The sequence below is a fragment of the Mauremys reevesii genome, linkage group 7, assembly GCF_016161935.1.
Source record: "Mauremys reevesii isolate NIE-2019 linkage group 7, ASM1616193v1, whole genome shotgun sequence".
Lineage (NCBI taxonomy): Eukaryota > Metazoa > Chordata > Testudines > Geoemydidae > Mauremys > Mauremys reevesii.
Window position 1 is genome coordinate 118,399,769 of NC_052629.1, and position 288,358 is coordinate 118,688,126.

Consider the following 288,358-nt stretch of genomic DNA (forward strand, 5'->3'; position numbering starts at 1 on the left):
TTCGATGCAAATTTGTTCAATTCTTGTTGAAGCATATACATTCTCCGCAGTTTCTCTTTACATTTAAAACACAAATTAATTTGAATAAACGTAAGGATTCAGATTAATTCTAGTATACTGGAATGTCCGAGTGTATTTGAATACAACATCCTGAATGGAGCTGGGAGGCTTCTATTGGTCTGCTTGCAGTTTGGTTATTCAATTGGAAACTGGATAGGCATGTGCTTTCTCTAGCAGAAGACTTTGTGTGTATAGGGTTGCCAGGGCTTTTTTGATAAAAAAAAAAAAACTAAAGAAACCTAGCAAAGGGGTAGGAGAACCACCACAGAAGCAGACGGGATGAACCAAGAAAGCCTCAAGATAGTTTCCATAGACTGGAAACTAACAGGGGAAAAGAGGCAAACATTCATGGAGAATAGTTGCTGTTTGGTGAGGTCGGCACAGTGTGGAGCCTCAGGCATACTGTGATGTGCCCCCCTATCCTCAATAATTCTGCTTCTCCCATGATGTGGTGGTGGTAAGGGGGGCTCCCTTGGCTTCCTGGAGAGGGTCTTACCAACTCTAGAAGCAGAGTCTCGTTCCACTTGGGAAGAGCAGGGGAATTCCCCCCAGCATACAGGGGCGAGAGAGGGGTCTGTCGTTGAGCTCATGTCTCCAAGCTTTTCTTTGCAACCACAAGGGCTAGAGAACTTGAGAGTCTGATGAAGTCACATGACTCCAGGAAATTAGATTGTAGGTTCATCAGGCCTATAGTGCCTATGTCTTAATCCAGGCCTGTCTAGATCAGGTTGGCTACAAATGGCCTGAAAATAGATAACTCTCTCAGCAGCTCTCTGACAGCTTTTGAGAGTGCTTTAAAATATATATATTCTATAGGATGCTGAAAGCAATACTGTGTGACATATTTGTAAGTTAGACCAAGAATGGGGTTGGAGGGAGGCCCAGAAGCATGAACTGTTTTGAAAAACAGTGAGCCAGGGACTTCGCAGGGGTAACTCTACAGACCTCAATGGTGCTATGCTGATTTACCACAGTGGTGGATCTGGCCTATTGCTTTTAACAGGAAATTCCACCCCTCATCCTTCCTTCCATAACAGAGAAAAGTCTCTGCAGGATCATGATTCCATTTGATGACCCCAGGTTATGATCCCAATTCCTGTGGGACTTTAACCATAAGGTATTGCTGATTCTGAAGTCAACATCCACAACTGGAAAGTCAATGGGAATACAGAGTAAGGACTGCACACGTGGGCCCAGAATTAGTCATTTCTGTTCAGCAATGCATGATGGAAGTAATATCAACTATGCTAAAAACAGGATCTTGCAGTATATTGCTCTCAAGCTTTAGAAAGCACTCTTAAGACAGTCAGCGATCCGAACACCAAACAGTAGTAAACCGCAATATATGTTCATTGGTTCCTACTGTACACTGCTATTGAATTTTCTCCATCATAGGCAATTTTTTAACTGAATTTATGTCGTTTATTGAAGGAGTAATATAACCAGTGAATAAAATAAAAGTATTCTCTCCTACATGTCACCCAAATGGAATCAGATTTAGTCAAAGAAAAAATATAGCTCCAATCCTCACTCACACTGCTAACATTCAGGCCTTTCTCCTAGGATTGCTTATCTGATAAAGAGCCTCTCCATCTGGTGCCTAATATTAACACATAAATCCTGAAAGAGGTATCTAAAAAAGTTCATACTATTCAGTTGAAAAAAAAATTAAATAGAAAACAAAGGTAGAATAAAATCCTTTCAGGATAAAATGTGAGTTCTATGCTTCGTTGGGAAGGAGTGACAACAGATATTTTCAAAGGGCAATTGTCAACGCTCAAAGAAACAACAACAAAGCTGGAAACTTTAGATTTAAATGAGTTTGTTGAAATATAATGATTGAAAACAAGTTACTCAACATATATTAGCCTATAAAATATTTGCAACTAATTGTTTTCACTTATGTACTTATCCAATATTTACTCAATACTGGGATTTATTTATTTAGGCCCCAATCCTGTAGATGTTTTAGATATGCAGACCCAAAAAGCATTAGCTTCTTTAGCTTAAGCTAAAGTGCCAGCCCTGGAGCTAAAAGCTGTAACGGGATATTGTTACCTTTTTGACTTGAGCAGTTAGTCACACTCCTAGATGGTAAACTTTGGCTAAGAGGTAGGAGTCAGGTATTTCTTTGATGCAATCCTGTTTATTTTCAAAAAATGTACTAAGTCCTGTTTCCCTGAATACAGTAGGAATAAAACAACAGGAAATGGGTTATTTGCTCACTGTTCCAAGCCGCTTTCAGCCAACATTTAGCCCCAAAAGTGCTCTCTCTGGCTTGTCTTAGGGCCATGTTCCCTGCATTTCTACTGGCGGTGTCCTTGGATTTCTGCCGCTTTTCTCAGGTCCACTGTTGTCTCTTCTGCTTCTCTCACTGACAGACAGCCCCCTTCCATCAAACAATATTCAGCGAAACCCCTTCACCCACATGTGCCTTGATTTACGGTGGGGACACATGCCTGGGTTTTGGGTGGAAGCTATTATTATTTCAATTGTCTGGCTCCTTAAAGGAGCTTAATTGTTTCTTACATTTCTCAGTAATGAAGGGTAACTGTTACACACACAAATTTCAATTAAATTTAACCCAACCAACAACATCATCTGTGGATTGGGTACAGAGGGACTATCAAAAGGCACTAACTAGTGGGTAACATAAACTATCTATTTTACGGTTTTACACAGCCATGCATCACCATAGCTCATCTCAATTGATTGGCCTACAGTTGGTATGGGTACTTCCACCTTTTCATGTTCTCTGTATGTATAAATATCTCCTGTCTGTGTGTTCCATTCTATGCATCCGAAGAAGTGAGCTGTAGCCCACGAAAGCTTATGCTGAAATAAATTTGTTAGTCTCTAAGGTGCCACAAGTACTCCTGTTCTTTTGCGGATACAGACTAACACGGCTGCTACTCTGAAACTTGTCATAGTATCTGAGTGGCTTCCATGTAATCAATAGCAAAGTCCCTAGCACACTTCATGGAGAATCTGGCACTTCTCCCTTTTAGGGTCAAAACTTTGCATGTGTTTAACTTACTGAGCAAAAGTCACATGCTTGACTTTATGCTCATGAATAGTTTCATTGATTTTTTTTTAAAGGGACAACTCGTGTGTGTAAAGTTATGGGGGGCTTTCTACGCTATTTTTATCCTGGAAGCTAGAAGTTTTGATCATAAATGTATTACAGTTCCTACTTGCATATTAGTTGAATATTCTTTCCATTATTTGGATAATTGAGAGCTGACCTATTGTCTTCAAGAGTTGGGTTCAAAAGAGTGATCACATTAAACCTGTTGTTAAGTTTTGTATATCTCCTATGTATAATACATTTGAACCTATGCACTAATGCGGTGGTCCCCAGCCTTTTTGTGGCCAGTAGCACATTCATATTTTCAGAAGAGTGTGGCGGGCGCCAACAAATTTTCAAGGCTTATTTTGTATTTGTACATTAAATAATACGAAAAACATCATATTTAATATTACATAATATATGAACCCATAAGATAAAAAGGGCAATTTTACATGTAAAAGGTATTAATTAAATTATTCGGCAATTACTCTTTCACCTTACCATGTGAATTTGCTCTTTTTTTTCTACCTGTAAGAAAAATTAAGGAGTTTTTACAAAATAAATATCATAAGCAGTTTTCATCTTATTTAAAAAAGTAAAACATTGTTGAACTGCTGGTCCAAATATATTTATTATTCTTACTTTAACATAGAATGAAGCCTGCAGCCCCGGAGTTTTCTGTCCCAGGCAGGCGCGGGGCTGCGGTTTCTCTCCAGCTTAAGCTGCGGCCCCGCGCCTGCTAGGGACTGAGAACACCGGTGCCCGCAGCCTGCAGCCCCAGAGTTCTCTGTCCCCGGCAGACTCGGGACCGCGGCTTCTCTCTGGCTTAAGCCACGGCCCCGTGCCTGCCAGGGACCGGGAACACTGGCACCCGCAGCCTCAGAGTTCTCTGTTCCTGGCAGGGGCAGGGCCGCGGCCCGGCGTCTGCCGGGGACAGAGAACACCGGCGCCCGTAGTCTGTAGCCCAAGAGAAGCCGGAGAAAAGCTGCAGCCCCATGCCTGCCAGGAAGAGAGAACACCGGCACCCGCAGCCTGCAGCTCCAGAGTTCTCTGTCCAAAGCAGGCGCGGGGCCGCGGCTTCTCTCCGACTTAAGCCACGTCCCCGCGCCTGCCATGGACCGAGAACACTGGCGCCCGCAGCCTGTAACCCCGGATTTCTCTGTCCCCAGCAGGTGTGGCGCCGCGGCTTCTCTCTTCTGCTGGGCGCTAGGCGGGCGCACATAAATGCTCCGTGGGCACCACGTTGGGGACCACTGCACTAATGGGCTGAAGTCCCATCCCAGAGAAATCAATGTTAAAACTCCTATGGACTTCAGAGGCAGGCGGCGGAGGGGGAAGATATTGCCCTGGTATGCATAACTCATATACATATATGGACTCCCACTTTTATGGATCCAAACTTGCTGTTCATCCAAAGCTCTCCATAAAATAATTTCACCAGAGAGCAACATTAATGACCAAGTCTTAATTGTGTGGTCTCATCAGTAATTTATATGTTATCCATTAAATCTCAGCTTCAATGCCATTCTAGTTCTCAGAGATCAGAGTAGTAAAAAAGGAAAAATTGAAATATAGCAATAAAGTTTTTAACAACAAAAAGTCTGAGCCAGGAAATAGGGTAAACATTAGGAGATACTTGCCTTTTTAGAGGTAGTAGTAAAATTTTAAGGAGACAGGATGAACAGTGACTAGCTGGATGCTGGATACTTTCACTAACACTAGACCAATTGTTAAAAAGAGTATAAAATTTCAGTGGATAGTCAATGAATGCCAACATTTCTTTGGTGCACGTTTTCAATTGATCGTTGAGCTGATTTCCTGTTCTGTAATGTTACTGTGCAACATTATGGCCCTTTCGTTGGCCCTATTCAATGTGTTTGTAGTGACATAGCTCCAAAAACCTTCATCTTCACAACTGGGGAAATTCTCTTAAGAGCAATGAAACTGCAATGTTTCCTAATTAAAAAAAAATGTGCAAAAATATAATTTACAACTTGTGGCTCTGAGGCTCTGATGACTTCATAATCTTCAGTGCACATGGATTTAATTGTGCTAGATCACTGATGTTAGTTTGCTTCAAATGGCCTGCACTAGTTAGTTAATTGTTTGTTTGTTTCCCTTACATTCTCTCCTAGCCCTTTTCTGTTCTTCCCCTGGCCCTTGCAAAGGTATCTGTCAGAACATATATTCCTTGCTCAGTTCCCATTGTAAATCCAGATATTTCATCAAAGTCTCTGTCTGGGTCTTTGACTTAGCTCTCCATATACTTAACTCCGTGTGTGTGTGTCTGTCTCTCTCTCTCTCGCTCTCAATTTCTGCCACCTACCTTCAACATACACAACCAGCCCTATTTGAGTCTAGCCAATTTTCATTTTTCCCAATTTCATCTAAATCTCTGCAAATAAAGTCTAAAATTAAGTTTACAGACAGTAAATTAAGAGCAGAATATTCACCAGTGAGACGCGGGAAGATTTCAATTATAGATAGGTTGACGAGATGTTGTTTGGGTCTGAATCTAGATTAGGTTTGGACTAGGATTTGGGGACCCAGTTTGAGAGTAAGGTTCTGAAAAGAGGCTATGAATATTGAAAATGAAGGCGAAAGAAGCTTCACATGCCTACATTTTCTCATAATGGCCTTTTATGAATAATATTTGTGGTGTTGTTATAGCTGTGTTGGCCCCAGTATATTAGAGAGACAAGGTGGGTGAGGTAATGTCTTTTACTGGACCAACTTCAGTTGGAGAAAGAGACATGCTTTTGAGCTACACAGAGCTGTTCTAAGAAGGCCTTTCTCAGTTCCCATTCTAACAGCTCTGTGTAGCTTGAAAGCTTGTCTCTTTCTCCAACTGAAGTTAGTACAATAAAAGAGATATACCTCACCCACCCAGTCTCTTTTATGAATAATGTGTTTTTCAAACATCCAGTTGCTTCATTTTAAATATTGTTAAATACCATGAGCCTGACTGTGATCTCACAGTGATGTAAATCCAAAGTCAATAGAATAACAGAGGAGTAAAAGTGGTGTAAACACGATCAGAATCAGGTCCAGTGGCCACAGATATTATGCAGCAAATTTTTCATTGACATCCTATCTTTAAATGATTATACTTGTGAGAATTAAATGCTTGAAATAGGAAATTTGTCTGCTTAATTGTTGCAGATTGGTCTCTCTATTTGCAAAAACAACCAAATTCTGATCTCAGTTATGCCATTTTGTATAATTCGGGATTTGAACAATAGCTGTCTGATCTGTAAAGCATGTATTCCTTTATATGGCTTTCCTTTTACAAAAAAAAATGTCTTTGATAGGTTATTTTTTCCTGCAATGAAATACCCAATATAAAAATAAACTAGACACCATTTCCAAGTAGCCCATGAAAGGAATACAGTATCTTGATGAAAGCATATCACCATGAATCTTAGATTTTCATTAACCATCAAGTTAAATTATAATGTGTTCCTGACTACTGGTGTGGAAAGTTAACATTTGGAAGAGTTCAAGCTGGAGTGTATACTAGTTGTAGCTAAGATGTAGTAATAGCTACAATCATACACCGTTATCTCAAAAGCAATCCAATAAAGCCTAAGAGCATGCACAAACTGTTCACAAATAGACATGTGCTGAAGAGTCAGTGTTCAGAACTGGATCTGGATTAGGTTTACTTTAGGAATTAGGTTCAAGAATAAGGTACGTGATCTTGGGAAACACACTTAAAATTCTCTGTACTGCAGTTTTCTTAGCTGTAAAATGAAAATGATGATGGTGATACAGTACCCACCTTTGTAAAGTGCTTTGAACTCTACGAACGACAAGTGCTATTTATATGTAAACTCCAGAGCCAAAGGCTTAGAGGGATAGAATTCTGTGTTTCCCCCACGGGAGAAAGCTAGCTCTGGAAGGCTTAATTTACAAATGATGATTTCACTCCAGTGCATTTCTTCCCAGTGTTTTATGTTGTGTTGTTTGGAATTTGGTTATGTTCTGCTTTTGGAAATTATATTAAATGGTGCGTGTAAGTGTGTCATGTAAGGGGGGAAAGAAATTATGAGGTAATTTAGGTAAAGTGGATCACCCTGTGCTAAAGGTAATGAACTTTTGGTACAGAGCTCAACATTTAAGGTGGGAAGGAGAGCTGCAGGACCTGGTGAAAGACTGGGGACTCTCTTCATGTGTCTTGCAGTGCTCCAGGTTTTACCATCTAGGGTTTTAGTCCCTGTTCAAAATAGACTGTAGCACTCGACCAGCAGTAGTAGAACAGATTCTGTAGCAGTGGCCCAGACTTAACCGTCAATAAGGTGAACTTGACTTTGTGGGACCAGACTAGTTGCAGTGGAGCACACTTGACTCTATAGGACAGGGGACCAGAGTGGTGGTGGTGGAGCAGAGGGAAGGGAGAGCCTCCTCCTAGCAACTACTTGGCCACCACTGGATCCAATGGGGTTCCTGAGTGATGTTTAGGTGAGTGGATGCTGGCCCTTAACCAGTGGGGAAATTAACTAAGAGTGTGGGGTTGGCCATACTCTATGTAAACTATTTGGGTTTTGCCAATTTTATATTTTAAAAATATGTGGAGGTACTGTTTTTCCAAATAACCTATTTTATTATTTCATATTAAAATGACCCCGGTGTTCTTGAGAGTGGGGAAAAAAGTACCAGGAAAGGTGACCAGAGAGGTTAAATTCTAATTTCCCAGAGTCAGACATGGCAGTGAGGATCTAGGTGGGGGTTTGAGATGTATGTGTTGTGTATTTTAGAAAGGGTTCACTAAACTTTTTGAATTTAGACCTAGCTTCTGACACTGACACATGTCAGAAAGGTAACACACGTGCGATTATTTCCCATCCCTACAAGTCAGCAAGAATTTTCTTCCCAGAGAAATGGTGGTGAATTTTTTTTTACAATATGTGTCAAATCTGAAGTAGAAGGTAGGGTTAGAAAATAGTAACTATAACTACAAAAGAACTGAATTAATTTTTTTCTCAAACTTTCCAGAATAATTTACCTTTAATAGTAATTTATATGCTTGGAAACTTTCAGCTAAAACACTGAAATAAAAATGTTCTACTGAAAGTTAAATTGCACACTTAACTATAGCATTTGCTACCATGAAGGTTACAGTTAAAATGTGTGCCTGTTTATAATGCACCATCTGCTTGGCTTGCTTACACTCACTTTATTTTTTATTGCGTGATCTCATTAATGAGACTTTATATGTTATTATTTTAGTGGCTGATTTTTCACTTTATAAATGGAAGAAATTGATCACGGGGGAAATTTCATTTTATTTTAACAAATGAGTGAAACCTCCTCAAGACAGGTCCTTTTTATCTGGATATCACTCTGATATCTAAGTACATGAGTTACGAGACTTTGTGATTCAGAAGATTCATAGATTAGTCTTTCATTTTGAGAGACCTGAGACAGCAATTAGATTAGGTTAGGATGGCAACCTCACTAGACAAAGTTTTGTCCATATTATGCAACCATCGTATAGTTTAGCATATAATGGCAAGAACCAGTTAAAATAGGTTGTTACCTGACCTCACTGCCAGCTCTTATCTCTTCCTTGGTTCTGTTGGTACTGCTGGTACCACAGCCTTTGCAGCACAGCTCATGGGAAATGGGCCCCTTTGCTATGATGTTACAGCAGCAGTGCCATAGTTGTGTCGCTGTGGATACTGTAGTATCGACATGGCCTCAGGAGTAAAGTGGCCTTAGTTCACTATAATTTAAGGATGACTAGGTTATAGTGAAATACGGCCATTTTATTTCTGAATGAGAGCATCCCAGGATGTGTTTGTTTAGCTGAAGCCTAATGCCTTGTCTACATTAGAAAGGGTTTGCATGTATGGACTTACAGTGTCAAGACAGTGCTTTTACTTCTACAGCTTATACCAGATGCCAGAATAAAATAAGCTACAACAGCAAAAGGATTTTTTAGCAGGTATAACTGGAGTTTTTCCCAGAATTGTTACGTTGGTTGGGGGGGCGTGATTTTTTTTCACATTCCTAACCTGGACAGCTATGCCATCAAACTTTTAAGTATAGACTAGGTCTAAGAGGTGGTCAGTTGAGGATACAATGACCTTGGATAGTTGCCTTTCAAATCTTAACAACTCATTTTATAAGCTGTATTTCAGTGTCTATTGAGTAGAGTGGTTTCTGATCGGCCATACCCAATGTTCATTGATGAAGGTAGTTTTTTGCTGGGCTGAGTTTTCTAAAGCTTACTCTCACCCCCTCATATCTCTCTTGGTTATTAAATATTACTTTATTCATTCAATCGGTCACATTGGTACAGCACTGACATTACATGTCAGGATCAGGGTGCATTGGTGGATCTGTTCAATCTACACAATATTATCTGCAAGTAACCTTGACCTTTGCTGCTAATCTAAACCATATTATGTGAACTAAAATTTATTCACAATCTTGGAGGAATTGGAGGAAGAAATGGGAGAATTGAAGAAGGAAAATATTACAGATAAGAATAAGAGAAAAATAAGAAAGAACAAGAGCAATCTAAAACCACAAAGAAGAACATCCAGATGCCAGTGGCCGTCGACAGTGACACAGTGGGCCAGCAAGGCATCCATGAGTGAGTGAAATCTCCATGCCCTGATCCATCCTCTCACAGGCCCCCATCTCCTCCCTCTCCCACTCTGATCCATCATTACCCATCCCATCCATCTCAGCCATTTACCCCCCCCCCTACCTTCCATTTATCCAATTTATCACCAACATTTTCATTCCCTAGCCTCCTCCACATCCTGACCTCCTCAGTCTGAAGAAAGTAAGAACCTTACTCTGAAGTTTGTTAAGTTCCCCTTTTTTTTATTTTTTTTTTTTATTCTATTTTTTTCATTTTTTTAATTTTTGGGAATTAGTTTATTAATTTTATTATTTTTAATTTTTTCTTTTATACTTTTACTTTATCTGACACTTTTTATTTTCCTATCTTTATTTTATCCCTTCCTTTCCTCTTTTCTTTTCTCATTTCTTTCCCCCTCTCTCTAATCCTTTCCCCTCTTGTCCCTTTCCAAACCCCTTTAATTTTTTAGTTGCTCTTCTTTTTTTTTTTCTTTCTAGAGATTTCTTTTTTTTTTTTGAGAGTTTTTTTTTCTACAGACACTATGAGAGTGTAAGGTATTATTGATATCTTATTCTGGAATATATTCTTTAATTTATTATTATTATTCTTTTTTTTTTTTTTCCTAATCCTTTTTTTTTTTTTTTTCTTTCCCTCTGCACACTCTGACACTTCAGAGAGCTATTATCCTGTTTATAACTCCATCTTCTTTTCCTCCCTGTTGTAGCTAAATTCAGCCCCATCATGTTGTATGTATAGTTTTTATTTTTTATTTTTTCCACATTTATTTTTTATTTTAATTAAATTCATTTGTTTTTTTTTTTTTTTTTTGTTTTTTTTTTTTTATCTTTTTTTTGTCTTTTTCTTCTTTAGTTCTTTCTTCTCTATCTTCTTTCTCTTCTATCTTTTTGCTCTTCACAACTTTGCCACCCCTTTACATCATTTAGTTTTTCCATTCACTGATGAAATTTTGAATATGGATTACCCCTAGACATGACTGACTGAATGGAACACCACTAGTTACCTCTCATCTCCTTTTACCCCAATCCACCCCCCCCCTTTCCATCCTCCCCTCCAGTTCTCCCTTTTCCTTCAAGCCCTCCCTTTTTTCTTTTTCAGCTTACTTTTGGACTTTCCTTTTGGCCTTGACCTCTAAAAAGGTCCAAAAATTTTCTGGAAATCTATGTCTTGTCTTGTCCCTTGGATCCCTGGAAGACCTGTTTGTAAGTTCCTCTAAAGACAAGATTTAACCATGTTGAGTTCTTACAGATTATGTAGTTGACTATTTTATTTTTCTTTTTTTTTTTTTTTTTTATTTTTTTATTAATTTTATTTATTTTTTTTTTTACTAATGTTTCTTTTTTATGTAATTTTTTAGAGCCCTTTTTAAATTTTTCTTTTTAATTATTCCCGTTAATTTTTTTTACTTAATTAACATTTTAATTTTTGGTTTATACAACCCTTTTATTAGTTACACACTTTACCATTACTTTTTTTTGAAAGTCTTTTCCAAACCTTGGTTGATAGTTGGGTGTCCATTGTTTCCTGAGTAATGTTTCTGTTATCAATTAAAATGTTAGTGTCTCCTCTTAATGTGTGACTTCCTTTAGTGACACTTCAATCTGTGACAGTTACAAATCACCTTCACCACCCTCACATCTCAGCATCCTAAGCAATCAGAACTGAATCCTCAAAAGAATCCATTTAGTTTTTCTTTTTCATTTTCTTTTTCATTTTTTCTTTTTTTTTTTTTTTTCATCATTTTTTTGTTCCTTCTTGCTTTTTTTGTTCTTTAAAATGATGTTATTAAAAATTTTTTTTTTTGGCCTTTGTGTTTTTCAAACTTTTCTTTTGCTTTCTCTCTTTTCTTTCTCTTTTCTTCTTGCACTTTTTTGTTTGTTTTATTTTCCTCTCTTTTATTTTCCTTCACTTTTTTTTTTCTCTTTTTTTTCTCTCACTCTTTTTTTCTCTTTTTGCTTCTTTTTCTTTGTTCTTTTCTTTTTTTTTTTTTTTTTTTTTTTTTTTTTTTTTTTTTTTTTTTTTGGGTTATACATTGTATGTCTTTATTATTAAAGGGCATCTTTAAAGGCTTTTTTATTCTTTGCTTTTTTTTACTTTTTTTTAACTTTAAACTTTTAATTTTTTTTTTTTTTTTTTTTCCTTTTTTTTTTTGAATTTAAGGAAACAGTGTTGGGCAGTTGTTCCCAGTTGAGATGTTCTGTGTGTTGTGTTATATTATAATTGTATATTTATATGCGGTCCTGCTATAGTCCTCTTGGACTAGCCCCCCTCGCTCACTCACCTTTACTCCACTCAAAGCCTCCCTCTCCTTGTCCTCCTCTGGGCTGCTCCCTGCCCAGCTGCTCCATGAAGCAGTCATTTAAAGTATCGAGAAATTTCTTCTCTGCCTGAAGTGAATTCCCAGTCAATATGGGGGGAAAAAAAATTGAAAATATTACTATTATTCTTAATTTAATTTTGATCTCTCTCCTCTCCATTTCATCATCTCATCATCACACTGGTCAGGTGGTGGTGGTAGGGTGATCAGATCCCTTTTTTTATATTTTTTTTTTGCATCAATCAATAGATTTCATAGAGACCTATGGAACCTGTGGAAGATTTTTTTTTTTTTTTATTTCTTTCTCTTTTTCTTTTTTCTTATACCTCCCTCCTCCCCCCCACTGCCTGTTCTGTCCTCCTTATATTTTTTTTATGAATGATTGTGTGTGATTGATTGGTCTCCAGTCACCAGGTTTCTGTGATGTGCCTATTATATATATATCCTCCCCTTTATCACAAGGCACTAGTTTCACCATCTTATATATTTTAGACTTCTGGCATTTGTGTACAAGCACTTTAAAAACTTGTCCCTGTTTATTATATATCCTAATGTCACAGAAGCCAGTATAACAAAGATCTTCCTTAACCCATATTTAATATAAATCTTGATATAAACCTAAGGCCTCCCTCTTCTGTCAATAAATAGCTCTCTGTGTGTATATTGTGGGTGTGTGACAGTGCATGTACATATAATATATAGTGTACATACACACACACTAGTTTTATATTGTGTCAAAAAGATCCTTGACATGTCACTTTCATTGGCTTAAAAAAGAAGGGAAGACTTTTGTAGGCTATCCTGCTGAAAGGAATGGTTATAAGGAGCTAGTCCAGCTGCATAGTTGTTTTTGATGTAAGGCAGCTTGCACCTAACCACTTCCTAAATCCAGAGCGGGATGTTAAAGGAAGAAATCATTGCTAGTCTCAAGGACCTCCAGACTAGGGCTCAAGTCACCCCATGGCTGTTTCTGCTGCTCAGTGACTAGGTTTACCAATTGTAGCTCTTATGTATCTGCTGTATTTTTAGATGATGCTCGGCACTAGAGTTGAGTGAATAATACACAATGAATAATATATTCAACAAAGTTAGCATCTTTTTTTGCTTGCAGAATGTCTATGCATAGATTGCAGATTCCGCTAAGTTATTTGTTTATTCTAAAATATTAGACAAATTGTACACATTTTTAACTATACGGTGATTATGAAAGGTTCTCTATTTGCTATTTGAAATGTGATAGTTGGGACTGGTCAAATAATCATATGGTTTTGTTGCTGTTCTATGATGGATAAGCATGCATTTAATTTTAAAATTAACTTTTTATGAACGTTTGTGTTAGTAAATTTACACAGAAGTAAATTCTAAAGCTGTCATGGGATAAAAGGGAAGGTCCTTTCATGGACTGAGAACTGGTTAAAGGACAGGGAACAAAGGGTAGGAATTAATGGTAAATTCTCAGAATGGAGAGGGGTAACTAGTGGTGTTCCCCAGGGATCAGTCCTAGGACCAATCCTATTCAATGTATTCATAAATGATCTGGAGAAAGGGGTAAACAGTGAGGTGGCAAAGTTTGCAGATGACACTAAACTACTCAAGATAGTTAAGACCAAAGCAGATTGTGAAGAACTTCAAAAAGATCTCACAAAACTAAGTGATTGGGCAACAAAATGGCAAATGAAATTTAATGTGGATAAATGTAAAGTAATGCACATTGGAAAAAATAACCCCAACTATACATACAACATGATGGGGGCTAATTTAGCTACAACGAGTCAGGAAAAAGATCTTGGAGTTATCGTGGATAGTTCTCTGAAGATGTCCAAGCAGTGTGCAGAGGCGGTCAAAAAAGCAAACAGGATGTTAGGAATCATTAAAAAGGGGATAGAGAATAAGACTGAGAATATATTATTGCCCTTATATAAATCCATGCTACGCCCACATCTCGAATACTGTGTACAGATGTGGTCTCCTCACCTCAAAAAAGGTATTCTAGCACTAGAAAAGGTTCAGAAAAGGGCAACTAAAATGATTAGGGGTTTAGAGAGGGTCCCATATGAGGAAAGATTAAAGAGGCTAGGACTCTTCAGCTTGGAAAAGAGAAGACTAAGGGGGGATATGATAGAGGTATATAAAATCATGAGTGATTTTGAGAAAGTGGATAAGGAAAAGTTATTTACTTATTCCCATAATACAAGAACTAGGGGTCACCAAATGAAATTAATAGGCAGCAGGTTTAAAACAAATAGAAGGAAGTTCTTCTTCACGCAGCGCACAGTCAACTTGTGGAACTCCTTACCTGAGGAGGTTGTGAAGGCTAGGACTATAACAATGTTTAAAAGGGGACTGGATAAATTCATGGTGGCTAAGTCCATAAATGGCTATTAGCTAGGATGGGTAAGAATGGTGTCCCTAGCCTCCTGATGGATGGCAGGAGAGAGATCACTTCCTCTGGGGCACCTGGCATTGGCCACCGTCAGTAGACAGATACTGGGCTAGATGGACCTTTGGTCTGACCCGGTACGGCCATTCTTATGTTCTTAAGCAAATTCACTTAAAAATTGGAGGGACTCTTAAGACAGTATTTTTCTTATCACGTACTGCCATAATACCTATCATATCTGAGTACTCCACATTCATCTCAATAAGGCACTACAGTAGTAAGTTTTATGTTTTGTTTGTAATCACCACCATGGACAGCAGTTACCCTAGCAAAGTCATTCATGTTAAGTACAGTAGTAGTGAAAAGTAAGTTTTCTTCAGCATTCATCCCTTCAAACTTTGTCATTTGTTGGGAAACCTACTCTGAATTCCATCATAGAAATCGCATGAGTAATAAATTGATTCACTTCAGACTGTAGCTCAAAGCTCAATAAAATAAATAGAAAGTCTACAAGAAACAACATTTAAAATAAGCAAATAAAAGTGGATAATTTCCTTGACTTTCTGTACTTTAGATGCACTTTATCTTAATTTATATATACAATCATCACAGCCTCTTAAATGACTATTGTTCTCCCTGAATTTTTAGTACAATATGCATTTTGAGTCACGCACAAACAATTCGCAAAACAAATCACATACCTCCCATGGCAGCTAGTTGCTTTTAATGAATTGGACTTCACTGGTTTCCCACTGCTGAAAAAGAATATTAGCCTTTCCTCAAGCACAGACTGATAATATAAAAATACATTGGGGAGGCTTCTGAGCACAGACTTCCCTTTATACATTAAAAAATTACAGACTTTCCTAGGGAAACAGAACAAATACATAAAAACTCGCTTTATAAAGGAAAAACAATTGGTCTGGCACAGACAACAGCGGATAGAATGAAGATGACTTTTTAACAAGTTAAACTCTCAAAAGGTTTGAACCTTTACTAAATCAGGCGGCTAGCAGAACCATTAATTGCTTGGAGAAATTTTAACTCAAATTTGCTACTTCATGTGGAATGCTAGAATGTAATTTTCAGCGCTTTGCTGCAGTCGGACTAATAGCATGAGCAGTCCCATTTTAATTTGTTTAATAACTGCACAGTGACTTAAAACTTGTTACTTCCTACCTTATTTCATATATTTAACACATTAAAAATGTAGGCCATATGAAAGTTATTACCGTTCTTCCTAGATCTAAGTTTTAAAAGTAGGAAATAACCCTTCCATTGCTATTTCTTGGTGGAAATGTATAACTGTATGTATGCACATATGCATCACTAAGCATCTGTATATGTATGTGTACACATTATGTGCATGTATGAATTGTGTGTATAGATGTATGTGAATGTATTGGAGAGGGAAGTATAACTAGATTATCAGTAGTGGTCCTGTCTTGTACTCTAATAATTGTACTCCTGAAATCATTAATTTCTCCCCACACAGTGAGCATCTAGTTATCTCCAATGTTTTGAAACACTCTAAAGGTGTGATCCCACAGGCTTTACTCAGGCAAATCTCTCACTAATGTCAATGAGAATTTTGCCTAAGTAAGGATAGTGAAACTGGGCCTACAATGTGCAAGGACTGCTGGTCTCATGCAACTCACAGCATGGTTGAATTGTGAGGTTACATTTCCTCCCAAGGAAATTTCCCTTATAGGAGATTAGTGCTTGCTCAGGGCCAGGCTGATGGTCTACTGATGGCTTTAAATGCTACTACTTAGGGGAATGACGTTCAGAATTAAACTTAGTCCCCCACTCCTTGACTGGCAGGAATAAAAAGCACTGCAGAGGAAGCCGAATTGATAATCCTCTGACACCAGCACAAATAAGCTCCACTGAAGCTAATGGAGTTACACAGAACACATAAAACCTGTGAGCAGAAATCCAAGTCCAGGGAACTCAGACCAAGGGCAGTGAGGAACAACTCTTTATGCGCTTTACACTTAGGCTCTGTATACACTAGCTTTTTTTTGCAAGAATTTCCCACTTTTGCTAACATTGGTGCAGCTCCCATAGTGGTTCCCTCAGGTGCTCACATTTTTAACCTCATATTGTCTAACTCTGCTTAAAGCATATTGAAACAATGTGGTAATGAATATCCTGGTAGCTGCAGAAGCCTTGACTACACTAGCGCTCCCAACATTGCTACCATTGGGGAATCAGAGCCAACAATAAAAAAAGGCATGACAGTTTTTGCAAACCCCTAGAGTGGACAAGCCCTTGGGCAGATCCATTGTGTGTACCTCTGCATGAAACACTATTCATAAAAGGTTCTGAGATGGCCATTAGGCTTTGCCCAGCTACTGCCTCTTAACTTGGACACATATGCTCCCTGCCCAGCATCCCAGACCTCTCCTCCTCCAAAATTGTTTTTATTTCAATGTTGGATCATTAGATATTAAAATACAACATACATGACCATATCATGTATTGTCCTATCCATCACTTGGCATATCTGACAAATTACTATGTTCCTTTATACAATGTTTGGCCAAATACTAAACTGAGACTCAGTGGATATACTATAGAAACTGCCTCTTCATGCAGCACTATTTGCTGCTATTCTAATCTCTGTGCGCTTTCCCCAAGTAACTTTTTACCTTCGTTTTTCTTTATTCCATTACATATTTCTTTCCTGAATTTAGATTGTCTATACTTTTGTAATGGCTTCTTACAAGTCTTTGAGGGGAAGATAGTCACATCTTATCAAAGAGCTCCAGCATCTGAGAAGTCATTTTCCTCCATCAGATCCCACAACTCAGATCTTAACACCTTTTCTGTAGTCAGGGTTCTCTATTGTCTCTGACAAAAGTTCAATAAAATTGTCTCTCTACACACAATATTGAGAGTGCTCAACATTGTTGGAACAGAGTGTTTTACACCTCCAGCTTATCTCTACTGAAAATCCTGAACTTGCCTTCCTGCCTTATTGTATGGTAGGCCCTTTGCAAAAGAGAATAGTACATTTTTTGTAAATTCCACTCTTTTCAGCCAATTAACTTCTTTGATAATTACTGTACATTTCCTTTTTATATAAATGTATATAGTCTGACCCCAAAAGGCTGAGGAACTATTACTACTCCCTCTGGTATATCCACTTTTGCTGTAAATCTAAAAAAAAAAGAAGATTGGTTCCTTTCAATCCTTTTTCTCCTTCTTAGCCAAGTATTTTCTTACCGAAAAAGGCTTCTCATGTTGTTAAACACCTCATCACACCTCTGTTCATAATTACCGAAATCAAAGCTATTATGCAGCCTAACAATGTAAACTTCTCTGTAGCCCCAATGAGGCAAACTGGATGATGATGGCAAGAGGAACAAAGATTGTTGTTGCACTCTTCCTTGGTTGAATTGCTCCATTTCATACAGCTCTTTCAACAAATGCAGGGGAGGCTGGTGAAATCGGAAAGAGGGAAAGCAAAAAAGGTATCTAAATGCATGTATTGTCCTATCCATCACTTGGCATATCTGACAAATTACTATGTCCCTTTATACAATGTTTGGCCAAATACTAAACTGAGACTCAGTGGATATACTATAGAAACTGCCTCTTCATGCAGCACTATTTGCTGCTATTCTAAAAAAATTATACTGTAATTGACTCAAGACAGTGCAGGCAAGACTCCTACCTACCCAAGGTATCCTGCATTAAAAGAACATTTCCTTCCAAGTACCACGTCTCTATTTCATCCAGGTCCTTCCTTCTTCCTCCACCTTCAGTTTTCACACTCCTTTTCCTTTACAAAATGTTATGCCCCTATTCTAGTACGGTTTAAGCTAATATTTCCCATCATCCACTCAGTCACCACCGGACCATATAACATACCCTTTCTTATTTAGGGCCAGCTTGTGCTTAGACTCATGCAGGAATGCTAGGGAAGGAGGGGTGAGAGAGAGAGAATGCAGGAACCAGCCACATCTCAAATCTCAAGCTACTAGGACCCAGGTACTCTAGTGACAATGGTACTATAAACCATTAGGACTTTGGCCTTGTTCTCCTGCCCGTCTGCACCAGACACCCAAGCTGGGCCAAAGTGAAGGGAAGTACATGTTGCATCTTGCTGCTACTGTGTATTCTCCCCGAAACACTGTGCCAGCTTCTGATACAAACTGTTTTCTACTTCATCCTCTTTAACTGCCCTTATTTACCAGCTGCTTCTTACTTATGTCAATGATGTTCTCTGCTCATTTTGTCATTCTGGCTTTGACGCTATGTGCCATTAGTTCCCTGTTCTTGCCTCCCCTTTCGCGTTGATATAGTGAGTCGTTTGACAGGACTTACTATAAAGTCCTACCAGAACATGGCTTAGTGTTATCTCCTTTTCATATATACTTACAATGACTATTCAGGAAATATTGTGGAAATAAATTGCTTTCAGTGTTTTTCTGTGGACACAGATATAATCACAGAAATACGCAGAAATATTTTTGCATGCTACTATCTAAAATACCTCGAAGAAAGGGTTAAAATTAGTCATAGGCGACAGCCGCCATATTATCAGTGATCAAAAGGAAAGCGTGAGGGTCATATCCTGCTCACTTTACTCACAACAGTAGTCCCACTGAAGCCAATGGGACTAATAATGTGAATAATGAAAGCAGGATTTGGCTTAAATATGCTTCATTACAAAATAGAAAACTATGTTATCCATAAAAATATAAATGCTTTGTGCTTCATTGCAGTAATACTGATTTTATTCCTGACATGTATCAGCATGAGCTCAGATACATTATTTAGGAAAATATTTTTTTTAAAACAAATTGCCATTCAGCTCTGCTGGCTATAATGAGTTTATATTTGTCAAATGGTTTTATGTTTAAATGAAAAGTTCATGATAAACAACCTTTCTGAACTGCAGGATACACCATCCATGGGCTGGCATGACATTCATCTTTAGCAAATAGTTTGGGAGGTAATCTATGTGGATATGAAAATGAGTACATTATTTCACTATTAACAAGTACTGCCAAGTTGAAGAAGAGGAAATCTGAGAACACCTAAGATTGTGTTTTTCCTTACTAGTTATGATTCAAGGAAACTTTAAAAAAAAAGTTTTTGCATTAAAACTGTCTACCATTTGGACTGAATGATGATTCGTGCAGTGATGCCTGGCAGCATGTTTCTTTAGACCTTGTTTAATTGCAAAAACATTTATCGATTGTTCCATACTAAAGAAAATCCAAGCACAAAAGCAAAAGCTTTGGACTAAAGTCTGGCTTTTGTTGTTTTGTTTTTGTCTGGTGGAGATACTAGAAGCCAAAAACAGTTTCCCTAAATACTGTGTACGCTGGACTGTGAGACAAGGTGGGTGAGGTAATATCTTTTATTGGACTAACTTCTGTAGGTGAAAGAGACAAGCTTTTGAGTTTATACAGAAGACCTGAAGATGAGCTCTGTCTAAGCTCAAAAGCTAGTCTCTTTCACCTATAGAAGTTAGTCCAATAAGAGATATTATTGTGACACTCTACCTCAGAATAGCATCCTGGAATCCCCATATTCAATGCTATCATATAATTATATGTTTTTTACAAAGTATGCCTTGTGAGGTATCATTTGAAAAGTCTTGATCTTTTGAACATTAATATCCTGCTGGATTGGATGTGCTATCATTATATGTGAGGTTATGAAGTATTGCTTTATATGTTACCGAAATATGTTGTGAGAACACACACAACCAGCCTTTCAGTTACAACAGTGGAGTAGCCAGACATCAGTTAACGGCTCACCAGTACTCATCAAAGAAAGAATTCATAATCCCAGAATCTATGCAATGGAGACTTTTCAAAGAGAGCATGTATGCAATGGAGACTGCTTGACCAATGGGTACTGACTGACTCCCATGTCACAGCATAGATATTTCCAGCAAGCTGGAAGAAACTATAAAAAAGGGGAAGTGACATCAGTTGGCCTCTCTCCCTCCCCTCCAGTCAACACCTGGAGGAATATCTGGAGGACAAAGACTTTGAACAGGGAGGGTGGTCCCAGGATGGAAAAGAGTCTCACCCTGTGTATTGAGGATCTGTAACTTGCTTGTACCATCTGTCAGGATGAGACACTGCTTGATTCAAATCCTGTTTAGTTTGTAGAAGTTAGACTGCAAATTTATTTTTTTTCTTAAGTAACGAACTTTGATCTCTACACTTGCTCCTTATAATCGCCTAGAAATCTATCGTTCTGTAGTTAATTAATCTGTTTTATATTTTACCTAAAAGTGTGTTTTGGTTGAATGGCTTGGGGATCTCAGTTTACAAGGCTATTGTGTGTCTACTCCACACTGAGGGAGTGGCAAACTTGATAACGAACTAACACTGGCCAGGCTTCTGTTCAGTGCAAGACAGTACAGTTCTGGGGAGCTGGGGGGAATTGTCTGGAGTCTCTTTATTGATGGTTCATGAATAGCTGGGAGAGCATTCATGTAACTCAGTTGGGTTTGTTCCTGCCTGTGGATGGCTGTGGAAGTGCAACGCCTGTCAGAGGCCTGGAGCTTGACATCAGCATAACAGTGAGAGGCAACCCAGGCTGGTGGGTTTGGGAGGGCTCAGCAGTATCCCAGCCCAGGTTGCACTCTGGGGACCCTGTCACAATTATCTCACCCACCTTGTCTCTCTAATATCCTGGAACCAACATGGCTACAACAACACTGCAAACTACATAAGACAGAGGCAGAGAGCCTTAGATGCATTGCAGATAAATTTGTACACAAACCTACAACTCTAACTCACATGAGTAATTCCACTGACTACTCACCCAGGTAAAGACTACAGGATCTGTTTGAAAGCTGCAGCATGTGCTCCTCAGAGTAAATATGAGGCAACTGGGAGTGCAGGATCCCAGACATGGCCCCAACCTGTGACTATGCTCTGTTGGCACCAAGCAGGACCTCTGGGTGCATTACATGGATGTAAAGCCTACTGCTTTGGAGACAGTCAGGCCTAATCTTGCCTGCCTCCTGTGTAGGTACCTGGGTGTGAAAAATGAAGATCTTTACATCTTCTCCTTCCTTATATCCTGCACAGAGGCACCTAGAAATCAGCCCTTTGAACGAGACTGGATTTTTGCACTCCCTTTTTTGGTTTGGTAAATCTAAGCAATTTAAAAAATGCAATGCAGACACTTCTTAACTATTTATATTACTGTGTGAAAGTGTTCTTCAGACTATCAAATGTTATTGGTATATGCAACCCACACATATTGTCTGAAAGTTTATATATCTGCTATATATAATGCAGAGAGCTATAATAATTTGTTTAATTTGTGGCTGGATAATGGTGTGTTTACTGATTCATACTCAAGAAACTAAAAATTAAATTATATTTTTTCCATCAGAGTACTGAATACTATACACAATTCTCTGCAAGAACAGGCACATGCTAGTTTTTATGTTAATTCTGAGGACTGCACATTATAATACAGTCAAAAGCAGAATCTTCAGAAGCTTTAAGTATATTACAGTATTTCATATGGGTAGTAGCTGTTGAATTCCAGACTTGCCAGCAGTTGGGTTATTATGCAATTGTAGAATTTTTGTAAAGGAAGTGCAATGTTGTTGGTGTTAATAAGAATCCACTGATACACACTTTCAACCCTAACTCTTTCTTAAAGTTTTTGTTGAAGAATATGCCTTTTTTGTCAATATGCCTTAGGCATTCACAGCAGGGTTCTCCTTTGGCTCTCATCACATCCTTGTCTTGAGAAAAAGAGATTTCAAATCGTTTCTTCATCCCACAATTTACAGAGATTGTAACATAAAATGGGGATAATAATATTTACTTACCTACCTCTCAGGGTAACTAATGTTTATATATCATTTTGAAATCCTCAGAAGGAAGAATCAGTTTAAGTGACATGCATCATAAAATATTAAATTGTTATGAAAGATCACAAATGTGTTTTTTTGCTGTACACAGTAAGGGCTCTAGGCCCAGCATATTTTTGTACATGGCACATTCCTGTCACATATGCAGTGGAAAGATTTGCAACTTTCAGCTGTTTCCCCAGCTGGGAAAAATTATTCTCAGATAAAGATGGTGGATCTGACTCTGAGCTCTGATAGTCTTCCTCTCCCTGAAGTCTAGGGGCCAAGATTTTCGGAAGTGACTAGTGCTTCCAAGTATATAAAGTTTTAGGTACTCATCTGAGACACTTTACAGGGGCCTGATTTTCAGAAGCCAGGTGCTCAGGACTTGCAGACAATCAAGTTTAGGTATCAACAATGGAGGTACCCCAAATCAGTAGTCACTTTTGAAATTTTAGTCCCCAGTTTTTACTTTGTAACAAGTATGAGGCGGGGGCTAGGCTGTACTTTGTACTGAATGGATGATCTCTCATGCAGCAGCAGAGCACATCATGAATTCTTTCTGTAAAGCCAGAGATTGCAGGGTTAGGGTGAGAAGAGCGAATTCGGACTGGGACCCCCAAACACAATGTCCCCTGCCCCACCTAGGGTGACCAGACAGCAAATGTAAAAAATCAGGAGAGGGGGTGGGTGGTAATAGGAGCCTATATAAGAAAAAGAACCAAAAATCGGGACATTTGGTCACCCTAGTCTCACCCCAAAACACATGCCCCTTCCTTGCACATGATACCCCCAAACATACCCCTCCCCACCCAGAGTGACACCTCCAACCCCCCACCTATAGTAACTCCAAACACTCTCCCCTTGCTCACACACACTGACACCCACAAACAACCCTCTCCCACACACAGACATCGACCCTGTAGTGACACCCCCAAAACCCCTCCCCCCACAGTGACACCCCAATACACCCCTACCATAACACCCCAAAACCCCACACAGCCCCTCCCCCTGACACCCCAAATCCCCTCCCGCTACAGAACCCCTCCCCGACACCTCCAAACCCCTTCCTGCTATACAGCCCCTCCCCCGACACCCCAAACCCCTTCCTGCTACACAGCCCCTCCCCCCACAGACACCCCAATACACAACCCCTCCCATAACACCCCAAAACCCCACACAGCCCCTCCCCCTGACACCCCCAAACCCCCTCCCGCTACACAGCCCCACCCCCCACACCCCCAAACCCCTTCCTGCTACACAGCCCCTCCCCCCCACCGTGACACCCCCAACCCTACTTCCCTCCACACAACCGCCCACGGGCCGCGCCCCGGAGGCCGGACCGGGCGGCGGCGGCTCCTCCCCCGGCTCGGGGCAGCCCACGTGGCCCGGCTAAGATGGCGTCTCCCTTGGCAGCCCAGGCTGGGAGCGCGCTGCGGGGGCTGGCCCGCCGCTCCGCCCTGCTGAGGGGCAGTGTCCCGGTGAGTGCGCCCGGCTCCCTCCGCCCGCCCCGGGCTGTGCGAGGGGGGGGCGCCCCTTCCTCCCGGGGGTGGCAGGGCAATGGCCCTCCCGCCCCCTCTCCTTGGGGGAGGGTGATCATGGCCCCCCATGTCTCCCTCTCTCTGGGGGGGTCGGTCAGTGGGGGCCCCTGGCCATGGTGGGTGCTTAACACGCGCCCATCAGAGCACCCTGCCGGGGCAACTCTGCAAAGTGCTGCCTGTCTGTACCTGCTTCCTGTATGTCCCACTCCATGCACCTGATGAAGTGGGTTTTAGCCCACGAAAGCTTACGCCCAAATAAATGTGTTAGTCTCTAGGATGCCACAAGGACACCTTGTTGGTTTTGCTGATACAGACTAGAGGCTGAAATCTGCGAAGTTCACAACCCTCCTGTTTCAGAAGTTTTCTTCTTTTTCCGCTCTCCCCTGCTGTGCTGTCAGAGGCAAGGGCAGCTCCTTGTCCTAAAGTCAAGGGCAGCCCCCTGCAGTAACCTAATAATGGCACAGAGGTTATCTGAGGTTTAAGGTTATGCCCCTACAGCTTTACAGCAAATGAGGTATGTGCAGGATTTGTCAAAAATATGCAAAAAACCAGGTACCTCCAGTGAGCACGGACACATCTTCCTGTTTAGTTTATGGAACTTGGCTTTCTTCTGACTTCAGCAGTGTCATTTATTTGGGAGTGTATTAAAATCTTAAATACTTACATGGTATTATATTTGCAGAAAGAAAACAACAAGAGGATTCTGATCATGCTTCCTTTTGCCCATGTAAACCCTTAACAAGTTGCAGGATCGCATCCTAAGGCATAATCTACACTTAAAAGTTAGGTCCAAAGTAAGAACTGTGCTCAGAGTGGGGAAATTCCAACCCCCCTGTGTAGACACGGCTAGTTCAGTGAAATAATTCTTCTGTCTACCTAGCTACTGCCTCTCATGGCACGTTTCAGGAAGGAGGATTACATTGAAAAACCCCTTTGGTCGCTGTAGGAAGTGTCCACACTATTGCAATAAAGCAGCATAACCATACTGTTGATGTGGCCAAAATCAGCAAATGGAAAGTGGTCTGCCTAGTTTTATTGTGTTTGACAGCTACTAAGTTTCACTTCTGTTCTATGTGCAAGGCTTATATGACCTTTTTCAAAATGTGAACTATAGATTTAGCTCTGAAAATACATACCTACTGCTTGTTCGGATTTCCCATTTGGGCTAAATTATGTAGAAATCTGGTAAACTGAAGAGAGTTCCTTTTTTTGGGAGCCTGTTTAATTACAAAAGGTCATCTGAGCAATGTTGTTATCCATTTTCTTGGTGTTGCTTAATGACACCAAAATTAACATTTGTGTAATTTTAACCAGGATGTGAATATTATGGTTTAAATCAAATTAAAAACTACCTCCTGATAACTATCTCCAGATGGTTTCTAGAGTAGCCTTTTAGTTTTGGTTAATTATTTCATCTGCAAGTCTTCCCTGCTAGGTGCCCGCTCCTAGTTTTCTTAATGCAAATGTAAAGTGTATCATGGCTGCTCATTATTATCTTGTTAATAGCTATTTGACAATGGTGCAGAATGCAAAGATATTATATTTTAATTAAATCTATTGTTAATTGTTTTTAACTGTGGAAGAACTCAGCATAATACGTTATTTAAACAATGCAGTAGGAAAGACATTATATTTCTAGTAATATTATTATGCCTGGGATGGTGGAATAAAAACAAAATGGGAAGACCACCAGATTTGCCCTTGGTGCTCTTTGTTCTAGGAGTACAAATCCTTTAGGCTTCTGTGCGAATTGCACTTGTATAACTAAGGGAACAGTTGGATCTGTGATGCCCAGGGTACACTAGTTTATCTGAGAAGGTCAATAATTGATCTACATGCCGTAGTTTTGTGGTCTTAGTGGCATTATGAAACATTTAATGAACCACTTCCTATAGTCTTTAAATTAGGCAAAACTTCCCTGTAAGTTAATGGGAGTTTGGTGTTCACCAGGACTGCGTGCTCAGGCTCAGGGTGTACAGTAATAATCATGGGGATAAAATTAGACATGCATTGTAGACACGGTATCATTGGCAGCCAACCGCTTTATTTTTCCTTTTTTATCAGGTCAGTAGCTGCACAGATATTTGCTTTGGTCCATGCTTCAGAGAATAAGTATTTTCCCAGCAGCAATGCCCTCTAGAGCTAACAAAGCATGTTTCAGTCCTGTTCTGCTCTGCAGGTGTCATTCCTGGTAGTACAGTATTATGTGAGTTTTATTTCAGATAAAGTATGCTGTTGATCCTGAACATCACTTAGTGGAAAAGAAATAGTACTTCTATGTCTGCCTGGACCATCTGTAACCGGAGGCAGATTACATAATTGTTCACTCCTAGTTCAGTTTTAAATCTAGAATTACCTGTACCAACTATATCCACCTTACTTTTCTATAAAGTAGTTAAATGGTAAATGATCATGGGTGTAGTATTTGACAGTTAGATTGAACTGATATTCAAGGACATACTTTAATCCAAATCTAAGTACTGTCAGTCTTATATGTTAGCCCCAAGAACATGATTGGTGCTAAAGAGGTGATCCTGGCTGGCACAAGATGCTTACAGTGTATAATCCTGATTCTGCAATATTAATTGCACAGGCAGATGCTTGCACCTGTCTGAAGCTGTATTGACTTAAGTAGGGCTTAGCGGTGGGTGCGGAGATCTGTCCATGTGGATCGGTTTGAACAATAAGACCCAGATCCATAAACGTATTTGAACTCCTAACTTTCTTTAATTTCAGTGGAAGTTCAGCCTAAGTATCTTCTGAGGATCTGAGCCTTGTAAACAGTTACCACAGGTGATAGGGCTCAGTTCTGTGAGTAGTCCCACAGAAGGTAATAGAATTATTCACAGTATTATTGTAATAGAAATAAAGAACGGTGATTCTAAAGGTTTTTATTGCATTTCCTCCATGATTCCCCCATTTAGCTTCTAATTCATTAAAAAATTACTGTAGTCCAGTCCTTCAACCAATGTGTGTAACCTTTAACTACTGTGAGTAATTTCACTGATTTTGATGACACTATACAGATAGTAAAGTTAAGTGTATGCTAAAGTGTTTGCTGGATTGGGGCCTTAATTTGTACATTTTGTATATAGAAGTAAGGACTGTGTAGGCCCCTCTTGCAGTCTGAGGTAGAGCTCTTTATTGTCATAGTATTCTTTCGTAAGTATATTTGTTCTGGAATTTAGCCCACTGCCCTGTAATCTTGGTGATTTATTTGCAGAAATGATTTTTGTCTAGAATGGGTGTTGTGCGCTATACAAAAATCATGGATCTTTTTCTTGTTGCCAAAACTGACTGCACTGGCCATTACTGTATTGAAACAAAGAAGTCATTCGAATGAATGTGGGTGGTACTGCCTTTGAAATCTTCAGGAACAAACACATTCCTCTATAAAACTTAATTTTAACGGAGCAGTATATAGTACTTAGCCTTGTCTTTTGTCATAGTTCCTGGTTTCAGAAATGATAGGACATTTCTTATACTTTAACTTTCTGTTGGTTGTTACATTTTTACAGGTGTTAGAGTAAATTTCATAGCCTGATTCCTAACTTCCTTTCTCTTATATTTTTAATAAATTATGCAATGGTTCTTGCTTACAGAGATTATATCTTATCAAGTCCTTCCGGAAAAATAGGACATGGATCTCAATTGTCCGCAGTGTCCCTGTACAAGAGAATGCAGCCCCACTCTTCTTGGAGCAATATTTATAAAGAGCTCTGAAAAACACTCTAGAGACCATGCTGTGACACACTTCAATGGAACTCACTGCACTGCCAGCCTACAAGATTGAAGTCTCCTCTTTTTTTGAGTGGGAGTTGGGTCCTATGGGAGTATAGAGTGTTTTCAAAATAGTCTCAGAAACAGTGAACTAAATTTCAACAATGAATATAAACAAGGGATAATTGAGACTGGATTATTACAAAGTGCTCAAGGCAGTTCTTCAGCCTTCTAGTGCAAAGTGCATACTATATGGAATCAGGTATCAGAGGGGGAGCCGTGTTAGTCTGGATCTGTAAAAGCAGCAAAGACTCTTTGCTACTATATGGCATATATGTCTAGAAGAGCATTCATTGTGAATCCTTATTCTCAGTCTCCGCCAACATGGAGAATCCCCTTCCATGATATAAATCTTGTCAAGTCTTCAGGAAAGATTCCCTCTTTCATGTCTCATTGAAAATGTCAAATTATGATTTAGTGACAGGAGTCACCTGTAAAAACTTGCCAGTTGCCTTAGCAAAATTAGCAAGTTTTTAAGGGTAACCACTGAAAATTCATAAAAAGTCTTCCATTGTTTCTGCAAATGGAGAAAACTTTCCATCTGAAGAAGGTAGTGATACAAATAAAATTCATGCTCTGCCATACCACAAATGGATATATTGAAAATAAATTATAGCCCAAAAGCAGAATTCTCACACTTTTCCTCTTGGGTCTTTAGCTTCATAAGAACCCCTGGAACACTAGCTCCTGCCAATTATCCTTTTGTGGTCTATTATACAATACATCCTCACTAGCCCCATTGTTATAGTCCTAGATGTTCCACCTCCCATGGCTACTCTGAATTTATCCACTTTCCAAGGGCCTATAAAATCACTGACTATGCTTTGACAACCTGCTAGTGAGTTCTTGTTTTAACTTTTTAAGTAGTGCTTCCCATTTTACTTATTATGTTTTTACACCTCCTGCTAACTTTTTCCTTTGTTTCCCCACTTTCTTATATTTCTATTTCCTCTCCCTTAGTCTTCTCTTTTAATAACTCTCTCTTTTTCCTCTTTGACTTTTTTCCTCATATTTTTTTTATCTCTTTTCCCCCTCTCTTTTTTATAAATTTTTTTGAACCTTGAGAGATACTAGAATATCTTACCTGAGTGTGTAGAGACTCCATCTCTACCTTTCTCTGGGCATGGGTTTTTTCTTACTCTTTATCTGTTTTTATATATGGCTCAGTTTCTTTTTTTCATCTACACAGTATTTCCTTTAATGACTAATTTTTTTTTTTGAGGAGATTCACATCATACACTACTTTCATAGATATTTTCGTGATTCCTATTTTCCCCTCTGCTTTTTTGCTTTTTTGACCGCTTCTTCATTTTATTTCAACTATCCACGAACACTCCAAGTTCTTTTTTCCATCCTTTTCAAATTTCATTTGCCATTTTTCATTTATTTTTGTATTTTTTTTTCCAATTTCTTTTCCTTTGTTTTATCTTTTATTAGTTTACATTTTCTTGCTATTTCTTTTTTATTTTTTTTACTTCTTTTTTAGTTTTGTTTTTCTCAATAAGTTTTTCCTTTTACTCTCTTTACTATACTTAGTTTTTCACTAGACTACCCCTTGAACAACTGTTTACCCCCTTCTTTCTCCCATTCTTGACACTATTTTGTATCTGCAATTTTTACCCTTTACCCCTCCTTCCTACCACTAATTCCCACCTTTTTCCTTCTGTTAATTTACATTTTAATCTCCTTCTCAGGCCTTTGTTTTTTCTCCCTCCTCAGCTAATTTATGAAGAGCCACACTTCTTTATCCATTGTGTCCTTAATTCCCTGTAAGTACATCTTGTTCTGGACCTTATTTCTTCTCTAATTTTTTTTACCCATGTTATTTGACCTTTATGTTTTATTAAGACATGTTTTGACCCTTTCAAACCAACTATTGTTTTTTTCAATTTATTTTCTTTAATGTTGATGTTGATTTTACCTGTGTTTAAACTTTCTTTATTTCACCGGGAGTAACTAGAGCCCTTTTCTAAATTTAGCAAATTCGCCTGTGTGACAGCCATTAATAATTGATTTCGATTCTTATTAACGTTATTTCACCCTAGTTAAACACATTGAGTACTTTCCAAAAATTTACTTGTTAATTTCTTCACATCTCTATCTGTTAAACCTCTGTTTAGTTTTGTTTCATTATCAGTGTCACAGTTACTGTCTAATGTGACTCACTCTAGTTACAATCCTTATCAGTTCTTTCACAGGTTGGTCATGTCAAATCACTAGTCTCCTGTCAGTTCCTCATCCTCAGCTCTGTTTAAAAAATCTCCCTCAATTTATAGTTCCTCATTTTCTGAGTGAATCAGTTTATTTCAGCTTTCCGATTGTTTTTTAGTTTAATAGCCAGTTTGTTTCCTCATTCTTTAAACATCAGGTTTTGGTTGTTTAGCTTTTCCTTTGCTGTTGTTTTTAAGCACGTTGTTTGTTTAAACTTGCCTTTTTTACCTTTCGCTCTTTATTTTCTTTCACTTTTCTCTGCTCTTTGCTTCTTCTTACTTTCACTTTACTTTCTTTTTCTTTCTTCTTTCTTTTTTTTGACTGACTGCCACTTTTTTTGGCTTTTTCTTTTTTTGGCTCTTTTAGTTTTTCTCTTTTTTCTTTTTTTGGGGTTTTGTTCTTTTTTTTGTTTCTTAATTTGGGGTATTTTAAAGTTCGCCCACATTTGGGGCAATTTTCACTTTTTCTTTTGTGCTTTTTTAACTTTGGGTAATACTTTCCCCTTTTTTTTGTATTTGAAATTGTTTTTGTATAGTTATTGCAGTTGGGAACTACTTATGTTGAATGGTTAGTTCAGGGATGTTGAAATTTATTGTATTATATGCACTATTTTTAAGGTATTATGGTCTATATCTCAATGTTGGAGCACCCTTTACAATAGTGGATGCCTTGCCTTATGCTCCATTCAGCTACCTAGTCCAAGCTGCAGTGCCTTAACTCAGCAATCCATTGTGAAGTCATTGTCATTTGTAAATTTGATCATCCCTGCCTGTCCCCAGTCAAATGTCTATCTGTTCTATTCTTCATTATTTTACTCTGAAATCCTTTCTAATTAATAATTCATTCTATTAATTTTGATTCATGTCCTGGTCAATATTGGGATATATATTACTGTCTCTAATTTTTATAGAATAAGATTTCTTTATCCTAATGCATGGCTACTCTATCCATTATCACTCCTAATTTTGATTTTTTTCATTTTGAATTTACACTTTTTGAATCTACACTTCTTTCCCCTAGAGTGCCTTTTCTGTTCTTCCTCATGATATATTTGTCCTTCTGGATTATTTATTGTCCCATTGATGATTCTCATTGTGTCATTCCTCTCCTTTATTCCTCCTCCTATATCTCCCATATATTATATCAATCCACAGTTTTATCACAATATATAGACTTCCATCTTATGTTATTATTTTACTGCTGGTCCTTGTCTTTCCCTACTTATTAGCCTTGTATTTTCTGATTTTTTTAGATTTTTTTGATTTTGAGCCTGACTTCATTATCCCCTTTTTATCTTATATTTCTTTTTCTCTCCCCTCTTCCTGCCTATCCTTAGACATATCATTCTCCTCTCTATTCTCCAGTCCCTATCCTTCTCATTCCTCTTCTACTGAACAGTTCTCCCCCCTCCTCTCTCTTTTACATCTCCTTCTTCTCCTTTTTTTAATTCTTAGCCACTTAATTTTTTCCCCACTTTGAAGCTGGCATCTTTTTTCTCCTTCTCCATCTCTTCCACTCCCCCTCCTTTCCCAGTTCCTCCCTCCCCAGTGTGAACCCCTCCTCCTTCTCCACATCACATCCCTCATCTCTCCCTCTCTAGCTCTCCTGCCTGCCCCCCTACCCCCTCACTGGAGCTGGAACTGGGGAGCATTCCTGAAAATGCCACCATAGAGGTCATCCTTTCAGTCCACCATAGAGGTCCTAAATTTCTTCTCTTCCACTCTCCTACCTATCCTTGTGGTCTATCTCCACCACCACCTTCTTCCTCCCACTCCCCCTCCTCCTACACAGCTAGAGATCCATACCTACTCCTCAGATAGCACCAGCGCCTCCAGAGACCACAGCTCATCACAGACCCAGCTATCTACTCATCTACCAGCTATATATACAGATCCAACTATCTAATCTTCTCCATTACCTCCCCCTGCCCTTTCCTAGGAGTTCCTTCATCTCCCCCTCCCCGGAGAGGCAACAAGGCAGAGGAGCACCATCTGAAAGAAGAACCCCGGAGAGGCAAGGTTTCCCTCCTCTCTTTCCCCTCACCTCTCTCCTCTTCCTTCTTCCTTCTTCCTCCTAGGCTCACCTCCAGGTGCTGTCTGGGACAATACTACCTTGTCCCTCCTCCCCCTGCCTCAGGCCCTCCATACCCTCTCTGCCCCTCCACAGTGTCCCCCCCCCCTCCTGCCACTCTCTCCTGGTCCAGCTCCTGAGGTTCCTGCACCACCTGCACAAACTGCACTGCACACGCGCCCACCACAGGGCACCCAATCATATAATACTAATAAACTCCCACTCACCCTGCTGCACTGCTGCTGCCTGCTGCTGCTTCTAGTCCTGGCTAAGTGGTGGAAAGTTTACAGTTGGTTTACTAGTAGTTGTTTTGTTATGTAGTTTGGTTTTTAGTTTTGAGGTTTGGGGTAAGGGGGGCCAGGGTTCTTCCCCCTTCACTCCTTCCCTTCCCCTTCCTCCCTCCTCAACTCCCTCCCCACTCTTCCGCTGCCCAGCTAACTTTATAAAGCTGGCTGCCCCCCTGCTGCCCACTGGCCTCTGGCCCTGCCCCGCAGCCAGATTACAGGGCAGCCAGCAGCCAAAGGCTCCTCAACTGCCAGCCCCCTTGCCCAGGTCCCACAGCCACACAAACAAACAAACACAAAAACAGACAAACAAAAACAACACACAGCAAGTAACCACACACACAAACAAACACACACACACACAACAGACAGTCACTTACCCCACAGATGCACAGCCTTCCCCTGGAGACCCTGGAGAACTCCTCTCCTGTTCCTGAGCCCCTGTTAGCCCTAAAGTTAAGCTCCCCTTCGGCTGCTGCGGCTTTATAAAGGCCTGCTGGCCTGGCCTGATGCCCGCCCGCCCACTAAGGCTCCAATCAGCCCATCCAGAGCTTTCAAACCTGCCCTCCAACTGCCAGCCAGAGCCAGCAGTCTCCCCAAACAAAAAAACAAAAAACAAACACAGACACACACACACTCAGCACAGCACAGCAAACCCCCCCCCACACACACACACACACACACAACACAGTCACTTACCACACATGCTGCTGTAGCTCCTCTCCCTTCCTGGAGAACTCCCTTGCGAAACTCCCTGTTAGCTTCATGTAAATTATTTAAACCTTTTTTGGAGATTCAGACTATACTTCAGTTTGACTCTTTGTGGATGACAGATTTGCCCTTGAGCTCCAGTTGTATTATGTCTAGAGGGCCTTGAACTCTGCAGGCATGCAGTGCATGAAAAGCTCGCAGATTTTCATGGATTTCCTTCCAAAACCCAAAATGTGGAGCAAACCTTTGGCCCATTCCTCCTGTGCTAATTTACAGAGACATGACAGTTCCATTGGACATTATGATAAATCTGTTATGGTATGGGGTAGCAGTGGTTATTACTGCAAACATATTTTTGCCCTGGTCAGATAATGTACTTTGGGAAATCTAACTTTAGATAGGCCCTGATCTTGCAAGTAATTCCATGCAGATAGACCCTTGTGCCTTTAAGACAGTGGGACTCTGAGCTAGTGACCACAGCTTTATTTAAAGGCAAAAAAACTTTGCCATGCATCTACTTTCTATTCTGCTTCTATTGAGCACTTTTCAGACTGTCTTTTAGGTATCTAGTAGAGCGTGTGTGAGTGAGACAAAGCCAGGTGGACAGAGCACTGCAGTGAGAGCTGAGAGGGACTTCTGGGTACTCATTCTGATTGTGACACTCTGAGGATAAGGACACTCATCCTCCCTGCCTTAATTTCCAACCAATTCACCTAAACAAATGTCACCTCACATGGGTATAGTTTGGCTTAATGAGCAGCTTGTAAAGCCTAGTATAAGAATAACTATTGGTAGGAATCTACTTTCTAATGTACTATTTATAGCCGTGGGTAGACACAGTCCCTGGAGAATCAATATTCATTTGGTGCTCTTTGAAAGAGTTCTTGTATAGGTATCAAAGTCACTTCCCTCCTATCGCCTTGTTTTTTCCCTTCCTCTGACACGGTAACATGTTTGGTAATATTATGCCATATCCTTGCAAAACATTGGGTCAACAGAAAATTTTGTTTAACCTCCATTTGATTCTGTTGTCTACCAAACAACCTGCAGAACAGATGTCATGAAGAATGCTTAGGAGGTTGAGCCTGGGTCCTTAATAACCACTGTCTCTTTATATACTTATTCCTCTCCCACCCTGTGTCAGGCTGGGGAAATTATTCCCTGTATATTTTCTTTATACCCTTCTCCTTTTTTTTTTTTTTTAAGGGGTTGACTGTCATTGTGAACTGTCGATTCCTTTGCTTTTTAGGGATGTCATTTTGTTAAATCCAGCTCATTGTTTTGTACAGTTTTGTGGTTACTTAACCAAACTCTTGCTGAGTGTCTGACCATGCCTTCAGTTGAGTATCTGAGTGTATTGTTCCCTCAGGCAACCCAATCTCTTTTTTGTAGCGTCAAGCATATACTTTGCAGCTTTGAGCATATACCCTAAGGAACTACTCCAGCAAATCCAGTTCTTTAATATGCTCTGCTGAAGAAGCAAGCTTCTAGCCATCTGCTGAACCACTTTATCTGTACTGTCATCTTTTTTACACTAAGTTCTTTAATAAAATGTGGGGCTTCATGATATAAGCATGACTGGTTATGACAGTAACTTAGAAGCTGGTAATTATGCACTGATCCATAATTAATATTTATTCAATTAAAAATCAGATCAATAGTTTAGAGACTTGGAGTTATGGGATGAAATTAAGTAGAGGAAAACTTTAGACTGAATATTGAAGTATTTTCTAACAGTGGCGTTTGCTAGACTTGCTTGGGAAGGGTTGGTACTCCCAATTGCTTGTGCCATTTAAAAAAAAAAAAGATTGGACAAAGCACTGAACACATACTGTAGGCAGAAATCCTTCCTTGGCATGACGATGTACATGATAACCTGAAGTCTTCTCTATCTATTTTCTGATTTATCCTGCTGCTGCTAACAGTCTCACATAGCAGCCAAATATTGTTGTTTGTCTAAAGGGAGAATTCAGAAAAGTTACAGATGGTAATGATAACATCTTTATACACACAAACATTTATTTGTAAGGACAGATTTATTTTATATTGTTAATCCCATTGTATGCTGAATCAGAGAAGAAAAGATATTCAGTGAATATCACCTTTATCTACAGGGGAATTACCAGCTTTCTATTTGGTTGATTCTCTCTCTCTCTCTGCTTGCCCATAGACTTCTCAAACAGCAACAGTGCTCCATCTTCCAACATATTGAATTAGCTTTTGTTTCTTTTTGTCTGTCTTTTGGTGACCTGACAACATATAAGTCACTATCTGCAGAAATCATAATTTTGTAGTTAGACACGTCCTCAGAGTTTGCATAGTGGATGCATAGTGGACTTTGTCTTAAAACAACCCTTTTAATTTATGTAAAGTTCCCTTTTTAATATCTTGGGGTCCATAGAGCATATGGTGTATTTCAGGGATCCCAAATGCGGTGCCCGTGGGTGCCATGGCGCCCGCTGGGGTGTCTAAGTGCGCCCACGTACTGGCCGGCGGATGAGCATCGCCGATATGACGCTGACAAGCTGTGTCATCCAGAGGCGTTGATTTTCGGCGTCAACGCCTTTGGATGACGCTGCTTGTCAGTGGCATTTTGGCGGCGACGCCTATTGTCAAGCGGCAACGTCGGCGGATGCTCGTCCACTGCCATGGTCCTCTGTGGTGCCAGACAAAAAAGGTTGGGGACCACTGGTGTATTTAATGATTCTGTGACAAATTCTTACAGAAATATAAAGTCCCTGATAGTAAGTCAGCATTCAAAATTAGGCCTGTTCTGTGAATATGAAGTGTTAAATTGTTGCTCTGAAAGTCATATATTTATTTGTGTATATTGCATGAAATACACTCTTTAGGTTTTGCTTAATTTGAGTAGTACTGATTATTGATTGGCACTGGAAAACACAGTAGTTTAAACATTCGCTTCTACCCTCTCTATCCTGCATAATTAATGGTTCAGGTTTAGTTTTTGTCTTTTCATAATATAAAGTCATGGATTCTTGCTGTCTATCAGTGAAGGACTAAAGGTTATATACAAGTTCTTATCAGTTAAATGAGGTTGTATAAGCTGCATTGTAAATGTTGCAACTTTCCTGTGTGCTTTCTTGCTCTGCAGAATGAATGTGACTTTTTATATAGTGTCCATGCAATTTAAGTTAATAAAGCTGAGATTCATCTTAAAGGTGGTGTAGTAGATGGAATGCTGACCTGCAGGATTCAGTAGACCTTAATTTATGTCCTTGTCCCAAACTGAATTAGGTTTTTATGATTAAACTGTACATGGAAGAGTTGCATTTGTCTGGAAATATCAGAAAGTGTCTCAGTAACAGCAATTTTAAAAACACCCAGTCATATGTTGTGTATTCAGAATACTTTAGGAACAATAAGGAAGCTCTTAGGAATAAAAACTGGCTAAGATGAAAAATGGGAAGGTATTACAAGAACAGGTAAACTCTAGAGTATAGATAATGAGCAATAGTCTCAATTTGTGTTGCTGAAAAAAGAAATGTTTTTAGTGTTGTTTAGTTTAGCTATGGTACCTAACTCTTGTCCACTTAAATTCTCCGTGAGATGTCAGAGACTTAGATGAATTCTGGCAGGGAAGTAAGGGTAAGGGAGATTTTTGAGCATATTTGTTAGCTCTCCCTGGTTGTCAAAGATTTTTGGCTAAAAAATGAATCAGTACATTAAACACTGGGCACAAATTACCAATGAAACATTTCATTATTCTTTTAGATCTTCCTCTATGGGGTCCAGAGACTAAAGAACAATTAAATGGCAGCCAGGAAGGCAGTTACTGCTTAACAAAATAAATAATAAAAAATCTCCTGATACACAATATTGGCATGAAAGAGTCTGGTAAAGGAAAAATGGACAAGTGACATGACTGATATCAGCAACTGGACGAAGAGTATCTCAAAAGACTTAGGTGGTACTGATGGGGAGATGGAGGAACTGCCCCTTACGTAACGTTACCTTCCGTGTGTGTGTGTGTGTGTGTGTGTGTGTGTGTGTGTGTGTATATATATATATATTTTATAGACCACTCCTATAACAATGAGCAAACTAAGATAGAGGTTAAGTGACTTGCTTGGTGCCACAGATGTAGTTGGGGCCAGAGCCACGTTGAGGGGTTCCTGACTCCCACTCCAGTCCTCAAATACAGAACATGAGCCGCTTCCCCTCTCCTCCCTTACTCCCATTTTTTGAAATGTCCAATATGAAACTGGTTTGAAGATGATTGGCCGGTTACTGATTGGCTCATCTACCAACAGCTGAGTGTTCTCGCTCTTCTATTCATTCTGTACTCTCACGCAAAGTTGGTGTGGGTTGGCATTGGGCTTGCAGGTGACCTGTCACTTAGTGCCTCATTAATGTTGTCAGCTGACAGGTAGGTAGTGTTTTTAGCTACTGGAAGAACACAGTTCTGATGAAGGATTGCTCTCTCTACTCCCTCAGTTCACTGATTAGCTTTTATTGTACAATGAACTTCCTTAGGTCTAAATGTCTCAATCATTTCAAATGGCTGAGCATATGCAGTGCATGTGCCTGCATTTCCAGGAAGCAAGATTGCTTTGTTTTAAAGATGACTTAAAAATAAAAGTCTATTTTTCTGATGTTTTTGATCAGTGATGTTGGAAATGTAGAAATCTACTTTAAGGTCAAAGTCTCTGATGATGAAGAGATAACACTGTTTGCCAGAAGCTGGGAATGAGCGATAGGGGATGGATCACTTGATGCTTACCTGTTCTGTTCATTCCCTCTGGGGCACGTGGCATTGGCCACTGTCGGAAGACAGGATACTACGGGGCTAGATGGACCTTTGGTTTGACCCAGTATGGCCGTTCTTATGTTCTTAATGCTGCTTATAGTGTTCCAGACCCTTGCTTTGGGATTTGAGGATGACAGCGGTGTAAATTTCCATCATGTGGTTTTCCAATACCCAACATAACTAATGGAGTAATACTGCTAAAAAGTGACCTGTGATAGGTGGAAAATGCTTGTAACATTTGGTCCCCTATTCCAGCCACACCAGTATCTGTGTGGCCCTTATTTAGGGGCTTGCCTCAATTCAATAATTTTTGACTTTTCAGTTTCTCTCCAACTGAATAACCCAGGAAATCAGAAGTTTGCATTCCTTCATGGATGTACCATGGTGACGAGCATATTTCAGTCTAGTCCGTGGAAACTGTCTAGTCTGATACTTCACAAAAGGGAGCTATGTAAACCCACCTGGATTTAGTAAACAGACTTGCATGTCAAGGTACACTTCGGACAGTTCTGTTTATGTATTATATTTTCCTCTATTTCTCCTATCTCTTTCTATTACAATGGATATTTGCATCTTTATTGTATAAAAATATCATGCTGCTAGCTGCTCAAAATCATAGTCCACTGGGGTGATGTGATTAGATACCATAAAGATTATTAGTATGTGACTTCAAGTAATACAGAACAGGAGCAGAAATTTTTTTAAAACAGTGATCCCATTTTATGCTTGATTCCCTAGTAAACAGAAGAGAATACAGGAAAATATTGGCCACACTGTTTCTAAATTGAGTGGGGAGGGATAGCTCAGTGGTTTGAGCATTGGCCTGCTAAACCCAGGGTTGTGAGTTCAATCCTTGAGGGGGCCACTTAGGGATCTGGGGCAAAAATTGGTCCTGCTAGTGAAGGTAGGGGGCAGTTCTAGGAGATTGGTATATCTCCAATTATTATTATCTATTATAGTGTTTATCTAAGTTTTCCATAATGTGTCAATGACTCTGGTCACCATGTCTTTGTGGGTCACATCTGAGAATATCAAATTCAGGACAAACTGTTGAGAACTAGGGCAGACACACTCCAAAACAGGTGGTTATTCTCCTTTTAAGATATACCAAACCAGCAACAAAAGGAAACTTCTGTTTGACCACACTGGCTAACAAGAAGTCAGAAAAGGAGTTTCCTTAGGCATTCCGGTCCTGGATTCAACACCCAGGCACTAGACTTAAAGATGAGTGGTTATTAAAACCAGTTTAATCAAATCAAAAGGTGGTTCTGCTCCTAAAGGACCAGCCACACACCCAGGTCAATAAACAACTCAGATCTTACCCAGTAATCACGCTGTTGCCAATCCTTTAGTATCTAAAATCTAAAGGTTTATTTATAGAAAGAAAGGTGAGAGTTAAAATTGGTTAACGGAACCAAATATATACAATAAATGCAAAGTTCTTGGTTCAGGCTTGTAGCAGTGATGGAATAAACTGCTGGCTTAAGTCAAGTCTCTGTTTGCTTCCAAATAATTGGACGCTCCTCAGTCCCTTGGTTAGAATGCTCCCATTAGTATAAGTTCATAGTCCAGAGACTTGAGCAGGAAAGAGGCAAAATGGAGATGTTTCCAGGACCTTTTATAGCTTCTGCCATGTGGAGGGAAATCCATTGTTTCAAACAAAGCCCTCAGCACAGCTAGTGGAAAATTACAGGTAGCAATATGGTGTTTGGAGTCACATGGTCAAGTCACATGTTCATGCATGATTTCACTAACCGCAGAGGGCATTACCTATACTCTAGTTATTCACATGAAAGTCCATCAGGCATGGATGGATGTCTTCCATGGTTCATTGTGAGTTAAGCCACTTAATTTAATGATCCCCTTAATTTGAATAGTCCCTTTAAGATGTGCAGGCTAAATACTTTATGGGTATTTAGCCATGACATGCATCCGACGAAGTGGTTATTCACCCACGAAAGCTCATGCTCCAAAACGTCTGTTAGTCTATAAGGTGCCACAGGACTCTTTGCTGCTTTTGCAGATCCAGACTAACACGGCTACCCCTCTGATACCTTATGGGTGTTACCCCAAGTGCAAACATATTTGAAATACAGGTATAGAGCAAATGCTCATAACTTCAAATACAAAAGCGATACATGCATACAAATAGCATAATTGTATTCGGCAAATCATAACCTTTCTATAGACACCTTACTTGGCAACCTTTGTACAAGATGTGTTGCAATTATATAACCTCATATTTTAATCAGATAATGTCGCAACTCCTTAACAGACTTTTTAAAAAATATATTCTCTAATGTACAGCAGTATTGAAAAGCTTCGTTGATAAAATAATTACTTGAGTTAGGAATTCAGAAGCATTTCTGACCAACTAATTGGTCGTGGCTTGGGTTTCTTAAGAATTCAGAAAGTTTAAATTGGATTGAAGTAAGTATACTGAAAATTCATAGGAAAGCATAGACTGAACATCATAAATGTTTTATCTTTTTGTATGTGGTAAAACAGCCTTGGATTTTCTTCTTCTGCTGGCTGTATTAAATATGCAAAGCATTTCTTCAATGTTATAGTTTGCATAAAAGTGTAATTTTTACCTTGTAGAAAAATTATGAAGTTAAACATTTTATAAGATGAGAGCAAAAATATTAAATTTCCCCTTAAGATATTTAAAATAAAAGGAACATTTCTAATTTATGTGGAGAAGATATTTCATTTCATTCTTTCAGTTAGTAATGCATATCACCAACAATCATTTCTTTGTAAAGGCAGGGAACGTATTACAGTATTTTCTATGACTGATTACACACTTGTATATTGCAGTCTATTTTCAGTAGCGACTTCAAAGCCCTTATTCTTAGGTCCAGGAAAGCTGCCTTTCCTAAAGCTTTGAAGTTTAAATAAGTAAAATGGCCATAATTTGAGTAAAAATAATTACTAATGGAAAACAGTGCTATTGATAGCTAGTCCATTGACAAAATAGAATTGAATCTGTGAATTTTTATTATGCTTACATTTTATCCAAAAAATAGGCTTATTTAAAAGCAATGAAAATTGGGTCCAGAAATGTAAAGATGCTCCGAGTGCCTTTGAGTTATAAGCATATGGATGCTCAATAAACATCCCAAGTACTGATTTATTATGTGTTGAAGTTTTGTAAATCCTGAAGTTTGTTTAAAAACTGTCATAACTATTTATTTTGTAAATGTTTTCAGATTTAAACTGGTTGTGTGACATTAAGCAACACAAGGTGGGTGAAGTAATATCTTTTAATGGACCAACTTCTGTTGGAGAGAGAGACAAGCTTTCAAGCTTACACAGAGCTCTTCTTCAGGTCTGGGAAACTTACCCAGGCTTGGTCTACACTAGGAACGTATATTGGTGTAACTATTTTGCTCAGGAGTGTGGAAAATCCATCCCCCTGAGCGACAGTTATGCCGACCTAACCCCCGGTGTAGACAGTGCTGTGTCGAAGGGAGAGCTTCTCCTGTTGACATAGGTACCATCTCTCTGGGAGGTGGAGTATGGGAGAAGTTTTCCTGTCGCCACTGGTCTGAGGTGCACCCCTCCCCCCTGTGCAGGGCTGGCATTGCTGCTGGCTCTCCTCCCCGCCAAATCTTCCTCTGCACCCCACTTTTTTGTCCAGACTGGCCATTTGGCCCGTTTTGCTCTTGCCAACTGATCATACAATCTTACTTATGTATAACTACATAACTTACATATACTTATGTATAACTTACAGTGTATAACTACATTGCTCAGGGGTGTGAAAAATCCACACCCTTGAGCGACACTGTTATGCTGACCGAACCCTTGGTGAAGACGGTGCTATGTTGATGGGAGGGCTTCTCCCGTCGATAAAGCTACCGCCTGTCGCCAAGGTGGATTAACTGTGCTGATGGGAGAAGCTCTCCTGTTGGCATAGTTGCGTCTTCAATGAAGCACTGCAGGTTTTTTATTTCTGGAAGAATTCTGCGCCACTGCGCACACGCAGAATTCTTATCCGGCACAGAATTTTTTTCTGCAGAAAAGACATTATGCCCGAGAAGTGCTGCAGTTCTGCCTTTTATCCACCGAAGGCCACTGTGGGGAAAGAACAGCCAGTTGCGTTCATCACCGCTCTCTGCCCCCGGATCCAGGTTAGGACAGACAGAGTGGGGAATACAGGGCTGCTGTGGGACGGGGGTGTCACAGATTGGGGTTCAGAAGGGCTAGTCGGGGAACAGACTTAGATGTGGGCCCAGGAGCTAGTGGGTGACAGCATTGAGCCAGGGCCTGAATGGGAGGGGGCTGCAGGCCCCAGGGGGATGGGAGAGGGGGGATGAATGGTCACATGGGGACACGGGCGGATGTGTCTGATTGAATGGGAGAGGCTTGGGGTCAGCCAGGGTCGACTTCCCAACTCCCTAACAGTCCCTCCCTTCCCTCCCCCCCAAAAACCTATTTCATACTTCTCCCACCTTCACCTATCAATTGTCCCGGTCCACTCCCAGGCTCCTTCTCTCTCCCTCAGCTCATCCATTACCCCTGACTCCCCCAAACCTTTGCACTGCTTCTGCGGGATGCAGGAAGTACATTTCTGTATTGTAGTTTAAATGAATTACTCAGTGTTCTCTATTAACGTGCATGGTAAGGAATCTATTTGTCAAAAAAAAATAAATTATCTGGATATTTTGTTTGGGTCTGTATTGTTACAGTCATACATGCTGACAGGTATTTTGAAATAAATTACCAAAATAATTGAAACTGGCATGATTAAATTGTTATTTTGACAGATAAAATATGCAGAATTTCACAGAATTTTAAAATACTGTGCACAGAATTTTTAGGTGCAGAATTTTTAGGTTTTTGGCACAGAATTCCCCCAGGAGTAGTTTTTAAGTGTAGCCTTACTCAGGGCAGGTCTGTGCCTACACTAGCACTTTTGTCAGTAAAACTTTTGTTGGTCAAGGGTGTGGAAAAAACCACCCCTCTAGCGGACATAAGTTTCACTAACAAAAGCGCTGGTATGAACAGTGCTATGTCGGCGGGAGATGCTCTTCCGCCGACATAGCTGCTTCTGCTGCTTGTTAGGAGTGGTTTAAATATGCTGGTGGGTGAGTTCTTTCCCATCAGCGTAGAGCGGCTACAGGGAGACCGTATAGCGGTGCAGCTGCAGAGGTACATCTGTGCTGCAGTAACATCTGTAGTGTAGACATAGCCTAAGTTTTCTAGGTCTGAAGAAGCTCTGTGTAAGATTGAAATCTTGTCTCTCTCACCAAGAGAAGTTGGTCCAATAAAAATATCTTTCTTCACCCACCTCTTCTCTCTAATGTGCTGGGACTGACATGGCTACAACAACACTACACATGACACTTAGCAGGTCAGCCTTGTAAAATTCTACTTGCCTGTTTGCTGGGGACATGTAGCTTATTTTTGGGGAGGCCAGTAAAGTGTCTTTAGTTTTGTTGACATCCTCATTGTAGTAAAGGACATTTGCTTACTATGTGAAAAGCACTATAGAAGAGCTAAGCAGTGGTGGTAGTATTACTTTATTTATTTATTTACAGTGTGGTTTTAGGCAAGTCATTTAGGCCAAAATATTTCAAACAGGAGTGCATAAGATAAGGCGAACACATTTCTATTTAGATTAGCTTTTCAGACTTGCTAAGTACCCACAAATTCCAATGACTTCATTGGGCATTGTGGGTGCTCCATTTTGTCTCAGAATTATACTTTAAATGCTAAGTATTATTACTGTATCATATGACTTGCCAGCCTTTACAATGTGCCATCCCGAGGGATTTTTTTGCAGTTTTTCTGTTAACGTGTAAATAAAGAGTTTGATGCTCTCCTGCATCAAAAATCTACTTGGTATGGCAGAGGGGGAGCTGTGGGGGATCCAGCTATGGCTCCTTGAATCTGTGGGCTGATATGCACGGCCAAGCCCCAGCAGCTGTTCAGATTTATGCTACTGGAGTATTGGAAGCGTGGAGCCTGCCTCTCGTTACCCACAACATGTCCCCTCTACCAGTGTGGGAGTGGGCAGATAATGCAGGAACTGGTCCTGCCAACTCTATTTCAGCTGAAGCTCACCCCCCACTCCAATGGAGGAATTGTCAATCAGCTAGTAACAAACTGGATCAGAAATGGGAACCTGACAGGGTTTCTCTCAAGGTGTGGCTCAAGCCTGAGCCTATGAAATACCATTGTTAGTTTTATTATTGACTGTAATGGAAGACTGAGTTCGAGGGGAATAATCATAAAATACCTCTGTATACACATGGGTGTGTGTGGACTTACAGTATGAGTATTACATGAAATTTGAAGTAGTTACGGAGTTAACAACATGAATTAGAAGTACTTTCTTACCCCACCTTCCTCACCATGTCGGGTAAATCCAAAGGCTAAGTTTTAAAATGTGACTTAAAGGCATCACTAGAAAAGAACAGTATGTTTTTCTTGAGGTGTAACCCAAATGATTTCTGTAATCTAGGAACATAACACCAAACTACATTATTGCCAAGAGTGAAAAGGTCAGACTAGGGAACAATCAGTTTGCAATCAGACTGATTATAAAAGACCAAGGAGCACAAGGCAAAATCAGTTCTTGGGCATATAGCAGGACAGAGAGAGACAATGAAAAATGGTCCTGAAACCTTGAAGTTAAAATGTTTCTTGTAGTAAGTAACTGGCAAAGATCAGTTAAAAGTGGTAAGTGTGGTGTTTATATTTTTGTATAATTAAGGGATTGTCAGTCCTCCCCTTGCTGCCACAAGCTTCATTTCCTTTAGATATTTGCAAAGTTTAAATCATTTTCCTGCATTTCTAATGGCAGCAGCTTGGAATATTCAAGTTATAAAGGATATTAATGTTTCTGAAACATTTTGGAAAACTGGGGAGTTGCACTGTGTGTGATGCTAGGGCTCAGGATTTGAGAAATGCTCTCTCTGGTAGCTAATAGGAAGTTTTCCTGGGCAAGAACTGGCCCCTTCTGAAAATCCTAAGTTTCCTTTATCTTTGCAACCATAAAGGATTTTTTTAAAATCTTCAAAGTGTGAACAAAACATAAACCAATTCAGTGCTGTCTTCCAGAGGAGGGGGGGGGGGGGGAGGAGGGAGGGATAGCTGGTTTGTTTTTGGCCTGGGCTACTAAGGTTTGTGAGTTCAATCCTGGGGGGGGGGGGGGATGGGGGGGGCAAAAATTGGTCCTGCTAGTGAAGGCAGGGGGCTGGACTCAATGACCTTTCAAGGTCCCTTCCAGTTCTAGGAGATTGGTGTATCTCCAATTATTACTCTCCTCTGCTGCCCTGGTTGCTTCTACATATGCCAAGATGCAGTGTGGTGCTGCTGTTTCAAATCCAGTTTTACTCTGCTGCTGCTTGGGAAAGCTTTGAGAAATGTTAAAAAGTGGGCTTTAGGGAACAAGAGAGAAAAACCCACAGAAGTCTCCACTAGTCCCCAGTGTCTCCCTTCCCCTAGAAGAAGGGAACAGAGAGGGAACAGAGAGAATGCTGCTGCTTTTTCCCCTCAGTCTTGGGAGTGTGTGGTTGTGTGTATATGAGGCCTGTTCATAGAAGATGTAGCCCTCCAGAGTAGGAATCCTAGTACCTAGCTTATTTCAGTAGGAGATGTAGGCATGCCTTCCCACCTGGGCAGTTGGGATGCCTAACTTTCATATCAGTCTTTGGCTAGTAGGTTAGTGCTCTGTCTACCAGATGTCTAGTAAGTCCTGTATTTCAGAGGATGGATTATGGAACTTGTGTACATGGGGAGAAGGTGTGCAAGTAGACACTCGGTTATGTGTGTTGGAGAGCGACTGATGGGATACATTTTTAAAAAGCATAGGTAGGGAGGAGAAATTATTGGGGAGAAGGAAGAGTGGAAAATAGTGGAGAGGTAGAGAACACAATAAAGAAGGAAGACACATCTAGCAGAGGGAGGCAAACGAGAACCAATGGCTGAAGCCAGACATATTCAAGTGAGAAATAAGGGACAGATTTTAAAGAGGATTAACAATAGAAACAGACTAGCGAGGGAAGTGGTGGATTCTCCATTTCTTATGTCTTCAGATCAAGAATGAATGCCTTGCAGGAAGTTATGCTCTTGTCAAACACAAGTTATGAGGCTCAATTCAGTGGTACCTGGGTGAAATTTAATGGCCTGCGACATACAGAAGGTCAGACTAGTTGATCTAATGGTTCCTTTAGGCCTTTAACTCTGTGAATCTATAAGAAGTAAAGGAATAGAGGGAAAGAGGAACAGACTGAAAACAATGCAGGAAAAAATACACCATGCTCCACTGTAAGGAAGATGAAAGGGGGAAAAAAAACCCATGGAGTGAAGCTGGGAGGGCAAAGAAGCAATCCTAAAAGCGAGAGAGATGTAGTAATTTCCATCATTACATGTTTGTAATTAGCATATTGATCAGCCTCTGGCAATTAACTACTAGTCTTAACTGTTTTATTCCTTTAAATTGCACGGAGACTGGCCTTGGTGGGAGGAGGTATGAAGTCACAAGTGTTTAACACACTGGGAAGTAGGCTTAGTCTTTTGGCTAGCAGGTGTTTGGATAAAAATGAGTGTTTCGACACTTTTACATGTCTGTGTTTTTGGAAAAAAAAGTTTATACTGCAAAAACCTTATAGTGGTCACTAAATTGGCATAATTAAGTAGCATTTGCCATGCTAGTATAAGTAAGGAACGCTTTAATAGCTAGATGTTTCACAGAATCTCAGGACTGGAAGGGACCTTGAGAGATCATCTAGTCCAGTCCCCTGCACTCATGGCAGGACTAAGTATTATCTAGACCATCCCTGACAGGTGTTTGTCTAATCTGCTCTTAAAAATATCCAATGATGGAGATTCCAGAACCTCCCTAAGCAATTTATTCTAGTGCTTAACACCCCAACAGTTAAGAAGTTTTTCCTAATGTCCAACCTACACCTCCCTTGCTGCAATTTAAGCTCATTGCTTCTTTGTCCTATCCTCAGAGGTTAAGAAGAACAATTTTTCTTCCTCCTCCTAACAACCTTTTATGTACTTGAAAACTGTTATCATGTCCCCTCTCAGTCTTCTCTTTTCCAGACTAAACAAACCCAGTTTTTTCAATCTGCCTTCAAAGGTCATGTTTTCTAGACCTTTAATCATTGTTTATGTATAGGTAGATATAGAATGTAGTAACTCTTTTCTTTAAAATGGAAATCACCACATGATCCAGTCCAGTCATTTTTTGTTAGGGGGAGGGGAGGGATACAATGGAAAGGAAATAACAAGTGCACTTATGGGGAAGAAGGAACGATGGGAGGAGGACTGGGGAGAAGTATGTCAACAGAATGCATGTAAGGTGACGCAGAATGACTTTAAGGTTTCGTAACTCCTGCTAAGCTTAATTTGTGTTTAAATTCTGGGTATGCTAACTGGAGGATAGACATCTTAAGTCAAAATAGTGACCTAATACTGAAGACCTAACAAATGAAGATAGACTAAGGGCTTGTGTACCTTAAAAGTTAAATCAACATAAGGCAGCTTATGTTGACCTAACTATGGAGGTGTACATACTGTAATGCTCCTCCTGCCGGTTTAATTATTCTGCTACCCCAAGTTGACTTAACTTTGTAGAGTAGACATAGCCTAAATGGAAACAGACAGAATAAACACTTGGGAGTATTTTAAAACCTAGTTGTACTAAAAATAATGGCTCTGCTTAATGCTTAAGGATGCATTTCATGTTGGTTTCTCCTGTCAGTAGGTTTGTGCACTTTTAAATATCATGTAAAAAGCATGACTGAGAACTAAAAGGAAGTTAAAGACTCTTGTGTGTGAATAAATAGATAATCCAATGTTATCCATTAATTAGGTAAGATAACGTAGTTTTATAAGTTTTACTTTAAGGGTCAGCTCTTTGCTGGTAGATGGGCTTCCAGGCATCTGAGCATTGTAGATCTCCACACATTGTTTTTGTTTTGATCAAAGTTAGTTTAGCGTTTGTGAAATCTTCCAGAGTGAGAGCCTTGTTTATCCACAGAATAGGTGCAGCACAAGCTGTAGCAGTAAAGCTTCATCATATTGCCTGTCACTTGTTCCGCTTTCTTCCTTGCAGGGACCATCTGTAGGACTGAGAATATAGGTGAGTCTCCATATTCATTCAGTTCTTCTGCCTTTTAGATTCTGACCCCCCACATGTCCGTTGTGGTGGAGCAGTTTGTGAAAGGAAAACTTGTACAGTAAGAACTGGAATAGATGGCTAATTTTTGATAATCCACAAAACAGCCAGTAGATATAAACTGCTGTATTTTTGGCTACTTTGGACATTGGCTATCTTTGAGGGAGAGATCTACAGTGAAAGTCACCATGTCCAACTACTCTGTTCTTGTCACTGTTTCTCTTCCCCTTCACCCCCTGCTCTTTACTGTTGGTAGTCAGCCAGCTCAGGGGACTTTCTATTATGTTGGACTTTGCTTAAGTGATTCATTGTTTGCCTTTCTACCAAGCTGGCTTATTTTTTTCCTAATCACTTGTCAGTGAACAGCAAAGACTTCAAGTGTTGTTGCTGGTTCTTTATTTCTCTTTACTTGAACTTCTGGTTCATGAAGATGTACAGTATTGTTCTTTTGTTCTACACAGTGTATTCAGATTTATCTTTTAGAGTCTCTTCTGTGTTTTTGGTGCCTTTATTATTATAATTATTATTTTAAACTGTCAGCTATAGGCTTTGTGAAGGTCATATGTCACATGAACTTGCAATACTGGATATTCTCCTGCATAACTCTTGCTTCCACTAACAAGGAGGCTTTGAGTCAAAGTCACCCATCTCCATCATGGAGCCAACTTGATTCGTGTTTTTGTTTTGGTATTAACACCTGACTCTTAATATTTGTTTAGTTATGTCACTTTTCCAGCTTCATTCTTTCCATTCAGATGAGCAGTAACGGCTGTTGCTTATTGTTGCTGTCCTTGTGCACCATTTTATTTCCTCTCTGCTGAATCTTACCTCTTTGCCCCTTCTTTTCTTGTTACTAGCAGAGTGCAAATGTTCAGGTTTGAAGCTGTGAATGCAAGTGTAGCCTTGTTGCTGTTTGTGGGATGCTAGTTTTTTGTTTTTTGGAAGAGAAGTTGTCAGCATGGCTAATCTGGCCATATTTTTGCCCACAGTGTTAATATAGATATTTATTGGGTATTAGTTAAATACTTGTTGGTTTTATAATATTACAGAAGTCAAAACCAGTATTTGCGTTTATAGTACGCTGAAATTAGAAGGAAAGAATAATGTTATTTCCCAGTTAAAGTGCCTGTGAATACATGATAAAAATTTAATTGAGAGAATAATGCAGATATTGCTTCTAGTCATTTTTTCCCCCACATATGAAAAACCAATTACCTCCTCCTTCTGACCTTAGGAGCTGTTTAAGTCAGTCAGATTCTGAAGAGATTAATACAGAGAAACCACACTCACAATCCAAGAGGAATTGTGAGTTGAAAGTTTAATACCTGCTTTTGTTTTTAGAGCCATGTAACACTGCAGTACATTTATAGATTGCCCGTTTATTACACTTTTTTATTTTTTAATTAACATTCCTCTAGGGAGGTTAGAATTTAATAGTAGTATGCACCAAAACTGAAAATATTCAGACACAATAGATGGCTGAGTGGGAAACAAGTTGGTCATATTCTTTAGTGTGTGAATGCAACTCTTTTAGGACCAGTTCCCATTAACTTCAATGGTGTAGGTCAAGTCTGTAGGTCTTGATTTTCAGAATCTAGCCTCCAGCTGTGGATATAAATACTTATGGGCACTAAGATTTGCATGCTAAAGTGATACCTGTGAACACAGATGTTAGAATGTAATAGAATGTTCACACTCACATACCATCCTGTGTGCGCGCGCAGGTGTTAGCCTCTTTCTGCTTCATGTGCAGGTTTTCATGTTGATGTATGCATGTGCAATTGGAGACTTGGTTGCAGTTCCACTGGATATCCTTTAATATCATTTAAAAAAATAACTGGTCGTATTTTAACTGTATTTGTGTAATTGAACTGTTTAAAACCAGTATAGTAATATTTTATAACCTTTATGATCAACACAGCTGCCTTTCCATTGTTCATATGTAGGAGGTGATGAATTAGTGATGCAGGAACGTTGCTATAATGATCATCTTTAAAAATGTGGTTTTGTTGATAATGTGTGGCTGCCTACTTCTCATGAGGCTGCTAAAGTCAACTGGCAACAAATTAGCTATTTAAACTTTTTGAATGTAATGATGACTTGGGGTTTTCAGTCCTTGGTTTATGTCCTTGCTTTCTTAGATTGTGCTGGAATGATCATTTCTCCCATTGTCTCTTTTTAAAGCAGACTGGGAAAAAGAGCAGCTTCTTTTAACTAATGGGGAAAATGGAAAAGAGTACAAAATGTCTTTCCTTTTCTCACTCTTTTCAGCTAAAATAATTCCACTTTGTGGAACTGAAATGTCACTATTTCAGGTAAGCACGTCCCTTGATTTCTGTTAGATTGTCACTTTCTTGATGTTTCATGCTGGAATGTGCTGTGTTTCTTGACTTTCTATCTGTAGTCTGCTGAGGCTTCTGTTAAACTACTTCAAACTAGCTTGCTTTGTAATGACAAGAGGAAATTGGCTTTCCATTGAGTCTCAAAGTCTGTGAAAGACTTTAGGGCAAGATCTGTAAAGGCCGATAGAAGACTAAGCTCTAGTTTGAGCACATGAGATAATACTAAATTAGTGACATAAGCCACCACTGATGTATGTGAAAATCTCTTTGAATCATATTAAATGTAGCTCTTCTGAAGTCTTGCTACTCCAAGGGATGAACTCCCCAATTGAGTTTAGGTGATTGTTCCAGAGAGGAGGGACTGTTGTCCATTAATTAGGATACTAGACAGACTTGGGTTCAAGTGTCTTCTCCGCTACATACTTCTTTGTATCTTGAGGCATGTCCCTTAGTCTCTCTGTGCCCTAGTTCCCCATATGTAAAATGGGGATGTTAATACTTCCCTACCTCACAGAAGTGTTATGAAGGTAAATATATTAATGAATGTGAAGAGATCACACACTGAAATAATGGGGGCCATAGAACTACCTAAGATACATAGATCATTAAGATCTGCCAGTTCCTTACAAGAAAGTTTCAAGACTGCAAATATGGTCAGCTTTGACTATTTCCAGTGTGTACTTGACATAAATCTGGGCTAAAGCCACATTTAAACACACAAATGGAGATTTTCAGCAGCCCTGAGTGCACAGCAGATCCCGCTGAGCTTAGTGGGCATTTGCGAGCACTAGGTACTTGTGAAAATCCAGCCACTTGTTGAGGTGCTTAAGTCTTGGCTTCTAGCTTTGAAAATCTTGGTTCTGTTCTCAAATGTTTGGTTGAGTATAATTTTTTAAAACCAGTTTTTAGCTATTTAAAACTGGAAACATTCATTAAAATGTAGCTATAAACAACCCCCTCAGTTTTTCTGCTTTTTGTGTGTGGTGAGATTAACTTAGTTATTTGACTTTTTAACATCTTGTTTCTAGAAGGTACATATCTACTAGGAATGCTAATGATTATCCAAATGAATAGGCTCTCTAGCTTTCAGAAGGCAGTCTGTTTAGGGGGCATATTTCACAATCTTATTACTTGTGTAATTTGAAGTTGAGATGGTTACATAAACCTTAACAATTGTAGTGACAGGTCACACTCATTCTGAAGAGTGAGTATACGGTTCAGCAGTATAAAACAGTAAATTGTCCTTGCAGTGTATTGATCAAAGTGTTCTAGCCCTTGGAGAATGTGCAAGTGTGACTATTTTTTTCCCCGTTTATGAGGCAATAAATATATATTGTGCAACAATGGTCATGGTTTACTTTAAAAGGGAAGGTGGAACCAAAAGGCTGATAATTATGAATTGGAGTCCGCTGTATGTATCTGTCATCTTCAGTTCATTTCAAAATAAGTCCTATTCAAAAGTCCTTTTAAACAATTGTTATAACATCGGGACTTTAATATGAAAAGTTTCCCCTGCTGAACCTATAGGAGACTCCGAATGAAAAGATGACTTCATGTAAAATAGGATTGTTCACAAAGTTATGGTTAACTTAAAAAAATCCATTACTCTTGTCATATTTTCATACTAGTTTAGGTCAGAGGAGGGCAACCTCCGTTTCCACCAGGAGGAGATGTAGGTGTGGTTCTTACAGGCTAAGACTATGCCCTCTTTCTCCTCTGTGCAGTATTACAGGGCTGTCTCCTGGTCAAGGGCATACTAATGAAGGCAGTGTGGTTTAAACTGATAAACATTCAAGTTACAGGTACTTAAAACAATGTTAAACAACTGCATTTGGACTATCTCTGGGAGGGGTAAGAAGTCTCATCAATGTGGTGCACATGGTGTACTCATGTTACGTTTCGAAATAGAGATTTATAAGATTTGCTGCAGAATCATCCTACTTAGTTCTCCTACAAAAGAGAGACAATGCAGGCCAGAATTTCATCCAGTGATTTCTGCATCAAGCCAAATAATTTTGTGGCTAAACTGGAGGACATCTTTCAGAAACACATCCCATGTTGATTTAAAGATTTCAAATGAGTGGTGCCCTGCCACATTCCTTGGTTCCATTGGCTAGTAACCCTTACTGTTAAAAATTTGCAGCTTATTTCTAGTTTGAAATGTTCATATGTTGGCTACTACTATACCAGGAAGTAAACAAGAAAGTACATTTAAATAAAAACATATGTATACATAAACACACAGTTATTTAATTAAATGTATGATAGCTTAGCTACTGTAGATAAACTTTTTTCTTAAATGAACATTGTCAAAACAAACATCTTTTGTTTATTTTGAAAGTTTTCATTCAGTATCAATCCAACTCTTGTTAGTTTTCTGACAGCAGAGTGTAAGTGTAAAAAAAAAAAATAAAAAAAATTAGAGATTTTTTTTTAAATGGATTCTTCGGCCACACATTTGTATATAAAATAAAGCCTAATATTTTAACACTGATTCATTTGAAAGCTTCCCCAGTTATCTTTTCTGCTGTTCCTTTTGATATGAACTTCCACTGTGATATTGTAATTACATTTATTAAACAGCTCACAGTGTAATAGAAATCTTTTCTTCTTTTATTGATGACTAGTACACTTTTTCATTATCGTCTTTGTATATTTGTTTCCTTCCACATACACTTGGAACTCTATTTCTTTGTATTACCCATCATAGCACATAAACTAATGAAATAAGTTGTGAAATAGGATTGTTCACAAAGTTATGGTTAACTTAAAAAAATAAGTAGAGAATGAAATAATGAAATAAGTAGAGAATCTGATGGATAAGCACATAGATTTTTTGGTTAGATACTTTTGCTTTAGATAACATATACTAAAGGTAGATGCTGTTGTCTATTAAGACACACTTCCTAAGGATTTTCTGCCTCATATTTTGCTCCCCAGATGACTTGTTTCCAATATAACCCATTACAAGATGTTCCATATTTATAAACCTGGACACTATAAATATATGGCAGATCATTTGCATTGGTAGAGCTGCTTCACACAGAATCTATGAGGCACAGGTTATAGCTATATTTGGTTCAGTGAAGCAGAATTGGGTGGGTAGATGTTAGGTATTAGTTTGTATTTCATTTGACCAGCCTTAAAATCAAATATTTCTAACATGGCCATCTTCAGTTCATGATATTAATACTGGTTTTCTATCTTGAATAATGAAGGGATACTGCAAGTCATGAAATTGAGTGTTGTTTTCCTTTTACATTTGTCCAAATAAAGTGGCTCAAACAAGCTTTGTTTACTATAACTCATAAAATAATCCCCATAAATGCATTTTCTTCTTTTACTGATTGTGAAAGTACAGACTATGGATTTGCCCTGAAAACTCTTGCTAGGGGAAAATAAGTCCTTGTTTTTCTGGTGGAGCTATCAAAAAATCTCATCACTAACCCAGGCAAGGCAAAATCCTGCATAATATTTATATTTAAATATCATTTTGTCTTCAAAGAACTGTACAAACATTAATTGAGTAGTCAGTTAAACTAGCTTAATGTAATTCTTAACTGGGACAAATACTGTTTTTGTCTTACGTTTTTTGTAAGTACGAATTCTGTTTGGGTATTGTATATAGTTGAAAAACAGCATGGAAGAGTATTTCTTCATTGTCCATTACTACTTAGACTTAGGCTGGGGGCACTGTCTGTCCAACATTCTGATTGACCTCTCTGATGACTTCAGACTCCCAGCAGAGTATGCGTGAGATTTCCTATTTGAAATAATCAAAAAAACTCTTGTGCATCTGCTAAGTTAAATGGGGAGCGGGGAGTTAGTTTGTGGGGAGTGAGGAGGTCGAAGAGGCACCTGGAATGGAGAAGGTGGGTGTGAATTGCTAAAGATGACTATTTTAAATTGTTCCTTCCCCTCAAAGCTGCCTTTTCATTAGCAGATTGTGGCCCTCCAGTCACTTTCAAACCACTTTGTAGGGTAAAGCTGAACTGGAAACTCTTCGGTCTCCTGAAACTGTCAGACTAAGCTACCGCAGTAAGAGAATTTTTAAATGAGCGAAAGCTTTAGAAAGGACAATTTGGGATTTTGGAGAACTATGAAATTTTATTTCCCCTTCCTGTCTTCCCAGTGTTAGCTATGTGTAGGGCCCTACCAAATTCATGGCTGTGAAAAACGAGTCACGGACTGTGAAATCTGGTCTCCCCCCGTGAAATCTGGACTCTTGTGTATTTTTACCCTATACACCTGTACTTCGATATAACGCTGTCCTTGGGAGCCAAAAAATCTTACCGTGTTGTAGGTGAAACTACGTTATATCGAATTTGCTTTGATCCGCTGGAGTGTGCAGCTCCGCCCCTCCGGAGCACTGCTTTACTGCATTATATCCGAATTCATGTTATGTCGGTTCGCGTTATATTGGGCTAGAGGTGTACTATACAGATTTTACAGGGGAGACCAGCGTTTCTCAAACTGGGGGTCCCAACCCAAAAGAGGATTGTGGGGGGAGTTGCAAGGTTACTGTAGGGGGGTTTCGGTATTGCCACCCTTACTTCGGCCACCCAGCTCTGAAGGCAGCGCAGGAGAGTGGTGGCTGTTGGCCAGTTGCCCAGCTCTGAAGGCAGTGCCCCACCAGCAGCAGCGCAGAAGTAAGGATTGCAATACCATACCATGCCACCCTTACTTCAGAGTTGGGTCAGGACCCCTACAGTTACACTACTGTGAAATTTCAGATTTAAATATCTGAAATCATGAAATTTACGATTTTTAAAAGTCCTACGACTGTGAAATTGACCAAAATGAACCATTAATTTGGTAGGGCCCTAGCTATGTAGAAGCATAAAAAACCAGAATAGAAAGGTTTGGCAGTATATTGTTAGATCTTTATTTTGAAATGCCTGTTGATTGTCAGTAAAATACTCTGAAAGTGAGGAAATGCATGTCGTGAAAAAGCTTAAAATAAATCTCTTTTCATTAAGAATTCCATGTTGTAAGCCAGTGGCTCTCAAACTTTTTTTTACTGATGACCCCTTTCACATAGCAAACCTGTGAGTGCGACCCCTCCCCCCTTATAAATTAAAAACATTTTTTAATATATTTAACAACATTATAAATGCTGGAGGCAAAGCGGGGTTTGAGGTGGAGGTTGACAGTTCGCAACCCCCCATGTAATAACCTCACAACCCCCTGAGGGATCCCGACCTCCAGTTTGAGAACACCTGTTGTAAGCAGTCATTATTTGAAATTAGTAATATTAATGGATGGATTTTTTAAATTACTTCTGCATCACCTCTTGGCAAGTGCAGTTTTATTGATAGATTCCTTTTGTCTGTCTGTGTATGCATTACTCCAAAAAAAAACAATTGTCCAGGTTGCATAGCTAAATGTTCAAAAGTTAATCTGGTTACATGCCATTTGTAAGATTTGAACATTTATGGATGCCATAGTACTTGATGTATTTTCCTTAATTTGTTTATTTTCAAACTTCACATTATTATTTATTATTATTGTAATTATTACACAGATGAAACAATTATTTCAACCCCATTTGGCTCTATGCTGTAGGACGGGGTCGGCAACCTTTCAGAAGTGGTGTGCTGAGTCTTCATTTATTCACTCTAATTTAAGGTTTCGCATGCCAGTAATACATTTTAACATTTTTAGAAGTGTAGTAAGATATGCAGCCGACTGTTATCATCGAACAAGAGTAGCGCACCACACCGGTAGCTACTGACAACAAGGAGGTCTCTTTCTATAAGTCTGTAATATATAACTAAACTATTGTTGTATGTAAAGTAAATAAGGTTTTTAAAATGTTTAAGAAGCTTCATTTAAAATTAAATTAAAATGCAGAGCCCCCCCGGACCGGTGGCCAGGACCTGGGCAGTGTGAGTGCCACTGAAAATCAGCTCACGTGCTGCCTTCATCACGTGTGCCATAGGTTGCCTACCCCTGCTGTAGGAAGTACATAGTGCCTGATTTCCGGAAGTGCATATGCAAACTGGAAGTTTATGCATGCAAATGGACATTAGAATGTATAACTTGCAATTTATATCCACCAATATTCAGTGTGTATGCTCAGTTGATGTAACTGTATGTGCAGTTATGCAGGAAATTACATAATAATTTTCAAAATTCTTACTCTTAAACAAAATTCCAAAGTAGAGTTGAAGGTCTGAATCTTTGAATGTTTATCTGAATCCATCCTATTAAGATTTCTCCATCACTATTTATACAATGCTTTAATATTTGTCCAAGAAAAAAACACACCAACCCATTAATATTTAGAGAGAATATGTGGTGTTTAAAGATTACAGATCTATGGCTTTTAAAACAGGATGGTAGCTGGCTGAAAGTCTTACGTGATCTTCTCCAGTTCTTGCTACGATTTTCACAAATGATGACACTTTTCAACAAGATATCGCCTGCCAGCAGCTACCAGCTGATCGAGCTAAAGACTATACAGTTATGTATTTGGCTGAGTTTTATCTGTCATGGACAGACAGGGATCTGGAAACTGGTTTATCAGCCCAGGACAATCAATTGCGTTACCAATCCAAAACTTGTTCAACATTTGTGGGTCGAAAGCTGCCATTTCTGAACATCAAAGTACATTGAATAGGTTGTATGAAGTCGGCTTTTAGTTCCACACAAACATTTATTCATTGAGGTAAGATAAGGCTGTGTAGAAATTAACCTACTGAAAGTAAGTGAAAAACAATGCAAAGTGACTGGCTCAATGGATTGGATAATGAATTATATACCCTCTTTGCTAAGTCATAAGTTCAAATCCTATCCAGGTTATTGCTAGCTGGATATCTAATAGCTGTCTCTCTACAGTATGTGAAATGAATTGGGGTACTCTTTAGTCTGTTTCATGGTGAGTTAGCATCTGAAATGAAACAGACTCCAACGAGAAACTGCTGAGCTGGAATTGATATGCAAACTAGATACAATCAATTTAGGCTTGAATAGGGACTGGGAATGGCTGAACCATTACAAACATTGAATCTATCTCCCCTTGTAAATATTCTCACACTTCTTATCAAACTGCCTGTACTGGACTATCTTGATTATCACTTCAAAAGTTTTTTTTTCTCTTACTTAATTGGCCTCTCAGAGTTGGTAAGACAACTCCCACCTTTTCATGCTCTCTGTATGTGTATATATATCTCTTCAATATATGTTCTATTCTATGCATCCGCAGAAGTGGGCTGTAGCCCACGAAAGCTTATGCTCAAATAAATTTGTTAGTCTCTAAGGTGCCACACGTACTCCTGTTCTTCTCATCTGAAATGTGAGCATGTGGTGCCAGCATATTTGGAGTCATTGCTAGTAGTTTCAGCAGAGAGGCCAAAGATTAAATGAACATGAAACTGAACTAGCTTCTGAGGGATAGTGGTGGAGCTTGCACTACCCATGCTGTATCTGTTTTGTGGCTAAATGGAAGATTTCATTCTGTGGAGAACTAAGGTAGTATCTTTTCCCAAGCAGCCAATTACCATACAGTTTGAAAACTTTGTTTTTTGTTTTGAATATATTAAGTCAGTTTTTCCTGTTCAAATGCACAAAAAATAAGGGGGTTTATTTTTTGGTTTGCTTTTTTAAGCAGACACTTGGAAGAAACCTTGTGGGTCAGTTGAAAGATCCTGAAAGTCTGATGGTAATTAATGCTGCATACAGATAAGGACTAAAATATCTTAGTAGACTGCTATTTCCAAATGTCTTTTTATATATGAAAACTGTTTCCTTCTGTAAAATATGCTGCTTGTTCCACTCCTGTTTAATTATCGTGTTGTTCTTATTCATATTCTAATTGTCTTTTAATTTCTATCACCTTGTGACATCTCAAGCAACAGGAAACTGGGTAGGGAACTAACTTAATTTGACATCCCGGAGATAACATGCTACTATTACAGAGAGATGAGGGAGGCAACCTTTAGCCCTGAGCATTTTATACAAACAAAACAGCAGGAAGTAGAGATGATTGCGGCAGTGTAAAGAGTCAATTTTACTCTCTAGAAATAGCCAATAAATGCCTGGTATATTTAGGTTTTGTGGGGGGTCAGGAAAAGATACCTTACTTTTCTTTTTAATGTGCCTATGTAACTCATCTGAATGATAAATGTGGGTGAGGTAATAATATATTTTATTGGACCAACTTCTGTTGGTGAGAGAGACAAGCTTTCAGAAGAAGAGCTCTGTGTGGCTCCGAAGCGTGTCTCTTTCGCTAACAGAAGTTGGTCCAATAAAAGATATTACCTCACCTGCCTTGTGTGTCTAATATCTTGGGAGCAACACAGCTATTACCACCTGCAAACAACAATGGAAGATCTCTCATCTGAATGGTAGTTTTTGTACCGTGTACATGCCCACAAGCAAAATATACAGAACGTATCTATGTACAGGTATATCTCACAGCAGGCTTGTTAAGAAGGGGAAACTCAGTTACCTCTAATAGTGATTCTGTGAAAACCTGGCTTGGCCCCATAAATTCAAAAAAAAAATCTCTGAACTCTTTGAGTACCTGTGGATTAACACTAAGGGATACTAACCCAAGAGTGAGAATTGAGAGTTTATGGTGCCTTTAGAGGAAGAGTTTCCTCTTTATCTCTCATATTTTTTCCTTGCTTTTGCAGGTGCATATCAGTCTGAATCTTTGATTCTATCTGTTTAATTTGTCTCTTTTTATATTAGCTTCTAAGACCAGGGAAAGAAAAGAAGGGAAGAAAATCACCCTGGAACACATTTTCCAGTGGAGAGACATTAAGTTTTCAACCACAGCTTTCAAATGTGTCACAAACTGAGTATACTAATGCTCGTAGTGGTTACGTATGACACTTTTTGACCAACCCCTTTTTAAAAATCCTGTTTACGCAGTTTGATTTAAATGACCCCATGCCCTGCCCTGCCCTGCCCTAAAAAGCACTGCTCTACTTTTAACAACCTTATGTATCTGAGTTCTAAATAATGGCTCTTGTAAAAATGTGTTAGTAGTAACACTGATTCCATTAGAAGCCTGCAGTAAAGATGTGAATGGCAGTTATCTTACATGCTAGTAAAAATGTCCTTTGCTGGGATTAATTCTTGTAGCTTGAGTTTCACTTTATCCAACTCTCTGGGTTTTTAGTTTCTGTGGGTTAGAAACACAGATAAGCCCCAGAACATATTGCCTAGGGAGGTTGTAGAATCTCCGTCACTAGAGGTTTTTAAGAACAGGTTAGACAAACACCTGTCAGGAATGGTCGAGTTATTGCATAGTCCTGCCTTGATGAGGGGTTCTGGGCTAGATGACCTACATTTATATAATTCTGTAAAGGGAGACTTGTGCTTTTTTCCCCTTGTATAAATGAACTTGAATTTAAATATACAAAAAAGGGGTTGGGTGCAGAAAAAGGAAAGAAAATTAGAAATAATTCTTTTTTGTTTTCTTTAACCATGAAGCCTTCTTTGGACTGTTGGAAAAACAACAGAAAAAGTTAAGATTGAAGATTAAGATACTTTTATAGTGATGAGGATTTTGAATTTGAGGGTTTAAAAAAAAAGTGTGTTTTAAGAAATTGCCATTTTCCAAAAGAAAACAATCGTCTGAAGCAATATCAGCCAGCAGAAAATGCTTCACACCAACAAATACTGAGGCTCAAGTTCTCCCAGTTCTTGACTGTCAGACTAAAATGCAAAATTCAAGATGTCACACACAATCTCAGGGGCTTTTACAGCAAGGTCCGCTTATTGACGTTTTCCAGTGCTTCCTTGATAGGTTGGAGTGACAGAAATACCTATGAAATGGATTACACTTCTCATGTTGCGATACAACCCGGCAGTGAAGAAATAGATTGCTAAGAAGTAAATGCCATAAAACCCAAATGTATCTTCAGCTATTAAAAAGTGTTGCTTTCCACCCAAATGCAGCTCTGTGTGAAAGAGTGTGAAAGATATATGGTATACTCCCAGGGATTTTCCTTTGATTTTTCTGACAGAAATGTGGGGGGAGAAGGTGGAAAGCGAGGAAGAGCTATGGGTGGAAAGCGGGAAGAGGGAGAACAGAAATAAGAAAATAGTCTGTGCTTTTCCTTGTTTTACTCTTCCCCTTTTCAGCCTTTCAGATTTTCTTTAAAGAGACTTTCAAGTGACTTTCACAGATCCTTGCTCACAGCCTGGTTCCCCTACGGTTTGTTTTTTATGGATGGACAAGTGTGCATTGGTGCCTCTGGGAGTGCAACTTAATACTGCTGAGGGCAAGTAGATTGTCCACAGCAGTAGAGCTGTGGCATAAAGGGGAGCGGGAGAATAAATAATAGAACTGGCAGGTAGGAGATGTTAGAGTCGCATTCCAGGCCACATTAAAGCATCCTGCTAATAAGTCTCAAGGGGAAGAATCGGCCTGGAAAATGTAAGGTTTCTTTTAAAACCTGTTACCATAAAGCCCTTTGTGTTGTTTGTCTTAAGGCTGTACAGTTGTGCAATAGCACAGGTAACTTCAGTCAGTGCTGTATCTTATTTTTACCTATAAGATGCATCATGGTATGGAGTGTGTGATCCCTGGGATGTTTTTCCTGACTACAATATGTTGATGAGGTTTTGAGAATACTTGAAATAAGTGCATTTGAGGGGACTTGTATCTAGTGTCTTCTGAGCCCTGGGAAAAAGTGAGGAGTAAAGACTTGGAGGCTTTCATTGATTCTATTCACCGTTGTCCCACCTATCCAAAGGTCTTTGTTTCCATTCTGATTAGGATAAATTTTTCTGTTTTATCTTCAAGCATGTATTTAGTATAACTGAGAACTACTTAGAGCTGGGTGTTAATTGTAAGATTAGTGTCTTTTCTGCAGTTGGTTATCACAGTGTTTTTTTCTTTAGCCTATAATCCATAACAAATGATTCCAGGTCTTCACTTTTAAGATGTTCTTGAAAGAGAAAAGATGTTTTACGGAGGGGCATGTCTTTTTTTCCTTCACTCAATCTCTTGTAATTACTGTCTTTTGCCTGCCCTTATCAAGGCAAAAGGTCTGTTTCTCAAGAACTTTAATGTAACTTTTTCATGTCCCTTTGCTCTGCAGAGCTTTTAATATGGAGTCAATTTCCACTGATTTCTAAAGTGTATAGATAAGCAACAAATGTATATAATAGTAGGCTGTTTTCATTCATCATCTTCACTAGTTCATTCATCACATGGAGTTTTGTCTGTTGTGAAAAATCCTGATTGAAAGCCCATCTTGGTTGAAATTCAGGATTAAAGTAAGATGGTTGCGCAGTACTTTCTGGTTTGCAAACGAAGGTGTGTCTCTTCTATAGAAGCATAGTCTTTCATTATTTCTCTGGGGGTTTGTTCTGGTGCTGTGCTGTCCATTTTGCCAGTTCTTCTGATTCTGAACCACAATCTTCTTGCTGTCTCCATCTCCATACCTCAGCTCTGACGTCGTAATATTGGCATGGATCATTCTTCTCTTTTTTTCATGTTATTTTCCGATGGTGTTACAAGAACAAATCTCACTGTGTACTGTGTGCAACACCTTTTTTTTATCTGCTGCTCTCCGGAGGGCTTATCAAACATTAGTTACGCTTCACAACACTCATATGAGGTAGTAAGATTTTTTTAATACCCATTTTGCAACTTGAAAACTTGGAAGGTACAAGGGGGTACAAGGAGGTATGGAACTTGCCCAGGTTGTTCAGCATGCTAGTAGTGCATTTGGGAATAGAATTGACTCCCAGCCTCTTGCTTTAACCAATAACCTCACTTTGCTTTTTATTTGTGAAAGTGGGATATTTCAGGAAGATCATTTTTCATACCTACTGTTGCTTCATACTTGAGCAATGTAAAGCCTTCCCGATGACACCTGTTTTGAAAGTATATGCTTGCTGCATCCAACCAGAGAGAGCTAATTGAATAGCCGTAGCAATTAATACATTTAATTTACTAATTATAATAAATTTAAGGATTTTCTTTTTTTTTCTGCCGAGATTGTAATTGCTATCAAATTCTGAAAAACTTGTGGAGCATTAATATTTTCTTTTGGTTTGCCTAGAAACTTTCCTCTGTCAGTGACATAAAAAGCTATCATTTTAGTGTTGAGAGTAAATTCAAACATAATCTTCTGTTATGGCAGTGGATATTAAGGAGCATAGAAAACAAGAATTTCTTTGAGATAGTTTTGCTTACAATGATTATCTGTGCACTAGTTTGAAATTTTAAAATGTTTTGTCAAAGTGAGGCTGATAACTTATCTGTTTTTTTTAAACAGGAATATGAAACGGCAACAACTCTTCCTTGGAAACATTTTTGTTTGGGGGAAAAAAAAACCCCAACAGTGATAAAGCACTATTGAAATATGAAAACTGTAACTTGTTCCGTTCATTGTAATTGTAGCATATTTTAGGAGAGAAATTTTTAAAGCCTAGTTTGAATGAGAATAGAATTGTTACCTTGAATAATATCTTGAAAACCTTTCAAGAAGGTTAAGGTAAAAATATTTGCAAGGCATGGTAAATGAATTAACTAAAAGACTTGTAAATTCCCTATTGAGCAAGAGAGAGAGAGAGAGAGAGAGCATGAGGGCTGCCTTCACAGATGTAGCTCCAGGCCTTGACAAAGAGGTGTACTTCTCAAATACGACTAGTAACCACAGCAGAATGTCTGTCTCAAAGCCAGCTGGTATGATCAAGCTTTTTCTTCCAAGATAGTTGTCTTTTACCTTCTCTTACAGCTGAAATAATGTTTAGCATTTATATAATGTTATGCCCATTGGAGACTTGTAAAAAAAAAAATCTTATTCTTTTGGGGCTCATCAGATAACATAATGGCCAGAATTTTCAATGCATGAGATGCACCTGAACAGGCAGGCAGGAGCTTAATCAGGCACGTGAGGAATTTTAAGAAGTGACTTAAAAGCATACAAAACCTACTGTATTCACCGGAGTTATGGGTATGAGCTTCCGGCCCCTTGACCAAGAGGGATTTTTTAAACTAGATATTAACTTACCCAATACTTAGTTCCACAGGGAACTGGGATTGCTCTTATGTTGGATTAGGGCCTAAGTAGTGCATCTGGATTCTCCTTTGCCTCACACAAAGTAGGGCTCAGTCACTTGCTGTTGAAGGTCCTGGCTGATGCTGCATCCTGGTTGCAAAGCCTCTTCCCGTCTCCCACCCAATTGCTATCTCAAACTGCATCTGGCAAGGCAGAGGATCAGTAGCTACATGCTGCAAGGTCACCTCTAATGGGTCTAATAATCTCTGAGACTCCATTTTCATTGCAGTTGTTTTGGCTTCTGCTCTAGTAGGGTATGTGAGGGGATGCCTGGCAGCTGACAGTGCAAATGAGAGCTCATGAGATAAGTACCTTAGTTGGAAGCAGAAATCAAGTAATACTTGGGAAGGTTTACATTGGTGTTGGGGAAAGGGAGTGAAAAAAAAGGGAAGAAATTACACAATTCATATTTTGTCCTCAGTGTAAATATGCAGTAAGGCACAAACCCTTCTTGAGCACTCCTCTGACGATGATTGGCCTCTACAATACTGAGCTACAATACTTGTGTGTCTGTATTTTCCAACCTTTAGATCAGCCACCTTTTTTTAATCTTATAAGTAGCTGTTTCTCCTTAAATTGGAAAACTGACATCTAGTGGACAGTAGTTCCCTCAACTTGTGATATATAGTATTGTATACCCCTGTTTCATCACTTTTAAATTCCTGGGGATATGCATTTCATTCTGTAATCCTTCACTCCAATCTCCATGTATGTATGTATCTGATGTGTATATTTACACATCATAAAAAATTGAACTGTATACTGGTGGCAATTATTTTGTAGCATATTGCATTAACATTTTGTTGAATGAATTCAGCATAGGAATATTTTGAAGACAAAAGAATCTAAATGAAGAGTGTAAAATTAAGCCCCCAGGATTTTAATGTTACAACTGTGCTTGAACAGACACACACAGGAAAAGAGGCGGAGGGGCTTTTTAATGTGCTGGATATATCTAAGGGTATATCTATACTATCCACTGGATTGGCGGGCAGCGATTGATCCAGCGGGGGGGTCGATTTATTGCGTCTAGTTTAGACGCGATAAATTGACCCCCAAAGCGCTCTCCCATTGACTCCGGTACTCCACCAGGGCGAGAGGCACAGGTAGAGTCGGTGGGGGAGCATCAGCAGTTGACCCACTGAAGTGAAGACACCGCAGTGAGTAGATCTAAGTATGTCGATTTCAGCTACATTTTTCACATAGCTGAAGTTGCATAACTTAGATTGATTGCCCCCTTCCCCGCCCCCCAGTGTAGACCAGGCCTAAGAAACCTTCTCCACTCTTTCTAAAAGATATGCTACAATTCAAATAGAAATTAGGGGCTTGATGCAGGAATTATTGGGTGTGGTGTATAAATCGAAAAGTAAATGTATTGACTCTGAAGATCATAGAGAAATATAAAACAAATTGAGACACTTGTATGGTGGAATTATTACCTAAAACCAGGTTAGTGTAGGTATTCACTATAAGCATTTTATTCTTCTAAAATACTTCTCACATTATTTAAAATGTGAGTGCTGAGCCATTTGTAATTGTTTAAGTTCTGCAGGAATCACTTTGTAATACACAAAACTTCCTGTATAAAAGTACATGGCTTTTACATGTCTTTAATATCAGTCTTTTGTGTCATATGTTCAAACAGATGGATGTTTGTTTTTGATATAATGTAATATCTAAAACTCCAGTATTGCATAAAAGCCGTATATTGTTGAAAGGTGGACTTATTAACATTTTTTTGTTTTTAGTATAAAACTATATAAGAATAATCAATGTTTTATGTCCTGATTTTAGAGATCCAAGTATTAATATAATAAATAATCCTTTCTGTTCTGTCCAGCTGGGAGGTGCCAGCATGCCTTCAGTGCTTTTTATTTTATCAGCAGCTGAGAAACTGTGGTGGTTTATCTGCCACCAGGGTAGCAGTTCATCTCTCCATAAGGAGAAGAGTGTCTTCTGCATGACACAGTTTGTAATTAAACCACTGCCAGGTAGCACTGCTGTCATTCAGGCTGATGTCCCTTTTCAGTTAACTCTTCCCTTTTCTATTTGACCATTTTAATGTGGATCCCAAGAAGAAATGTTAGCCAGCCTGCAGATATATCTATAAATATGGCTGTGCTTGGTTAAGTGTGTGAGAGGGGAGCATGAGTTGGTTTCTCATGGAACATTTAAAATCCAGGTTATTGTAGTACTTTCAGATGTGTTCCCCCCACCCCACCCCACATTCCCCTTGTAAATTTTAACCAAAGTTATTTTTTTAAAGAAATAGTGTTGACGATGAGGGTTGTTCCATATTCACTGTAAGTTGTAACACTCTGAGCTGGGAACATATAAAACCTCAATTCTGTAAAGATTTACCCATGTGTTTAATATGAGTGGGATTACTGATGTGCTTGTAGTTAAACATGTACAAATGTTTTGCAGAATCACGGCCTAAATGACATGAAATTTATTTTTTACTTTAGATCATGGAATATATAAAGAAAAAATATAGTAATAATGGAAGTGTAACATGTACAAAAGCAAGGAAATTTGGATCTAGAGTAACTTATCCAGATAAGTGGTATGGCTTATGGGATAGAGGAAAAATGTCCAAAGGGCTGCACAGCTTTGATGGCAAAGCTATCTATTCATGTGGTTTTCCCGAAGCAGGTTTTATTATTAAATTGTTGTAATTATTTGTTTCTTCTAGAACCCAATGGGTGCTAGGTGCTTTCAGACACTAAATGGCTGGTATTGTTAGCAGTGGACATGGAGACTTATTCTCTTCTGGTAGTGGTGCCTCTAAGGGCTTGTCTATACTACCCGCCAGATCGGCGGGCAGTGATTGATCCAGCAGGGGTCGATTTATCGTGTCTAGTCTAGACATGATAAATCGACTGCCAAGCGCTTTCCCGTCAACTCCGGTACTCCATCAGGGTGAGAGGCACAGGCGGAGTCAATGGGAGAGCGTCAGCAGTCAACTCACCACAGTGAAGACGCCATGGTGAGTAGATCTAAGTATGTCAGCTTCAGCTACGTTATTCACATAGCTGAAGTTACGTAACTTAGATCGATTTCCCCCCACCCCCCAGTGTAGACCAGGCCTAAGTCAGTGTTGAGGCCCCTTTGGGGGAGAGGGGTGTGTGTGGTGGGGAAGGGGGTGGTGCATGCTTACATTTTGTCTGTGCAGTATCCATTATGTGGATAAATAGGACTTCAGTCTCCAGGGCTGTCACTCTGGCACCTTTCACCACCACTAAATTTGCTTAGCCTAAAAACAAAATCCAACTATATTTGGAGAGTGTAAAGTGGAGCCAGGCAGGCAGCCACCTGATGTGATTGACATAAGAATACTGCACCGCGTTTCTTACTTTGTTCATCAAAGCTGTTCACGTTAGACGAGGAAGCTAGAGAGGATTGTTCACAATGTTCAGCAATAGTCCGGCAAGGTCTTTAATATTAGTATTTGAAGCTTTACAGAAAGAGCTGAGGCATCCCAGCTAAAAAGGGTGAAGCTGGAACAGCTGCCACGTAACAGTACAGTATAGAAAGGAGTAGACCTCAGGCCCACTCCTTTGAGCTCACAACTCTGAAATGCCCATTTCTTCACTTTTCAGTGGTGCACCTATGGCACTTGCTTGGGATCTTTTGATTTGCTGGCCTTTGGTTTTGTGTGCATAAGTCTCTCTCTCTCTCTCTCTCTCTCTTCCCCCCCTCCAGCCCCCCCCCCCTCCTCCGCTCACCCATGGTATATATAATGCATACACATATGTATAATTATGTGTGTGTAAGTATGAATAATTTGTAAACCTTGTATGGTAAGGTTGGGAAGTTTTCTTCTGCTGCTACTCCTGGACTCATATGGCCACACTGGTAGTTTGCTAGTTCCTTTAACAAAAGGTCACTAAAACAGAGCCAATCAGGAATAGCTGCCAAACCTTTTAAAATGTGTTGGGATTTATTATTACTTTGAAAATTTAACCCTTAATTGATTTTTTTTCCTACTCAGATGTACAGTGTGTATATAGTGTCTGAGAACATTGTTGTACGTAAGACAACTATTTAATATGTTGTGGACTTTAAACTAAAGCAAAGAATATTTTTTATTAATGTAGCAATTTTATAATAGTATTCTTAGGTAGCACAGAAATGCATAAAACCATAAATATACTGTAGAAATCAAACCTAGTACATTTGAAAACCTCTGTTGATTTAAATAAGAGAGACACATCTAGCCAAGATCACCCTGTGAGCCTTGTGCAGCATTTTAGTATCTTTGATAGGTTTCAGAATGTTTTAGCCACACATTATGGCATTTCCATAAAATGATGCACATTCTTCCATTTCTCCTAAATAATTTTGTTTATTGTTAGTTTGAGGTGACCATGAGGCTTAATAGTTCAGTTGACTGTTGCATGAACTGTTCATAATGAGCATTTTGTTATTTCTCTTTATTTCTGTAGGCTGTTCAATTAACCCCGAAACGATGGCTGAACCTGCAGGAATACCAGAGTAAAAAACTGATGGCAGACCATGGGGTTACAGTTCAGAGATTCTTCGTGGCTGACTCTGCGAATGATGCCCTGGAGGCTGCTAAGAGACTAAGTAAGTTGACTAGTAATGGGTGATATCTGCTTCACTAGATACCAGCCTGGAAAATAAATTGCCTTGTAATAAGTTATATTAGTTGCACACAATCTTAAATTTGATGTTTATTGTAGAGGTTTGAAATATCATCCAGTCAATAAGTGCTTGTTTCATTGCACATGTGAAGCGAGCTTTATAACAGCAATATTTTTCAGAGCGTGGTTTTATTTCCACCATAATGTTATTTTGTAAACAGCATATAACATGGAGTCTTTAACATTGCTTATGTCAGTTTTAATACATTCAGAATCAAGATTGCAACATTATGAGTGGCTGCTATAGAAATCATTTTGATGTCATGAGCAGGGTCATGACTTCGGGAGCAAGGGACAGAAACAGATGAACATCTTTTAAAAAACAACCACCGTGTTTTCAAACAAAACTCTGTTCTAACAAAGGAAGAAAACAAGTGTCAATAAAATTACTTTTAAACAGATTTATATTTGTGTATAGTGGGTTTGTTCATATGTGGAATCTGAGTCACATAAAGGAGTGACAAAAGGTGTGTGACAAAAGCCAGGAAAAGAACCCAGATGTGCTAAATCCAAATTCTATGCTTTGTTCATATTCTCTATCAACATTGTGGCATACCTGCGGGAAGAATTTGGCACAGAGTATTGAAGTACACAGAGTTCCTGTGTCACAGGGACTTCAACTCAAACATGACAGAGTAGCAGTGTTATTCAAAGAGCATGTGGTTTGGTAAATCACCCCACTTTTAAGCATTTTTTAAAAATCTATTAGTAGATATTTCTATTTGATAGCAGCTTTTCCTTTTTTTTTTTCTACTCACAGTTCTTAATCAGAACAGATTGGCACCACAGCCATCATATTACTCTTGGATAGTCTATTTTCCAGAAATAGTCTGTTTAGCAATAAAAAGCTGTTTTTTGTCTGATATTCTGTATGCATTCATTTTCTGATATTCATAAGCTATTGTACAATAAATGTACCGTTTAGGTAAATATTCTCAAATCTTGCACAGAAGAAAGTAAATTAACATGGTTATATAAGAGACCTGAACTGACCTCCAGGATCTAGATGGTATTAATACAATGGTGTGGTGAATCGCTTAACATCATTAGAATTGTGGACTTTTCAGTAATTGAAACTAATTTAAACCTTTTGATGTTGACAGAAGTATTAAACCCTATTTTTAAAATTCATTTCAAATGAACATTAAATGTTTCCATTTTGGTCATTATGCAACTTAAACGGACAATGATGTGACGTATTAGGTGTCTGATATATATGATTTTTAAAAAATTGTCTGAATAAGAAGCCCTTTTGTAATACCCATACATGTTTGTTGTTGAAACCAGTTAGGTTTAAAGCTAGGTTTTAAAGCATGGCTTGTCTCAAAGTGCAGATTTTATCGTGATTTGTTGTGCAGTATTTTAGCTTGCTGATTATGTGCTTCAGATTCTTACTGTCAGCAATCTCTATCTAAAAAGTGCACCTTAATATTAGAATAGCTTGGAACATGACAATGCAAATGGTAAGGCAGAATACTTCTGTATGCATTCATTTTGAGAATTTTTCAGTGTATTTCAATACAGTAGTCTCATATTAACATGTTTCTGTTCAGCTAGGGAAAGAAATGCCTAGTTGAAAGTATCTAAAATATTAATCTGCCCAATGAAATACTGGAATAACTGAAATAACTTTTTTCAAGATTTGTTCATTGAAATGACCATGCATCCTGTTAGTTTGAATGGACCTCTGGATAGTAAAAATAACTTAAAACTTAAACTAGCGTGAGATCAGATTCTGCCTTGAGTTATTTGTATACAACTTCACTAGGTGCATTGGAATTTGGTCCCAAGTTTGTAATGCAAGTCAATGTCAGTAAATGTGAAGTTTACCTTCCCTGAATTTGTGGAATTCTGATCTTAGATTCTTCTCTGGAGCTTCTTGCTATTGACTATTGACTCTTCTGAGTCAGAATTAGACTGAGAGAAGTTGAGTGAGAAGTGTTCCTTTTTGGACAGTTTCTCAGATCATTGTCTCCATGACAAATGGGAATGAGGATATGGAGGTAGATATTACCACATCCGAGGTAGAAGCCAAACTCGAACAGCTTAATGGGACTAAATCAAGGGGTCCAGATAATCTTCATCCAAGAATATTATATTCTTGAAATTTCAAGCCCATTAGCAAGAATTTTTAATCAATCTGTAAACTCAGGGGTTGTACCGTATGCCTGGAGAATTGCTAATATAGTTCCTATTTTTAAGAAAGGAAAAAAAAGTGATCCAGGTAACTACAGGCCTGTTAGTTTGATATCTGTAGTATGCAAGGTCTTGGAAAAAATTTTAAAGGAGAAAGTAGTTAAAGACATTGAAGTCAATGGTAATTGGGACAAAATACAACATGGTTTTACAAAAAGTAGATCGTGCCAAACCAACCTGATCTCCTTCTTTGAGAAGGTAACAGATATTTTAGACAAAGGAAACTCAGTGGATCTAATTTACCTCGATTTCAGTAAGGCATTTGATACGGTTTCACATGGGGAATTATTAGCTATATTGGAAAAGATGGGGATCAATATGAAAATTGAAAGGTGGATAAGGAACTGGTTAAAGGGGAGACTACAACAGGTCGTACTGAAAGGTGAACTGTCAGGCTGGAGGGAGGTTACTAGTGGAGTTCCTCAGGGATTGGTTTTGGGACCAATCTTATCTAATCTTTTTATTACTGACCTTGGCACAAAAAGTGGGAATGTGCTAATAAAGTTTGTGGATGACACAAAACTGGGAGGTTTTGTCAATACAGAGAAGGACCCGGATATGATACAGGAAGATCTGGATGACCTTGTAAACTGGAGTAATAGTAATAGGATGAAATTTAATAGTGAAAAGTGCAAGGTCATGCATTTACAGATTAATAAGAATTTTTGTTATAAGCTGGGGACGCATCAGTTGGAAGTAACAGAGGAGGTGGTTGATAACAGGATGACTATGAGTGGCCAAGGTGATATGGCCGTGAGAAAAACTAATGCGATCTTGGGATGCATCAGGCGAGGTATTTCCAGTAGAGATAAGGAGGTGTTAGTACCCCGTTATACAAGGCACTGATGAGACCTCATCTGGAATACTGTGTGCAGTTCTGGTTTCCCATGTTTAAGAAGGATGAATTCAAACTGGAACAGGTACAGAGAAGGGCTATGAGGATGATCTGAGGAATGGAAAACCTGTCTTAGGAAGGAGACTCAAAATGCTTGGCTTGTTTAGCCTAACCAGAAGAAGGCTGAGGGGAGATATGATTGCTCTCTATAAATATATCGGAGGAATAAATACTAGGGAGGGAGAGGAATTGTTTAAGCTCAGTACCAATGTGGACACAAGAAAAAATAGATATAAACTGGCCATCAGGAAGTTTAGACTTGAAATTAGACAAAGGTTTCTAATCATCAAAGGAGTGAAGTTCTGGAACAGCCTTCCAAGGGGAGTGGTGGGGGCAAAAGACATATCTGGCTTCAAGACTAAGGTTAATAAGTTTATGGAGGCGATGGTATGATGGGATAGCCTAATTTTGGCAGTTAATTGATCTTTGACTATTAGTGGTAAATATGCCCAATGGCCTGTGAAGGGATGTTAGATGGGGTGGGATCTGAGTTACTACAGAGAATACTTTCCTGGGTGTCTGGCTGGTGAATCTTGCCCACATGCTCAGGGTTTAACTGACCGCCATATTTGGGGTCGGGAAGGAATTTTCCTCCAGGGCAGATTGGCAGAGGCTCTGGGGGTTTTTTGCCTTCCTCTGCAGCGTGGGGCACGGGTCACTTGCTGAAGGATTCTCTGCACCTTGAAGTCTTTAAACCACGATTTGAGGACTTCAGTAGCTCAGACATAGGTTAGGGGTTTGATACAGGAGTGGGTGGGTGAGATTCTGTGGCCTGTGTTGTGCCCTCTGACCTTAAAGTCTATGATTCTATAATTCCACAATTAATCCTTCTGAAGGCTGCTTTATATTTCATGCTTATTTTGAGAAACATGACTGAAGTTTTATAAATGGATAGTCAAGGCCAGTAAGTTGTTTGGTATCCTAATCGCAGTCATTTTCATAGAGATTACCTATGCTCCTTTTTTAATAAGGTAGCAGTGCAAATGCATTCAAACATTCTATCCCATATTGCTTCTGCCCTTCTTGTTTTAGGAGCTGGATAGAGATATTTAACCCCCAAAAGAAATTTGAAATTCTTTTTTGCTCTGGAGTTCTAGGGAATTTTGTTCTCAATGCAAATCTAGGATACTGTTTTGTAATCCCAAATCCATCCATGCTTTTTACCTAACAGTCGTGATAGTGACAGGTTCCCCAGGCAACACAGGCAAAAATCTGTGCTGTGGTAGTTTTATCAGATAAGACACAAATTCAGCATCCCTGAGACACTCTGTCTGCCATTTCTTAAACTCTTTTTCTCTCTCACAAGTTCACTTTCTACAGTATTGGTTGCAGTAGAGCTATTGTGATATAGCCACCTGCATTTAACTTGAGCAGAGGTGCTATGTGGGTGAAAATTAGGAAAGAGAAAATGGGGGAAAAGAAAAAGATTTATAATAGACAAAAATAAAAGCTTGTCTAAGCTTACTTTCTTGTAAAAATAGATGGGAGTTCATTTGAATAACAGTGTTTTTTGGCATATTCACAATATATTAATGATGTCATTGGTGGTGGCATGTAAATCACAGGAATATTAATCTAGGGAGAAAACTATTGAAAATATTTTTATCATAGAAAGAAAAATAAAATATAAAAGCAGAAACTAATTCTCTGCTAATCCACCTGCAGAATGTGAACTGTATGCAGTGCTATTACTGAACAACACTTTCAGCTACATAAATGTTTCCATCCGTCAATGATAATTTACTCTTTTGTCATTTTATATAATTGCATCAGAAGAATAGAGAGTTACTGTGCAGTAAAGGAATTGTGCTTTACAATATGAAGAACGGTTGCATGTTGAAATGATTGACATACTCATTGATCCATTTAGTAATTAACAGTATCCTCCTCATCATTCCCCATGTTGTGCTGTCATTTTGTCATAAGGTGTGGTTTGAAAATCCAGCAGCAAGAACATAAGTTCTGATGATGGTATATTACATTACAGTTGCAGATCAGTGTCACATTTATCTGTTTTATGTTCAGTCACTTCACTAGCATTGCTATCACTTGAGGTTATCCCACAAAGGGCACAATAAAAAAGATTTACTTAACTGAATAAGAGTGGGCCAAATGGCCCACCAAAAACTGCCTGCAAATCGAAAAGGAAGAACCTACAAGAGACACCAAAAAGTTCAAAAAAGGAAGTGACCTGATTAGAAAGTTATCACAAGAAGGCTTGGAGGCAGCTTTGGACGGTCTTTGATCGAGATGTACAGGGAGGTATTCCAGAGATGGAATTTCTGAAGTGAGTAGCTCCTAACCCCAAACCTGGTCCTTGTTCAGACTTCTGGCTAGAGAACAAAGGCATTGCACTCTGATAAGCAACTTTTTATGATTATTACGCAGGTATATGAAGAGTAATGATAAGTATTATATCATGTGACATATGGTAACCACCCTCAACTTAATGTGCTGGGTCTTTTATTAAAAATTGGATTATTTTCAGTTTTTCAAACACTTACCCACGCATTTCCAGGTGAAAAATAAAAGCTAGTTGTCACAGCACGAAATATCCATTTACAGACTCTTTAACCTCTGTTGAAATGGAAGGACGACAGACCAGTAGCATGAACCCAGGAGAAGCATGTTCTCTTAGATGCTCTGACAGGATTAAAAGTATGTGAGTAAGGAAGGGTTCGAATCTGATCCTGTATTAACAATTAGTATGAGACTATTGCACTTTATTCACAGAAAAATTACATGACTTGACCAAGTACAGTGTGTTGGAAAGACTGCAGTTCCCCCATGCCATACTGCTGCAGCTACGGCCAACAAGCAAACTCCACCTGGATTCCTCTGTTTATTATAGGCGGCTGGCAACAGAGCCAGTTGTGGAACAGGCTTCCACACTTGTTTCAAAAATAGTCAGAGACTGTTGACCTCCAGGGATTGTAGCCAGGCTCACCTCTTCTCTTGGGTAGCTGAAGAGAGCGGGTCCTGATGAGGGTGATGTTTAAGGGAGATGGAGGCTTGATGGTGGTTTCCATATGGCTTTATTTTTGTCACACTGTTTTTAAAAAAAAAAAGTCAATGTAGTAATTGGGCCACAGATGTATGTATTACAAAACTGAAGGAAATAAATGAAAAACTGAAATTGTGTAGTATTACACCATTGTCTTAAAAGTCCCATAAAAGAATGGCATAAGAAATACCTTTGTCAGGTAACATCTCTAAATCCTATGTCATGGTTTTTTTTTCATGTGTGTTGAACTGGACGGTAAAGACAGTTATTTCAATCGAATATCAGTGTTAGTACTTAATGAATTTGTAAGGACTATAGTAATTACCGGAGCTGTTTTTCCCTCCTTTACTGGCCATGAGGATACTTAGGTTTGTTTGTAGATGTCTGTTATTGCTGACATGTTGCATCTCATTTTCATTTAACCTAGAAACTGCTTTAGTTTAATAAGAAAAACTGATGAGGTAATGTGACATTTTATTTTTTAGTGATATATCTTATGAAATAAGAGAAGATAGGTGAAGTAACTTAAAATTTAGTTCACTCCAAGTCCTAGTCTACAGTTAAGTCACACTCCTAATGAAACATTTATTTTTTTTTGGCAACATTTCTGTAGTGGCGAAAGATCTAGTGACAAATAATTATACTGGCAAAAAAAAAGTCATTCTTTCACTCAGAGAACTGTTTGTAAGCTATACTGACAAATGGACTTGTTTGCTGGTATAAGCTTGTCTACACTGGGTTTTGCTGGCCTAACTGCATGGCAAACTCTTAAGTGTAGACAAGGCCTCGGGTCTCAGTGAAATTGAAGTAGTGTGCACCAAATTCCTCTGATATAGAGGATAATTCTGTAAGGCATTGAGCCATGAAACTTTAATCTTTCAGCTTCCTCTTTTGTTTTATGGCTGTATTTCAAACCCTAATAAACCACTTAGACAAAGGCATTATACACACATATGTAAAAGGATAAGTCTTTATACGATAATTGGGTATTAGCAGTTCTATTGTACCTCTGTTATGGTAAATACTTTCTAACATGAACATTAATAGTAATTTCCTTGGAAAGATTTTGAAAACATATTAATAATACAGAATGCAATCTAGAAGGGATTTTTAAATAAGTTAAAAGATCAGTAGTTTTTTCCAGCAAGATAAGCATGGCAGATGTCAAGAAAATTTAAGTGACATAATTCATATTGACTTCCAAGGGAGTTTTGCAAGGCAAGGAACACAGAACTGGGCTCAAATGATTTCGTTGCTTTTTCATACTAAACAATTCTCAGGTGTAACTATTGTAGAGGAGGCACTATTTGCAGAATGCCAGAAAATTCAGCATTATGTAATTTTATGTTTCAAGTCAAGATTTCTAAGTTTCCAAAAGAAACAGATTGTAATATTTTCACATATACCACAGTCTTGCTTGGTCTGCCTTGTAAAGAAACTCAGTGGATAAACAAACTACCTCAATTAAGGACCTCTCTTCAACACAGAACAAGCTGAGGGATTTGAGAGTCTGTTGTTTGTGTGAAATACTATATATGATCCAAGTATTAAAATACAGACTTTGTGTTTTCATGCTTTTCTATATATTGGGGACAAGTCTCTTCTTCTGAAAAGGAAGGAGGAGATGGATGAGCTGTGGATGATAAGCTAAAAATAGCATTATTAAAAATATTTGATATGTAAAAATCAAACCGTTTCCAAGGATCTTCAGGAATTAGATGCTGCAGTCATAATAAGATCCATTGTAAGAAACTTTACTCAGTGGTAGATTCTGCATTTGATTTTACTGGGTGTAAGCTGTCATTGCTTCATGAACACCAGCTTGCCACTTGCAGAACAAAATAAGTCCTCTGGTTCAGCATGCTCAATCTAAGTGTCACAGGAGTGGACTGTCTTTATTATGCCTTTGAGTGATAGTAATGTATTGATGTCATGTAATGCTTGCTGACCAATAGTACTCAATACTGCAAATTCAGAATTGTGAACCATCTATGCTATGTATGGATTAGACCAGAGATACTCAGACTTCAGTGGTTCAGGAGCCAAATTAGCAATCAACATTACCCTAAAGAGCCTCACTACTGTGAATTCATTGTTTCATTTACTCTCTCTCTATATACACACACTATAATATAAAATAAATATATAGATTATTATCACAGCAAAATGACTGATCAAGTATTTTCTCAACTACAGTTGGTTAATAGCATGGTAAAAGCATCTTTATTGTTTGTTAATTAAATCACAGTATTTTGAAATCATGTGTTGCAAAGAGCCGCAGGAGACGCATTAAAAGAGCCACTTGCGGCTTGTGAGTCTGTCTGAGCATTACTGGATTAGACTGTCTAAAATTTAAATATATAGAAGCATCATTTTAAATCACAAAAAGTGTATGTCTGAGATGTTTGTGCAGAAGATATGTTATAGGGTACAGGAGGAAATTTCACAGGAGTTGTGCCACCCAGTATTTGAAGGGCGTATAGAGTGAAAAACATAGGCAATACTTATCGGAGAAAATGCTGTGCTGAAGTGATTCTGAATGCCACACGGTAACTGGCTGATCTGAAGGTGTCACATTCTTAGAATTAAAAGGATGGTGGTGGTGTTAAGGCACAAGACTGTGAAGTTTGGAAACTGGATTCCGTTCTTTGCTGAACCATAGACTTTCCTCTGATGACGATGACTATTAAGTTGTCCTACAGCATAAAATTCACCTTTGTGCAAAAGGCATCATGTAAATCCTTCAAATGGGGCTCAAGTGGGCTGTAGGTGGTGCATAGGCCAGCGTGGATTTGATTTAAATCATCACTGATTTTAATCATGGTTTAAATCAGCGAGCAGGGAACCTTGATTTAAATAATTGAATTTAATCTTGTTTTGCATATGTATTTTTTAGCTATTTTCCTGTAGAAAGGTTGATTCTCCTTAGTTGGTAAACATAAAAAAGATTTATTTGCAACTAAATGCAGTTTTTATACTAGACTAAATTTGGGATTTCTTTTTTGCTAATCAGAAGGCTACACTATATCGCTACGTATTTTAAGTTATTACATAAATTACTATACATTTATTCAGATTCTCAATTTTTATATTTTTTGATGTTAGAAAATGGTGAAAAAGGCATTTCTTCTTTACTTATGATTTGTGTAAAACGGCATTTGGATGGAGATTCGACTTCTATTAAAAATGCACAAAATATTTTATTACTTAAATAATACCCGAAAGTTGGTGGATAAATAAGTGGGAGGAAAGTAAGTTAATCAAAATGTGTTTTGCATTTAATCCTTTCTGATTTATTAAATAAAGGAAGTACCTGTAGTTAGTGAATTGAACTGATTGCTTCTGTTATCATGTCCTTCAAGAATTTAGAACTAGTAGATCTCATCTTTTCACATCTCATTTTTGTTTATATATTGGGAGACAGAAACAAGCTTTCCTGCTTTTTCAACTCCCAGTCATTGTCTTAGCTATTGAACTGAGCTAGTTGAGGAAACTGAAATGAAGAAAATATTCTCTCTGCATCTGCAGTAGAAACTTATGCTGTCAGAAGCTGATTTAGCATTTCAGAGGGGTGAGTTTTGCCCATAGTGAGCTATTCCTACATTCTCACACAAGTCTTTTTGTCTGGATCTCAGTTTAGTTATAACAATACTTCTGGTGCTTCTATACCAAGAGAAGATATTCTTTATCTCCATTTCATCATACATGTTCTTCCATGTATTTATGATTCAAGATACAAAAAAACCCAAACCCCTCTCTGTTTATATAACACTCTCTCTCTCACATGCGTGTATGCACACGTGTTCTTTGTAGCTTCTGTAGGCCAACCATATTGCATGCACCAGGGGCTCTTTACATTCCTCCATTGCGACCTTCCCGCAACTTCCTCCACTGCGGCCTTCCCCCCACTTTCCCATCTCATCTCCTTTTATTTCAGGGATGCCTGTAATCCTCCACATCCTTCCTCATACGGGGGTTATGTCCTATGCCCCCATTTCTTCCTTTCCCCCATGCCTGGGTTTCTTTGTGTCCCCTTATTCACACCTCCAGTATATGCCAGGGATTCTATGCGACCTGCATATCCTGTTCCCTCTGCATACCAGTATCCCCAATTCCCCACCCCCTCAACCACCACCACCAGGAGTTCTGTGTGCTGTTCATTCTCCCCTTTCCCTCATCCCTCCTTCTGCACCATGGCAGGGTCTTCGTGCCTCCCCCCCCTTCCCTCTCTGCTAAATGACAGGGTCTGAGAGTCCCTGCATCTGAAGATTTATCCTCTTGGAGACCAAGGAATCACTAGCCAATATCTTAAACAAAATTTCTCTCTTCAAGGAGTGTTTCAGAAATCCATATTTTAGGTCAAATATTGAGAGGAACTCTGTGAAAGATTGTTTTCCCCTCAACTGGGATTGGTCCTTTTCTGATAGGGCCATAGAAAATTATTTTAAGTATTTATTATCTGTATTTCCTGACACCTCCAGAGCAACGCAACCGTGGCACCCCAGCGGCTTTTACTATATATAAATAATAGTCATTTTTACTGTAGAGTACATAACTTACTTTTCTTTGGGGACTGTTCACTATACAAGGAAAGAAGAAAGTTCTGTTTAGTGTGTGTCTAAAGTCTATTGAATCATGAAGGAAGTGGAAGGTAATTTCTATCAAGAAGCAGAGGCGGGGAAGGGGAAGCACAGTCTCCTGCCATATTTTAATTCCTCTCTGACACTTCCTTTACTTCTTTAGCATGATATTGGCAGTCCTGACACAGTAGTTCAGGTTAAAAAGAAAAAGGAATGAAGTTGTACAGGGAAGTCAGACTACAACATGTAAAACAGATCAAGCAGTACAGCCAGCTGAGTCGATGACAGAAGAGTGGAGGAGAACAAGCTGGTTAAAGGGAACTTTAATGACATATGGATAGTCTCTATTGTAGGATACTCACAAAGGAACTCTTCATAATATAACACAGCTTTCATCTGAAACCAAATGATCACATTCTTTCAGACAGCTGAATAGAAACAACGCTCTTGATTGCCTCAGAAATTTCAAATTATAGTATCTGTTTCCTTTGCACTAATAGATTAGAAGAAATGTTTGGAATAAATGCAGACAATACTTTATTTACAATATTTCTTCAGAAGCCACTCAAGTTGACGCATGACCAAACTGAAGGCCAACTTCTGACTTCATATGCACACACAGCACCCACTGACTTCAAATGGATTTGACCACTTGTATCAGAGAGATGCATTTTGTCTTTAGGGCATTAGGGATCTAAAAGAGCATTTAAAGAATTTTCAGCCCTCTATCTACATTTGTGTAAGCCCAAATTCAGATATTAAAGAAAACAGTGCAGGATCATTATGAGATTAAAGTTAGTCTAGTATCAGATGACTAAATATTGTTTCACATAGGATGTGGTTCAAACGACATCTTCAAAAACGTGGACTGAATACTCTTGTGGAAAGAAATGTTATACTAAGAGCCTCTGTTCTGTTCTTTGAGCGGTATACCCTTTTATCTTGACATGAGTACAGAAAGCGTGCCTTGGGTCTACAGCTGAAAGATTTGCTGAGTTCTAACTCATGCAAAATCTACAGAGATGGAATACAGTGGAGGCTGTATTTTCCAATAGATTTGGAGCCAAACAAAATGAGGCCTTATGCTCAATTCAGTGGCATTTCTTAATCTGTCTGTGTAATGCAATTACCCAAGGTGGATACAAATTGATGATTAAAAAAAATCATGTTTTTTGTTTAAATCAGGTTGTTTTGATTTTAATCAGATTTTTATTTAAATTAGTTTTTTTTAAAATAAACATTAAAATTAAATTTGAAATGGACGCCTATGTTAAGGCCTAAGCTTATTAAAATCATTTAAATTAAATGCAAAAAATTAATATTAATCAGTACTTATTTGCTGCCACCTTTAAAGAAAGTCAAACCACTAAACTGGTGGAAGTCACTGGCTAAGGACCGGGAACGGGGGTGTGTGGAAGTGCTAAATCAACTTCTGACAGCAAAAGCCTCTTCTACAGGTGCAGAGAGAATATTTTCTTCATTTCAGTTTATTCAAGTAATTCAGTTTAATGACCAGTTCATTCAAAGTTAAGAAACCAGTTGGAAGCTGAACATGTAGGAAAATTTATTTTCCTTTTGCAATCTATGAATAAAAACTAGATCATGAGAGGATGAGATCTACTAATTCTAACATCTTGAAGGGTATGGTATAACCGGCAACAATCAGTTCCATTTACTAGCAGAGAATGCTTCCTTTGTTTAATAAATCAGTTTTAAATGCAAAACATGTGTAGATAAACTTTTTATAAATGTATCAAGCACATTTTAAGGTAGTTTTATTTATTAAAAAATTAAAATGCTATTTTTGTGCATTTTTAATTGAATTCAAATGTCCAGTCAAACAGAGTTTGACACAAATTACTCCTGAGGGAATTCTGCATCAAAAAAAATTAAAATTATGTGCACAATATTTTAATAATCTGCAAAATTCTGCAAATTTTGTCAAATAAATGTGGCTCCAGTATGGCACACGCTACTGGCTGCATTGAGGTGGGAGATCACCCTGAAGCTCCTCCCTCCCCCCACCCCAGTACAGGGACTCAGCAGTAGTCTGCGTCTGGCTGTGACACTGTGTAAGGGGTTGGGCCTGCCCCAGAAACACCCCGGGGCCCTGTCCCCCTGTGCCAGACGCTCAAGGTGTGGGTGGGCAAGCTCAGCCCAGCAGGATCCAAGTGTGGAGGGCCTTAGTGTGGGGGGGGATCCAAGTGTGGGGTGAGAGGTTTCTGTGTGGGGCAATCTGGGGGTGCGGGTAGCTCAGTGGGAGATCTGGATGCACAGGGGTTCATTGGGGGGTTCCAGGGGATGCAGGTGATTGGTGCTCGTCACCGTGAGGGTTCGATGGGCCTGCTTAATGGGGGAGCCCCAGCTGCTGCTGAGGGGATGCTGCATGCTGGGCTCCCACTTCTCCTCACGATTCCCCTATCCCCTTTTCTTCCCCATCTCATTCCCCTCCCCCACCTTAAAAACATGGAAATCAGAAATGAAAGGGAAAGTCTTTAATATTCATTGCCATTTTCACATTGCCATTGATGCAGTTGGGTAACACTCCAGAAAGCATTCATTTTAATTTCCAGTGAATACTGAAAAGCAATACACCCTTCAGTTTCAAATACAAAAGAATCAGATTATATAGGGCAAAAAAAGTTGCAATACATTTTAATGTACACAGGTCTTCCATTCTGGCCTTTTACTTCCATGGGCCAAATTGGGGGGAGGTGGGAGGAAGAGGGAGGAGTTGTATTCTTTTAAACACGATCCACTAATTTGTATCAAAATTAGATGCTACTAGGAGTTGATTGTGCAGATCTGCGATCTCTTTTTTAAATACATCCTTTGATGTTTGTGGAATAGTTAAATGTTGAAAACTAACTTATTGCCATTGGACATCTGAGTTGCCTACCATCAGGCATTGATAGGAGTGGGTCATTTGCATTGATTTTGTTTCACGGTTGCACGGTTTTCTTCTGAACTAGCATTTGAGGCGTGGGCTACACTTAAAACTTAGATCGACATAGCTAGTGTGATCAGGAGTGTGAAAAATCCACACACCTGAGTGCCATAGCTATATTGACCTAACCCCTGGTGTAGACACAGCTAGGTCGATGGAAGAATGCTTCCATCATCGACCTAGTTACCAACACTTGGGGCAGTGGAGTATCAAAAACCCTTTCTGTCATTGTAGTCTGCGTCTATGCATAACCGGGTCACAAGTGTGTAGCTACAGTGCCGTAGCTATGCTGCTGTAGCACCTATAGTGTAGATATGACCTTTTTCTTTCTTTAATAGAAAGCTGAGTTTCTGCAGAAAAAGATGGGATGCTGGAAAAAAGAAGTGCTGGGTCATTGACCTTCTGTGGTCTGGTCCATTTTGAGCCCTGTATTTAATCCTTCCCTTACAGTGCTGCTTTGCCATTTAATTTAAACATGGATGAAAGCAGCTTCCAGAAGCTTCATTGAATGATTGAGTGATTTAATTAAGAGAAAGTAGGTAGCTGAAGAGTTCAAAGCAGGTAAGTCCAATACTAATTCAAAGCATGTCTGCTCAGTCAGTGGTCATTTTATCCCGAATAGAATACGCTATTCTGACCAATCTTGAATATTGTTGAATTAGTTTGGTCTGGAAAAGACGCTGGTATGTGTGTAGATATTCCTAATGCTTTGAATTCTCATTAACCTTTTGGTTAACAGTATTGATAATATCCAATAGCTACACCTCTTACAAGAAGAAAAGTGTTTCCACAAATGTGGGGCCTACTTCTCAATACAGAGCATTGCTGTCATGATTCAGTGCTTCTTAACTGCAGTCTTTAATATAAGATCCCTTTTAAACTCAAAATACTGTGAAGTTCCCAAAGAATCTGGATAGCTAGAATTTTCCACATGACTGAGAACATCTCCCTGTAACGAATTATATAGAATGATTGCTCCACTGTTGCTATTTAACCCGTGTAACAAACTGCCTACAACTCACATAATGCTGGACAATTCTTGTTTGGTTTAATGTTCAAATTCTTGCAGTTTGGTGTGAAACAGTTAGGCATGAAATAACCTGGGACTGTTCTTCCTGTGAAATGTGATCAGTTTTGATAATATTGAGGGTACTGCTGAAGCATCTGGTTTTCCAGTTAAAATATTCACCGCTACACATTTAGCAGGTATTTTGGCGTGAAACAGTTAGGCATGAAATAACCTGGAACTGTTCTTCCTGTGAAATGTGATCAGTTTTGATAATATTGAGGGTAGTACTGGAGCATCTGGTTTTCCAGTTAAAATATTCACCACCACACATTTAGCAGGTATTTTGGGCATTTCTGTGTAGTAACCTTTTTCATGAAGATGTGGGCAGAACTTTTTGAATAAATAGTTTATTTGACAAAAAATGAAGTTTTGGCCATCCTAAACCCTTCCCAAATTTGACATGAGACATTTCAGCCATTCACAAAACAGCCAGATGCCCAGAAAGGGATGGTGGTGCTGTTCCTGCCCCGTTATAACCTTTAGCCATTCATCTGGGACGTGAGAGACCCAGATTCAAATCCCTGCTCTGGAACAAACCCCAAATGCACTTTTCAGTTCATGAAGAATTCCAAAAATGTTTAGATTTGGTTTAATCCAAACCAATTTTTTGCCGATTCTTCCCCCATGCCCTCCAGAACTGCCACTGAACTGGAAAAATCAGCTATTTTCCCCAGCTATAGTTCCATTCCATAATTTATTTTTAATACCAAGTATTTATTTTCCCCACAACTCTGGATTTCATATTCTGTGGGTGGTGAAACCAGGGAGCAACTCAAGTGGTTCTACAGTTCTCCCGCCCCTCCTCAGTAATCTAATCCTCTTCCTTTGCAGTCACTCTGTTACCTCGTCTCTTCCTTTGAATACTGGCTCTTCCTGCATCTCGTTCAGGTGATTCATCCTCTGTTTCTGGGCCCCACAGTTTGCCCCTGCCTATATCTCTGTTCTCATTTCCTCTTGCTCCCTTCCGCATTCCCCTTGCTTGGTCCAAGCCCTTTCCACTACACCCCTTTTGTAGTCTTCTCTCCTCTGGTGTTTGTTGGTTTCTTTGTTACCCCTATACTTGGGAAAGTCTCCTCCCTTTTTAGTGCTAAACGACTTACCCCTGGCCCTTCATATCCTTCCTTGAGCCTTCTTCCTACTGATCCTGCAATAATTCTACACCATCTCCAGATCATGCTGCCACCAAACAGTCTGTCTGTCTGACTGAGCTGCTTCCTCCATGTTTGAGCTACACTATACGTTGCTCCAGGCACAGATGTAAAGTTTCATGCCCGCTGCTGTCACTTCATTACCAATAGTTGTTATTACTAAGGAGAATGGTCTTCTCTTTACATGTTCTCCTTACAATAGCTTGCTGTTGAGCAGCTTTTCCAGAAGAAGAAAGTGTTTTGCTACCCGTGATACATGGAACAGAAAAAGGATTAACATCTCCCTGTCTCTCTACTACTTTCATCATTTAGTGGCACTTTTAAACTGGAATAAGAGTAATGAAAATAACAACCTGCACGGTACTGTTATTTACGCTAATGTAATTTTTCGAGGGCAGCTGAGTAATCAATATGTCTGTGATCCAATTTATTTACCCCATCTACTGGGAAAACCTCAATCATGGAGATTCAAAGGAGTTACGAAAGGTGTTTAAAGGTTGTTTTTACTGAAGTCTGCTTTACTGAAATGTTGCCACTCCCCCCTTCCCTTTTCCAGGGTGTGACGGGGTTTTCTGTGTTGGTGTCACTTCTGTCAACTTTTTGGAATGTTGCATTTCTGCTGCCTCTATTTTCCCACTTTTTTTCCCTGCACGGCCTCCTTTTTCCCCCTTCAGCTGACCATTTTATGTTGTTGAGCATTGTTTCACAGAGCAATCCGGGACATTGGTCACGAGCGAATTAAGGCAGTGTGGTGTCCTTGGCGCATGCTGCACAGAGTCTCCCTTTGCTTTTCCTTATGCAGTGGCTCCACTCCTGCTGCTACTTGAGGTGGCTAGATAGATCTTCAGAAATCTGAGCATGAAAAAATGCTTGTACGTGTGTGTGCAAAATTCCTGTTGGTCTGGCCGTTGCTCTAACTGCACATGAAAATGACCAATTTAAAGTTGAAATGGCCACTTGTGAGCAGAAAAGTTAATGCATTTGCACAGCTAAATTCTCAAAATCTGCCCCTGAACTTTTGTTACTTAATTGCAATGTGTTTATTTTAAAAGGAGTACCAAAAAAATGTTAGAAAGATTCAGTCTACATTTTGTTGCCAGGATTTAAATCCATCTTTCTTTCAACTTTAAAGTTAAATATTTTTGCATTTAATATTTTAAATATAAGATTCTTCAAAGGGTGATAGAAATGGAGTTAATTTTAAATGCTTGGTTAAAAGTAAAACAGAACAACCATTTGTACTTTTTGTTAGAAAATGATATGTGAGGCAACAGTAAGCAAAGTTCAAGTATGCTTTTGGTGTTTTGTGTTTTATAACCATTTTTAGTCATCAAATGTCTTCATATTCAGTAGATTTATAGTAATATGAGTAATAGGTAGGGGGCTAACAAATCAAAATCTCATTTCAGATGTTTGACACTAATGTTGTGCTGACTTATTGTTTTCTGTGTTGGATTTCTGATCAAATTATCAAAATAACTGCTTGGAAGAAACAAAACAAAGAAAAAAATCAGTTAGAAATGGGATACTCAATTTCATATTTTATGTGTCATAGAAAGGATTCTTAGCTGTTAAATATATTTATTAAATAAATATTTAATATATTTATTACAAAAACAAAAAAACAAAGTTACAGAAAGCATAGTTCTCAACATAAAAGTATAAAAAGGCATGTAAGAAATACAAGACGTTACTAAAAGAAGTCAGGTACAAAGTGACTTTATTCCCCACTTGTCCTGCCATATTTTACTGTTCAAGATAGTCCTGCAGCTGCAACAATAACCAGATGCATAATTGAGAAGCAGCTGCATGAAATTTTCATTTTTTTAATGCATAAAATTAGAAGCATTAGACAAGCTTTATGTATAATATGGAAAACTAAACAACATTGTTTTCTGTGCACTCTTAGCAGCTGTTTAGGAGAGAGAAATTACACCTTCTACATTGCTCAGTAGCCATCTGTTTTAAATTGATTTGGGGCTGATTATTATTAAAGTCAGAAAATGCCTATTTTTGGTGGGGTGGGGTTTTATTTTGGCTTAATTTGGAAAATGTACAGATATTAGTTTTGTTTTCTTTTTAGTTTGTAAAGCCTTATTGTAATACTCGTTTGTGACATTGGGGGAAATTTCTGAACCCTCCCCCAGCTTCCCACCCACCCAGATCATAGTGACCCCATTTTAGCAGTGTACTTCAAGCAGATTGCTGTCTCTCAGGCTGTGTGGTTACTCCGAGTTGTGACAGAAATGAGTCTTGGTCTGTTTTTTAAAACTCTGTGTTCTTTATCTCCTAGCTGACCGTGTACATTCCCAGGTGTACATGGATAAGAAGTTTCCTAATGGCATGAACTACAACAGTACTGAAAGAGATGTCAGATTGTTTTGACATCCATTTCATTGTCACTTTTATTTTACTGAATTATATAGACAAGATGTAAAGTAATGGTTATTGTCCTGAAGCCAGCCTTTAACTTTTGAGTGCTCTCTCCTTTAAGACAGCTCTATTTATTTCATTTTAAGCCTGATCTCTGTATTTGTACCTTTTTTCCAAAATAAAAATATTTTTGGCAGCATGCCTCCATTTTTTTTTAAAAGCAGTTCACCTACTAAACAGTGTCAGAAAAATGCATCTCCAACCCCCAATCACATCAGTCAGTGGTAAAGGTTAGATCCGTCAAAATGTTACTCATGGGCCTGATTCTGTGCCAGTGTAACTCCTGTGATGGCAAGGGAGTTGCACTGCTGTAAAATCAGAGAATAGTTGCATTGAATGTATTGGGACTGCTTGTAGAAGATTGGCCTCTAGGGTGGATGAATCTTACACCACCCCATGAAGGTCACCAGAGTTCTTTTGAACTCCGGTACTGTGACGTAAAAATGGATTAATTGAAATGAGAATTTGGAGTGAAAATTTTGTTTAATTGAAGTCAGTGACGGATATCTCAGTGACTTCGTTGGGGCAAGGATTTCACTCTTCACCCTCAAAGGCGATTGAACCAGTGGGGTTAATTCCAGAGGCAAGGGTCCTCCAATAACAACTCCCTGCCACCAGGGTGTGTGTGAGAGAGAGAGAAACAGTGAGTAACTTTGTTAGTTTGATGCCACTTGGCCTACTTTTGTTATTTCTAGCACAAGTACAGTAGACTCGTTGCTTTCGAGGTGTTGGTGTTAGAGTATTATCTTGAGCACTGGACTAGAGATGAAGAGATCTCAAAGTTTTTCCAGCTCTGCCACATGTTCACTTTGTGACCTTGAGCAAAGCACTTAGGCCAAAACTTTGATCTCATGGGGTTTAACAGCCATTATTTTACAGATAATGGAATTTCAGCACAAAGAGGCTGAAGACCAGATTATCAGAAGCGTCAGCTAACTTTGAGTACCTCAGTGTTTGGGTCCCCAACTTGAAATAAATGGACACAAATCAGACATTAGGAATGGCAATATACAAAAACCTGTAGGAGAACACTTCAATCTCCCTGGCCACACAATAGCAGATCTTAAGGTGGCCATCCTGCAGCAAAAAAACTTTAGGACCAGACTTCAAAGAGAAACTGCTGAGCTCCAGTTCATCTGCAAATTTGACACCATCAGCTCAGGATTAAACAAAGACTGTGAATGGCTTGCCAATTACAGAACCAGTTTCTCCTCCCTTGGTTTTCACACCTCAACTGCTAGAACAGGGCCTCATCCTCCCTGATTAATCTAACCTCGTTATCTCTAGCTTGCTTCTTGCTTGCTTATATATACACACCTGCCCCTGGAAATTTCCACTGCTTGCATCCGAAGAAGTGGGTATTCACCCACGAAAGCTCATGCTGCAAAACGTCTGTTAGTCTATAAGGTGCCACAGGATTCTTTGCTGCTTCAACTTGAAACATGTATGACCTGACTTTTCAGCTGTTACTAAGCACCCACAGCTCCCAGTGACTACAACTGAGTGTCTGAAATTAGTGGACACTTCTGAAAATTTGGCTTTTGGTCTCTTTGTGCTTCAGCTTCTTCATCTGCAAAATATCTGTGTTTAAACCCCATCTGAACAAAACTTTAGCACTCAGTGCTTCATTGCTAAGAACCGTCTTGTGGTGAGGATGGATGCATTCTGTTCAGTATCTAGTCACAAACCTACTGCATTTTAGTGGTTTCCTGTGGTCTTAATTTATACACCAGGTAGGCTCTGGAATGCCATATCCTTGAACTTTGAAAAACCCCAGCAAACTCTGGACCTAATTTCTCCCTCCTGGGGAAAATATCCATTGCAGGGCTCCTAAGGCCAGAAGCTGAGCTGGGGTCCCCTTTTTAAAGCCCTGATTCAGAAAAGAACTTAAGCACATACTTAAGTCTATCCCTATTCAGGACAGCATTTAAGCACATGCTTAACTTTCATTAAAATTGCACTTAAGCGTGTTCTTTAGATAAAGTCCATGCTTAAGTGCAGTCTTGAATAGGGATGTTGTCCTGAGTTGGGGCCTAAAGTAGTAGGTCCCAGTTGGAGAGATAATACAGTTTCAGCAGGTACTATATTTCCTATTTATCTTCCTGCCCTGGTCATCAAGACCAGTGGAAAATGAGGCGCATCCCCTTATCCATGGCACAAACAGTCTCTGCCACACCGATCTGGGACCCACAGAGTGCTGTCTGTGGGAATGCTGCTATAGACACAGCTGATTCTCCTGCTGTGACACAGAGAGATTCTCATGCTAAAGTGTCCCTTCTCTGTACATCTAGGGGATGAATTCAGAAAATTTGGCACAAAAGAAATGTACTTAGCATTGGCTCTGAATGATGAAATGTATACAGTGCATGCAAAAATTGGCTTCTAATTTTTTTTCCCATTTGCAGCAAAGGTATCAATTTTTTGATGAAGCAGTGTATAATGGTTAATTCTGTGTCCTGACAGATACAGGCTATCCTTTTCAAAAACATGCAAATAATTGAGGAGCCCAAGGCTCACTGAAAAGCAATTGGACTTGAGCAGTTTTTAAAGTGTTACTTATATTTAATTAAAGATGTAGGAAGGTATTTTGCCAACATGCACAACTCCTCGATAGTCACACACCTTTCTTTAAAAATAAAAAATAGAACTGCAGCTCTCTTTTAAACAGTTTTGGATGGCTAAGAGTTTGGAGAAAGTAATTTATCAGTGACAGATATCCTATTCTTTTTGACAAGCAAGTGTTGCAGAAGACACTACTCAACACTGAATATAGGTCAGGGTGAGCTGCATCTGGTGGCAGTTATTTGTTTGTCATGAGGCAGACAGAATCTGTCATCGCTGCCCTTGAAGCCATATTTTCTGCCCTTTTACTCTCATGACTTGTCTTAATGTGGGTTCTTTTGGAGTTCTGGGTTGGGGGGGGTAACCCTGGAAAATAACGAACTTTTGTGATTAATATGTGGGGAAAGTTCTCCCAGCTTAAGGGTCTGTTTCAGCACCCATTGAGATCAGTTGGAGGCTTTCCATTGACTTCAGGGGACTTTGGAACAGACTCCTAATGCATTCTCTCCTGCTGTCATGACTGCTTGTATTCAGATTCTATGTCTTAGAACTTCTGTTTAGGGAAGAAAAGTGGTTATTACTGCCACATATTTACTGTATTATGGAGTAAATATCCAGTCAAGAAGAGCCTGTGATTCTGTTTCCAAAGGTAAATTGGACCTGGATAGGTTGCAGTTGTGTTCTGGTACTGGTAAAGAATTTCAGGTACAAATCAAAGTGCCTATAAGTACCTGGTTTTTATTTGTATTCAAGTAGTTAGAGATGCAATGAATGAGGTTTGTGCCTGCAGTTCAGTCTATCCTTATGTATATTTAAATTTTCCATTGCTTGAGCGAAGCGCACTGTGGAATAAAAATGTAGTTCACAACTAAACATTTTATATAATTGTAGAACAAACACTGACATTACTACTTTTTAGTTAGCAGCCCTTAAACATGTGGGAAGACCTGACACACCAGGAAGCAGAAATTCTCTTTGTAGTTCTCTACATGAGCATCGTTACTGTGGTTGTGTTGATGCAGTTGCTGAGCTGACTTGGCATCACAGTAATCAGAAAATCTATCTGCTTACAAGTTCCATAATATAGTCCCTCAATAGAAGGTATATAGCTGGTATTGAACTTAGAATACACTTTATCGAGCAGATTTCTGAGTAACATAAGTAAAACTTGCAATAAGCTGAATAAACCAAGTTATTTTGGTAGCTAGGTCCACAGTGATAATTGAATATGGCATCTCCCAGTTGTCCTTTCTCTATATGTCATCTGCACATTTGACCTTATATTCAGAGGGCCTGTAAAAGATGCTTTTTATGAGAATGCCAGTAGCAAGAATTACATTGCGTTGGCTTGGTAGAAGCACAAATAAGATTTTTCAAGTGGGGCTCGGTGGAAGTGAGGAAAGATTCTGTTCTGCACTATAGCAGCGCCTACAAAGTCTCTTCCAGCAGAACTCTTCCAGATGGTTAACAGCTCAGTGAATCCAGGCTGCCTCTCTTGGAAACTGTTGTTTTTTTCTTCTTGTGAAATTTTCTATTTTTGTGTATAAGACTGCCTGTCTTCATAGTAATATAACCTACTGTATTACAGGTCCTCTCTGTGCTGATTTACTTACGGTATGAGTTTCCTGTAGCTTCCAGATGCAGAGCTTTGTCTCTCTAGCTCAAGCAGTAGCAGCTCATGCTTTTAGCTCTGGAGGTCTCCTATTCAATCCCCAGCATGTTGGCCAGAATGGTGGCCAGTGCAGTGGTAGGTTCATCTGTGGAGAAGACAAATGCAACATCCACATCCCCTCTGATTTTGATGCCATTTTTCTCATTGGGACTCTAGGGGAGCTTTGAGTTGGAGACTCCTATGGCTGGCACGAGGTGGGGACAGCTTGAATACCTACAAACAGCATGGTATAACTACTAGATTCCTTCATCAAATAGTTAGAACCCATGATGCAGAAACCACCATATGACTGGAGGCTAGCTAACATTGAACCTATATTTAAGAAAGGCAAGGAAGTGATTTGGGCAATTATAGACCTGTTAGTCTGACCTCTGTAGCATGCAAGATTTTAGAACAAATGGTGAAGGAAAGAATAATTCAATTCATGAAAGTAAATGATAAAGAGGATGCAATGCAGCTTGGGTTGACCAAAGTAGATCTTGCCAGTCTAACCTGATTTCCTTCACTGAGAAAATAATGGATCTTATGTAGATAAGGGAAGTGCAGTAGATTTATACACTTAAATTTCAGTAAAGCATTTAACATGGGAAGTTCTTAGTTAAATTAGGGAGGATGAGGGTTCAGTACAAGAATTGTAAGGTGATTAAGGAACTCGCTAAAGGCAAGATGGTGACTGGTTGGGCTGAAAGGTTGATTTTAGGACTGCAGAGAGTTTACTAGTGGAGTTCCTCAAGGGTCAGTTTTGGGATCACTCTGAGTCAATATTTTTATTCATGACCTTGGCATAAAAAGTAGGAGTGTGCTAATGAAATTAGCAGATGACACAAAGTTTGGAGGCATTGTCAATACAGAGGAGGACCGTAATATTATACAGGAAGATCTGGGTGGCCTTGAAGACGGGAGTGATAGAAATAGGATGAAATTCAATACACCTCTACCCCAATATAACGTGACCCGATATAACATGAATTCGGATATAACGCGGTAAAGCAGCGCACCGGAGGGGGGGAAGGTGTCTGCGCACTCCGGCGGATCAAAGCAAGTTCGATATAATGCGGTTTCACCTATAACACAGTAAGATTTTTTTTTGGCTCCCGAGGACAGCATTATATTGGGGTAGAGGTGTAGTACAAAGTCAAGGTCATGTACTTAAGGTTTAATAATAATTTCTGCTATTACATGGGGTCTCATCAGTTGAAAGTGACAGAGTGGGGAGAGATTTAAGTAGGTGGGTCAATACTAGAATGACTATAAGGCACTAATGTGGTGATGCCCTGAAAAAGGCAAATGTGATCCTAGGGCCAGGCTGTTTTAGGCTTGGTATTGACATAGAGAGAGAGAAGTATTAATGCTGTTGTACAAGGCACCTCATTTGGAATACTGTGTATAATTCTGGTCACACCTGTTGAAGAAAAATGAATTTAAACTGGAATAGGTTCAGAGAAGTACAACTAGGATGATCAGGGGACAGGAGGACCTATTTATCAGAGGAGACTGGAAGAGCTTGGCATGTTTAGCCTTGCATAACGAAGGCTCTGAGGAGATATGATTGGTCTCTACAAATACATTATGGGGGTAAACACCAGGGAGGGTGAAGAGCTATTTAAGCTAATGGATAATGTTGGCACAAGAACAAATGGATACATACTGGCCATGAACAAATTCAGGCTGGAAATTAGATGGTTTCTCACCATCAGAGAGATGAGGGTCTGGAACAGCTTACCAAAAGAACAAGTGGGGGCAAACAACTTAATTAGTTTTGAGAAAGAGTTGAAGAAATTTATAAGTGTGATTTGATGGGATTGCTCAGCAGTCCTGGGGCTTACTTATGGTTTGTCTTATGCTCCTAAAAGCTCATGCATCAGGGTTTCAGCCACCTGCAAGAGTGGGGAGGGGGATTCACTCCCTTCCCCACTAATGTGTATTCTCTCTCTCTCTCCTCCTTCCCCTGAAGCATCAGGGATGGTCACAGATGGAAACTGGACATTGGCGGGGAGGGCTCTGAGTTGGCATCAAGCATTCTCTCTGTCAGGTGCTTGGCTGGGAGGTTCTTGCTCACATGCTCAGGGTTTAATGGTTGCCATATGTGAGGGTTGGGAAAGAATTTTTCCCCAAGTCAGATGGCAAATGTTTTTCACCTTCTTTTGCAGTGTTCTTGTGCAGTCACTTCTGTGGATTATCTGGGTATATCTCACTTAATAATTTCCCTGCCATGGGGGTGGGGGGGTGGGGGAAAGAGAGGGTTCAGGCACTGGTTACTCCTGGGGAAACTCTGTGCCAAAAAATTAAAAATTCTGGGCACAATAGTTTAAAATTCTGCATATTTTATTTGTCAATATAACACAATATAATATTCCCAGGTTCAATTATTTTGGTATTTCAAAATACCTGTCAGCAAGTTACAATACAGACAACAACAAAAAATTCAGGAAATGTTTTTGATGAATAGATTCCTTAGTAGGTAAATGAATACAGAGTTTGAGTAATAATTCATTTAAACTACAATACATAAACATATTTCCTGCACTGCTCAGAAGCTGTGCAAGGGCTTGGGGGAGTCAGGGAAACAGAGGAGCTGAGGGAGAGGGAATTAATTTCTGGGAAGGAGCCTGGGTGTGAATTTGAAGGGTTGTTGGGTGTGGGAGGGAGAAGTATTGAAGAGGAGTTTTTCGAGAGGGGAGGGATTGTTAAGGAGTTGGGAATCCTCGCCTCTCCCATTCAGTCAGGCATATCTGCCCCTGTTTCATGTGTCTGTCTCTGCACCTCTGCTCAGCTGTCCCCCCTTTCCATGTAGCCCTGCATCCCCATTCCCATTCAGCCCCGGCTCAGTGCTGTCACCCCACTAGCTCCTGTCCCTCCACCCCAGTCTCCCCCTGCACTAGCCTTTCTGAACCCCAGTCTCTGAACCCCCCGGCAGCCCTGTGTACCCAGCTCTGTCTGTCTCCCCACATCCAGTGCCCCCCCACCTGGACCTGTGAGCAAAGTGCTGTGAGGAGGTCAGCCTCTTCTCCTCCCTCTCCTGGGCTGGCTGAGCTGGCTGCCCTGCCCGCTGGTGCCACAGCAGTCCCTGGTGGGTGAAAGGTGTAATTACAGAGCCTTCACATCGAAATGTATTTTTGCGGGGGGGGGAGGGGAAGAAGGGAGGAAATCTGTGGAGGAAATTAATTCTGCACGTGTGCACTGGTGCAGAATTCCATCCTTTGAGTAACTGGTGCACCTTGGTCCTGCCTATTCTCTGCATGTGGTAGATGTATAGTCTCCTTTGGGCTGTAATATTTTGGTCTAATTTTGGTTGTTGGGTTTAGTGTGTGGGTAATGGGCAGTGTCAGACTAGACGGACCTGGTGGTCTCTTCTAACCTTGGACTTTGTGACTCTGACTCTATCACTTGATTTTTGGCAATTTCAGTCTATTATCACCCTTTTTGTAGTCTTCCTTTTCTTTCGGTGAGTGTTAATGGTGACAACTTTGGTGTTATCTGGAGTTCTTCGGTTTTCTTGGTATTGATCTGTCCGGCATTTGGACTGGTTGTATCAGGAAGACAGCACTGGTGTCATTGGTTGATGACCACCTCCTAGGAGTAGATAAAGTTCAACTGTCTAAGCTGAGTTTTTCAGATTTGTCAGCAGCTTTTGGTAGGGTTGATCTGGCCTGCAGACTCCATCTTGGATAGATGATATTGGGTGGTTCTGTTTGTTGTTCTCTAAGACGTTTAACAGGGTAGTGTTGGCCAATTTCTCGTCTGCTTTGCCATTAGGTGGGTGGAGATGCAGAATTCGGTTCTGTTGCCTTTTTTGCTCAACACGTGGAAGAATTTTTTATAGAAGATAGTGAGAGAGGTTTTGAGTCGTGACACCATCAGTATGCAAATGGCATGCAGATCTATTTCTCTTTTCTTTTTATTGAACACAGATGTGTGTTTTGTCTGCATTCCCAGTGCCTGGATTGAGAGCAAGTCGGCAGAAACCCAGTGCAGACAGTAAGAAAGAAGTGATAGAAGGGTGGGGGGAAGGTGGTGCCTACCACCTCTCTGAAGAATACTCAACCACCCTTTGTTCGAAGGGTTTGGAATTTGACAGTGATTTTGGGCAGGTCCCGACACCACTTGAAAAACACTTCTTATAGTATATCATCTTTGCATTTGATTAGTAAACTGATGGTGAGATCAGTATTTTACAGAAAAACTTCAGTCAGTCTCTTTCTTCCCCCACAACCAAGTATAGAACAGACTCTGTCCCCGATCTTGCAATCGGATCCATGCCATGGGCCCGTGTTCTTGTGTGGACCCCCATTAACTTCAGTGGGGCTTTGCTTGGATACAAGGGTCCACCCACATGGTTCTGATTGCATTACTGGGGCCTTGAACAGCAGCCTAAGCATTGCACTTGATACTGTAAATTGCTGGTATTTTTGCTACTCTCTGTGACAGTGCATGCAGAAAGAATGTTACTATTTTTTTTTTTTACCTTTGTGTCCATTTTTATGAAACTTGGGCACTATCAATGGAAGAATAAAATGTAAATAAGAACAAATGCTAGGGCTGTCCTGAAGGTTGGTGAGCTCATGCCCAGAATGTTATCTGCAATTCTGGATGCCATGTAACTGTTGGGAACAGTACCGGATGGGTCAGCTGGAATGAAGGTATTTTAGTTCTGTGGGGAGGTTAGGAAAATTAGGTTAATTATTCGTCAGACAAGAGGAGAACAAGAAGGGCTATGATTGACATGCAAGACTCTTGGCTATTCTGTTTGGGATTGTCATTTACCTGCTGTAAAAACCTGCGGTTTCAAACCAGGCAAGATGTGCCTTTCTGAGTGCTGACCTTCTGGGTCTTATGCAGCTGAGAAAACTTCCATGCTTCGTGTGGGATCACTACTTCCTTGTCACCCACACTGTAAAGTAATCTTAACTGGTATTTTACAAAGGTTGGTATGACTTAGGAAGGCTGCTTTAGCTCTGAAGATAGGAGCAATTTGAGTTGAGAAATGTGATCAGCCATAAGAAGCTGTGATTTTATTTTTTAAATTTTTTTAGCTAAACTCTACCTAAAATGGTAAAGCAGTTTTTAAAGTTAAGGATGTCCTGACATTTCCTTAATCTGCTGCTTCATATTTGAGAAGGTGCTGTGAATTTAAAATGTTTATCTATATTACTTCAAATATTTGCAGTTGAAAAAAAGTAAAACATTTCAACACTTCGAATATAAAATGTTTCTTCATAACCCTGGTGGATTCAATTGGGAGATATTATCTAACTGCCTCCATTACAGTGTATTTTAAATGAGACTATAGCTGTCAAGAATATCTTCATGCAATGTCCAGCAAAATATTTTGTGAAAAATACATCCAGGATAGTTTACAAAATTTGATTTAAAAAAAATGTAAATAGATTATGTATTGTTACAACAAATATGGTGGTGAAAATGTTACATAGCTTTGTTCTGTATCCTGTACATTCTGCTACAGCTTAGGTCAACCATTGTTTCTGGTGTCATTGTTAAGGAGTAAAAACTTTTTCGTAACTTCTGAACGTAGTCAGAATTTTTTTCCTTGTGGAAAATTTTGATTTTTTGCCAAAAATTCAAAATCACAAAAAAAGGTGATGCGGAAATGCTGCTTGTGCCTCATGGGAGTTGTACTTTGGGTCCCTCATGCCCTATTCTCCTCTAAAATCTCCCACCATGATCTCCCTCATGGACAGGGGAGGCAGTGCACCATGGGAGATTGTGAGTATGGTGCATCACGGAGGATGTAATATGGTCATGGAGCCTGACCCATAAAGAGGAATGGGGACATGAGAAGACTGAACTACTGCTTCCCTGAGGCACTGTAGCATAATCCAAATAAAAATATTTTGGTTTTAGGAGGTTTGGATTTTCAATTAAAAATTCAGACTTTCTATGGAAAGTGGACACATTTTGAGAAAAACTTCATTAAATTGAAAACCCAGTTTTCAATTGAAAAACTGGGCTTGAGAGAAATTTTTTGATAAGCCTTAACGGTTACTAATAGGCATGTGCACTTCATGGTGGGACCTTTAAAGCTTTTGACATATGTTTATAAAATGAGGGGAAGTGTGAGTATTTTGATTAATTTAGAGCAGGGGTTCTCACAACAAATGTTTTGGTGGCATCAAAGTGCAGCCACTACCTCTTGCTCGTGGTCGCATTGACAATTTTTTTTCTAAAATACTTAATTAACTTTAGGAAAAAAGACATACCCATGTCTAAGACGTAATTTATTTATATGGGTGTTGGTTTTTTTGCAGACTCAATAATAAAAATAACATACAATTATCTTTATTCTTTACTGGACCTAAGCAGAATAGAAACACAAATAAGGTTCTTTGCCTGTTGTATTTTTGTTTCTTTTGCTTTTTTTGGTAGTGTGGGGTTTTTTTTTTTTTTTTTTTTAGGGTTACATTCAGTTCACATGTCACTTAAGCAGCAGCATATCTGAACCTAGAAATGCGTTACTGGACCACAGTCATAAAACTTGTATATAGCTCCCTGCTGCTGACAAATGTAACATCCATTTGATTGGGTCTTGCTTTCTTTCAGCTGATTGGTATTCTAACCATTCTACACATAAGAAAAATGGACATTTGGGACATAACAGATGGGCGAATGCAAGACCTGTAATGTGCCTAAGCACCCTTCCACTTTACTGATCCAAAAACATCTGAATTGACTCTCTGCTCTTTCTGTATCCACAGTTGTTGCTTATTCCCTGTTTTCAAATTCCTCTTGAATAAAGAAGTGAAATTTCCTTCACATATTGTCCCTTGCAGAAAGCTGGAAGTTCTATGCTTACATTGTGGATAGATGGTCAGTAAATGACTCTCTATCTCTGCAGTTTGGAGTGGGTATTTTAAAAACCCTCAGGGATATTGATTCCCAGTGTAGTGGCTAGTACTGCAAAGAGAAGCAAAAACAGAGCTGTATTTCCTGAGCTAAACCTAAATAAAACTGACCTTTGCTGATCTTCACCTTATTTCCAGCCATCATAGCTGCTCATGCTATCTCAGCTGCCAAGTTGAAGGGTAGTGGGGCACAGATTTAATGCTGGCTTTTCATTTCTTTTGCTTTCACCATCACCGTTACTTAGAAACTGTCGGACCTGTCTATCCTCCTTCCAGGAGCAAAACAGCATCTACAGCTTCTGCCACCAACAGCAAAGGAGCAGTTTGAGTTTTATTGCTGCCTAGGATTCACCAGAGCATTGCCAGCAGTATTAAAGGAACCACTTCATCAGTGAGGAAAGCACAAGTCTTCCTTCTTTAATACCAGGATGAATGGCCCCAGTATCTCCTACTTGACTCAGTGTCGAAAGGTCAGCTACTGTCACTATGATGCCAAAAGCAGCTCTGTTGTATTAACTTAAATGAATAAATGTGCCCAAAGAGTTCATGATGTTAACATAGCCCAGTCAGTGTCCAACATTAAACAATTTTAAACAAGGTTCAGTGTTTGATATACAAAGACCTCAGCCTGCAGAGCATGATGGTGCAAACACCTATGCAAATGCTTTTAACCTTTTATTAAAGATACAGAAAAAAGAAGGAAAAAAGCTTTTGAAATATTAAGTAAGGCTTTAATTTTAACAACATTCCTCATTCACGTTCCTTTTCTGAAGGGAAAAAAAACACCCTTGTATGACAGTCTCTTAGATGGTGTTAAAGATGCTAATAAATGTTCTTTGGGGGAAAAGAGAAGTGAGCTGAGAAGGGCTGAACTCGTCGTTTTTGTTAAAGTCAATCCCATTTCATAGAAGACAAAAGACAAACACACACAAAGGGGAAAGAAAAGAACAGCAAAGATAGAAACTGCAGCTTCTCTCTCACTCCTAGAGAAAAACAGGCACAGCACAGTCATCAGCCACTCTGGGGCTTGGCAAACCTGTACCAACATTGAGCTGTTTAGGGCATTGCTTTTAGGTGCCTCTCTCTGTTCACAGGTTTACAGCAGTGTTGCAAAATATACTTGGCTGGCTGACCCAGACGGAAGGCAAAAGAAGAGAGATAGGAAAGGAAAAGGGGACGCGGGGCGGGGGAAGAGCTAACAATCTGACAACCAAGGTGGCGGGGATTGAGCTAGTGAAGTCCCTCTCTCATCTGGGTCCCTTTCTCTGGCCCAGTTTGACCAGAACATTTCTCAAGATGACATAGGCCCTGTGTCCCAGTAGTTGTTGGGGGTGGTAGCCATGATGGTGAAGCTCAATCCAGTAGCCAGTTTTTCTCCCATATTCTCTTTGAGGACTCCAAAAGGGAGTGATGGTGGACTAGCCGATTCCCTCATTATTTTGTCTGCCAATAGATGTAATTTCCAGCATACCTATTTTGGTTCATTGATTTCCAGTGCATTACTCCTCCTGTTTACCAATCATAATCTTAACACAATTAAAGGACTGTATCAGTAGGCCTTTGGGTTTGGACTAATTCAGTCTTGATCTTTTTTAGCACCTTTTCTCATCTACATTTGTTACAGGTTATTGTGACATCTTATGGTTTTACACTTACTTTATATAGTTGAGCACACAATTAGGATAAATTTGTAGACCCAATTAATACGATAACTCAGTAGGTTAGGGACTAAAATATCTTCGGGTGCTAAAAGAACATGATAGAAGAGACTCCTGGGGGAGTCTGCAGTTCACTGATATCTTCAGTAACGTGTGAGGTGAAGGATGAAATTGTTTCTTATAAGGATTTCGCCCTTCCCCAAAATATCCAACACTGTATTCTGAATGTGATTTTTAACCTGTATTTAAGGGCATATCTGTATGTGCCTGGCAAGCTCGGCTGTAAATCTACAGTGCACAAGCATGCTGTGCACTAAATCACCATGTGTACCCTTGTACAATGCACTACGAGTTCTAAAGTTTCACACTGTAGTAGATCAAAGTGCTCTATGGAACTTCTGTGGAACGGTAGTAACAGGATCCACACATCCAGTTAGTGCGTTACAGAGCTCCAGTGTGCAGACTTACATCCCAGCTTGGCGCTCACTAACTCTGTGTAGATATACGCTGAGAGTAATTGTGTTCCGGCATGATGCTAGTGCTTGTCTTGTGTTTGGAAATCCATGTAATGATGTAATTAGCCTATAATTTATACAACATTTCTTGCCTTACGAATAAGCATTACTTTCATACATGGTGGTAGATGGCTTGTTTTGTGGAATACTGGAAGATATCTAAGAGCCCACTGATATCAATGGAAGGAGTTAATAACATTTGTTTAGGGTCAAAGCCTGATGGAAATAGTGGCTCCCAAGACCTTGCTTGCTTTGAAAATATATTTTTATGCAAATGTTCTCTCACTGAATATCTTCATATTACTGTAAATTAGGCATGGGGAAATTCTGTGGCATTTGAGGTTTTGCAAGCCCTACAAATTGTTACACCAAGCCTGCAGAACTTGTTAGTTGGTGAATCCTTTTCACTAGTAATGTAAACCCATATTATCTTTAGAGTATGATTTTAAAATCATGGGATGAAATGCTGACCCCACTGAAATCAAAGGGAGTTTTGCCATCGACTGCAACAAAGCCAGGATTTCATTCATGTTTTCATCGCTAAAGGAACCAGTGCTATCATTATATCCTAAGGATAAGAGAACCCCCTCAAAGTCTTTATGAAGTCTACAATATTTGCAATGACCATCTTTTCTCCTTTCCAGTTTTTAAATTACACACAGTATATTGAATTAACATGTCAGAGCACTCCTTTCTTGAAAACATTTTTTCATATGAACAAAAAGACAGAGATTCTTTGTATATAAATAAAGAAATAGTCTTATGCGGGGAAACGAAGAATCTTTAATAAAACATTGTTCCTTTTCTACTTTAGCTGAACTGGGAAAATCAATTTTTGGTTCTTCAAGTGCAAAGGAAGATCAAAAGGAAAAACTGACAATCTAAACAAAGGGCAAGGTGTGATGCTCTGCTTGCACCCGTATTCCCTGGTGTGCTTTATACAGGCACTTTTCCAAGTAGAATACATTTACAGAAGAGTAAAGTTTTTTCCCTCTGAATCAACTATGTTGGGAGTAAGTGACTTGAATGTAAAAACTGTAAAATAGTGCTTTAGATGAATTTTGTGCATTTCTTAGGTGCCTAGGTATAAGCAAACATTATTCAGATATGTCTGGCTCCTTATTGCAGTATACTCATGTTTCAAAGAATTGTCATTGATTTTACCTGTGTAGAACTGGTCTAAGTTATCAGCTTGTAAGCACCTTATGTGATACAAGGAGAAAATATTCAGTAGCATGTACAGTTAAGAGACTATTATTCTTTCTCAAATGCATTGCAAGATACACATTTTGAATCTTCATCTAAAAACTAATTTAAGTCTCTGTTGAGGGAAACCTTATGTAGATTGGGTTTTCTGCTTTTTAGTGAATCATATTTTTTCCTTTAATAAATAAAATGTGATTTGCTTTTATGGGATCATATTTATAAGAGGAGATTAAAGTGTCAGCAGGAAAAATGAGGAAGGAAAGGGACTGTGCAAACTTTCTGAAGAGCAAGACAAATTTTGTGTTCATTGTCTTATTCATACGTAAACATTTTTAAAAGATTAACCTTGGAGAGTTGATCTTGTTTAACATCTGAGTTCTGAAGGCAGATTTTATATATCACCCATACTATGGACACAATTTATCCCATTAAATTTAAATCAAGGTTGGATTTTTTTTTAAATGCCCTCGTTCAAAAGGAATTGTATTTGGGGAGTTCTGGTTGGACTTGATGATTACAGTAGTCCCTTCTGGCCTTGGAATCTATGAATCTCTCAGATAGGCATGGGACGTAGGAGTGCCTGAGTACAGAATTGTCCCCGATACAGCAAACCACCTAAGCATGTTGAACTTTAATCGTGTAAGTACTTCGTTGAACAGCGATGGGCTTAAACACATGCTGAAGGGCTGATCCAAAGCCTAGTGAAGACAATGAAAGGGATTCCCTTGCATTTCAGTGGGGTTTGAATCATGACTTCAGTGCTTTGTTGAATCAGGGCCTGTATTACAACGTTATGATTGAGAATTTAAATGTAAAAAGCACAAATTGAAATTTACGACTGAATAAACCTTCTTTAACTTTGTTTTAACATTAAATTGCCATGGTTTAAAAAAACCTATAAGTTAAATAACATTCATAAATGTGTACAGTATGTTAATTTGAAGTTTAAATGTGAGCTTCAAATAGACCAATAACTAATCTGAGTGTGCTCACATGTGCAGTACTGTATAGGACCATACATTTGAAATAAACAGGTCAGTTTCTGCATTAAGATAATGTTCATTTCAATATATTTGTTTGGAGCTATAAATATCATATGTTGGATGGATCTATCTGGAGGTCAGTACTTTGGTATGTCTTGATGAAGTGGGGAGAAAGAAAAGGGAAAAATCACATGTATGTACAGAATGCTATTTTCAAATAGAGACAACCTACATTTTCAAAAGTAATTAATTTTAAGGTGTCAAGCTTTGAGACCCTTTAAAAGGGTCTAATTTTTTTTCCAAGGGTTGGTGCTAGTTCCTTTTGAAAATTAGGTGTCTAAAGGATGTTTCAGGATAGACATGGACATAACTTATCAGTTATGAAAATTTAGTTCTTACCACTGTGATTTTTAAACGAGCTTTTCATATTTGAAGAAGTTTGTCATCGTTGAGGGCTAATATGGTATTGAAAATATAAAAATAAAACAAACAAAACTAATGAGTGAAACAAGTATATGAACATTTTCACAAATATTGTAGAAATGCTTTTTATATCATACTTGATTGAGTCAAAAGTATCTAAACAGAATTTTTGAAGTTAAGGGTACTACTTCCATGCTTAAAAGCTAAGTATGTGCTTAAGTGCTTTGTCTATCAAGTTCAGTTCTACATAATTTGAATTTGGCTTTGTGTCTTGTGATATGCATGGAATTTAAGCCACTGACATCAAACTACCATTTTTGTTCTAGAACATTCTCATTTACTTTTAATCTTTAAGTCTTAGTAACAAGGTTTTGTTCCTGCTAATGAAAATTACAGTGGTTTGCTACACTTGGTAAATCTTAATTCCTGACACCAAACAATATTTTAATTTATGCAGGTGGTCAAATTGCTTAGAAAAATGATTGCATTGGTAATGGACAGCCCAGTGAATTATAGATCAATCAGCTTAATTTCAGTGTCTGCTAAGATAGTTGAGCAAATAATCAATCAGTTTGTAAGCACCTAGAAAATAATTGGGTGATAAGTAATAACCAACCTGGATTTGTCAAAAACAGATCGTGTGAAATCAACCTTTGACAAGGTGACAAGCCTTGTGGTTAGGCTGTGATATATCTTGACTTTAGTAAGGCTTTTGATACAGTTTCACATGACCTTCTCATAAGCACAGTAAGGAAATATACCCTAGGTGAACCTACTAGAAAGTGGATATATATGGGGATATACCTATCTCATAGAACTGGAAGGGACCCTGAAAGGTCATTGAGTCCAGCCCTCTGCCTTCACTAGCAGGACCAAGTTCTGATTTTGCCCCAGATCCCTAAGTGATCCTCTCAAGGATTGAACTCACAACCCTGGGTTTAGCAGGCCAATGCTCAAACCACTGAACTATCCCTCACCAAAGGCTCTTATGTAAATTAAGTTGTCAGGGGATAAGAGGGAAGGTCCTTTCATGGATTGAGAACTGGTTAAAAGACAGGGAACAAAGGGTAGGAATTAATGGTAAATTCTCAGAATGGAGAGGGGTAACTAGTGGTGTTCCCCAAGGGTCAGTCCTAGGACCAATCCTATTCAACTTATTCATAAATGATCTGGAGAAAGGGGTAAACAGTGAGGTGGCAAAGTTTGCAGATGATACTAAACTGCTCAAGATAGTTAAGACCAAAGCAGACTGTGAAGAACTTCAAAAAGATCTCACAAAACTAAGTGATTGGGCAACAAAATGGCAAATGAAATTTAATGTGGATAAATGTAAAGTAATGCACATTGGAAAAAATAATCCCAACTATACATACAATATGATGGGGGCTAATTTAGCTACAACAAATCAGGAAAAAGATCTTGGAGTCATCGTGGATAGTTCTCTGAAGATGTCCATGCAATGTGCAGAGGCGGTCAAAAAAACAAACAGGATATTAGGAATCATTAAGAATAAGAAGGAGAATATATTATTGCTCTTATATAAATCGATGGTACGCCCACATCTTGAATACTGCGTGCAGAGGTGGTCTCCTCGTCTCAAAAAAGATATACTGGCACTAGAAAAGGCTCATAGAATGGCAACTAAAATGCCTAGGGGTTTGGAATGGGTCCCATATGAGAAGAGATTAAAGACGGTAGGACTTTTCAGCTTGGAAAAAAGAGACTAAAGGGGGATATTATAGAGGTATATAAAATCATGAGTGATGTGGAGAAAGTAGATAAGGAAAAGTTATTTACTTATTCCCATAATACAAGAACTAGGGGTCACCAAATGAAATTAATAGGCAGCAGGTTTAAAACAAATAAAAGGAAGTTCTTCTTCACACAGCGCACAGTCAACTTGTGGAACTCCTTGCCTGAGGAGGTTGTGAAGGCTAGGACTATAACAGCGTTTAAAAGAGAACTGGATAAATTCATGGAGGTTAAGTCCATTAATGGTTATTAGCCAGGATTGGTAAGGAATGGTGTCCCTAGCCTCTGTTTGTCAAAGGGTGGAGCTGGATGGCAGGAGAGAGATCACTTGATCATTACCTGTTAGGTTCACTCCCTCTGGGGCCCCTGGCATTGGTCACTGTCGGTAGACAGGATAGTGGGCTAGATGGACCTTTGGTCTGACCCAGTATGGCCGTTCTTATCTTCTTATGGGTGCATAACTGGCTGGAAAACTGTACTTGGAGTAGTTATGAATGGTTCACAGTGAAGCAGGAAGGACATATAGAGTTGGGTCCCACAGGGATCTATCCTGGTTCCGGTTCTATTCAATACCTTCATAAATGATTTGAATAATGACATAGAGTGTACACTTAAAGTTTGTGGACCAAGCGGAGAGGGGATGCAAGCTCTTTGGAGGACAGGATTAGCATTCAAAATGATCTTGACAAATTGGAGAAATGGTCTGAAATAAATGGGATGAAATTCAATAAGGACAAATGCAAAGTGCCATACTTAGGAAGGAATAATCAATTGCACAAATACAAAATGGGAGATGTCTGCCTAAGGAAGGAGTACTGCAAAAAAGGATCTGGGGGTAATAGTGGATCACAAAATAAATACGAGTCAACAATATAATACTGTTGCGACAGAGAGAATAACATTCTGGGATATATTAGCGGGATTATTGTAAGCAAGACACAAGAAGTAATTCTTCCACTCTACTCCATGCTGACAAAGTCTCAGCTGCAGTAATGTGTCCATTTTTCGGCACAAGAATAAGGTAGACAAATTAGAGAGATCCTAGAGGAGAACAACAAAAATGATTAAAGGTCTAGAAAACATGACCTATGGGGAAATATTGAAAAAACTGAGTTTGTTTAAAGTTGAGAAGAGAAAATTGAGTGAGGACATAATGGTTGTCAAGTATGTAAAAAGTTGTTAAAAAGAGGAGGGTGATAAATTGTTCTCCTTAACCACTAAGGACAGCACAAGAAGAAATAGGCTTAAATTGCAGCAAGGGTGATTTAGCTTAGACATTAGGAAAAACTTCCTATCTGTAAGGGTAGTTAAGCACTGGAACAAATTAGGTAGGGAGGTTGTGGAATCTGTCATTGGCGGTTTTTAAGAACAGGGTGGAAAAACATCTGTCAGGGATTGTCTAATACTTAGTCCTGCTTTAGTGCAGAGGACAGGACTACATCTAGTCCAGTCCTTCCTGGCCTACATTTCTATGAGTCCAATCCTGTAGCACCTCACTTGTGAATAATCCCATTCAGGATCAGGATTCGAGACTTTTGTTTCTCTATCTATTCAATTAATTTATAGCATAAGAGGATAGATCCTTGGAGCTGTCAACAGAAAATTGCCAACTTTGCCTTCTTGGTTTATGTCATCAAGGAAACTTGCAATAAGTTTCCTCTAAGCTGGGTGGCCACACAACAGGCTATTAAGTGCTGTGCAGGTGGGGAGAGGTGCTTCTCGCCTGGCCCCAGCCTCGGAGCTGCCGCAGCTTGGGAGAGGCACCTCTCGCCCAGCCCCACCCTAGAGCCTGTACCTCTCCCACCCCACCCCTCTGCCTTAGCCCTCAGTCCCCTCCCGCACTCCAAATCCCTCATCCGCAGCCCCACCCCAGAGCCTGCACCCCCAGCCTGTACCCCCCTCGCACCCCAACTGTCTGTCCCAGCCCTGAGCCCCCTCCCGCACTCCAAATCAACTGTCTGTCCCAGCCCTGAGCCCCCTCCCACACTCCGAACCCCTCAGCCCCAACCCCGCCACACATCACCTCCATATTGGTGCACATAACAAAATTCATTCCGCACATGGATGTAAAAAATTAGAGGGACCATTGCTTGCGAAGCTTCATCACTTTGTCTTTTGGGCAGGATAACAATGTGTGCTACAGCTCTTTTTGAAAGTACTGTAATCCACTCTTCATTTTCCTTTTACCTGTTCCCTTCTCTCTTCGTTCATTATCCCAGGGCAGTGGAAGGCTTTGTGAAATGCTTACTGAATGGAGCAGACGTCACTAATTTGGATGGCCAAGGTCAGAGCCTCACATGTCTTTTTCTCTCCATCAACACCTTTTCTGTACAGGTAGCTAAAGCTTTTCTCTAGAGCTCCACTATCCAGGGCTAGGAAACATCTCTCGCTCCTGAGAGAAATTACTTTACTTCACAAGGTGGTTCAGGGTCATCACCTTCTGACTTGCTTCTCTTTCCCACCATCCCTCTCTCGCCTCTCTTCCCTGTTTTCCAGGTTACAAATACATAGAAAATGTTCTCTCTCTCTCTCTGGACAATGTACCTTACTCTTTGTTGTGTTCTTGCCCTGCTTTGACCTTTTTAGGATACTAAATGGCCTTCTCTGGAGGGTGGAGCTTTTTACTTTACACAGGCCATTAATCCTTGACACCCCATGGTTTTGTTTTTAATGGAGTAGTAATCCATTTTTCTTTGACTACAACTCCCTATGTTCAAAACCAGAAATCTGTTGATACTTCAACTTTTCTTCAGGCTGCAGCTAAGAAGCTAACCTCACTTTAGTTCATGCTGCTTAGAAGTTCCATAGGCAGATGCAAACCGGGCTTTGCAAGTGTCAACTGAGCGAATATTAGAAAAACAGGTTAGCGTTAAAATCATCGGCTCAAGAAAATGACTTGATTATAGATGTTCAGTTTCAGATGAGTGGTAATGAAGTAGAAGAAAATTATTGTTCACATTACCTGATTTCATTTCTTATTTATCCAACACAATTGGCTTTAAAAGTGAAGTGCTAGAGCCTGCTTTGAAGAAAAATCTGTCAATACCTAACCAAGACTCTTAATGTTGTCACAGTCGATGGAATAGACTTTCATTATATTTGTATAACCATAGCAATTTCAGTTTTATAAAAATGAGGTGAAGCAGCTTAGCTCTAAAAATATTATGTTCTCGAGTTAGTCCTTAATCGGAAATAGACTCTTGTGATACTTTGGAAAATGTTTTCAAATGACACTTATATCTGAAAAATACCTGATGAGCATGTTCAGTAGTTCCGTAAATCTTTTATTTAATATAGCTAGCATTCAAGTGGAAGAGAAATTTGTTTTAAAAATGGCAGTTTGGGGGGAAATGTGAATTATTTTATGTCACAAAATAATCTGAGTGCAGTCGAGAAATGCATATAATTTTACTGCACAAATGATAGTTGAAATACCACAATTTCCATTGTATTTAGTAAAGAAATAATCGTATTGGCCTTGAGGTTCCTGTTGGTAAACATTTGACTTTTTAAAAACCGAATACTTTTTGTTTCTATTATGATGTTGCCAAAAGGTCTGAATTGGGACGAGGACTGTTTTTCGCCCTGTGCTGTCCAAGCACTTAAGAAGAGGGGGTTTCTGTTTGAGTTTACAATCTAAGGAACCAGTCCTGCAATCTGATCTCTGTGGGCAGACCTCTCCGTTATACTTCAGTGTGACTCAGATGGGTGTCCAAGTTTGTGGAAATTTTATGTACATTTTTAAAACGTATGTGGATCAACACCACCTGCCTCTCTGTATAGCCTTCATTAATCATCTAATTAGTTATAGGCATCATGGAAAGATTTCAAGATCTCTCCCTTTAATTACTGAAAACAAGACCTTCTGTGTGTGACTATTTAGAAAATTGTCTTCGCTGAGCCCTCAGTTTTTAGTAGAGATTGGATGATGATTAATTTAAGCATCTGTCATTCCTGTTTGATTTTTCAGATTTGCTTTTAAAAGCAAAATGGGCAAACTTGAAGTGCTGGGGTGTGTCTCTGTGAAATCATGTTTTACAACAAGGTGTTGGTGATGCTTTGGGCCTCTCCTTATGATGATGATGATTCTGTGTAATGTCATTCTGAATTTTGGTTCCTGTCATATTTCAGCAACCTAACATGTCATGTCAGCACTTTCCTTACACTCTATCATGCAGTCCACCTTGCAAGTTGTTGAATAACTAAAACAAATGCTGGTATGAAATAAACATTCAACAGAATACCAGAGAGAGAAAAGGCAGGCAGTGAACCATATAAATTGACTCTGCCAAATATGTGCTCCTGCATCAAGCATGTCAAATACTGTATAGCCTTCCAGGGGAAAAAAAAAATTCCAGCTACAGGACTTACTTTCGTACATCTCCAGCAATGTCGTCCACAAGATGCAGTGTCAGAAATGTGTTGACTTATGTTGCAGTGATTCAACTGAACTGCCACAAAAATGCAGGATGACTGTTCAGGGGTTCACAATAACAGTGGAAAAGAAACACGCATCAGTATAATAAGGTAATTTTTCATAGAAGGAACACTCCATCTCTGATATTGCAATGTATGGGCTCTCTGTGTGTATGGAGATGATTGTTGTGCTCTAGAACCGATCCAAAGGGAGAATAAAGGACCTACCAGGAGCAGTAGCTGCTAGAATCCTCCTTTAGCTCAGGAGTCAAAGACCTTTAGTTGGGAACTGATTGACAAGAGTTCTAGGCTCATCTTCCCTATTGTGTGTGATTTGTAAAATAGTCTCTGACCATTCTTTGTCCAGCACAGGGAGGTCCGTGATCAGAGCTCCTGGACACTACGGTAATACAAATAATAATAATTTCCACTTAAAGTAGACTTCTAAGGAAAGGTTTGTTTAGATTTTCATAAATAAATAATACACTGCCAGATTGTACCTGACCTGCAGACGTTTGAGCGGGGAAGAGAGATTTACAGAGACTGGGTAAGGCTGGTGGCTAAAGTGGCATTTGCCTGCCCAGAGGGCACAGCCCGCAGAGCTGTTATACCCGAGTCAAATGAAATTATACAAGTAAGAATAGAATAAATTTACATTCAAAGACAGATTCCTTATTCTCTTAAATTCCTGCATTTCAAGGTGCCTCCTTCTTCACTCCCAAAGCTGCAGAGCCAACAGATTCCTTATCTTCCCTCCATCTGTCTCTGCTGAGTGCAGAGGTTGAGAAGCAGGATCAGAACATATGAGTGTCAGCTGATCTATCAGCTTTGAAAAAGATTTGTCCCTAGCCACACGAATGTGTAGACTCTTTAAAACTGAGTCTCTCTCTCTCTCTCCCCACCAGTCTAGAAGGAAACCTGAACCGTGCGTTTGGTTTGTTTCTTGAGCCAATGTCAGGAAATGAGTAAATTTTGGTGGTACTTAAATATTTCTCTGTGCCTAATCAGTGCCATGCTTGTACATACCTGAGGCATCATAGAAAAAGCCTCATGATACCAGAATGGTATGGTATTTGCAGTCCTTTGTTGATAGCCATGGTTTGCACAAAACCACAGCTGGCCTCACTTACACTCAGGAGACATGCTTATGCCATACAGAGACTATAAATACTAAATGGCTGTTTCATATCTCCTTTACAGAGAGAGTGTGTTTTGGAAGAACTTTTATGTTTGCCTCCAAAACATAATTATTTTCAACATCTGTTGTGCTGGAAAAGAGAGTGCTCAGGATTGACAGAAGTGTACAACTGTGTCAATATTTCCCCACAGTTGGACTTCGTTTTGTTCTATAGGAGCTGCCTTCTTCAACAAATGTTGTCTGTTGTATATCTGTTAGTGTAGGCTGTCCCTTTTTGTCCCAATAGAGCCATTACACCCCTTTGCTGTGTGTGGAAAATACACAGGAGGATTAAAATCTAGCCTCAACAGAAATTGTTTACAGTACATCATTTCTAGTGTGTGTCTTCTTTCAGAGCTCCCATTTAAATCTATCTGGCTGACTGCAGCATGTTCTCACCAACCTGCTCCAAATATTAGAATTTGTAAAGTATTCTCGAAGCACTATTCTTGGTGTTTGGACCACATCAGAACTTTTTCTTCTTCTATCTTTTAATGTCTCTATTGATATGAATAAGATCATGTCCAATAATATTATTTGTAACATGTATATTCACCTTTGAACCCATAGAGTTCTGTGCATGTTCTCCTCTTGCTGTATATTTAGAATTAAAAGATGGAATTAATTGACTATTCCTCTATTTTTAAACAAACAACAACAAAAACAAACAAAAGACTGAGTTAATGAAGAAGCTTGTAATAAAATAAAACAGACAGTACAAGGAAAATAAAATTGTTCACTGCACATTTTATACACAGTGAAAAACTATTCTTGAAATTTTAAATTGATTCTACATGTTTTATAGATTAGTGAATTCCTTGCATTGATATTTTTAAGTTGAGAGTTTAACTTGGGAGGGAGTAGGAAAAGTAGCTGGTGGTTAAGGGGGAAAAAAATGGAGCCACATGAGTGTGAATTTTGAAAGGGTATTATAGATTTTTCTGCTCTTTGGCTTATCTTGGATACTTGCCTTTAAATGTCTTCTCATGAAAGATAAATTTGACAAAAGTGTACCTTTGAGAATTGACAGAATTATAGTTTACAATATTTTTGAATGCAAGAAATTCTACATGACAAATTTACAAATAGGCCTGCTTTGGAAAGGAGCACATAACCTGTTGTTTGCTGGTTGATATATATTTTTTTTTGTCTTTTTGTTTAGAAACGTCTCATGTCTCTGTTGTCCCCATAACACGATAAAGTGATAAGTGCCCTTTTATGTGGCTCCCTAACGATGGTGGAACATCTCATAATCTTTGATATATTTAATTATTTTCCCCACATTCCTGAGAGGTAGGGAAATACTATTTCCCCACTTTACAGATGGGATGTAGGGCACAGAGTGCCTAAGGTCACACAGGAAGTCTGGGGTAGTGTGAAGTCTTGAACCTGAGTTTCCCAAGTCCCAGCCTAGCATCTGAACTTCAAGACCATCCATTCTTTCTGGACAGCATGTGCTCTATGCGTACCTGTTACGAGGTCAAGACAGGGATGTTACCAAATCCAGAACAGTATTGAGCACAAGAGTATAACGGTGTTGACTGACCTTCAAGTTGTTTGACATAGGTGGACCCCCCTACACCATTGTGGAGTTCCATGTGCAGGACAGGGGCCTTAAGACTGGTCTGGATGACCAGTTTGTGTGGGGGCAAGCTGGGGAGCAAATGTACAGTGCTCCAACATGCAGCACACTTTGGCCTGGTCCACACTGGGGGGAGGGGCGTCCATCTAAGTTATGCAACTTCAGCTGCGTGAATAACGTAGCTGAAGTCGACGTACTTAGATTGACTTACTGTGGTGTATTCACTGCGATGCGTCGACTGCTGCCGCTCCCTCGTTCACTCTGCCTGTGCCTCTCGCTGAGCTGGAGTAGAGGAGTCGACGGGAGACTAGACACAATAAATTAATCCCCGCTGGATCGATCGATCGCTGCCCACCGATCCAGCTGGTAGTGAAGACGTACCTTGTCCGTGTGGACCCTGCTGCTCGTCACTAAAAGTTCTGTGGGGTGTTTAGCATAACAGCTGGAGGTCTTAGTGCACAGCCACAGGATCCACATGGACAATTAATGTGTGGCATGTTGGATGCCCTGTAGATTTGTGCCCCAGTTTGCCGCGCATTAACTCATCATACAGACATGCTGTTTGATAGTTGTGATTCTAGATTTTGGCTAGCATTATGGTTGACCGTTTGACCCTTAGGCTAACATGGAAAGGAAGTGGCTATATTGCTAGATATCAACAGACACTGCTGAAGTTTTTAATTCCCTCCATGGCATTGTAACCATATGTATTTTTTATAATTCTTATTATATTTTTTAGTGCACGCAAATTAGAAAATGACTTTTAATTGTTAGTTATTTTGCACCATATGGCTACTCTGTAATCTTGGCTTCCCATGGATCTTCATATGCATATAGAAAATGAAATTAATTGGAAATCACACCCTGAAATCTATTATTAAGTTAATAAAGCAAACAGCTTGTGGGGTGTCCTCATACACAGCATGATGTAATTATGTATAATAACAAGCAACTATTTATAAATCCATAAAGAAATCTTACAGGGGTACAGAAATGTCAGGAAAGGACAGGGAAGAGGGTAAAAGTTGATACAATTTTAATCAAGCCACAGTTTGAAATTAAACACACAAGACATGTTGTTCTGAAAATCGCTTCTGTACATTTAAATTAATTGAATATGTCCTGTGATATTTCACAAATAAAAGGCTTTATTTATTCTTGCCATTTTAAACTACTTGAACCCTCCTTGTCCAGCATTCCAGAATGATTTAAGGTTTATAGCATGGTTTTGATATCGGGACCTATGTTTCTGTGTGATGTGCACTAACCAAATTTAAACCTCTCATTGTTTTATTCTAAACGTCTCCAAATATTTGAAAAATCTCTGCAAGTGAGTCCATAAGGTGTTGGATATTTGTATTCATTGTTTTGCATTCTGTAGCTTCCCTTAAAATAAATTCAGGATATTAAATGATGTCTGTTTTGTAAAATCAAGTCAGTTGCAAGTGCGGTTTTCAGATAATTTGATGTTAAATAGTCCTTAAAGATGAAAGACTCCAAAATTATTATACCTTAAGAGTGCAGTGGGACTGATTTTTTTTTTCCATCTGAACCTCTCCCAGCCTACCATTCTGTGAGTGCCATTTTTTGCATGCAGCTATTGGACCTGCATTTTTTTGCACCTTTAGTTTAATGTAGGTGAAAATATTAATTGTCACATGATAAAGTGATTTGTACCTGTCGGCATGTAACTATGATGAACTAGTACTACTAATAATTGTGCCTGTGATGAAAAAACTGCCAGCACATTGTATGATTGCAGAAAGGGAGGTTGCCTTTTAAAATTATAGCTTACTTTGGATAACTGCATATTTTTAATCCCTTCTGTAACTTTTTAAAAACAATTTAAAAATTCTCATTCCGAGTGTTAGTGCTTGTGAGAAGGGTCAGACTTAATGCCGTGGAGAGTGAAGTCCTCTGCTTATTCACAGAACAGGTACAGCAATGGCAGCAGTAGCGCAAACTAATCCATACTCTCACACCGCTGTACCTGAACCTTTGTTAAAGTGCAAAGGAAAATACTGAAGTTTGCCTTGTATCTAATATTGAGCTCCCACTACTGTTTCCCAGTACTGTTGGAAGTGATGTTCGTGCTTCTGTATGTTGTCATGTCAAGCTCCGCAGTATCTCTTGTAGATCAGGAAGGAGAAACCTAGTTACAGGGAGCATTGCAGGACTTCATGTAAAGAAATATGAATAATACTGTATACTGTACAGACAGAACTGGGAGAAGCGGAGAAGAATGCCAGTCATATCTGTCAGAGGTATAAGTGCTGTTACTTATAAAATGCAGTATTTTAAATTCAAGTGTACATTTTAAATTTGAATTTTGATTTTTTACTACATTTTACGTATAGCACTTACACCATCAATCGGACTTAAGAACACATTTAAGAGTTTTCTTTCTTAAATGTAAACAGTATTAACAAATAGAAGTATCAGCCTTAAATGACATCATGTGTGTACAGCATATGAAAACATATCTTAAGCTATTGAAGATGCTGTGTTTTGTGGAGAGCCGAAAATGATTTTCAGTTTATACTTGAACCAGGGATGTATTCCAAATAATTATGTTCTGAATGGCTGGCATAATCTCCACAAAGATGAAGGGGTTGTATAAATTGGTAGCAACAACAACCAAAACAACCCTTTCGGGTCATGCACATTCCGCAATTAGGATAATCTAAAAGCAGTTTTTAAGCTTTGAATTTATTTTCACCAGTGTATCATCATAATGAGTGAGATGTCCCTTTTTCTTGCACATTAACGTTTTAAATGACATAGCATACACACTGACTTAAATATTGATTAATAAATATCAGCTAATTCCTGGTCCAAGTGTCTTTTATGAGCTATTTCTATTGTTATTTTGGCCATTGCTTTTATTTCACATCTGTAACAAGAGTAAACAAAAACAGGATGATAAAGCATTGAACACATTGGTGCATTCTGCATATGAGACTTCATCTCCTTACAGTAGTTAATATATACCATTTCCTTTAGGGGCAAAACATTTATTTTTGAACTGCTTAATGCATTAGTTGTGTGTTAAATGAAAAGCTAGCTGCCATGAAAACTTAACATCAGTAATCCTTGGAAGGATTTTTTTCTCTGGCAAACCATGCAATACGATATATTCCAAAATAAATATACCTTCAATTCTGCTTTCAGTATTTCTGCCTTTAATTAAATAGTTTACATTTAATTCTCTGTTTCACATGCACTATCTCTCATTTAAATCTAGAAAACTGCCTTTATGCAATGGGTTTTCTCTGTCCACTTCAAACTTGGATGCACCTTGCTATCTAGATTTTTGGGGGCATTAGACATGAATATGAGCTGTTCACCAGAAATCTCCAATTACTCAGCCTCCACTAGACAAGAAAGAAACATCATAACCAATTGACATCAGATGTTTCTTCTCTTTTTTTATTCCCTTTGTTATTTTCACTCTCTTTGGGTGAAATTCACCCACCAAGCAGCGGGGCAGTATAATGCCCATGCATCACTTGTATCCTCAAAATAGGACTTAAGTGCTGCATAGGTCTTTTGTTAGCCCTCTGCACAGGAATGAATTTCATTCTTTACTTCTACTTTTCCACTCAGGATTTATGCCCAGCATCAGATGTCTAATAGGTACAATAGGCCCCACTAAAAAATGTAAGTTTATTACAATATAGTATTTATTTTCATTATGGTATCTGTGATATTTGCAGCTCTCCAAATGGGAAATACGGCAGTAAATTTCACTATTGCAAGTGGTAAATGTCCAGGTCTTAACACCCGTTGTATTTTCTGTAGTATATTTCTTTTTAAAAATGTCTTCCTGCTTGAGACTTTCTAGCACTTTCCATATTGTGACTGCTTTGCTGTCTCCATACTGTCACGGGTTGGCAAGTTTTGCTAGCATGTAGCACCCAAGTTTAGAAAGATCTAAAATGCAACTTTGGACTAGCTCTGTGGTGTTTGATTTCTAAGGGACATTTATTCTGTTATGTCAGGATCAGGGCCAAGAAGCAAGGACCACAAGTGCTATATGTGGAGATGAGTAGCAGCTGTAACGTAAATCCATTGCCATCTCCATCCTTCCTTACTTGGTTTCTGCCCTTGGGTCTGTTAAGCCACCATAGTTTAACATGGAGATAATTTTAGCACCCACATGTTCCCAGGAAAATGGCCCAGCTCAGTAGTACACGGAGACACTCAGAAGAAATGGTGAATAAAGATCTCCATCCTGTGACATACTGAGCCTCCTCAGTTTGTCCTCTGAAGGTGATGGAATTGAGTCTACTAAGCACCATGCATGGCGGAGCAGGCCAGATGTGCTATGAAAGGGCTAAATTAGGAATCTCTCTTTGTATTTGGATGTCATGCTATGTGTATTATGGTATCAACTTGTTAAAACTTCTTGATTTGGCAGTAACCATGTAGTCTCTCTTTGCGTATTGATTTGACATGCGACTTCTCTGAGTAGCTGCACAGATTTCTTACATTTTCTGTATGCTGCACGTAAGGATTTCTTGCAATTTTTTTAAATAATGTTTATGCCTAAAAGTGAAGTATGCACTAAGCAATGTTAATTCCCTGGTTTTTGTATTTGCTTCACTAGGCACAAGTTTCCCAACATCAACTCTGCAGTTCAGTAATGCATAAAGGAGTCAGAATCAAAAGTCCAAAAAGAGAGAATTTTTTTTATCTCCAGAGCTCTGCACATAATCACAAAGAATGAAATTTTGAAAACATTCCAGGAAAACAGGTGTACATATTGCAGCTAGGGGCAAGAGTGGTATTTGTTCTTAATGTTCTTAGCATCACTAGTGCTTGACTTCAGCACTACAGATTGCATAAAATCTGTTCTCTCAACTGCATATAAGGAAGGCTGCTATGATATTCAGTCAGGATTTCAGGATGCAGTTGAGCTGCCTGACTCTAATAACCACTTTTGCATTAAAACAAAATCATGTTTAACCAAAAAAAAAAAATAAAGCTTTCAGCTATTTGGGTAACAACAATCTTATAAGTTTTGAGAACTTTAAAAGACACTGCTTCAAAGAGAAAACTGGCAATTCACACATCCTAATATAGCCCCCATATTCCCCTTCTTTCCTCAAAAATAGAAAAAGTCATGTTCAGCACAAATACCTGCTGACATCTACTAACCTCCCCTCACCCCCAAATCAGCATCACCTCAAACTGTCAGGTTTCTTAAATCAACTCCCAACAGGGGAGGGGTAGCTCAGTGGTTTGAGCATTGGCCTGCTAAACCCAGGGTTGTGAGTTCAATCCTTGAGGGGGCCACTTAGGAATCTGGGGCAAAAATCAGTACTTGGTCCTGCTAGTGAAGGCACGGGGCTGGGCTTGATGACCTTTCAAGGTCTCTTCCAGTTCTAGGAGATTGGTATATCTCCATTTATTATATTATTATTTATTATAAATCAAATCATGCTTCAAAAAGTTAAATTTTCTTTTTGAAATATTCAGCTAATGTGCCTATATAGTATATGTCCACATAGGAAATAGACAAGTTCCAAATCTACATTTGAAGAATAGAAGATCAGGATATGCAGGAAGAGTTTTATAACCAGCAGAGATGCCGGTTTTAAAACACCCGCAGTTTAGAATATGTCCTAAATCACAATGGTTCTCTGTGCCTATGCACAAATTAAGTCTGAGATGGGTCAGGGTGTCAGTTTGTGATGGAGATGCTGAAACGTGTCCTGGGATTGCCCCTCAAAAAGAAGTATTAAGGTGGTTTTCTTTTACTCATCAATGAGATCATGAAAGGGAAAAAATTCAACATTTGTTGTGTATATGTTATCAGAGTTTTCAGTCTTAAAGGTGCTCTAATAGCTGAAAATAAAATATATAATAAAGTAAGAAAATCGCAGGGCATGAGTTAACTGGACAATAGAAATTAAATTAGTGGGGGAATTTATGTATCTCTTCATTCTCATAGTGTATCACTTAATTTATCAGTGTATTTGGTTAAACAAACTGATTTTAATTTATCCAGTTGCATACACAAAACCACAAAATGAGGAAATTTTGGCTAGACAAGGTAGGTGATATAATATCTTCTGTTGGAACAATTATTATTGGTGAGAGACACAAGCTTTTGAGCTTACACAGAGCTCTTCTTCAGATCTGGGAAAGGTACTCGAAGTGTGATAACTAAATAAAAGGTGGAACAGATTGTTTAGCTACATAGCACATTTCAAGGGAACATTCCAGGTGAAATGGCCTGGTATCGTCTCTCTAATCATAGTGTGTGTGGTGGGAAATGGAGGGGGGTGGCTAGTGGGTTATATATATTTTTTTTAATAAGCCATAAATCCAGTGTCTTAATTCAGTCCGTGACTTTTAATGTCTAGCAACGTTATGAATTTAAGCTCCCAGGGTCGTCTTCAGGTGTTTGTGCAGGTTTTCTTTGAGGGTAAGGACTGAGAGGTCAGATGTAGAGAGATCTCTTTGTGAAAAGTGTACATCCCACAGGTGATGTGGTATTTTTGTCTTTGTCATTTTCCTGTGCGTGTTCATTCAAGAATGTAGTGATTGTCTGATTTTACCCACATAGTTGTAGAGGCATTTAGTGCACTGGATAAGGTACGCTAAATATTGTGATAGGCACGTGTAGGACCCATGGATCTTGAAAGGTGCGTTATGGGGGATGTTGATCACTGCAGTAGTGGAGACATGTCTATAGGTTTTGCATATGTTGGTCTGGCAGGGTCTGAAGCCACTTTGAGTTGGTGTGTCCTGGTCTGTGGGGAGCTTGCTTCTGATGACGAGGTTGTTTGAAGTCCAGAAGAGGAAGTGCAGGAAAGATGTCTTTCGGGATGTGGTCCCCACTGAGTATGGGTTGTAATTGTTTGCAACCCATATGGGATCTAATCAGTGTGAGGTGGCAGGTGACATCTAGGGGTGTGTGTGGACAGAGGGGTTTTATTTCTGTATTGTATTGTATGTCCTGTTGTATTTTGGCTAGTATGTAGTATGGCCACAAATGTGTTGTTATATTTTAGTACAGTTTAACACAGAACAAAGGGAATGTTTTAAAAGGTAGCAGTGGGTAGTTTATGTTAAGATGATCCCTGACAGGATACAGTGGGAAGTGGCCAGTATAATCAGAGTTTGCATAACCTTTCAAACAAATTTAGATTAAATGCTTCGTCCTGCAAGGTGCCAGGTTGACAACACTAGACACTGAACTTTATTTATTACAGAACAGATGCGGCATGAGAGCTGGCAGAGCAAGCTTTCCTGCACTGCATCATCAATGTACTTCAGCCCCGTTTCACAGGAACTCATTTAGGCATAAAAGGAGATTTCCTTTTTCATGCCCTTCCAATCCATGTCACCTCAATTGAGTTTGTCAACAGGGGTGACAATTAGTCGCTTTGTTTGTTTAATCCAAGTATATCCAAAAGGTACATTGAAACAAGTTAATGTTGCAAAGTCAAGCACTCAAAAGTTAGAGACTGCCTGAATTAATAAAAGCTTGTGCAACCTTTACTCCTGAGGGAATTCTGCGCCCACAAATAAATAAATACGAATTCTGCGCACAGTATTTTAAAATTCTGCATATTTTGTCAGTAAATAAATGTCGAATCTCCAGCATGGCAGCGGGAAGCATAGGCCACTGGCTGTAGAGAAGTGGGAGATCACCCTACAGCCCCCCGTCCCGCCCCCGGACCATGCTCAGCAGTGAGGCTGCACCTCATCCCGACGCAGTGCAAGGGCTGGGCCTGCCGCAGACCACCCTGGGGCCCTGTTCCTCTGCACCAAGTGCACCAAGGTAAGTAAGTGAGAGGGACAGAGTCTCACGCGCACAACCAGACCTGGCCCCCATTCCAGGTTTGGGGCAAGCAGGCTAAACATGACAGGATCCAAGTGTGGAGGGCCTTAGTGTGTGGGGATCCAGGTGTGGGGTGAGAGGGTTCTGTGTGGGGCAGTCTGGGTGTGGGTGATTCACTGAGGAGGTCTGGATGCACAGTGGCTTGTCGGGGGATTCTGGCTCCAGGGGGAATGGGACTCTACAGGGGAGTCCAGGTGAAGGTTGTTGGGGATCAGCCAGGGGTGGGGGAGCTGGGTGTGTGCTGATGGGGCTCGGGGGTGTCTGGGATTGGGGGGCTTGGCAGGATGGTCCAGATGCAGGGGGAGGGTGCTCATCATGGTGGGGATCTAAGTATGTGGGCTCAGTGGGGGATGGTCTGAGGGGTGGGGTTCGGATGCAGGAGGGAGTTGCTCAGCAGGGATCTGGATGCGGGGGGGTGGGACTCGGGAGAGGGGAGGGGGGCACAGGTGCAGCATGAAGGTCTGGGTGCCAGGGGCTCAGGGGGAGTGATCTAGGTGCAGGGGTGGGGCTCCGGGTGCAGGGGGGAGTAGTTCAGTGGGAGTCTGGATGTGGAAGGGATGGGGTTGGGGGGAGGGCTCTGCAGGGTGGGAGTTGAGGTACGGGTGGCTCAGTGGGGATTTTCTGGGTGTGGGAGGATCTGTATATGGGGGGAGCTGGGTGCATGGGGTCCCCACTGTTTGTCCCCTCCCCCCAACTCCCTCCTTCGCAAAGCCCCCCCGGCCCCCACCTGCTATTCACATCCCTCGGCCCGCACCGCTTCCCGCAGCCCCCATTGGCCTGGGACGGCGAACCGCGGCCAGTAGGAGCAGCGGTCGGCCGAACCTGGTAAACAAACTGGCCCGGCTCACCAGGGTGCTAGAGGTTGCCGACCCCTGGACGAAGAGCTGAGCCCGGTGCAGGTAGGAACCATTAGCCGAGGCATCCTCAGACTTGTCTCCCCCCACACATGGTGATTTACCTCGCCAGCGGCTGCTCCCGGCACCTGAAACCATCTGCCCTCGCTTCTGGGGAGGCGCATGTGACCGCTCCTGCAGCTTCCCTTTGCTTCGCCATCATTCTCTATGGGGAAGCAAAGAAATCTGCAGGGGAGATGAATTCTGTGTGCATGCGGTGACGCAGTATTCCCCTAGGAGTGAACCTTAATTCTGCACCCTTGTGTGTGAATATACATTGTGGTAGTCATTAATTACATGATCACATGTAACTTTTTCCTCAGAACTCATGCCTCTAGGTGTGTAAATATATGAAATTGGTGCTCCTAGATCAAATGAAGACCCATTTATTATAGAAATATTTTAGGATTATCTTAAAATGCAGAAAATCTGGATACTTGATTACTTATTTTGAGAAGATTTAAGAGGCTGGTATTAAGGGTGAGCCTTAGCATAGTTGATTTTATCTAGCTTTAAAATTTTTATCACTGATGAAGTGTGTAGTAAGGGTTATGAAAGCAATTAATAACATCAGTGACAGGATCAAGGGACTGGCTAATTTATCGTTATAGGTTTTAATGAGGCTTATAATTTAGTAATAAATATACAATATATTCAAGAGTACGGAGTTATAAAAAGGATGATTTATCTGACTTATTTCGGAAGCTAGCCTGAAAAGCAAAGGTAGTGGAAAACACTCGTGTAGAAAGATGGTTGTGCCAAGAGGTAGGGAGGGGGATAGAATGGGAAGGACAGAGAAGGAAGTTTAAGTTAAAAAACAAACAAAACTTGTTTAACATTCTCTGTAGACCTTTAACACACCTGAACACATTGCTGTGGTTTTTTTGGAGTGGGAACGGGGAGGGAGGAGGGGAAGATATGTCTTAATATGGGCAGCTACTATTTCACATCTCACTTTGCTTAGCTGGCAATTTGTGGGAGTGCTGTCTAAACCACTGCATCCCTCTTAAAGATTAGAAGAAGAAGGGTAAGTAAGAAGGCTGTAGCCATATTAGCCTCTTGGGAAACATATTAGCTCTATCTTGAAAATAGCTAGGTAGAAAGTCCTGAATTTGAACATTTACTCTTTCAAGGTTGAGAGTTTGGTCTGGGATGTGACTGCCACAGCCAATGCTGAGGGGCATGCAAAGGGGGAGAGAGGGGGGTGCTGCAGGAGTCCTCATTACACACTGGCTTTTGGGGGGTGGCAGCGGTAGGTATGTGTAGTGTCTGTGCTTCCCAACCCCATTTTAACTAGCCTCTTCTCATGGATATGAGAGGAAAGTTTCTTCTCTCCTCTGCCACCTATGTGAAGCCAGCCACATTGTAGCCCTTCGATTTTTCTGGCCATGCTGATTACATTCATGTCCATCCAGACCTTTTTGTGTGAAGTTTATGTAGTGCTCACCAGGGTCAACAGGTCCATAGTGTGATTGGGAACACTACTCTGTAGGAGGCTCAATTGTCCTGCCCTTGATTCTCCTTCATTACACTGTAATGTTCTATTGCCATGCCATTGGGTTACTTGCATCTATTTTGCTATGTACACCGAACTCATAACAATAGATATTGCTGCAGCGAATTTTACAGCAAAATTTCATCCTCCGTTGAACTTACACAGCACTGCATGGATTTTAATTCACCACCTTCTCTTGATTTCCGCAGTGTATTCCGGTGCCTTACATGGGGGTAAAAATAGAATAAGGCAATAGTGAATAATACCCATGTTTTTAAAACAGGTGCAAACATTAATTAATTTTCACAAGACCCCTGTGAAATAAGTAAGTAGTATTATCCCTGGTTTACAGATAGAGAGAAAGTGAGAGACTGATTACGAGGTTTGCTGAAAGTCATGAGAGTCAAAGGTACAATCAGGATTTGAGATCAGGAGGTCCTGGCTCCCAGTCCCATGCTCTAAACACATCTCAGATGATTCCTTATTAACATAGCCTTGAAGTTCTTTGGTTTAAAATTGTTCTTTGATCTTGTATCTGACCAGGCACATGATTCCTATTGTTATGTGAGATCAACCACACATCCTGCCATATGTTGTTTTTTCTGTACAGTGGTTTATTTTTCGATAAGCTACAGCAAATTTTAATGTATTTGTTAACATTCTTAATTTAATATCATATATTCCTATCAACAGGAATGGAAAGTTATCAGGTTCTGTAACAGGTGAAACCACAGTCCTCAATGCATTGTTTTGTGATCAAGAACCCAGTAGCTAAATATACACAGCAGTGGGCTGAAAACAAGCTGTTCATTTTTGCTGCAGGCAGTTCCAAGGGACTGGAATAATCATAGTTCCCAAAAAGCAAGTCCAATTTTATTAATTCAAAATAGGCTTTCATTATAGCACTGAGCCTATTTCAATTTCAAGGTGTAGCACTGCAATTTGTATTCACAATACTAATAGAAAAGAGGGAGATGTATTGTAGAATACAATATAAAGGTTTTTTGTCCCTTAGAGCATTGTTCCATTTTGAAATGTTAACATGTTAAATTTTGTCTTTGAAAAAATAGATAGGTTTTATCTATGTCAACATCTAGATATAATATTAATTTGCTAGGAATGTACTTATGTCTTTGCTATAATTGCAGGTCCTTAAAGTCGGTGAGAATTTTGCCTAAGGCTTTCTCTATACTTAAAAATTAGCTCAGTATAACTACAGTGGGGGGGACCTTGACCTATATTGCTATGCCACCCTAATCTCCAGTGTAGATGCAGCAATGTTAATGGAAAAAAGTTCTATCAACATTCAGGGAGGTGGTGTTGCTATGACGATGGAAAAACCTCTTCCATTGGTGTATGCTGCATCTGACACAGGGTTCTGCCAGCATAGCTATACCAGTACAGGCTTCATAGTGTAGACACAGCCTAAGTAAGGACTGGAGACTTATCCTCAGCTCTGAGAAATGCCCTAGAAATCAGGTAGATTTTGTTGAAACAAATGTATGTAAATATTTTGAATGCACCTCTCCCCAGAACCAAGAAAGGCAAATTGACATGAAAATTACCAGAAATAACATTTTCCAATAATGTTAACTGAGAAACCAAATAAAATAAAAGTAAAATCTAGTGAAAACATTTTCAAGACTTTGATACTAAATTTATTCAGATTGTAATTAGTTAAGAACAGAGGCTTTCACCAGAAGGATTTCTTTATTCTGCATGGAACAGTTTGGAGATATTTACTGCTGAATTAGTGACAAAATCTATGCACTTTTAATGAGCAGTCTGACTTTTTTTGGTAACTCTAAAGAAAACACTTAAATTAATTTCACACAAAGACTTATCAGCCAATAGACAGAAATAGAAATTGATTGAGAGACCTTAGTTGCAAAGCAAAGTGCTGTTGAAAATGCTGCATTATACTGTAACATAGAACATGCTTTTAACTATTGACATGTTACTTTATTAATTGTGATAGGCCCTTTTCAAGTCTTATATATTTATAACTGCACAAATTTGTGCAGTTACAATTGCTTGTAGCTTTGATAAAACAGTTTGAATAGATCCATTATAACGTTCTTGTCTGAATATACGTGTAATATATTTCTGTACAAAATCTATTAGAATCTATGCTTCTTTCAGAAGTTATCCTGTGAGTACAGTTAAATCACTTTATATATTCTGACTAAAATTACATTTCTTGTATGGGATAGTCTTTCCTAATGCAATCTGGGAATTCAGGCAGGACGTAACAAAAACAAATAGAAATTTGTGCGAGCTTTTCTAGAAATCAGATCTTTAAATAAAATAGAAATGGTGGCAATAAGTAGTGAATCAACTTGGTAAATACTGAATGATCAAACCTAGTTACTGTAAAATAAGATTTGGCTGGTTTACTTCATTTTCCAGAGCTTGGGCAAATAACTATTAAATTAAATTACTTCATGTTGGTTTCCCCTAGGGCAAGAAGAACCTGCTGCACTGTGTTCTGCTGAGCTGGTGTATTGATTAGTACTTGAGGTCTAACCTTTACATAGTTTTTCTTACTTTTTAGTGCACTTATTTATGACGTTGATAGTTGTCTTTGTGCAGTTATTTTATTGCCTAGATACTCTTTTGGCAGACTATAATAATATATGCATTTAATTCAGCTCTCTTACTTTCTTATACCCAAATGAACATAATTAGTTCATTGTATAGCATGCAAGCTATGAGTGAAATTGACTTGGTGGCCTTAAGACCTGTGGTACAAAGGGTAATGATTACATGCATAATTGACAGCACTTATCATTGGAAATACAAAGCTTTCATTGTCAGGATGGTTAGTGACTAAAACTAATCTAATTAAATGCTTGTAGTGTCCATTAACAATGCCAACTTCGATGTTTTGTCATAGCAGCCATGTGATTTTAGGTTTTGCTACTGTGGGTTGAAAATGATTTATAGTTTAATTCATCTTAATAATTTGTATGCTTAGAAAACACTGATATAAAACTTTGTTGCATTTAAATTTCCTTGTTATCTGCCTTGCAGTGGTATGAATAATAGGAGAACTGGGAACATGAATATGTTGAAATGCATGAAGTATTTTCAAGGAGAATATTTTTAAGGGTCAGAATGATATATGCCAAACGTTAGTGGATGGATAAGCATGGGGATTTTGTCTTGAGAAGCTTGAAAATCAGATATTCTTTGGAGTGCTACTTTTACTAGCTGTGTGAAAAAACTTCTGTTTTAGTCTTAATCCTAAAATGTTTTTTATTTTTCTTTCCTGATGATTGTCCCAACCTCAATCTAGAATCTAACCCTAAATCTGGACTTTATCACATTAGAAATATGAAATGATAGTGTGTGTGTGTGTCATTGCCAGAAATCTCTTCCTTATCAACACTACGTTTAGCCATCTCTGAAAAATATTTATTTGTAATAGGAACATAAAAGTTGAGTTTTTACTGCGTATTTATACTTGTGGTTAAATGTTCAGGTAAATAGTTGTAGTGTCAATTATAGTGACTGAGCAAATACTACATACACAAAATATGTGCATTAGTTAATGACTTCCATCCAACTCCCGTTGAAGTCAAAGCCTTCCATAAACTTCAACAGGAATTGCATCAGATCCCATAAGAACAAAACATGAAACAGTTTTAAACATGAGCATTTTCCAGACAATGCTTTATAGTGCATTAATATCTAGACCTCATTATGTGGGGGCATCCTGTTAGCTGTGAAAAACTGAGACTAATAATCATTAATATAACATTTTTTGGACACTGTGTGTTAACCGATGAAAAAACAGTGTCCAAAAAATGGGGAGTGCTAGGGCAGGACATTCTTTGAGGTTGGATCTGGGATGTTGTGGGGTGTCTCAAATCTGAAACATGCTTCCTTCTTTGGCTGACGTAGTTAATTTGTGAGCTTTCAGCTTTTCCATGTTGACGAGAAAGGAGTAGTTTAGGAGAATGGGTGTATGAGGTTTCAGTGGAGTTGCAGTGCAAAGTCCTGTTGGGTTCATTTGGGTAAATTTCTCCCCCATAATTATTATTATTTAACATTTACTAAAGATTCCAACAATGCTGGACCCGATTTTAATGTGCACTGTGCAAACCTAGTAAACAAGAGTCCCTGCCTCAGAAGTTTACAGCCTGAAAGAGAAGACACAACAAGTGGATGAGACAAACATGCTCCTAGTTTGGAGGTCTCAGACCTCCTTCCCCAGGGGTTTTGCACCTTCCCCCCTTGAGGTTCAATCAATTTACCCCCACTCCCCACAGGGTTCAGCCTGGCTTGGGGGAGGAGAGTGTCGCACCTTCCCTGCCTGCTAAGTATCCCAGCCTAGCCGCTCCCTCACAACTCCACCCATCAGGCAACAACCCTCCAAGCTCCCTGGCCAGTTGCCACAAGGCAAGGAGAACGGTCTGGAAAATAAGACAAGAATGGTGGTTAATCTCTGTGCACATAGCACCTCCTAGGGGAGCGGCTGTTACGCTCTGGGCATGATGCTGTATGGGCTGCACTGTTTCCCTGTGCACAGGCTTTGTAGGGGAAGGAGGCAGAGTGAGATGAGATCAGCTGCTTCTCTGTACAAGGCCACACAGAGAGTGGAGTGGCAGAGTGAGGCTGGAGTAGCCATTTACCTCTGCCCAGGGTTTTGTATTGCAGGTGAACGTCACCCAGGGCTGAAGAGGGTGTGCAAGGCCCCAGAACTGTGCTGTTTTTCTTGCACAGGGGTCAGGGAGACACATACAGATTAGTACTTAGGGCGTTCTGTATCCCTTGTGCACAGCAAAGCTGGACCTTCCCTACTCCACTGTAAAGTCGGGAGCTTGAGACCAGGGAAAAGGGCATTGGCTTGGCCACTGGATCAAGTGGACCAAAACCCCCATGTAGGGTTAGCAGCTGCTACTGTAGCCTAGGGATTGATGTACCAGCTGCTCCCTACCCAGCCTGCACTTGGAGATTGGATTCTTCCTTGCATCCCCATATGCATACCCCTGTTGTTTGGGCTTCGATCAGGAGCTGAGATTTACTCTCTTGCCATAAACATTTGCCTGCTACCATATGCACGTGACCACTCAAAGGACATATGCTCTGGTCCAGATATTGAAAACAATTCTAAAAACTAGGCCGTCAAACTATGCAAGTTACAGGGATTATTATGCAGGTTATACATTATTATTGACAATGCTTTGTCTAAATATCAACATATTTAGCCAGCTAATGGGTAACTCGTGGATGTTCTTTAACACTTTTTTTGGTGTGTTGTATTATGAACAAAACTGACTTCTTTATAAGACTATCTAGAAGTTTTGAATTTTAGTTCATTTGTTTTTAAATATGTTCTACCAGTTCTGTACTATTTGCTTTTTGAAATAGGTTAATAGTTGCTATGGATCAATAAATGACATTTAATAGCACAACAATGTATTTTTTTCTCTTACAGAGGCAACAGAAATCGTTCTAAAGGCTCAAATCCTAGCTGGAGGGAGAGGAAAAGGTGTTTTCAATAGTGGATTGAAAGGAGGGGTCCATCTAACTAAAGAGTAAGTCTCTAAAATTCGAAAGACATGAGTAATATGCTACTGATAGTATTGAGGCTTTTGCAACGGCTGTTTTAACTGATCAAAATATCTTTAATACATGTTAGTAAATTGACTTTTTCCCTTCTTTTGTAGCCCGAAGGTTGTTGGGCAGCTTGCTGAACAGATGATTGGGTACAATCTTGCAACAAAACAAACTCCAAAGGATGGCGTTAAAGTTAAGAAAGTAAGATTTTTTTCCTTTTCCTTAAAAATTGAAGGTTGTTCAGTTGCAACTGTAAACTAACATGCTGTAGTTGCCATTGTGTTTTCCATTCCTTTTTTATTGAAATGACTGATTGATTGCATCCTATTAATGTGACAAAGGAAAATGTGTTATCTTTGCTTCTTTTTAAATGTTTGTTCACCATTGAATATTTTGAAATTGGCCAGGACATACACTTCATTTTGCTGTGTATGATGAAGTGAATGCCTAGCAAATTCTAACCTGATCGCTGTAGCAGAAATATGCCTTTTGGTAGGTGACTTCAAAAGGAGAAATATTACATTTTCTCATTTGGGGTAGTTGCTTTTTCTAGGATGCCAAAAGTGCCTTTTTTGTGGGGTGGTCATGTCCTTAATTATTGGCCTAAGTAAGAGAAACATTCAGGCCAGGCTTTTTTAGACTTTCACCCTTCAATTAAATCCTGTAATGAAATTAAATCCAATAAGTAAGGCTGCTACTGGAAGTTTTCTGATTTTTTGTCTCTAACTTTGCTTTGTTGAGAGAGGGCATATAATGAAGAGCTATGCTGTCTATTTGATGCCAGGAGACAGTGTGTTATGCAAACTTTTTTGGCATGAGTAGAAGAATAAAATAAGTAGTTGCTAATGCACTGCCAGTGTCTTGGCATTGACAGAGAAAGAGGACATGTAGCTGAAGAGATGCTTTTTGTTGAGTGTTTGAGGAACGTTCTGTTGCGTGTCTTTAGCAATATCTCCTGGGAAGAAGAAAAGCAGACTATTATAGTTCCTGATAGAAGTTTAATTTTAAATAGTAAAAAGAATAAACAAAAATTACTACTACATCTCCGAAACTCTGATAATAAACACGAGAGACATTTCTCAGCTTACAGCTGTTCTCAGAATATTGTGTGGTGAAAGCTCTCTTCCTCTGTAAACGCCTTAGTCTTATTCCTTTTTGTGCTAACTGAACTGCTTGAAATACTCCAGCAGAGGAAGATTTGTCGTGCCCCGCCCTCCCTCCGCACAATCTGATTAGAAGATTGTGCATTCGTTTAAATGGTCAAATCTACAAAGCAGACTTCTAATTTTCACTGGAAGTCAATAGAAAATGAAAGGTCTGTATTTTCAGAATGGATTATTTAAATGAAAGTACACTAACTTAATTTAGTAGAGAGAGTAGGAAGATGCTCTTACATAGTTGATTTCCAAAAAACTCTATACAGTATGTAGAGTAAAGATAAGACGTATTACTTGTAGCTTCTTTTCTCCCCTTCAACACATTATTTCTGTAAATATATAGTGTCGGGAGCAAGTGGATAGAGTATATCATGGAAACATAGTAACTGGATTTGAATGAATAGTGCAAAAAAGTCCCATGAATATTTGGCTTTTTAAAGAAAATTGTCATTTCCTTAAATAGTGTTCCTTTTGTGTTTTGCTTTCCATGAAAATTCATACCAGATAAAATAATCATAAGGTATTCTCATCCAACCAGGGAAGACAGAGAATATTATGTAGCTTATATAACCAACCTCACCTAAACGATGTTGTTCAGATATCAAGCCAGAGAGATTTTAATAAAGAAAAAAAATCCAGCAGTGAATAAATCAGAGAAAATCAATCTGTTCAATTGTTCTGTGAAGAGAGAAAAAGCTAAATTCAGTGTAATGATTATTACTAATTATTGTAGTTGACTGGAGAGCGTATCCATATGAGAGATGGGTTTTCTCGCCTTTGTCTGAGGCATGGGTCACTTGCAGGTTTAAACTAGTGTAAATGGTGGATTCTCAGCAAAACTCGAAGTCTTTAAATCATGATTTGAGAACTTCAGTAACTCAATCAGAGGTTAGGGGAATATTATAGGAATGAGTCAGTGAGGTTTTTTTAGGTGGTCAGACTAGGTGATCATGGTCTCTTCTGACCTTAAAGTCTCTATGAGGAAGAACATCAGGTGCTCAGATACTACAATGATTAGCACAGTGTAAGTATGTATATAGAATAGAATATGTGTATTTTTGCTGTCCAGCAATGATATGTGGAAACATATTACAGTACACATAAAAACATTTTAATGTGGATCCAGGATTTTTTTTCAATATGCATGTGCATTTTGTTGTTGTCTGCCGTGTTGCGCATAAGTAGTAAGGGATTGACAGCCCACATATTTTGTGTTTCTCATAGTAGGTAGTCATTTTGTTCTAAATGTAAAATGTTTACCATTGCAGTTTTTGGGCATTTCAGCCAATTGGCATATTCTCCATCTGCATCACATGCACAAGTTTTCTTGAATTGTACTGCAATAACCAGTTTACTGTAAATTTTGTAAAAGCATTTTATAATAGTAATGATTTATCTAGGCTTTATGAGATTGCCAAGCAAACACACTAGCCCTACAAATATGTGAATACAAATATGAAAAGTAAATAATGGTAACTAGACTGCTATGTCCTCATTACTCAATAGATTTTGGAGAAAACATAGACCTTTATAATGATGCATCTCTCTCTAATTCAACAGAAGTGTTTTTGTGAAAAGCTAGTGACTCCTCTTAAAAGTTATGTAGTGGGGTGTGTGTGTGGGGGGGAACAACCTTTACTTTCTAGATAGACTCTGCTCTTATTAGCATCTTGGAACTAGTTGCAATTTACACAAATTACAAGTCATTCAGAGTATTAGTATCACACTGTAGTACCAGGCTCCACAATTTTTGTTGTAGGATAGAATTTCATCATTGTATGTGATAGCTAAATGGATTTTGTAACTCCAGGATAACAGTTAACATATAGAAATTTTCGTGCACAGAAAATGTCTGGTAGATCTTAGTGACAAAAATGAAAGGTAGCTGTTTGAGCAGAGGAGAGTGCCTTCAGTAACCTCTGCATTTAGTTATCACAATGGAGATTCAGGAGATAGTAGGCATTTTTGTTTTATTGCAACAGGAATATAAGAAGTCTTGTCCTATAATTTTGTTCCAGTAAATTACGAGTTAGTAAGGAAAGACATTCTTATCTCATCGAAAAGCATTTGGGCTAACCTAAAAAACCCCACTCTTGTTTCTGAGTAAGTGTTCACACAGGGCGTTATATTGATATAATTATATTGGTTTATTTATATGACTATAACTGGTAAAACTCTGCCATGTAAACAGGACCTTATATTTTCATTTTTTATTAAGTCACAATGGTGAGGATTTGTTTCTTAATGCTGGTGGAAAAGTCCTTGAATAAACCAGCATCACCGTTCACGCTGATGGGATAAATTGCTCAGGTCCTGACAACAAAATAAAAATAGCTATTTGTTGCAAAGTGGATTTGGACAAATCTTGTAAATTTGCAACACAGACACCCGTGACCATACTTCTCAGGTGGTGATTTCGAACACCTCCACACAGGTGATGGAACTTAAAGTTGCACAGTGCATCTGGACAACAGATGTAATTTCTATCGTCAGCATCAGTAGGTGTTAGTGATGAAAGGCATGAGCAGGAGTTCTAGGAGATAGCAATATTGTACTTCATTTTTAAGGATAAATCTTAAAGGTCAAAACCTTTCTACAGGTAGAATAGTCATGTAGAAAGTGCAGTTTGTTATCCAAAATCGAGGTCTCAAATGTAGAACTGTCTCTTTCTGCTTGTGTGCCCACAGTAGTATTTAAAATATGGCAGTGCTTCTTAAAATTGATACTTCTTAAATAAACAGAAGTCCTCTTGTCTCCTTTAGAACTTGGCAGCTATTTTGTGAGTTTTTACATAAAATCCTCTTATGGCACCCTGGAATTTGGAGAGTCTGGTTATCTGAGCAGGCAGTCTTCTGCTTATCATGACAACTTAGAGAACCTGATATCTGTGCCTTTTCTCCAAGCAATAAGAGAATTAGCATTTCTAATACATGATTCAGTATCAAAGGGCCATTTTAGATTTCCATGTGAAATTAGACATTTAACTTACAGGCAGATTGTTAGAAGGCTAAATGTTAAAGGAAGAAAATATGAAGTTATCAGGGTGGCTTTATAATAACGGCTTTCCCAGGACATTTTTTAAATAAAACTGCTGTGGAAAATAGGATAATGAATCTTCATACTTTTCATCATAAGCAAACCAGAACAATACAAGGAAAAAACCCAAAATTCTATGTTTCCTGATGCATTGGCCTGGAACGATGGAGTCAGTTGCTTACGTCATGTGAACACCAGGTAGAAGCCCAAGCTGAATTACATGTGAAGGACTGGCACTTCTTGTCTCACTTTATCTTCCAAATACTCTGTCTCTTGCCCCACCTGACTTAGATGGCATTGCAGATACAAACTACTGCCCCTTTCTCACTGGAAGTGGGTGGGAAATGTTACACAGTGGGAGTCTAAATGTATCAATGAACTCTACTGTGAAGACCAAGTCACCCACTTCAAAGCAGATGGACTCTGATGACGATTTCCTTAGGGAAGACTGAAAGAGTTGCTGGCCATTAGAGACAGTAGCTGCTAGTCCACTCTTTCGTCTCATCCACTGATGTGTCAAAGCCCCCTTTGATGTGGCTGGTCAATGAAAGATGATAGTCTTCCAAGCCTTAGGTGGCACTGGATGAGGAGCCTGATTTATCAGTGATTTTGCTGGGAGAGCTTCCTCATCAATTCAGGAATATTACTAAGGTATTTGGAGTTAGACATCTCAGAACATAAGAACGGCCATCTATCCCAGTATCCTGTCTCCTGACATTGGCCAATGCCAGGTGCCCCAGAGAGAATGAACAGAACAGATAATCATCAAGTGATCCATCCCCTGTCGCCCATTCCCAGCTTCTGGCAAACAGAGGTTAGGGACACCATCCCTGCCCATCCTGGCTGATAGCCATTGATGGACCTATCCTCTATGAACTTATCTAGTTCTTCTTTGAACCCTGTTATAGTCTTGGCCTTCATAACATCCTCTGGCAGAGTGTTCCAGATGTTGGCTGTGCATTGTATGAAGAAATACTTACTTTTGTTTCTTTTAAACCTGCTGCTTATTAATTTCATTTGGTGACCCCTAGTTCTTGTGTAGTGAGAAGGAGTAAAAAACACTTCCTTATTTACTTTTTCCATTCTTCCTGATCCCTTCTTCCATTACCTCACTTTTTCCATCTTTTTATTGTCAAAAAAGGAAGGAAGAACTAATGAGGGGATTCCCGACTAACCATTGGCATATGCCCCTCATTAATAACAAATGGGCAGTCTCTGACACTGCAGACTTCTGTTTTCATTTTTATACCAGGCGTGACATGACTGACACTTGTTTCTTACCAAGATGGAACTTTTAAAGATAATGTACCTTTTTTTCCCCTTACATACATCTTCCCTTTGCTCTAACCCTATTCTACTTGTGAGAAACTGTGAGGTATTCTACACTGATCTGTGGAGGAAATTAGAATTTTTACCTGAAAAAAAAGATAATTCTGTACCATGGATGCCTGTCAGTTATCCTCTTGAACAACTCAAGGTTCTTCTTCAAGTGCTTGCTCGTGTAGATTCCATTCTAGGTATGTGCGCGCCCACATGCACAGTTGTTGGAGAATTTTACCTTAGCGGTATCCATAGGTACCCTCGGGAGTGCCACGCTCATGCGTCGGTATATTAGGCACCGCCAGTCCTACGCCCTCTCAGTTCCTTCTTACCACCCCAGGCGGTTTGTCGGAGCGTCTCTTTCCCTTGCCTAGCAAGTGGTTAGCAGGTTCTCCTTTGCTTTCTGATTTAGTGCTTTGTAAATAGTTTTGTTGATAGTAATTAGCTAGTGAAGTAGTTGTTAAGTACTGTAGTTATAAGTTAGGGTCCTGGCGGGGACTTTGCTCAAGGTGGGACATGCCCCAGTCTCCAGGTTTTAAGTCCTGCGCTTACTGTAACAGGCCTATGCCTGTTAGTGACCCCCATAGCAGCTGCCTGAAGTGCTTAAGGGAATCACATGTCAAAGAAAAGTGTCGCATCTGTAAGAGCTTTTGTCCCAGAACACAGAAGGAGCGTGACATCTGTTTGAGGGCCCCCCCTCATGGAGGCTGCTCTCCGCCCGGCCTTGGGGCCATCCTGGATGGGCTCAACTCCCAGTACTTCAGCCTCTGTGTGTAGTATACACCCAACATCAGGTTCTACCTGGCACTGCTCCCCTTTGCTGGTGCCCAAGAAGAAATCTAAGAAGCATGACCCAGCACCAAGCAAGAAAGACCAAGGGGCATCAAGTAAAGGACCGTGTTCAGGCTGCCCGCCCACCCTGGAACCAAATAGGGGTGTCCCCCCCATGAGGCCTTCTAGCCCCCCGAAAGGATCTACCACTGACTCCAGGGAGCAGTAGGGGTCCCAGGCTCTTGGTGGAGCCACCGCTTTTCCAGGCCTTTCTGGCGCCCAGAGAGCAAAGGACTCTCCTAGCGCAGTCGGCACCGCACGTTGCAATGGTCCCAGCAAAGTCTCCCTATGAGGGCAAGCCAGTCGTAGTATCCTCCTAGAAGGTGGGTGAATGCCGCTGGTCCTTGGAGCCGAGGCAGCGCTCTCCGTTGCCATGCCCTAGATCTCCACGTCAATCCTGGTTGCTGGTTCGCCACTTCAGATCGCCTTCACCATGCTCCCGGTTTTGGCCCTCTCGACGAGGTTCGCCCAGGTTCGCCCAGACCATATGGCTGGCACTGGTCATCCTCCCACCAACTAACTCCCTGACTTAGGTAATTGGCACCGAGACTGTGGGAACATTTCCCAATGCGGTACTGATTCCCCCTGCTCCCGGCACTGATCTGCTTATTTAAGGCACCGTTCATCCACGGTGACCGTTAGCCACCAGATTCAGCCCCACCATGGTCACCAGAAGGGGATTCCTTCAGCACAGAAAGGGAGTTCAGCCCCTCACGGAGATAGCACTGGCGTGACTGGGCACCTGAGGATACATCCACCTCCACAATGCCGCCCTGGCAGCAGGGCCAGTGGCCAGCGCAGTGGCCCTACTGGAGTGCCTGGGGCGTGTCGGTTATGCTGATGCCTCCTTCGCCCCAGTCTTTAGGAGCTGCTTCAGAAAAGTAACAGACAGCATGGGTGGCACCAGAATTGGTGCGCAAAGCACAATCGGATGCCGGGGTGGAGGAACGAGTGCCCACCCTCCAAAACCTCCTTCCCCCACGGTGGATGAAGCCCTGGCCCCTCTCCTGGTGGTCCAGTTGTCCTCATCCTCTCCAGTTGAGGCTGTTGCGGGGCCCTCTCACGCTAGCCCACCAGACAATTTTAAGGAGCACCAAGCCCTGCTCCGAAGAGTGGCCACAAACTTAGGCCTAGAGGTGGAGGAGATGGCCCCAAGTTCTTGTTGAGGCAGGTGCTACAGCGACATGGTGCTCCCTCCAAATGGTCTTGGGACACAGCTGATTCGGCGGCGAGGGTGGTCACTTCAGCAGTGGTTTTGAGATGCAGTTCTGTAGGGCTGCTACCTGGTCATCTGTTCACATGTTCACGTCTCACTACGTGCTTACCCAGCAAGTCCAGGACGACGTTGGCTTTGGTAGAGCAGTGTTGCAAGCTGCACAACCATGAACTCGTAGCCCATCTACAGGAATACTGCTTGTGAGTCACCTAGAATGGAATCGACATGAGCAAGCACTCAAAGAAAAAATGGTTACCTACCTTTCATAACTGTTGTTCTTCAAGATGTGTTGCTCATGTCCATTCCATTGCCCGCTCTCCTGCCCCTCTGTCAGAGTTGCCGGTAAGAAGGAATTGAGATGGTCTAGGGCCAGCGGAGCCTAATATACCAACACATGAGCGCAGCACTCCCAAGGGCGCTACAGCTGACCCTACAGATACCTCTAAGGCAAAAGTCTCCAACAACTGTGTACGTGGGTGTGCACACACCTAGAATGGAATGGACACATCAAAGAACAACAGTTACGTAAGGTAGGTTACTATGTTTTTTATTTCTGAAGTTACGGAGGTTAACATTTTTAGGTTGGGTTTTTGATTGTTTTGATTTAAAGAATCCATGTTGTTGTTTTTTATGGTCTTCTAACCACCATTGACTGAGGCTGGAGGCCAAAGGGAATTGGACACTGAACTCTAATTTAAATTCAATGGGATCTGGATTCCTAACTCCCTGAGTGCCCTTTGAAAATTACACCCTTAGCTCTTACACATATCACTTAGCAGTATTTTAGTGACACTTCCATTAACATTTTTCCCTTTTCCTTTGTGCTATGGGAACTTTGTCTGAAGAACACAGATAAGAGTTTCTGGTGTCAAAATTTCAGGTGCCTTTTGACGGGTGGTTTTGCTTGACCTATCAATAGAGCAACTGACTCAACCATTTCAAATATACTGGTGCAGGTAAAAGTTCTAACTGCAACAAACCAAGCCCATTTGCCATATCCATGCTTGTTACATTAACAATAGTGACAGGTAGATGACCTACGCTCGGGATACTGGCTTTTCATTTCCCTTTATAGCAGCCTTGAATAATAAACCTTTACAAAATAAATTAGTTTTCTGTATTATTTGTTATTGGCTTCCTTTAACTCTAGTTTTCTTTAGTCTGCTTTTGAACAATTGCTTGTTTGAACTATTCCTTTAGCTCTCCAGATGTTCTGTGAAGAAAGCAAGGGAGAGGGAAAAGGAAGCAAAATTATTGTAAGGATGAAAATGTCTTCCCAGTCAAAGGTCCATAAACAAATAGCATTTTCCCTCCCTTCTGCCCAGTTGATAGAGAGGAACTTTATTTAATTTCTTGTTTCTTATTTTTTCTTTTTCTCTTAAGAAGTATGGACTGGCATAAGGTAAGTGCATTCTTCCTCCTATACTCATTTAGTAGAATATCAAATAAATTGGTAAAAGTTTTTCTCATTTATAGTCATGGAACCTTGAAATCCAAGGAAGCATTATCCAATAGAATACACCCTACAGTTAGACACCAGGAACCTTACGTTTAAAACAAATGTGACTCTGATTTGATTTCAACAAAGTTATACCAGCAGTAAATCTGACTGTGTATTTCATTCATTAAATAATGGATACTTCATGAATAATGGTATACACAAAACCTTAATCTAAGATGACTATTTAAAGCCATTGATTTATAAGCAGCCCAGATCAATAGAAAGAACAGGAGTACTTGTGGCACTTTAGAGACTAATAAATTTATTTGAGCACAAGCTTTCGTGGGCTACAGCCCACTTCATTGGATACATGCAGTGGAAAATACAGTAGGAAGATAAAGATATAGATACACACACACACACACACACGAGAGAGAGAGAGAGAGAACATGAAAAATGGGTGTTACCACTATGCATCCAAAGAAGTGAGCTGTAGCTCACGAAAGCTCATGCTAAAATAAATTTGTTAGTCTTTAAGGTGCCACAAGTACTCCTGTTCTTTTTGCAGATACAGACTAACACGGCTGCTACTCTGAAACTCTAATGAGAATGATCAGTTAAGGTGAGCTATTACCAGCAGGAGAGAAAAAAACTTTTTGTAGTGGTAATCAAAATGGTCCATTTGCAGCAGTTGACAAGAAGCTGTGAGGAACAGTGGGGTGGAGGGAATAAACATGGGGAAATAGTTTTACTTTGTGTAATGACCCGACTGGTTTTTGAATGTTATATGTTAAATGGACACAAATCAGATGTCAAGAATTATAACATTCAAAAACCAGTCGGAGAACACTTCAATCTCCCTGGTCACTCGATTACAGACCTAAAAGTCGCAATATTGCAACAAAAAAAACTTCAAAAACAGACTCCAACAGGAGACTGCTGAATTGGAATTAATTTGCAAAATGGACACCTTTAAATTAGGCTTGAATAAAGGCTGGGAGTGGATGGGTCATTACACAAAGTAAAACTATTTCGTCATGTTTATTCCCCCTCCCCCAATGTTCCTCACACCTTCTTGTCAACTTTTGCAAATGGACCATTTTGATTACCACTACAAAAAGGTTTTTTTTCTCTCCTGCTGGTAATAGCTCACCTTAACTGATCACTCTTGTTAGAGTGTGCATGGTAACACCCATTCTTTCGTGTTCTGTGTGTGTGTGTGTATCTATATCTTCCTACTATATTTTCCACTGCATGCATCCGATAAAGTGGGCTGTAGCCCACGAAAGCTTATGCTCAAATAAATGTGTTAGTCTCTAAGGTGCCACAAGTACTTCTGTTCTTTTTGCGGATACAGACTAATACAGCTGTTACTCTGAAACCAGGTCAGTAAGTCATTCTCATCTGATACTTGTTTCTTAGCCCATTTACTGAACTGAATTGCTGCTCTCTATAGTTTCAATTGAAAGGGTGTCCATGTTAGAGTCGTCACCACCAATCTGATGTGTCTCATTGCCACCCTTGGTGGTTGTGTCAGTAGAGAGTCTAGAGAGTGAATGGAACTGGTGAGTGAATCACTCTGCCCCAGGGATGTTCCCTGGACTTCAGGGTTGAGGTAGAGAAGCATACATTGCTACCATGCTTGGTCTACTTTTACACACAGAACTCCGGTCCTGGGCTTGTCAGTCTGGCATCTATCATGATAACTAACAGCACCTACTAATAGTAATACAGTGAAGTTATTTAAAATGAATATTTAAAGTAATTTGATATCCTTGTGCCAAAAAGAGTTATTTTGGGGAGTAATGTGGCAAGTGTAAAAGTGTGCATAGTCTCTTAAATGGCTGACAGGAAGTCCATCCATAACAACTTCCCTTTGATTAGCGTTGCCTTCCATTGGTCATTGCTATTAGGTAATAGGTCTGATGACCAACAATCCAGATGGAAAAGTGAGCATAGTTATTACTGTGCTGTAACAAAATGGGCACTTACCACATCTCTGGCATTTTTTTCATTCATGAGGACAATAGTTATAATTAATTTACAGTAGCAGTGTTTTGTTTTAGGTCCTACTGCAGGTCAGTGCACACAGACTCCAAACACACAGGTGTAATGTAAAGTCCGTACTTCTTTGGAAGCTAACTATAGATCATAGATAAGCATGAGTGTGTTCCCCCATTTATGCTGGTGGAGGGGAGCAAAAGTATGGGGATCTGTTGTGAGAGGTGTAGAATGGGAGGAGTTGCAGCTCCATGATATGGAGGCATACTTTACAGTTTCGTTCCATGTGTCTTTGGGAACCTTTGTAGTAGAAGAGGAGAGAGCTTTAGAGCTATCCTCTCCTTGGGACATGGTGGGTTGCTAGGTTTAAATCTGCTCTGGAGTTAATGCCATAGCAAACAACCTTAACTCCTCCTCTTGGACCTTCTATCCTCCTTGGAGATGTCACCTGGGCCATCCATAGCAGACCATCTTCTTAGGAAGCAGTACTTCCAGTGAGCAGCACAGAGTGACTAAGGCTTGTTCTGCTGCTCTGAAATCTGCAGGGCTGCTGTCTTATTTCTCTAAGGATCCCTAAGCTCCACAGGGTTAGCAAGCTATATGTACTCGCCCATCCCTTGCTTAAGTGCTAGAATCATGAAAGAATGGAGAGGAAATGCTGAGATTCTCCCTAGAAGTTGTCATCCTCTGCTTTGGGGTTTTTGTTTAGAAGGGATGATTGGGACCCTAGTTTACAATTATTATATATTCTAATGTAAATGGCTATAGGATATAGGAATTGAGAGATTCAAGAAGAAAAAGGCTAATGGAGTATCTGGTGCCTGTAACATAAAACTGCAACTGCTTTAAGACTGTTGAAATATGAGCCACTATATTCTCTGCTAGCAGTTCACAATGGTGTAAAATTTTATCCGTTTCTTCTGATTCATAATTGCTCTTTGGATTTTATGACATTTAGTACTCCCAGATACCACAAGAAATTAAAAAATATTATGGTTAAATCTCACTAGCCAAGATATACCAGTTAAAAAGATTGGTTTTTTTTCCCCCATGTTAATTTTTAGGTGATGGTTGCAGAAGCATTGGATATTTCGAGGGAAACCTACTTTGCAATTTTGATGGACAGAGCTTGCAATGGACCTGTTATGGTTGGCAGCCCACAGGGGGGTGTTGACATAGAAGAAGTGGCGGCTTCTAGCCCGGAACTTATCTTTAAGGTATCAAAATAACATTTCAGATTCAAATTGTAATCAGATTTCCAAATGGAAAAAAAATTCCTCTGCAGAAAGATGTTACAATAAATAAATAAATAAATAAACAAATAAAAACTTCATGTAACGAAATAGGGACCTGATCCTGGGAGATGAGGAAGGTTCAGCACCTCCTTGTGTTAACCCTAGACCTCTTTTCCTAATCTAGGCAAAGTCTCAGTGAGGCAATTGCGCTAAATTTCACATGTTAAATGTCACCTGTATATGAAGCATTTTCCTAAATGTGTCTTAGTCTCTTTCATGTTTCACTTTAACTAATTGGCAAGGGTGGTTAGTCTAGTTCAGGCAGGCTTAGGGTCAATACCATAATTGTCAATTAAACCCTACGCTTAATTTCAAAGGTGGACGTTATCAATTATTTCCTCCTCTTAGTATAGATTTAAGTCTTGCACCTCAGATACCACTGTGTTGTCACTGTTGACATGTACTCACCGCTGAATGATGAGTAATGCATTCTAGTATTTATAATGTTTCTGTGGCTTGATAATGAGGAGATAAGCTATTCATTTGGGAAAATAATTGATACAGACATGTATAATTATGTGGGGGGAAAAAGCAAAAATATTTAATGCACATTTTTGAAATTATATAAACTTAGAATTATTACTGGGCAGCAATACCACTGTCTTGGAGACTTTCCAGAAGATGTCATAAAAATTAACAGCCTAAATATTCATCAACGCCATCTGTACAGTAATTAAAAATGAAAACTCGTGTCAGATTGTCTTGTCAGCATGCCACCCTGAAGAATTATATAGTTTTTTGGAAGGACTGTTTTATAGATGGTGTGATAATTATAACATACCCTATAGGCAGCTGCTATAGCCTGAATCTCCGAGAACTTTGGCAAACTGCCATACTTTAATTACTAATTTGCAAATATATACTAAGCATTTTTTTTCAAGTGATAAATCTCTACTCAGATTGAATACCTTAATTCTTTTTATGTACTTTATTGTAACAGGAGGAAATAGATATTTTTGAAGGTGTAAAGGACAACCAAGCATTGCAGATGGCAAAAAATTTAGGATTCAAAGGACCTTTGCAACAGCAGGTAACTTGACAGGGAAGGGTTCAATTGTCTTCAGACAAAGGGGGTGGAGGTGCCAGTTCTGCCAAGTGATTGGTTCTGAGAGGCTTTATGCCTTTTAGGGTAATGCTTAAAACGTTTGTATCTTAATAAATTGAACCTCTCTCATAACAGGTGTTGCCTATTTTAGATGCAGGTATGGATGCTAACAAAAAATTTATTGTTCCTGAAATTAAATAGATTCAGTCCTTCATCTTGTGAATTCTATTGATTTCAGTGGGTGTAATGGATTGCCTACATGGATCCCTTTGCTGGATCAGGTCCTTAATATCTCAAATGCATCCCCAGGAATCAACAAATACGTGTTTTGTATAGCAGAAGAATGTTTTACTTTTTTAAAGTCTGAGACACAATCAAACAAAGGCTGCCAGTTTGCTGAGAGGATTTTGAGAGTAGAATTTTCAATGCATCAGCGCTTATCTCTGTTTTATGCTAGGAATTCTATAGAGTACATAATATCACAAGATACAGTGCTGGAGTGAATCACTTTGTAGATAGGAAACAGCTGTATTTGGGTTAATGTTAATGGGTGTAAAAGACAGCAATCATAAGCTCTTTCTTCATACTTTTCCCCATAATATCAAAATGCCTTTTCTGTAGAATCTTTGCATTTTTAATACAGCACTTCTAATTATTTTCCATCCCAACTGTGCAATTAACAAATGCATAATCATTAAGTTGATTAACGCACATTTGAAGATTTAGCAGTATCTTCAGTGAGAACGAATGATTATCTCAAACCTTTCAACCCTTGCGAAGTTCTGGTACTTAATTATTGAGAACAATACTGGGACTGTTAAACTGAACTGTTGTGTACATTTCTTTCCATGTGCCATAACCTCTTCAATGGGATTTACTGAAGTATGTAAATGGAATAAATAGGTCAGTAAATAAAAAGGTCCATCTGAATAGCGGCTACTTCTAGCATATGATTCTGTGCTGCTCCTCTAAACGTACATCTACACCTCAGAGAGACCGATTGCAGCCAGTGTCAGAGCCCGGAGCTAAACCTGACTCAGAATCGCGCTGCAGGGCTAAAAATAGCAGCATAGATGTTTTGGGTTTGGGCTGGAGCCCGGACTGTGAAACCCAGCTTTGGGGGTGGGTCTCGGAGCCAAGGCTCCTGCCCCAGCCTGAACATCTACCCTGCAAGTTTACAGCCCACAGCCTGAGCCCGGCAAGTCCGCGTCAGCTGACCCAGGCCAGCCACACGTATTTAATTGTTGTGTAGACCATACCCTTAGGGTCTCAGCACAAAACTTGTAGCCTAGGGGCAGGGAGCTATGGTGGCTTTAAGCACCTCTGTGCCCTCTTGATTCTGGGCTGCTGTATAACTTACAGCTGCCTTATGGCCCACAGTGCTGCCCGGACTCTCCTTAGCTCTGCAGGTAGCAGCCTCATCCCCAGGATGCTCTGCCTGCCCTGGCATGCCCCCTACACCAAGGCTTGGAGGAAATAGCCATAGAGCTGTTGTCTACACTCAGTGCCTGTGCTGGGGACACCTGCCCTGATACCGGGCTTTTAGAGCCCCCTTATACCGTTCCTGCCCTTTTCCCTTGTTATAAAGGGCTCGGAGTGGACGTGAGACTGTCATCCCAATTTTATAGACCTGCTCACTGATACCTTAAAAACAAGAGCATGGCTAAATTCGGATGCAATAATGAATTTCTAGTACACCTCTACCCCAATATAACATGACCCGATATAACACGAATTCAGATATAACACAGTAAACCAGTGCTCCGGGGGAGTGAGGGGGGCTGCGTGCTCCGGTGGATCAAAGCAAGTTCGATATAACGTGGTTTCACCTATAACGCAGTACGATTTTTTGGCTCCCGAGGACAGCGTTATATCGAGGTAGAGGTGTAGTTAATGTTACATTATCTCCTATTTTAATTGTTGTAATCGTATATTAGTTTGCTTGCAAATTGTATTTTTTTTTATTTATATGGATTTAATGTCTACTACTATTAATGTCTCAGTCACAGGGGCGCAATTCCTTGGGAGAGTCACCCAGAGAGCTGAGAGCAGCATTTGGTCCATTTGGTGTAGTCCTGAAGAAAGTGCAAATATATGTGCATACAGAACACACACAATTAGAGCTTGGCAAATGTCTCAGAATGGAATTTGCATTGGCTGTGTTCATGAACCTTTTGAATTCATTTTCTGCAGATTTTCAACTAAGCAAGTTTATTGGCAGAAACGTTTGTAGAAACTGAATTTTATGCACATATTTGTGAGAAGTGAATGTTTAATTCAAAGATGAGTGTTCACACCAGAAATCTCATTCTAATAATTATGCCATCATCCAGTTAGGAAACAGGTTACATATTTCTGTGTCCATTTATAACTGAGACAGATAATAGTCAAATATTAAACACAAGTAACAAACTGCTTGGGAATGGCCCACACAACAAGAATTTGCAGGGGAGGGATAGCTCAGTGGTTTGAGTATTGGCCTGCTAAACCCAGGGTTGAGAGTTCAATCCTTGAGGGGGCCATTTAGGAATCTGGGGCAAAAATCTGATGGTACTTGGTCCTGCTGTGAAGTGAGGGGACTGGACTCAATGACTTTTCAGGTCCCTTCCAGTTCTATGAGATAGGTATATCTCCATATTAAATGAAAAAAATTACATTTAGAGATTATTTGGACATATTTAATAACAAATAAGTTTAGAAACCTGGAAGTTGGTACTGGTACAGTATAGATGTAAAGCATAACCATTCCTTCAATGTTACACGACTGTAGTATTTTGAGATAACTGTCCAACAGTAGTAGTGGGGTTTTTCATAAAGGCAGAAGCAACATAAAAGCAAGTTTGGTTTTTAATTTGGTTCCCTTCCTTACTTTCCGAAAGATCCCAAATGTTTTGGTTTGAGTTTTTGATTAACTGAACCACTGACCAAGAAAAAAAGCTTTGGAGTGTGTGGTTTTTGGGGTCCCAAACTTTCTGCTACCTCATTGCAACCAATAGGGTTGCAATAAGCAAATTCGTTGCAGGTGGAAAGGTTGGTTTACTTAGCTGACCTGTTAATAGGGGAACGGCAGAGGAAAACAGTGGTTGGGGACTCTAATATTATGTCACGATTAGCCCCACCCACCCAGAGCCACAGAGAGAGAGGAGGGGGAAAGAACAGCAGTGGGGAGCAGGAGAGACTGACATTTAAATAAACAAACCCAATCTTTCAGTTGTTGTTTCTGCAGGGAAAAGTTGCATTTTGATGTAGGAGGGAGATTTATATTTTTTCTAAACAGATTCAGCAATTAATCTGCACTCATCAAATCCACATTGCTTCTCAGTTTCTGAATTTAGACTCATTAACATAATTACTTAACTGGAATATCAGCATACGGGAGAAAATATATTCATTATGAACTCAAAAACTTCTTTGTGCTTAAATTAAGCTTGTTTATATTAATGATGCTGTTCATTTTACTGAAAATCCCCAGTTTGTTTACTATGAAGATAGCATTTACAAAATGTTTATCAAAACTCTTAGGCTTTATTCTTAATATTTTTGGTAAGGTAAAACTCCATTTGAATTAAATACTCCTGTAATTCTGCAACTGACAGCTGCTGTAATCTTCTACCGGCCTTGAGATTTCATGTAATTTGAGATACTAAAAATAGATGTAAAGGTTTACTGTTGCTTTTTTGTGCATGCTACTTACAAATCACTTGATCAAATTTAGGCAGCAGATCAAATTAAGAAGCTGTACAACCTTTTCCTGAAAATTGATGCTACTCAGGTTGAAGTGAATCCATTTGGTGAAACTCCAGAAGGACAAGGTAAGAAATGAAAGAAAACAAATGAATATATTATAATTCTTTCTTTATGAAAACTATACATTAAATTGCATGGAAAGCAATAGCAGCTTTGCATTAATTTCAGTGTGTAATTTAATTTAAGCAATATTCATAAATGTTCCCATGATAGATTTTAACATGGCAATAGCTTCTATGTCATCTAAATACTGAAAGTATCAGCGTCTGCATGTTGCTTGGTGACAAACAGCAACTTTTTCTTACTTTTTATGCAAAGTATTTTTGCTCATGCTATTGTAATTAGTGGGCTAGAGAGGAAAAAACTCATTATTTTAGGATTTAATCTTGAATGTACAGGTAAGTTGCAGTTATAGGTGCATGAACATGAAAGATATCAGCATAGGAGAGAGGAAGACCTATTGGACGAATGGAGTTCACACCTGACTGTATCCTTTGGGAAGGTGAAAGATTTGCTTCCCCTGTGGAAGTAGGTATAATAATAGGACTCTGCAAGATAAAGATGGGAAGCTGCTTTATCTTGCACATCTTCTGTTGCTGGCTTTTTCTGATATAACCCTGCCTTTCTGTACTCTTGGTATATTAATTACACCAGCTTGTCTTCCCAGCAATTTACTGACATGTACAATACACCATTTATGTTTCCTCTGGGTTTGCCCCGTCTCTTTACAATGTTGTAAATGCATTGAAAAATTATAGTCTTGAAAAAATAATAGTAAGTTAGGTTTGGTGCAGTAGAAGGATGTGTTTGAATTTAAGAGAAGTGGTGGAGAACAAAAATATCACCCTAATCCTTTACATCAAGTCATTAATAATGGGACAAACTGCAAAAGTCACAGATATTCAGGTCAACCTTCAGGACAGAACTGAATTGGGCAACAGCATCTAACCTGGCAGGAAGAGTTGTAAAGAAAGGCATTGATTCTTGGGAGATGTATTCCATGGAAGAGCAGTGACAAGAGGATTTATTTCAGGAGTGGCATAACGGACTAGTGGAGAAGAAGCTGAGGAGGGTATGGCATCAAGGGAAAAGCTTGTGGTTTGGGTGTGGTCAAGTAGAGAGCTGGTGCAAGGAGATGGTATGAAGTGCAACAGATGGCATAGCTCAAAGCTGAATCTGTGTTCAACGGAGTGTAAGAGCAGCAGACTTCTCATTCATTTCAATAGGCAGCGTCCACATTTGGCAATCAGCTATTAAAATAATGAATGTTAAATGCATTTACACACAAGTGCTTAGAACGCATTCCCGTTATCAGGCCCCGATCACTTTTGGGTTTATCTACACATGAACATAAGAATGGGCATGGTTGGTCAGACCAATGGTCCATCTAGCCCAGTATCCTGTCTCTGAGAGCAGCCAGTGCCAGATGTTTCAGAGGGAATGAACAGAACTGGGCAGTTTATCAAGTGATCCAATCTCTGTCATCCAGTCCCAGCTTCTGGCAATCAGAGATTAAGGGACACGTAGAATGTGGGGTTGCATCTGTGACCATCTTGGCTAATAGCCACCGATGGACCTATCCTCCATGAACTTATCTAATTATTTTTTGAACCCAGTTCTACTTTTGGCCTTCATGAGTTCCACAGGTTGACTGTGCGTTGTGTGAAGTACTTCCTTATGTTTGTTTTAAACCTGATGCGCCCCCTCCTATAAGTAACCAATACTCACTTTGCTACTTCCTGTGGTCCTCCATTCCATTAATCCTCTCATTCCTTCCAACAGGATATCCATTTTTAAAGAGCCTGTAATATGACCTCCCAATTCTTGCAAGTCTGTTTGCCAGGGCCTGTCAAAAAGACTATCAGAAAGGTTGGGCCCTGCAACCATCATGAGAGAATAATCAAAGAAGCTTGTTGGAATATGTCAGTAAATACTCATAATATCTGGAAGGTCTGTTAATTCTGACTATTAGGTTCTCAAACAGCACCCATCACCCTAGCATCGGAGAACCTACCAAAATTATGACATGTAACTGTAAGGATATGTTTCTTTTCTTGCTATTTTTTTTAGGTATTACATATGTATTTTGTATTTATTTATTGTGGTGCCTTGGGAAGGCTAGACCAAAGAGGTGGTCTTGTGCATTTTACTCTGAAGATCATGAGGTTCATATTCACCCTGATCTCTTCTGAGATTTAATTCCAGAATCATGAGCCCCTTGCTGAGAAAGCTCTCTCTGATGAACACATGAGTTTCATTTTCTTTCTGTGAAGTGAGGAGTGCAGGATAGCCGTGTCTAAGGCTGACACGTTTGGGATTATTGGAATCTCAAAAATGGCATTTTTGTGTGTGCGGTTGTATTTATTTAGGTATCCAGAATGAGTAGGTATTCATGTGGATGCTGAGGATGTGAACAGACTTAATTATCAGATGCCTTCGGTGGAAGGTAACGTTACGTAAGGGGCAGGTTCCTCCATCTCCCCATCAGTACCACCTAAGTCTTTTGAGATACTCTTCGTCCAGTTGCTGATATCAGCCTTGTCACTGGTTGGCTGAAAGATGATGCTGTTAGTGTCAGCTGTGAAGGTAATACGGGGCTAGATGTCGTTGGCTTATTGCTGGCATTTTTGGTCTGTAACGTTTCACAGTCTGCTCTAATGGCTTCACTGAGATGAACAACATAAGAACATAACATAAGAATGGCCATATTGGGTCAAACCAATGGTCCATCTAGCCCAGTATCCAGACAGTGGCCAATGCCAGATGCCCCAGAGGGAGTGAACCTAACAGGTAATGATCAAGTGATCTCTCTCCTGCCATCCATCCCCCACTCTCTGACAAACAGAGGCTAGGGACACCATTCCTTACCCATCCTGGCTAATAGCTATTAATGGACTTAACCTCCATGAATTTATCCAGTTCTCTTTTAAATGCTGTTATAGACCTAGCCTTCACAACCTCCTCAGGCAAGGAGTTCTACAAGTTGACTGTGGAGTGGACGAGAGAGTGGACGGATCCTTATGGAATCCACAGCTAAGGCTTTGAAGACAGTATCTCCCACGTGCCTCTCTCTAGGTTTGGCCTGAGAAGGATCTTTGAAGCTATTTCCGCATGATCCACTAACCCCTTCAATTTCTTTGAGTCAGGCCAGCAGGGTTCCATAGTTGGCCATACCAGACGCTGTGGAGAAGTCAGGCAATAGGATTGTAGATGCATGGCCCATAAATATGTTTCATAAACAGCAAAAGATCAGCCTTCATTAACATCAGCCCCATCTCTATTTGCTGTCCTGGCCAGAAAACTGACAGGGAGGGATCCAAGAAACTGGCTATGTTTATGTGAAGATGGAGATGGCCCTTGGAGAGTTTTCTAATTAGCTTGCTCCAAAATGGAAGGAGTTTGGATAGTGGGCAGTATTTGGAAAGTCATTGGGGACATGGCTTCAGGGCCAGCTGATACTATGTCATGCTTGGGAGTTATTCTATTAAATATGAGAAGTGCTGGCCCAGAATAGTTCAACAGGTGAAGATTTAGCCGAGCCTGTGATGGAGGAGAGATGGAATTTCTTTACCTCTTCCATGATCTAACCATAGAGACACACACACATTTCTGTGACAGAACCTCTTTATAATGTGCACTTGTTTTCTTCCATCAACACTCATGTTTTCTTCCCTCCCACTTCCTCTGCTGCAGTTTAGTGGAGAATGATGTGGAATTCTGGGTTTGATAGGAAGGGAGTGGATACTTGAGTGACAGTGTGTCAGTGGATGTGGTTAATGAGTGTCATAGAATATCAGGGTTGGAAGAGACCTCAGGAGGTCATCTAGTACAATCCCCTGCTCAAAGCAGGACCAAAACCAGCTAAATCATCCCAGACAGGGCGTTGTCAAGCTGGGCCTTAAAAACCTCTAAGGAAGGAGATTCCACCACCTCCCTGGGTAACCCATTCCAGTGCTTCACCACCCTCCTAGTGAAATAGTGTTTCCTAATATCCAACCTAGATCTCCCCCACTGCAACTTGAGACCATTGCTTCTTGTTCTGTCATCTGCCACCAGTGAGAACAGCCTAGCTCCTTCCTCTTTGGAACCTCCCTGCAGGCTGCTATCAAATCCCCCCTCACTCGTCTCTTCTGCAGGCTAAATAACCCCAGTTCCCCCAGACTCTCCTCGTGAGTCATGTACCCCAGCCCCCTAATCATCTTCGTTGCCCTCCACTGGACTCTCCAATTTGTCCACATCCCTTCTGTAGTGGGGGGACCAAAACTGGACACAATACTCCAGGTGTGGCCTTACCAGCGCCTAATAGAGGGGAATAATCACTTCCCTCCATCTGCTGGCAGTGCTCCTACTAATACAGCCCGATATGCCGTTGGCTTTCTTGGCAACAAGGGCATACTGCTGACTCATATTCAGCTTCTTGTCCACTGTAATCCCCAGGTCCTTTTCTGCAGAACTGCTGCTTAGCCAGTCGTTCCCCAGCCTGTAGCAGTGCATAGGATTCTTCCTTGTTGAACCTCATCAGATTTCTTTTGGCCCAATCCTCCAATTTATCTAGGTCACTCTGGACCCTCTCCCTACCCTCCAGCATATCTACCTCTCCCCCCAGCTTAGTGTCATCCGTGAACTTGCTGAGGGTGCAATTAATTCCATCAACCCAATCATTAATAAAGATGTTGAACAAAACCGGCCCCAGGACTGACTCTTGGGGCACTCCGCTTGATACCGGCTGCCAACTAGACATCGAGCTGTTGATCACTACCCGTTGAGCCCGACAATCTAGCCAGCTTTCTATCCACCTTATAGTCCATTCATCTAATCCATACTTCTTTAACTTGCTGGCAAGAATACTGTGGGAGACGGTATCAAAAGCCTTGCTAAAGTAAAGATATATCACATCCACTATTTTCCTCATATCCAAAGAGCCAGTTATCTCATCATAGAAGGCAATCAGGTTGGCTTGCTAGTGGGGTAGATTTATCTGTGAGGATATTTTGGAATTTAAGCTTTGTGGGCAGACTGTTCTGGTTTGTGTTTACTTGTCTAGCAACTGGGAGGGATTTGATTTGTGCCTTTAGGAAGTGGTGGTCAGTGCAGGGGTGTTTCTTGTATATGTAGAGCCGTAAAATCACATTCAGGATATGACTGATTGTCCATATAGGTCCAGAGATTAGAAACTGAAGGTAGAAAATGTAGAGGGGAGATTTTGGGTTATTACAGCAGCAGGCATTGTCATCATGGCTGTTGAAATCTTCCGTTCCAATAGGAAAAGATAGTCACCGTGTCAGACAGCATCTTCATCAGCTCCTTTGGAAGGAGTGGTGCTAAATACAAGCTTTTTAATTGTCCACAATTACTTTGTACAGAAACTTCTTTTCATTAAAAACTAAATAGAATAGTTTTAATATAGTTTGGCTCCCTTTGCTCAGAAATTCAAGAACTCGGTTGTGAGTAGAGACTGTAACAATTTTTTGTCCAACTGGCCAACAGTCTTTTATGCATTAAATCAAACACAGAAGAATTGGCAGAGTAGTAGACAATAGACTTTTTCTGTGCTTTAGATTGAAATTTTGTTGGTATTAGTGACTACTAGAAACTTAAGCAAACAAAAACCCCACTTGATAAGTGTTGTTGCAGCTAAGTTGTTTTTTGTTCAGCTTTTTGGACATCAACATGCAGTATCACAAAGTGACATTTTTAAAACAAACATCAGTAGAAATAATTTGCTGACAATTCTGTGTGACAGTAATTCAGAGATTGAATTATAATCATGATCAAGTGTATGTGTGTGTTTTGAGTATAATGAGCAGTAGTCAAATAAAACTGAATTAGGAAAAAATGATTAATTACCAAAATTTATAAATGCTGCCTTGATACAAGAGCATGTTTTTGGTGGTTGTTGGTGGGGTTGTTTTGTTTTTATTTTCTGTTGTTTTCAAAAACCCTAAAGTATTTTGTATAGATTTTGCATTTGGAAAACGAACAACAGTATTTCAGAGTGGAAAATACAATTTGAGAATTTTAGTACAGTATTGGATGCTTGGTTTCTAGTTCATCTAAGATGCACTAATGACATAGAAGTGGATTAATGACCTTTATTTTATAAATCTTATTCAGTTTAACACATTTAAGTAAAATTCCCATCAATCAATCATAGCTTTATTAAGTTTTCACCCAGTTTGTGAAACTTTTTTTCCATGGTACAAAGCCAGGTCTGTTGTCCAATGTATTTCCACCAGAAGCCAAGTTTTAAACATAAAAGAGGAACTCTGCCCTCAGGAACCCCAGTAGACCAAATTTTGCTTGCCTCATTTATGTGAAAAATCCTATTGGCTTCACTAGAACGAATTGGAGTAAGGTGAACAGGGTTTTTGTTTAGTGTGTGAGTGCTGGGTGGTGCTGGTGGTCTGTGATATACAGAAGGTCATACTAGATGATCTAGTGGTTCCTTCTGGCCTTAAAAATCTATGACTCTATGGTTTTTCCATTCACTAAAATGGGGATGCATAGTCAAATAATTTGAGTAAGAGCAAGGTATTGAAATGTACACTGAAAATGGTTATCTTGTTTGGATCACTTCAAGATGTGGGGTCCAAATTCTCTTGATACGTATAATGGGGTATACTGGCTCTTTAAGAGTAGGAGGAGGCCAGAAGACCCCATTCCAGGGAGTTGGAATGATCAAAGGCCCAGCAAATGGCCTGGTGTAACAGAAGAGAGGCTGCAGTCCCAGGAAATTTTGAGTTGGATGGGGGGAAAGCCTCAGGACATTGTTCTTTTAAGGCCCAAGATCAGGAGCCTTGTAGTTTAGCATGGGGCAGGGTTCTCTCTCTTCCAGCAATTCGGAGGATCTCTCTGGATGAGGGCAGTATATCAACTGCTTTCTCCCTCAAATGGGGAGACACTAGCCCGAGAAGGAAGCCAGAGCCAAAAGGCCAGACTCCAGGGAGAGACAGCTATGAGAAGTGACCCTGTGAAGAGCTCCATGTGGATGGCGGAAGAGCCAGTAGGATGGCAATGATGGACTGTTTGGAATTGCCTGTGGGCATTAAACCTGCCCCAGGCAGAGGGTGTAAGACTTACGATAGAGGCTGTAAGGGGCCCTGAGAAGGAAGAACAGAGGGAGGCTGCTGCAAAGTAAACTCCAGCCACAAGAGGCTGCTCAGGAAGTGGCAGCTTTGTTACAATAGGATTGTGATGAACAGGGCTTAGCATATCAGACCTTTAAAGAGGCACGAGATCTTCAAACAAGTAAATAAACATTGGGGAACAATCCTGGGCTAGTAACAGGCAGGACTCAATTACCAAATAATATGCCATTTGCATACTAAAGATTTTTTTTCTAGAACGTTTTCACTTAAATTAGAAGACGTTAAGGGCCGAATTCTCTGGTTCAAGATTTGCATGCGAAATAAGCCCAAAGCTGTGGATTGCTGCTAGGGTGACCAGACTGCAAATGTGAAAAATCAGGATGGGAGTGGGGGGGGGGGGTAATAGGAGCCTATATAAGAAAAAGACCCCAAAATCGGGACTGTCCCTATAAAATCGGGACATCTGGTCACCCTTATTGCTGCATAGGGAGAGTTTGCTGCACGGTTCGTCTTTCGGCTGTGCGGACCTGCTGCTGCTAGAGAATTGTTGAGAAATCGCTCTGTTGAGAACTCCAGCATAAAAGGCTAAGGCTGTGCCTGAATCTGATGGGCGTGTGGGAGCAGAGAGGCCAGTGTCTGATGTTCGGGGGACGCATCTGACCTGAAGCTGGGGCAAAGAGTGATGGTAGCATGTAGATTCTGCAATGGGTTAGAAGGAGCATCGGGAAGCTGAGTAATGAGTAAGGGCTTGGCTACACTTGAGAGTTTCAGCGCTGGTGGTGCCTTTACAGCGCTGTAACTTACTCCCCGTCCACACTGGCAAGGCACATACAGCGCTGTATCTCCCTGGCTACAGCGCTGGCTGTACTCCACCTCGGCCTGGGGAATAACGACTATAGCGCTGCTCTTGCAGCGCTGGGGTGCCAGTGTAAACAGTGATTAATCTTACTACGCTGTAACTGACCTCCAGAACCTTCCCATAATGCTTTTTAAGTAAAGATAACACTCTTTGTTTTGTTGTGATGCCTCTCGGGGCTCCCGGAGCTGCTTATCTAAAAAAGAAACACAGCTACTGTTTGCTCGAGCAGAGGCAGGCAGGGGGATGAATGTCCATAGCTAGTGTTTGCTTGAGGAGAGAAGCAGCCCGGAGAGGGGAAGGTGGGGTCCTTTTTGGAGCAGCTGCTTATCTGGTCCTAAGCTATTTGCATTTAGTGAATGAGAGAGAGGTGGGGGAAGGGGTCCAAACTTTTAAAATGATTGAAGGTTGGTGCTGTGTATCTTCAAGTCCTTAGAACTTGCAAGGCAGGGAGCTGACACACAGTGTCAGCTCCAAAAATCCACTCACTCTGTCTCCCCCACGCTCCCTGTCACACTCCACCCCGCCCCACCCTTTTGAAAAGCACGTTGCAGCCACTTGAACGCTGGGATAGCTGCCCATAATGCACCACTCCCAACACCGCTGCAAATGTGGCCACACTGCAGTGCTGGTAGCTGTCAGTGTGGCCACACTGCAGCGCTTTCCCTACGCAGCTGTACAAAGACAGCTTTAACTCCCAGCGCTGTACAGCTGCAAGTGTAGCCTTGCTCTAAGTGCAGGTATTGGTGCTCTTGAACAGATCGTGCTCTGTAGCTGGGAGATTGATGCGGGGAGCCAGGTCAGTACCTTCTACTGATGAGGTTCACGGCAGTTGGGAAGAATTGATGTAGCTGGGACAGCCTCTGAGCTTTTCAGGAGTGACTGAGGGTGCAGGAGGTTGCGTGGGGAAGCTTGCATCCTCAGAAGGACTGTCGCAGTGGCCGCACCACTTTTTCCCACTCCTCTATACCTGGTGAGTGTAGCAGGAGCACAGTGCCTGCAGGAACTGCCTGAGTGGCAGAGATGCAGGGAATTCTCCCTCTGTCCGATTTCTGCTTTGTTCACAGCAGAGGATGCCTGCAGCATTTCATCCTTTAAAAACTTAACAAAAAAGAACAAAAACCCAACAACACACCCTTCTGTGTCTAGGCACATTTGAATAGCTTATTGCAATTATTTATCCTGAAAATTTATCCTGCACATGAAGAGAGTTTTTTCTTATCAAAATAACAATTCAGATGGGCTTATTTTTTGCTGCTTTTATTTTTCACTTATGTCTGCATTTCTGTTATGAAATGCATTGTCCTGTTTGTTTCCTTTTGTCTCATTTTGTAACACATTCCTTTGTTAACACTTTTGGGTCAAAGGCCTATAACTCAATATTTATTTATTAGTATTTATTTATTTATTATTTTTTTGTTCTCGGTATAAGCTGTTGAATTAGCAACTCCCCAAATCTTTTATTACTAAAACAAACAACAAAAACTCTCCATGAATAGAAGTATTGAAGCTTTCTTTGATATTTGTTCAGAAGGAAAATTCATTTGTATAATCTATCATGCGTGTAACAATGTGCTTTTGATGGTGAAAATTGTTTGATAAATATTAATGGGTGGGTTTTTTTTCTTGCTACTTTGTACGTAGCATGGCCTTTTGTTAAAGATGAATGTTCCACAGAAATAAGATTCCGTTAATGTGACATTGAAAATGTTTACGTCTAAGGTAAATTTAGAATGGAAGACCAAGGGCCCCCAAAACTGCATTTTAATCTAGCTCTGGATCGTTTCATTAAATAAGTCAGGTAGCATTTGAAAAGGGAAATTGGTTGTATGGTTCTGATGTTGGTATAGGCCCTAATTCATTGTAAACAAAAATTAATGCATTACTAGTACGTTGGAAAGCATATTATTAACTTCACGTATTTCTTATTCTAGCAGATTCCCATATGACATACTTGCATAATTTTGTACTTATTATAGGGTAAGATCTAGAATCTTCCATGGGATATTTATCACATATGTACACTAGTAAGTAGTTCTCCAAAACTGCAGTAGCTGAGACTGGTCTTGAGCTATTGTAATTTATTCCAGTATTGATTGTGAGTCAAGGGCAGCAAATTATTTTATTTAAAAGAATTAAAACAAAACTATTCCATCAGGAAGTAAGACTAATACTTTCCTATATGGCATTCTCTTTTGTTTTCTCTGTGCGTATGTCTGTGCATGTGTGCACACAACAGTGGCAAGACACAGCTGAAAACACAATAGATACAGACAAACATTGCTATCAATTTAATATTATAATAATAGCTTTAATGGTTTCCATGCAGTTAGTCTGGCTGGCTTGCTGCAAAACATCAATTGCTCTAGCCAGTCATTAATTTCTAGTAAACGTCCAAACCAGAGATCATTAGTGCTGAGATAATAAAGTAATCTGTATATATTCTTATTTTTACTATCACAATTTTTAATCTATTAAGATGTTTGCCTTTGCAAAACCCATAAATGTAGTCAGTCAGTGTTCCTCATATCCGGTCATAGTAAACTCATTTTTCACCCTTAGAATTAAAATAGCCCATTACTATTATTAAATATAGTCCTGTTTAGTTGCTGCTTAGTGCAACAGATGTTCAAGTTGAAGAAAAGCCTTGTATGTACTTTCCCGTTGTCTTTATTTGTAAAAAGTTATGTGTTGATCATGCTTAATGTATACTTAAAACTGTTGTTAATTTCTTTAAAGGAAGAGTTTGCAAGACTGTAAAATAAAGAATATAACCGGAGAAAAAGTTTATCTACTATGGAGCTACTTAATGTATGTGGGGGGTGTATATGTGTGTGTGTGTGTGTGTATATATATATATATATATATAAAATATATGACTCTGCATTTGACTTTAAATCCATTATGATCGTTTCGAAAAGTTGTAACACTTTGAGGTTGGAGGACCTACAAGTTTGCTAATGGATGAAATGATTTGTTGGGGTCACTACAACTGTATAGATCATGAAAACCACCCTCGTAACTGACATCTTTATGGACGGGGCTGTTAAAATGAGCATGAACACAAACTGTTCTCCTACCTCTAGAAGTGGTTTCCACAACCCATAACTTAAGACACCTTGACATTATTGCGTGGGGAAGCTTGCACTGCCATCACCCATGCCTGGACTGTGGGAAAATGTGTTTTAGAGCCCTAGTCCTGCTTTCCAAAACTTCTCTTGATTACTATGGAAGCAAAATCAGGGCCTTAGTACATAATTATGAAAGAATATTGCACTTTTATGTGACATTACACACACGGTGGTGAATTTCTGAATTCAAAATGACCATTCAATATCCATAATCTGATGATTTTTCCCCTCTTCATTTAGTTGTTTGCTTTGATGCCAAGATAAACTTTGACGACAATGCTGAGTTTAGGCAAAAAGAGATATTTGCCATGGATGACAAGTCTGAGAATGAGCCTATGGAAAATGAAGCTGCCAAATATGACTTAAAGTACATAGGACTGGATGGGAACATTGCTTGCTTTGGTAAGAAAAGCAGTCTGTCTTGGTCAATTATCTTGGGGTAACCAGTTAACAATTCAGAGTTTTCAATATCAGTTGACTAATCTGTTTCTGTTTACAGTCATTTACAGAGAGTATTGTCAGAAATGTTTACAATTGAGTAATAATCTAAATACATACAATTACTCACATGCTTAATTGTTTTCAGGATCCAGTCCTATTTTATTACCAGTGAACTCTTTAAAGTGACACCACCAATTCAAAAATCACATTTCCATCTGATGACACTGTATCTACTGTTACAAGTGACCCCTAAGATTGTTAGCTTATTGGTTGATTGTTAGTCATATAGTGAGTATTACTGTGACTGAAAGAGATTAAAGACAAGTATATGCTTTCTCAATTTATAAAATTTGCTTGATTTGTGTGTTTTGTTTTTCATTCTACTTTTTGACAGCACTTTGAGTGAATAGTCCTTTTTATTGTTTTGCTGATGTTGCCTGCACTTCACCAAATTCTGTAAGAAGGTAATAGTAGTAATAAGTAATACCAGTACTACCAACAGCAAACATGAAGCTGAAATTGAAGGGGCAGCAGGCAGGAGTGCGCACATAGTTTAAAAAGGGGGTGAGGTTGATATGCAAGTCTGTGCATGTTTAGCGCTGCTATTTTCAGGTTAGCCCAGATGACCCTTCTAGATATCAACAGTGGGTGCAGGGGAGGCGGGGGGAATTATTTAAAAAAATCAGAAAATACTATTTAAAAGGCTTTAAAAAACAAAATCAAAATCAAACTGGATTGGTTTCTCACAATGTAAATTTGGCTCCCTTGACATCTCAATATTTCTCGTGTCAAACAGTAACTGATAAATCTTGCATTATGTTGAAACCTTTGTTTTAACTGAAATTCCGTTTTTCATAGAAGTAAAATAGGTAAAAATTTAAATTATGTAAAACATTTTTAGTTTCATGTAAATTGTTTAAGCCAGAACATTTTATTCTGAAAAGAATTGACTTCATCATTTTGATCCGAATTAGCTAAAATGGTTTATCCTCCAGAGATGGAGGAGTGGTATATGGAGGTAATATAACTTCTGTTACTGCCCACAGATTATAGTGCTTAGATTTATGCTCTACCCACTTATTTGAAAGATCCTCAGGTTGCAGTAGAACCAATTCATTGCTTTGAAACTGCATTGGTCTTAATCTTTTAAAGGAACTAACATTAAAAAAAAAGTGTAGCTCATTAAACCATCAGTATCATCGTATTCAGTGCCTGAGACCTCATCCTTATGGTTCTCTTCTGTACAGTAGAAACTTGCATAAAATTACATGTGATATAAAAAGACTTATTTTGTACAGAAGCAATAACTTTAATGTACCAAACCATTCGGATTCATTTCACCCGGATGAGTTAATGTCCTTGCAACACTAGCAGCATGTAAAGTAGCAAAGGATATGGGATGCCAGTGTGTCAAGACATTTTAATAGAAGAAAGCATTACCCTTTTTGAACATCGTGTAAGAATTTTCATGATTTGAACACTTTTGTTAAAATGAATATTCAGTTTTAAAATATTTTGTAATGCAGTATTAGTCTTACCAAGGTTAATGAAATTAGACATGGTTTGTAAGTGTGGCAGGGGAATTAGGGGATCAGTAATAAGTGAAGGATACTTTACTTTGGGTTTCTGCTAGGCTCAGAATAACTTTTGTCCTTTACTCTGAGGGGGATATTTGTGTGCAGTTACATGTGTGGTGCGTAATCCTCTTTAATTATTATGAAATCCCTTTTCTCAGAAGTTTTGGGTTTTTTTTGTACAGGATGCCCTTCATATGATTTTGTTCATTTATGTCAACTAAGTCACTCCTGAAAAATTCAGGTGCTGGTGTTTTTTGAAGCAAATCAAGTGGAGCCGGAAATAAGTGAAGTTTTAGGACTAGTCTGTGCCTTGAACTGATGTGTGATAGTTAAATCGCATTTCACAAGTCTGAATTCCCTTTTGTAAAATATCAGCCTCTGACTCTTACAATTACAGTGAATGGAGCTGGTCTTGCTATGGCAACCTGTGATATCATTTCCCTTAATGGTGGAAAGCCAGCCAACTTCCTGGATCTTGGTGGAGGTGTGAAGGAAGCACAAGTCTATCAGGCATTCAAATTGCTCACTGCTGATCCTAAGGTAAAATAATTATCTTTCTACAGAATGTTTCCTAATGTAATATATAATAGGTAATATGTCTAAAAAAATCAGTAAATGCTAAAATAATAGAAATGATGATTTTTTGGAGAACTTGAGATACTTTCAGAGACATGGTCTGAAAACAGTGGTTTTCAATCTGTGGTCTGCAGACCCTTGAGTTGATGGTCATGGTGAGACACGGAGGGACTGGGAGGCACTTTCAGTTCTGGCACTCACAGTTCTCACCAACCTCCCACCACCCAACTCCCATGTTTAATCTCTCTGTGCCCCAGGTCCCCATCTATAAAATGGGAGGAATAAAAAAATCCAATCATATTTATCTAGGGGCATTCCCATTATCATTGTCATGTTCGTGCTCGCCGAGCGGCAGTTAGATCTCTCTCTACTATGCTATAATACACAAAATGGAGCTTACAGGAGGGCCTTGTGACCACTTCAAGGGGCATCTCTCTCTCTCTCTCTCTCTCTCTATATTATTAATTATTTTTGATGCCACATCTGATCAATTCTAAATTTCAGGGAATGTTCTAGGCATCATTAGCCTGGGGGGTAAATCAGAAACCAGAGAAAGGGGGCAGAAGGGCACAAATCCAGCCCCTGCCAGCACCATCAGCAGCCTCTCTCTCTCTCTGTCTCTGCTGTCTGTCAAACAACAATTCAACAATGGCACTTATTAATGCCTGCCTTCTATTCTAGCATTCCCCCTCATCATCTCTCAAATTCATCTAATGAAATTTATTTAGACCTGACCCATCTCCCTGAGAAAGAGAGAAAGAAGGGCAGGGCAGGGGCAGAGGAAGGGGAAGAAGGTCATGAACAGACAGTCCTTAGCATGCACAGGGCCAGGCAGGGGGAGGCCCAGGGGGGGGAGTAGTGTGGGAAGTGAGCCCTAGGTGGGAGGGAATGTTGGGGTGGGGGGCTGGCATGGGGCATGGGAGTTTTGAGAGAGATAGAGAGTCCCTGCTGAAAGGTGGGAAAGTGGGTGGCCATGTGAATGGAATGGTGAAGAAAGGCACACACAACCACAACCTGTGGTGTGACAGTCTACCCTAGGTCCACCCACCCCATGGGGGAGACTGAACCCCAAAGAATGAGCAATCGTACAGTCATATTGTGTATAAACTATTTCAAGTGAGGTCTTTTATGAAAGCTTGTGATGTTCTGAACGTGATTGATTGATGATGTTTCTGTGTTTGTGTGTGTGTGCAGAGCTGCTTGGGGGGAAGAAGGGCTGGGGTGCCTGCCTGCAAGGAAGTAGTAGGGCTGATGAAGCTTTGTGCTTGTGGGCTGGCTACTGGTGTCAGGACTCTGAGCCACAACAGCACAGCAGTCTCTGCTTGAGAACACAAAAAAAAAAAGCAAAAGGTGCTGCAGTCAGGGTGTGGGTGGGGGGGGGGGGCGCAGAATTATCTTAGAGAGGAGAGATTTGAACAGTTATCTGCACTACGCCTGAGACTGGTCAGCACTGCTAGATCCTCCCTCACTTTTGTGAGTACTAGAGTCACAGATTTTTTTAAAAAAAGAAAAGGGTTTGACATTTGTCTGTATTATTCAGAGATGGGTGTCTAATACAGTAATCAAGGACTGAATAGAGGTAGAGATTTGGAGACTAAATTGCAACATAGAGACTCACAGATAAGTATGGTGTGGTCTTGCCTCGACAACGTACTGCAGTGATGATTATGGAATAAAGTCAGATGTGCTCTAACGCTATCATTGTGACTGCAGATTTCCTAGGTGCTCTGCATGTGCTGATTTTGATGAGACATGTATCCAGTTTAATTAATTAATATTATTCAGAGGCATTTCTGTACCTCTCATTAATATCTGACTGACTATCACCATCCTTCTCCAGATCTTCACTCTGATTTCAGTGGAGATAACTGGCATAGCTCAATGGATCTATACCATTTTACCGTGTGAGAGTCCAGCCCGAGATGTTCAAGTCACGAGCCTGAATGCTCCATAGCTCATGTCTCTATATTTTTTATTTCATTTTTCCTTTCTTCATTTCATTTACTTAACCTTCTCCTGTTTGTCCCTTTATCTCCTTCTTTTTTTATATTTTTACGTTACCCTTTGTGTATTGTCTCTCTGTCTCTCTCTTTTCACTGAATGAATTTTCTTACTTTGCAGGCCTTTTCCTGTTTTGTTTTATTTCTCTCTCCCTTTGTTCTCTCATTCACTTTCTGACCATTTCCCTTTGCTTCCCACTCCTGACTGCTTAGTATCCCAGTGGGCAAGTACTTTTTCTAGAATAGTTTTCAGCAGGACACTTATCTGCCGGAGGGCATTTAACTAATAGGAATGTCAGATGCTGTAGCGCATAAGTACAAGGGGTGGTTTTGGCTTTGTCCACTTTAGATTTTGAATCTTATAGAAATTACTGCTCATCATCCATTTTTAAGTTATTAACCTCAGATCCTTTGACTCTGTCCCTGCGCACCAGTCAACGTTCCCCAGCTTTTATGTTTTAGTCACCTAGAGGGGCTTTGTCTGGTTTCAGTGAGGCACTTCTGATACCTCTCGTCAGCCCTGTGATTTCACTGATTTAGCTTTTATCCTTTTGGCTCCATGGCCATTAGTGACACTGTTTCAAGTCAGCATGATATCAGCTGAAATTCAGCTTTCATTTTCAGCAGTAATTTATGAAGAAAATGTGTGGGATTCAAATAGGATTTCTGAGGACATATAGCGGTGTATCAGTCTCCTATTAAACACAGGGTACACAGCAAAGAAAAACACGTGGCTGGCCCGTGCCAGCCGAATCGGGTTCACGGGACTTGGGCTGTGGAGCTGTTTCACTGCTGGGTAGACTTCCTCGCACAATCCTAGAGCCCGGGCTCCAGCCCTGAAGCCTACACAGCAATGAAAGAGCCCCGCAGCTGAGCCCTGTGATCCCAAGTCGGCTGGCACTGGCCAGCTGCAGGTGTCTGGCTGCTGTGTAGACGTATCCACAGGCACAAATCAACTGTACCAGGTTTGGACAAACTAGAGGCTAAACTCATTATGTACGTGTGACCATCCTTATTTCTGTGCATCTTATGGTCACAGAGAAGCTTATTGCCAATTTAAAAATAAACATTTTATATTTTTTTCTTTTCAGTAAACAAATGGCAGTTTAATATCGGGTCCTTCCTCAATCTGAATACTATTTTCTGCATTTACAGGGAGATGGAAAAGATGATCTAATGAGCCTTTTCCATTTCTTAATTAAAAGCATATTGAGCTTTGATCCCCATGGGTTATGATGTTTAGTATAGTACTTGGAGTCAGTAGTCAGTTTTTAATTACCCTACAAGCTTTAACCTGTTTCCTACCTTATCCAAGAAAATAAAAATTTGCTCTTGGGAGTTTCCAGGCCTATTAAAGATAGAGCCTCTGAGAATTATATAAACCACAAGCTGCCCTGAGGGCAGCTGACTACAATATATTGTTCTGAACTTTTAGCTGGGGACTCTACAAGAAATTAAATCTTCCAGAAAATGATCAAATATACTTTAAAACAGGACTCGCTCTTTAAATGTCTTTGAAGTGTATATTTGTTATAAAGTATTGGGCAAGGAAGTGGGTAGTGCAAAGCTGAGAACATTCTGTTTGAGGAGAAGTTCATGATGTTTTTGTAGTTTGACAGGTTTCCTAAGTCTGCTTGTTAATGGCGGCATGTCAGAAAAGAAATTAGTAACGTTTCTTGGAAAACACCAACCATGGAAATACCAACTTTAAAATTTGAGCTTTTCATCCTATTCTGACCTTGTTTGCTGTCTTCCAGCTAGTCGGTGCTGCATTTGTCAGACTGGCTGTAGAAGTGGTGCTGAATGTTTTTTTTTCCCCTAGCAGCCCAAAATCTGGCCGCGTTTTTCTTCTTGTGACCCCACTTGCCTGTCTCCTTTGCACAAATTCCTGTGGTGCCTCTGCCTTGGCAGAAGTTGAGCTCTCTTCCCTTTCCTGTGGCTACCTGCATGAAGAAGGGAGAGTTCTGGTCTCTGTCCTCGTTTTCCAAGCTGCTTGGGAGGCATCAGTGGGATTTCATTGCTCTTCTTTCTCACATAATAAGGCAGAAAATAAGTTGCGTCTTCAGTGCCACAGCAGTGCTAAGGGGCTTGTTTGACACCCTCAGATGAGCGGAGTGGAGTGCTGATCAGCAAACTCCTGGTAGAGTGCTGATCAGTGAGCAGTTACTTGTTCTCACCAAATTCTTCTTTTGTCCTCACCGGTGTTGAAAAACACTGACCTATTATTGATTATTTGTATTACAGTACTTTCTAGGAGCCCTGGTGATGGACCCAATGTACTTGAAAGTCTAAAAGGTATTGACAGGGTAGGAACAGTGGTCGACTGGATAGGGCACTGGACTGGAACTCAGGAGATCTGGGTTCAGTTCCCAGCCCAGACACGGACTTGATGTGCGACTTTGGGAAAGTCACTTTAATCTACCTTGTGCCTCAGTTCCCAGTCTGTAAAATGGAGATATTCGTCTCTCTCACAGGAAGGATAAAATATAATCAGATATTAAAGTGAAGAAGTTTGTATAAGTAGACAGATGCAAAGTCACCTTAAGGAAATTATAAGCAGTTCTGTTTTACCATTGACCGACCTCCAGCACTGACCTGAACAGTGGAATCTAAATGCAATGATGCATTGAAAAGTAGTTAACTTCACTGAAAAGAGGGACTGAAATTAATCTCTTTCAACAACTGAAGCTCCTATTGTTTTAAATGGTGTAATTGACAATGGCAGAATTTAATCCAATCAGTTGATGTTAGCAAGTGTTTACTTGTCATATATGAAAAAAATTATATTGACTAACAAATATTTTTCAAGCAAAATATTATATATTGACATCTGTTAACTCATATAAAGGGAATAATTAATGCCAAACCCAAGAGAAGCTTAATTTGTTTTTCCTTCAGCCATTCCTTAGTCCAAACAGATTATTGTTTTATGAATATGAAATAAGCATTCTTATTCCTATCACTGCTGTTTGCTTATGTCAGATGCATCTCTCTGTCCATCTCAGTGAAGGAAAAATAATGGCATTGATGGGCTTTGACATTCAGTTGTGTGTGAAGCAGAGGTCTCGTGGTTTTTCATTTTCTCAACATCCGAGGCACTAAACAGAATTCAGAAGGAGAGTATCATTAAATATTTTGCAATTCACTTATTTTCCAGCTGTGCTTTGTGTTCAGATAATACAGGTTATCTTTGCTTATTACAGAAGAGCTATTTGCCATCAGTTTATCATTTGGGCTTGAGGGATTCTGAATATTAGTTTTCTTAAAGTTGCAGCCCATTACGTAGTAGCAGAAGGGAGTTGTTGTTTTGTACTACCATAGCAGAAGTTTGAGTTTATTAAGAGATTTTGGGCTCAGGGGGAGAGAAAGTAAAGTGAAACTTCACACTTCAACCAGGAAATCGTTTAATTTACTTGGACTTTATCTTGTGGGAGTGTATGAGTTCAATTCATAAAACCCAGAGTTCCCATGCTGCGTAGCGGCAGCAAGTCAGGACGGGGCGGGGAACAGTTATTTCCTGGAGTAGTATGTGAGAGTAGAGCAGCCTGGTCAATTAAACATATACAGACACTTGCTCAAGGGTGTTGTTTCTGAAGTCATAGTTCCTCCCATCAGCCCGGTTGCTAACTATCTTTTATCATAAAGGTGTGGCTTTACTGTGTGAAAATGTCATTTTCATACTCAGGAGTTTTGTGCCTTGTGTGTATTCAAAATTCTAGGTTAATGATAAACATAAGGTTTTTATGGTTGTGTTAACTCTCACCTCTGCAGAGTCCAAAGAGTTTTCGTAGAGTGAGTTGCATTGTTTTCCTCCTTATGCCTCTTCAAAAGATCTTTCTACTAAGTTTGCCTCAGCTGTGGTTGTCAGGTCCACTGAGGGCACGGTGATCACACAAGTTCTTTGTGGGGCAGAGACTGTCTTTTTGTTCTGTTTTTGTACCGCACCTAGCACAATGGGGTCCTGGTCTGACTGGGCTCCTAGGCGCTATGGAAATACAATAACATTATTGAAGGGCAGTGGGTTTGCACAAGTGTCAGTAAAAGTTGAATTTAACCTGCAGTACATTGTAAACCTGGTAGTGAGGTGGGCGGAGGAAGGAACCCAGCTGGACAGTGAGTAAGACTTGCAGTCCAGTGAATGCCCAGGGCCAGCTCAGTGTATTATATCAAAGAGGGAACACTGTACACAAAACTAAGTGATTGGGCAACAAAATGGCAAATGAAATTTAATGTGGATAAATGTAAAGTAATGCACATTGGGAAAAATAACCCCAACTATACATGCAATATGCTGGGGCTAATTTAGCTACAACTAATCAGGAAAAAGATCTTGGAGTCATCATGGATAATTCGCCGAAGACATCTACGCAGTGTGCAGTGGAAGTCAAAAAAGCAAACAGGATGTTAGTAATCATTATAAAGGGGATAGAGAATAAGAAGGAGAATATCTTTATTGCCTTATATAAATCTATGGTACGCCCACATCTTGAATACTGCGTACAGATGTGGTCTCCTCATATCAAAAAAGATATACTGGCATTAGAAAAGGTTCAGAGAAGGGCAACTAAAATGATTAGGGGTTTGGAACGGGTCCCTTAGGAGGAGAGATTAGAGACTAGGACAGAGGTCAGCAACCTTTCAAAAGTGATGTGCCGAGTCTTCATTTATTCACTCTTAATTTAAGGTTTCGCGTGCCAGTAATACATTTTAATGTTTTTAGACGGTCTCTTTCTATAAGTCTATAATATATAACTAAACTATTATTGTATGTAAAATAAATAAGTTTTTTAAAATGTTTAAGAAGCTTCATTTAAAATTAAATTAAAATGCAGAGCCCCCCCGGAACAGTGGCCAGTATCCGGGCAGTGTGAGTGCCACTGAAAATCAGCTTGCGTGCTGACTTCAGCACGTGTGCCATAGGTTGCCTACCCCTGGGCTAGGACTTTTCAGCTTGGAAAAGAGGAGACTAAGAGGGGAATATGATAGAGGTATATAAAATCATGACTGGTGTGAAGAAAGTGAATAAAGAAAAGTTATTTACTTGTTCCCTTAATAGAAGAACTACTGGCCACCAAATGAAATTAATGGGCAGCAGGTTTAAAACAAATAAAAGGAAGTTCTTCTTCACACAGCGCACAGTCAACTTGTGGAACTCCTTACCTGAGGAGGCTGTGACGGCTAGGACTATAACAGGGTTCAAAAGAGAACTAGATAAATTCATGGAGGTTAAGTCCATTAATGGCTATTAGCCAGGATGGGTAAGGAATGGTGTCCCTAGCCTCTGTTTGTCAGAGGGTGGATCTGGATGGCAGGAGAGAGATCACTTGATCATTGCCTGTTAGGTTCAATCCTTCTGAGGCACCTGGCATTGGCCACTGTCAGTAGACAGGATACTAGGCTGGATGGACCTTTGGTCTGACCCAGTATGGCCGTTCTTATATTCTTATGTACGTTGGCTCATCCCATGACACCCGCTGAAGCTCTGAAACATGGCTATTTATATTGCTTCCACTGTTCTTCCCTGCTGCTGAGAGTGGGGGAGTCAAGGCCAAGCTGCTATTCCTCCCACAGTTCTGCCGCGGCCATAGGAATAAAGGGGAATCAGCAAACTGTTGGGGACTGGTGCCTTTAACAGCTTCCTCTTTGCTCTTCAGCAGCATCTCTTTGGAATAAATAATCTTTAAAATCTGCAGGTGGAAGATGGTATGTAAAGTTTAAAACAAAGAAGGCTACATTAACCAGGGGCCCATTATAGGAATAGAGCAGAGTGGTAGTAGACTAGCCTCTTGGTCAATTTCTGTATTTAAGTAACTGACTGATTACTGGTAGTTGAGTTTTCTAAAGTTGTAAGGATGTCAGACTTCTGAGCATTAGGATCAGATGACCTTCCTGGCTCCCTCGGCTACCAGTGTCAATGTGTATACAGTGAAGTTGAAATGAAATGTAAATAGCACTCAGGTACAGACGTATTACAGCATGCTAGCGTCGGATTTGTTTGAATTGTCAGATTGCATGTCATTTCGGATAATATAGAGAGAACCGTATTCTTATATAGTCATTAGAAACCCTTTTGCTTTCTCATTCAAATATCATACATCCTTTACACACCTCATTACCCCGCTCTTCTTTGCCCAGCAGGCAAAGTGTTTTCTTTATGCCTTACGTGTTTTCCCGCAAGTGAGTGAAGCATGGGACGGATTTTTAAGTCCTTGAAAAGCTATTGTTGGAGAACTGTTGTAGTGAAAAATGTCCATGATGTGCTGGCTATATGCTAAAAATGGTGGATTTCTTTGAGAGGAAGCAATGCCTAGTCACTGAACTCGACTGGGAGCCAAGGCGTTCTGATGTGGACTCTGACTCTGACTTTGTCCTGCGACAAATACTTAGGTTTTAATTTTTTTAAATGTCTCCTAATGTTGGGCAGCTGTAAGATGTGGATTATAATACTCATCTACCTCATGGGGAAGCTGGGCATTAATTAAAGGTTTATGCAGTACATAAAAGATGTAAAGTGCCATAGAAGTGACGTTCTCTCAGTATGGCCTCCTTTCTTTTTGCAAAGCCACATCCTAACAGGGACTGTACACTTAGCGTTGCTTTTGTATGAGCCAAATGACAAATAAATAAATAAATATAAATAAATAGCAATACAAAATTGAGAGGTGCCCTGATTGTGTTTTTGACATCAAAGTCATGCAGTTTCAAGCTAGTAAATTATGTAAATATCAAATGCTTCAGCAGCTAGATCTAATTATGTCAACCTACTATTATTATTTTTCTCTTATGGTAGTGCCTGAGGCCTCAGTTGAACTCAGGAACCCATTCTACTAGGCACTGTGCAAACACCTAGTGAGAGACCATCCCTCCCCTGAAGAGATTACGGTCAAAACAGACAACAGAGACAGAGGGTGGGATGGGAAACAGAGCTGAAAACAACTTTCCCAAGGTCAAGGGTTAGTGGCTGAGCTGAGGATAGAACCCAGGTCTCATGACTCTTCAGACCCTTAGACCACACCCCCTCAGATGAATGTACGACCCCTAAATGTTAAAATATTTCTGTTTGAAGACAGGGCTATGATTGTTGTTTACGATGAAGCAACCAAATTTAAACAGTTTTTGTTTGAGACAACAATAGAATATTTGGAGGAGAGTCAAATTGCTAAATACTACTTCAGATTTTGTATAATCAGTAATGCTTTCTCTCTTCAGGCTTTTGATAGTGTCGGATTCCTATCATAGGGTCATAGTAGTTAGAGATGAAAAGGACTCATTAGATCATAGAGGCCCCTTTTAAGATTGGAATAGGGCAGGTCACATTTTCTGCATCAGGTTTCTGCAAATACCTTATCTTTTATTGAACGCAACGAGGCTTTGCAAGGGTGAAGATGTCCAGATGCCTTAGTGGGCATTAACTTGAGACATACCCATATTTTCATCAGTACTGTATCTGTGAGAAGATGTTTGCAATATAAACTAATAAAACTTGATCAGTTTTGCTTTTTTTAAAAACATACATCCTTGCGCTTGTGCAGGCATTATTCTGAAATGACTAGTCATCTTTGACACTATTTAATGTATGTGAAGCGCTAGAAAAACAAACTTTCATTTCAAAAAGGATTTTTCTTTTTTAAGAGATTGCCGGCATATTGCCAGTATTTGTGGAAATCTGCAATCTCACTTACGATTTACAAAGATAATTGTATTGCATCGATACATTTATAATCAAAAGTAACTGCATTTTAAAAAAGGGGATATTAGGTAATCCAAATAAGTATATATTAATGGCAAAAAGCTATATTAATGCAGAGTTAAGGTTGCTTGGTGATATGTTAGCCCCTTGCAAAACATTGAGTTGGGCGGAACTCAAACGACTGAAAACCAGGAAATGCGCAGTTAATGTTGCCCATATCCTCTTTCAGCAATGCCTCGATATGCCCCATTCACATGTACCTTTTCAGACTTTTGAGTTTTGCTTAACTCAGCGTTCTGCAAGTGGGTGACGTACCACCAAGCAACCTTAACTCTGGATTAATGTAGGGGGTTTTTGCCATTGAATTTCTCTTCTCAAAAAACTAGGATATGTTGTTGGTAGGAATCAGTAGTTATTTAGGCAGTTGTACACATCATGTCCTGCAATTTGCATACCTATGCGGCCAGCCAGCGCCTCCAATCCCCAACACACACACACACACATCAGCCAGGCCCCACCAGCCTGCTTCAATACTTCACCCCAGCTACCAATCCACATCTCCGACCATATATCTGAAGTCCTCACTCCCTGGTATGCAAAAGTTTCTATTGTTGTTACTTCTCCCACTTCCTATAACCTGATTCACATGTGGTTCCTAGAACGAAGGATAACTGTGTTATAGTGGAATGGTGTTCCTGACTGCATTTCAGAATGGTTGAAGAGTGGAGTTTGTGGCAGGGCCAGTGAGAGAAATTACAGAGGGGGTTTCTGTCCCAACATACTGACAGTTCTATGTTTGAGAGAAAGATCCTCTGACCCCTGTCTGATCGATATACCCCATCTCTGAGAAATAGTGAAGTGTCATGTTTCTGTGCCATACAGTACACATTTTCTAGTCAGCCATGAACCCTCCAATTTCCCAATTAATGTCTCTCCAACACTTATTAATAGCTTTCATATTGTCGCTGTAGCAATCATGCCAATCGTCAGCCAAATCAGAGAAGTCTATCACAGCTCCTGGACGCAAATCTCTGAGTTGGTCCAAATCTGCTCTCGTACATCATTTGAGGAGTACACCAGGAAAAAGGCCAAGATCATTTCCACCTGAGTGAATCCCCACAATGTCCAGGACTAGATCACAGTGCGTTAACGACTCAGCAAGGTCCATGTGGAGAGTTTATCTGCGGCAGCTTAGTTCGTAGTGAATTCACATCTCTGCTTGCCATGAACTAAATGTTCATGTAGACACACTCTGTGTGTGTCAGAATAGGTGTTCTGTTGATGCTGTATTGTTCAAGCTGCGGGCAGAATTTGGGTAGATGTTGCAGCTTCTCAGGAGTCCTCTTGGTAATGGTGTCAAAGCATGGCCAATGTTTACCTCATACGTGAATACAGGGTCAAGCATGAGTGGGCAGCAGGATACAACAAACAAGTGGACATGGCAGGTGCATTATATATCAAGTACAGATTAGAAGCACCACATGTTCCTGCCCAGTTCTTTGTCTGAGGACAGGGCTGGTTAGGGACGTTGATCTCAAGCCATATCTCATTAAGCGCCCATTGGGGTCTTCGTCTATTATTCACCTGTGATGGGACATAGGACTAACGTGACTGCTGGGTTTCAGGTATTGAGATTTTTCTTGTTTAAATAATTGAAGTTAAGGCCAATCTCATCAAACATTTGCTAATGATGGAGTCTTTATTTGCTGAACACCTGATAGCAGAACCAATGTATATATACACGTGTATGTCTTCAGTGCTTAGTTAAAGGATATAACATAATGGGCTAATAACTCTCAGAAGTATTTGACTCTTTACTTTATTATACTTTACAAACTGCTTTAGATTTTAAAGGTGTATTTGTCTCGCTTCACAGTGAATAAATATAAGAAGTTAAGAGATTTTTGGGTACCTTAGTTAAATTGGTAATTCAGTATAGTGGGATGAATAATTGATTATGAATCTTATTACAGATAATCCATCTTGCACATTTAGAGGAGGAATGAAACTCTAATCAAATTAAAAGGTCATATTGGTAGGAAATAAAATATAATTAGAACTCGTACTTTACCTGGTTAGTAAAGTTAGTCTGTAGAGTAAAGTGTGTCTTGATAGCCATTAATTTTAGATATTTGGCTTGTTAAGGCTGTCAGAAAAAAGTGATCACATTCTTTCCATCAAAATTAAGAGTTCTGATCACCTCACTGCCATCTGCCCGTCATTGAGATAAACCTAGATGAGGAACTGTTTCTCTCAAATAGTTATTTTCTCATTCGGTCTCGGTAACACAGTGCTCTTCTTCAGGCATCAGTGTAGAAATCAGCTGTTTGGGTTTTTTGTCATTTTAGGTGCTGTCTCGATAATGTATATACACAGCATAAAATATTGAAAAATAACCCTGGATCTTGTCATCTATTGTCTAGGTAGCTTTGTTTGAGAATGTTGGTCATATTCAAATAGCTAATACTTTTATTCTTTCAAAATACCGTATGTACTCGCTCATAAGCTGGTTCGTTTATAAGCCGACCCCTCCCACGATGGATAAGTAAAAATGGAAATTTTTTATAACCTGTTCAGAAGCTGACGCTATAATTCAGGGGTCAGCAAACTTTGGCTCCCAGGCCATCAGGATAAGTCGCGGCTGGGCTGAGATGGTTTGTTTACCTCGTGCGTCTGCAGGCACGAGGTAAACCTAAGGAAACAAAGTGCCGTGGTGCGCCAGCTGCTTACTCTGATGGGGGGGGACAGCAACGGGTGGGGAATATTTTGTGGGGGAGAAGCTGGGGGTCAGTGGAGTAACCCCTGTGACCACCACCTACATGACCCCACTCCTAGCCTGGGACCTCCACAATCTCTCCATCCCTTCCCACCTTATCTGGGGAGGGCCAGGGGAGGATGTCTCTGGCCTGACTGGAGCTGCTCCGGCAGGCTGGGCAGTGCAGCCGCAGCCTGCTCCAGCAGGCCAGACCGGGCGGCGCGGCTGCAGCATGTTCCAGCGGGCTGGGCCGGGCGGCGTGGCCGCAGCGTGTCCCAGCGGGCTCAGCCACTTACCCTTGACCAGCGGGCTGGGCCGGGCGGCGTGGCCGCAGCATGTTCCAGCGGACTGGGCTGGGCGACAACAAACAGCATGAGGAATAACTGTGTCAATCATAAGGCTGGTAACAACGCAAAATATATTGTATGATTATTTGAATGTATATAGATTTGTAGATGTCTTACATTTTAATAAGAGCCACTGTAAAGATCCTAGAATAAGAACAGGTTATTTGTTTACAGTTGATATCATGTGCAGTGTGACAAAGTTCCTCCTCTACCTTGGTGGGTCCTGCGCTCATTTGGCAGATTTGCTCACCTCAGTGATCTTCCCCACAGTCTGGGTCAGCTTCTCCTGTGTCTGATCAGGCATTGGGAGGTTTGGGGGGAACCCGGGCCCACCCTCTACTCCGGGTTCCAGCCCAGGGCCCTGTGGATTGCAACTGTCTATTGTGCCTCCTGGTACAGCTGCATGACAGCTACAACTCCCTGGGCTACTTCCCCATGGCCTCCTCCAAACACCTTCTTCATCCTCACCACAGGACCTTCCTCCTGGTGTCTGATAACGCTTGTACTCCTCAGTCCTCCAGCAGCACACCCTGTCACTCTCAGCTCCTGGTGCCTCTTGCTCCCAGCTCCTCACACGCACTTCCTCTCCTCTGGCTCCTCCTCAACTGATTGGAGTGAGCTCCTTTTTAAACCCAGGTGCCCTGATTAGCCTGCCTTGATTGGCTGCAGGTGATCTAATCAGCCTGGCTGCCTTAATTGGTTCTAGCAGGTTCCTGATTACTCTAGTGCAGCCCCTGCTCTGGTCGCTCAGGGAACAGAAAACTACTCATCCAGTGACCAGTATATTTGCCCTCTACCAGACTCCTGTACCCCACTGGCCTGGGTCTGTCACAGCAGTTAATGCTTCTCATTCATTCGATCTTTCTACAAGTGTCTCCTGCATGTATTATCTTTATTACATGGAGCTGAATTAACTTCTTGAGTCTTCTTCAGGGATGTGGTTAATCGCTTTGAAAGAAGAGAATATCTTTGTTTTGTTTTTTTTCTTCTACTCTTCACATCTGAGAGGCTATGCCTGTCTCCTCTCTCACTTCTATGTTCTTCCCTTCACTCGCTAGAGTTTCCATGGTAGATTCAGGTTTACCTCATTTCAGAAAGAAAGTGGGGAAACCTTTTTTTCGTTTTTTTTAAAGAACTTGTACATTCAGCAAATTAGATCGTATTTTTTACTCTAATATGAGTGGCATCTTTCTCACAATTGAAGCTCCTTTTTCAGACACAATAGGCATTTATCTGCATTCCTGGGACCAGCAATGGGGAATTGTCTTTCTCCACAACTAGAGGAGTGTCCTGTAAGTGGAGTACTGTGCCCGTGCATATCAGTTAGCATTCCCATGGGGCAACTGGCACATATCAGAGTTAATTATTTTTCATTCAGTTTAACTATGGGTTTCTTCATTAATCATGTGTTAACATTCTGAGCACATCTCTTTTCTCAGCTAGAATTCTGATAGAATAGCTTTTGAGCAAACATCTTGGATTTCTGGTTCTAGTTCTTGGAGGTTAGAAGAAAAACAACAACAAATCCATCCAAAATCTTAACCCTTAGCATTCTGGATAGCATTTTATCATTCATTGATCTACAGTAATTTGTCTCACTCATTTGTGTGCCAGGTAAATCACTAGCAACTATGTGTTTCCACAAGAGGTTTCTTTTCTGTTATTGCTCCCGGTACGTTAAATTTCTTTCTAAAAATGATTTTTTCCCCTCTTCCTTTTTGAGAGTGAACATTTTGCTATGATTTAGTACACTGTCCTTCCTTGTTACAATATACAACCTTCATTTGCTGCATGAGTATTTTCAAACATGTTAGAAGGAAAAGTGATTTAATACCTTTATTTGATAAATGGAGAGGTAATAGTGTTTCTCAAATGATGATATTGAATTAAACTTGAAATTTGGTCAAGAAATCCTGCACACGCTGAAATATATGATGAGAGCCTATATATCAACATATATATATATATATATATAATATAACAGATTTAGTGACAAAAAGCTGATATTCAAACTAATACCCTTCTTTTGTATTGGATAAAATATTTAGCAATTTATTGGTAGAGAATAAGTGACTGATTCTGTTTCCAGTAAATCCCATTGGCTTCAAAGAGAGCAGGATCTGATGTTAAACTACACAAATTCATACTGGAAATAAGGGGCAATTTTTTAAACAGTGAATTACCTATTGGTACAATTTACCAAGGATGATGGTGGATTCACCATCAATGGACTTTTGTATTCACATGTGAATGTTTTTCTAGAAGATATGCTCTAGTTCAAATAGGAATTAATTCATGGAAGTCCTATGGCCTGTATTAAAGCAGATCAGACTAGCTGATCACAATGGTTCCTTTTAGCTTTATAATCTATGAATAATGTAAATTATGAACTCCCTGAGGCAGAGACTGTCATTTTTGCTAAGTGTGTGTGTACAGGGCAATGACACCCTGATCCACAGTTGGTGCCCCGAAGCACGGTTGCAGAGCAAAATATAAATAATACATAATTGATATCTCTTCATTGACATCACTTAAGTGATGGTTAAAATCCTTCCTTATTAAAAGTTAAGGTTCAACCTAAGTGTAAAAATTAAAATGTTCAAAATCACTCAGCATTCACCTTTCTCTGCTCCCACTGAAGGTGGTTGAAATTTTATATGAAACTGAGTGTAGGGCAAGCTGAAAAATGAGGAGTATTTTCATAGGAAAACTTTTGACTTTTCATCAAAAACACACAAACCTAAAACCAAAAACTTTTAGGCCTAAATGTTTTTTATTTTATCAACAAAAAGTAAAAATTTCCTCTCGAAAGGAGACCTATTTTGTGGGAAAAAATGCATTTTGTTGAAACCAGTTTTGATGGAAAACTTTTCAAACAGCCCAACACGAGTGCTTTTGAAAATCCCACCCTACTAAAAGAAAGTGTGTGTGTGCACGCACGCATGTAAATCTCTATATATACACACACTCGTGTATATAGTGGGTACACAAAGGGAGAGAGTAGTGAATGGTAGATAATGTATGACTGAATGGATTTTGCTGAACTGTTCCAACAAGATCCAAAAATGTTATTGGAACAGGTTTTTTTGTTTGAAAAAGTAACGAGCAACTTAATTGGAGTAAGTGAGCAAAAAAAAGGCCTTCTCAACCTAACTGCAATACTTGCTGTAATGCTGTAATATACATCTACTTCTGTAGAGTAGGATGGGTTTTGTACTATTTACATCCAGCATGATGTATTTCTAATGAATGACAAAATATACTTTTTTCATTTTTCTCATAATATTAATGTTGCAGTGAAAATAAAATATTAAACTAGCATGTTTAGATGGTACGTCTAGTGTATTTACAATTATAATACATTTATATTTGAAAAGATAGATTTTGGGGGAAGAAAGCTTAGCTCTATAAGAATATAAATAGTAATATAAAGAATAGTTTCATATTTTTCATTTATTTGAATGCAAATGAAATATATGTAAATAGTTCAAAGATGACTAATGTTTCAAAGATGGCTTGGAACGTTTGTATTTCAGAATTGTGAAGGAGACGGAGATAAATATTATCTGGTAAACTAGATTAATTTTAAGTTGCACTTTTAAACTTTATTTGAAATTATGATATAATTTTGAACCTTAAATTTTTGAAGATCTAACTTCTACCACAACTGAAGCTAAGCACTTTACAATGAACAATACACAAAAAGTGCTTAGCACCCCCATACGTAGTCTCAAGCCATTGGTGCCCCAACTCTCATGAAGAGATCACTTATTATAAACCTTTAACATCACCCTCCTTGCCCCCCCACCTCCCAAGAGAAGAAAGATTGAGAACCTTTTTTTCAAAATTTGGCATGTGAAGTAAGCCTCAGTTGAACATAACTGGCTATTTGCATGTACAGCTACCTGAATATGGATGTGTAGTTGTGATAATTACACATGGAAATGAGGTGTGCATTTTCATGCCCCTTTTTGCACATGCAATTGTTTGAACTCTGTTTTGAAAATCAGGCCCTAGTTGTTTAATGAGAGTCTGAGCAAACACAGTTGCTGTACAGTGTGTGCCAAAGCTCGCCAAATTTAAGCTCTGAAAGACTGCTGGGGGACAAAGAACATTCTGTTGCTGGCTGTAGACAGACAAACTCCAGGAACTGTCAGTAATAGTGGAGCAACCAATCCCAGTTGTCATGACAGAACAGAAAGTTTCTATATATGGAGACAGGTTTCAGAGGGGTAGCTGTGTTAGTCTATATCAGTATCTCTAAGGTGCCACAAGGACTCCTCGTTGTTTTTGCATATGGAGAGAGGTTTACTGCCTAGAACATAGGTCTCACAGCAATCAGGTCATCAGAAATGCAGAATCACTTTTCTGATTGCATGGAGTTGTGGATTTACTGGATGATACCAACATTTGGTTGACTAAAAGGCAACTTTCAAGGGGGGATGGATCCTTAATTTGGCTTACTAACACATAACCAGAGCTGTATTCACAAATGAGCTCCAACTGAGAATATTAGCCATGAGAGTTAGTACAAAGCTTTGTTATTGTTGACAAGGTAAAATCAATCTTATTAAAGCAGAAGCCTTAAAGTAAAATATAAATGACTCCCATTGGTGGTAGTTTTTGGATTAATCATGCCACGGAAAAAGTGAAAGGATGTCATAGACAAAATAATGTATTTTTTTAACAGTAAAGCTCAAAATTTTTTGCAGAGTTTACTTTTATTTATCTAAATCCTGATTGCAACCCTTCCAGAATACTATTAAGTGTGTAACTGGCTAACCTCCTCCCCTATTCCCCCCAAAAAGAAAGAAATCAATTATTGAGGGGAAATGAATGAAAGTGCAGAGTCAATATTTTATAATAGGTAATGGGACTTGAATGCCTAATGTCCAGCAAATCATTTGATTTAAAGGTTTGGGACTACAATGCATGACTTTTCATTGAAGAAATATAAAAGAGCAAATTACTGTTTGCTGGAAAGTCACAGAAACCTTATCAGAATTGTTTAGTTCCTGCTTTCCCTGGAGGTTTTCCTCTTCGACCACTGCTTGAGTATGTGCTCTCTGAATTGTGAAGGATTTGCCTTTAATCAGAATTTCATGGGACCCTGTACAGTTGTTGTTGGAGGGGTGGGGCTCTTATTTAGAAGAGAAATGAAAATACATTTTTTGTTTTTACTTTTTCTTGCAAATTACAGAAGTAATTGAACTAAAGAGAAAAAATGAAAACAATTTCAACCAAAATCAAGCCTGCAATACGTAGCAGCAGAGTAAACCAATCTCCCATGATGATGATGATTAAATATCTGTGCTACTTTAGTTTTGCTAGCATGTTTTCTACTTAGTATCACAGAACAACATGTGATTAGCAGCTGTTCAGCCAGCCAGCAGGACAAGTTTTTCTCCATTGATTGTTACTATTTTTGGCCTTCTGTCAAAGACCCTTCTTGATCCACTTCTTGTATCAGTGGTCAAATTTGTAAGCTCCATGCCATCAAGTGATATTTGTGAACAAGCAGGACCCATGCATGTGGGGCCTGATTCTGGTAGTTTCTTTTACACTGCATAGCGCCTTCCGCCACGAGTAGTCCCCCCTGAAGTCAGTGAGCCCACTTGCAAAATAATACACTATTGAGGGTGAGTAAGGATATCTGAATCTGGCCAATAATGCAACACTAACCATGTCACCATAGTGATGACTTATATAGCACACAGGGTGTAGACATGCCTAATGACAACTGCAAAATAATGTGGATTCATGGAAGGTGTATGACTTTAGATTCTGAGGTTTCCACTTCATAAATCATTTACTCGAAGTTTTGATTCACAGCTAGGTCCAAGAACCTGATGCCAATTAAATTATATAATATACTTTTTTCCAGTAAAATAGAATTAAGGATTGGGAATATCTTGTGTGGCTCCTTGTCATTAACAATAATGCCTGTTGTGCCTTCTACTTCAGACTTGCTGGCATTTCATTTCTTCATTAACCACACATTTCTCAGTTTTGATCCACCTGTTTTCCAGTACAGTACTCTTGATGACGAGTGGCTCTTCGCCAAACCTATGTTATTTTGCATCTTAGCTTTAGATCTAAGGCAGTCGCGGGGAGGGGGAGGAAGACTTTGAATAGGACTCAAGTTTCAATACCATGGAAATCAATATTGACAAACATTCTGCTATTTCCTATTGCCAGATGCCCATGTGACACTTCTGTGAATAAACCTAAACAGCAGCAAAACATTAGATGTTGGTACTTTTAGGAGAGTTGAGAATAAATTGAGAAGTGTATCTTTCCTACCAACATCCCACAAGTGCAACAAAATCTGTAGAGCACAGAAAATGGATAGTGTTTCAATTTCTCATTGAGTTGGGGCTTCAGCATTTGAAAAGTGAGCCTTTATTGAAAGGGTAATCTAAACTGTATGTTTATTAAATTCCTTTATAAAAACTCTCTGAGCACTCGCATAAACTTAGTGCCCAAGGGAGATGTAGGACACCATGGTTAGTCCATGACCATCGCATCCTCCAGATTCAACCGCTGGAGAAGGTTGAGTGTGACCAACTAGATGTTTTGAGCTAGTAACTATTTGGGATAGTTCCCTGGTGTTGAAATCCCAAGCTAATGCTGAAGAGAGTCACCTGCATGAGAACCAAGAATAATCAATATTAGCTATTCCAATGATCCACATCAAGGAACTCAACCGTGAGATTACAGAGTGCAAAATGACTGCCTATGCTCCAAACTCAGTCCAATGCTAGCTGCATCCTGAGACTCTTAGACGTAGTGGTCAAACTCAGATTCAGTTTTGGATTTAATAGTGAATTTGATAAAGAGCATATAGAACTTTCTTATGCATATGTTCTTTTACATTTCATGTCTTTAATAAGAGCATCAGGACCAGATAAATAGTATCCATTATCCCCTAAACTAGGTAAGGTCCTTATTAGTCACAAGAAGTACTTGATTTCCCTGTTCTCTCTCTTACTGAGTAATACCTTCCACCACAAATTCTTAGTCCCATTGATTTCAATGGGATTGTTGTTTGGGTTGGGTAATCTTCATCACAAATACAGGGGCAGAATCAGGCCCAAAGTAGTATGAAGAAACTTGTCCTAAAAGAGACAAATACAAGCTAATTGGAATGCTCTGGAAACTGATTCGTAAAAAATAAATAAATAAATAAAAATTTAATATCTCCCTTTACCCCTGTGTTTCTGAAGCTGATTTTTCACCAGCTGCAGTTGCTCTAAAGAAAAATCCCTTGCACGAACTGTTAGAATCTGGGAAAGCAGCATATGCTGTGTTTTTTTGTTCCCAATTTCACTATATGCACTGGAGGTGAAACTGCAATTTTTGGTGAGTACATGCACATTTTGGGTACCTCATATGCACAAACTGGGGAGTGGTGATGATAGTCAAATTTTGCATTCCTTTTAAAAACTGGTTTTATTAGCATTTGGCAGGTCAGAGCTGTTTGGAGGAGCTGATACGTACGCTTTAAGTAAAGCACTGATTGCCTGTCAGTCAGGGCTCTGAGGAACTTGGAACTTCACAGATTGATGCTTGACAGAATAATTAGAAAACTGTCACTTGAAGTAACCGCTCTAGTGTTCCCTAAAGAAATGTGCCTATGCCAAATGTGTGCTGTCCAGATCTAGAGGTTAAATGTTCAGTAAGACAAAACATAGCATGTCACTAGAGAAAATTACTTCAGAAATGCTGTGGAAGTGATGCTCCTCAAGCCTCTAAACAATGACTACAGTTTATTGAACCTACCGGCTTTGATGTTGCCCATGTACTCAACAGCTCTTTAGCCCTATGCTGTTGGTTTTAACGTAGTAGTTCATTGAGGCATTAATGTTTAAGATGAAATAGAGGTTTTTCGGGGGCGGGGTTTTAGTTGCTGTTGTTGTGAAAACATTTAAAGTTTTATAATAATGCTTTTAACTTGTAATCTGAATAGGTTCTTATACCATCCTGAACATGGTGGTATTTGAAAGTCCTTCAGTAGTATATTTAATGACTTGACTAATATCTGTCATGTGTGGTTCATCTTTTCATCCTCTCCCCAGAGGGAGAATTGTGTGTGTGGTGTAGTAGCGTGTTCTGGTGGGGTTTATTTCTGCAATGTATGTGCTGTTCTGCATTGGTTAGAAAAGCCAGGTTGAGGAAGGGCACCTTGGGCTTGGAGTGAGAGATGGTGACTTTGGGGATGGTCATTAGAACCTGTGTGAGTGAGTTCCACAGTCTTGAACCCAACCTCAAGGAAGCTCTGTCTCCTGCACAGATTAGCTTTATCCTTATGGTAGAAAGTTCTGTTGTGCCCGAGAAGCAGAGTTGTTGACTGTGGTCCTCATCTCAGAGCTTTTAGCTGTCCTGACCCAAAGGCCTGGATATATGCCGAAGCACTTTACAAATGATTGAGCCTCTCAATAGCCACTTTAAGAAGAGCAGAGGTAGAGACTGTAGCCAGATGCTCCATGGATGCAAAACTTTTCTGGAAGGCACCAGCTGTTGGGTGTAGTTGCAGCCCTTGGACTCCCTGGAGCACAGGTGTGCCCCCTCTGTGTGTCTGAAGGGCATTCCCTATCTGTTCTCTGTGCTGGCTGGACATGAGAGGGAGAGTATGCCGAACCCGGATGGGGCATATAGCAAGGGATGCACTCTCCCTGCATACAGAGCTACGTTTAAATGTTTCAATCAATGCCCCAGCCAGAGTCTGACCCCTGATTTGGCCACCAACCTGGACTTTCTTCTTCCTTTAAGAAATGTGATTATATAAAAGAAAAAATTGTACTTTTTAGAAATATTGACATCTGAGCAAAAAATAGAGCACGTGTGGGTCAAGATTGTCAGCCTGGCCCAGTACCCCAATATACAGTCACCCATACATTGCAAGTTGTCTCAATTACTGGGTCTCACATATCTCCAACCCACCTGTGTCTGGGTAGAATCTAGTCACTGTTTCTAGGTCTGGGGGTCTAGGGTACACTCCTGGCCTCAGATATCTTGTCTGAGCCTTTCAGTGGGACTTGGGGAGCACTGTCCAGCTGACATAGGACCCCCAAACCCCCAGTCACTTATACAAGCTCCCTCACAGTTCTCCCTAGGGTGTAGGCATTCTGGACTCTAGTTTAGGACCTTTGGGAACAACGTGAAAGGAAGGAAAGGAACACAGGGTTAGCAAAGGAATTTCTTAACCACAGTGACTTTACTCTTAAAGCACTTGACAGTTATAGAACTTTGAAAACAACATACATTCTGAGATGCACCCTACCTAATCCCTTCTATGAGTCTGAAGTTTGTCAACGTTTCCGGCTGGGCGGGGTCTGTTCTGCCCTGTCTCTGAAGTCCTCCTTACATGTAGTGGTGGTAGAGCTAAGCAGGTTCGCTTCTTTATGCTCTGTGCTCATCCAAAAAGCTTTACCCTTCCTTTTGTCCTGCTTGCCCATCTAGGGGACCCTGTGTAAAAATAACTCCATTGTTAAATGGTTTTTAAACTGAGAGCTGGGGGGAAACCAACAGGTTCAGAGGAACATGTAGTTCAGACAGAGACATTCCTTAGGGGAGGGTCTATTCATGGAGATTTCTCTATATCCTAGTAAGGAGGAGAGTCTAGTGATAAAGGTGATAAAATATGTGTAGGATTTGATGAGAAACAGTCAAATGAAAGAGTCCCATTCAATTACATTACATAATGTCAGAAAGCTAAAAAGTGACAATTTTTGAGTGCTTTTATACAAATGGTAGAAGTGCAAATTCTAAGATGGGTGAACTTGAGTGCCTCGTATTAAATGAGGATATTGATATAATAGGCATCACAGATAATCAGTGGGACACAATAATACCACAATAAAAATATATCGGAAGGACAAAATAGGTCGTACTGATCGGGGAGCAGCACTATATGTGAAAGAAAGCATAGAGTCAAATGAAGTTTAAAAAAAAAAAAAAACCAAATTGTACCATAGAATAAGAATATAGCATTAGGGATATAGTAACTCCACGCATAACGTTGTAGTTATGATCCTGAAAAATATGACTTTAAGCGAAACGATGTTAAGTGAATCCAATTTTTCCATAAGAATTAATGTAAATAGTGGTGGTTAGGTTCCAGGGAAATTTTTTTCACCAGACAAAAAACTATATTATATATACATACATATACACACACAGTATAAGTTTTAAACAAACAATTTAATACTGTACACAGCAATGATGATTATGAAGCTTGATTGAAGTGGTGAAGTTAGAGGGTGGGATATTTCCCAGGGAATGCCTTCCTGCTAAATGATGAACTAGCACTCGGCTGAGCCCTCAAGCGTTAATGTAGCCTCACACTCTACAAGGCAGCACAAATTGAGGGAGGGGGAACAGCATGGTAGACACAGACAGAGACTCGCACCCTGTGTGTGAGAGAGAGAGATGCACATTGCCCCTTTAAGTATGCTGACACCACTCTAAGTACATTGCCTTTTAAAGTAGATCAGGAAGTTGAATGAGAAGCTGTGGCCAGCAAGCTCCATCCGTCCTGAGCCCTCTTGTGTCCCCATTTCCCCGCCCTGCCCATGGAGAAGGGGTAAGAGTGATGCAAGAGCAGAGGGGCACCCTGACATTAGCCTCCCACTCCCCGTCCCCTCCCACACAGCAAGCAGGAGGCTCCTGGGAGCAGCTCCAATGCAAAGGGCAGAAGCAGCACACAGCAGTGGGGGGAGGGACAGCTGAACTGCCAGCAGTTGATAACCTGCTGGGCGGCTGCTACACAGGGAACTTATGAAAGCGGGGAGCTGCTAGGGGGGCTGCTGGTCCACCCTGGTTCCAAGCCCCCACCAGCTAGCTGAAGTGGGCTTCTCTTCCTGCAAGCAGTGGACAAAGCAGGCGGCTGCCAAACAACATTATAAGGTCAAGTATCAGAGGGGTAGCCATGTTAGTCTGGATCTGTAAAAGCAGCAAAGAGTCCTGTGGCACCTTATAGACTAACAGACGTATTGGAGCATGAGCTTTCATGGGTGAATACCCACTTCATTGTTGCATCCGACGAAGTGGGTATTAACCCACGAAAGCTCATGCTCCAGTACGTCTGTTAGTCTATAAGGTGCCACAGGACTCTTTGCTGCTTTAACATTATAAGGGAGCATTGCACAACTTTAACCGAGAATGTTCTCTAATTGATCAGCAACGAAACAATGTTAACCAGGACAACTTTAAATGAGGAGTTACTGTATATTACCGACTGCCTGACGAGGATGGTGATCAAGACTGTGAAATCCTCAGAGAGATTAGAGAGGCTATAAAAATAAAAAAACCTCATTAATAATGGGGGATTTCAACTATCCCCATATTGACTGGGTACATGTCACCTCAGGACGAGATGCAGAAATAAAGTTTCTTGACACCTTAAATGACTGCTTCTTGACGAAGCTAGTCCTGGAACCCACAAGTGGAGAGGCAATTCTTGATTTAGTTCTAAGTAGAGCACAGGGTCTGGTCCAAAAGGTGAATATAGCTGAACCTCTTGGTAATAGTGACCATAACATAATAAAATTTAATATCCCTGTGAGTTTGGAGGGTGGAGGACACCAAAGCAGCCCACCATGGTAGGATTTAATTTGAGAAAGGGGAACTACACAAAAATGATGACGTTAGTTAACCAGAAATTAAAAGGTACAGTGCCAAAAATGAAATCCCTGCAAGCTGCATGGAAACTTTTTAAAGACACAATAATAGAGGCTCAATTTAAATGTATATCCCAAATTAAAAAACATAGTAAGAGGAATCCTATTGAGGAAAATAGAAAGGAGCATAAACACTGGCAAGTGAAGTGTAAAAATATAATTAGGAACGCCAAAAAAGAATTTGAAGAACAGCTCACCAAAGACTCAAAAAGTAACAGCAAAAATAATTTTAAGTACATCAGAAGCGTGAAGCACGCTGAACAATCACTTGAGCCACTAGATGATTAAGATTCTAAAGGAGCACTCAAGGAAGATAAGGCCATTGTGGAGAAACTAAATGAATTTTTTGCATCGGTCTTCACAGCTGAGGATGTGAGGGAGATTCCCTACCCTGAGCAGTCTTTTTAGGTGACAAATCTGAGGAACTGTCCCAGATTGAGGTGTCATAAGAGGAGATTTTGGAACAAACTGATAAATTAAACAGTAATAAGTCACCAGGACCAGATGGTATTCACCCAAGAGTTCTGAAGGAACTCAGGTGTGAAATTGCAGAACTAACAACTGTGGTATGTCATTTAAATCAGCTTCTGTACTATATGACTGGAGGATAGCTAATGTGACGCCAATTTTTAAAAAATGCTCCAGAGGCAATCTTAGCAATTATAGGCTGGTAAACCTAACTTCAGTACCAGGCAAATTGGTTGAAACTATAGTGAAAAACAGAATTATCAGACACATAGATTAATATAATTTGTTGGGGACAAGTAAACATGATTTTTGTAAAGGGAAATCATGCCTCACCAATCTACTTGAATTCTTTGAGAGGGTCAACAAGCATGTGGACAGGGTGATCCAGTGGGTATAGTGTATTTAGACTTTCAGAAAGCCTTTGACAAGGTCCCTCACCAAAGGCTCTTAAGCAAAGTAAGCTGTCATGGGATAAGAGGGAAGGTTTTCTCATGGATCAGTAACTGGTTAAAAGATAGAAAGCAAAGGGTAGGAATAAATGGTCAGTTTTCAGAATGGAGAGAGGTAAATAGTGGTGTCCCTCAGGGGTCTGTACTGGGCCCAGTCCTATTCAACATATTCATAAATGATCTGTAAAAAGAGGTAAACGATGAGGTGGCAAAATTTTCAGATGATACTAAACTTTTCAAGATAGTCAAGTCCAAAGCAGACTGCAAAGACTTGCAAAAGGATTTCACAAAACTGGGTGACTGGGCAACAAAATGAAAGATGAAATTCAGTGTTGATAAATGCAAAGTAATGAACACTGGAAAACATAATTCCAATATGCATATAAAATAATGGAGTCTAAATTAGCTGTTACTACTCAGGAAAGAGTAGAGTTATTGTGGATAGTTCTCTGAAAACATCCACTCAATATGCAATGTCAGTCAAAAAAACTAACAGAATGTTGGGAATCATTAGGAAAGGGATAGATAATAAGACAGAACATATCATATTGCCTCTATATAAATCCATGGTATGCCCACATCTTGACTACTGGGTGCAGGTCTGGTCACCCCTCAAAAAAGATGTATTGGAATTGGAAAAGGTACATAAAAGGGCAACAAAAATGATTAGGGGTATGGAAGAGCTTCTGTATGAAGAGAGATTAATAAGACTGGGACTTTTCAGCTTAGAAAAGAGATGACTAAGGGGAGATATGATAGCGGTCTATAAAATCATGGCTGGTGTGTAGAAAGAAAATAAGGAAGTGTTATTATTCCTTCACATAGCACAAGAACTTGGGGTCACCCAGTGTAATTAATAGACAGCAGGTTTAAAACAAAAGGAAGTATTTCTTCACACAACGCACAGTCAGTCTATGGAACTCTTTGCCAGATAATGCTATAAAGTTCAAGACTATAACAGGGCTCAAAAAAGAACTAGATAAATTCATGGAGGATAGGTCCATCAATGGCTATTAGCCAGGATGGGCAGGGATGGTGTCCCAAGCCTATGTTTGCCAGAAGCTGGAAATGGGCCACGGGGAATGGATCACTTGATGATTCCCTGTTCTGTTCATTCCCTCTGAAGCACCTATCATTAGCGACTGTTAGAAGACAGGATACTGGGCTGGATGGACCATTGGTCTGACCCACTATGGCCGTTCTTATGTTCCATTGGGATGAATCAGCAGTTGAGAGAGAACCAAAGTCAGTGGTCCCAGATTACAGGGTTGGTAGATTCTCAGTGATAGTCCTTCAACGAGGTGTCAAGCACCTTTCCTGGGTAGGGCAGCTGTTCAGAATGCAAGACAGGCTTGTTCAGTCACTGAGCTATTAGTTAACTCATGGTACAGCATAGCATTCATCATTTGACACAGAAATATCCCACTCTGTCACAAAGGGGACCCAAATTACTTTAACGGTAATCATTTTCCTCTTCCCCCAATCCTGCTGCTTCATAGTGCTTTTATTCTGCTGCAATCTACCACCTATTTTACCACTGATTTGAGACTTTTTGAGTTAATATTTGCCAGTTCTGCTCATGAATTTTCTAATATAGTATGTGGCAAAGACAAAAGGTTGATTTGGGGTTTGAAATGGTATACGCTTTCCAAGTGATTCACACTGTTACAGGAACACTTTCTCTGGCTTTTGACCTGCGTGCTCAATAATTGATGATCATTTCCTTAGTGTCTGTAAATCCTGGGCCCAATCCTATGGTCCTTACTCATGTAACTACTTTCCTGGATGTCAGAGGAACTAGGTGAATGAGTAAGTGTTATACATATGTCCATGCAATGGTGAATTGGGCCCAGTTCCCCACTCTTCTTTTGAAGCAGATGAGATTTACTCGCAGTTGAAATGCCAGTCAGCAGGGAAAAGTGCCTTTTATTTTGAGCACTACAAATATGATTATTCTATGGCTGGAATTAACAATAATTCTGAAGTTTTTCTTTTACAAGAATTAGCTGTGAAATTTCAAAACTATAATAGGAAGAAAAGAGATTTGTTTCAGCACACACACAGTTAGGGCCAGATTCTCCTATCATTGAAATCCGTTTTGTACTAGTGACACTCCACTGACATTGCTGCAGTTACTCGTGATTTGCACTGGTTTCAATAAGATCAGATAAGGCCCTTACTACACAAGATCACATAGTTCTTTTCAATGCAAAGGGAACAAAAATGTTTTTTACAACCTTGTCGGTATAGCAATGCATCCTCAGTTTAAAATATATAACCAGCATTCAGTGCTTGGTATTTGTTTTACGCATCCCAGAAATCAAGCTGTTAGCTATGTGTATGTAATATATATATTTTAAACCACACATCACACACGGTCATTGTGACAGTTTGGGGAGTATCTCTATATAAGCTTATGACTTTTTCTTGGTTTTATGAATAGCATTTATGATTGTAACATTTTTTGTGGATTAGAACTACCATTTTGTAGCAGAAAACAAGCCATGTCTGAGCAACTGAAATAGGGCCATGGAGGAGCCATCAACAATGGATAGCTCTTGTCCTGGTAGAACAATGGGGTTGTTACAAATACAGCCATTGACTGTTAACAATTCTGTGCCAGGGATCTCCTATGGGGTTGCAGCCTGGAAAATCTCAGCAGGACAGCAAAAGGTGTCAGACTGCTTTTAAAAGTGGTATATTCTCCAAGTAAGGGGAGCCATTTTATCACCGGAGCCGGATGACTCAGCAAAAAGAGTGGAGGGACCAGAGACTCACAACAGAGTATGAAACTGGACTGAGGGAGATTATGTGCTGGAGGTTTTTTTTGCCTATATCTGTCTCTCTCTTGTGCCATCTATGAGTAGAGTTTGTCCGTGTGTTTAAGAAGTTACTTTGCAAACCCTGGTTTCCTTGTTTTAACTGTCATGTTAGAGTTAAACTATAACCCAGAGTGCCCACAGGGGTGGGCATTGAGGGAGCATGCGTAAGCTATTGGGGAGGCTTGGGAGATTCAGCACTGGTCTCAGTGCTGAGGACAGTTGGACTGTGGTATCTCTCATCTCAAGGAGACGTGCCAAGGGGAGTCTACCCCGGGAGTGTGCCTGGGAGGCCAGACTTAGAGGCAGTTTCTGGGCTCTGTCCCAGCTGGAAGCTCATGGGATCCAAAGGTTTGGTCCAGTACAGTAGCCTGGTGACTGTCCACTAGAGGAGACTTGGCCAGGGCTGTAGCAGTCGTCATAACCCTCACAGAATTCTCCGATTTCTTAAACTGCCATATACATTTCGAAACACTAGGTAAACTGACTATATACTGAGCGTGTGGATGCCATATCAATGGCAACATTGTTTCCGTAGAAACCAGTTTCCTTCAACGGGGAAAATCTGAAGAGGCAAAAAGAACAGCAACAAAAATGCTAAACAAACTAAATGACATAAAATAATATATTTCCTGATGTGGGATCCTATAGCTTTATTACTATTGTAACTTGTTTGGGGGAACCTGCATAATTCATATATATTTCTGGTACCCATGAGAGATGCTGTCACTCTAAATTCTCAGCATAGGATCCCACACCATCCCATGTTAATTTATATTCTTCATTCTCTCTCTCTCTCTCTCTCTCTCACTCTCTCACACACACACACACACACACACACACACACACACACACACACACACACACACACACACACACACACACACACACACACACACACACACACCAATTTTCCATGTGTCTCATAACAGGTGCAAGTACCCCCCAACATATTGCTGCTATTCTCTAGTCCAGAGATTCTCAAGCACTATCTGACCCTAAAGTATAGTAAAAATATTCAGGATTTTCCTCTTGTAAATATTTTTAAAGGCCATGGTGAACTTTGGTAGTTGTCTGTAAACATGTGGATGGGGAAAGCTTTATTTTTCCTTTCTTTTCAAATCATTTCCATTTAGGATTCAATAAACTGGGCCAGAGACATAGATGGCTGGTTCACTCCATTCATAAAACTTCTATGTCTCTATAAATTGAAGGAGTGTGGCGAAGAGCAGCAAAAATAATTGACATTGGGAGGTGACTGACTTATGAGGAAAGACTAAAATAATTAAAAACTTGCTCTAAGTGGGAGGAGAGACATGATCAGCATCTTCAAATATTTGAAAGGTGTGAATATTGGGGAGGGAGCAAAATTATTTAGCGAGGCAAAACTGCGTATGCTAGGATTAAACATTGGAGTTGTAAAAAAGAGACAACTTTAATGGTCTAATAATTTATTATGGTGACTAATTTTTTTAAATAAAACTTTAAGTAGCAGAAGAAATGAGGAGGTAAATGTGAGAATGCAGGAGATCTAGTCCCAACCTATTATACCATAAACCATATGCTATGTTGAGTATTTATTTTGCGGGGGAGGAGATGATGCATGCGTGGAGGATGAGGACAGGGGGCTTGAAAGGTTGCAATAAATGACAGTACTTCAAAGGAGCATTTGCCAAATAAGTAGGGGGTCTAGAAGCAATGAGTTCTACCTTCATTGGGACAGTTATTGCATTATATTTAGTCTAAATATTTAATTATCTAAAAAACTGGCTCAAAAAGCCCAACATTGTACTCCCAGTGCTGCTGACTTCTTTGGACTTCACTGTGCTACACAGTTATGGGGAAGAAAGGATCTAAGAGAACAGATTAAGGGAGACAGTGGCACAGCAACCACTCGAGCCTCTAGTGGAGTGCACTGCACGATAAATCGGGCAGGACTTGTGAAGAGGGACTCAGGAGTAAACTCTCCAGCCTTGTACTGAGGTGCCTGAGTGCGTCTCCAGGTTACAACATCTCTGTGAGGTAGGCAGGTATTATATTATCCCAACATACAGATGGAGAAAGTGAAGCAGAGAGGGGTTAAGGCCCAGATTTCAAAGGTAACCACTGGTTTCTGGTGCCCAAATTGGGGGACACTCTAGGGTTTTTTTCTTTTTTTCCCATACGTTGAGCATTGCACAATTTTAATTGAAATCAGTGGGATCTGCAGGTGCTCGATACTTGAGAAAATCAGACTCAGGTCAAGTGCACCCAAAATCAGTGACTAAGTTTGAGATTGCAAGCCTAAGGGTTTTGTCTAAGTCACACAGCTAGTCGCGTAGGTACAAAACTCCTATATTCTACAGTGCTTCTCTTTACCTCTTTCTGAATATTGACTTTTCTCACAGGAAGTATTTTATTGTTGTTAATCACTCTATTTGCAGCCTTTATAACTGAAAGTAAGAGAAAGTATTTTGTATGTTTGTTAATGTTCAGTCTTGTTTTTTTCCTCCCAGTCAACACACACAACATTTCTACCTTATCTTAAAAGCAAGCCATTTTGGTGCTGTAGTAAATTTTCTAATTGAATACATCCAGTTGGCATTCTAATAGCTTGCCAATTTGTGCATGATGTTGTCTGACAGGTAGCCCTGTTTTCTTCACAGCTAATGCTAGTTGAGTGCCAATATAAATGCATATGATAATAGTCTGATATTTTGTATGGTCTTTTGCTAAATGTAATATCAACATTTTCCAGAATCTGTTGTGGTATTTTCCTCAAAGTAAATGGTTGCGAAATAATGAAACTCTGCTGTGTTTGTCATATTCATGGACTCTGTGAACCCCACAGAGAATTTTCTTTGCTTTTGGACTTCAGAGAATAGATTTTTTTTTTTTTTACCCAACTTGAATGTGCTTTGTAAAGCAAGTCTTATTAGTCTGAATAGTATAAAAAGGAAAGAATGTGAAATTTGATAACCATTGCAAAAATAAATATATAAAATAAAGAACAGATGCCCTTTTAATGGTTCATTGGCTGCCAAGATCAGGTGCAGCCTGAATTAGAAGCATTTGGATAATTGACCTTCTGAGTGAATATATTAGAATAGATTAAAATTGATTGACCACGTAACAAAGTGAATAAAGAAAAAAAAAATTCTTTTTTTTTTTTTGGTTTGCTCTTTCATTGGCCTGTGTCTGAGGTAATTCACCAAGCTTTCCCACACATCATGACTCTCCTAAATACTGATAAAAGGAATTGAGATGGGGGGCAGGGTAATTTTCACATGCTGTACAATCTTGGTTTCAGAAAAATTAAGTGACAGTATAAGTAGCTGTTAAAATAAATAAAAGATTATGGCCAGCTGAATTGGCCATTGATAGTTGAAAAGTACGGGGCTGGCCATATAGGAGCCGCACTGATTTGCTGGGGCTCTGGATAAGTGCAGTGGTCTACCATGGCAGATCCATAATTGTTGCTTGTATTACAGTAGCACCTAGAGATGCCAGCTGATACCAGGATCTCGCTGTGCGAGGTGCTATGCAAACATGTAGTTGAGAGACACTCCCTTCCCTAAGAAGCTCACAGTCACAATAGACAGGACAGATGCAGAGTGGGAGGGGAAAGAAAAACAAGGCCGTGAGGCGACTTGCCCAAAGTTAGATGGCAGGTCAGGATTAGAACAGCTCTCAGTTCTCCTGAGTCTCAGGCCAGTGTCACAGCCATCGCACCACACCGCACCTGGCTGCAGTGTGTCACTCTTAATCCATTTTTAAATTCCATTTTTTTTCTTCTGTTGGACCTGTAGGAAATGGTGGTGTGCTCTAGTGCTCCCTCTGGTTGTTCTGCATCAGGAAGTAACTAATAAACATGTTTCCCAGAGGGTTCACTTTTCCCTGCTGACAGGCTTGGTAAATTTTCTTTTTGAGGGGGGTTTTGGGTCACTGTTTTGTCAGATGGGAAATTTACAGAATTGAAAGGGAAAGGTTTTATTTATAAGCTTCCCAAATGAATAAGCATAAATAAATACAACTCTGTTTTGTAAAGCTGTAGAGAGTCCCTATAAAAGAAAGTCACTTTCATTTCATCCGACCCATCTGCGCTAGCGAAATACTGGCATCTGAAGGGGAAAAAATGTTACTTTTTGAGATTTAGTGCTCGGAAAATTTACACGCTTGATGCTTAAGCACTAACAATTGAAGCATAAGGCATTTTTTGGGGATTGATGACTGGCTGGGAGGAGTTGATGGCCCAAGGCATAGCTGAGGGCCATTAACCTCAACTGGTCATTAATCTCTAGGGAGTGCCTTGTGCTGAGCTCATTATTTCTGTTACAAGATAAATATTTGAGGGGGGTGGGCATTTGGGGAGATGATTTAACAAGGGTTGCTGGTTTTGAGGTGATATCTTTGTGATGTCCATGTTATGCAGGTTGTGTATTCACTACATGGTCCTAAAGCGTTAAAACCTTCAGATTAGTCCCCACATTTTGCCAGTCCTTTCTCAGACTACATTTACCCTACACCTGATTTTTATTAACCAATTTAAGCTATAAAGGCCATTAACATCAGGTACATAATTGTTAGAAACATGAACCTTTGGCGCATTAATGATTGTGCTTATAGCCAAGAACAGGCAGAGTAACATAGCACTAGCACGTAGCATGAATGTTTTATCATTTAGACATAATAGGATCTGGCTAATATCTAATGTCCTTTATCCTTTATACATTCTTAACTCTAATTCTATGTTTAGGAGTGTTGTAAATGTTTGTTCAAGCTGCTTCCCCTCCTTACGTATGTCTAGGGTTGTATCTTTTGAATGCGCATTCACTGTCTTCAGATGTCCACTCTGCAAGCTACAATATTTCTACCACTCTTCAGAGCTGCACGGATGGGGGGTGGGGGATTCATCTATTGGAACGCCAGGTTTCTAGATTGCTGAACTTACCTTGTACAGTGAAAAGCTTTAAAGGGTTGATTTTAGCTCATTTTCTCTGAAATAGTAGTGAAAATCAGACCAGTGCTGCTGCAAATTACTTTCAGTTCCTGTTCTTTACTTGAAAGAAGCATAGAATAATATCAGCTGGAATAGTAGATGCACAATGGTAATTAGAAACAGATGTTTCTCTTCACTTCCAAAAAGGGGCTGCTTTTACACACCATTTGTACAGTAACACGGAGCATTTCACATCTTCACGGCTCTTTGCGCATAATAAAGGGAGGATGATAACCGAAAAACCCCATTCTTCTTTGAATTATTTTACCTACCTTTGTTATAAATAGCACCTAGGGTCACTAAAGCAGACTGTAGAGGAATACAGTACTTTCCCCTCATCTCAGATTGTCTACTTTATTCTTTTGAATAGCATTTTGTGTGTAGTCCGTTTAGCTTCTGAGCTTGACAGTTTCTCACCCTTGCCTCCTGTGCTACCATGATGACAATGCACTTGAGCACTGTTGTGAGAGAAGCCAATGGGTATCTCTTTCCCCAAGAGTGTGTTAGTGTTGAATAGGATGTTGCTGTGTAGCTATTTCTATCATAGGAAATGAAATTATTTTATGAATTTGTAAATCTTAACACTTGCACCATTAGCAGCTGGGAGGATTCTAATTGGGGAAGAGAGGGAAGAAATTTTGAATGGTGTTGTTGACACCCTGTACTGATATACCTGCATGATGTGCAGCAGAGGAAAGATCAAGAGGGTGACTGCTCTGCCTACGTCCCCTGTCAGCGAACTGAGCAAGATCTTTGTCTTCTCCTTTGTCCTGCTTAGAGTGCAACACCCATTGAAATCACTAGGTGACTGTGGATTTTGCTGGGCATTGGATCAGGTCCTAAGAAAGGAAGTTGGTGAACGGCATTGTCCAGTAGGGTTACTTCTCTCCTCTCCTCAGCCAAAGACACAGGTGGGGTACAATGCAGCCAATAAGCTTCCACCTTGAGTCCTTCACATGTGAAGGGGGAAGTAGCAGGCACAGTGGCCAGGACATGAATGAATTGATTGTCATTGGGCCATGAGCTTTAAGTTGTTGTCCTTATCAGTATTTTGTGGGATGTATGCTGATAGTAGTGTCCCTTTAACGATTATGTTTCTAATTTCCAAATGTTAAAAGCATAAATATTTGGGGGATTCTTTTTTCCTTTGCATTATTCATAATACCTGCTTAGAAGCTTGAAATTAAAATTTCTTTTCCTACTGATTTTGTCCTTTTCTATTTCATTTCCTCCCCACCCACTGTGTGTCTAATGGACCTTGAAATTACCATAGCCTTTTTAGTTTCCTTCTCGATGCACCATCATCATCGGTGTTACGGTAACTCTCCTAATTGTCTGTATTTTGGCATCTAGTACTCTAGAATGTGTATCCAGTTTAGTGAAAGCTTCAGTTTACTATACCTGTTCTCAAAGAATCCCTATCAACTTTGACTGCTCACATGTTTCTGAATAGACCCTCTTTGTCTACCTACGGCATAAACTGAATTCAGGGGCAAAGTTTTTATATTGCATAGAAAAAGGATACTTTAGCAAGAGCACTGCCATAGATAAAGCTATGGTTCAGCCCCTCTGCTAGTGTCACTGGTGTTAATTCTCCACTGAGAAATCAGCAGAGTTACTTTGATTTACATCTGCTGAGGACCTAGTTCTGTATCCAAGTTAAATTGTAGAAAAAACAAGCAAAACTGTAAATATAATTTTGTTGTATGGTGTTTCTAAGATGTATAGAAATGGCAGAAGAAAAAACAATCTGTTTTCATCTTGATTCATAAGTTGCTAAGTCAGAAGAGACCATTATGATCATCTAGTCTGAATAACACATCACCCACTAATTCCTGCATTGAGCCCGACGCCCTATCATTCAACTAGAACATATCTTTTAGAACAGCATTCATCTTTGATTTAAAGACTTCACTTGATAGGGAAATCTATCGCATCCCTTTCTAAGCTGTTCCAGAGTTTAATTACTCTCACTATTAAAAGTTTGCACCTTATATACAATTTGAATTTTTCTGGCTTCTACTTCCTGTCCTTGCATTCTGTTGATGCCCAGAAGCACCAGATATCTTCTCCCTCTCTAGGCAGAAGTTGCCTCTTAACCTTCTCAGCAATAATTTAATAAATTGAGCTCTTTGTCTCTCACTGCAAAGTGTGTTTTGTACACCTTGAATAATTCTTGTGGCTTTTTTCTGAAACATCTCCCATTTGCAGTATCCTTTGTAAAGTGAGAACACCAGAACTAAACTCAGCATTCCAGTAGTCCTCTCATCACTGCTCTAGTCAGAGGTAGATGACAAATGTTGAGAGGTAAAAGGACTAAAACATTGCATTGTAGTATTAGCGCAGTCTCCATATTGAACATTGAAAAGAATATAGGCAAAACTGAACCTGCACACACACAAACAGCCAAATTTAAATCATAGACTATTTCGGATTGCATGACTCTGGATTCTACCATATTCTTTCATTTTAAGTGTAAAAAGCGTCCAGATAGCTTCCTTTTTCTGGTCCAGTTCATGAAGGCTGCCTCTTCTTACTAAAGCATTTAAAATGCAAGACTTTATCACAAGTGAAAGATGAATTAATCAGTTTAAGCCTAAGGCAAGCAAAGGTATATGTCAAGTTACAAGTTTCTGGTGAAAAGTTGTCTGGTGCTGTGGTTGATGTGTCCAAGTTGCACAGGAAGCTACACAGTGAAATTGAAAAATAAGGAATCTGTATGTGTCCAGTGTTGAACGCTGCCAAAATGAGTCTGTACTGGCACTGCATGGTCACAGAGAAGACTTCTGCTTGTGGAAATGAAAAATTGATGAGAAACAAGTGACTATTTTAGTATTTTATTGCACAAAAGGCAACTACTAGTTGATGCTTTTAGTAATTGGAAAACTGAAAGTGCTGTCCAAAAATCTGTAAAATGTCATTCGGTTTCTCTGAGGGCCTGTCTGCACTAGGAGCCTAACTGCCAACTCCCAAATGTCTGGCATGGTTAAGGGCTTTCATGTTCTAAAAAACAATTTTTGTTTGAAGTATGGATGGGACAGCATGGTTATAGAACTGTGTTCATTAACGCATGTCATGACCTAAGGTGTCTCACAATTTCCTAACAGTTTTAGCACAGTCTGGTCTGCCCACACAACAATGAAAAGATGTTGTTGGAACATGGCTGTGTTCTTAACTATGCCAGACAACTGTGCTGTCACAGTTAGAGTTGAAGATAGGCTCTTTATTTCAGCTGCAAATGTTTAGAGAAACCTGAACACTTCCTTCACTTTTACCATTGGGAACATTCATGGCCATCTCCACTAGAATGGTTTGTGGAATTCATTTTGTGCTATCATTTTGATTAAGATTTTCAATACTACAGTGATGGGTACATTACAAGAACCTGGATAGATAGATAGGACTCCCACAAACACTTTTAAGAACTTGTCATCTCTTTAACTTCAAAACCTGAGAAGTAGAAATGACTTCAAAAATAGCTTTATTACGTGTGCATGAGATGTACATTGAAGGAAAAGGAGAGACATTTCTCAAAGTATAGCATTATTTCAACATTTTCTTCCAGATTCAATATTTCTAGAAGCCATCATCACAGCTGCAACGATAAGAGAGAATCAGTGATGCTGAATTTGCTGATGTCCTGATTAATCAAAACCAAGGATGTAAGATTGTAGACAGAATATAATGATGATTAACTAGGACACAGTTGTTTTGCAGGAAGGGAAATTTCATGTGAGCTTGAGTTATAGAGAGGGAGAAAGTCAGAAAATGATAGCAAGAAAAAAATCATGTGATAAGCACTAAAGCAGAGAACATTTTTGGCTGTCTGTTCTGGCTTGGAATTCAGACCCTTTGGTGATGACAATAACAAGCATAATAATGTATTTGTATTACCGTAGCATCTAGTATTACCTAGTTATTTAACAGGACCCATTTGTGCTGGACACTGTGTAAACAGAACAGATACACCACCTACTTTGGAAGGCTGACTCGAGAACTCGTTAAAAAGAAAATTGCTGATAAATCACATTTGCAAAACACTAATATAATGTATTTACTGTAGTTATAGTAGCTTCTCCTTTAATTTTGTCCTATGTTTATTCCATAATGTAGGAACATAGAAAATGCTACGTTGGACGCATCTGTGAGTACGTGTCCAACAGTGGCCATTACCAGTTGGTTCAGAGAAAGGTGCAAAAAATCCTGTATTAGGCAGGTATGGAATAACAGACAAAACAACTGTTCAGCAGTTGGCACATCTTAACATTTGATATTTGTTTTCTTATATTATTTTAATTAACTTTTAATTCAACACGTCAATTATTCATGCACTTGACATGGTTAAATATATTATAAATCATCAGGGCAATGAGAGAATAATTCGCTTTCATGGAATTACAGCATTTAAAGTTAATTAGGTTTTCATATATTTGGTACTTTTGATGAAGGTAACTGGAAACGAACATTCTGTGTATGTGAGCAAGTAAATGTTTTCGATTCTGTAATGTGCTAACTTGATAAGAGTATAAATATATCGGTGTTGATTATCCTGCGAAGTAGCCCACCTGTTTTCTGCTTTAATTCACGGAACAGCAGTAGTTCAGTGTCTCCTAATCTCTTCTCCTTTTAGAGTATATAAAATTGTACAGCTCCTCAGTTGCTTAAGAGTTTGCACACGCATTAGGATTGTCCCTTTGTGATCCAGACTTTGATTATTTGGATTTTGCATGAATGGTGGGTTTTGTCAGTATTATTCAGACATGGAAAAGTACAACCCTTTTTGTGACTACATCCAAATAGGGGGAAATAAATTTACTGTTATAGGATCACAGGATTGACATACTGGATAAATTCAATGTTGATAAATGCAAAATAATGCACATTGGAAAACATCATCCCAATTATTTATATAAAATGATGGGGTCTAAATTATCTGTTACCATTCAAGAAAGAGATTTTGGATTCATTGTGGATAGTTCTCTGAAAAATCCACTCAATTTTCAGTGGCAGTCAAAAAAGCTAACAGAATGTTGGGAATCATTAAAAAAGGGATTGATAATAAGACAGAAAATATCATATTGCATCTATATAAATCCATGGTGCACCCACATCTTGAATAGTGTGTGCAGATGTGGTCAAAAAAAGATGTATCAAACTTGGAAAAGGTTCAGAAAAGAGCAATAAAAATGATTAGGGGTATGGAACAGCTGCCGTATGATGGGAGATTAATAAAACTGGGACTTTTCAGCTTGGAAAAGAGATGACCAAGGGAGGATATGATAGAGGTCTATAAAATCATGACTGGTGTGGAGAAAGTAAATAAGGAAGTGTTATTTACCCCTTTTCATAACAGAAGCACTAGGGGCCACCAAATGAAATTAATGGGCAGCAGGTTTAAAACAAAGTATTTTTTCACACAGCACACAGTCAGCCTGTGGAACTCCTTGCCAGAGGATGTTGTGAAGGCCAAGATCATAACAGGGTTCAAAGAAGAACTAGATAAATTCATGGAGGATAGCTCCATCAATGGCTAATACCCAGGATGGGCTGAGATGGTGTCCCTAACCTCCGTTTTCCAGAAGCTGGGAATGGGCAACAGGATGGATCACTTGATGATTACCTGTTCTGTTCATTCCCTCTGGGGCACCTGGCATTGGCCACTGTCAGAAGACAGGATACTGGGCTAGATGGACCTTTGGTCTGACCCAGTATGGATCAGACTCAAGGTCCATATCATCCAATATCCTTTCTTCTGACTGGGACCAGGACCAGATGAATGTCCAATCACTTTTTGAATCTTGTGAAGTTCATGGCCATAACAACTTCCCGTGACAATGAGTTTCACAGTCTAATTACATGTATTTCCTTTTATCAATTTTCAATTTGTCACTTCTAGTTAAATTGAATGGCTACATGTTCTTGTTTTATGAGACTGGGAAGGGAAAAAAACCCTCACTCTACCTTCTCTAGACTGTTCATTTTATATATTTTTATCATGTCCCCTTTTACTCATCTACTTTGTAAGGTCAAGAATCCCAATTTTTCAGTCTCTCTAAGTACTCTAGGATGAATTTCATCAGGCCTTGCAAACTTGGTGCATCTAATTTATCTGAATATTCTTTAACCTGTTCTTTCCCTATTCTGGCTTGTGTTCCTTCCCCTTTATGAATATTGTTTTGTGTTAGACATTGGACCTATTACAGAACCTTGAGGCACCTCACTGTTAACATTTTGGCATGATGAAAATTGACCACTTAATCTTACTCTTTGTTCCCTATATCCTAACCAGTTTTTTGATCCATCATAATGCTGTGCCCCGTGACTATTTCATCAATAGGCTCTTGTGAGGGACCTGTATAAAAGCGTGTATCTATTGCTTAATACTTCTGTGCAACCATGATTTGTTGACATTCATGTATTTATTTCCTCAGTTCTGAGTGGTAAAAGCCCCTTGGTGTATCAAACATTGTTTTGTTTTGTTTTTTGCATCTGGATATTGGAAAAACCACTAAATGGTGGCAGATATGACTCTAAAGAATTTGGGTATTTATTAAAGTAATTTTCTAGTAGCCCTGGCTAGGGCCCACCACACACACGTTTTCCAGTGCTCTTCAATCCTGCTTTGCATCCCCCTTCTGATTGCACTAGTGGTCTTTCAGGTATTCAGATTGGCAGTTACTCCACACTGTGAGAGAGATTTGATCATTGATGCATGGGGGATTTGATAGAACATCAAACTAATTTCACAGAACCTTTAAAAAAAAAAAAAAAGTCCCAAAGCAAAGGAGTAATGTAGTAACCTGCTGCACCTCTTATCGTAGCTGCCAGAACAGACTATTTGAACATAACTTTTGTTGCATTTTCAGGTAAAATACATTGAGAGCCTTTCAGTAAAGGGTTTCCATGGGACTGCGTTCTCTGGGTGGGAACAATGGGAGCCTGAGAACCTTTGAGAGGAGGAAAATTATCATGAATGTGATCAAAAAGTCTGTTGAATTCACTGTGTGTTCAAGTCTTGTCTACTCCAAGCCTTCTTTCTGTAGCAAGTAATGGGCTAGACAATGGCAATTTCTTGGAGTCTGCTTGTTAAAAATTCCCTATGGAGTTAGAGATGCACAGTATCATGTTACGGTAGTTTGGACCCTGAAGTTTGAGAGGGTGGAAAGGAGTGTTAAGATTTGGGTTGGGGGATTTTTTACAAAATAAATGTAATTGTATTTTTTTTTTTAACTGTGCATCCAGATTTTCCTTAAAACTCAAAAGAATCAACATTCCAACGAACACTGGGGAAAAGCCCATGGAGTCCCTCTGTTAGCCAAGATATAGGACTTTTTACTTTCTCTAAGCAAAGTTTTGAAATGCTGCCCAGTCATTTGTGGAAAGAATTGAATTGGTCAGCTCAAGTTTGGGGACTAATTCAAAAGAATTTGCCAGTTTTAGGCTGGCAAAGGATTATAAATGGGTCTATCTGTCAGCAGCAGACACTGAAGACAAACAACAATGTAAGGCTTCCATAATAAACGTATTATCATCTGCGGTTACTCTAGAATTATTCCTTCCACTTCAAGGAATGTAGGAGAATTCTAAAATTGAATTGTTCCTACCCTTTTGTTCCCCCATCACTCTGCCAAAAATATACTTTCTGTAGTTTATTTATAATATTGAAATTTAAACAAAGTGTTTGTCTTTTAAGCGGGACAGACTTTGTAGTTTCCTCATGGAATATGTTGTTTTGTTAACTCCAGAGTCAACCCGAATCAAAAGGAGCATTCAGAAAGTAGTGGTGTAATCATGCTATTCCGTGCTAGGCCTCTGGCATGAAGTAAGGGCTTTTGTCTCATTATTTTAATTTTTTGGCTGCAGAAGATCTTGTCTTGTTAAAGTTGTCACTTGTGTAATATGCCTGCACCTTTTTACAGATCAGATTATTCTTTTTGTGTACAATAACTTTGTAAATGTAGTTGTATTTTTCTCCATTTAAGTTCAAAAATATATTCATAGATTCCAAGGCCAGAAGGGACCATTGTGATCATCCAGTCTGACCTGTATAACGCAGGCCACAGAACTTCCCCAAAATAATATAGGTACACTGCCTTTATATGCAAAAACACACTCAATCAGGAGTTTAAATTTCCTTTTCTTTTGACTGATATTACATTTTTCACAAGGAGTTTTATCTTTTTTGCATAACCATGTTAGTTTGCTGTGTTTCATGTTAACTCCTAATGGCTACATTTGAGAACCAGGAAGAAAGTTCTAGCATGAAAGGTTATATTGCACAACCTTTGAGGTCTACAAATGTTTACATATAAAAATCAAACCACTCTTACAATTTCAAACTATTTAGACTTGGAAAACTAAATACGTATTAATGAATATTTTTCTATTAACTCAGTTCTTTTAGTTTTCAAAGCTAGGCACTGTTTTAGGAGCTAATTCCAGTGACGACTTTCCACAGCTTTAAAGTGTTACCTTATTTTCAAAGAATTAATCTTAACCCATGGCCTTTAACATTTTCCCCCCACTCAAGCAGACACTTCACAAATAATACAGAGTTGGCATCTTAGCAATGAATATAAATAGGGAAGCCTGCAATAAATAGATAACTTGAAACAATAGTTTTAATAGTTCATGATTGTGAGCGTATTTAATATATAAGGAGATTTTCTTAGTTAAAACAAAGAGTAAGTGAGTGTGTATGAGATTACCAACACGCATCAAGGGTCTGGCATTGTTTGGACTGAAAAGAGCTGCACATGTGTAGATAGTTGATAATTCAGATAATTATTCATTTGGGTGTAGCTGACTATTTCATAATGGGAGAGGGGTACAAGTTCTGTTTTTGTTTTTTTTATTTTGTCTAAATTAGATAGGGAAATGATTAATTACAGCAATATTTCTTGTCAAGCCATGAATAAATATGTTTAGCATTAGTATAGTTGTTTACAAACAAGAAATCCACACTGCTTGCCAAGGGTTTGATTAAAAAAAAATAAATTCAATTCATCACGCAGTCTCTGTAGGAAAGATCTTTACATTTGTATTGTTTGGCATATTGTAATTAAATGCTTTTTAAACATTTTAATTAGGCTGAAGCAAACCAAAAGCCTTTGCTCTGCTCTTTGAAAGCGCTTTCAGATGTCACCAAGCTAAGAGCTATTTATAATGCTGCAGGGTACTCTGGTGCTGTTCTTTTTCAACACCTTTTCAAGACTACTCAACTGCTTTTACCAACATCAAGATTTAAATGTGATTGATTTGACAAAGGCCATCTGTAGCTATATTTCAAGGGACTCATTGATAATCTCCAAAACAAACGAGTACTTTGTGTGCTCTCAAAGGGCCAAAATTGTGGGTAGGGTCCTATTCATTGATGACCCCCAAGGAAATGTGGGTTAGACATTTTCTCCCCAGGGCCTTTCTGGACAGGAACTTGAAGCTAGATCTACAAAAGGATTTAAGCACCTAATTGCCACTTTAGATGCCTAAATCCAAAATTTAGGTCCTGAGAATACCTGCATAGTTACCACCTAACCCTGTAGTCTCCTGAAGTCCCCATAGCAGTTAAATTCTGCCTGTGTACCTGCACATGGCTGCCTACCTCCTGATGCCGCCAGGCCGCTCAGTACCTAAACCAAGGCAGATTAACAAACTAGGAGTTCCCCTGTACGTATTGTCAGAGGCCATCTAAGAGCATGTCTTGCAGATTGGGCACCGCACAGAATGCAGCTGAGGATGATGTGGTGGCTCTGCCCTGACACCCTAATACACAGGAGGTAGAGCACTTACCCAGGATGTGGGAGGCACTGCCTCAAATCCTTACTCTATCTGATTTAGAGTAGGGACCGAGATCCCCTGTCTCGTAGGTGAGTGCCCTAAGCTATGGGGTATTCAGGAGTGGGGCTGTCTCTCACTCCTGTTGAAGCTGTTTCACTTTGTATGAAATACTTAAATATTTATTAGCGCAGGGTCTGGAATCTGGGTCCACAGGTGTGTGCAATAGACTGTTCTGGTCATTCTCTCTCTGGCTCTATGAATAGTTAAGTATTTTATATAAAGTGGAACAGCTTCAATAGGAGACACTGAGATATTCATCCCAGGGCTTAAGGCGCTTACCTGGGATGTGGGACACCTGGGTTCAAGTCCTTGCTCTAGAACAGGCAGAGGGCAGATTTGAACTTGGGTCTCCCACATCCTGGGTGAGTGCTCTAACCACTGGGCCACTGGCTAGAAGACTACCCCCACTGCCATCATTTTTTGCAAGAAAGGAGTGACCTGTTTAGGTGCCTAACTCCAGGAGAGGGTTCATGCCTGTGAAGGCACCTCCCTCCAGTCTAGAGTTAGGCACCGAATGCCCTTTTGAGGGCTGGGGCTTTCGGCCCGCCCATCTCCTCTGCATTTCCTACTGGCTAGTTTAGGCAGCTCAGCTTGCTGGCTTCTGTGAATCCCTTTTTTAGGCCCCTGTCTCTCCCCATGCATTACATATGGAGCCCAGGCACCTAACTCGCGGCTGAGAATTCCATAAATTTATGTATTGCAATGGTGAGCCTAAGTCCCCTTTGTTGATGTAGCCCTTGATATAAAGGGGCTTGGTTTGTACATCTTTCCTTGTATATCCCATCAATCAGCAATGGCCCACCATTGCCTGAGTCCAACACCCACTAATGTCTGTTTATCAGTTGCAGTAGGCATTGCACTGGGTTCTTTGGGTACACCTCCATTATCCTTTAGCATGAATAATCTATTTTTAACTAGTAGTTTACAAGGCCATTACTGGCAAGACTACAGGCACACATTACCATGTTTTCTATGGTAAGTATATACATTAGTTTTCCCAAGCAGACCAAATTTAGCACTAAAATGGCAACTGAAATAAAATGGAAGTTCATCGCTGGAAGAAACTCCACTGAATGCTGGCTAAGAGAAGGTGAACAGCAGTTCTCAGTGCCACCAGTGAGGTTTGTGCTGTGCTTATATTGAGCTCATTTTCAGTTCCTTTATCGTGCATTTGGTTTGTGGCCTTATAAAGGGTAATATCTCAAGTTTAAATGAACAGCTGTGATTCTCAGCTGATGGTTTAGGTAAATCCTGCTATACTGCACACACTCGTTTTTTGTTAACTGCCCCCTATGTATGAAACAACCTCTCTGAAATGACCTGTAATGATCTCTCCTTTAAATCCCTCCCTGGGATCTGTTCAGTTGGGTATAGCTGAATTTAAAAAAAAAAAAGTTTTAAAGTATATAAAATGTTTACGATGCACATTTAACACGGTGTGTTAGATCGTATTCATCTCGCCCCATATCTGTTTCTGTTGTAAGCTTTTGGTTTTAGGGATTGTGATTTCTTATGTAGCTGTACAGACCCTAGAGTAACAATGCGCAGATCCTGATTGGTTCTTTCTGAACTAACACAATACAAATAATAACGTGTATGTGAGAAAAGAGCATCGTGGTGAGATTGTGAAATAAATCCCCAAAAGCTGGGAAATTTGAGTACTCTCTTCTCAGGGCTGGCTCCAGGCACCAGCTTAGCAAACAAGTGCTTGGGGCGGCCACTTCGGAGAGGGGTGGCAGGTCCAGCTATTTGGCGGCAATTTGGCGGAGGGTCCCTCACTCCCGGTCGGAGCGAAGGACCTCCCGCTGAATTGCTGCAGATCGCGACTTCTTTTTTTTTTTTTTTTTTGGCTGCTTGGGGGCAGCAAAACCCCTGGAGCCAGCCCTGTCTCTTCTGATCTCATCCAGCTGTGGAAAATCAAAGGTGGCCCCAAGAAGACAGTAAACTTTGCATTTTGCTTTTGCACTTTTACAGGGTAAAACCATTCATCTGCTTTTGCTTGTTTGTTTGTCTGATTTACTTAGCGGTTGAGAAATTGACTAAGATTTTCATTATTACTGTAGATCAAGCTTTTGCTGGATTTGCTTCACAGATGTGTTTAGGAATTAATTTAATACGATGTTTGCTTTTTACAGAATGTTATTTCCTAATCAGTTTTCTCTTAAGAGTCTCGAAACAAGAAATGACTGTAATCTTGTGTTTATATTCGTTTATCACCAGTATTGAATATTGCAATGATCATTGCAGAAAATCTTAATTTAGGTAGAGGTGGTGTCATTTTAAAAACACCATAGCAAATTATGGCTTTTGGCAACAGTTGATAGTCAGTTTTGTAACCGAATAATGACTAGTACTCTATTCATTTCCCCCAACTCGATACAGAAGATGGGTCACATTAGTTTCAAGCAGTAGTGTGTGCAGCGTAGTAGTTTGAGTAATTTTTTTACTGGGATTTTCAAGGCCACATGAGATTTGGATGCCCATGTACCTCTAAATCCCAGAGGTGGCTTTGGAATCTCAACCATATGCCTCAAAGCCAATCCAGGCGACTAATAACGTTCACCATTACTAAGCTATGCTTATTAGTCCTGTGGAAAGGACAGTAATTTAAAATACTTTCCAAGCAGATGCTTGTAAACAGTATTTCACAACCTATCAGAGGGCAGGGCTAAGCCCTAACTCGCAGTGATTAATACAGATCTCCATGAGAAAGAGGGTCTTCAGGTTACATTTCTGTTGCCCTCACTGCAAAATCATTTTGTAACCAAGTTCCCTTGTCAGCAAGGGTAATATTGGTTACCGAGGGCCAATAGAGGGACCCTTATCCAATGTTGTATTACATAGAGATCTGGGTTGAGATTTACAAAGCAGCCTGTGATTTAGGCCAAGTCTATACATGCAGTGGTGCAGCTGTAGCACATGTGGTGAAGAAGCTCTCCCGTCAGCCTAAAAAACCCACCTCCATGAGTGGCAGAAGCTATATTAGGCGGAGAAGCTCTCCCGCCAACGTAGCTCTATGCACATGAGCGTTTGTCGGTGTCATTTATGTTGCTCAGGTGGTGGAATACTCACACTCCTGAGCGACATAAGTTTTGCTGACATCTTGTGGCCCAATCAGCACACAGCTGTGGCCCATGTGACATCCTCAGGGCATACAGGTAGTATATATTGTGTGGCTGCAGCACACATAACACAGAGAGAATTGCATATGCAGCCCACAGTGGTAAATAGGTTGAGAACCACTGGTGTAGACATAACAGAAGATGTATCTAAGGCTAAGTTTAATGTGTCTGAATCCCCTAGTCTGCCTTGAACATCACAACCTTGATTACTGTTCCTTCACGCTAGCTTTTCTGTGACTTGTTTTGTGCTCACTCCATCTGTTTCTTAATGTAGCACTGTGACATCTTTCACAGTTCAGATGTGGTGTTCAGATCACTTCAGGGCTGTGGGTTGGACGCTCCCCTCTTGTTTTATTGTACATTGCTTTAAGCAAGGGGGAGGCAGCTGATAAATCGTATTGTGTATTTGTTTCTTTGCAAGGAGAATGAATCTTTCCCAGACACTGAAATGCAGAAACTTTGAGGTCAAATAAAACACGTCATAGTGTGGTGGTGTTTTTTTTAAAGTCCCAAACTGCATGTTATGATGATTAACAAAATTCAAAAAGCTCTAGAACCTACTGTCAAGCCTGTGAGCCATCCAGTCACCCACTAATGTGATCCTTAACATTGCACTCTAGCTGTGTGAAAATGTAATTTACTGATCATTAATTTTTAAACTGTCAGTTATTCCCTTTAAAAAAAAACAACTTCAAATTACTTTTATATAACCTCACAGAAGATAAAAATGATCATTCATCTTCCAGAAACTCTGCTCCCAGTGCACGGTATTAATATACATAGCAAGGGAGGCTGAGGGTCCCAACAGAGGAAAATCAGGACAAAAGTCCTGTTAAGGACTGAATTGAGCCTTTGATTCCAGCCCCGAACAACATGCTGCCCCTGGAGCGGACTGGGAAGGAGATTGTGGCTCATAATCTGCCTCCCAGTCTCCCCCAGCTCTGAGTGGGACATCCCTTGTCTGCCTATACCTGCCTATGGCTGCTGGTGCATTGGAAGGCCAGTGCGAAAGCGCCACCTACTCTCTCAGCCAAGAATCATAGTGACAAATATGGCGTTACATATTTACATTTATCTGGTGAAGTCCAGTGCCTGTTGGTGGAATAGCAACGAATTCTTCACATTAAAAAAATAAGGGCTTTAGTTCCAAGTCTCTGGTTACAGTCTCTAGACAAACACTGTGTCCTGATTAAACAGTATGCTTAAATTGAAAAGATTGTAATGCTTTCACAATATTATCATTGTAATTGATAACAAGGACACACGACTCAAACATTACCCCACTCTGTTTTTATGCAGTCTTGTATAAATTTTACAGTAAAGAGTTGATGGGCATGCATTTTGATTTGCTAATGTTGACGTGGCAATAATTCAAAATCTCATATGCACAATAATTCAGGTTTTTGATTACTAGTGTTATTGTAAAGGAACACTTTTTAATTATGTGCAGGTTTTATATGTTAGACAAAGCATATGTCATTCAGCATCCTTGACAATACATTTTATGCTTTAATTAAAGTTACTCCAGTTTAGAATTCTTTTTCAGAAGTTTCCATCTATCAAAACAATAGTCTGACCTAGATATGAGTTTCTGTGATACTGCATTCCCCTCTGCATGGGGAATACATGTCAGACATATGTCTCAGGTGACAAAGTATTAAGCTCTCCCGAGTCTCTGTAGCTGATAAATAACTGCTCCTTATCTGATTTTTTGTGGACGAGAGCAAAATATAGTATTTTGATACTGTAGGTAAATACACTGTACTTTTCTCTAGGGTATATAGTCAGTTATGGAATGAAAATCATTTGAGCTGTGGTTTAGATTCAGTAATTATTCCCTTGACATCAATTTTAAAACATGGTGCTTGGGCCAATCCTTTACCGAAAGGAAAATGTGGAGTCCAGCAGATAAAGGCAGAAAGTAGATGTCCACACATTTCATCACAAGTCTAAGAATATTTGGTGTCACTGTTAAAGCCCCAGTTCCTGGAGTCCTGTGATTATGTGAGACTTTCCGCTTTAATTAAAATAAAGCAAGTGTCTAGCCCAATTGGTGCAGAGAAAAGATGAAATCATGGCTTGAGAGTGTCCTGAAAAAAGCCAGAAGGCAAATCATTTTTAAGGGTTATGAGGTGGGAGTTTGTGAGGGAGGGTTTTTTGCATCCTAAGTTGCATTTTAAAGTAAAAAAAAAATGTTTTTAGGACTAAACATGGAAAAGGGTCTTATTTTACACTTGCAATTTTGGGGATACAATTGCATGATATCCAGATGGTCAACTGTCTATGGAACATGGAAATTGCCAGATTAGACCTGTATCCAACTAGTTATGTCTCTGACAGTGGCCAGTCCCAGATGTTTCAGAGAACCTTTCTACAGGGGAAATTGATTTCTAACACTATCACTTAGTGGTTGGCTGATGCCCTGAATCATGAGGGCTCATTTTCTTTTTTTCTCTCTCCTCTGTTTAATGTAGCTGTGGATGTTCTCATTAGCCATATAAATGTCTCACTCCTGAAAGTTGCTCTATGCAAGGATAGACAACTCCTGCTCCCCCCAAAAAACGGAGTATGTCCCAGTGTCCCAGAGCTGGGGCTGCAACCCAAGCCCAAACATCTAAAGCGCAATTAAATGGCTTCTTAGCCTGAGCCCCGCAAGCCCAAGTGAGCTGGCTCAGGCCAGCCGCAGGTGTCTAATTGCAGTGTAGACAGACCCTTTGTTCACTAATCTCTGCACTGTGGAGAGGCTTGACAATAGAGTGTTACTACAGCTCAGTAAAGGCATAGTTAGGAGTGTTATGCTAATATTGAGAGCTAGTTTTCTGTTTCTGCTTTGCTACTAGTGACTTACAAAGCTCCCTGAATATTTTGGGGGGCGGGAGAAGGGAATTAAAATAATTTGGATATTCAGTTTTGTAGCATTCACACAATTTCTTGCCCAGTTCTTCTCCAAAGACCATTTCCAATAAGGATTTAAAATGTCATTGAAGAGGTTTAATACTCTTTATGAAAGATGAAGTAGCTTTAGAATTGTGGTTAGCAAAGGAGATTTGCCTGTCAATGATGTCAGATTTATATCAATGGTCATTAAAAACATGGGTGATGAACCTCCTTATTTTATTTGTAATACATATTTGTAAGTGGGTCTTTGGAATGGGCTATCAGATTTGAATTCTTCCACCATTATCAGAAATCATATGTGATGTCTTGTAGATTTTCAGTAAAGCTGCAGTCTGGGTGTCTGATGTCCATGTCATGGGTACTTATGATCTTGATAAAAACAAAGAACTGTACATTTTTGGTAAATTTCCTAGAGTGTTATTAATGTACAAGGATTAATTCAATTAGTAAAACTCTAACTTCTAAAATTCAACAATAATTTACATTGACTATATCCATGCTGTATATTGGAGTGTATACTCCACTAGTTCCATTTTATCACAGCATTAAGATACTCCAGGCACTGTCTTTTTAGAAGATTATTGCACTTTTCAAGTGGTTAGAGTCACTCAGCCCTTAACCTTGTAACACCACATAAAGCATGATGCAATTGTACAGAAATGCATTCCCTGTCATAGCACATTGCTTAAATAGTAGAGAAATATACTGCCTCTTTTGTCACATTGCTTAAATAATGAATCCTTTACTTATTTTATTTTTATTTTTCACATAACTGAATATTGTTTAGCGATCAGAAATCTAATTTGAACGTCAGGTTCGTTAAAAATGTCAAAAACGCTTCAAAGTACAATTTCATTAAGAAGTTAAACCTAAGGTGCATGAAGCAAAATGCAGGATGATATTGGATTAAATGTAATATGAAACTTTTATTCAGTTGTGAAGGATCTATTCACAGCCAAAATATTGTGTAATCTTTCTCAGGTAAGGGGATTTTGGGATGTACACAACTAGCATGTCAGTCTCCTACATTCATTTTGCACAGCCAGATGATGATATGTATTCATATATGCCAAGGCCAGAAGAGACCATTGTGATCACTTAGGCCAGGGGTGGGCAAACTTTTTGGCCCGAAGGCCACATCAGGGAATAGAAATTGTATGGAGGGCCCTGAATGCTCACAAAATCGGGGTTGGGGTCCGGGACAGGGTGTGGGTTCTGGGATGGGGCTGAGGATGAGGAGTTTGGGGTGTAGGAGGGTGCTCTGGGCTGGGACTGAGGGGTTCGGAGAGCAGGAGGGAGATCAGGGCAGGGGTGTGGAAAGGTGTTCAGGTTCCAGCTGGCGGTGCGGGCTCAGGGGTGGGGCTAGGGATGAGGGGTTTGGGGTGCTCCAGGCTGGGATCGAGGGGTTTAGAGAGTGGGAGGGGGATCAGGGCTGGGGCAGGGAGTTGGGGCATGGGGAGAGGCTCAGGGGTGTGGCCCCCGACCCAGCGCCCTTGCCGGAGCGGGGCTGAGCTGCTTGGTGCGGCTCAGAGACCGGCTTAAAACAGCTCGCGGGATGGATCCGACCCACAGGCCGTAGTTTGCCCACCCCTGACTTATGCTGACCTCCTGCATAACAAACAGGCCATAGAACCTCCCCAATAGAATTCCTAGAGCAGATCTTTTAGATCATCCAATCTTTATTTAGAAATGGTCACCATGACTCTTCGTAAGTTGTTCCAACAGTTAATTACTCTCACGGTTACAAATTTACACCTTATTTCCAGTTTGAATTAGTGTAGTTTCAACTTCCAGCCATTGGATTGTCTTTATACCTTTCTCTGCAAGACTGAAGAAATCATTATTCAATCTTTGTTCCCCATGTAGGTATTTATAGACTGTAATCAAATCACCCCTTAAAGTTCTCCTGAGTCTGTTACTATAAAAGGCATGTTTTCTAATCCATTAATCAGTCTTGTGACTCTTCTTTTAACCCTCTCGAATTTATCAACATCCTTCTTGAATTGTGGGCATCAGATCTGGACATATTCTGCAGCAGTCGTACCAGTGCCAAAAACAGAGGTAATATAACCTCTCTACTGCTACTCAGGACTCCCCTGTTTATTCACCCAAAGATTGTACTTGCTCTTTTGGCCAGACTGTTGCAGTGGGAGCTCATGTTCCGCTCATTATCCATCACAGCCCCCAAATGTTCCCTAAGTACTGAACAGTCCTCCAGGTGCTTATTTCTGTGAGTACTTCCTACTGCTATGAATAGTCCAGTATTAAGTTTGTGCAAGATTAGGCCCTAAACTCCTAACTACTGTGTTGGCTGATTTTGCTCTTTAGATAGGTGGGCAATTTTGGTGTAATTTTTTCACCATCAGTTGTAGTACCTGGTTTCCAGATTAAGTAGTACGGTTGGTGCTTAGCTACCAAAATAATAGGCACTTGATAAATGGTATGAATGGGACAAATGAGATGAAATAATATTTTATTTTCTCTAGTTATGTTGTAGAGGCCCATTCTGACTCAAAAACGTCTCTCACCACATGTTGATTCCAAATGTGCAGTCAGACAGTGAAATGCTAGTGTAATCCCCTCAGTTGAAAATATTAATGAAGCAATATCTCACATCTGATACTTTTCCAAAAAGCGATCTAAAAGTCTCTATTTTGTATGTTTTTTTCTCCCATTCTGCATTCTAATCTGTTGTATAAGTAAGGGGTCACACTAGGGGATTAGTTAGCTTCCTATTAATATAATTGTCATCAGGTACAAAGGGTGCATGAAAACGATGGCATCATTGCTAGATCCCATCTGCTTATTCATAAATGATCTGGAGAAAGGGGTAAACAGTGAGGTGGCAAAGTTTGCAGATGATACTAAACTACTCAAGATAGTTAAGACCAAAGCAGACTGTGAAGAACTTCAAAAAGATCTCACAAAACTAAGTGATTGGGCAACAAAATGGCAAATGAAATTTAATGTGGATAAATGTAAAGTAATGCACATTGGAAAAAATAACCCCGACTATACATACAATATGCTGGGGCTAATTTAGCTACAACTAATCAGGAAAGAGATCTTGGAGTCCTCGTGGATAGTTCTCTGAAGATGTCCACGCAATGTGCAGAGGCACTCAAAAAAGCAAACAGGATGTTAGGAATCATTAAAAAATGGGATAGAGAATAAGCAGAGAATATTTTATTGCCCTTATATAGATCCATGGTACGCCCACATCTTGAATACTGCATACAGATGTGGCCTCCTCATTTCAAAAAAGATATACTGGCATTAGAAAAGGTTCAGAGAAGGGCAACTAAAATGACTAGGGGTTTGGAACGGGTCCCATGAGAGAGGAAGAAAGAAGAGGAAGGGAAGGGGGAATATGATATGATATATAAATCATGAGGAGGAGGAAAAGAAAGTGAATAAAAAGTTGTTAAGGAAGAAGAACTAGGGGAGAGAAAATGAAATTAAAAAAAAATTAAAAAAAAAAAAAAAAAAAAAAAGTTCTTTCACACAGCACACAGTCAACCTGTGTAACCCCCTGCCTGTGTCCTTGCTAGGTGCAGAGGAGGATAAGGAAGTTTAATAAGATAAATAAAAAAAAGAGAAATCCATGGATTGTTAATGGCTATATATGCTAGGGGCCAGGATGTGATGGTCTGTCTCTCTCCTTGTCAGAGGGTGGTGGAGGGTGGAGGAGAGGAGAGAGATCATTACCTGTTATGTTCAATCCCCCACTGGCACCCTGCACTGCTGGGGTGTGGGTACTGTCGATAGACAGCTAGATGATGGACTGACTGGTTGGTCCTAGTATGGCTATTCTTATATTCTTATGCTTCCTTGTGCTAGGACTAAAAGCATGTCATCCTGTAAACAAAAAAAAAAAAGCAATAATTGTGTCAGTGGTGCAAGCAGAAAAAAAAAAAAATAATTACCGCACGCCATGGCAGCCTGGAGTTTCTTTTTTTTTTTGCTGCCCACCATACCCATTTGGAATTTCATAGTGCTGGTGGGGATACAACTCATTTCTTCCTGCTCCACAAGCACAGACCACGGTCACTTGGGCAAAAGGCTCTTATCAAGTATGGGACCTGTGACGCACAGTCCAGCATTCCTGGTTCCATTGAGCTAGGGAACTGAGCCAGGTAATTCTTGAATCTCTTCCCATATTGTGACCAAAAGGGAATAAGGGAGAATTCCAGGAAGAAAATGTCACAAACAAGTCTGCTTGAGAGCTAGGTCTGTTTCCCGTGTTTAGCACATCCCAGCCTGCTACAGAACACCCCGGATCTGAACTCTTCTTCCACTCCTGTCAAAGGACTTCTAGGTCACAACAGTAATCCCTTCAGAGAGACAGAAGGGATCCACTGTTGAATTCTTTCGGCAGTCTTTCCTAGTCCAACAAATAACCTTTATTTCTCTTGAAAGCCAAATCAAATGGTGGAGCATTCTGGTTCTGAGTTTGCGGCAGGCAAGCAGGCATGGAGAGGAGGGCCTGGAGCACTGGCTCATAACATGAAATTCAAATGATTCATTGGAGTTGCAGAATAACTTTGCAGACACATGGCAGTTGGAATCTTGAAACCTTTTTTTCCTAGAGAGGTGAATTAACTAGAACAAAGTATCCAATAGAGTCCCAAATTAGTTATATCAGGAGACGGGTTTTCAGTCTTTTCCTTAACAAACAGGATCCCTGAACTAATATGTTAATTTCTAATATGCTAATCTGGACTGTTAATATGCAGTCCAGATATTATAATGAGCATCCATTCACAATTTTTTTTTCTATTCTATACAGGTTTTTATACTGTGCTCTTCACCATAGTATCTGAGCACCTTCCAGCAGTATGTTAAGCCACATGCCTAACATCTGTCCCATGTTGTGCTTTCTCTCGCCAGGTGGAGAATCATACACACTGCGTGCACACGCACACTTCTTGCTATGTTTCAGATTGGAAAAGGCAAGGTCAAATAAATGCATCTTGCACTTGGAGCAGAAAGGAGTGAGGTTTTGAGCTTTGTGACGGTTCTTAGCGCTATATATCTCAAAAAGTGCACACAGCACAATCATAGCAGCCATTGGGAGCCTAAATAGTTTGCAGCTGTGGTTGATTTGTCTCCTGGCATAGTGGGAATGGTGGCCAGGCATCCAGTCCCAGCAGTTAAGAAAATCTATTTTCCTGCCTCTCCCCATCAGCCAGTCAACACCTGGCTGGGGAATCTGAATTCTTTCCTATGTTTCCACGAGAGTTTTTCTCCTGATGAGGTAACAATTATGCATTTTTTTATACTAATTTAAAATCTTGACCTATTTCACAGTGGTAAAAGACATTTAAAATGGCATTATATTCATATTTCTTCACAGCGCCACAAGCTTTCCTGTTTTCCTTTTTAGATAACTTGCCCTCTTTAAATTTGTGACTTTCAGACTTTGGAAGTTCCTTCCCAAAGAAGCAAAATAAAATTTGACACTATTTTTATGAAGTAAAATTAGATGGTTTGGCTCTAAGTAGAAGAAATAACCCAGATCTTCTCTCCAAGGGGATATTTATATTCCTTTTCCATATTGAATTGCACTGTCCTCTAGTGGATGTGTTGAGCAATTGATTTCATGTTGATGTTTGTTTAAATCTTTCACACCAATATGATACATATGCTGAATCTTTGTTTGTAAATAGACTAGATGGGATCTAATAAGAAAAGTTAGTGGATTTGAGTAAGATTTCAACATTGAATAAGGCAAGTTGCATTTAACCTGCGGTTAAAATAGCATTTTCAAGGCATTGATAAGTGTTCATATCCCAACCATCAGTGAGAACAGATACATGTTGAGCAAAGATATACCTGTATGATTTTAACCTTTTATTACATTGTTTGCTAGTTACAATACTCAAAAGTGCACATCTCTCTTCTGGACTAAATCTCATGAATAAATCAGGGTGTAATCACACTGCCGCTCTGAGTTCAGTATAATGTCCAGCCTATATTTTTGTAAATCTATATAATTTATGTGGCAATTGAGTAGTTTTGAATTTAATGAGAAAAAAAACCATTAAAAATATATTTCAATCTTAATTTTAGTGCTCTTAGAATCTGTTCAAATTTCTTTCCATTGAAGTTATTTTAACCCTCAAAATGCTGACCTTTTCCAAGGTGCTAAAAAAATAAATGCTTTTTAGTAAGGGTGCATCCAGAATCCATAGGGGGGGAACATTTCTAATTTTGAAAATAAGGCCTTGGCTACACTGGTGCTTTACAGCGCTGCAAGTTTCTCGCTCAGGGGTGTGAAAAAAACACCCCCCTGAGCGCTGCAAGATACAGTGCTGTAAAGCGCCAGTGTAAATAGTGCCGCAGCGCTGGGAGCGCAGCTCCCAGCACTGTAAGCTAATCCCCACGGGGAGGTGGAGTACGTGCAGCTCTGGGAGAGCTCTCTCCCAGCGCTGGCGCTGCAACCACACTCACACTTCCCACGGCAGCGCTTTGAAGTTTCAATTGTAGCCAAGCCCTAAGACTGCCTATTTAAAAATACTTTTTAACTGGGTAACATATATATATAAAGTTGCATCTTGTTTGGGTTTTTTAAAAAGTTTTTATCTTAGTAAAATGTTGTCCAGTGTGTTCCTTTCCCTTGGTTTGCATATATTTTGTAGTGCAAATAATGTATGTGCATGTCTGTGCCAGTATATGTTATAAAGAAATATATCATATGCTGATCCATAGCAAAACATTGAGAGCCGTGCACGATTTTTGTGCAAAGGTTCCATTTACTTCTCTTTTCACATAGGATTGATGTGGCTCTTAAGCAATAGAAAAAGATGTTATAGAATTAAATTTCTGTTAAAAAGACATTTGCAAGAATCTTGTGGCTGAGGCATTTGGACTGGGATTCAGGAGATTTGGATTCAGTTCCAGCTCTGCTACAGACACCTTTGTGGCTTACGGCAAGTCCCTTGATCTTTCTATGCCTCAGTTCCCCGCTCATATAGTGGGGATGTTTCCTCACTCCTAGAATGTCTTTGTAAGCTCTTTGGTGCAGAGACTTTTCCTTTGCTGTGTGTAGTGCAGCATCTAGCACAATGGGACTAGATCTCCATTGCAGTCTAGGTGCTGCAGTAGGAAAATAAGATATAATAAAAATGTTAAGGGTAAAAATGGTCTTGCTTGGGGTTTTTTTGCATATTTTTAAATCATTTTGAAATCCATGCAATAGTTTTTAATATCAAATCCATCCGTGAAGTCTAGAATGAGTTCATTCACTAAACTTTCACCATTAGAGAGCAGCATTCAAAATAGATTAGAAGACAAGTTGAGTGGATGTCGTGATTTCAGTGCAATCCATCATAGATGTGTTGTTCACACGCTTTGGCAAAATGGTACAGCCCAGTCTGGAATAGTCAAAAACGATGGCTTAATAGTAAGGAATACATTGGCTTGGTGGACTGAATTGGAGAGGCATTCTACCTGGTTCAGTCATTGCATCAGTCTCTGCTTTTCGTGATCGCTATATTCATGCCAGACTGTAAGAAAATGTAAACATTCAAATGAAAACCAGTTTGAAAACCTCAGGGTGAGGGGAGGCCAATTTACCACTAAAAGGCAGTGTGGTCTAAAGGAGTGAGACTGGTGTTGGGAGACAGGAACACCTGAGTTATAATCCAAGCTCAACCACTAACTTGTTGTGTGGCCTTGGAAAATCATTTCACCTCTCTGCCTTGCCTGAGTTTCCCTGTCTGCAGATTGGAGATAATGATACTTACCTCCCTCAGATAGGTGTGAGGATTCATTCCTTACCTGCTGAAAACACTGTACAGACACTGACATGCTGTAGTAGTGCCAAGTAATACTAACTTCTGCAAAATTAAATGTGTTCCCCAAAAATGCTTTGTCAAATCCCAGCACAGAACTGAACACTACAATCTTAATTTGTCATTTTTCTCTAAATTATAGCAGTTCTCTCAATGCATTGCCAGCCATAAAGTCTCCCCCAATTCCCCAACACTATGGCTAAGGTGTGATACATATCTGAGTATGAACTGATATTAGTTGTATTTTTTAAAAGTGGATTCTAAATTTGCAAGGCCACATTGAACCCTAAATATCTGATTTTCAGAAGTGCTGAGCACCTACACTTTTAGTGCAAGTTGTGGGTGCATAAGGTCTCTGAAAATCAGGCCCAAAGACTCTGCACCCTCGGAAGCACAGATTGATATATACAAATAACACTGTTACATACAAATCAGACCAATAAGCAAATCGGGAGTTATACATCTTCCAGCCTAATTAGAACAGAAGTGTCATTTGCATACCGAAAACTGAGTGTTGTGGGTGCACAGTTTTGGAGACGCAAAATTCAAGGCCAGTGTATGGCACTGAACGTTTATGTCCCTTGGAGCTCAGTTTTGTCCCATGGGTGAATGTTTTTTTTTCTTGTTTGCTTTTTAATAAAAAGAAAAGAGCTGATAACATTAAAATAGGGAATAACTTTTGTGCGCTCTCCAAGGGCAGCACAACCTTTAAATGATAATGGGCTTAATCTGCAGCAAGGGAGATTTAGGTTAGATGTGAGGGAAAACTTTCTAATTCGAAGGGTAGGTAAGCTGTGGAACGGGCTTCCAAGGGAGGTTGTGGAATCCCCGTCACTGGAGTTTTTTAAGAGCAGGTAGGACAATCCCATGTCAGAGCTGGTCTAGGTTTACTTGGTCCTTCCTCGGTGCAGGGGGCTGGACTTGGTGGTCTCTCGAGGTCCCTTCCAGCCCCACATTTCTATGATTCTAGGCTACAGTGGTCTTTGTATTTTGGCAGAACCGTGGGTCTGGACCTGGTGAGACTTCTATATCTGCTCTGCTCCTGGGAACAATGGTGTGCGTCTCCATTTACTTGTCTCTTTATTTTGGCTGCCCAGCATAGAACAGGTCTCCTGAGCATAGCTTGATATTTCCTTGGATTACTCATTCAGTGAAGATTATCCGAACTGTATCTGTCAGATTAAAAAAAAAAAAAAAAGTACATGGGTGAGTGTCGTCCATTCTTTGGCTTATGGATTCAGAATTCTTCAGCGAGTGTTGCAAATCCAGATGACATCCTTGAAGGTTGGCGTTTGCTTTTGGAGCTCTCCGTTTGCTGAAAAGTATGTAAAATCACACGCAACCAGGCAGCACCCAGGTTTATATGAGTGGTTTATTGCAGCAGATAAGATATGCAGGGAATCCATTCCGGATGGTATGGCTAACAGCACCCACATTGAGTTTTGTAATAGTCACGCCCAGGCACATCAGACACATGGGAAAGGCCTGCAGCAGGGCTATAGCTCAGGCTGGAGCCTGGGCTTTGAGACCCTCCGGGGTCCGGTTCGAGAATGTACACTGCCGTTTTATAGCCCAGCAGCCAAAGCCAGCTGACCAGGCTCTGCGACTCGGTGCTGCGGGTTGTTTGTTGCAGTGTAGACATACCCGTTCAGAGCAGGGGGTTAAAACAGAGGGCTGAGAGGTGGGAGATCTAGGTTCTGATCCTGGCTCTGCCACAGGCTTCCTATATCACTTTGGGCCACTCGTTAACCGCTCTCTGCCTCAGTTTCCCCACAAGTAAAATCAGGAAAATAATGCAATGCACATTTACCTGATAAGAGAGTTGTAGGGCTTGAGTCTTTAGGGTTTGTTATGCTCTTGGAGATCCTCATTTTCTAGAAGTGCCTGTTTGTTTTGGAGGATGGCTGTGTGCTGCTGGAACTACATTAAACGTATAGAGTATTCGGCTCTTTGGAAAAATGTGCATCTCTGACATCAGAATGGAGTGGACAAAAATGAGCACGGAGATTGCAAGATTGTCCCCTATACCCATCCTCTGGTGGCTAGATTCACAAAGGGGATTCAGGTTCAGCATTGCATCGCCTAATGCAGTGTTTCCCAAACTTGGGATGCCGCTTGTTTAGGGAAAGCCCCTGGCAGACCAGGCCGGTTTGTTTACCTGCCGCGTCCGCAGGTTCGGCCGATCATGGCTCCCACTGGCCGCGGTTTGCTGCTCCAGCAATACCTACCAGTATGCTGCTTACCTGCCCTTCTTGTTCGTTTGTTTTTCTGACACCTGAATGGATCAGTTAGATAAAATGATATATGCACAGACCTGAAGCTAGGACCTTTAACAAGGGGTTGTTGTCGAACTTGTTACAGACTTAGACCTATCAACTGTGATATAGTGCCCTTTTAGCCTGAAAACATGTTCCAGCTATCACGCAAACTCACTGTATAGCATTCAAACATATGGAAAATATTTCTGACATTAGATGACACCTTAGAGTTCACATTCCCACTGTTTTGCCACAATCACCCACAAAAAAGAAGGCAAAACGTATCGTATTACCCGCTTCATAGTCTCTGGATGTGTCATTAGCTGGTGAAAGGGGTTAAATAGAGCTTATTTATCTTTGAAGAGGAGTGGTCAATCAATATGTTTAGGTGCCTGGAGGTGTAAAGAGGTTTTGTCAGATTTCAATCATAGCAAGCTATAAGGAAGTTCTTTGCCAATGTAGCTTTTAATTCACTGCAGATATGGTTTTACTGACATTTGCTGAGCAGCTTGTTTCAGCTAAAATAAATGGATCAAGCTTCAGAGCAACAGATTACCGCAAGGTCAGACAGCAATATCAGTAATTTTAGAATATTGTTTATGGTATATATAGAGAGAGTGAGTCTGTGGAAGAGAGAGAGAGATCTCACATTGGTAATAGATGGAGAACTAATCCAGAAGATTAATTTTTCCTACTGTCACAAGATTAGATAACATTAATTTGTCTTCGGTAGAAGTATTTCACAAAGAGAACATTAGCAGCGGTTTTGATTTTGGGGACCTGAGTATTGCAGTCATCATCAGCTTGAATTACTTGTCTAGATAGATAGATAGATATAGTCTTCTGATTTCATGTCACTTCCCTATTCAGGATCAGCGGTCATGAAAATTGGTCTCTCTGAGGTCTGCAGCTATCCAGTCCAGATACCAAGTCTTTGGCCTTCCTTTTCGTTGTCTTCTATCCATGCTTGTTGTGTTTAGATGAAGATATTCTATAAATTATTTTTCCACTTATAATGATAAGATTCATTATAATTATAGTATTAATATAGGATTTTTATTTTATTTTAATGTACTTTATTTTTTTCAAGCTATCAGAGATACTCGATACTAAATAGATGTCATTGCTGTGGAGTGCTAACATGCATCATTGTTCTAAGTCTGCTCTAATTGTTCTACTGTAAAATGGGAGGGGAGAAGAGAGAGAAAAATAGAAACATGCAAATATCTAGTTTTTCACCTAAAACAAGTGTTCTCTCCAGTCTTTCCATCATATACAATATTCATGTTGGCACCGTAGAATTCAGAGGATACTTGGCAGACTAGAACTCTGCAGCTACAGACAGCTAGACGTCCTGTTTATAGATTTATAAATGGATTTTTTGGGTTAGGGGAATGCTTCATGGATGCCCCCTCATATTAATTCTTAAGTTTACGATAACTGAATGTTGTACTACGTTTTTTAAGACTTCAGAACATTTTAGAGACAAAGAAGTACATAGGAAGTTCCATAACAGGCAGTTCCATATTATATAACTGTACAAACTGAACTTAAAGTACTGATAGAGAAAAGCTGTCCGCTTGCCACACTGTGAATGTTCTTCCTTGCCTGCAACATAATAACTGACTGGATTTTGTCAAGGAGCCATACAGCTTTAACAGTAATCCATTGGCACAATTACTGTGTTAAAAATTGTAGAACTGCATTTAATTGTTTTTTCTTTTTGAAGTTTTAAACTTTTAGCATTTTTGAAGGGTTTGTTTGGTATCGTGATGACAGGTTAACCAAAAAGTAATTAACTGCAGTTCACAGCTACATTATTTAAAATGATATAGCAATGCAGAATGTGTGCATAATTATATGTCTATTATTTTATATATAGTTAGAGAGAGAAATAGGTGTATGCATATTTTTGTGTGTATACATGTTCATGTATGTACACAAAATACTGATGGATATATCGTTTTTGCATATTAATAGGTATTCTGACATGTACAAAAGGCTCAATACTATCATCTAGCACTAACAGTCCTCATGTTAAAACCTGTTCAGTTTCCACCACTCACTCTGAAACTTGTAATTGATGAAATGTATATTGATATCTAGCAGTAACAATGCCTTCACATTACTGCCCATTGCTTTTTCTTCACTGGAAGGCTACCAAACTGGTTGTAGCTAGCCTCGACGGAGATTGCAGGTCTGCTCTCTGTGTGTCTGAAGACGTGATCTGTGTAGCTTGAAAGCTTGTCTTTTTCAGCAGCAGAAGTTAGTCCAATAAAAGTTATTACCTCACTCACCTTGTCTACGTAAAAGGAAACACTTGCCCTGTGGAGATGCCTGTATCTAGATTACACTACTAAAGGTTACTGTAGTATAGACTTGTCTTATAGAACATGAAGTTGGATAGAAATATTAATTATTAATATGTTATTCAATGTGATCTATCTTGTATGCAGGCAGAGTGCACTACTCTAAATGTGCATTTATGTTCCAGGTGCATCAGATGCTGTATATGTTAATATGTACTTGTCCCCGTATTCAGTGGGTGGGTTCTTAATCCCCACTGCGCAATCTGCACACTTACAGGTTTTCTCCGTGCACATAAAGTACTAAAAATCTTTTCATCCTAGCACAGCATCTGAATGCTGTTACAGTTTCTTCAGAAGACTGTCATTTAGAACTGCAAGATCTACTCAGGGTAGGGAAACCAATATAAACACTGTTCACAGATTTCAGCAGAGTTTATAAGTGAATCTCTTTGCACCATTTGAACTGATCTGTGGTTTCTTTATTAGATTACAATAAAACCCAAGACTGAATTCTCCACCTGATTCAGTTTCTTATTGATTGAATCTTTTTAGGCTCCTCTCTGATTTAAAAGAGTATTTTTATTAAAGCCAAGCATACAAACATTAATTATCCAAGCTGCATCTAATTTCCTTCAGCATTTTTTTTCCCCTTCTTTAGCTGCCAATGGATTAGGAGAACTGATTAGAATTCAACTTGAAAACTGAAAAGCAGATGCTTAAATGAGAATTTCTGCATTAGGAATTAAAATATCTGTATTGGGCATAAAATCCTCTTCCTTATCTTTAATAATGTCAACACACTGCTTAAGTTGATTTGTCACATGCCTGGTACAACGGTCCCCAAATTAGGAACATATTTTAGAAAAGACAGAGAAGCGTCTTTTGCATGTGCCACTGTTGTAGTACAAAGTTACAGTGCATTTAATGGTACTGAATTTTGAAGTAGACGTGGCAGCAAATGAAGACAAACATAAGGATGGATTTTCAGCAGCCAACCTCAACTTTATTAAACGTAACATGGGGGAAGGGGCTACCCACCCTGTCAGCTATAGTCTCACCTTTTATTTTAAGAGGTTCCAGTGCAGGGCTCCTACCATATAACCCATAACTTGGGGCAGACCCTCTTCAGCCTACCCCTAGGACTCAGCTCACTCTTCTGAGTTCTACCACCCACCCTGCAGCAAGGGGAACAGATGGTACTAAAAAGGAGAACCTGAGCCCACAAAGGCCATGAAGTCTTCCCCTATCCCATAAGCACAAGACCCAATCAATAAAATTCCAGGTCCTTTATTTCTGGGCACCATTCTTTTTATCCTTTTAACAACATTGGAAACTGGCCGCAAATTGCAACGAACTAAGACTCTTACCAAATACTGTCACTAATGATTAAATCCTATTCCTATTTAACTTAACTGTGCCTCCAGCATGAGTGAGGAAGACAAAAAAACTCCAAGGCCTTTTCCAATTTGGCCCCTGTGGGAAGAAAAAATTCGTGCTCCCAAAACAGGTGATCAGTCAGACCCACAGTATCCGCAGAACACAGCTCTGAGACTACCAGTATTGAGTGAGGAAGATGGGGCTGCTGGAATGGTCAGAAAGCTAGGGTTTTAAGTCAATGAAGGCCACATGGCCGAAGCTAGGGTTTTAAGTCAATGAAGGGGGAAGGCAAGGGACCAATCAGCTCCCTTCCTCCCTGAGCCACCCAATGAGAGACTATGAAGGGGAGGAGGCACGCTGCATCCCCTCAGCCTGTGTTCTCCCCCATTCAGCTGGTGCTGTCCCAGTCACCACCCTTTGAGGCAGGCGGATGGCATTTTATCTATTTGCATAAGCATCTCTCTGCCAAAAAGATTAGTATGCTTATAGTTTGAAAGGCTGTTTGTCTTTGTCTTTGCAAAAACCAATCAAGCATGTGTGTGTGAACGCGCGCACACACGCACATCTGTGTGCATACATACACACAGCCAGGTGAGAGAGAAAATTTTTGGGCTTTCGCCTTTGTATGTTTCTACAGTAGAAAGGATTTGAGAACGACATGTCCCAAGCTGAAGTAAATAAAACACATTGACACAATCACCATAATATCTGGGAAAATCTGTAATGAAAACAAGACTATGTGCATGAAAAATGCGTGCATTTAGCAAATAGAAAGATGTCATTAAATAAAAATATTGATATATATATCTGAACCATGTGGAGAAGAGAAAAGTGATTAGAAGTGAATTAGGAGAATATATTGGTATAATGAGGAGATTATTCCTTTCCTTGTGTCATCTAGTATATACTGCAGATGATGAAGTACTGTACATAACACTGCGTACATAGCTAGTTATTGCTAGTGTAGGTATAATACTTAAAGTGTAGCAGCTGTTGTCTTGTATATTGAATTACGGCACCTAACTTCTGTTTTATTAATTTAGATGGAATACATGGGTCTAAGCTGTTCACATGACCTATTCACTGTCCCATATTAAAGAGTGTTAAAGTGCAGGATTTGGTATAAAGAGATCTAAGCCGACTTAGTACCATGGCGCAAAAACACCATAAGAATCACCTTTAACCTTTTGTTAAAGAAACAGGAATGAAGGGTTTCTCTTAAAGCATTTGAAATGTAACGTGTTAAGTAAGGCTTTCATTTTAACAACATTCCTTGTTCCCTTTCCCTTTTGCTGGGAAGAGTTTTAGAAAGAAAAAAACTCTTGTTTGAGAGTCACTTATATGAGATCAAAGGTGAGAGGAATAGCTCAGTGGTTTGAGCATTGGCCTGCTAAACCCAGGGTTGTGAGTTCAGTCCTTGAGGGGGCCACTTAGGGATCTGGGGCAAAATCAGTACTTGGTCTTGCTAGTGAAGGCAGGGGGCTGGACTCGATGACCTTTCAAGGTCTATTCCAGTTCTATGAGATAGGTATATCTCCATATGTTATAATTGTCCTTTTGGATAAAAAGAGAAGAAATTTGTTGAGATGCTCTGGAGCTGCTGCTGTTAAAATCCGATCCTGTTTCATCTCAGGTGGTGGTTGGGATTTACCTGCAGCTGGGAGGGGTGGCAATGTCATTGGATCCTCTCTCTGGCATGGTTAGGTCAGGACATTTCTTAGGATCAAGATGATGAAGGCCAGGAGTCCCAGGAAACAGTGGGGATGGCAGCCATGATGGTAAAGCTCACTCCAGTAACCTCCGTCTGTTCTTCTGTCCTTTCTCCCCACAAAGTCTCTTTCATTTAAGCACCCAGAAAGGGAATGATGGGTGGAATAGCCCATCCCCTCCTAATTTTGTCAGGCTGTATATCTGACACATCAATTCTGATTCATTTATTTCCTGTTCCACATCTCCTGTTTTTTACCAAGCATGATTTTGACTCAGTCTTTGAATCATATCGGCGTGGCCTTTGGTTGTTTTGACTTATTTAGTCTCTCTATCTGGTTCTCTTGCATCTGTTTATAATATTCATTTTTGAAAGACACTTGACCTACTTTCCATCAATATTTGTTGTTATAGATTATTGTAACTTACGAACTTTCATATACTTTTTATAATTGAGCTCACAGTTAGGATAAATTTGTCAGCCCAATTATCACAACACTTCTCCAGAAGAAATTCAGATATTGGAGTTTAATTGTCACAGATGTGCAGAGTGCTTTAGAAAACACATAGATAAGCCAAGATGCTACCCAGAGGAGCTAGCAAATCTAAACTTCATGACTCCAGTGCAAACACTGAGAGGATGAGGAAAGAGGTAGGGCCCGATAGTATCCTAGTAGATCAATAATGGAAGGCTAGGCGAAAGAAGTGGCTTTTACTAGGAAATTTGAGAGGAGAGAGGGAGGATGCTTAGTGCATGGACAGATGGAGAACTGTTCCAACATACAGGGCTGCATGAAGAAACACTTAGAGATGAGAACAGGAGAAGTGACAAGAAACATTAATGAGATGGTACCATTGCCTTCTTAATCATATTAAAATTCTGCTTAGGTTAGAGTTCCTTTGTGTACTATGAATACTGCATGTGCTTGTAATAACCAATGTTTTTGAAATCTGAGATTCACCGAAGGATACTACTGCAACAATTCCTGGTAATAAGGGAAGTGTTAGTTGTTGTTTTTAAAAAGAAAACAAAAAAAACCGGATGTCTCAAGGATGGAACTAATGCTAACAGTGGCGAGCCTTCAATCTCGGTATATGAGATTGCAATCACAGGAGCTAATTATAACGTTTTGCCTGCAATGACATCTTAAACCCAGTTGCTCAGAGACATGAACGTGCATGACTGCAGGAAATTTATTTGGTGACAGCATAAACTTGACTGTGTCAAGCTGGGCAAATGTTCATTTGGGATACATATATGCAGCAAATTAAGGTGTGATTGTAGCCTGGGTAGGCATACCTATGCTAGCTTTAATCTGGCTGGCACGGGTAACAAATAGCAGTGTAGACGTAAAAAGAACAGGAGTACTTGTGGCACCTTAAAGACTAACAAATTTATTTTAGCATGAGCTTTCGTGAGCTGCAGCTCACTTCTTCGGATGCATAGAATGGAACACAGAGACAGGGGAAATGTATACATACAGAGAACATGAAAAGGTGGAAGTATGCATACCAACAGGCAGAGTCTAATCAATTGAGATGAGCTATCGTTAGCAGGAGGAAAAAAAAACTTTTTGAAGTGATAATTAAGATGGCCCATAGAAGGTGTGAGGAGAACTTAACATAGGGAAATAGATTCAATTGGTGTAATGACCCAACCATTCCCAGTCTTTGTTTAGGCCACAGTATCTAGTTTGCATATTAATTCAAGTTCAGCAGTTTCTCTTTGGAGTCTGTTTTGGAAGTTTTGAAGTGTAGACGTAGTGGCACAAAGTTCAGCGAGGGCTAGTAACCCAAATATATGGCTAGGGTCCCTGATGGGTTTGTGCTGGGATGGCACAAGATAGATACTACTGGGGATAGAACCACGATGAAAGCTGTTATCTGCAGTAGCTAGATTAAAGGGAGCTGGACCATGGTTTTTTCTTGCCCCTTCCAGTCCTTGGTGAAATGTTCCCACTGGGTGCAAGACTACCGCCCTGGAACCACCTTGCTCTTTATCCCCTCGTCATCCCACCGCTGATACCTGCACAAGACCAGGACTCAAATGAACTATGTATGCCAGCTACACTCGGAAGGGGAGAAAATCTTCTCTGGGTGGCCTATTGTGACCAATACAAATTGCAGTGCATTGGCTAAAAAGGCACCCCTACTTAATGATCAAATACATAGGTATTATTTTTAGTACCTTACTAAGACGGTCAAATGTTTTACAGAATTATGCCACATGGAACGATGATCTTGTTGCATTAATATATTCATTGTAAACCTCAAGTTAAATGGGTCTTATTTTAAAGATATTTTTCCCAGGGCCCGTTACTATGTTTAGTTTTAAAATGCATATTGCACCTTTTGTTTCTTGCTATCTTTGAATGGCATGATTACAGAAGGGGGCACAAAGAGCATCCAGGAATGTCTTGCATGTAATGTAGGATAATTTAATTGAGAATTGGGTGCAGGAATTTCAATTCGTCTAAGTTGATGAATAGCCATTTTCTGTGGGTGTTATCAATTAATCTGTTGTAATGAATTCTCTTCATTACCTATGTCTCCTTGTTAATTATAAAGGATTTTCTTACTCCTATTTATCAAGTCAAGACGAATATATTACCTTTTTATCTGTGCTACTTTTAATATAGAATACGTGCAAACTGTTCATTAAGAATCCACATGCTAAATTTCATTACTAAGAAAATTAGAAGTGCCTGCTGCAGAATATAAGAACTGGCATCATTTTTTCACACAAATACAAACATGCATGCACTCTCTGCCTCTCTCACTCACACACAGTGTATTAGTAGCCTTTTGCTTTTTATGGTATGCAGGAAAGATAATGCATTCTCTTAAAAATATATCCCATTCTGATGTTTCTTAACCGTCTGCACAATATCTAATGCACAGAGGATATTTATCTTTGGTTTGTTTACAAGTCAAGCTTAAAACTTTCATTTACTTTTAGTTTTACTTATTTTAGGTTTAAAATAAATACTTAAAATAGTCTTCTATTGGCACATCTCGCTGCTTCCTGCCGGGGCATGAAATTCACAAGGGGTGAGCACAAGGTCTGTTGCATCACTTGTGTGCACCACTATGGAATTTGATTTCTCCTATTAGGACTATTGGGCCACAAAGCTGTATAATTGTGCCCACTTATTCCAGGAATTAATTGGACTGCACTAGAAACTGAATCCGTCTATGCACAATAAAGGTTACAGCATAGGCAAAGTTAAGAACACTGTCTGGCCGCTCAGCCTAAACTTTTTCCAGTGCCACCTCCAGTAGTCCAGTCTCCAAACTAATGGTTTTTGCAATGTGAATGCCTACCCACTGACAAGTAGGCCAAGACCACCGATCAGCTCATTATAGACAGTACACACCTTTTTTTTTTTGTCCCAGCTGCAAGTTCTCATGAATTACACAGGTGCCATTTATTTATTTCAGTAGCTGTTGGCACATGTGTAAAAGGGGAGAATTTGTCCCCTGGGCCGTGCTTTATACCCCTGCTTACAAAGTAATGCCTAAAACGGTTACAGTATACACGTGTCTAGACACAGTCCGATTATAATCACTTTCCCTTTTTTTTTAGGTTGAAGCAATACTGGTCAACATTTTTGGTGGTATTGTGAACTGCGCCATTATAGCAAATGGCATTACCAAAGCCTGTCGAGAGCTTGAACTGAAGGTGCCTCTGGTTGTCAGACTTGAAGGTGAGTGATAAAGGTTTGGGGCTAAAGTCAGCTCTCAGCTGCACTCAATTACACCGTGTTCCACTTCAGCTTACTCTGTTCTCCAGGCTCATGTAAAAGATGCACAAACTGGTTCAGATGCAATAAGAATTGACCCAACTCTTTGCCTGTGTAACTTTACCTGAAACCAGACTTAGGGTCAGATCCTCCAGTCTTTATTCATTCCTTACTCAGGCAAAACTTGAGTAGGAGATTTGCCTGAATAAAGACTGCAGCATTTGCCTCTTCGCTAAAGCAGAGGCACACAAGCTATAACCCCCTTGGTTTAGAAGAGAGGGAGTTTCTGGCAGGTAATTCCCTGGGAGGAGCCCTGAACTTTGGGATCCATTCAAGCCGTCGGTCCAAAATCACCCAAATCCATTGATCTTCAGAGAACATGGCAAAGCCCATCTCTGTTCCCAGCTACTGGGATGGGGCTCTGTCATTAAAGTGTTGCCTTTTTTCCCTTCCTGGTTTTGTTTATTTTCATCTGTTAGTCTGGTTGTACTTTTAATATCTGGAAAAGTACCTACAGCCCTAACTAGAGGTTTTATGGTCTTTTGTATAAATCTGTACTACAATAAATGAACTCTTCCCACATATTTCTATAGTTCCTGGCCTCGGATACAAATGGAAGGGCAATGAGAAAAGCTTTACTCATAGTATTTGCAACCCAAACAGAAAATGTTTTCATGGAAGGGTATATTTGCTGGATGGTTTGTTTTTTTTCCCCCTTTGCAAATAATTTTTACTGAGTACAGTTACAGTATACACGTGTCCAGACACAGACCGATTATAATCCCATAAGCAAAAATAAAATAAAGAACAATATAAAAGAGATACAACATTATTCTACTTGGCTGACCTATTCTTGCCCAGATCTCCAGCTCAATTTTTAAAACACAGCAGCTTTGGGGATGGCAGCTTGAATAAGTTCCAGACAGGCTTCTTAACTTTTGAGTTCTCAATCTCTGTCCTCGCTCATCCAGAAATTACAGGTTTGATGCAGGTATCGCTTGGGGAAGTTCTATTGCCTGCACTATGCAGGAGCTCAGACTAGATGATCATAATGGTCCCTTCTGGCCTTAAAGTCAGTGAAGCTTTAAAAAGTCTGGAGGCTCGGCAGTTTCTCATTTTAATATATTTTTGTTATTTTGCTATCTTAAAAAAGAGTCCCACAACTCCTTCCGTCAGGTTCTGAAAAGTCTCCTGAAAGAGTTGAGGAAGGAAGATTGGTGGGTTTTTTGGACAGTAGGAGGAATAGCATTTTGGTTTCCTGCAATCAGTGGAAACCAGCATAACGGTCATGACCGGGACATGGGCAGTCTGACCTCGTGGTTGGAGCAGGAATCAGGCGTCAGACCAGAGGGCAAACCGAGGTCAGGTGTCTGGAGTCAGGCAGAGTCAGGGTACCAGGAGGTCAGCAGTAGAAGCAGGAAGCAGGGGAAGCCATCCAAAGCAGGGAGAATCGGACAATTTCCTGTTCCTGTGCTGGTTTATATAGAAGCTGTGAACCAGTCAGGATGCCCAGCATTGTGCCTCTTGGATTCCAGGACTGGGGTCCCCTGTCAGAGTTCAGCTCCTATTCTGACAACAGTTAGCAGGTCACTAGGTGGCTGGCTGGAAGTTAGTAGCTCCAAAGAGCCCTACAGACCAAGGTTTAAAACCTGAGGTCCCTGATATCAACATTCATATATTCAAAATCATTCATTTTCCATAAGCGCATTCGGAAAGACTTCATAACCGGTGTTTTTAAAGGCATTTTCCTCAGAAAAATCAATATTCATGCTATAGTTGGTTATTTTGTCAGCAAGTACATTAATTTACCTTAACATAAAAACATGAAAGGCAAGATTAGTCCTTTGAGCCTCCTACTATGTTTTTTCTCTGCATAGGTCTCTTTTTGATAGATCAAAGACTGTGACTCGTTTGACAGAATATTAATGATCTTGGTAATTCACAAATTTAGTGTGCAAACTGATTCATATGGTATTCCAAACTTATAGAGTTACAAGGACATAGTCAAACCCAATCATTTAACTGTGCTACAAATACACTTGATTACAGAATTATAGCAATCGTTACGGACTTTTGTAATGAAGTCTATTTTATTCTATTTGTTGTGTTTGGTTGTCTTTTTTTCTGTTTTAATGCCGCATACAGATTGTGAGGCCACCTCTCTCCCTGTTTGCCGCTGTGGTGGCTGGACTCAACTGGGGTGATTTTTTGCTGACTGCCCAGATTTGAAGGGCTGGTGGCAGAATGTTCTCAGTGAAGGGCTCTTGGTTCTGGAATTGATTTGTCAGAGTCTGAGTCTTTGACCTTGCGGGTTTGATATAAAACCCATCTCTTTCCTCTGGACTGTGCCTGAAGAGGGGTGGTTAATAGGGGTCACCATTTAAAAGTCAGCACTTGCCCACAGTTACCTATACCATTGTATCTCAGGTACTTTCCCCTATATTTACACTAGGCAGCCCAGGGCTTAGAGCCATCCAGGTTAGAAAATGGAGCGTAGCTGATGAGTACGCTTGCACTCTGACCCATTGGTGTCACTCTTTGCAGAATAGCAGGAAATAGAACTTGTAAATAAATAAATGAAATTAAATTTAAAAGAGGGGGGAGGGGAATATTTTATATTTTTTTCAAATGTTTTCCCCCAAAATGTGAAATTCTATCAAAATTTTGAAAATATCTCAACCAGCTCTAGTAGGAACTGCCCCGCCTCGGAACTGCAGAGCGGCTGGTGCTGTTGCTCAGTGTCTTTGCAGTGAAGGATTCCAGACTCCTTACAACCCCTCTGGCTTTTCAGCCTCACTCAAATAAGAGTGTGGAAGGTCACTGGCAGGATGCACCATATTTCCTGTTAAAGGGGTGGGTGGTTGCTACCCAAAACGTGAGTGTTACATGGACTGCGTCAGAGGCATGGCTCCTGAAGTGGCAGGTTGGCCCTGTGAAACTCCATATCTGAAAAGCTTCTTCTCTTCACCTTGGCGAAGAAGCTAAGTTTGCACATCCCTCAGTGTCATTCTGCTGTGCATAGGTCATTTCCACATGACATCAGGGGATGCCAAAGCTTGTAGCGTTCATTCCTTCTATTCTGTATACGTTCCTGTACCACAGTCATCTCCGTAATATCTGAGCGCCTTCCAGTAGTGCATTAAGCAACATGACCATCAGTGGAGGCCCAGTGCTCTGCCAAATTGGGAGAACCTTAAACACCTCTGAACTGAAGCTCAGAAATAGGTTGCCAGGGACTTCATTGGATGATGAAACACTCCCTAGTTCCTAAAGAAAGGCAAATTAACAAAGTAATTTAATGCGGGTGACTCAGAGAGCAAAGAAGGTAGCTAAGAGACAGGAATTCATTTTGTATGTAAAACCTCAACATTTGATTATTTTTCATGCAACTTTTGTTGTTTGTTTAGTTTTTTGCTAAGAGCAGCCGTAGTTTTCTTGATTTAATAGCTGTTAGTGCATTGGTTTAGGAATTGAAAAGCTATCATGTTTGGAAGCAGGTAATTCACAGTTGTAGTTGTAGACTGGTTATTACCATTTTCTTTTAAACCATCTAGGGGACACAAGGAAAACCAACTGCAATTTTTATGACCCATCTTAAAACTATTGCCTGTTTAATACATCACATGGGAATTCTTGATGTTTTCGTCTACTTGTAATTTGCATAGTCCGTGATCCTGTATCTCTGGACCTTGTGCCATGTTATTTTCACCACATTTGCCCTACCCAGGTTCTGGAACTCTGCGAAAACTAAAGCAACCCGTGGTGTAAGTTAGAGCAACCCTAAGTACTGCTCTAACCTGCAGCTGCCTATGGCCTGTGCTGCCGCCCAGAAGCTCCATAGCCCTGAATGCTGTAACTCATGGGGCTTGCAAGCAGGGGCAGTGCAGGGCTGCCTTGATTGACCCTACGCTGCTCCTGCACTGACAGATTTCTAGCCAAAACCTCTTGAGGCCCCTGTATGTCCTCTATCCCACCACCTGAGCATGGTTTATGACAACCAGTGCAAGGGCCTGGATTGGCCCCATTGTGTCTAGGACCTTTATCTCAGAAGAGTCATGTGTGTTACTTAGTCTGTTGGGGTCAATACTGGATCTTCATGGTTAGAGATGGAAAAAAATCAGTAAATCCATCATTCCCTTCCATTATAGTATTTGTTCCTGAGATACGCTTAATTCTTTATCGAGGCTGGTTTAAATGTCTTGGGAGATGGAACTACCTCTGTTCCCTTTGGAGACTGCCCCACCATAATACTGTAGCTATCGCTGTTAGTCCTACTGTTGCGTTTAATTCATCTTATTTGTCGTAGTTTTACCTCTTGCATCCCCCTAAGCAAGGTCTTCTGTGGTGTTTACTGCCTTCGGGTATTTTACTTATAGACCCTTCTCATGTGTCTGCCCCCTCTCCTGTCTCCTTAATCATTCAGCCAACCTATTCATAAGCAGTTATTTTAATCTGTCTTCCAAAAGTCAATCCTTCCAACCCCGCAATCATCTATGTTGCTCTTCTTTGAACACCCACCACTTTGTATGAAGATAAAATGATTCTGAATTAATAATCAATTCAGTGAAAGCCATAAGGGCTCCCCAAAACATTTTAAAACAAAGCGGATACTATTTTACATTTCATTGGATGAGAGAGAGACCAACACACATTTTTGTATTTCCATTTTGTACATTTTCCCAACAGAAGGTTCATGATTATTCCCATAAATCTAACAGATTTGTGGCCTGCACTTTAAAGACTCTTTGCCCACATGCAATGTATTACAAATGTCTTGATGGGTAAAGTTTTAATCAGTCAAATCTGTCTTGATTTAGCAGGATTTTGTGGACAAATCTTTGTTCTCAGCTGTATAATAATTACAAGCTGTTTTACCAGTGGATAAAGAAAGGATTACTCTCCTCTTTGAAAATCGTAACTTTATAATTACATGTATTTACTTGCCTTATCAGAAAAGAACTCACCAGCTGAGACGCAGGATTATTTTTGTTTAAAAGGCTCGTGGGTGACTGGAAAAAACACTTATTCTGGGTTTTAACTTTTATAGACATAAGAGACATTTTTTCTACTGAGAACTTGCAGCAGTTTTACAGGATTTTTTTTCTCTTTTAATATAACATTCTGTTTCAACTGGTTTCTACATAGACTAACCGGCAATGTTGGGCTAAAGCCAAAATGCAGCTCATTGTTGTGGTCAAAAATAAAAAAAACTGAGAGTAGGGAAGAATAAAGAGATTAATTTTGTCACAATAAAATGAAATATTCTCCTGCTTTTTGGTTGAGAATCTGCGACATTCTCTCTATCTCTTCCCTCCAAAAAGTGAACTTCTTTCAAATGTGTCCATAAGGACAGGAGCAAATGGGAGTGGACTCTGTTATTGTGTATGGTCCATGCTAGAAGGCAGACAGGCATAACTGGCTTCTAAATTTCCATTTCCAAAATTGTCCATCCAAGTTTTTGGCTATGCGTTTGCAGACCTAAAATTTTGCATGCTCAGAATTTCGGAGTTTCACATGGAAACTGTTTTCACGCACAAGTAGAGCAGTTACATATCTGCCCTATTTGCATATTTGAATGCTATTTGTTGTCCAGTATGTGAGCACAAATGCTATTCTCATATGTAAATCTACCAAAAATGTGAGTGCCCAAAATTCTTGTGATTAACAGGAGAAGAGAACATACGATATTATGTGCACACATTTGAAAGTATGAGAAAATATTTTTTTGCCTAATGTTAACACCACTCTGACATCCTGAGTTTGAAAATTCAACTTGAAAAATGGTATGGTGAAAATATAGGGCAGAAAATGGAGAAAAGAATGTCAGAAAAGAAAGTTTAAAAGGATTTCTGCAGTAAAGTCATGGAAGATAATCTCTTCTTGATAATGTAGCCAAAGGCTATCAAATTTATAAACCACCGAACAGTCTTCAGTTGGCAATAACTTTCGACTTAATCCCAAAATTAACTGGTGACTAAGTGAAAGGCTCTATTTTCCACTCCAAACACTTGACTCTTCCAGACCCTCAAGATTGTGCATTTCTAACTCGAAACTGCGTGTATACTAATGGAGATGAAATGCCCTTGATTTATACCATCACATAGTGTCATGAGGTTGAAACATTGCTATGCAACAGTGTGGTATCACTGACGAGGCCTTACTAACCAAAATGTGAGTGATAAAATATCTCACCATGATGCCCTAACAAAATGTCTGCTAGGAATGCTGAACTCATTTTTGAAAGTTATTTCTTTATTTCTCTCGCTTTCCTGCACACCCTCAGATGCAAACACTTTCTCTCCCCTATTTCCTGGTAAGGGCTGGATGTGACTGCAGAAATCTTGAACCTACTCCTGAACCTTAACTTTCAAAATGGCAGCACATTCTGTTTCTGGTATGGCCAAGCACCACATTCACGAGCGCTATAAAAACATGGATTTTTTTTTTCATTCAAACTTTTAATATTCCTGAGTATCGATGGTTTCTAAAGGATGTGTCTGCACTGCAATAGAAGACCTGCAGCAGGCTGCAGCTGTCTGGGGTCAGCTGACGCAGCCTCAGGCTGATGGGCTAATCAAATTGCAGTGTGGAGGTTCAGGCTCTAGGACCCAGGAAGGAGGAGAGTCTCAGAGCCTGGACGCCAGCCCAAGCCCCGCAAGCCCAAGTCAGCTGACCCAGGCTCTGAGAGTTGGTGCCGCAGGTTTTTTATCTCAGTGTAGACATACCAAGAGATACATTTGTAACAATATAAACTGATTTCCTATATTGTTAAAAATGTTGCAATAAAACACATCTAAAAAGAGTAATTATAAGTAGGTTTTTAAGGTAGCATTACTTAAAATAAATATTTATATAATAAATTGGTGGGTTAGTGGTAACAAGTACTGCAAGACAACAGAAATGTGAATTTGAGACATGACACACAAGAAACACTATAACCCTTCTGGGCCTAAGATTCAAAACTATGTATTTGAAATAAAGTGGAGTGCAAAGATGTGCTGGTAAAAATACATGTTGCAGGGTAATCCATAGAGTGACACTGATATTAACTTGAGAGAGAGAAAATAAAAGAGAGGTTCACTTTCCCCGTCTAGAACGGCATTCTTATAATAGGAGTCAAGGAAAAAGCAGCCTGTAATACTGTGCATTTTCACTGTTATACAGCCGATTATAGCGTAAGTGAAGGGGAGATTATTTTGATAGCCTGCATCTGGAATTCTGTTTACAGTTCTCTGACACCATCCAGTGGCAGGAGGTTAATGTTAGACTAGTTTCGTGAGGATTTTTTTTTTTTGCTTTAATTTCCACTGCCATAAAAGACATTTTACTTTAGTTTTTTAGCCTGTTTTCTAATGCTGTCAGATTATTTAGTTTTTAAATCCATTTCCAGTGCTTTCAGACTGTTTTAGAGACATAATTCAAGTTCTCTCTTTTATCCATCTTCCTAAAATGACTATCACATAACAAAAGCAAACTGAATTTCTGGAAGCAGAAAATATCAGTCATTTACTGTGTACTTGTTGAAAGTATCTTTATTTGTATGTCCTGGTTAAAAGGCTGTTTTGTATTTCATATGTACCAAAATCAGTCTTTTGATTGTGAGAAAGATTGGTTCATTTTTCCAACTTCCTATTTTCATCCTTTTGCTTAAAACCTTTTTTTTTTTAGCTTGTGTCTTGTATTGATTTTGTTAATACATTAGTCAAGTTGAGTCTAGAGCAATCAACGTGGTGCAGCATGCATCTAATGTACTGCTCCCATTCTGACCTGTCGGTAGATTAACCTCAGCAACTTCATGAAGAGAAAATGTTAGTTTTAAATACTCGGATACCACAAATAGCATAATGTTCTTGCTCTGTAGGAAAATAGCCAGCAAAATGTCTTTCGCTCTATCTCACCTCCCTCCCCCCACACTCCTTTTATGGAAAAGTCCTATAGAAGCCTATCTATCAATCCATCTGGCTAATCTTAGTTATATTAGGTTATCACTGTGTGCCAGATTAATCCTGCGTGGTTCATTAGAAATTAAAAGGGATTCCATACAAGTTATTCTAACAACCTAAATAATTTTATAGTGAAGGATACCTTTTAAGTAGGCTTTTTAAAACTACCCTGAAGAGTTCTTCTGCTTGTGGATATGTATTTCTGCCTTAAATACTACAGGATGGTTGGGGAAAAAAACTATGTCAAGGTTATAATCTTCTATGAAATTCTACCGGACTTTTCTAAACATTACAGAGCAGGCAGGGCTACCTTCTGTCATAGATTTCAGATGCTGCTTAGTTGTCATTGACCTTTGTAGACAAGCTGCGACTGTCCGTGCAGTGCATGGGGATGGAAAGCATGACCTCTTCTCCCAGTGCTGCTAGGACAGTAGCAGACAGTTAGTTATTCCTCCTCCAGCCATCTGCCTCTTTGATCACAAAAGTAACCAGACCTGCTGCTACAGAGATATCTTTGGCCTCTATCAGTTGAGGGAGTGGGAACCTTGACTTGAGCCCACTGCAGAAACAGGCTCTTGCTTGTGGCAGAATAGAGTTATTATCTATCTCAATATATTGTATAATTATTATAAAAAAACCAAAACCCTCTCCATGTTTCTATTAAGCAAAATCACACTTTAAAATCATGAGCATCCCGAAGAGAAAGTTGCATGCTACTGAGCATGTTTACAGCATGATTAATAATTAAGGGTGTAATTAAAGTATAACTGCAGATATAATTACAATTCATTTTGGTAGGTCTAGGAATTATGAAGTAATAAAACATTTTGACAAGGCAAATGAACAAGGAATTTGGTGTGGGGGAGGAGAGTTATAGAATCAACTCTTTAAGAGGATCAGTTCAGGTCCTTATGTTGACAACTTATGATGCAGTCCCTAGTGTGAATTCCACCAATGCAGCCAAAACACCTGACGAGGGATCCTTGTATGTTGCTTAGTGCATCGATTTTCAGAATTGTCACTTAACTTTGTTGAAGAAAAGGGTCTGAAAAGTCCAGATTTTTCTTCACTGCTCTGTTTTCCTAAACGAAGGGGTTATAACCAGGGCGGAATCTGAACAACTACTCTTCGTTGTTTTGAAAGAGTCAGAAACCTTCACCATTCACCCTATGACTCTGTTCCTGAAAAAGGATGGGGAGCTGGGATGAAAAAGAATGAAATCAGGAAAGGAAAAAGATGATCAGAAAAAGGACTTGAAATCCTACAAAGTTAGTGCAATCCAAATTATGTCAGGATAATTTAATTTGGAGAAATCTTGAGAAATTACCTCTTTCCTGACACAAACTGATTATAGTTTATCTTCGTGTTCTTCAGCAATCTCCTGGCAGATTCATGAGTGGTGTGCAGTAGTCTTTAAAATGGCTACCATCCTTGTGCTCTCATTTAGGTGATCTTATCTCACCACTGAAGCTTTTGGTGCTCACATGATTGCCAGATGTGTAGCCCAGCATTCCTTGGTAAACATGCTTCATAATTTGTTGGTCTTCCATCCTAGCAATAGGACTGTACCAAATCTAATCTACATGTCTAGGGAACTCTATGGCTCCCATCTCTGTCATACCTGAGCATCTATGATGCCTGAAATCAGGGACAAATTTGTCCCATTATGTCCGGCACACTTTTAACATACCGGGCAAAGTGATTTCATAGTCAGATCGCAATTTTGAATATGAAGATCATTTTCAGTAAATTCCCAGTTCTTTCACATAATTCTATAATGCACTGTTTTGACCCAGTGTTGTTTTACATATGGAGAACCTCTTGGTAAAAAGTAGAGCCTGTTTGCAGTCAATGAATGAACAGGAGAATAAACTTAGCATTACTGAACACACTTATGGTTGTGAACAGTTTGCCTAGTTCTTAACAATCCTCCATTTTGGGGACTCAGTTGCCTGGCAGCCTACTTTGTAAGTGTCATGTCCGTCTCCCTTGGGACGTTTTAGATGTTCAGTTTGTGCTTAGTAAATCCTCAGAAAGGGTTAAGAGAAAGAAAGTCTGCCAGTAATTTTCTAAATCCTTTGTCTCACCCATCATGCAATGCAAGTAAAAACTGCCCATCATGTTCAGTTTGGTGTTTCCAGGAGGTGCCAAATGCATTGCATCCAGCCAGGCAAGAGGCTTCTGGGGAAACACTAAATATATGTGATCACTGTGCCAGAACGTTTCGAAGGACCTGTCCCTGTGCAGCTTTAATAAACGAAGAGCTTCAATGACAATCAGTCATCTCTTTTCATTAATCAGTTCTCATTTAACTCTGCATTTGCCTTTTATGAGAGTCTGACAGTGTGAAACATGCATTTCCCTGAAATGTCTCTCTTAATTTATAGCCTTTTCTCCTGACTATGAGAGCACTCTGTTGAGTGTATTTGAAGTGTTTGTCTACAAACAGAGCACATAGGTTCAATAGCTGTACAGTCTTACAAATGATATTATAGTATTTGGTATCTTTCAAGGAATAAAGGATAATGTCATGCTCATTTTCTGAATAATTTACAAATGAATGCTCTTCCATCTCCACTACCATCCTGGACTTTAAGCAGAGGTGCAGAAGTACTTTATGGGCAGAGGGTCAGACTATTCCTTGGCTACCTGCATCAGGTACTCCCAAACAGTCAAATTCTCAGGATTGCTCAGAAACCTCAAGCTTCTTAAAAAATAAAAGTAATAATAATAATTTTACTCCTTTGAGGAGATCACAGGTGGATTTTAGAGTTATAATTTATAACTGTGGTGGGGTGTTTTTTTTTAATAATAATACTGCTAACTTGAGTCCAGTGCTTTAGTCTTCAAAATGTTTTACGAATGTTAATGGAATGAAGCATGGTCCATTATCCATGGTATAATTATCCATTGACTTCAGTGGACATTGGATTGGCCCCTGGGTCTTCATAACACTCCTGTGATATAGGTAAGTACTGTTATCAGAGAGTAGCTTATCTGAGGCCATAGAAGTAGGCACTGTCAGAGATGGAATTAGATTTTAGGAGTTCCTGGGCTCAGACCCCTAGGTGACTCCCGTCTCTTTAAAGCAAAATGAAATCTGGTTTAATGCTTTAAACCAAGTTGATGAAGGGTTAATAGAAAGCATTTGCAACATGTATTCATTAGTTAACCTTTTCAATCTCCTTTCTAGGAACGAATGTTCATGAGGCCCAGCGCATTCTGAATGAAAGCGGGTTACCAATCACCTCTGCAAGGGACCTTGAGGATGCAGCAAAGAAAGCAGTGGCTAGTGTGGAAAACAAATGACTCCTTGAAGATATTTGCCTGCAGAGGGTCTGTGATTCACAAAAGTGACCTTCACATTCTTGTTGCAGAGAGAATTATTAGGGTTCGTTAAAGCAGTCATCAGTATTGTTGAACTTACCTATCTGACATATGCAGAGGGTACCAAAATTAGTGAATCCTCAATCTGCATATTTCTGGATTGAGAAATACATTAATTAACATTTAATTCCACAAAGTTCCTGGGGTTTTTCCAAAATAATGTAGTTGATGGGTTTGTGAATGAGGTATAGTCAGTAACTTACTGATTCCTGTCAATAGGGTTGTTCCCTAATCCAACAAATACTGTTTGCACATTTTTTTGGAAAAACATTTTAGTTCATTTTTCATGTCCTAAAGAGTCAGCAGGCAAAAGTAAATCCTAATAATTGATGTATTTTTATGAATTTTTACAATAACAATCAAAAAAAATCTGCTTACAATAAATATATTTTTCCAGATGTATAGGATTTGTTTTCTTCCTTAGATAATTTGTGGTGTATCACACTCCATGCCTTAACATATCATCTTTGTATTCAAATATAAAAAGTATACCTCACATTGGGAAGAAAAATTGAATATATTATTTGTGGTAGTGAAAGGACCTTCCATTCTTATACTGTACCAGTAAACAGATGAAATGTGATTCAGCTGATTGTGCTGGCCATTGGACATGAAATTAAGTATAGTCCTTCCAAATGTAACAGTGACCTACAGTGTCTATGGGTGTATGTATGCAGTTAATCTAATGGCTGCCAACTTTTCAAAATAAACTCTTTAAGTAATAGGAGGTATTGCAGTTCTGAATATTCAGTATAATGTATGAATCAATAGCAGCACTATGTGAGTAATAAGAAAAAAAATTTCTCAAAATAGTCATTTTATTTCCAAAAAAGAATTTTGATTTGCTGTTTTAAAAAAAAAAGAAAAAAAAAAACTTTTCTTGTTCAGTTTTCACAAACATTTGAATGCTCAAGCTTTAGTGATGCAAATACTTTAGACAAGCAAATTCTAAGTTGCAGTACTTGAATATCCACTAAAAATCCTATTTTGATTGTGTAGTCATTTGTACTGTTATAATAATTCAAGCTGTTGATTATTTACACAAATCATTCAATCAGGGAACAGAAGACACTATCATGTGGCTTGAGTAACTAACCAATGCAGTACACATTGCAGACCACAAACTGTTTGCTGAAATTTGTGAATAATTTTGAGTAATGTACCAATGAGAGCATGTCATGATCTGTTTCTGAACAATTTGTAAATGGGGGAAAAGGTAAAATTTGTCTAATAAATTATTCATTGTGAATTATTTGCTCCGCTCTAATCAACACTCTGCTTTATTTGGGGAAAGAAATACTTTGTCATTTAAATTTGTGTTGACATTTCCATGACAACATTTATATTCAGAAATGATTTTTTTATTAATCTATGTAGATCTACAAGTATAGCTAGATTCTGCAATTACCTAATTCCTCTTCCTTCAGCCTGTTGCCCAAGGAAAAAAATATGTCATCATTAAAATAGTGATAGACATACTAGTGTGAGTTACTGTCCATATAAGAAAATTACTAATTCAATTAAAGATAATAAGTATATGATTCATTTAATGAGGATCTGGTAAATGATTGTACGGTGGGCTACTTAAAAAAGAAAAAAACACTTACCATAAACATCTCAGTATGATGACATATTCTAAGTACAGGAAAATAAAAACATTTTTGTGTCAGTCAGTAAAGTGGTAAGGTAAATATTTCCTTGTTAAGGTCCCATACAGTGTCTAGGTTTCTTATGGTATCCAACATATACAATAGATATGTTCACTCAGGTTAAGCTGCATGTAGATCTGAGAGAAGTCAGTATTTGTTTGGACCTGTGCTAATAATCCAAATTTTCATATTACTCATAGCTTTTTTAAATAATATTAAATAATTAGTGATTTTGAAAGTTTTGTGGTAGTTGGAATTTAATGTTTTTTGCTACCAGTGTTGTTTGAAGCAGTGCAGATTTCCCTAGGAGTTTGTGTTTAAACTTTCTACTAATTTTTTTTAAATATACAGAGCTGGTAATTAAATTTAGCAACCCATGAAAAGGAGTTTAGGTTTTTGAGGGAAGTAATTTTACTTAAAATGGCTGACTCAACTTCCAGTGGTAAATATGATTGTAAATAGATCCAGTTTTTCGTTTTAAAATTCATCTTAATGTCCATGGAGCTGCCTACTTTCCCAGAACATGTGAATAAATGCTCCTCTCTGTTCTTTATGGCCTCACTAAAGTCCATGGAAAAACTCCTATTGACTTCAACAGGATAAAATCTTGATCCTGTATTTCTCACCCAGGCCTTAAACAGTGAATTTCAGTTTCTTGCATTTAGTGGTGGAAAATAGTACTTGAAATTTAAAACGATCTTTTTATACTGGTCACAGAAGTCTTTTCTTGCCTTACCATGAGCGTCTTGTCTACTTTGATCCAGTAATTTGCAACAGTCACTGAAATGTATCTATAAGAAATGAGTGAAAGATGCACACTAACTTACCTTTTTTGGTTCTAAATTCATAAAGAATATAACATTTGGCACATTGGTATGAATTTTTTTAAAATGTTTTCATGTGCACCAAATATTTAGCCAAATAAATGCAAAAGTCAACCCAATTAATGACTCTGCTTATTCTTTTTAGAGTAAGAAAACTGATTTGTTTGCCTGCTGACTTGTCTGCTCTTCCATGCTGCACCTTCTTATGGACCTGTGAACTGAAGCCCATGTGGATTTATTTCCATATGGACAATTCTTGTGTGATCTTAGGCTTTTAAGTATTTTGGTTGGTTGGTTTTAAATGTATGCCTCCATTTATGATAAGGTGTTTCCAGTCCTGTCCAAGCTTCATACCCAGTATCCACATACAGAATGGGGCAGTGCACTGCACACTTACAAAAACCTTATTTTTATTTTGAGGACAATATACAAACCTATATAAACTCTGGAGAATGCATGCACTTCAGAGGTGCCGTGGTTTGACAACACTGTCTGGTGCAGTTTGAAGATTAGAAATGCCAAATTCAGCAGCATTTTTTCATTCCAGTCATTAGCTCGTGCTGGGTTCAAAGGTACTTTCACTCTTTAGTTGTTCAGTGTCCTTGGCGTGATGTTCTTTGCACGGAATAAACGTGCCAAAACTGCTGGTGCCAAGGAATTGGAACCAAAACCCCTTCTTTGTAATTTGTCTTTGCATTTGTTCCCCACCCCCCCTTTGGATGCATGGCCTCAGTCCTGCAGGGCACTGACTGTGGAGCCATACGGAGACGCTGACCGTTGAGGTTTGGCATTCAGCAGAAACTCAGCAACTGGCTTCAGTATGCGCACAAGGGTGAGCTTCTAGCTGTACCATTCTGAGTCATGGTGCTTTGTCAGTCTTCTGTACAAACAATCCACAGGGGTGCTGAGTGGCCAAACTCAGAATTGGAGTGGGGGTTGAAACCTAGTGTTTAAGGCGGAACCCATGCATGACATTAGTGACACAGCAGTCATTTTACTTCATAAGAATCCCGACAAGTACTGGAAGGCAGATTGCAAAGCAGAGGCCATCTGGATAACGCCAGCCGAAGGCGCACATGATGTTAAACGCCATTGTACGTAACTTGCTTCAGAACGTAGGTTCACGTGACATTTTGATAGTATATTTCCATCTTTTAATGTCCCCCTTGTTTTCCCTCACAAATTCCTTGATAACCACAGTAGAAATGCATAAACACGCAGTGTGCTCAAAAGACCTCTTATGGTGGAATGTGGAGGCATGAGGAGCAGCATTTCCGGCTAATCAGATCCTGCATGAGTATCTGGGGCTCAGATTGTAACTTAACAAAGGAACCCCTGAATCAGATTTCCTGTCACATTAACTGTGTTGCCATAAATCGGTATTCTGCACAGTGTCGGCGCGAGACCGATTATCTTTACTGCAGCATGTTGGGTCACAGAATGGTAAGAACCGCATTCACCATCCTTGGCAGCTGCTTAACTTGCAGCCATTTTCTCACCTCAGCAGGATTGAGCCCTAAAAGGCTAATCTGGCGTGTGTACTCATAAAAGTAATAGAACACTCAGCAGGAATATGCCTGTGGGTGAGAACAAGCTGTGGATAAAATTTCACCCTTGTTCAGAGAGCCAGTACAAGATCTAAGCACAGTTAAGTCCCACTTAATGTCTGTTTTGAGGGTTTAAATGGGATTTAAAGTGGCCCATAGGCCGTGAGATTTCACTATATGTTAATAAAGGTTCTAGGACAGGACCCTATTAGAACAAGAATAAAAGGATGAAAATCCTTGCACGCTGACACTGTATTAGGGTTTGACAAGATCTCTTTAAAGTTCTTCCAAAGAAAAAGTAACAGCTGGGTGTTAGACTTTTGTTGTGGTGATGGATATTTCTAGTGCTGTTGTATTGGGAATGGATTCCTCGTAAAATGGTAAAACAAATTTGTTCCTGGACAGTATTCAGCTATCCATTTTGGATGTAGGTAAGAGGAAGTGTGGACCCTGGCAGGCAAATCTTGGAACCGTAGAGGTGCCTTGGCCATGCCTACAGAGTGACAGAGATGAATAGCTCGGAATAAAGTTATGGTGAAGCTAGGACATCATGCAATAATACCCCTGTGGGTAAAGGACTGCAGCAGTGAACCTGTAGGAGAGTTTGAAGCTATGAATATCCAGTTGGGATTGCTGTTTAGCGGAACTCTGTTTTGAGCAGGACCAAAGGGGTAGATCTGGGTAAGAGCAATTAATGTGACTGACCAGGAAGTGCAGCTAGTGAAAAATCAGATCTTGGGGACAGTGTCTAGTGTAGCTGGCATCTCAAAGCCTCTCGAGGGGCAGAGATCATCAGCTGTGAAGCTTAAATTCTTGGGCCCATTCCATCTATTCCTAGTAACCTGTAATGCTTCAAAGATTGCTGTCAGATTTGCATTTGAACAAATTGAGGTGAGGGCAGTGAGAACAGACTCAGACTGGTTTTGTGATGACCTCTGGCAAAAGCAGTCTAAGGACCCTGAGTTATGTTTGGTGGCCAGTAGATCTGCTGAAGGAGACCCAGCCTGGTTAGGTTCAGCGCAGTTCAGGAACCATTGAATCCATTGATGTAGCTACCAATTTGCTGGTGTATAAAGGTAACAGGATTGTCTGGTCAGCCAGCTTACAGGGAACAGTACTGAAGGTCTTCATGATAACAAAGTGCAGGCCACCTGGGTATGAAAAGACACTAATCTGCATATTCAACAGATTTTTTTGGTTAGGCACCGCCGCATGTGTTGAGGACTCATAAACATAGAGAGAAGGGTAGCATAAAATCCCTCCTTGGCAGCTTTACTAAATCGCTTTATATGTAAGGGGTTAAGAAGCTCAAATAACCTAATTGGCACCTGACCAGAAGGACCAATGAGAAAAGAAGATACTTTCAAATCTGAGGGGGGGAGGATTTGTTTGTGTCTCTCTCTGTTGTTCCCACTCCGGTCGGATGGAGAGAGAAGCCAGGCAGGTACAACAGCTCCTGAAAATATACCTGGAATAATCCATCTAAAATCACAGAAATTGTAAGTAAGGCGAGGAAAGGTATTAGGTTATCTGTTTTAGCTTGTAAATTTTCCTATGCTCCAAAGGTAGCTTTATTCCTGTTTTAGTAACTGTGAAGCTGACTCCTGAGGGGAGTCCTCTGTGTTTTAAATATTTTTATTACCCTATAAAGTTACCTTCCATCCTGATTTTGCAGGTGTGATTACTTTTTTCTTTATAATAAAGTTCTTCTTTTAAGAACCTGATTGATTTTAATGTCCTGAAGATAAAGGGTCTGGTCTGTACTCACATTGCTAAGGCAATTAGTTAGTATATTATTCTCAAGCCTCCCCAGGAAATGGGGTGAAGGGGTTTGGGGGGATATTTTGGGGGGATAGGGATTCCAAGTGACCCTTCCCTGAATTTTTGTGTAAATCACCTGGTGGTGGCAGCAATATCATCCAAGGACAAGGAAAGAAATTTGTGCTGTAGGGAAGTTTTTAACCTAAACTGGCAGAATATAAGCTTAGGGGGTCTTTCACACAGGTCCCCACATCTGTACCTCAGAGTTGGGGGGACGACCATGACAAGGACTGAATACTTTTTATCTGTCAAGACAAGAAAGCACCAGCAAGAAGAGACAAAATTCCTTTAGGGGAACAACATAGTAAGTCCTGGGAGTTCATACGGATTGACTTGAAAGGCCCAGTACCAGAAACACCAGCTGGAAATCGGTATTCGCTGGTAGCGTCTGACACCCCCTCAAAGTCAACGGTGGCGCAGCCACTGCAGGATAAAAGGACTGGGACAGTTATGGCAGCATCTGTGAAACATGCCATGTTGCACTTCAGCCCACCAAGCTTCATCTGCAGTGATCAGGGGAAGGAATTTGAATCACGGTTCTTACACAAGGTGTGCAGACCCCTCCAGGTAACCCAGGTGAGGATCGTGTCACCTGCCTATTGCTGCAGCTCCATGTAGACACACCCTAACTCTTCCTCCCTTCCCTAAGTCATGTGGGTTTGAGGAGTACCAGGAACACAGATCCTGCTCTCCCCACTCCACTCGAGCTGTGAAATGGGGCAGCAGCAATGTACCTGGGAATGGGGTGCAGTATTCTTCAGCTGTGTTGGGTCCGGTCATTATCTATGCCTACATATTGGTTCTATGGCTAGAAAGGTTCTTTGTAGCCAGAGAGAGACTTTATTCTTGAGAAAAGCAGCTTTTCATTTAGTTCCCAGAGAATAATGTCCAGCCGTCAGGAAATGAAAATCAGATTATGCAAACGCAAGATTTATCTTAACAAAAAGAACACTGTTATTGCACTGCAGAACAGGCAGGGCGAAGAACGAGGAGCATCTATCAACTTTAATATGTTTAATTTAAAAGGGAACAGGTTGCACCAACAATTTCTTTTCTGCTTAATGAGGCCCTTTCATAAGTAAAGTAGCAGGATTTGCGTGTCACCCAGAGGAAATCAGTATATGTATATTCATACTGTGGTGCAAAATTTGTGCCGATCCCATTTATTTAAAACTTTTTTTTCTAGCCCAGCTGTAGTAGGTTTGATGTCAGGTTTCTTTCATCAGGAAAATAGATGCACTGTTGGCTCAATCCTGAAACTTTTCAGTGGCTTTGTTCAGCCTCGTAAGGCATGATCTTCAGATTTCAAACAATTAGTCGTACACCTGGGTTGCCTCGTGGTGCGCTGCTTGTCAAACAGAGAAAAATGCTTAGACATAGGGAGAAAAGTTTCACTTGAGGCCTGCTAGCCCCCTCCACTTCAGGCAGGGAAAGAGGGAAGGTCCATCTGATCCAGGTCCATCTGACTACATTTCCATACGGTGACTGTCTCTGTGACTTTTGTGTAGAGAGAGGAGTGTGCTACCTGGCCTGTAATGACAGCTACTTGACATGCAAGTTCTCTGAGGAAGCTCCTCCTCCAAAGGGATTGGAAGATATGGAAGGGTGAGGAGCTGTCTGCACTGATCGTGCCCTAAATCCGTAGTCAGCAGCTGTCTAAGCAGTTGCCTGTGCATAAATTCAGGCTGCTTGTAGGGGTGGTTAATTGGGTCTCTGCTGCATCCCACCTAGAGCAAAGGTGTGGAGTGCTACAGAGGAGCCCTGCTGTTAGAGGGGTGCCAGAGGAGCAATGTGGAAGGGCTGACTATCAACAGGATTGGGAGGGCCCTTCCTCACAGACTCCCAGGAGCTGCAGAGCGAGGCAGGCCCCACTCCCCATGCCTCCTGTGTACAGGGAAGATTTGGTGAAGTCCCCATGAGAGGAACATCCATTCCCTGCCCAACCTCCACTTCCACACTGCCCCTCCTGTGGGTATTTCCATGGAGAGGTACAACACGGCCATCAATGAGTAAGGGCCAGTTCATCCCACCCAGGGGACAGGGAGCCTCACAAATAGTTCTAGTGTTTCCTCCCCCTCCTCAGAACAGGCAGAGGGGCTTTCACCCCCTTAAATCTGCAGGCTCCTCTGTTCTTTCACACCCTCTGCTTGGCAGCGTTGCTCCCTGACAGACTTTTGGTCAGTGGTAATAGTGGGGTTTAGTGGTCATTTAGCAGAGGGGGCTTCTCATCATTTGAGTCAACAATACCTTACACTGGGATTCCCCGTGAGGTTGGGAGGAGGATGCTATGGACCCCACAGCCCCACTATATCCTACTAACAAGCCCTGGAGCTAAATCCTTGCAAGGAGGTTTCCAGCCAGGGAAAAATGGAACCAGTGAAATGGAACCAGTATTCCTTTCCTTACAGGTCCTCAAAGACCGGATGTGCTGGATCTGGGTCTCGTCCTCTTGTGAGAGCAGATGGGGCACAATCTGGCACTAAATTCTGAATAAAATCAAGGCTCATTTGTGCTGAAATCTACCAGGGCAGGAAGGTAAGGGAGCTAGCGACAGAAGGCAGCTACTCCGGGACCTGAACACTGTTGGGAAGAACCGCATGATGGGATTTAGAGACTGAATTCCTTACCTCGCCCGAAGTGACATTTCTGCGCACGCAAGCAATCAGCTACCGTCAGAAAGGTGACAGTGACATAGTATCTGTATGTGACTTTGGGGAAGGAGGGCTCGGGGGATCAAAGGTAAGAGGCTTCGTGTCGTGCTAGACACAGCAATGGGAAAATGAGAAATTTGATCTTTCTATTCTAATGGACGTAAGGAGTTGCTGGGCAGCAAAAGGTGATGCAGCCCAACTGAGCTGTTCCCTTTAAGTTTATTTCCAATGTGGTGGTGGTAAATCTCCTGCCGTTGTAATTTCCTGGGCTGTGGGGGAACATGGCCAGCAAAAACAGACAACCTGAAGCACAGGCGGGCTCCGTGCTGCGTCTCAGCGTAAGAATAACAGGGACATTATTGAACATCAAAAGCCTTGTTTTCTCTCTCCCCTCTGCTGCTGAATGAGGAGTGAGAGGCGGACTGCACAGCAACCAAAGGAACTGGGTTATGTCCTTTAAAAGGCCCTTTTCTATGAATGCCATTGAGGGGAGGAGGCTGTAGAAATCCCGATTCTTCTGTAGGCATTAGAAATATTGGGCCAAAAGCATCACTCCTGTCTAGCCACTTCCAAAGTTCCTCCTGCCTATGCCAAAACCAATGGGGAGCTGTTGTGCACTGGGTCTGTCTCGAAGTCCGGCTCGCGAGGCTGATACTTCTCCTGCTTTGTGGGGACCTCCTTGTGAGGTCTTCGGGAGACCTGAATAGTGCAATCACTTCCCCCTTCCCCAAAGCAGGGGCGGGAAAAGAGGTGGTTGGACTTTCCACCTGCGGGAACAAGCAATGCTACAACTCATGCTGCAGCCCTGCAGGATTGTGTTATTCGGGCCTATCAACATCTCTGCCCCGTGCTGTCTTTTTCTCCTTCCACATCAGGGTTTTGGGAGGCAGGGGGATTACCAGTGACAAATAATAATGGCCTGTTAATAGTTTTTTTGCAGAGCTGTGACTATAGGCAGTGTAGTCAGAGCCACTCTGCCCACTGCCAGTGAGAACTACCAATGCCACCTTCAAAGAAGCCATTCCCATTGCAAAGCAAGATAGTTCGCCTTATCCTTGAAAGGCCAACCCCCAGCACAGAAAATCTCTCTGCTACCACCTCCTGTCCAATCTCCTGTTCCTTGGCAAAGGAATGGAAATAGCGAAGACAGAAAGGACGAGCAGGTGCCCATGACACATGACATCAGCACATCTCTGAAGTAACCGAGTCCTGCCACCTCTTTGCTGGCCACACCCACTTTTTGGGTTGCACTCTCAGGCACTGGGATGCCTTGCAGAGTGGGGGTTGCAAGTGGATTGCACCACTGTTGTCCTCTCGCTAATCAAACTCTCCGCCTTCAGCACCCAACCAGCTGTGATCCTTCAGCTTCCACCAGTGGGTCCCACCCAGTGACTCGAGCCCCTCGTACCCGCGTGGAACCTTGCTGAATAACTTTCAAACTCCTGAGCCGATTTTCTGCTAACGAGGCTTCAGCCTTTCAGTGGCAGCTACAAAACCCGCCTAGTCTGACGCTTCTAGATTCAGCCATGTCCGAGTCATCTAAACCCAAAACGACTTCTTGGAAAATAGAGGATTCATTTCCTGCTGCTCTCTTCACTATGTACAATTGCAGTCCTGCTAGCGGTAGCAGGAGTCTGTGTGGACACTTCTTATATTCTTCCTGCAGTAGAAAGAAGTTTAAAAATGATCCTAGAAATCTGATATCAACCGAACTGACCGTTATGCAAACACCTTTCTGTTGGGCCAGCCCCACTGACACCTCTACACACATGCCATGGTGATAAAGCCCAGCCTGTGGAGTCTGTTGGGAGTCAGGCCGTCAGCTGCACTTCTCAGTAGTCTGATGCCCTATCGAGCCAGCCAGGCTGTCTGATGGACTGCGCTGCCTGAGGAACCAACAGGCCGGCTCTTAAACCTAGCAGCAGCAGTAGCTCTCTGGCTGCTCAATGCGCATGCCCGCGGACTCTGCCTCCCTGTGCTCATCTCTCCAAGCCCTGCTCCTGCTCAGCTCTGCCACAGCTTCAGCCCAAACCCTGTCCTGCACCCATCCTATTCCAGCCTCGCTCCTGCCTCAGAACCAGCCCTGCTCCTGCCTTCGTTGGCTCCTGGTAATCCATTTCCGACCTTTGGCTCTGATTTTTTTATTCTAATTCCTCCTCCCCCACTGGCTCCAGCATTCGGACTCTGATTCATGACTTCAACTCTCTGTCTCAACCCTTGACTCTGGCATTTGGCCTCTGACCAGTAGCACTGACTCCTGCTCTGACCACTAGGCCTGACCACCTACGACCCAGTCCACTGAGAGAGTCACTCTGTTAGAACGCACATGTTCCTGTAGGCTACAGTCACCTCTTATGCATGTCATGCTAATGAGCATTATGTGAGACAGATTCTCAGCTGGTGGAAATTAGTGTCACTTCATTGACCTCAGTGAATGATGACCCTTTACATCCGCTGAGAATCTGGCTATGAAGATGTTGCTATGGGAGACCAGACCTCCATCTTTCTGGCACTTAAAGAAGACATGACAAATGTTTAATGCAATACTGTTCACACCCACAACCTAACCTTTCCTCATTGTCCATCTCACAACTTGGCTGCCCACTGAGTTATTCTCTTTGTATTTTATCATATTTCAGTCAAAGTTGGTGAATTTGTGAACTCGGTGGTAAATTGCAACCCCTGTAGTACCAGTGGCTCCATCTACCACACTCCCAAATGCTTTCTCCTTACTGGATTGCATTAAAAATTGAACTCCTGCTGCTGAGGTTAATCCCTCATCATCTGTAATCCGAACAGGCATATGCAAAACACAGCACAAAAGATGCAATCAGTTGTATTTCCTTTTACATAACTATTGTCTGTAGCCCCATTGGGATGTTTGACAACGCACTCCTCCAAAATTTGTGCAATGAACATCTGGCCGTCGGTTCTTAAATCTGTTTAGGAGAATATGCACCAGAGAGAGGAAAATTTCGAAGACACAATATGTCACCCGCAACAGAATGTAGCTTGTCTTTATTACTTTGATGAATATTACTTATTGCCACTTTCATGCTTATGTCCAGAGGGCTAAATGCTCATCCGTCAAGAAGAAACCTTCTAGGACAATAACAGCCTGGAATTCAGTCCATTTCAATTCTGCATGTGCACTGTTCAGCCTTAGGACTTCAGGTTTATTGATTTCCTAAACGTTTTCCCTGGATTAATTTTTCCACTATCCTCTGGATTATAGCCATCATGGAAAGCTCTGTCCGCAAACCTGCTGAGCGCTTCCATGATTGTTGTAACTATTTTTCTACATGGAAGTTCCCTAATTCACCCTCCCGGGGCTGGCCTTTGAAAAACAGCTTGCTTTCAAAGGACACTTAGTGGTTTGCCAGGACCGTGTCTCATAGCAATGATTGATTTCATTTTTTTGACATTAAATTTGAGCTCTTCAAATGGTTTGTAAGATCACAAAAAAAAAAAAAGAGAGGAGGAGGAGGAGGATGGAAAGTGGAGCTGCCACCCCAGCCACTTCCAGATCCTGCTAAGATCTGAAAACAAGGCAGCATGAGAAGTGAAGTCCTTGTTTGCAGCCTGTACAGTGAAACTTTCATGTGCACTACCTTTTGTTCAGCTCTCTGTTGCATGTGTAACAGAAGCACCCCCATGCGGTGCATGAGTCTTTTGTAAAAATGGGCATAAAAAGCGGGTAGTTCAGACCTTCTGTCTATACCACATTCACAGCCTTCACTACCAGCAGTGTGGTCACTAATCTTTTTTTCCCCTCTGGTCTCTAACTCCATACTGGTGGTTCATAATAAAATTGTAACTCGGCAGCTCAAAAGTAGTAACCATTTTTAGGGAAAACCCTAACCCCTTTTCCCTTGCCAGTCATGGCCAGGCCCTGTTCACTGCCACATTGATGAGAGCCAAACTCATACCTCTTAACCAGATCTATTTGAAAATGTCTCATTTCAGTTAAGCTATTTCTTTCTGTAAAGTGGAAGCAGGCTCAACGTCTCTTCCATAGGGTTCCACTTCCAGCTACTCCTTCCAAACCGTGACTTCATGATAAGTATGAACTATATCTTCTTATTTACTAATAGCCAGCAAAAAACGTAAGTCCAAACATTCCAAAACTGATAGTGATTTTAGGTACCTAACTTGAAACACCCAAGAGGGGCCTGATCTTCAGAGGGTGGCTGCTAAAGCGTGGTCTGAAAGGTGCCTCTTTAAGGTAGCTCAGGTTGGGTACCCCAAATCATTAGTCACTTTTGAAAACCTTAGCCATAGGGTGCCAAATCCTCAGCTGCTGTGAACTGCCATAACTCCAGTGAAGTCAACAGAAGAACTACACCTATTTGCACCAGCTGAGGAGCTAACCCAATGCATTTTCCTTTGGCAGATATTGCTAATGACATCAAAGCCATTTTCTGAAGACAAGATTCTAAAAGCAACTTCTTCAACCGGTCACTGGCACCAATCATTGAGACCCATTGATGCAAGTATCTAGGAGAATTATGAAAGCAGCACAACGAAGTGAAATGATGAGAATAAACTGGGCAAATGTCTTGAAGCTTTTTCATTTCATCAAACTAGACATAACCTTCACCAGAGAATCAGGGCAGATATTCAGCCTGGTCTTAGCAGGTGTCCATTGATGCTCTTCCAAAATGCGGACATAAAACCAAAGGCCAATGTTTAAAAATCTGGCCTTTAAAAGCTAAGCTAAAGAGCCCGTGCTGGAGCATGGCACAATAAACAATCTACTTTGTTACTACTTGGTGCAATACGAGGGAAATTCAGCCTACTATTTTGACTGTGTAAAGTATTGATCTAAGATGAGAGAAAATACTAGCCAGTTACTAGGCTAAATGTGATTAGATGTGTAAAGCCTCAGTTCTTCTTTTAATTCAACCTACTAATGGATTCCCCTGGTGAGCCTGTTTTTTGGTACTGAATTATCCAATTATAGATCTATCTACTATTAAGTCTGCAAACAAAACGTCAATTCACAGTTCCCTGAGGACTGCAATTCCAAGGAGTGTGTACAGGGCTACTACTGGTCTGACAGCACTGGAGAATTAATGTATAGAACAATCTTCCTTCTCTCCCTCCCCCCCATGGGTCATTCTTCAACTCTTCTTTCTGTGGCGTGCAGGAGTTTGTAGTCAAGGTCTGGTTAAAAAATTTAATCTGAAGCTAATTTTCAGTGGACATTTGGGTTTTTGAGTAAACAAAACTTGTTGTGGAAAATGCCCACTTTCCTAAAATATTTTTGATTTTCAGTCAGGAAACCAAACGCTGAAAACATTTAGCCAAATATTTTCAACTTTTTGCTTTTGGAACTGCAGAAAAACTAAATGCCTTTGAACCATTGCAACCCTACAATTTTTTTTCTTTATGATGAACAAGCCAAATGTTCTTATTAAAATTTCACAGAAACATTTTTATTGAAATTTTCTGTCCCCTTCCCCCAAATCTCTCTATTCCCAGGAAACTCTGTTGTTTTCCCTGAAAAATATAAAATAAATCAAACAGGCCAAAAAAAAAACAACAAAGAAACCCCACCTTTCCCAGGAGAACTAAATTTACTAGCTACATGCAGTAGATGCATTTCTATTACGCGTCACTTCTTTGATGGTTAGAACCCTTCTGCTAAATTCCAGCCTCCATCTATTCCTGGCCAGTAATAAATCCAGACAAAGAATTCAGACCTGGATTTAGCTGTGAGCTACAGCCCTGCACCACTCCAGGATCACCCCTGGGTCTCAGCTTCTTCTGCTCACCTGAGCTGAGGGGCACTATCTGCAGCTGTAGTGGCTGGCATGTTCTTCTATCCCTACATTATAAGTCATTGCCTCTCAAAATTGGCCGGATGCCAGTGATTATAAACTAATTGAAAAGCTTTAAAAATGCATCACTTTAATATTACCTCAGCTCTGCTAAATCTCTCCTGCAATAACTCCCTTTAGAGTTCTTCACTCGGGTTTCATTCTACTTTACTATTTATTAGATTATTACAGTTAAACTAGGAGTCCCATCACACTGCTCTGGTCCAGTGGTTGTAGGTGACCCAGAGAGAGCCCATTTAACTTCCTCTGGATGTCACCACTCTCTTGTGGACGGCATGGCCAGTTTCACAGGCGTCCAAGACCAACAGAAGTATGGTCAGGAGTGAGGGTACAGGGTTTGAGCAACGGTTGTGTATTGGCATGCCGTCTGGGCAGTTTGTGGATGGGATATCAAGTCTGTGTGCCTGGGGTACTTGGGCATGGGGAATACCAGTCAATTCTTCTGTGATTTTCCCTGATCTCCTCTTCAGTTTTTTTAAAAACATCCATCCCCTATTGATTTTTTTTAAGATACTACAGGAATTTCCCAGAAACGGGAAGAAAACAGCCCCATCGCCTCAGCTCTTGACCATTTCTGGATCCATTACAAAATGGACTATTATTGTTTATATTATGGTAACACCTAGGAACGCCCACCCCTCATGAAATAGGGCCCCATTGTACTAGGTTACAGACAAGTAACACGGAAGACACGATATGCCCAGAGACCTTACAGTATAGGTGAATTCACCTCCTACCTTATAAAATTCTCTACACACTATAAAATCATCCTCCCACCCCAGTACACTGATCTGATCCTGTTCTGCAGACTTCACCCCCGAAGTACTTTCTGTACTGCCTAACTTCCCATCCGTGTTCGTCGCCACAGTTGAAACGAGGACCCCATTTTGCTAGACACAAGCAAGAGGCAGTCCTTGCCCCGAAGAGCGTTCAATCTAAATGGGCATGACAGACAAAAATAGGAGGGGAAATAGGCACCGAGAGGTGAAGTAACTTGCTCAAGCTTGTCCAGTGAGGCAGAGCTGGGAATAGAACTCACATCTCCTGAGTTTTGGTCCGGCGGCCTGTCCACTGGAGCTTGCTGCCTCTTCACCTCGATGCTCTTGCAATGAACAGTTTCTATCTGGGCTGTCTCTTGTGTCCTGTGTTTGCAATTTCCTTTCATTCTCTGGGAAGACAGCTACAGGAGGCATCCTGCACATAGATGACCAGGCAGCTTAGTTACCCAATCCTGTGACTTGCCTTAACCACAGCAGCCCTGGTTGGAAAATGTTCTCAGAGGCTCTTCCATGAATGATGCTTTAGTAATGGATTGTGTTATATCAACATTTCAAACAAGACTGATCAGGAAAAGGGGCTATCACCCATACTCTAATCCTCTGGTACTTGCTCCTGAGTTCCCAATGAACATGGCTTGTCAGGGTGATTTTCATTGTGCCACACTCAGAACAATCACTCTCAGCACAGGTGTTCTTCATGTTTACTTAGGGTGGCCTCTCCAAAGCCACCTAGATGAGATAATGTCCAATTCCTATTAATATCTAACAGGAACTGGGCAGCCTAATCCCTTAGGTGGCTTTGAATACCTCAACCTTAATGTCATAAATACTATAAGACAACTCTGTTAAGACAAGTCTCAGTATAGGGCTAAGTCTCCCTCGGGTGCCAGCATCTGCCTGCACACTGGGTAAGGGTTTGCCTAATAAAGGAGGGTCCAGGTGAGAACCTGCTCTGATACAACCGCTCCCTTGCTAGGAAAGGGGACAATAAGGAAATGCAGATTAATTTACTACATATGAATAACCAGGAGGGTGGTAAGTATAGCTATAAAATATCCAAAATATCATAGAATCATAAAAATGTGGGACTGGAAGGGACTTTAAGAGGTCATCTAGTTCAGTCCCTGTGCTGATGCAGGACCAAGTAAACCTAGACCATTCCTGACGGGGGGGTTGTCCAACCTGTTCTTAAAAACCAATCCAATGAGGGGGATTCCACAACCTCCCTTGGAAGCCTGTTGCATCTACTCTTCCAATTACTCTTCCTAACGTCTAACCTAAATCTCCCTTGCTGCAGATTAAGCCCATTGCTTCTTGTCCTACCTTCAGTGGCCATGGCGAACAATTGATCACCGTCCTCTCTATATCAGCCCTGAACAGATCTGAAGACTGTATCCAGTCTCCCCTCAGTCTTTTCTCAAGATTAAACATGTCAATATTTTAAACTTTATCTCATAGATCAGGTTGTCTAAACCTTGCATCATTTTTGTTGCTCTCCTCCGGACTCTCTCTAATTTGTCCACATCTTTCCTAAATTGTGGTGCCCAGAACTGGACATAAAACTCCAGCTGAGTACAGTGGGACAATTGCCTCCCATGTTTATGTATAACACCACTCTTAATGTACCTCAGAATGATGATAGCTTTTTTTTTGGCCTGCACCATCTTATTGACTGATATTTAATTTGTGGTCCATTACAACCACCAGATCCTTTCCAGCGGTGCTACCACAGTTATTCCCCACTCTGTAGCTGTGCATTTTTGCCCTCCAAGTGACATGCCTTGCATTTGTGTTTATGGAATTTCATCTTGTTGAATTCAGACCATTTCGCCAATTAGTTTTGAATTGCAGTCCTGTCCGCCAAAATGCTTGCAACCCCTCCCGGGCACATGATATCCCTGGAATCATTGCCATGAAGGATAACACAATGATGCAGCACTAGGGTGACCAGATGTCCCGATTTTATAGGAACAGTCCTGATTCTGGGGTCTTTTTCTTATATAGGCTCCTATTACCCTCCCAGACACTTGCTGTCTGGTCACCCAATGCAGCACTGTCCTGGGGTAGCATTTACCAAAGTACCTATTGCCAGATATTCAGAGGCATTTAGATGCCTGACTCCCACTGATTTCAATTAAATCAATGGGAGTTAAGCATCTAAATATCTTTGAGGATCAGGGGCTAAGTGATTTAAGAGCCAAAGCCTGAAAGGCAATGGGGCGTAGCCTCTTAATAAGACACACATGCACTTTGGAAAGTTTAACCACTGGAACCTTAAAATGCCACACAAGAAATTTGGTGTGCTACACTGGATTTAACCTACTGGGAGGAATCTCCTGCAGGTAAGGTGGGATTTTCACAATGCATATACATAGGCATGTTAGTTGCTTTAAAAACAGGGGTGTTTTGATAAAGTTTTGCATCGCGACTGTGAGCAGGTCACTCATCTCATGCAACTCCCTTGATCAGAGCAGCTTTATGACTTGGGGTTGGCCTGAGGTCCCTTTACTCCGGCTATACTAATACAAAAGGGACAAATCTGGTGCTAGGTGCCACCTTCGACAAAAGCCTTCTGGGGCAGGTGTGCTGGCACCATTCCCAGAGAGCGAAATCTTTCCTGAGTGCTAGTTAGTGCAGCCCAGGCTGCTGGGTGAACTGGCCACCAGCCAGCCCAGGATTGACAAGGCACAACGGCGATATAAAGCATCCTTTACACCCCTGCACCATGTCCAGTTTCAGTACAGGTCCCAGACTCCCATTGACTTTAATGAGCTTTGAATCAAGCCCTGTGCTTCCTCAGCCAAACCTCTCATTGAAGTAGTTGGCAACTTTGCCTGAGTAAGGACTGCAGGCCCTTTATGAGTATAATAAAGGGAAATCATTAACTGTCTCACTCTTTGAGCTGAGTTACCTGCTAACATGATGAAGACATCTCAGGGCATCTCATGCTTGTTCTGTGTGCCAGGTTCTCCCCACTGCTTATGGTGGGGTTGTTAGACAGCAGCTTTGTTTTTCATTGATTCTTTTTCATTTGTTCCACTGACACATCCTATTTTTGGTTGGAAGGCTGGTCTCAATTTGTTCAGTGTTCACCCCTATTAAAACTGGTCAAGAGATTTATGAAAATAGAATATAAAGTTCACTGTCAAAACAAAATGCTTAACCCTATAACTAGAAGGGACCCTGAAAGGTCATTGAGTCCAGCCCCCTGCCTTCACTAGCAGGACCAAGTACTGATTTTTGCCCCAGATCCTTAAGTGGCCCCCTCAAGGATTGAACTCACGACCCAGGTTTAGCAGGCCAATGCTCAAACCACTGAGCTATCCCTCCTCCCTATAGTACTAGGCAATAAAATATTTGATGAAAATATGTTTATTGGAGCATGCATCACCATTTGGTCCAATTATTCTGCCATTAAACATTAAGAATAATGAACCAAATGGTGCCCAATAGAAGGAATACATCTGCCCTGATGAATTCCTGACAAAAGGCACTGGAAATCTTAGCACATGCATTTTGTCAACCAAGATAAGAGTAGTTCTCACTCTAGCTGATAGAGAAAGGCTTTTGACTCTTATTTATTACATGCAAATTGAATAATTAGTTACCAATATCAAATAGCCTATTTGAATGAGGCATGTAATAACTGCTTTGTTGGGAGACCGTTGCTAGCTTCATCAATTATTGGTTATACGGCCTGCAATACATGTGCAATTAATACAGGGGGAAATTATAAAAGAAAATGTGAGCAGAAACTATTTATTTGCAAGCAAACAAAAATAGCACCAAAGAGGGCAGGAATACATTTTCAGAGACCTGCGAATAAAATACATTTTTATTTTGAGATAGTGTGATTTGTCTCATGAGAAGAGAGAGAAAATGCACGTTAAAAACAGGAATATGATGGAATCCAAAAGTGACCTGAATATAACATTTTTGGGTGTATGTCATCAAGTTTTGCAATGTATACTTCAGTTCTGTGTAAAATACAGAATCAGACTATTAGTTCGAAATAAATGTATAATATAAACATATTGCATTACTATGTTGTAATCAGGGGTTTCTGAAATATAGCCAACAATCCCTTCCCTAAGGTATAGAAAAGATCTTTCAGCAACCACTGATGGGAACTTTTTTTTAAAGGAAATTCCAGGAGGATAAACTCCCCATAGACATTCTGAAAAATAATGGTGCATTTTGATGGAATTTTCTAAATTCCTAGCATGGGCAGCTGGTAACATTATGTTACTCTAGAGATGATTTCCTGTGCTGATTTGTTAAAAGTACACTGAGCTCTTAAATATTCAGTCGTTGCTAATGATTAAGGCTACGCTTTAGTCACAGGTATTTTTAGTAAAAGTCATGGACAGGTCACAGGCAGTAAACAAAAATTCACATCCCGTGACCTGTCCATGACTTTTACCATATACTCCTAACTAAAACTTGGGCAGGGGGCCTCGGCTCTAGGGCTAGGCTGGCCCAAGCCGCGCGCGCGCGCGCGCGCGCCGCCGCTCCCCCCGCGGGTCCCCCCCCTCCGCGGGCTCGCCCGGTTGCCTCCGCGCCCGGCATGGCTGCGCGCCCGCCAGGACCACAGGACGACACCGCGCGCGCAGTGTCATGTCATGTGCTGGCCGGAGGAGCCCCGCGGAGCGGGGACCCGCCGGCGCGCGCTGTGCTGCGGTCCGTCGTCTCGTCGTTCCTCGGTGGACCCCCCGCGCGCAGGCATGCTGGCGGGAGCTCAACCGGAGCCAAATGCCGCCCCCCCGGGAAACGGCCGCCCCAAGCGCTGGGGTCTAGAGCCGCCCCTGGGCCTCGGGTGCTCTGGGGTGGGGGCAGCCCGGGGTCCCCAGGGGTGCTGTGGGGGAGGTTGGTCTGTAGGGACGGGCAGCGCGCGGAGCTGCATGGCCATGTCATTGGGAGCCAGGGAGCCCCTCACCCCGAGATAAGTGCTGCCCCACACCCCAACCCCCCGCCTCTAGTCCTGAGCTCCCTCCCACACACCCAAACTGCTGCTGCTGGCTGCTGCAGAAGTCACAGAGGTCATGGAAAGTCATGGAATCCATGACCTCTGTGACAGACTCGCAGCCTTAACAATGATAAATGGGATGATATCTTTCTTTTTTGCTTCCACCTTAGCTAAAATGATACAGCAACAAAGAGACAATATTCATTTTCATCTATTTTTCTTGGGCTGCTTTGCTTGCCATCTCTCATGCCTCTAGGTAATGTTGGACAGTCTTGGAAACTAACTTAAAAATATAGAAGTTTGCATAAAAAGCAGGTCATCCGGACAATGAAATGTTTTTCCATATTTTAGGCATTAAGAGCTTTCTCGGGGTCCTGTTCACATGCAATAAAATGACTTTAGGATAAGTGTTCTTGACACTGGAATTGGTTGTAACTCCACTGCCATTTCCCATTTGACATTTATTAAAAGGAGTGAAATGCGGGGGTTAATTATTATAATTATTTATTTATAGGGCATCAAAGCCAAAGGCCCCTTGGTAGCCAATACATTATTAAACTGTCAACCAGAAATACCAGTCAGCAGGCCATAAATACCTGCCCCACCTACTCTCATGGAACTGAAAAGGGAAACAAACATGTTTTTGCACAGCGTTTGTTGGGAAATGATTTTTTTTTCCCATAAGAAATTTTGAACAAAAATCTTTGTGTAAAATTTTGTCAGAGAAAAAATTTGGTTTCCCCCAGGCAAGTTTTGAACTGATTCATTTTGAATTGCCATTTCAATTACAATGTTCTTTCTCTTTGGGATTTTTTTTTATTTAAAAATAATAATTAAATTACATTTTAAGTGGCAACTAAAAGAGGTTTTTATTGGCTTTGTTTTGGAATGCTGATTTGAATTTTTAAAAAACATGGTTTGAAATTTCCTGTGGTAAAACTGATTTCTTTCCCCCCATGAAAAATTTTCAGTTTTGATGGAAAACTTTCAGCAAGACAATTTTTGATCAGCTTCTAATCTTAAGCTTTGACTGGCAAGGTGCTACACATGTACAGCGCTGAACCAAGGACTGTCTGCATTGGAGAGAGAAGAGCAAGGTCTCAGAGAGATTTTTCTGGTTGATTTTAGGCCTGTGTTGCTTATTGAGGTTCTCAACATGCTGGGAAGGCTTCCAGCCATGGCCTGTGTTTGGAATCTGTGTCCTTTCTGACTGGTGAAGAACTGACTATGGGCTTGTCTTCACTATGGCACTAAATCAGGGCCCCTGTGATTGATGCAGGGATGATGATTTAGCATGTCTGCTGAAGAAGCGTTACGTCAATGGGAGTGCGCACTCCTGTTGACGTAATTAATCCACCTCAAGAAAGGCGGAAGCTAAGTTGGCGGGAGAACGTCTCCCACCGACACAGCGTGGTATAGACTTTGTGTTAAGTCAATGTAAATTACGTTGCTTAGGGGGCTGGTTTTTCCACACTCCTGAGTGACGTAACTTACATCGACTTAAGCTGTAGTGTAGACAGACCTGAGTCATTTACTGGAAGAGATTCCTTTAGGCCTTGATTCAGCAAGGCATCCTGCATCACAAAAGCACTTAAGCAGGGTGGGAGGGATAGCTCAGTGGTTTGAGCATCAGCCCGCTAAACCCAGGATTGTGAGCTCAATCTTTGAGGGGGCCATTTAGGTCCCTAATAATCTATGGTTCTATGCCTTTTTCTTTAAGCAAAGGTTCAATATACCCAGACAATAGTATCATCCCTCTGACTGCAGGAGGGTATCTGTTGTCTGTTAGTTCAGTTTGCAACGGGAGGACTTGTCAGCCTTCCCGGTCCTCTCAATCATATTGCAACAAACACCAGAACTTTTTGTGATCATCATCTGTTCAGAAGGCTGTGACTCTTTCTCTCCAATGTGGCTCTCACTGCTCTCATCTAAGCTGTTGTCACTTTGAGTAGACCATAGGTCTATCTTCACTGCAGCGTTAGGCTGGGTAATGAGCCCCCAGTTCTGAGCGCCCCTGTTAGCCAGCCCAGTTCCGTGCAGCCACACTGCAAAGCCGCTCTCGAGTCACTCTGTCCTCACTGGTGCACTCGCCCGTGTATGTTGCTAGGGCATCGGGGGGCACATCCCAGGGTTCTTTGTTCTGCAGTAACTGAGCTGCTCTGTGATTTTTTTTCCCAGTAAATTATGGGAAGAACTCGTCTCTCCTCCTGGGCACATGGGGGGAATTGTGGGAGGCATGGGAGGATTATCGGCTGGAGTGATTTAGCCTGAATCCTCATTGCAAAGTTACTAGCCAAAGTGAAAGCAGGGCCTAGGCTCTAACCACGTCACCATGCGAGCTTGCCCAGGTGGAAGGCAGCACTAGACTTGGGCAATAGGGTTTTCTGTGTGGTTGGGAGAGGAGCTAGGGAAAATACCTGGGGAAGGGCATGGGCTAACTCGGCTATGAAGGCAAACCCCACAGCAATATGTTCTGCACAGGGATACACTTCACATCACCCCAGAAACCGGTGCAGATGACCAAGGCTGAGCTGTGAGCCCACGACACTTCTGTTCTGGAGTCTGCATTTTAAATGAATGGCAGCTGAAGGTGCTGACCACCTTGCAAAAGTCATCCCTCGATTCATCTAACTGTAGCAGATGTTCAACCTCAGGGGTTAAGGTAGAGTGGAGAGAGTACTCCTAATGGACTTGAGAGACCTGGGCTCTATTCCTGTCTCTGCCATTGGCCTGCTGAGTGACCTGGGCAAATCATGTGCCTTCTCTGTGCCTCAGTTTCCCTATCTGTAGAATGGGGATAATGATACTGCGCTCCTTTTGTAAATCCCTTTGAGGTGTACTCATGAGAAGTGCAGTAGAAGAGCTGGGTGGCGGTGTTTTTCTTCTTCTGACAAGTACTATTCATGCTTCACCCTTGACTTTCAAAATATTCCTTCTAGTTGTGTCATTATTCATATGTTTAAAGCTAAGAATTTGCAGGCCAGGGTCTTGATTTCTCTGCATCTAAGTTCCCCATTGGGAAAATAATATTTCAGAAGAGTGTTTGTGAGCATCAAATCATCATTGTTTGTAAGACATTCATGGTATGTCTATACTGCATTGTAAACACAGGTCCAATGGACCCTGGCTTGTAGACTCAGAGGGGTGGCCACTCTGTATGTAAACCTGGGTTTAGAATTGCTAAACCTGGGTCTCACTGCTGTGCTAACACACCCATTCTGCACTATGCAGACCTTCTGACTTGGATCTGTGGCTTGAGCCACATCCACACGGCAAAATGACAGGGCTTGGACCCTAGTCACGAGGAACTCTGGCTCTGACCCGCACCCTAGCAGGGTCTTAGGACCCGGTTCCTGAGTGCTTGTTGACTTGAGTCAGACTAATTTGTGTGTGGACAGAGAGGTGACTTGGGCTCCAGCCTGAGTCAGAGGCTTGCTGTGCAGTGTAGACATACCCTCAGGGACTAGTATGATAAGGGCCATATAAGGTTCTGAATTGATAAGTAGAACACTTCTGTCGGCAGACTCTAACATGCTTAACTTTAAGCATGTGACTAGTCACACTGAAGTTAGTGGGATTACTCGCATGTTTAAACTGAACATGCATTTAATGCTTTGCTGGACTGGGGCCAATGTGAATTCACAACTGTTCACAACTCAAGGGAGTGTGAACAGAATAAAAGGAAATTCATTTAAGAAAATTCAAGCAAGCGTACTATTTTCCGGTTCTCTGTATTGATGTATGTGCTACATATATATATATTTAAAATGAACTATTTCATATTTCAGTTGTTTATTCTGTGGGCAAACCTCTGCTTAGGTCCAGATTTTAATTATGTGAGACTTAATTCTTTGGGTTCTCCCATTCCTACTGGGATATGAGGATATACTACTAGCGCTAGTCAAGAGTTGAATGACTTTCAGCATCATTCCTACTCACTTTGGACTGGGAATATATCTACAGCAGAGCAAAATGGCATTTCTCAGCAATGTGTCATAATGATTAGTTGTATCAGTGTCAGAATTTTGCAAGAAATACAGTAAGTTCAATTCTGTTGTCAGGAGCGCTGGCTCACTGGGAAACATTTGTAACTAAAACTGTTGTTCATTTGCAGACTCTCTAAGAAGAATGAAGCCTGGACTGGAAATATGCTGAAAAGCTGCTGTTATAAATTTGACATAATATGCATGACAGGGATGGATAGATCATTGTCCTCAAGGTCTGGCAAATAAAAGCAACGTTGTGGAGCTAGAAATACAGGGAAAAAGAAACATTGTTCGACTGCAAGATATGTTTCAGGTAGGAACCAAGTCTGAAACAGCCATGTATTTTATTTGTGATTACATTGAATAATAAGGAAGGCTTGCATAGAAAACTTCTTGTACCTTGGAAAACATATAGGTTTTTGTTCTAGTGAACTTCTAAGAAAGTTTCTAACTAAGAAACATCAGCATGGAATTTTTGCTATGTTTTGATATTCAAAATATTTATTAAAAGATATTTAAGAAAGAAGTGTAGAAAGCCCAACAATTGTAACGATTAAACAGCTATGAAGCGAAGTTCAGTAACAACCCTACAGGAAGAATAGTCTTGATTGGCCTCAGGTGCTCTGACTTCTCTCCTTGGCTCTGCCACAGACTTCCTGTGTGATCAGGGGCAAGTCACTTATTCTCTCTGGCCAACATTTTCCAACAGGTACTGGATGCCCAGCATGAGACACCTTAAAGAGCAATGGTTCTCAGAACAATATGAGCACCTGCCCAGTGAAAATCAGGCCCTTTAAAGATGTCTCAGGTTGGGCACCCTAAAATGGAGGCACCCAAAATCACTAGCCAGTTTTCAAACTGTAGGTCTTAGTGCCTCAGTTCCCCCTCTGTAATATGGGGATGATAATGTATCTTTTCTCCTACCATTTGTCTCTTTTCTATTTGACTGTAAGATCTTCGAGACAGAGGCTGTAAATGTACAATGACCGCCACGTGGGGACCCTGATCTCAGTGGGAATAGGGAAAAGTGAACAATGTTAACGGGAATCGTACCCAGGTAAATGAAGTCAGAACTAGGATTGTGGAATTCTGGACCATTATTGCTGCACATGTGTAGTATTTTTCTGATGAGGGAAAGAGCGCTGTAGATTTCAGATCCATATTGCTGAGCGCACAACACACACGCTCTGCCAATGCACAGCGAGAGGCTAGCTCATCATTCTGGAGCACATTGCGATACTTGTGACAATATATGAGGCCAAATTGCAGTTTGTCATGTAGCACTATACATTGCTGGCAAATTAGATATTTTTCAGGGGATGCAGATTGATCAATATCTGTCTTTAATATCTTAGCAGTGGGTGTTCCATTTATTCGGAATGAGTCTTCTCCTTCATTCTGCAGGAATCTGGAAACTCATTCTACAGGAAACTAAACTGGACTGAACCCTTCCATTTTTTTTCTCCGCCGAGCTTGCAGCAGTGAGTTTCTTATTATGTCCTTCAATTTGTCCTTTAGAAAGAGACTGATGTGTGATATTTTCCAGGAGTTCAAATTTGGGATGCAAAAAGTTAGCTTTATGCCTCTTTCATGGGCCTTCCCTATGCCAGCCAAGCCCCCTGAAGGTTGCTCTAAACTACTCTAGCTGCTATTAGCTCTCCAGGGTTCTTTTGGCAGCCAGTGCTGCCTGGAGGGGGGGAGGCGATTTGTCCTGGGCCCCCTGATTGAGGGGCCCAGTGTGTGGGACAGGAACTGAGCCACCGCTACAGGGGGAGTACAGTGTGGGCTCACAGTACAGCACCCACCACCTCCACCTTCCCTCAGTGACGCGTTAGGCCCTTGCTAGAACGCCCTTCACAATAGCAAACTTTGGTCTCTGGATCCCACCTTCAGCCCCGCCCGCTGTCCATGTGGCTGCATGGGAGCTCCCCTGGCAGCCTGGGGCTCCTCGGCCCTGGGGGGGGAGGCCCGCTGGGGGGGGGGGGGGGGGGGGCTGGCAGAGCCCTCCCTGGGGAGGCCCTGGGCTCTGGCCCCTCTCCCCCTTGCTCCCCGGACCTGCTCGACACCACACTTTTTGATCCTCAGTTCGTTACACTCGATTTTGTGCTCTTGGGGGGGGGAGGGGGGAGGGGGCCCCAGTTTCAGGATTTCACAGCGGGCATCTTTGGGGGCGACCAGCCCTGAGCAGGAGCACAGCATGCACAACAGCATCTTTTCTTCCTTCTTCTCTTCCCCTTCCTGCCCCCCAGGCCAGAGCTTTCCCTAGTTTTCAGTTTCTCCTTTTTTCTCCCCGTGCTCCACCCCCCCCCACCCCCCCCCCCCCCCTTCCCCCCCTCCCCCTGCCCTTGCCCCACCTCTTCCCACCCCACTCTACCCTCTGCCCCTGAGGCACCCACCCACCCATCACTCACTGCTGTCCTCCAAGCCCCTCCCTGAGCCGCCAAACAGCTGTTTGGCAGCGGCCACTGATCAGCTGTTTGGCAGCACGGCTGAACAGCTATGGATGGTGAGTGCTGAGCACCCACTACTTTTTTTTTTCCTGTGGGTGCTTCAGTTCCGGAGCACCCACGGAGTCGGCGCCTGTGGGTAGGCCGCCTTCTCTGTTCCTTGAGGAGGCTTTGGTTTAGCAGAGAGAGGGCTCAGGACTCCAACCCTGCTAGGCCGCTTGCCAGAAGATCCAGAATGCGCCACACTTCACTGGCCTGGTCCAACTGGTTGGAAGTCAGTGCATGTAGCAGCAGCAGATCCTAGACTCCGCTAAACCAATGAAGATTCCTGGAGGTCCCTGGACAGCCTGGGTCCAAAACCTATGTGGGGTCCTGAAGAGTTATTGATTTGGACCATGGATCCCAATATTCCTTTAGCACTGCTTTGAATGATGAGTTTTTAAAGACACCAGCACTGTTAAACTGTCCAAGTCAGTGTTGAAAGCCATGGCGTCACTGATTGCCTCCTCCGGAAGGAGCTGGGTTATAAAAGGGAAAGTGTGGGCTGGGACTTTCATCTGCAGTTGTGCCATCCTGTATCGTTTACTTTTATGGAAAGCCATTACAGCAGGAGCGCTGTTAACCCTTTCTTAAAACTGGAATTGGTGTGGCCCTAGGCAGTGCGCTATGCCTGTGAGGGGTGCAGTGTAAGAACAGAAAGAGATGAGGCGTCCTGAATATTTACCCTACTGAATGAAGCAGTAGGTTAGGACAAACAAAATCTCCAAAGACCCCGTTACAAAAGTTTCAGAGAGGTTGCGAGCCCCTTTCACTGCTGTTCCATTAAAGAGTTTCTACCTTATCCCAAGATGTCTGGCCACTAATGCCAAATTAACCTGCTCACTTCCTGTTCACCAAACAATAAATAGGGGGCCAAGCATGCCGGGAGGGGGGGCTCCAACTCGCTCGGCCCTGTCCCTGGCAGCCGAGCCCAGGCAGGGAGCAGCTGCTGCTGCTTCCCAGACAGGCTCTCTCAGGCAGAAGGGGCTCCATCCCGCTCCCCGCCTGGCTGCCAGGGAGAGCGGTCGAACGGGCTGGAGAAAAGGCGCAAGGAGAAAAGGACAAAGCCCTTCTCCCTCCCCACCCCCAGCAGGCCCATGCTCCCTCTATGCACTGCCTCTACATGAGTGGACCTCCCCTCTTCTCCCATGGCTGCTCACTTTGCTTAAGGGCCTCTGGTGAGGGACCCTGTCACAAACAAACATCACCTGATGTTAGGCAAGTTACACTTGGACACTGAGCAGCTGGGGATGCACATAAATAAATATTCCTGGCACTCCACGATAAACACACACACAGAAACAAACCTATTTCCTCTGACCTCGTTATATTTGACGGGCATGTTGATGAGGGACTAAGGGGCTCTGAAACGTTCATCAGCCCAGATAGAGCAGTAGTAACATCCTGGATCTGTGGCACTGCACTGCTTGGATACCAAGTAAAATGAAGCAGTAAAAAAAGAAGCTTGTTTTTCCTATTTATTTCTATGCTTGGGAACTCCATGTGAAAAGCAGTTTTTCACCTCACAGCAACATTTTGTGGAAATGTCCTGGCACCAAACTTCAGTGAGAGTTGACTTCATATATTAAAACCAACCATTGACATCTGTCAAATGGTTTGGCTCATATTGGCTTTGAATGAGGCCCCCGCATTGGTGTCTCTTGACCCCAACCTAAGGGGTTTTCTCACTCATTCTCTCACAGGCTTCTCTGCTGAGACTGCCATGAAAAGTGCCCGTATGTGAGTGGTGGGTGTTTGTGATTTGGGCTTCCATCCACTGGGAACGAGATGAGCTCTACAAGAAACAATACTTAGATACCAAGGTGACAGGAAGGGAGTGGATTGGATGAATGGATTATAATGACCCATTTGCCTTAGGCTACCCAAGAGCTCTGCAACACTACTGGGATCACTTCAAAAACAAACAAATAAACCCACCAGCTCATTAATATTTAGCTTGTTACTTACTCAGAGACCCAAGGCTTTAAGAAGGGATATTCCGAAGTGGTGACTCCTATTGAAAATCTCTTTCACTCCTTTACATGGTTTTGGACAACTCACCCTTACTTCTTTCATTCACTTGAGAACTCGTCCATTGGCTCTAACGGGTGTAGGATCAGGGCCTTGGTAGGCACTTGTCTTTTTGGTGCTGACACTCGCAGTTCAATCCCAGCTGATGCCCCTGGTGTCTGTACAATCTGTGTTTTGTGCATTATACTGAGAGGCAAAGGAATCATCGCAGCCATGAATCTGAAATTCTCCAGCATTTCCCACCCTGCTTCAGGCCACACCTGTGTGTGTTTTGCAGTGCAGGCCCATTTCATGCCTTATAAGAGATTTACGGGGAAAGCAAGACTCTGTGTGTCACAGCAGAATAATTGAGGGTCCTTAAATGTAAATGTTACTATGTGTCTTTGCATAATTGCCTGAAGGAAGCATGAGGTTTCCACTCAGGGAAAATCTAGAGGTTTAAAATGTAGCCATAGAGTATTTTCATATTATTAATGTCCTGCCTTATCTCTAATTTAATTATACTCAGTTAATGGCCCAATACAGGGTTTACTTAATCAAAACCTTTGAAAGGAATGCTCAGAGATGAGATGAAGAAGATGTCTGGTTCATTCAAACATTTGTACGGGAAATATGAATTCACAGATATGGTTCTCATAGTACCTTGCTGATTGCTTGCTAAATAATCTGATGATAAAACTAAACAGAGTGGTTCCATAGCAGTAAAATATTTGTATGTAGATGCCTGGCCACATGCCCTGTATCAAGGGCACCATCCAGGGAAGAAATGGGGTGTTTTTTCCCTTTGGAAATGTATTTATTTCATCACCCATCTTTATGGTTACTTAGTATGCAGTTACTGAAGGGTTATGCTAAGCACTTCAGACAGTAATTAGATGGGAAATTTGAGGACAATTACACTTATGCACAAATAAAGGCTACCCTATAGTCTACCTGAACAGCATACACGGGGTCATAATTACTTTCTCTCAGTAGCATCACATACATTTTGCATACCCAGATGAGATGGGGAAGGATCTGTATTTTGCACTCTAACCAATGAGCTGTCTGTGTGTGTGTGTGTGGGGGGGTGAAGGTCACCTTGCAACAACTAAGAGCAATTATCTGAAAGGGTTTATATCTGTGTCCTCTTTCTTTATATTATTCTCCTAAGCTGCATTTTTGGCATCACTTAGAAGCAGGGAACATATCAAACCTGCATATGTCAAATGCTATTGACATCAAATACCTTTCATAGAGCCCCAAGCCTCTTGGTGTCTTTTGAGCTCTGCACCCAGGAAAGTGGCTTGTCACAGATGATTTTTCCAAGTGAGGAAGCATGTGGCATAATGAGACGATGTAGCCCCAGCATCCACCTTCCAACTAGTTTCCCTACTGTTCAGACTCCAAACATGAGCCTGCATAGTAATTAGTCCATAAAAGAACTGTGGATACAATGCATGCACACACCGTATTAGTAAACCCTTTATATATCCCCATTACAATGCTGCAAATCTATTTTCTGGCCACATACCCTGCTTTTGTAAGCCAAGATGATTTTTAAATCCATGTAAAATGATGTGGGTTTACCTCTGCTTATTTGTATTTACAGTAGTGCCCCAAATGTGCTAGGTGCTGTACAAACACATAGGGATACCCGGAGACTCTCACATCGGCTTGCTAGTCATTCTGAGCAGGTTATAAATATACACGACATTTTATGGTAGGAAGCCAGGGCGCCTCAAAGTTTTATATTTTAAAAGCTGTCCTGAAAGCCTATTAAAGCCAATGGCAAAACTCTCATTGGTTTTAATGAGACCTTGATTTGGCTTCTCTCTTCTCTCTGGAGTCCTAGGAATGGAGGGGAGAGACCTATCTGTCTTCTGCCTGAAGACCTGTTGGGGCAGTTCTCTGTTCTGTGTTATACAGGAGGTCAGACTAGATGGTCAGAATGGTCCCTTCTGGCCTTGGAATCTCTGAATCTGTTAATCTATGAACTAAAAGCTTAGTTCACTGAGGCACTCAAGTGCCTGCTTAACTTTAAGCCAGTGTCAGTTAAGTCAGTAGGATTTAAGTATGTGTCCAAACACATGCCCATCTGCTCTACTGAATCAGGGCCTAATTGTGGGTCATGTGTCATCCATCACAAAGCAGCTGGGAAGAGGTGCCATTTAGGGCACTTTTTTTGGCCTTTTTCCCAAACCAGGGTCCGAGATCTGGTCCCCACCCTAGTGTCCTGGCCTGACTTCTACCATTCTCAAGGCTACCATTCCTCCAGCTGGATGAGTCCGCAAGTGACTCCAAAGACACTGGAACTCCTCTGACGACCCCAGGGCTTGGTGTGTAGTCTTACACTATCCTCTCATTGTCCCAGCGAGGATACCACCGGGCAACATGCAGATATTCCATTCCAATTATCCCTCCATGCGCTGCAAAAGGGAAGGGGGAAAACATGGAACGGTCAGTGACATGCTAAAAACAAGGACCCCTGCAGAGGGAATGTTTGGGGATTGGAGGGTTCTGAGCCCGGGCAGGTTTGCTAAACTAGTCTCACCTCTCTGAACTCCCCTGATACTACCATGGATTAGAAGGAAACCATTTTATGGGGGTGGGCGTGGGGAATTGCTTTGAAGACACTATGGGCTTTTCCCGATCTGACACACCTTGTTACACCGAGCTAAGCTGTCTGTCATTACCTCAAACCAGATGTACAATCCCACACTGCCATGTCAGCCTCTGTCAGAAAGAAACTGCATCCGGCAGAAATACAAAAATGTAGATTTTTTTTCAAGCGCATTTTGAAAATAAACCTCCCTTAAACCTCATGTTCCACTGTATTCTGTTTTTAGTGATCATTTCTGGACAAGCTGGCTTTATATAACCTCAGCTTTCCAAGAGAGACATGCTGAGTACCCAGTGATGTGCTGTAAGAAGCACCATGGGTTAACTGAAAAAAAGCAAATAATTTCATGGCATGGATACACATAGGTACCTGCAGTACCTGAACAGCATACTTAATCGGACTTTTTTCATCCAGACATTTCAGATATTCTACATTATGGTTTTCTTCTGTCCCTTGGTATCTGCCCTAAATAAAAAGTGTGAGGCTGAGCCTTCAGCTTTCTTCCACAGACATTTTCTATGAGCCTTTGCCTTTTGGTTTTCAAAAAGAGAGGAAATTCAGCCAGTGGTTGTGGCACTAGCCTATGCCTTAGCAGCCCTGGGTTCAAGTATCTACTCCACCACAGACTTCCTGTGTGACTGTGGGCATGTCACTTAACCTCTCTGTGCCTTAGTTTGCCCATCTGTAAAATGGCCAGGGTAATTCTTCTCTTCCTCACAGAGGTATTGAGGACAAAGACATAAAAGGGATTGTGTGGTGCTTTGAGATTTACTGAAGAAAAACTCTGGATAAAAGGGAGATGATATTATCCAAGCCAGGGCCCAATCCTGTGCTGCTACCCTCCTTTAAGGGACTGAATGTGCTGCAGTAAGAGAGGCCTTAGAAACACGTTAGGGCCTAGCTGAGTTTCCTGCTGAGCGTCTTCACATCCCACTGAAATTTGACTACCACCGTGATAGTCACCTTGGAAATTCCTAAAAGAATGCCATAATTTTTCCACCAAAAAGGTTTTTATATATAATATTTGACCAAAAATGTGCCATTTTTCAAAAATAAAAAATCTGAAACCTTTCAGAGAGGTTGCTAAGTTCCCCCACCTCTCAGTGAATTCAGTGAGACTTGAGTGCACAGAATAGAGGTCTGACAGCACCTCTGAGAAGGCCTTCAGGACCTCTCGAAGATCCGCCCTGACAGGTAGAATGAATCCAATAAGAGCTGAGGGTGCTCATTACCTCACAGGACTAGGTCACTCCCTCAGTATTGCCAGCATAAAAGCCAGCGTGTGTGTGAGTCTGAAGGGATGGATACATGTCCTCACTTTGTATTTTATTCTCTGGTTTCAGGACTTCTCCTAATGAGCAGCATCGTAGCACCTTTTCTTGGGCACATATCTGAATTGCCGTCACCTTTGTGGTCTAACGTGACTGTGGTTCTCACTCTGGATTGTCTCCCCCAGTCTTTGTGTTTTTTGTTGTCTTTGCATGTAATGCCTGTTGATTACCAAAGAATCACAGGCCTGCACAATCACTGATGGCCAACAGTTCTCAATGATTCAGTTGTTAAATAGGATCATATGGTTGCTTTTAAATTTACATGATTTTTTTTGTCTTTGACAAACACAAAAACCAATTTGAATGAGATCCAGGGACTTATGTGTGTGCAGATCCGACAAACATGATAGTGTCGCGTAAAGTAGATCATATATTTTCTTAGTGGATAAACAAATAGTATGTTATAAGGCTCTGGGGGGAAAAGTCTTTGTCTCTTAAAGTGCTAGGAATATAGTATATATTTCAAATATTGGCAGAAGGTGGTAGTTTTTCTACAGTTTCTTCAACCTTTACTCTGGTGTCCAGCCACCTTTGTTAATTTCAGTGCTGGTTCATTTCCTGTTATCCATTTCCCTTCATATGCATATGTGGAGGGACACAATGGTGGATGGAGAAGCTGGCATATGGAAGAAGGATCTTCTGAGTTTGTTTGGTTTTGTACATGAGTCATAAGTCTTTGCACAGAGCTTTACTGAGAATTATTCAAGTTCATGGTTGCTATATCCGCACCTCACAGGTTGGTACTGTTTATGCACTTCAGTCCAAAGGACAAACATTGCTGACCCGTGTGAATTTGGAATGGGTATGTGTGGCAAATGATATTCGATCCCTAATTAGACAATTTTTACAGAAATAATTGTTGAGCCTGGTTCTCCTTACGTAATCATTACTCCATTGTATCAATACTGAGAGAGAACGGAGAGGTGTATCCAAATCTATGACCAGGGTATCTGCAGGTAGCAGAAACAGCACCAATGTCAGCATCTGAAACCATAAAATCTCAGTATTAGTCGCAAGGATGTTGCAGTAGTTGAGGTGGTGGTGGTGGTGGATTTCTTGGGAGACTCATGAGTGCCAGTCTAGTGTCCTGTCCACAAGACCAGCCTTCCTCTCTCCTAGACAAATTTTTAAAAGTATAATGAGAAGTAATGATGGTCTGGATCAATGCTTCTCAAAATCAGGCTGCCGCTTGTGTAGGGAAAGCCCCTGGTGGTCCGGGCCAGTTTGTATACATGCCGCGTCCACAGGTTCGGCCGATCGCAGCTCCCTCTGGCCATGGTTCGCCTTTCCAGGCCAATGGGGGCTGCGGGAAGTGGCACGGGCCGAGGGATGTGCTGCTGCCCTTCCTGCAGCCCCCATTGGTCTGGAGTGGCGAACTGGGCCACTGGGAGCCGTGATTGGCCAAACCTGTGGACGCAGCAGGTAAACAAACCGGCCTGGACCGCCAGGGGCTTTCCCTGAACAAGCGTCGGACTGGCTTTGAGAAGCACTGGTCTAGATAATACTTAGTCCAGCCTCAGTGCAGGGGATTGGACTAGATGACCTGTTGAGGTCCCTTCCAGTCCTACATTTCTGATTCCATGATAATATTTAGGCCTTACATAGTGTTTTTATCCTCAGAACTCCAAGTGCTTTATGAATGTGGGTGACAATTACTGTTCCCATTTTGCAGATGAGTAAACTGAGGCACAGAAAGTGTATCTACCTATCTTATTTCTATGGTCCTTATTGTTGTAGCATCAGAGCACCTCAACCTCTTGAAAGTATTTATTTTCACAACACCTCTGTGAGGTAGGGCAGTGCTATCATCCCCTTTGTACAGATTGGGGGAGTGAGGAACAGAGAGACTACGTCCCAGACCCTCAAAGGTATTTTGTGCCTAACTCCCACTGAAATCAAGGGTCACACAGGATGTGTATGGCAGAGCTAGGAATGGTACCCAGGACTTTCCCATTAGAACACTGCTGCCCTTTATGAGAGAAACACCCTAGTCAATTAGAATGGTAGTGTCACTGGGCCAGGGACCATCTTTTTGTTGTGTGTTTGTACATCCCCTAGTACAATGGGGTCCTGGGCCATGACCCAGCTGCTACCAATATTCACATAAAAATAGTCTTTTATTCCCCTCCCTTGGCACTGGCGCGACTAACTACCCATGGTGCAGCACAGTGGAGAAGCAGGCCCATTCAGAGGCGTGTCCCTCAGGACATGTGAAATTTATACCCCGACTCAGAACGTATAAAAATCGTTGTGTATTTGCTGTATCCACCATTAAACAAATGATGGTGTTTAAAAACCAGTTGTGCTCGGAAGCTTTGCTTCAAGGACTTGTTGAATCAGTTATTATTAATACTGAAGAACAATAGTTGTGCGTAATAGACACGTGCTCAGAGAGCAAGCTGCCATACTTAATATATTCATAAAAAAGCTACAGCTGTAGATTTCTCTTTTATATAGGTCAAGCGAGGGCAATCACTGCTGAATCAATGTATCGAACTCCTTGAATGTCCACATTTACAAAGAATACATTCCTGCTAAGATTGCTATCAGCTTTTTTTGACTGTGTCTCATCAGAGCAAATTCACATAAGGTGAGCTTTTAAAAGCAGTGATTTTCCGCTTTTCTTGACTACACGAGACAGTCAGAAATTAATGAAAAAAGCGATGCCTGTCTGGCTTATAGGCATCTCAGTTTTATTTCTGCATAAATTCTCACAGGTCAACTCAAAAACAGTTCAGGGTCAAAATCTCATCTAGTCACCTAGATTAAAAACTAATTTCTCTAAAGTATATCCTATATTGAAGCTTTTTCATGCAAATAAATAGCCAGGGGCCTCATTCTCTCTTCCTTTATTAGTTGTGCATGTCATGAATTTGAACATAACATTTTGTTCTGTACTCTAATTACATGCATTATAAGGAAAAATCTATTCCTTGCGTACATATCATTAGGAGCCATTCCGAAGCTCCATTCCATCAGGGCACCGGTCATGGTGGCTCATCCTAATATTGACAGTTTAATCTTTTTGTTTCATACAAGATTAAAAGTCGTATGATGGCCATTCCTCCATGGAGCAGGTGGCGAAGCCAATCGGAGTCAATCCGTGTCTAAGTGCCATTTCGGCACTGAAAATGGACTGCAGCTTACAAAATATATTAGATAATTATCAGTCGTTATGGAAAAATAATAAAAAAAAACCATGCTGATGAAAGAGTAAATAAGGCTGCTGTTTTAAAAAAAAGTTTTACTTACAGCTGTGCTGTAGCATATGCATGTGAGATATTATCTCAGTGCTGTCTAACATATTCATCTAAGCCTGATCGTGAGCTGTTTCAATTTCCTTTGCTTTATCTCATTGTGGCGAAAGAGACTGACACACCAGGTGGTCAGCTACTTTTATCCAAAGGTAAGCATTGTCCCCTCAAAACAAGGCTTTCGCTTTTAACACACACGGCTATGCGCTAGCCTTTCCCCCCTTATTTGTTTTCTGTTCAGAACGGGTTGAAATAATTTCCAATAAGAATATTTAACAGCTGCCCTTTGTAATGCAGAAGCCAAGATTTTCAAAAGTTGATTCCTCATTGAGGAGCTCAATTTCTGGCCGCTCAATGTGATACAATTTAAAGGGGGCTGATTTTCAGAGTGATCAAAAATCATCTTTCTTTTAATGCATCTCAAATTGGGCACCCAAAGTCATTAGCAACTGTTCAAAATTTTGACCAGAGTGAATTCTCCTATGGAATCTTGACTTCAGTGGGGCCAAGATTTCACCCAGAGTCTCTAATTGGTTAGTTGCTGAGCTTTGGTGTGTGGGGGGGTGGGGTAGGGGGCAGGGAGTTCAGGTGCCCAAAATTACATGCCCTAAAGCTAATTCACACAATTTGAGCCATGACAATGTTGGGCCTGGTCCTGAGTGATGCTGCTCACCTACACTTTCAGGCCTGGTCTCATTACAAAGTTAGATCACCACAAGGCAGCTCATGGTGACCTGACTATGTAAGTGTCTATACTAAAATTTCACTCCTACCAGCATAACTGCCCCGCTGCACTGACTGAATAACTCCACCTCCACAAGAGGCATAGAGTCAATGTCAACGTAGTTAGGTCGACACAATTTCAATGTAGACGTCGTTTACTTTGACTGTTACTGGTCTTCAGAAGCCATCCCACAATAGCCCACATGGACAGTACAATCAACACACGCGCTCCTGGTGGGGATGCGCACTGCTGACACAAGGAGCAAAGTGTAGGCACGCACAAGTGATGGCATTCCTTTGGCTGTATGCCAACGTAAGTTAGGTCAGCTTAATTTTGTTGTGTAGACAGGCCCTAGGTCAGTGGTGAGAGTGTCCCGCACCTCTGCATCAGGCCACTCTGAACAATTTAACTCTAATGAATGATGACATTCAACTGAATAGTCCCCAGCCTTGAAGACTGGAAGTCAATGGTTACTGCTGATGGTAGGTGTGGCAGGGCCCACTCGCTCCTGCCTCTGCTCAAGTCCACTAACAGCTCAAAGACCTTTACACTGGTAAAACATGTGATGCAGTTTATGAATAATGTTGGCTCCCACCATTCTTGTCCATCATACAGCCTTGCTCCTTCTGTCGTAGGGGGGCCCTCAGCTCCTGAGGCACGCAGGAAAGAGCATTCTCTCTCTTCCTCTCTGTCTGTTCCCTCTTCCCCTCCTACTTCCTTCCTGTGCCTTTTTGTATCCTAATGGCTTAATTAGCCTTCCAGCTCTCCGCCACCCAGCAAGTAGGCACAGCTCTTCTTAACAGGGTCTGTTCTGCAGTGTTAGAGTGGCACTGACCAGAGTGCTGGCTCACCTCTTGTTGCCCAGCACTTTGTCACAGTCATGTATCTGAATGGGAGGTTGCGGCTGACCACAGGAAAACACAGCAGGCAATCAGATCATTTTTGAAAATATTATACTGGTGCTGCGAGGAATTTGAAAATTGTAGCTGAACAAACATTCTAAAATGAAGATGTTTGTGGGTTGATAATGGAAGGTTTTTCAAATGGAGAGTTAGCAAGACCCACAGAGTTAGCAAGACCTACAGTCCTTGATTTTATGTACAAACCTTGGTGAAATCTTGAGCTATGCAGGATTTCTGGCTCTGATACACCTAAGCAAGTGGGGCTAGTCATTACTCCATCTTGTGATTAGATCAATTTTTTCACAGTCAGTATGTCACTGAGAACAACTTAATATTATTAATACCTGGCTCTCGTATAGCACTTTCCACCCATAGATCTCAAAGCACTTTACATAGGAGATCAGTATTATTATGCCCGTTTTGCTGATGGGGAAACTAACGCACAGCGAAGGGAAGTGATTTGTGCAAAGTCACCCAGCAGGCCAGTAACAAAGCCAGAACATTTCCCAGTCTCCTGAATCAGTCTAGTGCTCCATCAAATGGGCCACACTGGCTGATTTACCACCACAGCTCTTCCACCCAGGTCATCCCATAAAGACCCATAAGGCCACCCCATTGTCCTCCTTTAAACCCCTCCTAAAAATTCACCTCTGCCATGATGCCTACAAAACACTTGACAATAGGTAGGCAGCCACTGTGCACTGAATGCTGTTTATTATATTAAGCACAATCGTTTTATTGTTACCCTGACCCTCCACCTAGTTTCTTTGTTTTTCCCTGCCTGTTGTGTCTCATCACATTCCAGATTGTAACCTTTCTGGGGCAGAGACTGTCTTTTTAGCACCTGTATCCACAGCACTGTGGAGGGGTGTACCTGGCCCTTTCTGGCCTCCTGCTGGAGGCCCTGCTGTCCTACTACACCCCGCCCCAGGAAAAAGCAGCAAAGTCGGGTCCTCCAGGCCTGCCTAGAGAGTCTGAATGGAAGCAGCCAATCAGAGCCAGCAGGCTCGGTTAAAAGGAGCTGCAGGGCCTGAGATGATCTGTCCATGGCTGGGACCTGTGGGGCAGGGCCGTCCACTCTGGCTAAAGGAGCTCGACTGGCTGCATTTACTGAGCCTGGGAGAGAAAGGGCCTGAGTTCTGTAACCCTAAAGTAATATTTGAAGGTAAAGAAACTAGGTGGGCAGAAGCTCAGGGAAGCAGCAGCAACCAATTAAAGGCTCTCTGGGTTGGGACCCAGAGTAGTGGGTGGGCCTGAGTTCTCCCACTAGCCAAGTAGCCTAAACCCCAAGAAGGGGACAAAGCTCCTTTAGAAGCCTGAGGACAAGGCTGGATTAACAGGGCCCAGAGACTGGGCTGAAGACTCTGGTGAGAGCAGTTTGGTGAACTCTTTGCTACCCTGGAAGGCGTCCATTTTTGACTGTGAGATTTGTCTGGAGGGCTGAGCTACTGAAGACCCGCCTAGCAAGGTCAGCAACCTACAGGGGGCCCTAGGAGTGGGGAAAAGATTGCAGTATCACAGCCAGCTGCCAGGAGGCACTCAAGAGGTGAATGCCTCCTGCTACCACTACCTATCCCAGTGGGGCCCCAATACCTGACTGGAGACTCTAGGTACTCTTGCCATTTGCATAATAATAGATAACGAACTGTCCTATTTCTGGCTATGATTCACCTTGGGGAAGAGACAATCAGGGCTATTTTCCTCTTCTTTGGTTTTAAATAATTTTCTGTCCAGTATTGGGGATGTACGGTCTAGCCCACGAAAGGAGAACTGAGCTCTTGAAGGGGTCTCATTACATCAATCCATAGGCTCTCTGTGCTTGTGCAAGGCCAAAGCACGTGCAACTAATCCAAACTAATGGCAAGATGCTTCATGAGTTACTTTCCCAATATGGGCCATATTTAGTAAGGATCAAGTGCAATATCTTAACATTAGTCCGGGAGAAGCTTTCATTTCACACTGAACACACTAGAAGAAATATTCTGGCTGCAATTATCCCAGCTTTGATCTTTCATTTGGCTAAAGCAGCCTGAAAGGTCAGTACTTGCTCCATGTTTACACATTACCCCCAGATAGGAGTGACTATTATCAAGGCAGAATGGTTTCTGCTCTCTAGCAGAACCGCAGTTCTTGAGTAAATGAATTGTGATTGCATAACCATTGGTGGGTAGGGATGTTTCTGAGGAAAGGAGCTTTTTGACAGAATTTTCAAACTAACAGAACACGTCCTTGGAGTGCAAATATTGCTTTCTTTTACACATTTGAAAGACCTATTACTTAGAAGGCTGTAAGAATCAGCAATCTGCCATCGAGATAATAGCAGCTTAGCGTTCTACTTTGAAGCATTGTTCACAGGTTTTGCAATTTTTATTATAGCGGTTGGACAGATAACAAAGTCTTCATTTGCACAAAATATTTGCAGGATAATTAGATTCTGATCTACATAAATATTTGCTTGGAAATCATAAGCCAAAATTTTTAATTCCCTCCATGAACATTGAATCATTGACAGTCTTCCTGGCCAATATTTCCCGACATGACTGATGATTCTGAGTGCCTCTGTTTCTGGGAGGTCCCACCCTCTGAACCTCAAGCCTTTGTAAGGTTTCTCCAACTGGGTACCCCAGAACTGAGGCACATAAAAATCACTAGCCACTTTAGAGTATCAAATCTGGTACAGCCTCAATTATTTGAAGATCATGAAGGACACTGAATTCATATGGGGAATTGTACCAGATCATTCACACCAGAGACTGGACAAATAGAGTAAATCTGTGATTTCATGATATCTGTTCCAATTGTTTGAAAAGGGAATGAACTACGCTAGTGAATGAACTACGGTGGTGTTGGCCCATAAACACCAACTGCATTCAATCTGTGTGAATGTAGCATGACTTGTAACTGAGAAACTGTCAACAGAAGGCAAAAGGAATAAAGAACTGGTGGATGGAGGAAAGCATTTTGAAGAATTTGCAGCCATGGTGCAGTCTCCTTTGGTACACACCTAGAACTGTCAATTCAGTTTGTATCTTAGGAGGGTTCCTGGATTCCTTGCTGCTGCTAAGCTCTCATTCACTGCTTCTATAAGTAACACTTTCTGCCATCTCCAGTTGGCTAGGAGACTCCATCATGTTCTGGTGAAGAAGGACCTAGCCTCAGTTATTCACACCTTTGTGACCTAGAAGACTATTGGGCTTTCTCTTCTACCTAGCTATGTTTTCAGGCGGCTTGGGTTCATTTTGATTGACTTCACTGCTTTTTATATTGACTTTTATTTTGTACAGCATGTAGCTATGTTGGGATAGGAGACCTATAACTGGGTTAAATGAAATCATTCTCCCTACACACACTCTCAGACATGCTCACACTTTATACAATACAATTTCTTCTGAGTTCACAGCAGAAATTAGGATCAGCAGCCAGGTTATCTTTAGCTGTGTTGGTAAAGTCTAGAGGCCAAATACGAGATTAGATCACTTTAACATAATAATCCTGGAAAAAGCCATAATGTTCGGGTTTAAATGGAAAATGCTTTTTCTCATTGATTTAGACTCCACAAACCATTTCCATGAAATAAAAAATGGTGTCTATAGTGTCTCCAACCCTATTCCTTCCAGAGTCCAAGGTGAACCCAACAACTGCCTCCATCAGCAACGTCTCAGTTTCAATGGCTTCCTTGATGTGGATGTATTATTAGGATAGAAGACGAATAAATTACAAAGTGCATTGGCCAAGGGAATGTTGCTGCATGGTTGGTGGTAATGTGATTGCCAAAAGCTTCAGTGGTATGATAAGCTCACCCATGCCATGATGGACACAGATTGATCATCCAGACAGCTCATCTTAAGGACCTAGCTAGAGATCAGTCTGACTGGCAGTCCAACTGCAAGGAGGCTACATCCCTCTGGGATTTGCCGTGATGGTGATGCCAAACTGGATACCTGTAATAAGTCGTCTGCCAGCAAGGCACTAATGTTTTGTGGTGGACATCAGAATGTGATCTGGTACTATGGATGCGCTGCAGTGTGATTTAGCAAATGTCAGAGCCCTACTCCACCAAGAGAAGGATTTGAACACATGCGGAAGATGATGACTCTGGTACTTAGGGTTACCATTAAAGATCCCTCTTTCTGAAGGTTTCTCCAACTTCTCCAAAGAGTGGGAAATTGGGGGGAAAAATAATTTAGTAGCTGTCCCAAAGATTTTTAAAAATTAAGGACCAGATTTTTAGTATTGCCTGTTTATGAATTGTGCATGAATAAGTGTGTGCATAATTTATATGTGCAATTATTGCAGTTATGCATGGAAAAGGCCATCTGGACACCCAGCTGTTCAATAGCACATCTGCACACATGGGTATGATAGTGTCTGCACACACATTTCTAAACTCTACAGTTATGATATATTTTTAATATGTACAAAAGATCAATGCTGGATGAGCTGGAGGATTTTTTTTTCTCAGTCTTCATTTGGGTTTAAAAGTCATTATGTCTCTCTTTTACTCCCTCTCTTTTTCAGGCTGTCCAATATTATCATCAGATTCATGGCATTTCACAACTATTCCAACTCCCTTTTACAAATGCCCTTCTAAAAGTCAATAAATCAGATTATCTCTTATTCATCCCAGACCCTGTAAGTCGTCCTAATAAGAGAATTTCTGTGTACTCAGGAATCTGAAGCATAATAAACCTGTCAGCTATTTTTTATGAATTAGGAATTACTGGGGCTATAATTTTTAGCCGAGAACTGAAGTTCAAACTGATGTCCTGTATTATTTAAGATTGTATAAAGTGTAGTACCAGTAATTATTGTGAAATTAGAGATGACACTTTAAAAAAAGTATAGATAGCCTCATATATTTGGACTGTTCAATACATATAGTTGATACTGGGGTATTCTAAATATCTTCAGTATGATCATTTCTAGATTCATTTAATAAAAGTTTTGACATTTTTTTAAAATAGAAAAATATTCCTGTACCTGCTCTTCTACAGAGACCTGTTAAATCTAGATATACAACAACACCTTTTGGGATATGGATGTACTAGTCAATTTTATTTCAAGAACAAAGAGTTCTGCAACTGTCCTTTAAGATTTATCTGCCCTACATATTGTGTTAGCTTTTGATTGGCTTCTAGAATTCCTGAATTAAAGATGGTTCAGACTGATAAACTTGGCTTGCACAGCCACTTGGAGATTATGGGATTCTATTAGACATAGAAGTCAAATACAAATAAATTCAAACTGACCGCTTCAGTTTTTGTTTACAGATCTCTGCTTCCAAGAGTCTGCCATTCCCTGCTGAGCATTTGTTTGTTTCAGAAAGAACAATTTATTTCTGAGAAAATTGCTTATATTACCGGTATGAAATCCAATCTGAGAGCAGGCTAAGTTTCCATCACTCGTCATTCTAGCTGTGGTGTTTATCAGTGGATTGGAAGAATAATATACAATGTTAGGATCCCATTGTGATTTCTGTCATAAAAATTAGGCATCAAAGATTTAATGAGTTTTGTATGGTATTCTGTTATTAATGGTGCTTTGCTGTTTTATGACTTCCTGCAGTATTTTGTAGTTTGATTGGCTGGCGATTGCATGCCCTCTTTCTGTGGCTAAACAACAAACCTTTGGAAATGGGTGGAAAAACAGCCAGTCAATATACAGAAAAAAGTAGAGCCAGATCCTCAGCTGGGGCAAATCAGTGGAGCTTCATTGACTTCAGTAACCATAGCTCCATTGACTTTAAACACAAAAACCCCACTCCTTAAAGATTGTCGTGTACATTGTTTATGACCCAATGTGAAGGTGCTCATGATATACATTGTAATGAGAGAAAGAATGTGCCGTCACCCCTCCTGGGTTCCCTGGGCTTGAATCATCTTTCTGATCTTTGCAGTGTTTTCTTTTCCCTTTGTTTTTCTTGACATAACTAAATACATTTCTATAAAAAGAAGTAATGGGTGAGAGGTGGATGGTGCCGACTCCCTCATGAGCTACAATTTGTCATTACCAGGCACTGCAGCTTAAATGTGATGAACAATAGCTCTCAGCCTGTACAGGAAGTGATGTTTTTCCCTGTTGAAAAAGCGATAAAGGTTATATCAGCTTTGCTGTGGTGATGGCTGGTACCACGTATTTCCATATACTTATGGTAGGACATTTTTGTCATATTATCTGAATTAATTGTACAGGGCCAACCGTGCACTAGCTGCTTCACGAGGGGTAGACATAACTGTGGTATCTCACCTGTGGTGGTGTGAGGGAATGTTGTGTCAGATTAGTGAAGAAATGGTGGTGGGTAGAGATTCATTCTGGCTTCAACCTACCAATGTAATAATAGGTCCAGATCTTCCATGATTCTTGTACACCTGTCATTGTGTTAGTCTTTTTTGAAATCTCTAGCCATTTTCTAACCATCAGATCAGTGACTCAGTAACATTCAAGAGATGCATCATGGGCCAGAGTCAGCCATACAGCCTGGCCATTTTGCACTGCTCTGCCAATGCAAAGCACCATACAGCTAGTTTAATTGGCCTGCTAAGCTGGGCTATGGGTGTTTGTTGTCAGTGAAGCAGTGCAAAGCAGCCGCAGTTTGCTGATGAACCTGGCACCTTGAGCATGCTTGAATCATTTGTTCTTTGGGTGTAAAGTCTCTTGTGAATTCATGACATAAATGTTGTCTCTCCCTGCAGGGCATTTGGGATCAAGTTGATTCTCCAAGGAAAGCTCTTTGAGATCAGGGTTCCACTGAGGTGGCACTGTACAGACACGCAGTAAGACAATCCCTACTCTGTACAGTATAAATGGACAAGACAGACAAAGGGTAACAGGTGAATCAGAGACACAGGGAGATGAAGTGTCTTGCTGAAGGTCATGCAGCAGAGCTGAGAATAAAACCCCGTCCCAGTCCAGTGCCCTACCCATTACACCATGCTGCCTCTTTACTGTCACTGTAAAACACTCCCTTCACCTCCTTGGAAGAGCAAAGTCCCTCTGGCTCTGGCTTCAGAGTTTTCTTTTGTTTCTGTTAAATTTCCATTCCCCTTTCCCTCTTAACCAGGATGTTTCTTAGATGCATTTTTTATATCAAGAGTCTGACTGGATTAAATTCTTTTCCTAGACTATGAATCTCATAGCAATCAGCAGTTTAATGCCGTGTGTTTGTGAGAGCTGGAGCAATATATAGTGCTTTGGATTCTTAATATTCTATAACGCGAGTATCTGATTGTCTCCCTTTCCCTTCTGACAGGTGTAGTGACCTGAGAGAAAGGTGCACAATGGAGACACAATTAAACGGCTGAACTTTGAATAAGGCAGTGAAATCCACAGTTACAATCCGGAAGCTACATCAGGTATTTTCAGTTTTGATACCAGATTATTGTGACAAAAGGTTCTTCTATGTGCAGAAATCTCTTAGATGTCAAGGGTGGGTCCACGTATGGAGAGCTATTGGTTCAGAGCAAAGACTTTAAAGAGAACAGGAAGATAAGATAAGAAAGGAATTGGTGCAAGAATAACCCATGGAATTAGCATTGGATATAATGCAGACATGCTTATTTCAGTGTATGGCTCTATTATGAAGGCAAGGACAGAGGTTTTTACTCAGAGAAACTTCCAGTAAAGTCAGTGGGAATTTTCTTAAACAAAAAGCTCAAATCATGCAATTGTCTGTGCACAGGTGCACTCCTGTAGAAAACAGCATACATCCCCGTGCAGTCATATTGAAGGATCAGACCTGAGTTACCATCTTGGGTTTTGCCCATTGAATAGAGGCTGGAATTTTGAAAAGGATTTAGGATTAAATCCCTTCAACTTTCAACAGGATTTGTGTGCCTAACTCCCATAGGTTCCTCAGCCTTACGTGCCTAATGAGATTGGAGAAAGTCTTACAGATTGTAAGTGCCGTTTAGATGCCATCCTTAGTAACTTCCCTCAATCAGTTTATAACAGAATCTGCACCTGCTTAGTAGCCTGCTGACAGTTCAGAGATTTCCATAGATTGTGATAATCTATGGTGTGCATATCCCTTGGGGTATGCAGAGGTCTTCCAAGGATACATCAGCTCAGCTAGATATTTGCCTAGTTTTACAACAGGCTAGAGAAAAAGCACGAGTGAAATCAGGACAAACTAAAATTTAATGCAGACAAAATGAGAAAGTAAGCAATCTTTCAGCAGTAGTGTGATACTTTTGTATTTTTATGTCTGATTTTGTAAGCAAGTAGTTTTTAAGTGAAGTGAAACTTGGGGCTACGCAAGACAAATCAGACTCCTGAAAGGTATACAGTTGTCTGGAAAGGTTGAGACCCACTGTCTAGTCTGACCTCCGTTGTAACACAAGGCCCAGTACTTCCCCAAAATAATTCCTAGAGCAGATCTTTTAGACAAATTTACACTTAGTTACACTTTTACCATACACCTTTATCAAGTAAACTGCAGGGGGAAATCATTCAATGTACTAAAATCCAGCCTCGGTTTGAGCAAACAGCAGGAATAATTAAATACGAAAGAAGCCATGATTTCTGAACAAAGATATGTGATATATGTTGTTTTTTTTAAATCTACCACTACATCATGGGGGAAAGATAGATTTAAAAATAAAAAGCAACAACAAAAAGTCATTATTGTTGTGATCTTCACAGAAAAATGGGCTTTACTCCGTCTGCTTGTTCTGCAGCTGCAGTTAACTAATAAACTCTATTCCCAGACCTGTGCTAACAACGTTTGATGGGGCTGATGCACAAACAGAGATGTCTTGGCAGAGCAAGGTGCTATATGAGTTGCTAAAGAAAAACAGCCTTGTCAATGTCAGCTCCATCGGAAGCATGGGGGAAAGCTACGTGTTTGCCATATGGAAAAACAAAACAAAACAAACAAAAATCTGGAGGGAAAATGAACTGGCTTTTTCAGGTTTCTGAAATAATTGCAAATAATGGAGAATAATAGTGAAATCTAAGTGGGTGGGCGGAGATTTGACTGGGACCTTGAAGAGGCCATATGGCCTTTAATCACAGAAGGAGTTTTTGTTTTCCTCCTGTGTGTCCATTGGTACCTTTGCCAAGAGGGATGTGTCAGGAACCAGGCAATCTAATGATCCCAGCTGGCCTGCAATCAGCTGCCTGATTGGCCACGCTCCCTAAATTGTTTGGAAGAGTTAGAAGACCAGCTCTGAAGCCCATCAGCAGTTCAGTGACTGCTCAAAGCCTTTGCCTACGGCTGTGATAGCTCCTGCACTGCCTTGCCTCATCTTACCCAGGTAACCTGGCTCTGTCCCTCAGCTCTGATTCCTGACTTTGGCTCTGACCCTTGGCTCTGGCATCTGGCCTCTGGTTCCTGTCTACTTACGCCGGCTTTAACCTCTACCACCCACGTCCCAGTCTCTGACAAGAGAGAACTAAGCAGCTTTGCATGGCTGCAGAAGAGGCTGGATTTGGCCCTTTATCCTTTGGCTTCTGACCCTTAACCATGTTGGTAGCCCCACCAAAGTCAGTGGGATCAATGTTAGACATGTACTTAAGTACCTTGCTGAAGTGAGGCCTAGATGTACATGACACGCTGTGGCCAAATTTTCAAAGGTGGGTCCCTCAGGTATAGCATTCAGAGTGGGATTTAGACTTCTGAGTATGTGCTCAGATTTTTAGAAGTGCTTAGAACCCACAATTCCCATGGACTTCTACAGGGGTTCTGAGTGATCACCGCTGTTGAATATCTGATCGTTTTCTTAGGTGCCTGAATATGGATTATGGTGCCTAACTGTAGACACTCAAGTTTAAAAACATTGGCCCAGATGACCTTGTTCTGCAGTTTGAGGAGTTACACCTCACCAGTGAATGGAAAGGGGTCACCTTGCATTTATTACATAAATTAGAATTGTGACCATTAAAAAGACATCTATTAAACACAGTTCCTATGAAGTGGTGTCTGAAATACTGCCGATATGTTTTTCTTTTAAGCACTGGCAAATACCGTCAGCTCCAAGGGTATGTCTTCACTGCCAGCCAGATTGGCAGGCAGCGATCGATCCAGTGGGGATCGATTTATTGCATCTAGTCTAGACACAATAAATGAACCGCCGAGTGCTCTGCCGACTCCACGAGAGATGCAGGCAGCAGTCGACTCACCGCAGTAAAGACACCGCAGTGAGTAGATCTAACTACGTTGACTTCAGCTACGTTATTCACGTAGCTGAAGTTGCATAACTTAGATTGATTCCCCCCGCCCAGGTGTAGACCAGGCCCAAGACACCATTCCATGGTAACTCTGGGTAATGCTGACTCTTTATTGGCAACCACAGTACTAGGTTCAAAACTGTCACAAAGCTTTGATACATTTCTCTTGCACCCATGCTGCCAGGTGTGTGGTTTTTTTATCAGAACACCCAGTCGAAAAGGGACCCTGACAGCTCTGGTCAGCACCACTGACCGGGCCATTAAAAGTCCCGTCAGCGATGCTGCTGGTCGAAGGCAGGCTAGTCTCTACCTGCCCTGGTACTACACTGTGCCCTGGAAGCGGCCATCAGGTCCGGCTCCTAGGCAGGGAGGCCACAGGGCTCCATGCGCTGCCCCCACCCCTAGCACTGGCTTTGCACTCCCATTGGGTGGGAACTGTGGCCAATGGGAGCTGCGGGGGTGGTGCCTGCAGGTGAGAGCAGCGTGCGGCGCTTCCTGGTCACCCCTGCCTAGGAGCCGGACCTGGAGGCTGCTTCTGGGGTGCAGCACAGAGCCAGGACAGGCAGGGAGCCTGCCGTAGCCCCACTGCGCCGCTGACTGGGAGACACACGAGGTAAGCCTGCACTCCAACACCAAGCCCCACCCCCTGCCCCAGCCCTGAGCCCCCCTAAACCTGGAGCCCCCTCCTACACCCCAAACCCCTCATCCCCGGCCCCAGCCCAGAGCCCACACCCCCCCACACCCCAGCCCCCTCACTCAACCCACAGCCTCCTCCCACATTCCAGATCCCTCAGCCTCAGCCTAGAGACCGTACCCCCTCCCACACTCAGGCCCCCTCCCACATTCCGAATCCCTCGGCTCGACCCCCCCAGCCTGGAGCCCCCTCCCACACCCTGAACCCCTCATTTCTGGCCCCACCTCAGAGCCCACACCCCCAGTTAGAGCCCGCACCCCCATCCCCTGTCGCAGCCCAGTGAAAGTGAGTGAGGATGGGGGAGAGTGAGCCACCAGGGAGGGGGAATGTAGTGAGTGGGGGGCTGGGCCTCAGGGAAGGGATGGGGCTAGGCAATTTTGTGCGATTAGAAAATTGGCAACTCTATGCATGTGAGAAGTAAAATGTTCCTCAGAGAAAACTGGTTGCATTCAAATGAGGACAGAGCTGTTTTTCAGCCTTGGCAGTAACGACCTTATCAGATAATAACCTTCTTCTCATTATATTTATTTCTGTGACCCCCAAAAGTGTGTGAGAACCCAGTCCCTGCCTCAAAGAGCTTACAAAATAAGCAGATAAGACACAGTGAGGTCTGGTATATACACAGGTTTTGTATACCGGTCTAAGTATTTTGGCTAGAGGTATGACTTTTTTTTTTTTACTGAAATATTTTTGCTGGTACGACTCCTAGTGTAGAGGCAGTTACACCAGTATAAAGGCATTATATCAATATAGCTTTTAACCCTTCCCATATGGGAATAAGTTATATTAGTATAAGCACTTTTATGCTGCTAGAACTGCACCCACCCTAGAAGGGTTGTATTGCTTTAACTATTCCAGTATTGTTAAAGTGATAAGGAACATAAGAACGGCCACACTGGGTCAGACCAATGGTCCATCTAGCCCAGCATCCTGTCTTCTGACAGTGGCCAATGCCAGATGCTTCAGAGGGAGGTAAACAGAACAGGGCAATGATCGGGTGACAAATCCTCTGTTATCCAGTCCCAGCATCTGGCAGTCAGAGGCTTAGCCATCTTGTGTGTGTTTACAAAGCCTTAGTGAAAATGGATAGGAAAGAGCAGGAAGAGCGAAGTGAGGACAAGGTGTAGCCACAAGAGGTCAGTGTGGCGGTTTGGGTAACAGTGTGCGTACCTAATGAGCACACTTTCACAGTAACAGGAAACAGAGAACCCTATAGTGTCTGACAACGTATTGGCTTGAATGATCCACCTTTGATTCAGAATGGTGAAATGACTAGATGCCCCTCTGTGGGGGAAGCTGCAGGAGCGGGGTAGCCAGGCAAACGTCAGAGAGTTCCCAGCCAGTCGTTGGGCTGGAGAAGCCCTGCTGAGTTTACAGGAGTGAGGTCAACATTATGCATCCTTGGGATCCCTCAGACCTTTGGACATCTCCTGCCCTTATTCAGTTGGTGCCCACGTCAGGATCCTGCTGCCTTTTGCCTACCCCTCCTGTGCATGCTCAGTAGGAATCATGGGAGGGATCCGAGAAGCAGTCAGTCCTACTTCAAGCTATGGGAACAATTGTCAGGACATCTGCTTGGATAGTCAGGGGGTTAGCAGAGCTGTGTGCTGTGGCCAGTGGCCAGTCTCCGGTTGCCCAGCTCTGAAGGCAGTGCTGCCACCAGCAACAGTGCAGAAGTAAGGGTGGAAACGCCATAGCATGCCACCCTGATTTCTGTGCTGCTGCTGGTGGGATGCTACCCTCAGAGCTGGGTGCCAGGCCAGCAGCTGCCACTCTCCGGCCACCCAGCTCTGAAGGCAGCGCAGAAGAAGACTCTTGTGACCCCATTTTGGGTCAGGACCCCCCAGTTTGAGAAACGCTGTGTACTTACTATTGGGTAAAAGTAACAAGAGACCAGATTTCATGATGGAGACCTGATTTCCTGGTCTGTGATGCATTTTTTACAGCTGTGAATTCTGTAGGGCCCTAATTATGACCTCTGTCCTGCAGCTTCTCATGCATGTGTGTCACTTTACATGTGTGAATAGCCCCATTCAGTTCAATAGGACCAGGAGCAGCTCCAGGCACCAGCATGCCAAGCGCGTGCTTGGGGCAGCAAGCCACTGGGGGCGCTCTGCTGGTCGCCGCGAGGGCAGCAGGCAGGCTGCCTTCGGCGGCATGCTTGCGGAGGGTCCGCTGGTCCCGTGGCTTCGGCGGACCTCCCGCAGGCGTGCCTGCGGAAGGTCTGCCAAAGCCGCGGGACCAGTGGACCCTCCGCAGGCACGCCGCCAAAGGCAGCCTGCCTGCCATGCTTGGGGCGGCAAAATGCCTAGAGCTGCCCCTGAATAGGACTACGTGGTGCATGTAGTTAAGCATATTCATGAGTTGTTTGCAGGATCCAGACCTTCAATTTTAAGCACTTTTGGGCAGGGACTCTGCGTAGGGCACCTCGCATGATGGAGCCCTGATCTCCGACTGGGGCTTCTCAGCACTACTGCAATAATAAAATAATAATTAATCATACTAAGTAGAGAATACCAAGTATTAAAGCAAGTTTTAATTCTTAAATATGAGGCAGGTGTGGAGAAATGTATTCATTTACAATATATTAAAGCTCATTCTATATATCTGTCTCACCTCTCCAATTCATTTTTAAATTGCAAAGGGACCGCATCAGGGGCCAGATGTAAAGCTGGTGTAAATAAGTGCCTTTCATCTCTTTCAGTTGAGCTATCCTGATTTACCCCTACTGAAGACAAGGCCTTTCCTGGAGCACATAGCGGAAAGAAATGAGAAAGACAGTCTGGTCTTTCTGTCCTTACACGTTTCTCCTACTGGATTCCTCAGATATAAAGGTACAGCTCAATTTCCTCTGATATAATAAAATCTACCATCCATTATATGGGTCAGATCCTCAGCCAGTGTAAATCTGCATCGCTCCATTGGCTTGAAGGGAGCAGTGCCAATTTACCCCACTTTGGAATCGCCCTGTCTTTGTAAACAGATAAATTAGAGGAATACACAAATGAACCATATTCTATATAGCCAGTAGCTTGCTAATAACTTCCTAAAATGGCTC

General features: G+C 40.6%; 1 protein-coding gene across 1 annotated transcript; it reads left to right on the forward strand.

Annotated features, from left to right (window-relative positions):
* Positions 1-23,627: 23,627 nt before the first annotated feature.
* SUCLG2 (succinate-CoA ligase GDP-forming subunit beta) lies at positions 23,628-238,643 on the forward strand. The gene is made up of 11 exons (XM_039482509.1): positions 23,628-23,770; positions 67,617-67,758; positions 126,600-126,699; positions 126,832-126,922; positions 138,788-138,940; positions 139,959-140,048; positions 143,779-143,875; positions 155,126-155,287; positions 157,301-157,443; positions 225,557-225,677; positions 236,850-238,643. Exons 1-11 carry the CDS (start codon positions 23,687-23,689, stop codon positions 236,963-236,965), a joined length of 1,299 nt encoding a protein of 432 aa, XP_039338443.1. The 5' UTR covers positions 23,628-23,686; the 3' UTR covers positions 236,966-238,643.
* The last annotated feature ends 49,715 nt before the right edge of the window (positions 238,644-288,358 follow it).

Bases quoted from the DNA above. Each gene is read 5' to 3' on its own strand.
- SUCLG2 (XM_039482509.1), top strand. From the start codon at position 23,687: ATGGCGTCTCCCTTGGCAGCCCAGGCTGGGAGCGCGCTGCGGGGGCTG. The intron at 155,288-157,300 runs GTAAGAAAAGCA...TTACAATTACAG, and splicing joins TGGGAACATTGCTTGCTTTG to TGAATGGAGCTGGTCTTGCT. The intron at 225,678-236,849 runs GTGAGTGATAAA...TCTCCTTTCTAG, and splicing joins TCTGGTTGTCAGACTTGAAG to GAACGAATGTTCATGAGGCC.